This window comes from Myotis daubentonii, chromosome 2 (genome assembly GCF_963259705.1).
Source record: "Myotis daubentonii chromosome 2, mMyoDau2.1, whole genome shotgun sequence".
In the NCBI taxonomy this organism is placed as follows: Eukaryota; Metazoa; Chordata; class Mammalia; order Chiroptera; family Vespertilionidae; genus Myotis; species Myotis daubentonii.
In genome coordinates this window covers 214,704,967-214,991,493 of record NC_081841.1, presented here as the reverse complement: position 1 = coordinate 214,991,493, position 286,527 = coordinate 214,704,967, and the positions used below count along the sequence as shown (strand labels likewise).

Below are 286,527 nucleotides of genomic sequence, written 5' to 3'. Positions count from 1 at the left end.
AGTTTGTTGTTTATCTTATTTATGTGATTTTTTTCCAAAGCAGGCGTTTTTTTACTTTTATGTCATCAAACTTAGCATCTTCTCTATGACTTCAGAGTTAAGGTTGTCTCATCCTGAGATACATTTAAAATTCTTCAACATTTCCTTTTTTCTCCATTTATCTGGAAGTTACGATGATGTAAAGTGTGAGGTAGGAATGTCTTCCCTTTTCTTCCTCCTACGTGGCTATCCAGTTGTCCTAACACCATTTATTGAAGGTACTATATTTTCTAGAGTGATCACATGTCAAATTCCTACACAGATTTAGTCTGTTTCTGCAGAATATTTCATGTCATTGATGGGAGCAGGAGCCAGCACCTATCACTTTAATTCTTGTTGTCTGAAATAATTGGTAGAACTAATCTCATTTTATTACTTCTTTTTCAATATTTTTTTTCTAGCAATTCTAGTATTCTTAAATTTCCTTAAGAACTTCAAAATAAGCTTTTTTTGGTAAATATATTTTTATTGATTTCAGAAAGGAATGAAGAGGGAGAGAGAGAATTGAACCATGACCTCCTGGTTTATAGGTCGATGCTCAACCACTGAGCTACGCCAGCTGGCAAGGTTGCTGTGTGTGTGTGTGTGTGTGTGTGTGTGTGTGTGTGTGTGTGAAAATCCAGTTGCAATGACTGGGATTACTTTTTTTTTTTTTTTAATATATTTTATTGATTTTTTACAGAGAGGAAGGGAGAGAGATAGAGAGTTAGAAACATCGATGAGAGAGAAACATCGATCAGCTGCCTCCCGCACATCTCCTACTGGGGATATGCCCACAACCCAGGTACATGCCCTTGACCGGAATCGAACCTGGGACCTTTCAGTCCACAGGCTGACGCTCTATCCACTGAGCCAAACCGGTTTCGGCTGACTGGGATTACTTTAAATTTCTAGAATAATGTAGGGAGAATACATAATTCTATCAATTGCTTTTTTGCACTTGCTCAGGTCAAAACCTTGGAGTCATTTCTGATGCATGTCTATTTCTCCCACACCCTTTGATTCATCAACCAGGGTGTGGGCCGGTTTAAGCTAAACACTGTTGCAAGCAACTACCTTTGTGGGGTAGGAGTCAGTAGGAAGAGTGTGGCAGAGAAAGTGATCTTTTTACAGTAAAAGCCGTGTAGAACTATTTGACTTCTAAGACTACATATATGTACGACTTTGATAAAAATAACAAATTAATAAGGAATTTAAAAACATTGACATACAAAAGAAAAATATAGAAATGAAGGGAAATTTAACACAAGGCATTTGTCAGCATGCCGTGGGAGTTACAATTTTCTTTAGCAGATGGCTGGCCACTGGTATAGCCAAACCCCCTGATTTCTGTTATCACCAAGGTTCTAAATGACCAGCACCCATCAATGTAAAACTACTTCTGAGCGGCCCCGGAAGGTAAGGAATGTTCTAGTGTAGTCCGTGTTGGCCAAGTGAAATGGCAAACTGGCAAATTCTAGAGGGAGTGATCTTTAGAGAAACAGAACAGAGGAGGAAACGGTTTCAACTTCCGTGTGTGAAAAAAGTAATAGGATTGGGTAGAATTTGAAAATAGTGATTTTTAAGATTACAACAGTCAAAAGAATGTAGACATTAATAAAGTGTCTGCTTCCAAAGAAACTTCAGTGGTTTTATTTTCCCAGGATACAAGGGTCCAAACCCGCGCATGTCCCTTCACAGCTAAGGTGACAGTCATTCAGAATAACGCCCCCCCCCCCCCCCCCCCCCCCGCCCCTGGCCCCGGAAAGCCAGGGCTCGGTTTCACTTCGCAGCAGGAGCAGGAGTGAAGTCTCAGTCCACACAGCGAGGCTTACCCGCTGGAAGTCCACATAGTGAGGAAACCTTTCTCCTCGTCTCTTTCTGTACTCCAAATTAAACAATTAAAGTCCTACTATCAAACCATCAGCGCTTTCCTCCCTAAGTTTCCTCCTTTTGTAAGTTGCGCTCTCTTTTGTTGATGGAAGAAATTGGGCAGAGACGGGTTGTTCCTTAAAATATCGAGTGTCCCAACAGGCCAAATATTTGTGGGAGCCACAGAAAGGGGCATATGACAGGTCCAGAAGGCCTCACAGAACACGCAAGATCACCTACAACTTCCCAGACACCAGCAGCAAAATAGGGAGAAAAGGGCAGCGGAAATATTTCCTGTTTGGTCACCACCATCTGACGATTATGACAATTTAATTTGGGAGCTGGATTTATATAGAAAACACAGGAAGAAAACAAGCATTCCTCTAGAAATGGTGGGATAATTGAACTAATTTTATAATTCTTGGTTCCTATCCGTAAGAAATTAGCTATTAAAATTATTTATTCAGGCATTAGCTCTTAGATGTTCTCAGTTCTTCAGTAAGCAAAAACTGTCAGGCAAGGATTTTCATCATTATAAGTCGTTGAAGGGTCCTGCTCAAAATCAGATGCTTTGCTCCCCTCCCATTACACTATGCCATGTAGCTTTACTGAACTGGTCTTTGGGAAAAATGCAAAATCAATGATTTATGTTCCTGACATGTTGAACAGCACGTGTTGCATTTCCGGCCCACAACCCGGGTGTATACTGACAGGGAATCGAAATGTGACCTCCTGGTTCATAGGCTGACACTCCACCACTGAGCCATGCTGGCTGGGCCTCACACACACACTTTAGATCATACATATATCACTTCGTTGTTGTTCTATCGCTTAATGAAAACACACAAGGTCCGGGTGGGGCACACCTGTAGTCGGAGCAGAGCTCCGTGAAGGCACGACCCACCCAGCTAATCTAAAACGGGGGGCTTGTGAGAAAGGATGCGGAAGGACAGACATGCTAATGCTATGATCAAAATAAGAGCGAGTCCAAAACCCGATTCCATTCCGCGGGGCATTTATACACTTGGCAAGCAATGCTTCATGTGCAGCTTGAATGTCAATTCTTTTTCATTTTGATAAGTCCTATTTGGTTCTTTTCCAAATCTACTTGATAACTTTAATAGCTTGTTGTTCCTTACTCCATCTCTTCTGAATAATTGAGTATCTACTCTTGAGGCTCTTACTCCCCCCCCCCCCCCGCCCCCCGTTCCTCCTCAGCAGGCTCTCACAGTGCCTGTGTTGGTGCGCTGCGGGCTGTGACTGTGAGAACACAGTCCCGGGCTCTATGGGCGGGCTTCTTCGGAAGGTGGGCTCTTCCAGAGAGAATTTGCGGTCCTTTCTATGGTGTCCAGGGCGCTAACCACTTGGTGCCACTTCAAACGGAAATCCCAGCTTGAGGTTTTTGTTTGTTTTCTCAGATGGTCTATATGGGGAGGAATCTGGGCTGAAATTCGTGAGAGGCACCCTGCTATAAGTGATCAGGAGAGTACATGCATGCATATTTACATTTTACCCCTCCATCAACAAAAGTCAAGATGGAAGCTTCCCTCGGGGGGACAGTGCTCAGCCTCAAGCAGGGAGGGGTGGTGTATGTGTGATCCCTCACCCCCGACTAACCCTGGACTTCACCTCCTGCCTCTGGGCCCCTGAAGCTTGAAAATAAAAAGCTGTCCTTAACCTCAAGGGTCCAGCTTTCACGTAATGTTTTAGACTGGGTACTCCTTACCTTCCCATCAGCTCATTTAAAAAACATTTTTTTAATCCAATAGCTTGAACAGTTTCTAGTAGGAGGGTACACTTTGCACTCTAAGACTATGCACGTTTATAAAATCAACAATTCTCCCTCTAGTCATTTGAAATAAAACGTAGAAACACCATTGTGTGTAGTCCAGATTTTATTGCTTATTAATTATGCCATTCCATACAACTTTAAGTAAACAGTTTGAGAAAATATACTGGGAGTGTTGAACAGTGATGGCACTATTGATGAGAGAATGTTCAAGAGTCACATAAGGAGGTAAGAGGCACACTGCCACCATTGCCTCCCGGAATCTGTACATGTCATATAAAAAGAGTAAAAATAGTTCATTGGCATTTTACTAGCGTTATTCTTTGTAATCTATGAACCGTGATAAGCTTGAACAGTTTCAGACTCTTCGGAGCAAAACAAAGGCTTTTCTTCCACTAGCAGATGTAGTAGCTTCTTTAAAAACAACAGACAAATCAACACAATAAAAAAGTACGAACACAACCCCAAAACAAAGTCGGCATATTTCAGTAGCCCTGAATTTTAATGTTTCTATCATATTACCTCTATATAAAAGCCCAATATGCAAATTGTCCCCTTGGGAGTTCGACTGCTCGCTATGATGTGGCTGACCACCAGGGGTCGGTGTGGGCGGCAGTGGAGGTGCTGAGAACCCCGATGGGCCTCAACGAGAGCCGGACCAGGGCGGGATGGTGGAGCAGGTGAGTGGGCGGTGCCAGGCCAAGGCGGGTGTGAGCGGGGGCCCAACTGCCCTGCCAATTGCTCAGCAGATGTCAACCAGCAGCAGCGGTGGCAGGGGCTTGACCCTGACCAATCGCCCCGCAGATGGCAACCAGTGGCGGTGATGGGGGGCGGGGCTGCTGCCTGGCTCCCAGGTGCTGATGGAGCCGGGCGGGGTGCCAGGTAGGGCTGCGGGGCTGCGAGAATGGGGGCGCAATCTGGGGCCCAATCCCCACAGGCCATCCTGAGGGACCCCACCTGTGCGCAAATTGTGCACTGGGCCTCTAGTTTCAAGAAATAAAATGCTACTCAGCTTTTAAAAATGAGGTTAAATTTCTTCACCATAATTATAATTACTTCATAATTTAACTGAAGCCAGTGTTAGCTCAGTAAAAACCATGAACACAACTCAGACTGCTCTTATGCTAAGGAAACTTTTGAAAACCATAACTGTTCTTCAACAACGCAGACCCACACCGCACAGTGCAGCTGAGGAACCAGCAACGTCTTTTTGGGACCCTGCAGCAGCAGCCCTAAGTATTTTTAAAGCTGGGAGCAGAAACAGAATCACTGTAAAACGCACAAAGGCATCAGCAACCCCCTGGAAAAATTGCACTAACGGTTTCCTCTTTTAATGATTAAAAAAAAATCAAGCATGTACTACAGTTCAGCATTTGAAACACTTCTATTATTACGACGATGCTCGGGGTGAGAAATGCATTTGAACACTTGGAACAAAACATGGAACGTGGTTGTATGCTAAGTAATTTACAAGACCTCAGTTACCAAACAACAAAAGATATACGATAGCAGATAAACAGGAATTTATTAAGACCACTGGCTCCAACAATACAAAAATTAAAGATTAAGGCATCTTGTACTCCTGTCTTGGTAGTGCAATGAAGAGAAACGTTTAAATTGGAACCAGCACTTCTGTTCAGATGCTGTCTGATGTATGAGACAGATCCGTTTTTATATTCTCCTCTTCCACACACCATGGAAAGCTCTCATGATCAAACATCATGACCCAAACTGAGAGAAAAGCATAAACCAATATTCACTTATTACAGGGAAGCAGTTCACCCTGGGGTGGGGTTGGGAGGCATTACAAAGAATATTATGTGTAAAGCTCAAATACCAGGATTTAAGTTTTTCTGAAGCAAGTTATGCCTCAGTAATGGGGAGAAAGAAGAGATGAACACTTGATTAAGAGGAGAAGCTTATGAATCTGGATCATGCTTCAGAATAATTGTTCACTCAGTGCTCTATTCCCTGGGACAGGAGTTTTGGAAAAGTCTTTAAAAAAAAAAGTAATCACATCCATTAGAATAAGATCATATAAGTTAACACTGATTCCTTATTATTCCCCTTATTCCACTGACAACGCTCAAAAGGCTTCCAAAGTATATTAAACAGTAACATTTCACCTTTTATTAAGGCAAGTTTGTGAAAATAATTTAATACAACCAAATCTCTTCATGAACTTTCAGCTGAAAACATTTTTATGTAAGAAACATACAAAAAAATTGTTTTATAAAAAGCCACCTCAATGCCAGAAAAGAGTGACGAGTTTGAACCCAGTTTACTTTTTAAGGATGCTCTTCCCTTGTTTCCAATTCCAAGTGCTATTCATCATCTTTAGTGCCACTTTTGCTTAACTATGAAAAAAGATAAAAGAAATATTCAACAAGTTTAAGCTATCATATTGAGTTATTTCCACTTCATATCAAAGGTAAGCATTTACAGCTCCTGGAACCAGAGACAGCAAGGTTTGGGAACTTAAACCACCTCCAGCTTCCACCCCCTATGTTTGTATTACATACTAGAAGCACAAAGATTATTTTAAACAGTTTTTATGGAAAAGGCATCCCATGGCCCAAACAGCTGACTTTAAAATAAACTGTAAGAATATGCCCATTAGGTCCTCACTAAAACACTATCTTTAACTCTCCTTGGATCATATTAGTTAAGTCTGACAAGACTGGCACTGTGTTAGGTATCAGTTTAATACATTTGAAGCTACAAATTCGTGCAAGAAAAATACTGAGAGTAGTTGGCAGAAAAATTCAAAATGGAAGTAAACAATTTAAAACAACAAAAACAGAAAACCTTTCTTGATAACGATAGGAAACTACAACTACGGTCTGACCTAAGTAAAATGCCTAATTTCTCCTAAGAAATCAAAGCATATCTTCCTGTGATGTGTTTCTTCAGTTTCCATATCGTCATTAATTAGAGTCATAGTTAAGCAAGCCCTTTCTGTGGTGCACGTACACAAACATCATACCTCATTGCAGTTACAAATACTTACATGCTGAGTGTAGGAGAGGAAACAGACGTCCCAGGGAAACCCAGAGGCGGGGGGAGAAAACGGGAGAGAAAGCGTCAGTACTGATGGCAATGCCATAGGGCGTGAGGCGGGAAGTAAGGATTGTGTACCTTCACCACGTCCACCCAGTTCCAGCCTCGAGGGAGCTCCCCTTTGTGATCTAGAGGAGAAAAAACAGGAACTTTGTTTCTAAGACCAATCAGTGATTTTTAAGTGAATATTCGAATACATAGGAGGTAGACCCCATTCTGCACAGCAGATGAAGTTTAAGTATCGTTACTGTGCCTGGAAGCAGTTTCCTGGGCGCACAGCCGAGAGCTTCAGGCGTGTCCTCTGCCAGTCCCCTAATTTCATTCTAGACAAAACCTGGTCTCGGGGAAAAGTACGGAGGTGAGCGGGTAATGCCAGGAAGAGAAACCCATCCACCTGTCAGCTCCAAGGACTTGCTCAGAGAACCCGCTGCTTTCACAGGGCACGGCGTAGCTCCGCGAGAAGCTGTGTCGCTACTGTCCCATGTGCAGTGCTTCACTCCAGGAAGCTGGGCTCAAGGCAAGAGGCCTCACAGACAAACGTTTGGCTCAAGATTAAGAGGAGGCCTGGTCAACTTACCAACTCCTGTGTCCTGATAAAATGGTCACCACTTAATCTGACATTTTTTAACAGGGCTTTAATCTGTTGGGAGTGCTGAAAGCAGGCTGGACTTTTATATAAGAATTTACAATATATAAAGTAAAAGAATTTCATTCCTTTAATAAAATATTCAAATTTAAAGAATTCTATCTAATAAAGAGGGAATATGCTAATTGACCCTCACACTGTCACAAAGATGGCGGCACCCACAACCAATAAGGAGGGAATATGCCAATTACTGCCCAGCCCTCAAAGATGGCAGCACCCACAGCCACAAGATGGCGGTGCCCAGTCCCCTCAGCCCCGCCAGGGTGGCAGGCGCCCTCAGGCAGGCCCGACCTTGCCGCCCGCCTGCCTCTGGAGTCCCCCAGTCTCCTCACCCCCCTGCTTCCCAGGGCCGCCCAAGGCTCAGGTAACCGGGGCCAGCGAGGCTTGCGCTGCCGGCCGTGGCAGCAGCAGAGGTGTGATGGGGCATTGCCTTCCCCCGATCGCCAGGTCGCCTCCCACCCCTGAGGGCTCCCGGGCTGTGAGAGGGGACAGGTTGGGCTGAGGGACCCCCCTCCAGTGCATGAATTTTCATGCACCGGGACTCTAGTGGTTTAATAAATAGATACACTTAAACATTTTTCAATTTAAAATGGCTTGATTTCCTTTATGCTTGATATATTTGTATGTCTCATTTTAGAAAATGTATAAAAATCTGTATTTGAAACAAGCACATTAATTTTATAGCAAGGGAAACAGAAAGCAAGCCTTTGATATTACAGGAGAGAAGCAATATTACTGGAGCTCAATTTTAGATGCTAATGGTTCTTTTCTCCTTCATGCCAAGAAGAGTCTTATCCCCCCTGATTCCTGGTTAGGAGGGAATGGAGGCAGCTCACCAGGCGTGGGAACCAAAACTCACTCACAGTGCCAGCCATGGCTGTCCCATTACAGCTCTATTTAGAATGTGAGCTCCAAGCCACAGCCCCTGTGCTGTAATCACAGGGAGATAATGGCTTTAGGCAGGCACCATCAAGGAGATGGAGGTAGGGGTACAGTAAGAAAAGGGAGTGACTGAGGTCATCATGTATGAAAGCAACAGGTAATGAACTGACTGACACAGATGCTAAACATTCCAAAAAGTGATGAACCCAAGTTCTAGAAACCAGGCTGTTACAGCTAACAACTTACTGCTTTAGTGGTTGATGCTGTATTTATGCTGCTTTGACTTTGGTATACATAATGGATTCCCAGACTTTATTTCACAAACCATTACAATTTCAAAACTGTATTTTGAGGGTTAATACAGATTGCTATCTTTTTATTCTGCCACAGACATTAAACAAAACATAGATAACCAGAAAACTACCAGCACTGTATTTTAAAAAAGACACTATTTTAAACTTTATCACCAAAGTAAAAGGGTCAGTTCTCAATAAAGAGCAGCTGTAACCTCGCACCAGTAACACACACATAAAGACGTAAATATATGCACACACGTGTACATGTATATAAATGTGTACAAGCACACACGGTAATATCACTCTATTTAACTAGGAAAAGATTTACAGGTTGATATAATTTGCCAATTTTCAGGTTAAAGAAAAGGGTAAAACATTATTGCTGATATAAGCTGGGGTTTACAATACCCTTCTAAAGGTCCACCTGAAATGACTCTGGTTTAAGACACACAGAATTCCACCTTTTTGCTGCTGTTGCTAATCCTCACCCAAGGATATGTTTCCATTGATTTTTTAGAGAGAGTGGGAGGGGGAGCGACAGAGAGAGAGAAACATCCATGTGAGAGAGACACATCAGTTGGCTGCCTCCTGCACGCGCCCCAACTGGGGCTGGGGATCGAGCCTGCAACTGAGGTATGTGCCCTTGATTGGATTTGAACCCGAAGCTCTATCCACTGAGCCAAACCAGGCAGGACAGGAATTCCATTCTTAAATTTCATTGCTGTTGTATAAGTAAGTCAACTATAGACAAAAACATTAAAGTATTTATTGTGCTAAGATCAAATGGTGTACCAGACTTCATTTCATATGAAAGCTGTATTTCAAGAAGTTTTCCATAATACACATATCTGACATAGAGGTAAACAAACAGGAAAATCCCACACATGACAGAGAGGGTACAAGTGGGACACACACTTGTATGCTATTCTTTTTTTTTAACATATGTTTTTATTGATTTCAGAGAGGAAGGGAGGAGGAGAGAGAGATAAAAACATCAATGATGACAGAGAATCATTGATTGGCTGCCTCCTGCATGCCCCCTATTGGGGATTGAGCCTGCAACCTGGGCAAGTGCCCCTGACTGGAATTGAACCTGGGACCTTTCAGTCCGTAGGCTGATGCTCTATCCACTGAGCCAAACCAGCTAGGGCCCGTATGCTGTTCTAATGCTCCTGAAAGTCAGGACTGATTTATAGTTACTTTGCCGCTCATCTACCTTCTTCTCACATGGCTCTCTCTTATGGGGAAGGAGAAAGTATTTTCAATACACATCTGTGCCCTGACAGTCTCTGATCCAACTGTCCCCAGAATAAAGAGTGGAGACTAATCCTCTAAATGGAAACATAGTTATTAAGCACCTACAGCGCAATAAAAAGCAACCCATTCCTTTATGTCATAAAAAGAAAACACAAACACAAACCTGTTTTATCTGCCAGCTTGCGTTTCTGGGCTTTTGTAAGCTGTTCCTTCTTGTCTTTTTTCTTACTGGATGGGGCTACATTAGGAGTTTCAACTGAGAGGATATTGCTTATGGATGTCTAGGGGAAAAAAAGAATTCTTAGACCCATGTCTTAAGCTTATTGAATTACACAAAATATGGCTACATCCTGAAACAGGTTAATAATTTTTAGACTTGTGAAGTAAAAGAAACCTCCACTGTTAGATTCGTTTATTAGTACAGGTGAACTTAGTGTACTGGATTCACTAGAATGCATACTGATGGGCACAATACTAGTGCAACTGTTGCAACCAGGACCCTCAGCAAGAAGATCTGACACCAGCATTATACAGAAGCTCTGAAGTTCCATGGAAATTTTACAATTTAGTTAATTTGCTATTATTTGGAAATTTAAATAAGTCTTTAGAAAAATACTTAAGAATATCCTACTTCCCTGAAATGAAGGAAATATTTAAAATACAGCTGGGCAAACTGCTTCTCCAGTTGTCTCTCAGTGTTCTGTGCTCTGCTGGGCACGTGGAACCCAGAACCGCTCAAGTACAGGACGTGGCCTTTGCTGTCAGTGTACAGCTTGGTTCACGGACAAAACTCAGCACTGACCACATTTTTTAGTGCAGGACGTGGTGTAAAGGGGCTAATACACAGATGCTCATGGTCATCAAAGATGCTTCTTCCCTAACGTAATTCTAGAAAAAAATGTATACTTTTTCCATATAATAAAGTCTCCTTAAACTGCTACACCTTCAAACTGACCGGTGGCAAGACCACTTACAATGAAATAATCCTCATAAAGAATGTCATACATATTTTAGCTCTACGTAAGAAACCCCCTTTCTGAGTTTTATGAGGAAATAAACTTGAAAATATGGATTCTACAATATCCGTTTTGGTGGGTACATGAAGTATTCTAGTCTTATAGGAAGGGTAAAATCTGGAGAGTAAAATTTTTAAAGTTACATGGAAGCTAAGAAATCTAAAATTCATTGCTCTTATTTAACTCAGCTATAATTCACTTTAAACCAACCATCTCTTTCCAATTAAAAAACTAGTTCAAATTAACTAACAGTGAAATCGAAACAATAAGAAAATGTGGCAAAAACAAACGGCACACTCACCGCAGAGTTCACGGGATGGTGATTCTCCATGAACTGCTCCTTGTTGTCCTTGGCGTACTCGAACAGCGTGTAGGTCATGGCAGTGCCGAGGTTGGCTTCCACCGCTTCCTGTAACTTGGCTAATATGCTCTCCTTCACGGCTGAGGATCTGGAATGCACAAGAAATACATTGCTAGCAGAAAAGCAAGAGTGTAAAAAAACCCCAATGAAAATAAAACCCTACTCACATGGTGTTGTTGAAGAAAGCGTTCATGGATATGATTGGAGGGGTCTGGGGATATGTTTCTGTCCAGGAAACCTCTATGAGGAAGGCTTTGGGATCACCATTTTCACCTATCTGAAGAAAAGGGAACTCTCAGGCTTGTAAAAAATGATGCAAAGACAGAATATTTAATTATGATCTTTAGAATGAATCCCTTCCAATGCTCATGGTCAGGTCAGTGGTTAGAGCATCAGCCTGCACACCAAAGGTCATGGGTTCGATTCCTGGTCAAGGGCATGTACCTGGGTTGCAGGTTCGATATCCTCCCTCACGTGCCACCCCCTCACTAGGGAGCATGCTGGAGGCAACCAATTGATGCCTCTCTCTCTCTCTCTCTCACCCCCTCCCTTCCACTTTCTCTAAAAATCAATGAAAAAAATATCCTCAGGAGAGGCTTTAACTAACTAACTAAATAAATAATTGATGTCATGGTGATGTGTCTTCATTTAAATGCTTTAGAAAATCCAAAAACATGATAAATCCAAACCACTAAATTTAAAAACAAAATCAGCATTTATAGCAACCTTTAGTAAAGTAGTAAATGCTCCTACTCATGTCATGTCTTACCCTATATTGAAATGAAACTGGACTTAATTCCCGGAAACTTTCATCTCCTTCATATATAGAACGTAATGCTTCCAGTTCCATCTGAAAGAAATGAATCAGGTGCATTTTGTTTAGTGGTACAAATGGGTTAGAAATAGAGGGTCTGATTCAAGCCCACTTCACTATGTAAAAGTTGACTAACGTATTTGGTCTTAGATGTTTATAATATACACTAGAGGCCCGGTGCACAAAAATTTGTGCACTCGGGGGGGAAAGGGGGGGTCCCTCAGCCCGGCCTGTGCCCTCTCGCAGTCTGGGACCCCTCGGGAGATAACGCCCTGCTGGCTTAGGCCTGCTCCCGGGTGACAGAGGGCAGGCCCAATCCCTAGGTGCAGCCCCTGGTCGGGCTCAGAGCAGGGCCGATTGGGGAGTTGGGGCGCCACCCCCTGTCATGCACAGAGCAGGGTGGACTGGGAGGTTGTGATGCCACCCTCAGTCACGGTCAGGGTAGGGCCGATTGGGGGGTTGGGGCACCGCCCCCTGTCACACTCAAGGCAGGGTCGATGGGGAGGTTGCAGCGCCACCCCCTGTCACGCACAGAGCAGGGCCAATCAGGGGGTTGGGGCACTGCCCCCTGTCACGCACAGAGCAGGGCCCATCAGGGGGGTTGGGGCTCCGTACCCTGTCACACACAGAGCAGGGTCGATCAGGGGGTTGGGGAGCTCTCCCCTGTCATGCACAGAGCAGGGCCCATCAGGGGGTTGAGGAGATCCCCCCCCGTCACTCACAGAGTAGGGCTGATAGGGGAGTTGGGGCACCGCCCCCTGTCACACACAGAGCAGGGCGGATCAGGGGGTTGGGGTGCTGCACCCTGTCACACTCAGGGCAGGGCCGATGGGGAGGTTATGGCTCTACCCCATCACACACAGAGCAGGGCCCGTGGTGGGGGGTTGGGGTGCCGCACCCTGTCACACACAGAGCCGCAGGGCTGATCAGGGGGTTGGGGCGCCTTCCCCTGTCACAAACAGAGCAGGGCGGATAGGGAGGTTGTGGCCCCGCCCCCTGTCACACACAGAGCCGCAGGGCGATCAGGGGGTTTGGGCGCTGCCCCCTGTCACGCTGATCCCGGTGCTGGGAGGCATAGTACCCTTTTACTATATAGGATAGAGGCGTGGTGCATGGGTGGGGCTGGCTGGTTTGCCCTGAAGGGTGTCCTGGATCAGGGTGGGGGTCCCCACTGGGGTTCCTGGCCAGCCTGGATGAGGGGATGATGGCTGTTTGCAGCTGGTCACACACCCTTCAGGGTGGGGGTCCCCACTGGGGAGCCAGGCCAGCCTGGATGAGGGGATGATGGCTGTTTGCAGCTGGTCACACACCCTTCAGGGTGGGGGTCCCCACTGGGGTGCCTGGCCAGTCTGGGTGAGGGGCTGAGGGCTGTTTTCAGGCTGGCGGGTGACTGAAGCTCCCAACTGCTCCTTTTTTTCTTTTTTCTTTTTTATTCTGGGCCAGCTTTAGCTCTGGCTCCAGCTCTGAGGCCTCTGCTGCTGAAAGCAGGTATCTGGTTTGTTTGGGTTCTATAATCGAAACAATGTATAACTCCAGCTCTGAGATCCCGGCCGGCTGAAAGCAGGTTTCTGGGGTTTTGTTTAGCTTCTATATTTGTTACAATGTTTCAAACTGCAAGCTCAGAGGCTAGCAAGGCAGGTGGGGAACGTTGGAGTCCTCCGTCACTGAACCAAGCAAGCCTCATGTTCGCTTCCAGCTGCCTGGCTGCCAGCCGCCATCTTGGCTGGCAGTTAATTTGCATATCGCCCTGATTAGCCAATGGGAAGGGTAGCGGTTGTACACTAATTACCATGTTTCTCTTTTATTAGATAGGACTAGGGGCCCGTTGCACAAAATATGTGCATAGGGGTGGGGGTGGGGGTGGGGGTGAGGGGTGGGTCCCTCAGCCCGACCTGCACCCTCTCCAATCTGGGAGCCCTCAGGGGATGTCCTACTGACGGCTTAGGCCTGCTCCCCATGATTCTCTGCTCTCTGTGGACCTGCCTGCTTGATGCCACTGCAGGCCCTGGTGTCTGCTCTCTGTGGGGGCCTTGCAGGGGACTGCTTGCCCCTCACTGCCACGGCCAGGGACAAGCAGGGCCCTGCTGTCTGCTCGCTCACTGCGGGGGACATTCCCACCCTGCCCCTGGCCGCTGCCAGCTCAGAGTGCCTGTGTCCTGGGGATGTTCCCACCCCACCCCCAGTCACTTGGCGCCTACACATGCAAATTAACCCACCATCTTTGTTGGTTAATTTGCATACTCACTCCTGATTGGCTGGTGGGTGTCACAAAGTGACGGTCAATTTGCATCTTTCTCTTGTATTAGTGTAGATGGACATACCAACACAACACAATAATACTGATACTAATCCTTCAAAACTATGTGCCAGGCACTGCGAAGCATTTGACAGTGTGTTACCTCACTTAAGTCTCACATCAGTCCTGTGAAGAAAATTTCACTATTTTCCCCTTCCAAACGGGGGTGGGGGATAAGATTAGGTTTAAAGCAACCCCAGAGCACGTGCCTTCATCACTCTGCCAGAGTAGCTTGGACAGAAAGAGCATGAAAAAGCTTTACTTACACATTTTATACTTGTGACCCTCCCCACAGAATGATACACAACTTGTAAAAACACTGAAGGACAGTAAGAAGAACAGTAAAACATTTAAGGACATAAAAAGGTTGGCAAAGACCTACCCAAGATGGGAAAAAGGGTAGTAAGAGTAATCCCTGCCTGGAAATATGTCTTAGGACCGTGTGGCTTAGAGGAGGAGACTCGCTGCTGTTATGATTACTGGTGAACACTTGAGAAGCAAGGAGAGACTGCACTTGATACATATTTTAGTTTAAAAAACACGCAAGTCATGAATTCTACAAACTAAAGATGGGCGGATCTGATCTATGTGGACAACATTTTAGAACAGGTTATTAAAGAAAGTGGGTTTTTTTAAAATTATTGATTTCAGAGAGGAAGGGAAAGAGCTAGAGAGATAGAAACATCAATGATGAGAGAGAATCATCGATCGGCTGCCTCCTGCACATCCCCTACGGGGGGTTGGCAGGGGGGATCGAGACTGCAACCCGGGCATGTGCCCCTGGCCAGAATCAAACCTGGGACTCTTCAGTCCACAGGCCGACGCTCTATCCACTGAGCCAAACCGGCTAGGGCTAAAGAAAGTGTTTTGAGAGTAAGAAGTCATTCCTAAGACCTAGCAAGCATGTGAAAAACAACGTCTATGTCAACAGCCCTTCCTAGAGAGGTCACCTGATTACAGGAAGGCCCCACAATTTCTCTTGCTACTTTCACAGAAATTCAAACTAAAGTCAAGAATAACTGAGCGGCACCCTGGCCAGTGCGGCTCCGTGGGTTGGAGCATCGTCCCGTACGCCACAAGGTGGTGGTGGGTTCGATGCCCAGGTCTCAGGTCCGTCCCCAGCCGGGGCGCAAGTGGGAGGCAGCCAACCAATGCGTCTCACATTGATGTTTCTTTCTCTCTCTCCCTCCCCACTTTTTCTCCCTAAATATCAGTAATAATAACAACAAAAAACCCCCACTCAGATTAGATTGAAACAAACGTACTCAAAATATAGTGCTACTCCGTGGATCGTTCAGCCTTTCTATATTTCCACTACTGACCTGGACAGGCATGACGGCTGAGGGCAGCCTTGCCAACTTAGCGGGTGACAATTCGATGGGACGGCGAATCAGGCAGGTGGCAGGACGAAAATTCAGACAGTCCTTGCCAGACAAGCTGGCAGGGTGACACTGGGGAGGGTAAAGTCCTCCGAGGGCGAAAGGCCAACGGCACTGCATAGACTAGAGCCACGGCCGGCCAGGGTTAGCTGACCGTAAATCTAACTGCAGAGGACTGTGCCCCACCCCTGGGAAACAGGACACAGACAGGCGTGTCATCCGCCCACAAACACATGAACCCAGGGGAATCTTAAAAAAATGGACACCGAGAAAGGCTCAAATAAACCCACCGAATGGCCCACGGGCCAGACCTGGAGCAACATCACACCCTGCGCTCCATGCTTCCCAGTGAGAACTCTCCATGCCTTGGCTTAGAGCAGCGGTGCTCAACCTGTGGGTCGAACGACCCTTTCACAGGGGTCATCTAAGACCATCGGAAAACACATATATAATTACATATTGTTTTTGTGATTAATCACTATGCTTTAATTATGTTCAATTTGTGACAATGAAATTGGGGGTCACCACAACATGAGGAACTGGATTAAAGGGTCGCGGCATCAGGAAGGTTGAGAACCGCTGGCTTAGAGGCTCCCCTGGCAAGAATATCTCAGCAAGGACGCAGGCGCCCACTGGCTAGCGATCCACAGGCTCCATGGCCTCCATCGGCACAGGCGCTAACTCTCCTCCACCGGGTTCTGAACGAACAGGGGCTCCCGGTTGTTTCGGAAACTCCGATCGGTCCTGACTGCCGCGCCGGGACAGCCGCTCTCGCCTCCGTAGACCTCTCTCCATCCGCCCCGTCACAAAATCAGAAGGCCCCCTCCCCCGCCCTCCCCCCTCCCCCCCCCCCCCCCCGCCGATGACACGGAGCATCCCCTTCAACGGGGTGTGTGCTCAGAACCCACAACTGCCAGATGGACAATTCCAGCCAAGAACCGGCCAGACACCGGGGACACCAGCGTCATGTTTCCCTCCATCAGGGATTGAACTCTACCACACGCCCGTGGGTGTGAGTCAGAGGCGATCGGGCTCCATCAGGCACAACTCAGGTCACAAGCGTCAACGGTGCGGACCCAGGACACGAATCCCCGCCGCCGGGGAGACAGGGCGACCCCGGGCCGACCAGACGGAAACCTGCGGGGCATGGGGCGGCAAGAGGCGGCGCGCGTCCGGCCGGGCTCGCAGGGCACCGGTCAGCCGAGGGCATCAGCCGCGCTCTGTCCGCCGTGGGGGCGAGGGCACGTGCGGGGCCGTTCGTCCGGGCGCGGGGAGGCAGCCACGCTCCCTCGGGCCGGGCACCGCGCCTGCGCGCGGAAAGGGGCGTGCAGGGCGGACTCACCTCCTGGTCCTCGTTGGCACCCATCGCGCCGGGCGCGGGCGCCTCCCCGGCGGGCGGGCGGGCGGCGTTCGCGACCACGAAGGGAAATGCGAGCGGCGGCCCCGAGGCCGGGGCGTCCCTGTTCCGCGCCCTCGGCCGCGGGAGGCACGCCCTTCGCCCCGCAGACCGCAGTCACGCGCACCCCGGGCCCTCGGGCCGCGCGAAGCCGCCCGCGGAAGGGCTGAGGGCGCGGAGCCCGAGGCCGTGGCAGGCGGGGCGCCGGTGCGTGTGGAGAGAGACAGCCGAGCCTTGAGGCAGAGGCCCCGCCCCCTCTTTCTTCTCGCTTCTCCTATTGGCTCCGCCTCGCTCCGCCCAGCTCCAGCACCTGTAGGAAATGGAGCGCCTTCCCTACGTCTTGTGGATCAGCGTACAGTTCCCGGGTAGTGATTGGTGGAGAGCGCTGTCACTCAGGCCCAGAAAGCGCTTCCTGTGCATGCGCAGGTGGGCGGAGGGAAGTCCTGCTCGCTGGAACCGGCTGTGAGGCGGCGGCTGCAGGAACTGGCCTGGCGGTCTCAGGCACCCCTGCCCGCTTCCCCTCGTCCTCCCCGGCTGGAGGCGACCGGCCACAGCTGCAGTGGGCCCCGTGCACGCGGCCTGGGTGAGTCCGGGCCGGAGACCTGCGGGCCAGGCGACACCGCCGCGGGAGAGCGCTGGCTCCTAAAGCTGTTAGGGCCTGCGTTTTCCAGCGGTGTCAGCGGGTGCAATGCTGGCGTTTCTCGTTTAGCCCCTGGGCACCTGTTTCTAGGGCCTCCGGGTTTAAGGGGGGCTGGGGAGGAAGGTAGACCTGCTTTTAGGGCTCAGCATTGCTTCTCCGCCTTTCCTGACGTACGCGATCCTGGGGCGGTCCCTTTTCTTAAGGCAGTTGTTGGGTCACATCCTCAACATCAGCTTTTTTTTTTTTTTTTCTCTCCCCATCATCCAAGCCTCAAACTGTCGTTCCTATTTTGGTCGTTTTGTAGTTGGACTTCTTTGACTCATCCTCATTCGCCTTGACCTGCACCCTGAACCTCCATTAATTAAAAAATAGTGACCACATGCGTTTACCTTCCACTTTGAGCAGGTCGCCTTCCTTTGCATTGCGTCATCATTCTTCCCAAGAGTCTTCCCTGTTACGGTGCATGCCGGCTCCCACATTATTCCCGTGCACTTCGTGGTCCCCGTCCAGGGTGTCGGCTTGCTACCTCTGCGCCTCCGTCCATCCGTCCACGCCCTTGGCTTCTTCTAGGCGAGGCTGCCATCGAGGTCCATAGGCCTCTGTACCTGCCCTTTGCCATCCCATTCCTTTGCTGCAGAATAAGCACGACCCATTTCAAGTGCCATTGCTGTTAGGATAGGATGTGCAAGAATTTCAGATACAATGTTCATTATTTGGGACAGAGTTGCAATAATTTAGAGCCGCGCTGCCCAGTATAGTAGCCATATGTGGCTACTGAACATTTGAAATAGACTAGACCAGATTGAGATGTGCTTTGAGTGTACAATACACACCAGATTTTGAATACTTGGTACAAAAAAAGGAAAATATCTTGATAACAACTTTTATATTAACGTTGAAATGATAAGTATTATTTTGGATATATCGGTTAAATAGGATATCATTAAAATTAATTCCTCCTATTTCTCTTTTCTTGTGTGACTGCTAGAACATGCATGTAGGCTACGCAGTAGGGTTGTTTAATTCTGCTGATGTGGTACCCGAGGTACGGAGGACCGACGAGATAATTAGCACATCATTTTAATAATATCTTAGGAACTCAGAAATTAGATGTTAGCAATTACAGAGAAATTATAGATAATTACAGTTTTTGTATATCTATGTCAATAATTTTTCTTTATAGCTGAAGTAGGTCATGAGACCTATTTTAATTTGATGGCATTCTGCTTTCTTGCTCTGCTCATTCCAGAGTTCTCTGTGTGGATTTTGAGATGTTACTGAAAATACTGATTCGTTTTAAAGTTGACTACCTTTGTAATATGAAAGATTTTTTAAAAATACAGTACCAATAGTTACCAAATGTCAATAGGTCAATTTAGGAATCAAAGTTTTAAAAAACTTTGATTTCTTTTGTATTTGCAGACACTTCAGAGTCTTTTGCCTTTTTTTTTTTTTTAATCTTTATTGTTCAGATTATTACATTTGTTCTTCTTCCCCCCCCCCCCATAACTCCCCTCCTCCCAGTTCCCGCCCCACCCTCTGCCCTCACTCCCCACCCACTGTCCTCATCCATAGGTGCACGATTTTTGTCCAGTCTCTTCCCGCATCTCCCACACCCCTTTCCCCCCCAAGAATAGTCAGTCCATTCCCTTTCTATGTCCCTGATTCTATTATGATCACCAGATTATTTATTCACTTGATTCTTAGATTCACTTGTTGATAGATGCATGTTTGTTGTTCATAATTTGTATCTTTACCTTTTTCTTCTTCTTCCTCTTCTTAAAGGATACCTTTCAGCATTTCATATAATACTGGTTTGGTGGTGATGAACTCCTTTAGCTTTTCCTTATCTGTGAAGCTCTTTATCTGACCTTCAGTTCTGAATGATAGCTTTGCTGGATAAAGTAATCTTGGTTGTAGGTTCTTGGCATTCATCACTTTGAATATTTCTTGCCATTCCCTTCTGGCCTGCAAAGTTTCTGTTGAGAAATCAGCTGACAGTCGTATGGGTATTCCCTTGTAGGTAACTGAGTTTCTTTCTCTTGCTGCTTTTAAGATTCTCTCTTTGTCTTTTGCTCTTGGCATTTTAATGATGATGTGTCTTGGTGTGGTCCTCTTTGGATTCCTTTTGTTTGGGGTTCTCTGTGCTTCTTGGACCTGCAAGTCTATTTCTTTCACCAGGTGGGGGAAGTTTTCTGTCATTATTTCTTCAAATATCTTGGTCTCTCTCATCTTCTGGCACCCCTATAATTATGATGTTGGTACGCTTGAAGCTGTCCCAGAGGCTTCTTACACTATCTTCGTATTTTCAGATTCTTTTTTCATTTTGCTTTTCCAGTTGGGTGTTTTTTGCTTCTTTGCATTTCAAATCTTTGCCTTGATTCTTGCGCTCCTCTGGTCTGCTGTTGGGAGTCTGTATAGTATTCGTTATTTCAGTCCGTGTATGCTTAATTTCTAGTTGGTTCTTTATCATAACATCAAGGGTCTCATTAGATTTCTTGAGGATCTCACTACATTTATCGGCGGCTTCTAGACAGTTCTTAAGAGACCTTAAAAGTGTGGTTCTGAACTCAATATCCTCCATTGACAGTTTTGTCCTGTTTCTTTGTCTCCACATTTTTTATGCTTTCTTGGTGCACCCCCTAGTGGTCTTTGTGCACAGTCTTGTTGTAGTTAAGCCTTGATTGTTGTTGGCAATACCAGGGGTGATTTGACCTCCAGGCTAACTGGCTATGAGAGTCAGCTGTGTCTCTCTTTTGCCTTTTTGTAATGTTTTCTAAATGGTGGCAATTCACATATTAGAAATGGATTTGGGATTTTAAAAAATGAGTTAATGAATGTACCAACATTTGTATTGTAGGCTTTTCGGAACGCCTTGAGCATGGGTCCCACACAGTGGGACTTCCCTGTGGAGTTATGCTGTCGGCCGATGGCCTTTGTCGCTCTCACCGGCCTGGATGTGGTGTATAATGCTGTCCACCGAGCCGTCTGGGATGCTTTCTGTGCCAATCGGAGGGCTGATCGGGTACCAATTTCTTTCAAGGTGCTCCCAGGGGACCACGAGTATCCCAAATGTAGACCCAAGGTAACGGCATTATGATTGCATGGGGGCTTTCCTTCTCCCTCTCTGTCTCTATATGTGCATATATCCTTTTTGTTCCCACTGTCTGAGCTCGAAAACCCCTGAGTTTATTAAAGGGATGGGTACAGTGACAGGTAGAGAAAACCCCGGTTTTTGTCAAGTCTAATACACTGCAGGTGTGTTTAATAATGTTTTTTTTTTTTAAACAGTGAGCCTAGTTTTTTCTTTTTTCATCTGTTTTTAAAAAACCCCAAATCTCCATAAAGGCCTCTCTATTTAGGAAGGTTTCACATTCCCCGTTCATCATTACCAGAATTGTCGTAGGACCCATGGTCTTCACAGTTTACAAGTAAAGCGAAATGCCATCTTGGCAATATGTCTTGAAACAAATGAAGCTATGTTGGATTTCAGATAATAGTTTATTTGAGCAGCTTTTACAAGAACAGACACTTGAAATGGTGAGGAATATAAGTCAAATTTACCTGGGAAAGGGCTGTTTGCTTCCAGGGTATTTGAGAGCCTTAATATCATTAGAAACACTTGGCTTTGTTCATTCTTTAAATGAAAATTGTCACAGCGCTGGGGTTGAGATCCCACCTCTACTACTTTCTGGCTATTTGATCTCCGTAAGCTGGGATTTCCTCATCTTGTTACAATGGCTTGGGTATACACTGAGTGAGTTAAATGCCCATAAAGTGCCTGGGGCTCAAGAACAGGCGGTTTCCGCTGCTGTTGTCATCAAGTAACTCTTCACCTTTGCCAATATTTGCAGAGAACTTCCTATGAGTGGTACATTCCGAAAGGGATCCTGAAGACCGGCTGGATGAACAAGCACCTGAACTTGGTGCCAGGCCTGGTGGTTGTGTTCTACGAGCTGGACTGGGACGAGCCGCAGTGGAAGGAAAAGCAGTCCGAGTGCGCCACCAGAGTGGAGATAGTCAGGTCTGGTCTTCGCGCTCGTCAGGTCGGCCCGTTAGGTTGATGGCCACTGGGCACTGTGTAGGCTGCAGTGGTCACTCTGGGGATTGCTGAACTCCAGTGAAATGTGTTCAGTTCCAAACAGGAAGCATTCACATTAACTTAAATAACGCTGAGCAGGATGAAGAAATTAGAAGACGAATTGGTCTGAATTTTCAAATGCTTTTTCTTGCATTTCTATTTTTTGAAGATACTGTAATTTGCTCGTTAGCCTCATAATACTTTTGCTCTATCACCAGCTCAGTTTCAAAATAATTCTTTTGAATGACTACTGTAATGTATCACTATAAGGGTATTGTATTATAACTTTTACACAAAAGTACATATTAAATATTTACTTTCAAAACATACTTTTGTAAGGATTCAAAGCTTGATGTGAGATTATATTTTTGAAGTTGAAATCATATGTTTCTTTGTATGCAGGGGAAGATTTCCTCTAATCTTGTAGATATTTTAGTTGAAATTTCTTTGAATTATCAAATGTATTTTATGTAAGGTCTTGAATACATACATGTATTTAAAATATGTTTTTATTGATTTCAGAGAGAGGGAGAGCGGGAGAGAGGGATAGAAACATCAATGATGAGAGAGAAACATTGGTCGGCTGCCTCCTGCACGCCCCCTAGTGGGGATGGAGCTCCAACCTGGGAATGTGTCCTGACCTGTAATTGAACCATGACCTCCTGATTCATGGGCTGATTGATGCTCAACGACTGAGTGACACCATCTGAGCTTGAATACTAGTTTATTTCTAAAAAACAATTTAATTATTTAATGTTATAATTTTTCCATTGCAGGCAGAGTTTACAAGGGAGAAACACAAAAGTTGCAGTGGTTCTGATTCAGAAGAAAACCCCGTTGCCCCCAGGTATCAAAAAGTTAATAATGAATTAATTGTTTTATGCCTCCAGTTCTTATTACCAAGAAGCATAATTGTTAATGTCGAAATCTTTTATGCATTCAGTTATGGGAAAGGTAGTGTACTAGTAACACATGCATAATGCTTATTGTAAAAATTTAAGAATATTTAAGAGTGCAGATCTTCTTAAGTCCTGCTCCCTGTCACTTATCTCTTGATGTAGGCATATAGCAATTGACAAAACAGTTAGCACTTGATTTTTAAACAACGTTGTTTACTTACTTATCTGAGATTTGTTTAAAATTATATTCCTCGTGTAATATTTTTTTTCTTAACTTGCAATAGGGCCAAGAAAAATGCAATAGTATTTTTTTAAAAACATTTTTTAAAATATATTTTATTGATTTTTTACAGAGGAAGGGAGAGAGATAGAGAGTTAGAAACATCGATGAGAGAGAAACATCGATCAGCCGCCTCCTGCACACCTCCCACTGGGGATGTACCCGCAACCCAGGTACATGCCCTTGACCGGAATCGAACCTGGGACCTTTCAGTCCGCAGGCTGACGCTCTATCCACTGAGCAAAACCGGTCAGGACAATAGATTTCTAATTTCTCATTAGAAAATGCCTAGGTTTTGCCCAGCCACAGTGGCTTGGTTGCTTGATTATTGTCCCATGCACCGAAAAGGTGACAGGTTTGATTCCTGGTCCGGCCACAGACGTACTGAGAGGCCAAAATATCTTTTGTTTCGGTGTTGAAACTTGTAGCATCCTGAATCCACTTTCATGAATTATTGCTTCCAGTTTTAGTTACAGTTTTTGAAATAGTAATGTGGCTTCTGTGTTGGCATAACTTAGTGTATCTTGGCTCAGGAGAAAATTCCATAGTATTTTCCTGACAGATAATGTACTGTGTCACTTCTAAGAACCTGCAGTGCTCTCAAGGTCCCAGGAATCCTACTGGCATAGTGACAGTGGTTTGGGTTTTTATTCTTAATTAGAGGCCTGGTACACGAAATTCGTGCACTGGATTGCGAGGAGGTGCAGGTTAGGCCAAAGGACCCCACCGTTGCACGATTTGGGCAGGGGAAGGACACGGGAGGTTGGCCAGCTGGGGAGGGACCGCAGGAGGGCTCCAGGGTGTGTTCGGCCCATCTCGCTCAGTTCCGATTGGCTGGACCCCAGCAGCAAGCTAACCTACCGGTCAGAGCGTCTGTCCCCTGATGGTTAGTGCACGTCATAGTGATTGGTTGACTGCCCCCTGGTGGTCAGTGCACGTCATAGCGAGCGGTTGAGCGGCCTTAGCGTATCATTAGCATATTACGTTTTGATTGGTTGAATGGCTGACTGGACGACCAGACACTTAGCATATTAGGCTTTTATTATATAGGATTATATTGCTCAGGTTTGGGGAAATGCTCATTGGGAAGAATGCATTAATTATTTTTTCTATCTTTGTGGGCCGTGTCAACAGGAGAGGATGTTATGGCTTCAGAAAGGGCTGCAGCTTTATGTAATGCGTGTGAACTCTCAGGAAAATCTTTGTTTGTCCTGCCCCACACTGACCACCTTGTGGGTTATATTATAAGGTAAATGAAGGTCTTTGAAATATTTTTCTTTAGATTGTTTATTAGGCATTGAGAAATTGGAGGTTTAGACCCATTTATAAAAAAAAAAGTAGATGTTCATGGGGAAAAAATTCAAATGGTGTTGAGGATATGAGATAAAAAGTAAAATCCCCTTAGTCAACTCTTTAACTTTCTCCAGTTCCCTGGGATAACCACTATCAACATCTTACTACACTTGATCTTCACCAAAAGGCTGAGAAGTGATTCCACTAGCAATGACTTGTTTCCTTCCTAAAAATGTCTTTCTTTATAAAAATAAATATAATCTTACAGCATATACTGAACTGCCATGTAACATCACCTCATTGACATCATATGTACCTCTAGGTCAACTTCATTTAAAAACCTTTTCCATATTTTAAATTGTACTTCTCAGTGACTACCATATGGCCTTTTCTGACATACTTGTCCTTTTATATGACAGTGTCTCTATTTCTGGCCCGTGTTTTACTTCATTTTCAATGTTTATGTATATCCTATCTAATAAAGAGGGAATATGCTAATTGACCCTTATACCGTCGCAAAGATGGAGGCGCCCACAGCCAATAAGGAGGGAATATGCTAACTGACTGCCTTGCCCTCTAAGATGGCAGCACCCAGTGTCCTCAGCCCTGCCAGGGTGGCAGATGCACGGCAAGGCCAGGCCTGCCCCTAGGCGCCTGCTCCTAGAGTCCGCCAGTCCCCTCAGCCCCCCGCCACCCAGGGCCGGCCTGAGGCTCAGATAACCTGGGCCGCCTGAGGCCTGCGCTGCCGGCAGTGGCAGCAGCAGAGGTGTGATGGGGCGTCGCCTTCCCCTGATCGCCAGGTTGCTTCCCACCCCTGAGGGCTCCTGGACTGTGAGAGGGGGCAGGCCGGGCCGAGGGACCCCCATCCAGTGCATGAATTTTCATGTACCGGGCCTTTAGTATTTAAATAATGTTTAAAAAGGGTCTGAGTCCCATCATCTTAGCCTGCAGATATAGCCTTATCTCACAAATTATGTGACCATTGTCCAGTTCACAGAAGCAACTTTCTGTTTTTTAATAGATTAGAAAACGCCTTTTATGAACATGCACAGACCTATTACTACACAGAAATCAGAAGAGTGAAATCTCATAAAGAATTTTTGAATAAAACAACACACCAGGTACGTGTTTTTCCCTGAAGAAGGAAATAATAAAGATTCTAGAGCAGATTAATTTCAGGGAGATAGTGAATGTTTTTAATGCTTCAATGTTTTTAAAGGGCTTCAGTACTTTTAAAGTTTTTTTTTAAGCATTTATTTATTTACTTACTTATTTATTTTGTTAATCCTCTCCCTAGGATATTTTTTCCATTGGATTTTAGAGAGAGTGGAAGGGAGGGAGGGATGGAAGGAGAGAGACAGAGAGAAACATCGATGTGAGAGAGATACATCGATTGTTTGCCTCCCAGATGTGCCCGACTGGGGCTGGGGATCCAGCCTGCAACCTAGGTACATGCCCTTTACCAAAATCGAATCTGTAACCCTTCTGTCTGCAGGCTGATGCTCTAACCAGGCCAGGGCTTTTTAAAGCATTTAAGAGCTAATTAGTTTTTGTATCCTTTGCCCTTAATGTTCTTAAATGTAGACTTTTATAGCCTTCTTAACTATACTTATTTGTTGGAATAATTTTTGAACTTTAATTTTGAATATTTTCTTTTGTGTCTCAATAAAAATTATTAAAAATTTTATATTTTTAAGAGAATATGTGTAATGATGTTTTTTTCTATTCTTTTTTCAGCTTTTATTTGTTAGACATCAGTTTAAAATAGCTTTCTTCAGTGAGTTGAAACAAGATACACAAAATGCACTGAAGTAAGTTTCTAACAGTTGTCAAACTAAATTTTTCTTATCTTGATGTTAATAATACGATATTAATGTCAACTTCTGAATCACAACCAAACTAATTTTAAAATGTTTATGTTAATTTAGATTCAGGTATATAGTATTTAGTTTATCTAGATATGAGTGGAATATTATATTTTTAGATTTTAAAAAATTCTGTTATTGTAAGTAAATTTCATAGTTATAAGGCTTTCTGGTCTACTTTCATTAAATGACATGAACTAAAGAAACATTATTAAAATATTCCCACTTTCTACTTATTGCATATTCAGTAAAATGCTGTGCTAAGACTGCTTTCTTCCAAAGTTAAATATACATATAAACATTATCTAAATCAGACTATGAATTTGAGTTGTGTAGTGCATTTACTCAGTTAAGCTATGATTTTGCTTATTTATTTGTGTTTTAATTGATTTTATAGAGAGGAGGCAGAGAAAGAGGGAGAAACATTGATTGGTTGCCTCCTGCAACCTGGGTTTGTGCCCTGACTGGGAATCAAACCCACAAGCTTTTAGGTATACAGGACAGCACTCCAGTCAAACCACACTGGCGAGGGCATGATTTTATTTTAATTAAAGTTGTTTTTTAGTTTTTAATGCCTGACAATAGCATCATTTTTCATTCAATTCTCCTCTTAGAGCTTTCATGAGTAGTTGGGGATGTGTTGGCAGAGGTTAAGCCTTTCATTCCTTTGCCACAATTTAATAAAACATGATCTCTTTCTAGCTTTGGCAGTGGCAGTGTAACAGAGGGATAAAAACAGCAGTATATTCTCAAATTGAGGACAGGCTAAGTGTACAGGGAGAAAAATAGAGAAATAAATAAAAACATGTCTATTTTTCAGAGGAATATTGAAGAAACCTCTTTTGTGTGATTATTGAGGTGCTAAGTACCAAATTGTTCTCTAAATCTCAACAAATTCAGATAATTAGAGCTGAGTTTACGATAGTGTATTTTGAATCCAGGGTATTAGTTAAAAACCTTCCAGTCCAATTCTGTCCAAAAGCACTTCTGGGAAGAAAAGTGTCACCTGGTGCAGTTAGGAGCAGTTTCTTGGAGAAGACTGAGATTTCCTTCTGGCCGTCCATGTTCAGGGAAGGCCTCCTTCGGCCAGGCTCTCCTGTGTCCCACGCGCTCTCCCTCAGCGCCAGCCGCCCTGGAACATTTCCCCTCTCCAGCCTGCTCCTGAGACAAGTGATACCCACTTAACTTGTAGAGACACTTGGGTTTAAACGCTACTGACCTGTGCTGTCCTGATAACACCTTTCCTAGAACAGTTTCTATTTGCTTGAGAAGTTTGTGTGATGCTTTTAAGAAATAACTTATTTTTTAACAATGCTAATTTAAAAACAAATACTGATTTCAGAGAGGAAGGGAGAGTGAGAGAGATAGAAACATCAGTGATAAGAGAGAATCATTGATTGGCTACTTCCTGCATGCCCCCTACTGGGGATTGACCCCATGACCAGGCATGTGCCCTGATCAGGAATCACTGTGACCTCCTGGTTCATAGGTCAGTGCTCAACCACTGAGCCACACTGGCTGGGCAACAATACTAAGTTTTAAATGTAATTCTGGACAATTTTCCACTTTTCTTCAGTTTTTCAACTTTTTTTCTATCAGTTATTGACAGATGTTAATGACAGAGCAAGGTGCATGTGATGGTACTGTTCTTTTTTTTTCTTTATTGATTAAGGTATTATACATGTGTCCTATTGCCCCATTGCCCCCCTACCCCCTTACTCATGCCTTCACCCCCCTGGTGTCTGTGTCCATTGGTTAGGCTTATATGGATGCATACAAGTCCTTTGGTTGATCTCTCCCCTTACCCCCACCTCCCCCTACTTTCCCTCTGAGGTTTGACGGTCTGATTGATGCTTCTTTGTCTCTGGATCTGTTTTTGTTCATCAGTTTATGTTGTTCATTATATGTGATGGTACTGTTCTTAATGAAAAGTCATTGAAGGTTCTCACACATTATTATTAAATATATTTTATTGGTTTCAGAGAGGAAGGGAGAGGGACAAAGAGATAGAAACATCAATGATGAGCGAGAATCATTGATTGGCTGCACGTCCCCTACTGGAGATCAAGCCCACAACCTGGGCATGTGCCCTTGACCGGAATCGAACCCGGGACCCTTCAGTCCGCAGGCAGACGCTCTAGTCACTGAGCCAAATCAGCTAGGACTCACACATTATTAAATCATATATCACTTTTCAGGAAATCAGAGTTTAATATGTATATGTTGTTGAGCTGTTGAGTGCTAAGAAATGTTAACTCTCCATTCTCTTTGTTATTTTAATAATTTTGTTCTTAGGAATCTTTTCAAAATTAATTTATAGCGTAATTAATCACTTCCCTCATGTTTTTCTTAGGAATTATCGGACCGCCTATAATCTTGTACATGAATTGAGAGCCCATGAAACGAATATTCTGGAAATTAAGACCATGGCAGGATTTATAAACTACAAGGTAAGAGTTCTAATTCCAAATAAAGAAAATTTGGCCAAAACCGGTTTGGCTCAGTGGATAGAGCGTCGGCCTGTGGACTGAAGGGTCCCGGGTTCGATTCCGGTCAAGGGCATGTACCTGGGTTGCGGGCACATCCCCAATGGGGGATGTGCAGGAGGCAGCTGATCGATGTTTCTCTCTCATCGATGTTTCTAGCTCTCTATCTCTCTCCCTTCCTTTCTGTAAAAAATCAATAAAATTGCCGAAACCGGTTTGGCTCAGTGGATAGAGCGTCGGCCTGCGGACTGAAAGGTCCCAGGTTCGATTCCGGTCAAGGGCATGTACCTGGGTTGCGGGCATATCCCCAGTGGGAGATGTGCAGGAGGCAGCTAATCGATGTTTCTCTCTCATCGATGTTTCTAACTCTCTATCTCTCTCCCTTCCTCTCTGTAAAAACTCAATAAAATACATATAAAAAAAAAAAGTTAAAAAAAAAAAAGACTATCTCTTTGTTAAAAAAAAAAAAAAAAAAATCAATAAAATATATTTAAAAAAAAAAAAAGAAAAGAAAATTTGTTTTTAAGTATCACATTATCTTTTTAAAGTTTGAAAACCAAAATCAGTTACTTGTTCTGAAAAGTATTAGATTAGTAATGCACCTCCTTCATGTCCTTTATCTCAAGGACACCTGGTGCTTAGCAGCCTAATTGTAATGCTTGGTTTGAGTTTTATGGGTGTCAGAGTTCTAAGGGGGTCTTTTGTCTGTTTCTAAGTGGGAGCAGGAAGGAGGGAGAAGACAGCTGCCTATTGTATTGAATTTTAAAAGGTTTAACATGTTAGAACCATACAAGGCTTCCTTGGTTTAATGCACAGCCATAGGAAAGGTGTATCTGTTCACCGTAGTGGAAACTTTTATTCATATTATTTACGCATTTTAAGCTTATCTGTGGTAGAAATAGATGCCCCCAGAAGGCAGGTGAGAGCTGTTTGTTTTGGTTAATCTTCCCACACCCAGTATTTTAAAGATGGCTGGCACTGGGTTGGTGATGTGAGGGCAGATGGCAACTTTCATTCATTGTTTCTGTAAGTGTAAATTGGTCCAACTTCTATAGAGAATAATTTGCAATGACTGTACAAATTTCAAGTGGATGTTGCCTTTGATCTTAGCAATTCCATTTCAGGAAATTTATCTGACATGTGTGCTAACTTGCAAATCATACATATGAGGATATTTATTGCATCCTGTAGTAGGAAAAGATTGGAAACCCAGAAATAAGTGACTGGCTAATATAAATGATAACTCCAGGGTTTTTTTTAAGGTATAAAATAGACTCAGTATAATACTGAGTAATTTTATTCATTTATCAAAGGGGCATAGCCTCAGGTTTTAGCATAGAGAAAATCTATATTGTCATAGAGAAAATCGATTCTATCTCCAAGAACTTCAGAAAAGGAAGCTCCATAGTCCTTGAAGGTTAGTCTCAATGTTTACATATTTTTAAATGAATATGCCTTTGACTTTGATTTTCTTTTTTCTTTTGGGGTTGATGTTACATTTTGCAGATCTGTAGGCTATGTTTTCAGCACAACACCCCATTGGATGCAATTGCTCAGTTTCGAAAACACATCGACTTGTGTAAGAAAAAAATCGGAAGTGCGGAGTTGTCCTTTGAGCATGCTGCATGGATGTCTAAACAGTATGTTTTCAATTGTACTTTTAGGATGCCTTTTTTTTAATACTTGGGAGGGGGAAATGGAAGACATCTGTAATACTGTCAGCAATTTAAAAAAATACGTGTGATATGGAGGGCTAGAATTGGCATGGACTTTCATTTAAATTGAGCAAAGAGTTTTGTCAGTAAGTAGGTTTTTAATGGTCTTGCATAAGTATGTTTCTAGTAATCCTATATAATAAAAGGGTAATATGCAAATCAGCCGAACGGCAGAACCACCCGTCGTTATGATGCACAAAGACGCAGGAGCTGCCCCCTTTTGGTCAGTGCGCTCCCACAAGGGACGGCCGCTCAGCCAGAAGCCGGGCTCATGGCTGGGGAACATGGCGGTGGTAGGAGCCTCTCCCGACTCCGTGGCAGCTTTAAGGACCCCTCGGGGGATGTCTGACTGTTGGCTTAGGCCCACTCCCTGGGCTGTCGGACATCCCCCAAGGGATCCCCGACTGTGAGAGGGCGCAGGCTGGGCTGAGGGGACCCAACCCCCCCTTCCCCCAGGCACAAATGTTGTGCACTGGGCCTCCATTGACTTTCTAACATGTGTCTAGGTACTGAGAATGTAGCAGCGAACAAAACAATATCTCTACGGACATGGAACTTCCTACTTGAGACCCATGTTTAAAAATTGCTAAAATGAAGTTCCCAGAGTCAACGGATGTATTTGATGGTGGCAATTATGTTGGCATCTAGTTTGGCAGGATATTGTAAAGGGTTGCAGCTCAGAAGAGTGGACTTAGATACAGAATCTGTTACCTGTAATTGATTAGTGTGTATTAGTGTTTATGCAGGAAGTCCCACTTACTTATAGTTCATCAGTAGCACTATTTTAATCCAGTCTGGTGAGGTTATGGTTCCAGGATGAATAATTATAAAAGTAAGCTTTTTCTTTTTCTTTTCATTCTTTGTTTATTCTTTGATTTTTTTTTTCTTTAAGATTCCAGGCCTTTGGAGATTTATTTGATGAAGCTATTAAGTTAGGGTTGACAGCTATTCAAACTCAGAATCCTGGTTTCTATTACCAGCAGGCAGCGTACTACGCCCAGGAGAGGAAGCAGCTCGCAAAAACCCTCTGCAGCCATGAGGTGAGTTACCGACCCCCATGCGATCTGCCGTTTGGGAAGTTGGTTCCTCTTCTCCTGAAAGTAGATAAAACTAATGGGCGTGGGTAATTTTTTCCGAGCCTTTGAATATAATCGGCTCCATTTCGCCTGTGAAGCAGTTTTTCTTTGAAGAACTGACTTAGGATTGTCAATAAGCTAGTGACTTAGACAAGAGAAAATTACTTTAAATAAAAGCCACAGCTCAGCCGGTGCCACACCAAGTCCAGTGTCGCACTTCTGTGCGTGCGGCTGTCGGAGCTGGAAGGGCACGCAGACGTGAGCACCATTCTGACCCACCGGAGAGGATGCCTCTGGACTTTCCTCTTGCCGAGGTTTTCCCGAGGGAGGACTCCAAGAATCTGAGACATACTGTTCATGGCATAGTTTCTTAACGTGACATTTCATTTTACCTTTCTCTTGGATGATTGTATTTAAACACCGGTTTCCCCAGAAGCACCTTTAAAATAAGCACATGGTGGGAAGTGTGTGTATATATTTACGTTCATATAGTGGTATCAGTTTATTTTCACTTAAAGTTCCGTTTTCTTCTCAGAAGGTAGGGGAATATGATCAGCAGTCCCACTTTGTATTTGAGTGTGTTGGTGTTTGTGTTATGAACACTTTTCCTCTGTCCGATGAGGGAGAGTTGGCTGTGGTGGGTTACATGGACTCCTGTTTCGGGTCATGTTTTCATTCGCAGGCTTCGGTGACGTATCCCAGTCCTGACCCCTTGGAAACACAAACAGGCGCTCTTGACTTCTACGGACAGAGGCCCTGGCGGCAAGGAGTACTAAGTAAGCACTTCCCCTCCCTTTCTCTCAGCCTCAGAGGGCAGACTGCTCTCATGATTTTTCTCTTGGCTGCTTTAGGCAGAGCAGATTACGTTGAGGTGAAAATGTGTGTTTTTAAAATACTTTAAAAAAGATTTTCCGTTTTTTAGTTTTTAGAGTGTTTTGTTTGTATCACTACATCTGAGAATAATTTAAAATTAAAGATAGGATAGGATTAAAATATTTGGACATCTGTTGTCTTAACTTTAATGATTTGTTTGATATTTTAAAACAGCATTTGTATCACCTTAAAAATAATCTCTCTGCATCTTTTTTTGTGTTTTATGCATACTTAATTCAATTGGAGCAATTTCTGTGGCAAGTGTTGAGAAATCATTTACTTTCATCTCCAGGAAGAATATTCTGTGTAGAAAATGATGCTGGTGTTACTCCTCAGGTGGCTGATTCCACCTGGCAAAGAATATTGAGCTCCGTGACGTTCTCTCTAACGGAGGTCACAGAGAAGTTGCCATGCTAATAAAGCTGCCTCTTGCAGTCTTTAGAGTTCTAGAATGTTTGAGAATTGTAAATACATTGTATTGAAGGAAAGGATTCGAGGAGTGTGCACACCCCTCTTCGTGTGGAGGAGTTATGTTCAATGTGCTTCCTAAAGTGGGCTGGGTCTCACCTAATACAGGTTTTGACCTTTCGGATCCCGAAAAGGAGAAGGTGGGAGTTCTTGCCATCCAGCTGAAGGAGAGAAATGTTGTTCACTCGGTAAGTTTCCCCAGTGCCAGCTGTTTTGTACCGTATTCAGTAAAGCGTGGGATTGTTTCTGTTAGGGCGTCTCACACTTTATCTTTTCTAACAGGAAATAATAATAACTCTTCTGAGCAATGCTGTTGCGCAGTTTAAGAAGTATAAGTGTCCGAGAATGAAAAGTCATCTAAGTATGTATCCATAACATGCCACAGTTTCATCAAGTTGGAATGCTTTTACATTATGTACATCAAATCTTTCTTCCGTTGTAGTGGTCCAGATGGGAGAGGAATATTACTACGCAAAGGATTACACCAAAGCTTTGAAGTGAGTCATGTTCACTGTAGTTTTACAAGTATTATGATTACCTTACGGCACAATTAGAAATTTGTACTGAAGGATTTAATATTTCCCTATTTATTTCTACTTCTATTACACTCCATTTCTGTGATGCTTTTTCAATTACTATCTGCTATACAGTCCTTTTCAAAGTCTTAGGGAGCTTCAGATTTAGCTAAATGTGAGAATACTTGTTAAACTATTTCAGTAAGATTTTCTGAAGTTTGGGCACTTTATTTTCTCCCGGAACTCTTCCCACCCCCATCCTATGAAGTTGTTCAGCCTGTCTTTCCATCATCTTCCAGGTTGCTGGACTACGTGATGTGTGATTACCGGACCGAAGGCTGGTGGACTCTGCTCACGTCGATATTGACGACAGCTCTCAAGTGTTCCTACCTGATGGCCCAGTTAAAAGATTACATTACTTATTCCCTAGAACTCCTTGGAAGGGGTAACTTGCTGTTCTTCCAGTTAAATTCTGAATTTTTAAGATTATTCAGCAACTTGAAGCTTCTTAAGATTGGAAGAATGATTATGTCCAATATCCGGTAGTACTCTTGCCGTGTGCAGGTCACTGCAAAGCGAAGGCATTCATACCTTTTGTGGAATTTACAATAGCTGAGGGACTTGTAGTTGAGAAAAACAAAATTCTTTTGCCTCTAAGGCTTGTCAGAAAGTAAGTTTTCACATAGACTTCAGTGCAAGTATATAAAGTGTGGGGGTTGGCTCTAGAAAGCTGTCTGTCAGTTTTCTGGAATCGTGCTTAGCAGAGACATTCTGTGACGTTTTAGTGCCCTCATGGGGGGCGGTGGGCGGACTTGCCTGTCTTACAGTTCCGGTTTTTTCTCCTCTTCCTATTAGCTTCAACTCTGAAAGACGACCAGAAATCTCGGATAGAGAAGAACCTCATCAATGTTTTAATGGTAGGTTGGAATTCTTCCTGTAAAGCGAGTTCCGAGGCTGTGTGCGCTTCGATCTGAATCCTGCATGTGTGTGTTCTGTAACCAGCTGAGCGAGTGTGTAACTCTGTGTTGTGCAGAACGAAAGTCCTGAGCCTGAGCCTGACTGTGACGGCGCCGCGGTGAAAACTGCCCAGAAGCTTTGGGCGGACCGGGTCTCCCTGGCCGGCAGCAACGTGTTCACCGTCGGGGTGCAGCACTTGGTGCCATTTGGTGGGTAGCCATCATCTGCAGTGTTATTTCAGGGAAAGTGTCCTTATTTCTACACAATGAATAGGTGCAGAATAATAATTATAGAAATCAAAGAATTTCCAAACTATAGTCATCTTATAAATAAACTAATTTTATTTATTTTTCCCCATTGATGATCAAAATTTTTAATAGTTTATGTCTTAAGTTTACTTTGTTCAGTTGTAGTTCAGATGTTATTTGAAAAACATTTGAAGAGTCTTATTTGAAACACATGTGCTTTACTGTCTAGGGCAGGTATTTTGGAATAAATTAAAAGCAACAAAATGGTTCTTTTTCCTTTAAAATACTATGTTACATGTCAGGAGCAACGGTGTTTTTAAGATTAATGCTGGTTTTGGAACTGTAGTTTACTTAAATCTGGTTTGTTTTTAAAAAGTGAGTTCCCTTTGTGTGCATCGAAGCACTTCCCACATAGCAGCCGGTGAGAACATGCATGTGGGTGCGTCCTCCCGCAGAGCGAGGACGGAGAGCCGTGTGTGAGGGCCCGGATGTGCTGGTGTGTGACTCGGCCCCTCTGTTTCTTTCCAGTGCAATGCAAAGCCAAGTTTCACGCCCCCAGTTTCCACGTTGATGTGCCTGTGCAGTTTGATATTTATCTGAAGGCTGACTGTCCGCATCCCATCAGGTTCTCTAAGCTCTGCGTCAGCTTTAATAACCAGGTAATGGCGCCTGCTCAGGCCTCACCACGTGTGAATCTTACTGCCGCGCCCGTGACGTTAGAGTGACTGAGCTTAGCAAGCTTTAGGTCTCAATGACTTTGTGGGAAATTAAACAATGTGTGTATTTCTCAACTTCTATTTCAGTAATTCAAATTTAACATTTTCCTACTATTTTTGTTTTTCACTCCATGCTTATGAAATCTAAGAACTTTTATCTATATATTTTTGTAATATGTAACTTGAATTCCAAATAAGATATATTCAGAATGAATATAATTTTCAAAATCATTTGCTCTGCATATAGCATTGATATTAGTTTTTCATTATTAAACTACTAGAGGCCCAGTGCATGAATTTGTGCATGGGTGGGGTCCGGCCGGGTGCCTGGATCGGGGGTGGGGCTGGCCGAGGGGAGGGGACATGGGAGGTTGGCTGGCCAGCCCTGCCCCCTGGTTGAACTCCCGGTCGAGGGGACAATTTGCATATTAGCCTTTTATTATATAGGATTATGTGCTTGATGTTGAAGAAATTGAGGTGGGATAGATATAAATGAAGAGTAAATATGTAAACCTGTGCCCCTCCACGCCCCTCCCTAGAGCTCACACTGTCTCCTTCTTGAATAGTCGCGTTTTCAGCAGCTTTTCTCTGCAGAATGGGGACTGCGCTGTATTTCCCACGTGTGAACACTTGTGTGGTGCGATAGTGTCCAGTCAAGTGCTGCGTTACGTTCTAACTTTCAGTTATAAGCTCACTTAGTAGATAATTACCTCGGTCACCTGGAAAGTGTATGGAGCCTTTAACCAGCAAGCACTTACTGAGAATGACAATATTCTTGATATCATGGTGAACCTGAGAAGTTTGAGAATTTTAAAGCAAAAGCTTTAAGAAATTTTATTCCAGTAACAAAACAGGGGAAGAAATGTTATGGAAACCAACTGGAGGTCTTTTCTGAAGGCAGGTGCAGAGGCCACCTCCCCTGATGCACCTGACCCTTCCTGTGAGGAATTGGAGAGGAGCTGGTGGTGGGAGGTGAGGCTACAAGACATTCAGTAAGGCTGGGTTCCTGAGTGTAGACAGAGGACAGAGAATGGAGTAGGATGAATAAAGGGCAGGGCCTTTGTAAAAAGAGCCAAAACATTTTATTTACTTTCTGATGAATTAATTTTTATAGCTTTACTGAGATAGGATATAAACTGTGTAACTTCAAAGTGTACAACATGATGCTTTTGTACCCACGTGTATTACGAAACGATGACCACAGTAAGGTTAGCTAACATGTCATCACCTCACGTAGTCCCCGTGTGTGTGTGTGTGTGTGTGTGTGTGTGTGTGTGTGTGTGTGTGTGGTGCGCACACTAAGCGTCTGCTCTCTCACCTCTCCGTGATGCGTACCGTGTTGTTCATTATTGTCACCACGCTGTGCGTGAGAACTTACCCGTCAATAATTGGAAGTTAGTGCTCTTTTTTTTTTAATCCTTATAGTTAAAAGTCTTACGTCTGTCCCAAGTTAGTTCTCTTAGACCAGCGTCTCCCCACTTGCCCCACCCCTTGGTAACCACCATTCCGCTCTGTTTCTGTGAGTCCTGTTTCCATGGTTACAGATTTCAGCTGTAGGGAGATGGTGCACTATCGGGATGGGGCATTTGCATGTGCTGCCTCACCTGCTTGGCCTGGCTTCCCCGCTCTCTGTTTCTGCTCAGTTCCTGGTGTCGTAGCCCCTTAAAGCCTCACTCCCTCAGGGACACCTCCCTGAGCTCGCCAGGCTCCACAGCCCTGCCCAGAGCTTGTCACAGGCGTGGCTTCGCTGTGGGGGATTGTTCAGTAAGGACTGTTTTCCTTTCTGGAACGTGAGCTCCACAGGACAGTAACTCTTGCTCTCCAGGAAATACTCTAAATCCGGAATTAGGGTCAGTGTAGAGACTTGTAGTTTCCTTTGCTCCTATCCTACTAGCCTATTTCTTTCCTTTATTAAATAACATGCATAGACTATTTCCGTAATGAAAAATTAGTAAAAATATTAAAATGTAAAGCAGTTAGTTTTAGAGTTAGATTATATTCTGAACATGTGTTATTTGAAATCCAAGATACAAATCAAGGAAAAGTGGTGGCTCGTTCTTAGATTTCATAAGCGTGGACTAGAAATGAACATTCGGGAAAGTAACAGCATAACCTGTGGGAGTTTTCTGAGAAGATACTCCACCTGCTGGGGTGCAGGCAGCTCCTGGGCGCTCTTGCTATCTGAGGACTGGGTGGGAGTGGTGCGTCCACGGGCTTATGCAGGACGGGTCTGCGTTGGCGCATCTGGAAGAGGAGCCGCTGTGAGAAGGCAGGTGGGCGCACAGCTGGGTGCTGAATCTGGGTGGCGTGGGACTACCCCTAGGCAGGTATGGATGTGAGCTCTGGTTGGGGAAACAGGACAGAATTGGAAGTGTCTGTGGGAAATAGCACAGAGGTGCCAAGCGGGAAGACAGGAGACTGCAGCGCAGTGAGCGCACAGGGAAAAGGAGAGCTGAAGGCCCAGCGCGGACACTGCAGCCTGAGCCGGTGCGGAGACGCGCCTGCTTTGTATAAAACCTTCCTTCCACTGGCAGCCCTTCCTGGTGCACGGCTCAGTGGAGGCAGCCTTACAAGCGCCAGCTCACGCGTGTTCAGTGTAAGCAAAGCATGATGTTGATGTCATACACTGCGGCTCTAGCTGACCTCTTTTTCAGGAATACAACCAGTTCTGTGTGATCCAGGAAGCGTCCAAAGCAAGCGAAGTTTTAGAAAACCTGACTCAGGGGAAGATGTGCTTAGTTCCTGGAAAAACGAGGAAGTTTGTGTTTAAATTTGTTGCAAAAACTGAAGATGTGGGAAAGAAAATTGAGGTTAGTTGTGAAATTTATTTAAGAGAGATTTTAAATGATACAAGTATATGTGTGTGCCAGAGAAAATTCAAGTGATACAGATGCTTATTAAGTAAGTAAGAAAGCCTGCCACTTGGACTTGCCAGGGAAACCATTCATAATGGCTTGGGGTTCCCTTTCACTGAGAATACACTGTGTGGTATTCAGTGGTTGGCTTTTTTACTTAATAGCGTATGTTAGACGTCATTTCCTGTTAGTACATAAGACCAACCTTATTTTTTAATGTTGGCATAATCCCTTAAGGAATTATAAACAAAACATATAATATAGCAATTGTATTTTGTATGATGTGACAATTCAGTCATTTTGATGTTTAAACATTGCTGATTGTATATTTTAAAGGTAAAAAAGGAAGATATATATATGTGTGTATATATATACATAAAAGGATTCATTTAATATAGAAAAATACCACATGATCTCACTCATTTATGGATAATAAGGCCATTATAAACTGATGAACAAAAATAGATACAGAGGCAGAGCAGCCTCGAACAGACTGTCAAACTACAGCCAGAAGGCTGGGGGGGTTGGAGGGCAGGAGGGGGGCAGGTAAGAGATCAACCGAAGGACTTGTATGCATGCATATAAGCATAACCAATGGACATAAGACACTGGGGGGTAGGGGAGGCTGGGGAATTGTCAAGGGGGGTGGGGGGAAGGAGACATATGTAATACTCTTTGTAATACTTTAAGCAATAAAACAAAAATATAATTAAAATGCCTTTCAGGCATATACAAGGAAAGTAATGTTTTATTGAGCATAAACTCTGAAGCCAAACTAAGTGGGTTTAAATTTCAGCTCTCCAGCATATTAGCTTGTGACCCTGGGCAGTTCCTTACTTCTTTGTGTCTCAGTTTATTCATCTGTAAAATGGGGCTAATAATAGGACCTACCTCTTAGTGTTTCGTGGGCATGAAATGAGTTAGCTAATGTAAATTGCTTAGAACAGTTATTGGTATGCAGTAAGCACTTATTAAGTGCATGCTTTCCATGGCTTGACTGAGAACGGTCGGCTAATGTCAACTTGGAACCCTTTCTAAGATGGAAACTTTAGACTGTACTACCAGTACTCCCATAACAATTTCTGTGAGTCTTTTGAATTTATTATTACCCAATATCCAGAGATTTTGTATATTCATTTAAAAGAAATCTTCATGATTTTGACTAAATCCCTAATTACTTATTTTTTACAAGGTACCTAAGGAAACCTATTAGACGTAAATCGTAATAATATTATTTTGAATACATTTTTTGGTGGATTTAGTTGAAAGGAGCATTTGTTCAGTTAGTAAAGAATTTCATTGCTAATACCAGAGATGTCTTCAGAAAAATGTGTGGAGTTAAGTTATGAATATATTAATGGTTATCAAAAACATTCATTTATTTCACTCAGCAACCGCTGATTGAGCACCTGTTATGTCAGGCACTATGCCAGGTGCTAAAACCATAGCAGTCAGTGTCTTAGCTAAAAAGTCAAGTTATTCTCTGTTTAAAGGCAAAGAATTTTAAACCTAGTGTTAGCCAGTGTCCCAGCTCATCAATGGCCAGGGTAAGACTCTAACAGCAAGTTTCTCTGTTGTTTCCTTTTTAATTGATTTTACTGAGAGGAAGGGGAGGGAGGAGGAGCGGGAGAAACATCGGTGTGAGAGAGAAACATCCATCAGTTTGGTTGCACCCGGACCACGGGATCAAACCTGCAACCGAGGTGTGTGCCCCTCCTGGTGTGCGGGACGACGCTCCGGCCGTGGAGCCGCCCGGCCAGGGCAGCGGGAGTCTGGCTTCTCTCCCACCTGGGTTTCTGCATGGGCTCCACCGACCAGCAGCCTCCGATCGCATTTGTGGAGGGGGGTGGCGGCGAACAAGAATGAGCTGGCCCTGCTGATAGGCCTCTTCCTTTCAGATCACCTCCGTGGACCTGGTGCTGGGCCACGAGGCGGGAAGGTGCGTGGTTTTAAACTGGCAGGGCGGAGGCGGAGACGCCGCCTCCACCCAGGAAGCCCTCCAGGCCTCGCGCTCTTTCAAACGACGGCCCAAGCTCCCCGAGGACGAGGTGCACTGGGACAGCGTCCTGGTCCAGGCCAGCACCATGTGAGTCGGGCTTGCCAGGCGGGCGCCTTGTGTGTCGAGTCCCTGTGAGGCTCGTTTGTCTCTAAAGCGACCGGTTCCTCAGCTGCGGTTTCCCCACAGGGTCATCTCCAGAGTTCCAAGCATCTCGGTGCACCTGCGGCACGACCCTCCTGCCCTGACGAACGAGATGTACTGTTTGGTTGTGACCGTTCAGTCCCACGAGAAGACCCGGATCCGAGACGTGAAGCTCACTGCCGGTTTGAAACCCGGTACGCATGCCTTTTCAGTCTGGTCCGTGGTGTGGGCTCTAGGAAGTCTGTTTAAAATGGTCATGACGCAGTGCACTTGGTGCAGTGCTGACTGTGAGGATAAGCTTTGAATTCTCCAGATTCTAAAACAATGTTAACCCTTTTAGGACAGGATGCCAATCTAACTCAGAAAACTCAGGTGACGCTTCACGGGACAGAGCTGTGCGATGAGTCCTGCCCGGCCTTGCTCACCGACATTCCCGTGGAGGACCTGCGTCCCGGGGAGCAGGTAATCGGGGACAGTGCCGGGGAGAAAGGCTGCTTGCTAGCTTAGCTTGTAGTTTAAATGGAGCGAGTCTTAGAGCACTTTATAGCATTTCCTGAGACAAGAAACGTGACTTCACTTATGCCTGTTTTATGCCAATTTACACACTTAAATGTGTAAATGTCTTCAGGTTTTGCACAAGGGATTTTAGAACAAATGACCTTAATACAGAGATTTAGTTGCCTGATAAATAATTAAATAACACTGTGTGTGTAACTTAGTGAAATAATTTTTCAGTCAACTTTTGATTCCAAACCAAACACACAGATTTCTTGAGGAGCTGGGCATGATGGTAAAAAGATGGAGTAGTAATGATCCCACTCTGACCCTGTGTAGGAACAGCCTGTAGAAAGTGTTCCAGCATTTAACCAGTTGCTACAGTAAAGGATAAAAGGTGGGGACATTATCCCCGAATATACAGGGTGTCCCCCAAAAATGTATGCACACTTTAACAGCTGATAGCTCAATTTCAAAATGTATTTTAAATAAACACTGCCTTTATAATTATTCAAAGTGTGTGTCTACATTTTGGGGGATACCCTATATATCAGATGGAAATCTGTAATAGTAATTATATTAAAATACTTTTATTTTGCTGCAGCTGGAAAAAACATTATACATCCGCTGTGGCACAGTGGGTTCCAGAATGTTCCTCGTGTATGTTTCTTACCTGATCACTACAACTATTGAAGACAGAGAAATCGTCTGCAAGTGTCACAAGGTATTTGTTGTTTTTCGTGGCTCCTGCAGGAGGCGTCATATTGTTTCGTTTACTTGTCAAAAAGCAAGTGCTCATAGTCTGTTTCGGATTTTCATTAACATCGGTTGATTTTTTTTTCTCACTTACGTTGATCATAAACAGTACAATAAGGCATTCATTGCTCAGACATTAGAAAATTGGCAGGCATGGCTTTTCACGTAGAGAATCAAAAGGTTTGAGCACTCATGCACACAAATCTTGAGAGCTTAAACCTGTCTGCTATTTACAAAGTCACACATTAGATAAAAGCGGTGAGTTGGCTGGTGTAGGAGGTTTTGGAGGAAGGGAGGTTTCCCTTATGAGATATTTTTCTGTTAAAATAGGTTCTTAGGAAAGTCGGTGTGGTAAGTGCGCACCGAGGAGAGTGACAGTAGGGAAGCTGTCAGAGTTCACGGCTCAGGCAGCTGCTGTCGACTCTGATGGAATTCTTAGAGGTCTGCTTTCTGTTTATAGAGCTGGGGGGGGCGGGGGGGCATGTTTCTATATAGATTTGACCTTATCTTATGTAATGCTTACATCTATTAGTGGAAAACTATAGTATTTAGTATCTTACTCCTGGCAGCCCTGTTGTCTCAGCGTTTTCTAGAAATTGGGTTCTCGGCCCAGCAGGGCAGTTGGCCTAGTTACCTGGGGATTTGTCGTTCGGTCACTGCAGAGTCTGGGCAGGGGGCTCTTTATAAGTTACTGGGAAGCAAGACCATCCCAAGGAAATCAGGAGTATTTCCCAAGTGGGAGGAGGAAGGCATGGAATATACTGTTAAAAGTTTCATCCAGCCCCGGCTGGTTTGCTCAGTGGATAGAACGTCGGCCTGCAGACTGAAGGATCCCGGTTTCTTTCTTTAAAAAAAAAAAAATCTTTTTTTAAAAATTGATTTCAGAGAGGAAGGGAGAGGGAGAGACAGATAGAAACATCAGTGATGAGAGAGAATCATTGATCGGCTGCCTCCTGCACAACCCCCACTGGGGACTGAGCCTGCAACCCGGGCATGTGCCCTGACTGGGAATCGAACCGTGACCTGGTTCATAGGTTGACGCTCAACCACTGAGCCACACCGACTGAGCGAGGGGGTCCCGGCTTCAATTCGGTTAAAGGCACGTACCTTGGTTGCAGGCTCGATCCCCGTCCCTGGTCAGGGCTTGTGTGGGAGGCAACCAATCGATGTGTCTCTCTCACATCGATGTTTCTCTCTCTCTCTCTGTCTCTCCCCCTCCCTTCCACTCTCTCTAAAAATCAATGGAAAAATGTCCTTGAGTGAGGATTTACAAAAGGAAAAAAAAATTTCACCCTGTTCAGCGATTTTCAACCTTTTCCACCTCGTGGCACACAGAAACTAATTGCTAAGATTCCGTGACACCAAAAGCATATTTTTGCCAATCTGACAAAAGCATAATTTTGATTCATTCACACCAGACGGCTATTGTTGTTTGGCTGTTGTCATTTTTCAATTCTTCAATCTGAGGGAAAAGCGGTCAGTGTCCCTGACTAAACAGTCAGGTGTTGCATGTTTTAAACACGCTTGCGGCGCACTGTTGACAGTTCCTGGCCTCGCTGGATGCTGTCAGATGCGCCCTGGCTGGCGGGTTAGGCGGTGAGGGTGCTGTCTCAGCACTGCCTCCTACCCTGGGAGCTCAGCGAGCCGTGCAACTTCTGGCCTCAGTTTCCTTGCCTGCAAAATCAGAACATTACAGTTCAGTGCAGCGCTTGTGAGCAGGTGGAGCATGTGGTTAAAGGCAGGCTCCAGGGTCCGATTTGGTTCCGTTTCTGCCTTGGTCACTTACCAGCCATGTGACCGTTCCATCTTCACGTGGCGGTAATAACGGCATGTGTTTCCTTGGGTTCTGAGCGTTGCATTATGCACGTATGGTGATTAAAACACGGCGTCACAGTACGTTATCATCACTGTTGCTATTTTACTCACCTGGAGTCGAGGCGACAGAAGACCACCCAGATGTTATGCTCGGCACCGCTGGCATTGTGGCTGAGGCCCGCCAGAGTCCTCCTCACCTCTGGCTCCTGCTGTGGGACGGTGACAGTGCTGCCCTGCCTACTCTCACCGGGTCCTGAGATAAATAATGTGCAAGCAAGCGCTCGCAGTGTGATGTTAATATGCAAGATAATTTATTAGAAAAAGAGTCCGGTCTCTCTACATGGATTTTTACAGATATCTAAGGGGGAAAGCCTATATAAGTTGGGACTGTTTATTTAGACTGTTTGGTATGCCTTCTGTTTTGAAAACCCTACGGACACTTACGATGTAGAAAACCATTGCATGTGCCTTTTACATTTTCCTGCAGGATGAAACTGTAACGATAGAAACCGTCTTTCCATTCGACGTAGCAGTTAAATTTGTTTCTACAAAGGTACGTCCCTATGAAGCGGATTGGAAATCACTTAGGTTCTAGGAATCAACAGGAAAAATAAAGCGGACTTACCTGTCTTCATTCGTGACAGTTTGAGCACCTGGAGAGGGTCTATGCCGACATCCCCTTCCTGCTGATGACCGACCTGCTGAGCGCCTCCCCCTGGGCCCTCACCATCGTCTCCAGCGAGCTCCAGCTCGCGCCCACCATGGCGTCTGTGGACCAGCTCGAGTCCCAGGTGGACAAAGGTGAGACTGTGGCTCATGCACTTAATTAGCAGAGAGTTAGGTGTGTGCCTGTGTGCATGCCCATGTGTGTGCTCCTGTGTGTATGCCCATGTGTGTGCATATGTGTACTTAGCAATGTAAGAGTTAGCTTTTGGTAAGGAAAGGAACTGGAGACTTATGCTCACAAATACATTTAGAATTAAGGCATCATTTACAATTTCAGTATACATTTTTTTAAAAAGTCGGAGTTTTGCTACTCTAAGGAAGTTACTTTTTTAAAAAGGTACTTGAAAATATTACAGCAGGTCCGCGAATGACATGGTTTCATTCAGTGTTGTTTTGTCATAACATCGATGAGGTGCCAAAGGGACTTAACTCTGGTTTCTGTCTGTAGCCTGTGGTTTGGTTCTATGTCGTCTCACTTAGAGCGGCCGTTCTCCCTTCTGCACACCTCCTGCACCCGCTTCTCAGCCGCGATCTCGCTGCATCCTCACAGTTCATCAGCGTTTGTTCCATCAATGAACAATATCTATTTTTTAAGGTCAAAAGTCCCCAAACCAAGGACTGCGTGTCTGTAGGCTCCAGGGAGATCCTTCCCTTTGCCTTTTTCTGTTTCTGGGACCATATGGATTCCTCGCCTCGTGGCTCCTCCTCCATTTTCAAAGCCAGCTGTGTCTCGTCTTCAGAAACCTTTCTGTGACCTCTGCTCCCATTGTCACATCTCCTTCTCAGACTCCCCGGTGCCTCCCTCTCTTCCAGCCCTTGTGGTTACATTGGGTCCTCCTGGATGACCCAGGATAACCTCCCAGTTTCAAGACCCTTAATCCCATCAGTGAGGTCCTTTTCGCCATGGGGGTGACATTCAAAGGTTCTGGGAATTAAGTGTGACATCTTTGGGGAGGGGGGTGATGTTATTCAGTCTGCCGCCTCCGAGAACACCAGCACTGGTGCACTGTAAAGTTTGCATTTGACACATTAAAAATCACAGCTGTCCTAGGCCATAAACTTGACTTTAATGTTAATTGTCCAGGAAGTCTGTGATCATTTTGGTTTTAACTTCTTAGAATTAGGGAGGACTTTAAGGGAATTAACATGAACACCTCAGGTTTTTTAAAAAGCTATTCTAACAGGGCTGAATTGATGTGAGTTGTACTAACTGGGCTACATTATCATATCCTAGTCCTTAAAAATTAATCAAAAGTAGTTAATTCAAGTGAAGATGGATGCAGCTTTTTTCCTTTTCGTTTCTGGTATCGACCACCGTCACAACCATCAATTCACCACAGCCTTCTTCATGGGACCCATAAAAACAGTTACTAGTGTTCAGGGACTTGGCTGTCATTCTCGGGTGTTGCTCCTAGATTTGCTGAGGTTGGCATTAGATGGCACTGGTGCCAGCTGGCGATTACAGAAGCAACACTGCAGGCCAGGACGTGCCGGAGGGTGGGCAGGGCTTGGTTTAGACGAGCCTTTATCTAGTTATCAGGAGATTTGCTCTAAGTTGGTGAGAGGAGCGCATCCTTGCACGAGAGGTAAGTAGCCACGTTGGGCAATAGTGAGTCACTGTCTGATGTATCCGTTTCCGTGATCTCAACAGTATGTGCTTATTCAGAGACAGCCGGAGTCTCCTGGAATGCCATTCGGACCACTTTAAGGAATAACTAAAATTACCTGTTTTTGTATTTTTGGGTTTTTTTCCCTATTGGGAAGCGTTTCCTTTGGAGACATGAAGTAATTTAGAGAAATAAAAATAATCACCAGAGGGTGTTATTCTGACTCCAGGCTCCTCCCCTGCACTAGTCCCCAGGGGAGCGTGTCGCAGACAGGCAGCTGCTCGCCTGCTTTTATTGCTGGAGTAGGAGAGACACGGCACAGGGACGTGCGGACGCCTGTGAGCCGCGGTGTCCGGGGCTCTAAGTAACACGTACCCAGGATCTTCTCGCTGTTTCCCGGCGGGACCCTCTGCTCACTCGGGAGTCCCGCTCAGGGACTGAAAGGCTCGCGCTTGTAGTTGTCTTGCAGACCGGAGAGAGCGCGAGCGAGTGCTTCTGCCTGCGGTGCCCGGCGGCGGGGAGCGTGGAAGGCGGAGTGGCCACGGGGCATTACGTTGTCTGCTGGAAGAGGTAAGCGATGTCAGCGCTGTTGCTCTTCACCGTCTGCTGTTCTAATGCCTTAGTTGTTCCTCGTTGGATTTCTGCACGTCCGTAGTAAACCTTAGCCAGTTGGTGACTGTCCATGGTCCCTGTTTAGATTGATTGACTTTGCACGTGACATGTGACTGAGGTGCCCTTCTCCGCAGGACCTCGGCCGCGGACAGCCTCCCTGCCATCAGCACCGCCATCACCCTGCCGCACGTGATCGTGGAGAACATCCCCCTGCACGTGAGCGCAGGTAACGCATGCAGGCCCACGGGCAGAGGACCCCAAGGAGAAGGGTGTTTCGGCTGCTACGACTTTTAAAATCTTTCGATTATGAAAATACCTGACATTTACAAAGTGGGCTGTGAGCAGTCTCGTTTCATGTGCCTCTACACACTCCTCCTACCCCATCATTTTGAAGCAAATCCAGATATCATTTCATCTCTAGACATTTCAGAGTGTATCTGTAATATTAGTGGTTATTTTTCTAAACCTCATCAGAATACCATTGTCATGACTTTAAAAATTGGCAAAATTGTCTTAATATTATCGAATTCTAGTGTTGAAATTTCCCTGGTCGACTGAATGTTCCTTATGTGCCTGCGGTCTCTGCCATGCATAGTTTTGCAACTGGGAGGCAGGCCGACTCCCTCTCCCCCTCCAGGGCCATCGCCTTCCACACGTCACCCCCTCGGCCTTGCTCTTTGTTTACCGAGGGGCCCAGTCATTTGTCCTGCGGAGCTTGCTGCAGGCTGGACTTTGCTGATTGCACTGCATTATTGCTAAGTGTTTCTGTGCCCTATAAACTGGTAGTTGGATCTGTAGGTGTGGTCAGATTCAGGTTCAGGTTTGGGGCAGGAATACTTCATGTTCCATGGTATGTGCCCCCATCAGTGGCACGGGATGTCTGCCGTCCCTTTTTGAACCACGGTTGATACTTGGGGAAACCTTTGGTAGATTTTTAAATTATTCCTAAAATATAATTCATCTCCGACAGCCAACACCCTTTCTAAGTCAGCCACTTTCAAAGGAGATATTGAATCGTCTTCCCCTGTTTTTTCATAGTCCTGTGGCCTTTTTCAATCAGGAAGTTTTATTTAGCAAGAGCGCAGGGATACTGATAGTTTAAATAAGCCCGTGTGTCGTAGAAGGAGAGTAATTTGCAAGAAGACCCCACAGAGGTTGAGCTGTTTTCTAACCAAGAGGATCGTGTCCTCGCTGCAGACCTGCCGTCGTTCGGCCGAGTCAGGGAGTCGCTGCCCGTCCGGTATCACCTGCAGAACAAGACCAACCTGGTTCAGGACCTGGAGGTCTCCGTGGAGCCCAGCGACGCCTTTATGTTCTCGGGCCTTAAGCAGGTACAGTTCGCATCTCACCGGGGTGCTCCTGTAGGCACCAGGTGTGGCAGGGCGTGGAGAGCTGTGCACGTCGCGTGGGCTGATAAGACTGACCGTGGACCTGGGATTCTGATAGGAGTGCATCTTCAGTCTCTTCTGTGGATTGAGGACATTGTTACAGAGGCGGGATCAATGGGCAGACCTCACATTGCGATCACATGTATAGGTCCTTTCTCCTTGAAAACAAGAGTTCACAAATCCTTGGGCTGGATAATGGGATTCATGAAAATCTTAGATTTCCCTTTAATGACTAATGTGTGTGTGTGTGTGTGTGTGTGTGTGTCTGTCTGTCTGCTTTTGAGGACTGGAGGCATGACTACCTGTATTAAAATGCCTAATTCTCTTCAGCACTGCTAGTGCAGTGTTTTGTTGTAAGTACTTTTTATTAGTAGAACATAATTAGAGGAACAAATGTGTCATAACACCTGGAAGTACATACCCTGACTAGTCATCTGTGCCCTGCGTATGCAAAATAGAACTATATATGATGCATACTCTAGTTCATACACTAATTTAAACTTGTACACAGTAAGTATAATCTTAGCTCTGGTATATTGGTGCACATGTACATATATTATCTGTGGCATGGACCTGTATGCACTCATTTGCAAATGAGTAAGCTTTTCTTGCGTGTCTTCATCTTTTTCACATATTAACTTAAAACTAATTGGATCATGTAAAATACCCAAATCTTACCAGTTTGTGTTCTTTTCTAAAGTATTGTTAAAAATTTGTAAACATCTTTTTCCCCCTGAAGTTACTCACCTTAACAAAATTCCTAAAAAACAACCACAAGAAACAACTAGTGTGTCTTATGTTGACGTCATGTTTACAAAGATACTTTTCCTTATTATTTTGTGACTGCACTCTGCCTGGCCTACGACACAGAATATATCACTCCGTCGAGTGTGCTCATTTTTAAGCTGGTATAGTTGCCTTTTAGGTCTTGGTAGACAGAAATCATGTGCATAGTTTTTAATATGTTTTTATTGATTTCAGACAGACACAGGGAGAGGGAGAGCGAGATAGAAACACCAGTGAGAGATGTGAGAGAATCATTGATCGGCTGCCTCCTGCGCGCCCCCTACTGGGGATTGAGCCCACAACCCCGGCATGTGCCCTGACCCGGAATCCAGCTGGGGACCTCTTGGTGCGTTGGTCGATGCTCCACTCCTGAGCCACAGCTGCCAGGCTCATGCATATGTCTTACACACGTATCATCCGTGTGGTACTAATTCAGCCTTACCTTTTGGAATCTGTGGAGGATGGAATGGGGGAGAGAAAATATTCACCAGAGAGATTTGGGTGTTCAAACATTTGTAAATATTCTAGGGGTGACGACAAAGATATTGCAGACCTGTGTATCTGATTATCTATGACTTTTGTGATTTAGATTCGGTTACGGATCTTACCTGGCACCGAACAGGAAATGTTATACAACTTCTATCCTCTCATGGCCGGATACCAACAGCTGCCATCTCTCAACATCAACCTGCTTAGATTTCCCACCTTCACAAACCAGCTGCTCAGGCGTTTCATACCGACCAGTATTTTTGTAAAGGTAAGGCTTGGACATCTGCCTTTTAAATATATTGTCTTGAAAACAAACAAAAGATTTGTTTTCCATGTAAACATCGCTAAACAATGATTTGGGACTCACAGTGATAGTTGTGATTTTTACCCTCTGCATTTGGCAGTATTGCTATCCATTTCTATAAAGTTACTATATTTATAGAATTTAATTAAAAAAATGTTTATTCCCTTAGGTAAATGACTTATCTTTATAGTATCCTTAAAAGTGTTTTTTCTTTGGCTTTCATAAAGTATGTTTTTAAATTATAGTTAACTTGTAACTAATTTTTAATCAAAATGGATTAACTTTCTAAATATGATCACTGAATTCTCCTAATTCTCTCGGTTTAATGGTGTAATACTGAATTGGGGTCTTTTTTTATTGAATTTATTGGGTGACATTGGTTAATAAAGTTATGTAGGTTGAGTCTTTTCTGAAAATGGCCATCTATTGGGCACTGTACTGGGGTTCACTGTTCTGACTTACTCCAGGTTCCTGTAGTAGAAGATGGTGGGTGGGTGGTCATAGTGTGACAGGGAGGTGGCCACACAGATGGATCGTGTAGCTCGCGCTTCGCCTCCCAAGTCAGCCACTCGCAATGCCTGAGCCGAGACTGCCCCCCGATAGTCTGTGCTCCCCACTAGGCAAATGTTCTCAGCATGTGTGAACCTCTCTTCTTTTCCGTTGGTGCCCGTTTGGGAATGGCAGGTTCCATTGCACAGTTTCCCTTTTCCTGTCTGTCAAGTTTGGGGGAACAGGGTCTTGTTTCTGTTACCTGGGACTTGGTAAATTACAAGTTAGTTTCTGCTCATGTGTCCTTCATAATTTCTCTAGCTTTTATTTTTCTAGGTTTACACACTTTTTTGCATCTGCAGAAAAATTGCTTTATTAACCCTTCCAAGCTTTTATCCTATTCCATACTTTAAATTGTTCGAAACGAAACAGAAAAGCCATATTCATGATTTTAGATCTCTAGTGTCTAAATAGTTTTGGATTCACAGTGAAACTGAGAGGAAGGTAGAGATTTCCCATATACCCTCTGCTCCACCAACAGTGGTGATAGATTGGCAGTGGCGCTAGAACACCAGGTGGCTGAGGTGGGGTCGGCAGGTGGAGGTGCCTGATCAGCTGGGGGTGTCTGCAGGGGTCAGAAGGAACAGGGGACCTAGCACACAGTTGCTGGCCCCAATTCAAGTGAAGAAAGAAGCCGAGATGAAAGGCAAATACATTTATTTTGGTATTTGCACATGTTTATACTGTTTTTGTGAACAGTTCCAAGAATTTAAAAATCTGTTCAATTAAGAGAGCTTATAGGTCACTATTACTCTGTAAACCATCTTGTTTTCTCACTTCGAAGCCACAGGGCCGACTCGGGGACGACGCCTCCATCGCCGCTGCGTGACGTTCCTGCCGGGCCTGGCCGTGCTCGCAGACGCTGGACAGAGCTCCCTGAGGCTTTCATTCCGAGCTGTAGCGTTGATCGTGGTGAACGTTAATCTTTATTTTTTAATGGATGTTATACCAACTATTCAGAGGAACTCGTGCGTAAGAGATTAGCAAAGCCTGTCCTCTGCGTAGTTTCACTAATAAATCTTTGAAATCTGTCCGTGCGACGTGACAGCTGTCAGACCGTTATTGGTGAAAGTCTTTTGTGAACAGTAAATTCTTTTCAACGCAGTGAAGTGCATGTGCAGCTTCCGGAAAACCCAGCCCTAACAGAGGGCACGGGAGGGGCACGCACCGGGTCCTCGGGAAGCTCTCCATCCCCCGCAGCCCACGGGCTCACCCCGAGGGGGTCATCCTCACAGCTCAGTGTGTGCTCACGGCGCGGACACAGCTGAGCAGCCACCGTGACCGATCCAGAACTCTTGCCGACAGCTTCCATCGGAGCCGTCTGAGCTGTCTCACACGTGGCTTCGCGGACCACCAAATCCTGTCAGAGGGGTCAGCTCCCACCCAGCGTGGCTCGTCTGTGGGGCGGGTTTGTGTGTGTCATTAAGACCCTTATCTGTAAGGACCCAAACTGCAAGGACCTGGTCGTCAGCGTAATCCCCCAAACAGGAAAGTTTTTAAAAAGATTCAAGGTCTAAATAAGAGCTTTTTGTTACGTTGTGCAGTTTAAAAACAACCATTTAGGTTCTTGAAAATTCATGTAAATAAAAATCACATTGTGAAAATCTCTTTGTTTAAATATTTTAATTTAAAACTACCTGATTTCCTGGAAATGTTGATTATTTAAACGTGTGGGAGTTGTAAAAAGGAAACTGGTGTAAATAAATGTGTTCTCTTTCAACGTGCCTGCAGCTATCTCTCATTCACTTTGAGCTCAGTCCGCGACACGGCTGTGCCCTGGGGCCCCGGCGCCAGGCGGTACAGAGCAGGGGACCGGCTGCTTTCAGTGTCTCGCGTCACTCGAAGGAAAGGTTCTTGACTTTGGCTTGAATTGAGTCCTTTCTCTCACGGCCAGTGTTACAGCTCCACCCACAATATTAAAAGTCTTCCAGTTGATATTCTCCCCGATGATACTGTTAAGAATGCCCCGTTGTGATTTCCACATTGGCATTGCATGAGAGGCAGTACTTTTAAGGACAAAACCCAGCAAATGGAAAAGGTAAGCTCGGGCTTCTGAGGGGAGGGTTCACACAGGCAGTCCCAGCAAATGCCTTTTGGAATCTCCCTTCTTGACCAAAAGCCCAGAAAAGGCCCTAAAGTGTCCTGGCTGCTTGTGTGAAAAAGCCTTCGAGATGGAGTGTGCTATCTCTTGGTGAAGTGAAGAAGCAGTAACGACTGACTTTGAGAAGCAGGTGGGTGCGACTCTAGTGATCAGAGACGGCTGAACGAATGAATGCAGGACACCAAACGTGCGTGTGGTCTGGCTGTGGGTTTGTTCTGAAACATTCCTAACCCGCCATCCTCACGCCTGCCTCCGGTGGGCTCCACCACCATCCTCTCACCTGGGCAAACAGCTGCCTACAATCCCCTGAAAGTACAGAATGCCATGTTTCCATGGGAGGGCAAAGGAAGTCATAGCTGAGTCCTATTCAGGGTTTCTTCAAAGATCAAATCTGGGAGGAACCTTCCCTTCCGCTCAGTGGACTTGACCTGAGAATAGAGAGGTGGTCTCAGGGCCCAGCTGTTTCTGCTTCCCAAAGTGTTTCACGGGAGGCGGGGGCAGGGGTTTGTGTGATGGGACCCAAGTCAGAACTGCCATGCACACCCGGTTTCAGGGTGTGCACGCCACGCAAAGTATGGTAAATTCTGTCTTCTCCCCAGCCATCGAAAGCATGCAAGCCCACAGCAACCTGGGGGTGGATGCTCAGCCACGGAAATCAGCACGCCTGGCAGAGGACTGGTGCTGACCGTCCGTATTCGGTTGGTCAGGATTGCTGACTGTTCCCAGACGGTGGTCACCAGCACTTACTGAGTGCTGCAACCTGCCAGTGGTTGTGTGCTTACCTCGTTTAATACTAGTAAAAGCCCAGCGTGGTGTCGGTACTGTTACTGTCCCCCTTGTACAGATGTGGAAACTGAGGCACGGAGGGACTAAGTGACTTGCTTGATGTTCTGGGTATCTATTGCTGCAGGACAGATGGCCTAGAACCGTGGTCGGCAAACTGCGGCCCCTTGAGTGTGGCTCTTCCACAAAATACCACGTGCGGGTGCGCACATACAGTGCAATTGAAACTTCATGGCCACACTCAAGGGTCCGAAGAGCCGCATGTGGCTCGCGAGCCGCAGTTTGCCGACCACTGGCCTAGAACAACAAGCATTCTTGGGTGGTTTCAGAGCAGCGGTTCTCAACCTGTGGGTCACGACCCCTTTGGCGGTCGAACGACCCTTTCACAGGGGTCGCCTAAGACCATCCTGCATATCAGATATTTACATGACGATTCATAACAGTAGCAACATTACAGTTATGAAGTGGCAACGCAAATAATTTTATGGTTGGGTCACAACATGAGGAACTGTATGAAAGGGTCGCGGCATCAGGAAGGTTGAGAACCACTGTTTCAGAGGGTCAGGAACTCAGGAAGGGCCTGGCGGGGTGGCTCATGCAGCTGTCCCACAGCGGCGGGAGGGTCTGGAGCGCCTACCGGGGGCCGGTTTCGGCGCTGGTTGCTGAAGCCATGACGGGACCGGTTCCTGAAGACCCATGGCCCCGAGGAGATGGCGTGTAAACATGCCGCCAGGGTGACCAGCGCCCCGGAAGCGGGGGTGAGACGGGAGGCTGAGGGGATGTCTGCGATTTACTTCCCAGGGCTCCGAAGACAGACGCGGGACAAAGCAGGTTGGGAGGAATGTGTCGGACGATGTTGGTACTTGGTGAAGGTGGGCAAAGGCGCGTGGGAGCCTCATTTCACCGTACTTGTCAGTGTGTGTGACTGTTTTCACGATGTGACAGCAGCCACAGTGGAGGGACCGCGGGGGGAGTGAGGAAGCAGCGGGAGGCAGGGCTGCGGGCGGGATGTGGGAGCTGTTTCCTGTCCATCGCGCGGGTACCCCGTTTCTCTGGTCTGGAAACGCGTCCCCGTCCTCCTGGCGGATCCTGTGATGTGAGCTGAGCTTGGGGCACCCGTACATGTTTGCAGGACAAACAAATCCAGGAAGCGCTTCCAGGTGATGAGGGCCGTGCTGGCCGCATCCACCTGCCAGTGCCGGGGCCGCGTGCTTCCCGGCTTCCCGTGTCGCCGGACCGGCCCCCGCTGAGTGAAGCCGGCCTTGTCTTCCTGCCCCAGAGGGTCACGTTCGGTGATAAGAGAATCCCGGGGGGGGGGGGCGTGGGGGGGGGACTCAGAACGGAAAGAAAGCAGCTGCTATCACCACCGCTGTTGCTGGGAGGGGCTTTCTCTGTTGGAATTGGAGGATTTGGAGATGAAACTCGTCTCTTTTTAGCTTTATTATGCTCATCAGATTGGAGATTATAGTCTGAAAAATGTTCGCTGTTGGGTGATAATCAACATCATTGTCTCAACAAAGGGCTGAATCCCAAAACCAGATTTAACAGAAAAAAGAAGCCCTGTCTGTGTTGGAGAGGAAATGCTGAATTCTGCAGGCCCAGGACGGAGGAGCCCTGGATGGCTCACGGTTTTTACCAGAGCTGATCGCTGCTCAGACTACGTTCACAGTGTCTTCTCCACCCTGATTGCCATCCTTTGCTGCATTTTATTTTTTATTGTAAAAACTTCCAAACGTACAGAACAGTAGAGACTGTAACACACTCAGGTGCTTGTACTCAGCTCTAGTAGCTGCTGGTACTTGGCCATCTACTCGGTCTTGTACCTACAACTAGTCCCTGCTTATATAATTCCACCCATAAATAAAAGGACGTCTTAAAAAGGTAGCCACAATGCATTATTAATATAGGGTGTCCCAAAATTCACTCAAGATTTGAATTTTGCATGAGCATTAACAACAACAACAACAAAATAAAAGCCTAATTTTACTTGGTTTATTGAATCAGATTCTAATATTTGTTGCCCTTTGATTTCAATCCCTTCAATTTGATAAGCATTACTGTTATGCCCAGAATTCAAGATCCCCAAGAAACCACGCCAGGGAGCCAGTCCGATGCAAAAGCAGAAGGTCCTTTATTGAGTTAGCTAACCCGACCCGGGCCTCCAGTCAACGCAGCGACTGGAAACCGAGTGCCACCCATGAGAAAATCAGGGCTTTAATAGTGAGGGGAGGGGAGCTGACTGTGGGCCCTGCTGATTGGCCAGGCGCAAGTCGGGTCTTGTTACACAGGATGTGGTCATCTCTATGGTGTGCACAGCCCTTGCTTGTCATTGGTTAGTTCAAAGAAATCCTGGGCGTGGCCAGCAGGGGCCTGGGCTTCCAGGAAGAAGGCACTCTTCTGAGCACATGGCCTCTGCCCCAACATGGAGGGTACGGGGTAAGATGGAGGGCATAGCCCTCGCCCTTTCAATTACCAAGTACCAATTATGGCCCAGGAGCAGGGACAATGAAGACCAATGAAGACCATGGCTTTGTGTCTGTGCCAGCAAAGCCGTGGAGGCCATTTACCCGGTGTGCTATTCCATACATAACCCTATACTGTATACTTTCTGAATCAATAAAAAATTTACAATTTTTAATTATAAACCTGTGTTTTCTATCAAAATTACTTCTTGCATGAATTTTGGGACACCCTATAAATTATCGATAATTCCTTACTGAGTGTAATTCACAATATAGATCCAATCTTCCTGACTCAGCAGTCTTTCCTAGTCGACCTGTTTGAATCAGCATCACATAAGGCCCAGCGTTATGTCTCCCAAGTCTTTTTAAAGTTTCGTTTACTGTAGGACAGTCCCTGCTCCCTTTTCATCCCTTGTCATTGAGGTGTTGAAGTGGAGTCATTCTTTAAACTTTTCCACAGTCTGGTGGCGGCTGATTCTTCCCAGGGTGTCACTGGGCCTGTGTCCCTGTCCCCCGTGTTTGCTGTGGACTGGAGTTAGGGAGCATGGCGTGCCTGCGTCCCGGGGTTCCTGCCCGCCTTTCCTTTTTGCGGTTATATCTCATGACGGCATGCTACACATGCCACTGCCACACACAGGGTCTGGTTGCCTCGCCTCTCGTGGGCTAGGACTGCTCCGTGGGTTCGAGGATGACAGCCTAATCCCTTTATGACATGTTTTAGCTAAACAGCCATCTCGCAATAGTCTGCCTCAATTCGTTAGAAGTTGCAAAATGTAACTTTAAAATGCTCTTCTGCGTTCATTGGCTGCAATTATTCTGTGTAGAAACTCTCCCCCCTCATCTGTTAGACCCATTAAGTCACCCTAAAATAGAGTTTTTAGGAACTTAATTCTTCCTCTTCATAATTTTCAGAGCAAGGAGTTGGCGCCTGCAGCTCTCTTGAATGCAGTTCAGATTTGGTTTTGCTTGTTTTCCCCTTTTCTATGAAATAATCATGAAAGGAAGGCTGGAGACAGGGACATGGGGTTGGTGGGACCACATTCCATTTGCTAAGACCAGTAACTTTCCCCTCTGGACTTGCCCAGAGAATTTCCCTCCGAAAAAGCTCGCCTACAGTCCTTTAAAAACTCTGACTGCCCATCCCTGGGTGCTGACGCCATGTGGGGGCTCAGCCCCTCGCGTTTCCAGGGGACCTAATAACTTCACAATTCTTTACCCCTTTGGGCCTCGTGCGTTCCTCCTTCACTGACCCTGAAACGGGAGCTTTAGGGGGATATAGGCAGGTTTAGGGAATTCTTAGAACTGGGGTCCATGGGAAAACACAGGGCTACAGACTGGGAGAAGGTACATCTCCACAACACAAGGAAGCCAGGGGCAGTTACATTTCCATAAGACAAGGGAACTGGAAGTAGCCAGGTCTATATTTACAAAATAAAGAAGAAGGGAGAAAGCCAAGAAGGAATGGAGGGAGTCACCACAGTAATCAATTCGAACGGGAATGTTGACCAATCAGAGGGGATGTCAGGACACGGAACGGCAGCCGTTATACTAGTAAACCAGGGAAACAGGAAGTCGGTGGGACCCTTTCCCCCTCCCCAGTGGGAGTCTGTCCTTGTTCTTCAATAAATCTCCACCTTTGCTGTACCACCTTCTGCCCGTGGATTCATTCTTCGACTCCGGCGGACAAAGAATCCGGGTTCCAGTCCAAAAATTCCGTTTCAGCCCCAACAGTTATAGGGTTATACATGTTCCGAAGGAGTCTGTGCAGGGGCCTGACAGGAAGGAAAGGTGGAATTATGTTTAATCGGTTATGTTACACTCGATCTTTACCTACAGGTACTCATCGGCGGAGGGGTTTCTCACCGCACACAGTTAAACATTGTTCAGGACCCTCGCTGAGGACGGTGCGGCAGAGGGGACGCTGCCAGGGGAGCGAGGACCTACGGCCGAGGAGCAGGGAGGGCTCAGTGGACGGGCGTTGCCGAGGACACAGCAGGGCAGGGGGACTGGCTGAAGGCGACCAGGGTGGTCAGAGACCAAGGCCTCTTACTCAAACGGGATTCTCCAAGGGCAGGGAGGGAAGGCCAAGGTGAGGCCAGAGAGCAGTGGGCTCAGGAGCCTGGTCCACGGAGAGCGTCTGTCAATACACAGAACGACCCACCAGGCCCTTCTGTTTCCAGGATGAGGCCGCCTCTCGCAGACCGTGGGGTGCTGACTGTCCTCGAATCCCTGGGCGGGCAAAGCCTTTCTTGCCCACGTTGCCTGGTCTCCTGCCTGGAAAACGGGCCAGCTGCCCCTGTGCGCGTGGCTGGGCTCCCGGGCACGGAAACCCCCACCACCCAGGACCGGAGGGGGGACGGGCTCTGCTTCGTGGAGCAGAACAAATTCCCAAAGTGGTCGGACAGGCTGGGCGGCTGCAGGACAATGAGCCTTTATGCTGTACGATGGGAACCCAGCGGGGAAAGAAAAGGCTGCCATGGACTTGGCTGTAAAGCCTTCAGGAGCCCCTGCTGGCTGAGTGCGTCCCCCACTCCCACCCGGTGCCGCGCCCTTGCCCCGGCCCCAGGGCCCCGGCCGCTCCCCCTGGCTGGGCTGTGGGAGACCCGGACGCCCACCCTCACAGCCCCAGGGGACGTCTGCCCGGCGGGTGACCGCCTCTCTCCTAAACGGGGCGCAGCCACTCAGAGAAGGGGCCCAGCTGCCGCAGTTCCCAGGCCCACGGCGTTTCCCAGGCGTCCGTGCAAAGCGCCTTCGCCTGGAGGAAGGCGGCATTAAACCCAGCTTCTTCCCAGAGGGAAACATGGTCCGGGAAGAAAGCTGAGACTGCCCGCCCCCTGAAGGTGCCCAGGCCTGCAGGGCCCTCCCACCCTGATCCCCAGCACCCGCCCCCCCATCCCCCCTTTTCCTCCGGCCTCAGCTGCCCATCGAGGGCAAGTGAGAAGCTCCCACGGACAGGCACCAGCACCCGCAGGGCAGGCGGCGCGGCGGGGGAGAAAGGTGGGTGGCAGGGCCTCCTGGCAAACTGGGCGCCCCTGGCATTTCCGCTCCCAGGGGAGCCGCCCCACCCGTGTCCTCCTTCATTCTTCTCCGCTGTTTGGCTTGGCAGGTCCTCAGCGCTCCCCGCGGGGCTGAGCCGACAGACAGCTCTCTCTTTGTAAGGAGGGCCCTCCTCCCTGGCGGGTTCCCTTTCTTCCGAACATGTAGCCCTGGGCACGGAGAGATCTGTAGTAACGCGGGAGATGGGCGCGATAGCGGCTGAGGAGCGAGCAAGTTACTGAGCCGCACGTGGGTGCGACGCTGGTCTGCGGCTACAGACTCACACCCCGGGAGGACCAGGCGGGCGCTCCCCAGCTCTCCTCTCGGGCCATTGGATTATAGGCGATTCTGTCTTCTTCCTTTTATCGGTTTTAAAGTGTTTTCTGTAGTAAATGTGTTCTTTTCTATTAAGAAAAAACCGATAAACGTTATTTTTATTTTATTTATTTATTTTTAATTTGTCTTTATTGTTGAAAGTATTACAGATGTGCCCCCCGCCCATTGACCCTGTTCCCCCTGCACCTGCCCCCGCCCCCCTGTAAGTAATTACCAGCTAATTACAACGGCCTTCATCACACTGTTGTTTTCGTCCATGGGCTTTGCATATATGCATATAAGCTCCCCTGTTAGTCACTCCCCCCCTTCCCCCTCCCCGCCTTTCTCAGATTCCTCAGTCTGTTCCATGCTTCTCTGTCTCTGGATCTACTTTGTTCATCAGTTTCTTTTGTTCATTAGATTCCACAGATGAGTGAGGTCACGTGATATGTATCTTTCTCTGACTGGCTTATTTCACTTAGCACGATGCTCTCCAGGTCCCTCCATGCTGTCTCAAAGGGTAAGAGATCCTTCTTTTTTACAGCTGCATAGCATTCCCCGGCGTAGAGGTACCACAGCTTTTTATCCACTCATCTCCTGATGGGCACTTGGGCTGTTTCCAGATCTTAGCTATGGTGAATTGTGCTGCTGTGAACATAGGGGTGCATACATTCTTTCTGACTGGTGTTTCGGGTGATCAATGTAACCTTTAAAGGCACGTATCCCAGCAGCAGTGGGAAGAGAGTCAGGGATGGGTCCCGTGCCTGGCCTGCCCCTTAGAGGCCTGGACAGTCCCGTGGAGGTGAGGGTGTGGCAGCTGGGCAGCGCTCCAGGAAGAGGGTGGGACTGCCCAGTTCACATCCCGCACTGCACTCTCCCATCCTATCGGGAAGTCCTACTCAGGGGACTGGCACTGTGACTTGGAAAGGCCCACGTGTCTAGAAATGGGGCCCTGAAATTCCCTTCTGGCGAAAGTGTTGTAGGTGGGGAGGGCTCCGCGTCCCCACTGGTTGCTGGGGAAAGTGGGGTTATTGGGGTGCCGCTGGAATAAGAATTCCTAGAGCCCCCACAGGAGGCTGCGGTATTGTAGAACGCGTCATTTCTGTGGAACTACACCCCTGAGTGTGCAAGGTCCCTTTTCCCTGGGTCCCACCACGAAGTGCAGCTGTGACTTCAGTACGGCTGGAATGAGAGTCGGGGCGCAGCGTTTTCGCTCCGTGTTGCACCGCCTAACCCAGCACCAGGCTGGCTTAGCTCGTGTTCCCCACGGCCGTCCACCGGTCTGTTGTGTGTGGGGTCTGCAGGGCCACACGGCTAAGGAGGGAACAGAGACACGCGAGGCAGAGAAGGCCTTGAACTTCCTGCTCACATCCCCAGAGAGGCAGGACCTGCCCGTTCACCCTCAGGAGCGGGTCACACAGCTCTCCTAAGGCCTGTCCCATCAGAAAATCAAACTCTACCTCCGAGGAAGGCAGAGGAAGTCGCACAAAGAGAGAAAGGAACCCCTGTCCGGTGTGGCTCAGTGGATGGAGTGGCGGCCTGTGGACTGAAGGGTCCCAGGTTCGATTCTGGTCAAGGGCACATGCCCCGGTTGCGGGCTAGTTCCCAGTAGGGGGCGTGCAGGAGGCAGCCGTTCAATGATTCTCATCATTGATGTTTCTATCTCTCTCCCCTTCTCCCTCTCCTTCCTCTCAGAAATCAATAAAAATATATATTTAAGAAAACAGAGAGAGAACAAAAGAAAGAAATCTTTTGGCGAAGTTGTTGGCTGAGGTTTTAAAGCTTCTCCTTTGTAGTCTGATCGGAGAATCCCAGAACTGGTCCAGGAGGTCTGCCACCCACAGACCAGTGTTCCCTGAGGCCAGAGCAGGGGGGCTCTCAGGGCAAAGGCAGGGCCTGGGTCTTCAGTGGCACGTCCCGAGGGCAGCTAACGTGAGTAGGAGAGTCGGGGCTGGGGTGTGGGGCAGGTCGGGGCTGGGGTCCCCGTCGGGGAAGAGCAATGTTGGCAGATGGGAAGTCAAGCTCTTTGGACTTGTCCAGCAAGACTGCTTTGTTCCTCCAAATCACATCCACCTGCCCCGGGACCGCTATCGCTACCAAGGCCAGCCCCACCTGAACTTCCGATTGTGGGTCCCTCCCACTGTGGGATTGTATCGCCTTCCTCCCCAGCCTTTCAGAGGGGGACTCTGCTGTCCACCGACATCCAGGGGCGTTCTAAAGGGACTAGCCGGGCAGAGGCACCCGAAAGGGCCCAGCGGAGTGGAAGCAGGCGTCCAGGCCGACTCCCTGGGGCTTGTGGGTTTTGTGTATTTGGCTGCGGCAGGTCCATTTTGCCACCAACTGGGGCACCAGTCCTTGTCCGACCTTTACCTCTGATTCCTGTCAACGTCTCCTCTAACTCCCCCAATCCTGTTACGCGAGGGAAGGTCTGACCCCGGGTCTGCAAATCCGGAATGGCCAGTGCTGAGTACAAAGGAGGGGCAAGAATTTGGAAGAGTGGCTCCAGGACCTGGGCCTGGGAGTAGAGAACAGTTCTGGGCCTTGTGCTAGGCATGGATCCTCTATGTCACCTCAGGATTAGGGTTGCCGATTTAGCAAATGAAAGCACTGGGTGAACTGAGACACAATGCAATGCGGAGGAATCTTGAAATCACGTGAAGTGAAAGAAGCCAGTCTCGAAAGACCATGAGTGGTGTGAGTCCACGTATGTGAAATGTCCAGAATGAACAAACCTATAAAGACAGAAAATTAGCGGTTGCGTAGGGCTGCGGAAAAAGGGGGCAGGGGTGGGGAGTGACTGCTAACGGGCTTCTTTTTGGGTGATCAAAATGTTCTAAAAGTAGATTGTGGTGATGGTTGCAAAAACTCTGTTACTCTACTAAAAGCCATTGAACTGTACAATTAGAGTGGTGGGATTTTATCATACATGAATATCTTAAGAAAGCTGTTTTAAAAATACATATCACCAAGTTAAATTTTAATTTTGCATAAACCATGAAAAGAAATTTAGTATAAGTATATCCTACACAATATTTGGGGCATATTTATACTAAAAATATTTTCGTGGTTTGTGGGAAATTCAAATGTAACTGGATGTCCTCTATTTTATATGGTAACCCTACTTATAATTCAAGTAAATGTCTCAGCACGAATCCACAGCCCAAAGTGAGAAGTAGTTCACGAGATGTCATTTAAATGCGATTTAAGGGAGGCCCTTACATAATTGGGCATCAAAATGCTTAGCAATTAAGCAAGATCAAGAACTTCTGATTTAATAATAATCATTTTAAAAAAATCTAATCATAACTGCCAAGGCAGAGAGATTCAGAAAGAAAAGAAATAGTGTTTAAATTGCATTACTAGCCGAAACCGGTTTGGCTCAGTGGATAGAGCGTCAGCCTGCAGACTGGGGGGTCCCCGGTTCGATTCCGGTCAAGGGCATGTACCTGGGTTGCGGGCACATCCCCAGTGGGAGATGTGCAGGAGGCAGCTGATCGATGTTTCTCTCTCTCATCGATGTTTCTAACTCTCTCTCTCCCTTCCTCTCTGTAAAAAATCAATAAAATATATTTTAAAAAAAATAAATTGCATTACTAAACATTTCCAAAAAAATATGGAAAATGTTTAGAAGTCAGAAGAACTGGATATTTTATAAGAGCCTCCTAATCTTTGCATTTTGTGAATCTTGCCATTGGATTAGAAACAGTTTGAAGGAAGGTCACACGTGTGAGCCTTAAACGCTTTTGACTTGTCCAAGTATATGAGAAGTTATTATAAAATGTTCCATAATGATTGTTACACAATGAGATTTACTGTAAAGGTTGTCATGTTTTACAAAAGAAAATGAAGGCACCTTCGAGGAAAGTCTCTCTCTCTCTCTCTCTCTCTCTCTCTCTCTATATATATATATACATTTGTTTTGAAAGGGTGCCTCAGTTTGTAAGTGCTGGTTAGCAGAATTCCCTACGTTTGCACTTGCATAATTGCTATCTCTACAGGATGGCCACACCCCTGCTTTGATACTGGAAAATCCAGCATGAAGTTGCTGCAATGGCACAAATCAGTGCAGGCGCATGAAGCAACTAACCAGCAGGCTGTGCCTGCACAGCTGTCAGGCTCCTCGGACAGCGGTAGCAGCAGTCCATGCTCTTTTTATACCTTGCAACGGGAAAATGTAAAACTGCAATGAATTGCTCTGAATTTAGTACTTTGATAAATTGGGATTAAGATATTGTTGGGGTTACATGGTGTGGTAGACAACCAAAAGTTAGTTTTTTAAAAAAATTTTCAAATAAATAACAGATGCTGAATGAGCATCCTCTCTGTATGATAACCGAACTTTCCCACTATGATATTGGTGTGATTAAAAAAAAATGATTTTTTTTCTCAATGGAAATAAAAATGATAGATTAAAAGAAGTTAAAATTATTGGCAAATTTCATGTAAGTTCAGAGAAAGAGACCAAATCTTTCCCCTTGAATAATTTCATGGAACAAAAGTGATATCAACTATGTGATGGATGTTACACATGATGTAAACGTTGGGCAATGATTTTCAGAACACTTCCCTCTTCCTACTTAGACCTAGACTTTAAAAAAATTTTTTTTTCATTTAGTTCCCACAGTGAGACTCAGATTCTTAGATTCATGGCGAGTCTGCATAATTGTTCTCCGTTTGAGGGCTAAGGTCTTTACATTAAGGTAAATAAAAAAGAAAGTATGTGTTTTTTTTTCATAATAAGAAGCAGAATTTAAGCAGATGAAGAACATGTTGGGCCTGAATCTGCTTAAAAGAAGAAAAATTCAGGCAGCTGATTTTATTCTTTAGATCAATAGGACTTTTTCTGCTAAGATTCCAGCACTGTACTGTTTGGGGAATAGCAGCGGGGAGAGTGCTTGAAAAGCCCAGAACTGGCGCTGAGTCCAGGCCCCTCTGGCTTCCTCCCGGTCGAGGGTTGGGGCACATGGTCTGCTGGATTCTGCTTCCAGCATGTTAATTAAAATCACCGTACAAATGAAGACGTTTCAACTTCTTGAACTGACAGAAACAGGAAGTTTGGTGTCACGCTGAAAAGCCACAAACTGGTGGGCTCCATAAGCCCGTGGAACGGGGGAGAAGGGACTAGCTCCATCGTGAAAGAACAACTGGAAAGAGAGGACGGTTTTTATGCTTGAGCTGCTCCCTGACTTCGTGAGAATCTCATTCAAATCAACCACATCTCCCAGGCAAGACGATTTGCAAATTGCAAATGGCACGCAAGGCTGGGGAAAATGAGCCACGATGGTCATGCTTGAAATCGGCGTGAGAGGCAGAGTTCCACCGCACAAGCACTGACTCTCAGACCCGGGTGAGGAGAACACCCTGTTCCTTTTCATTTATTCTTAAAGGCGGGGTGTCTTTGAGACCAGCGCCACCTTTCCCATCGTTCGCTGTGTCCCGAAGCCTCCTCTTCGCTATTTCTTTAATGTTGTCAGAGACTTAGCGTCACTCCCAGCCACGCGAGCTGACACATTGAATCAAGAACACATCGAATCTCCATTTCAATTTACATTACATAACACAGGCTACTTTATATTTATACAAATAAACTCAGTCCAATCCAACGTTTTATTCCTGCCACTGTGATTCCTTTATTGGGAATGTCCCCCAGGTTTCTGTTGATATAAATCGGTTCTTGGGCGTGTACGGCTCCCTCACAGGCCATATTTTGTACCTGTTGGGGCCTGTTGGAAATGTTTTTAAAATTTATTTTTCAATTACAGTTGACATACAATATTATATTAGTTTCAAGTGTGCAGCATAGTGATTAGACATTATATACCTTATGAAGTGATCACCCCAAAACATCTAGTGCCCATTTAGTACCATGCACAGTTATTATAACATTACTGACTGGACTTTGCATCCCCAGAACTATGTTTATAAGTGCCAATTTGTACTTTTCATTGCCTTTCACCTTTTCCACCCACTCCCCCCAACCCCTCTCCCACCTGATGAATATCAATTTGTTCCCTGCATCATGAGTTTGTTTCTTTGTTTTTTAGACTCCACATGTAAGTGAAGTCACATGGTGTTTGTCTTTCTCTGTCTGACTTATTTCACTTAGCACAATCTCCTCTAGGTCCCTCCGTGTTGTTACAAATGGCAAGATTCCGTTCTTTTTTCTTGCTGAGTAACATTCCATTGTATATATGTACCACCGCTTTTCTTTCTAATCCTCACCCAAAGAGTGAGGATATATTTCCATTGATTTTAGAGAGAGTGGAATGGAGGGGGGGGGGCGGGGAGAGAAACATCAGTGTGAGAGAGACACATCAATTGTGCCCCAACTACAGATAGGGATCAGACCTGTAACCCAGGTAGGTGCCCTTGTCTGGAAATTGAACCAGGTACCCTCTGGTGTGCAGGCTGATGCTCTAACCACTGGTCCATGCTGGCCAGGGCTACACCACAGCTTTTTAATGCATTCATCTATTGGTGGGCATTTAGGTTGCTTTTATATCTTGGCTATTGTATATAATGCTACAATCAACATAGGAGTGCATCTGTCTTTTCAACAGTGTTTTGGATTTTTTCAGATAAATACCCAGACGTGGAATTGCTGGGTCATATGGCAGTTCTATTTTTAGTTAATTTTGGAGGGAACCCCGTACCCCGTACTGTTTTCCACAGTGGCTGCTGGGATTTGAATGGGTTTACCTGTGGAGGCCTTAGAAGAGACCATCCCTGACGCTGGGAAACTGAACAATGAGATGCAGCTGAAAAGGGCTGCGGTGACTGTTAAAGGGTGGATGACTGTCGATGCTGTGATCGCAGGAGCTTGTGCCCAGTGGCAGCCAGGAGGAAGGAAAGTGAGGTGTGACATGGGTTCCATGGGGCAGACTGTGACCATGAGAGCAAACCAGGCCTGTCTGTCCCTCACTGCCTCCCGCCAGAGGGCTCCGCCACGTAGCTGCTCACTCGCACTCGCACTCGCCTGGCCCCGAACCCAGAGCAGCCGGAGGAGGAGGTTGGCGGGACCTGGAGGGGCAGGCGCCTGGCTACTGCCCCACGCCAGGGGCACGTGGGCAGATCAGCTGCCACGCGTGGCCACACGCTGCTCAGAGCCCTGTGCTGACTCTCAGGGCGGAAAGACAGGCAAGAAGTCCCTTGTGACTTCCAAGTATCGCGCCCATTTCTCTCGTGGTCAACCCCGACTCGGAAACATGCAGGGAGAGATGCTGGGGATGCGTCCCAGCTCAGCTAAAACATCATGGCACAGTCACCAGAGAAACAGAGAATCAAGATTGCCTGTCGCCGTGGCGTTGACATTGTAGTGAGGAAATGGATTAAGGATATATACATATACATGTCTCAATATGTTGTGTAAGTGTGTATTATTGCAACCTTCTGAGATAAGTACTGATATTATCTCCATTGCACAGATGAGCCACTGTAGAACCAGCTTGAGCATTTGCCCTCATCTCACAGCCAATGAGACCCAGATCCCAGCCCTGGATCAAGGCGGTGAGCGACGGAAGCCATGGCACTGCCTGCTGCTCTCCGGCTTGTTCTGCATAAAGCCTTCCCCAAGCTCTCTCCTTGCAGGTGCGAGCTCAGGCTGTAGCAGCTCGCTGCCTTCACACTGCTCTGTCCTTTAACTGTGCTGTACCTACCGATGATGATCTCTTAACTGCATAGAAAATGGGTAGATAACACGCATGTGTCATGCACACGTTCGATGCACACTCACTTCAGGGGCTGACGGTGCCCACGGAGCTGGCCCCAGTGACTTCCTGTTCTGTTGGCTTCATGCCTTGGACAGTCAGAGCAAGTGTGTGCATTCCTGGCCTGAATCTTTTCTCAACTGCTTTTGTCACTTTGTTGAAATGCACTGCAGGAAAGGGAGAGCAGCCAGGGCTCCTTGGATGGTTCCCCGTGTGCCAACTGGTGATCACCCCATAACCCTGGCGGGTCAGGGCCAGGATCAGCCGGGGAGAGGGAGGGTCAGTGCGAAGGGGTGAGATGGCGCTGGGCACAGACCTGCTCTGAAGGAGGGTCTCCCCGGAGGGTTATCACGTGAATTCCTGCAGTTCGTTCAGCCACAGGGAGGTCTGAGAGACTTGGAACTTCAGGCCTCAGTCCTGTGTTTTCGTGTGCCCCCCGAATGAAAGGGACCTTTGTTGTCTTTAAGATTTCTTTAACATTCAGCCGCTGGTTCCTGACGTGGAGGGGAAAGAGGCCCCGCCCACCTGCCATCATCTTGGCATTCGCTGTGTCGGTTCCTGTGGAAACACTGGTCGGGACCTTGTTTTGTGGTTGGTTGGGTTTCCCTGTTTTTAAACATCATGACCATTAGGTCTGCAGTATTTCCTCAAATATGTGAGAGGAAGGGAGTGGTGATTTCCTAAAGGAAAGGATTCATATTTTTAGACTGAAATCTGCTTTTACAAAGCTTTTCTTTGAGGAAAAAAAAAAAGCATGAAAAGAAAAAGAAAGTTCTGAACAACAGAAAGTACCTCTTAAACCGTAGTTAAGTCAGCAGAGTTTATGCAACATAGCGCAATGTAATGAGAAAGAGATGAGCAATTGTGTTTTAAAAGATGACCAACACAGTATTCCTGGATTGTAGAACACCTGCCCAAACCCCCCTGTGTCCTGAACTCTCTTGCTTTAGGCTCATGAGTGAGCAGAGTCCGGGAGAGCCAGTCCGTGGAGCGAATGACAGCGTCGGTTCGCGCTGTGAGTCGTGGACAGGGCGGAGGGGGTGTGGGGGAGAAGGCGGAGGAGCTGGGAGAGATGCTGTCCTATGGCGACACCACCCAGCTGTTTGTCATCACTCATGACAGGTTATAGCTCCCGGGAGTCCTGAGGCCGTCAGGTCCAGCGTTGCTCGTATTGCTGACCTGGAGGTGGGGCCCAGGAGCGCACATGCTTAACATGCAGCCCAGACGAGTTAGCCCGAGGCCCAGGTGGGACAACGGGCTGTCACAAAACAAGCGGTCGGGGACCTGAGAGGTAACGGGACCCACACCAGCTTCTGATTTAAAGCAGAACCTGAGACAGGCGCTGAGAGCAGTGGTTCTCAACCTTCCTAAGGCCGCGACCCTTCAATACAGTTCCTCATGTTGTGGTGACCCCCAATTTCATTGTTACAAATTGAACATAATTAAAGCATAGTGATTAATCACAAAAACAATATGTAATTATATATGTGTTTTCCGATGGTCTTAGGCGACCCCTGTGAAAGGTCATTCGACCCCCAAAGGGGTCACGACACACAGGTTGAGAACCGCTGGCTTAGAGTAACGCTGTGCTGTGCACACCTGGGTGTCTACAGGTGGACACGGCCTCTATGACGTGTTTTATGGGCTCCGGGAAGACATCCCCATCTCCATCCCTCTCTGCCTTCAGGATGGAATTAAAGAAGACACAAAGCCATCATATCTCGGTTGTAGATAAGAAGTTAGTATTGAGATCCCAAATGCTAGAGGGATGTAATGATGGGGAATTACCCATTTCCGAGCAGATGTTGATACTGGAGGAAGAGGGGGTGTGACGTTGCACAGGCCTGGAAAGGGTGCCCTGGATGGAGGGGGTCACAGGTCATGCGGCGAGACTAGCTGGAGGAGAGGAATTTTCTTTTCTGATTGTTTTGTTTGTTAATACTCACCAGGGATATTTTTTCCATTGATTTTTAGAGAGAGTGGAAGGGAGGGAGAGGATGAAACAGAGAGGGGAGGGAGGGAGAGAAACATCGATGTGAGAGAGACACACCGGTTGGTTGCCTCCTGCACATGTCCTGACCAGGGCTAGGGGAGCAAACCCACAACCCAGGTACGTGCCCTTGACCAGGAATCTAACCTGAGACCCTTCGGTGTGAGGGGCCAAAGCTCTAACCACTGAGCTGCCAGCCAGGGCTATTTTCTAAATTTTTATCACAAAAGTCTCAAACATTTCGGAAGATTAAAATAATAGTATATTTACCCTCAGATATCATCTATGTAAAAGAATTTTAACCACACCCCCATTTTTGCATTGTGTGTGCATGTGTGTGTGTGTGTGTGTGTGTGTGTGGTCAGGGGTGCAGCTCCTCTTGGATTTCAGGGTGTAAGATGGAGAATGCCAAGACGCAGAGAGGTGAGAAGTCACTCCTGCTCACAGGTGGGGAAGGGGGACCAGCCCCGAGGCCCCTGGATCTCAGACTCTGCTTCCCCCTTGGACGTAGCCTGCGATTAGCTGCCGTGACGCACGCCCAGCACTTTGATCACGCTCTTGACATCCGGTGGTTTCACGTAATGCATATGACTTCCATGTCGTCCTCCCTGGGGTCAAGGAAACAGGGAAATAACAGGGCGAGGAGACCACGAGGGCGCGGATCTCCTCAAAGCAGCATGCGGCCCTGGAGCCAAAGCTCAGAAGATGCGGCGCTGCTCCTCTCCTCTGACCTCAGGCTTCGTTTGAAGTTCTGAACAGGAAAAGCTGGAAAAATTAACTTGAGGCTGTCGACTCGCAGGGAGCGCCAGGCACTGCCGGGCCCCACGCTCATCCTGTCCACACGGGACCCTGTGGAGCCCAAACCTGCTTGCACCTCTCTGCTCTGGGCTCTGCGACACCTCCTCCCATCTTTACCCCAGGCCGGGTGCCCCTCACCCACCCAGCCTCTGCACCCCCACCCCCCTAGCCTCTGCACCCCCACCCCACCCAGCCTCTGCACCCCCACCCCCCAGCCTCTGCACCCCCACCCCACCCAGCCTCTGTACCCCCACCCCCCCAGCCTCTGCACCCCCACCCCCCAGCCTCTGCACCCCTACTCCCCCCAGCCTCTGCACCCCCACCCCACCCAGCCTCTGCACCCTCACCCCCCCCAGCCTCTGCACCCCACCCCACCCAGCCTCTGCACCCCCACCCTCCCAGCCTCTGCACCCCCACGCCACCCAGCCTCTGCACCCCTACTCCCCCCAGCCTCTGCACCCCCACCCCACCCCGCCTCTGCACCCCCACCCCACCCAGCCTCTGCACCCCACCCCCCCCAGCCTCTGCACCCCCATCCCCCCCAGCCTCTGCACCCCCACCCCACCCCGCCTCTGCACCCCCACCCCACCCAGCCTCTGCACCCCACCCCCCCCAGCCTCTGCACCCCCATCCCCCCCAGCCTCTGCACCCCCACCCCACCCAGGACTCCTCCTTGGTGGCACTTTCACGCGGCTGTCAGTTCCTGTTGATCCGTTTCTCCCGGGAGCCACGCGTCACAGTGAGGAAACTGCTTTCATCGCCTGGGGAGGCAGCCTGAGCCCAGCCCGCCACCTGCAGACGCGCAGGCCTGTGTGTGGAAGGAGCCGCCAGGAGCCAGAAGCGCGCACAGGCCTGGGGTAGCCCGGCTCCATGCACGCGGAACAGTGCGGCGGGTGCGTGGGTTTACTTGGCGGCCTGCTGTTCAGGAGGGAGGGCGAGTGAGGGAGGTCGGCAGGTAGGTGGGGGCCAGGGGACCCCGGCTTCCGTGCCGTTAAGACGAGGCCTCCGCAGGTTGGAAGGCGCCGAGGGGCTAGCGAAGGAGCTCATGGTGGCTTTTTCCCAAACGAAGACTGAATGGAGCTCTGAGTGGAGCTGGGGCTGTGGTGGCAGGGAAGCAGGGGACAGAGGGCGATGGAGAGAGCACAGGGCCAGGGGGGACACGGGCAGGGCCCGGCCAGGGCTCTGACCAAGGGCAAAGGTGATGAGTTCGAAACAAGCTCAAATTCCATGTTCAGCCTGCGCAGGCCTCTTCCAGTCTCTAAGGAAGAGGTTAAAAAAAAACAAAAAAACCAAACACCCAAAAACCTTTAATGTATTTTTTAACTTAAACATAACATAAAATTTACTATTTTCTTATTTTATTTTTATTGTTGACACTATTACAGATGTCTCCATTCCCCGTCCCTTTGCTCACCTCCACCCAACCCCCAACCCCTAAAATTTATAGTTTAACCATTTGAAAACTGTTTTTAAAATCGCAGTAAATACACACCACATAAATGTACCACTCTGAGCCTCTTATAAGCGTACAGCTCCGTGGTGTTAAATACATTCACATTGTTGTGCTATCACCACCGCCATCGCCTCCGGAACTTGGCTCATGTTTAAGTCGGGTTGTTGTTGTTGCTGCTGCTTAGTTGTAGGAGTTCTTTATATTCTGGAGATTAAATTTCCAAGAGTTTTAGCCAGTGTCCTCCTAGGCTTGGCCGAGGGTTGATCTAATTAAGATATACTCATTTCCCCTTTTCGCCCCAGGAACAAGCCCAGGCTCATCCGTGGGACAAAACCAAGCCCTCGGCGCACACTCCGGCACACCAGCTCCTCACACGTTCCTCAGCGTGCCCGCACCTTCCTTCTCCGGGGCTCCGGGACAGCCTCTGCTTGGGCCTGCTTCCCCCAGCCATCTCCACCCTGCAGTGTTTGATTACTTTCCTTTTATTTAATATTTACTTTAAAATTTTAATTATTATTTTTTAAAATATATTTTTATTGATTGCAGAGAGGAAAGGAGAGGGAGAGAGAGATAGAAACATCGATGATGAGGGAGAATAATTGATCAACTGCCTCCTGCACGCTGAGGGTCGAGCCCGCAACCTGGGCATGTGCCCTTGACTGGAATTGAACCTGGGACCCTTCAGGCCGCAGGCCAACGCTCTATCCACTGAGCCAAATGGGCTAGGCTTGATTAACCTTTCAAAATCTATCTCAAATGCAAGTCTTTCCACTTCCATTCAGAATAATTTCTTTTCATTTCTGGAGTAGTTGGTCTTCAAACTTTTTGGTCCAACAAACACTCACAAGATTTTGTCTAGGCCCTTGCAGATGATCAAGTTGACACTCCCAATTTTCAAATCATGTTTAAATAGTTGCACAAGATTTCATTGCCAGATTATTATACAACAGGCAGTTTAAAATACAGATTGTATCTCTCTTAAATGGAATCTAAGCGGCATTGCAATTTGATCTTTGCCTTTAGCCATTTAAAAAAAATGCAAGAACAAGCTTTTCTTTAATAGGAACAGAATGAAAGCGATAGAAAGCAGCGAGTGTAGATGTAGGCAGGTTCCAGAAAGAGAGCCGGCCTCTGCTTCTCTGATCGTGGCTTGAGGCAGCAGGAAAGCCACAGACCGTGTGTCAGAGGGCGGAGAGAATGTGTCCCCTGCCCTCCTCATGCCCCAGGGAGGCCCCAGATCCCGGAGAAGAGATGGCTGTGGGATGGGCTGCTAGATAGTGGTAAAAAGTTTTCTACCCTCAGCATGTCACAGAACCAGCAGGATGATTCTTGCGTGCCCACGAGGAGCCCAGGATTCAGGGAGAGGACCCCCCAACTGGAAGGAGCGCGTAGATTAAAAGGAAACTTTTTCTGTAATGACTCGTGTAGACCAAAGGACAGGGGCCAGGCAGGCAACGCCTGCCTAAGCAGATGCCTGTGTGGACAGATGACACCGAGGCCTGGTGACTCTCCTCCCCTCTGGACGCCTTGGAATCAGGCATGACCCCTGGTACTCCCCACCCAAACCTAGACACAACCTCAGCAAAGGGCTGAATGAGATCAAGCTTCTAATGTAATGGTGATGGTGCAATGGTGGCTTGAAAGATAAAGTACTATGGGTTAAAGAAGAAGAAAGCTAAATTTCTTCCACATCTGAGTGTACAAGAATAAAACATACTGAGAGACAGACTCACCACAGATGTATAGAACATTTTATTCTTGCTCCTCTAATTAGACCTGATTCTTGCTCCTAGAAAGGGGGTCGTATCTGCATTAAATGAAAAATGAAGTGTTTACGCGCTATTGTTTGTGGAATAAGTGTGTGTGTGTGTGTGTGTGTGTGTGTGTGTGTGTGTGAGAGAGAGAGAGAGAGAGAGAGAATGAGAGAGAGAGAGAGAGAGAGAGAGAGAGAGAGAGAGAGAGAGATGTAAAGAACCATTTTGGTTCTGGACAACTCAACCAATATTTCTACTGTTTGAGCTGATCAATTTATGCCCTTTTGGTCTTCTTTTGGAATCACACTTAAAATGCCCTCATGAGTGTTGGGAAGAAAGTATGCTCACTGAGGGAGAAAACAACTTAGAAAGCAAAATAAGAGGGAAAAATGGAAACTGGAGAAGATACAAAAGTAGTAATGATTCTGAAGGGATTCATGAGGGGAATTTCCAGCATGTGGGAACCAGAAGGCAGTAACAGGTCAGCCCAAGTTCACTGGGCCATCGGGGGCTGCCAGAGAGCAGCCGGACGGGCCTGGAGCCAGCACAGGCCAGGAGCCTCAGGTTCCCAGACTTCAATGCATCTCATAAGTGGGCTTTCAAATCCCTTTAAGTGGGGCCGGCGTTCTACTAGCTTCACGTTAAGCTTCCAGGTGAAATCTGAGGCCTGAAAGTTGACTTATTCCCATGCTCTTGATGAAAGTATTCGATAAAGCGAAAGCAACAATAAAGCAATTTTCTGTCTCTAGAATTCCTGAGCAGGTGAGCTCGGTGGGCCCGAGGTGGCACTGTTCACAGTACAGCCACCTCCACTGTTTGTTCTCTCAAGTTTTGAGTTTTGAAAGAGCACTGTGCAAAATTGCCGTGTCATGGACTTCAATCAGGTCTTGGGTAAGCTGCCTTGTGTTGGAGAGGTGCCCAGACCATGTAGACATAAGAGGAATGCACACTCACAGGCTCGATGTGAAAATCCCACAGGGGAAGAGATGTCGGTAAGAGTTTTCTGCACCAAGAGGGGCGAGGTGCCACCAAGAACCTCAGTCGTAGAAATCTGTGCTTCTTCAGACGGACTCACAGGGATGAACGCGGTTCTGCACGTGGATCGAGGGGGAAGCCTGTCACCAAGAGGTTCCCTAGGTGCCCATCTTCTCTGTAAATGATATAAAGGTTGGGTGATAAGGTGGAAAACATGAAGCGATACAAGCTCTGTGTAATTTGTCAGTATCATAATAGTCACATGAAGGGAAGGTGAATTGATGTACATCTCCCTTATGGTCCATCGTGCCAGCACCAACATGATCAGAAAACTGTAGAGCGCGTCTGTAATCAATGAGGAATTTTCCAAGTTAAAGTCATCATTCTTTCCTGTGAGGGGAGACGCATGCCAGGTGGATGTTTTGGTAACTCGCTGAACATGGGCAGCAACTCGTTGCTGATGAGGAAAAGATTGGCTTCGGGGCTATACCACACGGACGGGAAAGGGTCTGACCATTTGGTTTTGGTTGCTGTGGCCACTGCCTAGCGTGGACTTCTTGCCCTTTCCGTTTGTATACAATCCAGAGGAGGTCTTCCCAGAACCAGTGCTTTTTATAATGACACGTGCCCGCGACCCTCTCTGTTCCTTGTCCACCTTGTGACTTTCGCTGTGGACTGACTTTCCCTGAGGAGCATGGGAAACATCCGTCCCCAGTTGACAAGACATTTATTTATTAACTAGGGGCCCGGTGCACGAAATTCGTGCACTGGGTGGCGGGGGGGGGGGGGAGTGTCCCTCAGCCCAGCCTGCCCCCTCTCACATACTGGGAGCCCTCAGGCATTTACCCCCATCACCCTCCAATCACAGGATCGGCCCCTTGCCCAGGCCTGACGCCTCTGGCTGAGGCGTCTGGCCCGGGCAGCGGGTACCCGCAGCTGTAGCAGCCCCACGATCGTGGGCTTCGCTTTAGGCCCAGGCAAGGGACCCCTAGCTCCCGGGACTGCCAGCTTCGACCGTGCCCAGCTCCCATCGCTGGCTCCACCCCTACTTCCTGCTATCACTGGCCAGGGCGGAAAAGGCGCCTCATTCTCTGATCATGGCTGGGGGGCAGGGCAAAGGCGGCCCCAGCTCTTAGCTCCCCCCTGGGTTTCTGATCACTGTCAGTGGCAGGGGGCTTCTCCCTGCTTTCCCTTTCGCCTCCCTGCATTGTGCCTACATATGCAAATTAACCGCCATCTTGTTGGCAGTTAACTGCCAATCTTAGTTGGCAGTTAATTTGCATATAGCCCTGATTAGCCAATGAAAAGGGTAGCTCGTATGCCAATTACCATTTTTCTCTTTTATTAGTGTTGATTTCCTCCAGAATCACATCCAAATGTCCTCTTCCTGGCTTCTGTGTTTCTGGTCTTGAGTTACATTTTGAAAAACATTAACTAAGACCTGCTAATTGCCAGGTGCTGTGGGTGGGTGGGTGGATAGAGATTATAAAAGCGCAGTACAGGTGCGCTGTTCTCCAGCACGTGAGAGTCAGGCTCATGTTCCCACCGATCCATGACAAACATGTTCCTACTTGATCATGTTTCCTTCCCGTGGAGTATCTTGTCCTATCTACACCACTATCCAGACCCCTCAGGAACTAGCAAATGTTTCTCTTTGTCACGAAACTTTCTCCGGCCACTTTAGTCCTCCCTGATCTTTTGTTCTGAAATTTCCAAGCAACCAGACCCTCCTCCACACAATGAAGCAAGGTCACATCATCATCTTTAACGCTCGCTTTTCTTTCTGGTATGTTGGTCTCATATCTCCAATGTAGATTGTAAAACCCTTTTCCCCACAGTACTGGACGTCACTAGGCATTTGTTTGGTGAGTGATAATGGAAGACTCCTCTTTAAAATGATCAAACAACAGCACCCCTGCTCCCCTGTCTAATACAACAGTATTTATCCCTCTTCTTTACTGTAGTTCCAGTGGGATTTGGGGAAGGTGTGTTCAGTCAACCACCTTTATCCCAAAGTCTAGGTCACTCCTCCAACATCACCAGCTCTGGGGTGCTGGAGCCAGGACCCAACCTGATATTCTGACTCTAAGTCCAGTGTTATTTCCAACACAGCGCACCCCTTTAGTAACAGGATAGAAATCCAGGTTTTCATAGTCTCTGATAGTCAGGAAGGACATAGATGGAATTCTAGAATGGATGGCCTTACTTCTGCCGCAGTGTAGGAGTTTTCCAGCTGTCCAAGTTCTTTTCTCAAAGGTCCGAAGACATTTGAATATCTACCCCGGAAGCTGTGTGGCTGGATAAGGGAGGAGAGTGACTGATGGCTTGCGGGCAGATGTCTGGAGATGGGGAGTAGAGCTGTGAGCTACGTAGAGCAGCCTTTTTTTTGCCAGGCATTGTCTAATCCCGGAGCCAACATCTGGCTTCTCCAGAACCATGGGAGGCAGTGCAGTTAGCAGCTCAGACTGTGGAGTCTGACCACCTTGACGCGGATCGAAGGGCCTCCCCCTCCCAGCTGTGTGACCTTGTGGATGGAGCCTCACCTTTCTGGGCCCAGTGTGCTCCTCCGCAGGAAATCTGGCAGCTGCTCTGGAAAAGAAGTGAGTTGCTCTTTGTCAAGTGCGTAGAGGAACGCTTGGCTCATAATAGATACGAAGTAGGTCTTTGTTTAAAAATAAAACAAAGCAAAAAACATAGTGTTGTTTGTGGGGTTTGTTTTTCATAAATGGCACAGTATTCAGTATGGAATTTTCTTTTTTCCCCTTCAACATGGTTTTGAGATGTATTCACTACGGTACACATGGGTCTAGCTTTTTCCTTTTAACTGCCTATAGTATTCCATTGTCTGAATATATTGTACTGGGCCATTTGATTACTAATGGTTGTACCTAATTAGGTGTTTCTAATTTTTTTGTTAGAGAGTATTTAATAATACTCTCATATATTAAGTGAATGTTATATTGAACATATGCATCCCTAGGTTTTTTTTAAAGCATAGCGATATAACATCAGAGTTAATATTATATTTAATCATAACTAAGTGCTTTGAATTATGAATGAGAAAGAACATTAACTTGGGAAAACATTGCTATGTCACTTTCAAAATAAGCATCTATTTTGAACAGAAATGGTTTTTGGGAGAATCTCTCATTTAGCCACACCGGAGTGTTGATGCTTCCCTAAATCTTTAACAAATGCATCATTTTTGAAATAATGTTTTTAGAGTAAATAGTATAATACTACATAATTTAATTTCTTGCTCCTCAACAAATTAAAGTTTTCTTTTGGCTCACAAATCTATCCTTGGTGATGAATTAATTCCATTTTAGGGACTTAAAATATATTTTTTGTCAATGTAACAAGCACATACACTCACATGCAAATCTTTATGTCCTATAGAACAAACCTACTATAGCTTTTTGCGAACTTCTTCCCCTAAGTGACAAGAAACAGGTAAATGTCCTACATGTATTCTATTATGAATAATATTATTTACTTACTTTTAGCTTAGTTTTGCTTTTTTTTTTGGAGTGTGTGTGTATTTAATTACCAAAGTAATACCTACTCATTTAAAAATATAAAACCCAATAAAGAGCAGAAAGTGGCAAACTATCATTCCGTCTCAATCCCACCCAACTATGGTAACTCCTATTAATGGCTGGCATCTTGGCAGAAAACGGGGCGATGAAGAACGCTTTATGAAGGGACTGTTTACAAGGAGCGCGCAGAGTTCAGAGTCTCTCACCGGGATAGGGACCCGTCCTGGGGTTGCAGTGGCAGGGACTCCCTTACGTCTGTCCTAGACCTCCAGGAGCAAGGTCACGGGTAGGTCGCCCACCCAGCGAGACTGGCCATCGGGGAGAAGGGCCTGGAGAGGAACCATGGCCTTGGGTAGAGGAACACAACACTGCCCATCCCGGGACTTGACCAGGAAGGGCTGAGGGGTAAGTGCCCCATTCTCTCTCCTCCTGGCCTCCATGTCTTGCCAATGTCTGCCATTGGCCAGGTCCAACTGGAAGAGGGCAGGAGAGCCTGTTGGCCAGTAGATGGTGGTGGCTCCTGGGTGGACAGCAGGGTGAGGAGGGTGGAGGAGGATGGAGGAGGATGGAGGAGGGTGGAGGAGGGTGGACAGCAGGATGAGGAGGATGGAGGAGGATGGAGGAGGATGGAGGAGGATGGAGGAGGGTGGACAGCAGGATGAGGAGTATGGAGGAGGATGGAGGAGGGTGGAGGAGGGTGGAGGAGGGTGGAGGAGGATGGAGGAGGGTGGAGGAGGATGGAGGAGGGTGGAGCAGAAAAGGATGAATTCCGCCCCGTGCATCTGCAGATTTCCTCCTAGTGCAGAGGAGCCTCTGTGGAGGGCGACCCCTGGAAGGGGAGGGCGGCAGGGCGGGTAAGGGCCTGGGGATCTGAGCCTCCCAGAGTCGCTGCCCGCAGAGGGCAGATCTGAGCAGCGGATGTTGCCTGTGGCGATGCTTTAACATTTAGAGTCTGACTCATCAAATCCAGGAGGCAATCTTGGGCCACCAAGCAAAGATTTACGAAGGAGCACCTAGCTCTTAATTAAGGCGTGAGGAACAGGGCAGCACTCCCCTTTCGGGGTTCACAGTGCTGGGGCCGGCCTGGCCATGTTCAGAGCCACGGCACTGCCTTGTTTAGCTGCAACACCTTCCCCAGCTTCTCTGTGTTGTAACAGTAGCATAGATACAGTTCTGTGTAGCTGCTGGGTTCTACCCACATTTTGATCAAGTAAGCTTGTTTTACTCCCAATCTATTGTTATTTTTTTTTAGTTTTACCCATGGACTTGATTCGGATAGACTTATAGACTTACAGGGGTTGGTGATTTATAAAAGGGCCCACGGATCTCTATGGCTGAGCTCCAGGGACCGGGGGGCAGCAGTGCACCCTCAGAGAAGCCGTACCTTCCCAGAACGCACCCTCCCAGCTGTGGTTTGTCTGTGATCTTCAAGAGAAAGGTGAGTCAAGCCTGGGCTGGGGAGGGATCCAGGTGAGTGGAGCATTCGGAGGAAGCAGGAAGGAAATTATTGTCCGTGCTCTCAGCTTGGGGCCTGCACGCAGCTGTGCAGTGAGTCCCACACCCCTGAGTAACAGATACTTCAGCCCTTAGCAGCCGTACTTGCAGCACATGCGGCCTCGTCTGCGAGACTGGAACTTTTCTAAACCCGTGCGTTGCCCCCACTGTCTTGGCATGGTCCTCACACCAGCCCCAACCTCTCCCTGCTGGTTCCTGTGGGAGGTCCCACTGTGACCATGACAGACAGGCTGCCCCAGCACAGACAGAGACCCGCACACCACACCGTTAGTGTTCCACAGCTTTAAATCAGGCCAACAAGCTATTAAAAGATGTTCTCAGGACACACTTTGTCTCATTATTTTTATTTTGTTTTATCATTGCTTTTAACTGCATTATTGAGATATACTAGGGGCCCGGTGCACGAAATTCGTGCACTGGGTGTGGGGCGGGGGGGGGGGGGAGTGTCCCTCATCCCAGCCTGCCCCCTCTCACATACTGGGAGCCCTCAGGCGTTGACCCCCATCACCCTCCAATCGCAGGATCGGCCCCTTGCCCAGGCCTGACGCCTCTGGCCTAGGCGTCCGGCCCCGGGCAGCGGGGACCTGCAGTGGCAGCAGGGGGCGCCGCGATCGTGCGGGCTCCGTCCCTGCCCCTGCAGGATGCCTCTGGCTGAGGCGTCCGGCCCGGGCAGCGGGGACCCACAGCTGCAGCGGCCCCGCGATTGTGGGCTTTGCTTTAGGCCCAGGCAAGGGACCCCTAGCTCCTGGGACTTCCAGCTTCGACCGTGCCCAGCTCCCATCGCTGGCTCCACCCCTACTTCCTGCTATCACTGGCCAGGGCGGCAAAGGCGCCTGATTCTCCGATCATGGCTGGGGGGCAGGGCTCTTAGCTCCCCCCTGGGTTTCCGATCACTGTCAGTGGCAGGGGGCTTCTTCCTGCTTTCCCTTTCGCCTCCCTGCATTGTGCCTACATATGCAAATTAACCGCCATCTTGTTGGCAGTTAACTGCCAATCTTAGTTGGCAGTTACTTTGCATATAGCCCTGATTAGCCAATGAAAAGGGTATCGTCGTACGCCAATTACCATTTTTCTCTTTTATTAGTGTAGACTAGTAGTTCACATAGCGTGACCTTTGCCTTTTACATATATAATTCAAAGAATTTCAGCATGTTGGCAGAGCTGTACCATCCACACCACAACCGGATTTAAGACATTTTCATGACCCTAAGAGGAAGCCATTTGCCCATTAGAGGTCAACTCCCCATTTCCACCCCAGCCCTCGGCAACCTCCCGCCCACTGTTTGTCTCTATAAATTTGCCTTTTCTGGATATTTTGTATAAATAAGAAGGAATAATATGTAGGGAAACGTGGCTGCGTCACGGAGCTTCCCTCTGAAGTTTTATTACTCTTTTCCCTTATGGCTTCAGCAGCTATGTGATGTCTTTGCACAAACGTTGTTTATATTTTATCTAGCTTTTCTAGTATTTCCTGGCAGCATCGCTGGTCTGACAAACACGGCTCCATCCTACCTAGAAGCACAAGGTCAGGGCTACAGGTGGCCATTTTTACTTATATCTTTTTAAGTGCTCGTACTGAGAGAGTTTTAGGATATCCAGCGTGCTCTATCGCTAGAAATGGCAGGCCCAACTGCACTTTTTCTTGATCATCAATATGTTTTCTATTAAAACATGTCCTCTTTACTGCATGTATATATTTAGTCATGGTATGAAATACAATCTTTAGATGAGTGCTTATCTCATTACTTTTTCAAATTATGTTTACACCTTCAAAGGTATTTAAATAAGATCAATAGGATACATGAAAAACGGTGAGCTGAAAAGATACCAAGGTTTGTAGTAACTGTCACAGAAAGCAAAGACGTCTTGTTGAGGCGCCACCACCTTGCGCTTCTAAATCAGCAGCTCAGCCCCCCTGACAGTACAACGGAAAGGTGAGCCACGGGCAAATGAAGCTACCTAACTTTTTCAAAAAAGAGGACATCGATAGTTTTCATCTGAAACAAATAGATGTTTAGAAGTTAATTCATCTTGAATCACCAAGAATAACCAACTGCATGTAACATTTTCCTAAACTCTTTGGTCAGTCTCACTTCTAAAGCAATTATGTGTAAAGCAGCATAAACCTCTAATTCTGTTTATAACTGAGCGCCCAATACAGATGCTTTTGAGAGTCCACGTTTTACAAACACAACATGAATCAGATCGCTGAGCTTTCTCTTGTGAATGGCTGTTTCTGCCTTTCAAAGTTGTTTGGATATCTGCATGATTCAGATAGCAGTAATCTGATTATCCAGAGCATTTTCCTAAAACCGTCTATTTTTAGCTGGCCTTTCCCTTGCCTTTGGAGGCCTGCTATCTGAGTGATTGTGTGTGTGTGGGGGGGGGTGGGGGGTGGGGGGGGTGGAGGTGGGGGTAGTGTACTTGAGAATACTTGCTTTGGGCAAGATGGCAGGGTCCAGTTATAATTTCCACTTGGGGATCACGGACACTGAGCATCCATGGCCTCCCGTGGAGGAGACATAATCTAGGGGAGAACTTGGCAATTAGATGAAAACCAACAACAACAACAGATAATGAGCTGATTCCATTCCAGTGAGTAGGAGAAAATAGATATAAGTTGTGTTCATCATGCTGCTTTGTTATTCACGGCAGCTCTTGTTATTTCATGTGAACTAGCAGCAGGTGTCATATATGTTCATCCATATACTTATGAAATTAATGACAGTGTGGCATGCATTGCAGCAGCGGTTTGCGTAGCTCAGGCTCCCTTCTGCAGGGGATACAATACACAGCCTCGGACTTCTGTGACTTTAACAGGGCGATCCCGGCAGTCTGGGCAAGTTGGGCTCCTTCCCACTCTTTGCTGCTCTGGGAGGCCTCCCTCAGGCTCCCAGCTCCTGGGGTCCTCCCCCCTTCTCTCTGTCACCGCACCTGCTCCACACCTTCGAAGCATTAGCCTCCTGCGGCAGTGATGCCAGGACTGTTTCCTGGGTTAGTGCTTCCCCTGCATCTATTTATTTTTCTCTGACTGGCTTTTTGTCTTCATAACAGCATTTGAAGGAATTCACTTCTGTGCCAGCTCCCTGCTGTGGCAGAAGCTTCGGATCCTGGGCTGCAAGGGGAGAGAGACTGGGAATAGGGGAGGGGAAGAGAGGCAAACATCGAGGAAGAAAAGATAGCTCTATGTTCATGGGCAAAGTCTGATGGCCTGACATGGAGCAGCAACAATTGAGCCTGTGGATGGAGGGTGCTGTGGGACCGCTGGGAACCGAGGGCTAATGAAAATGAAAACAGGTTGGGTTGCACATCTCAAAAAGTGTATTGCCATTTTATCGATCTTCTGAAAAAAATTAGAGAAATAGCACCTCCTATAAAACGCTCTTCACACACTGCCTGGCGTTTAGTGAGTAGTCATTAAAGGGTGATGACATGTTAATGAGGTTGATATGCAGATGATAGAGGTAGGACTCCATAAAGTAACTCCTTAATTCCATTGAGCTCTCATTGTACAGACCCTAGGATGGCCCTTCAATACTTTGTGTGTGTGTGTGTGTGTGTGTGTGTGTGTGTGTGAAGAACTTGCTATCTGTATGTGAGAGCATTTGTATTAAAAGTTGCTCTTTTAATTTTATACTTTATTGCAAACATCTTAATGGAACATTTGCATGGTTCCTTATAAATACTAAGGTATGTACATTTTAAAAATAGACATAATGCTAAGCATTGAATATACTACAGTGTAGTGTAACTACCGCTTTCATATGCACAGGGTGTGACTTTATCGCGGTGGTCTGGGACCTGCCCCACAATATCTCCCAGGTATGCCTGTATAGTCCTTCTCCATGAAAAACAAGCAAAACAGAACTTTGTACAGAAACAAGCTTAATGAAGTCTTCTTTTTTTAAAGCACACTCGTACCTTTCCTGGTGAATTTCCGCACCCCCTGTGAACTGGGGGTTGTGCGGAGGGCATGGCGATTACTGGGTTTCCTCCAAGAAGCCCGCAGGAGGTGGCAGATGGGCGAGGAGAGGAAGCACCACCGAGTGTGGGATTAGGAACTGCTGGCAACTTTTCCTGTTTGAGTAAGTTTTTTAAAAAGCCACTTCCAAGGGCACATCAACCAGCAAGTGAATCCACTTGTTCCAGCAGGAGGTGGGAGGTGGGGGCGGGGGTGGGGCGTGGGGAGGAGCGACTACTGCAGCTCCGGGAACCCTCGTCTGCCCAGGGTCGCGGGGTGCCCCTGGGGCCTCCCGGTCTCCCCCGAGCCCCGCCACCTAAACGCACCCCCTCCCCCGGCCATCCGTGCCGCCCCGACCACCTCCCACGTCGGACCGTGCGGATTCCTCGGGAGAGTCCAGCCAAGAGGGATCCCGGACTCGGCGCCAGCTGCCCGCCTCCTCCCGCGTCTCCGCCCCCAGCCGGGCCGCCGGGCGCCGAGGGAGGCGAGGGAGCCGCCGCAGGAACGCGAGCGGCGCCCGGAGGGTGGCCCGGAGCCGCAGGGACCGCGCCAGACCCCGGCGGGAGCGGGCTGCGCGGGGCGACCTGGCGGGCGAGGCCGGCCGGCCCGGGGCGCGGACGCTCCCGGCTGGGCGCGCAGCGGCGTCCCCTCGGCGGCCCCCCATTCCCGGTCCCCGGTGGCCGCGCTGAGCGGGGTCCCGCGGCGGCGCCGATGCCCCTGAAGATGGAGAAGTTTCTGCAGATCGCGCCGCACTCGCTGGCCATCGTCCTGGGCCCAGCCGAGGGTCCGCCGGGGGAGAGGTCCCGGGCCGACCCGCCCGCGCCCCCGGCCCAGCCGCGGCAGCTCGCCCGGCACCACATCGGCTACGAGATCTTCGCCGACTTCAAAGCCGAGAACATGCAGCACTTCTGGAACAAGAAGGTCACGGCCGCCGTGGCGGAGACCTTCTTCCTGGGCTGGATCGACGAGCAGGTCCTGCTGGTGCAGGGCAAGGAGGAGCACCTGGAGGCGCTGCGCGAGGGCTGGGCGCGCCGGGCGCTGCGGCCGCCCTCCGGCTTCCACATCCGCTGCCTCGGTGAGTCCGGCCACGGGGCCCCTGCCCGCCCCGTCGGAGCCCGCAGCGCGCACCCGCCGCTCCAAGGCCCGGCGCCCCCCCTCACCCCCGCGCACGGCCTGGGGAGGGGCCGGCGGCCTCTGCGCGCGCGGGATTGGGGAGCGCCTGGCACCTGAACCGGCATGTGTGCCTTTCCCGCCCCCTCCCGGCGGCCCGCGGAGCCTCCCCGGCGGCGGGGCTGGCCCGGTGGGGGCTGGCCCGGTGGAGACGGCCAGGTATGCGGCGGCGGCGGCGGCGGCGGCGGCGGCGGCGGCGGCGGCGCGGGGGGCTCGGCGGGTCCGCGGCCGCTCCGGGTTGGCGAGCCGCACCTTCTGATCGGGCCGGGGAGTGAGTGCGAGCGCAGCGAAGTGGAGAGGGGACGCAGGTAGCATCGGGTGCGCGCGCTCCACGGCGGGCGGCGGCGGGCAGCTCAGGTGCGCGGCCGCCCCGGCGCGTCCTTTCCGGGGATGCCCGGCCGCGCTGGCGCTGGTGGCCTCTCCTCGCCGCTTTTCTGCTCGAGGCCGAGCTGTAGATCTCGGGCTCCGTGTCCCGCCTCCACTGCGTCTTCTCCAGGTCGTTTGTGTGTTGCCGGAAGGAAGGGACACGAGGGGGACCGGAGAGTCCGATCTTCCACAGAAGAGGACACAACGTCTCTCGGAAGAGCGCCCGGTGGGTGACACTCGCCGCACACGTGGTCTGTGAGGAGCTGGTTTTCACTGCCCCCCCCCCTTACATATTCCTCCCCACCCCGTTTGCATCTCCTTTAGAACCCCCTTTTTAGTGTTAACCGTGGGCACGGCGGCTGCACGCGTATATAGTCAAGAGTCGTGTTTCTAAACCGTCTAGTCCCAAGGTTGAGAAATTCTTTCATGACATTTTGGGAGGAGGTCAAAAGTTCAGAAGCTACTTTGGTCCACTGGCTGCGCTGCCTTCCAACGAAGGACCAGCTTTTACTCGCCACTGTCTCCCCCCAGGCATCTGGCAAAGTTACAGCATTTAGCATGTTGTTGTTGTTGTTGTTGTGCTTGGTCTGTGTTCGCGTAGCAGAAATCTTGACAAAGCTTCCCTGGAATCGAATAGACAAAAACCTGGTAAGGCTTGCGTCTTGTTTGTTTTGTAACCTGTGCCGGATTTCAAAAGGTGCCTTAATTTCCTCCTTTATTGACTTGAAAACCTCCGCGTCCGTCCCTGTAATTAAGCTGCTTTAGGAAAGGGGCCAAGATGAACGCCTCTGAGGCCCGATCTGCTCCTGTGCTGTAGGGCGGCGGCACCGAGGATGTAAGAACACACGTGGTCACTGCCATCTTAACAGTTTTCTTTTAAACTTGATGTTACGTGTAATCTTTGACTTTTTGTTTTGGCAAATTTCAAACACATACAAAAATAGTATAATCCAGCAATATCAGTCCTTAGCTAGGGTAGGAAGCAAAGGGACTACCTGGGAAGACGGAAGCATCTGGGAACCAGCAGGGATGGTGCCGGCTGGGATCCAAGTGGTAACTTTCTTTTGAACTTGTGGGGGCTCAGCATCTCTCCCGGAATTCTGCTCCAGTAATGAGGGTAAAAGGCTGAATTGTTTGAGGGAGTCTACCCACTGTAAAAATTCTCTAAGGAACCGCAGTGTCTGCTGCAAAGGTTTCCTAATTTTTTGTTGAAATATATATATTTTAACCGAGCTTTGAAATTCCAAAGTCTGGGAGTCACTGGTGACTGGCTCACAGCCTTTTATTTTGAGCCACAGTAGCCGTGTTGACAAGTTCATAGGCTCAAAAACAAACAAACAAACAAAAACTACAACTCTCCCCCTCTCCCCATCCCCAAAACCAAAGGACAAAAAGCCACCCCAGAATATCCTCAGAGGGAGCCTGGCTATGGCTGTCCTCTGAAGAGTGAGTGACATTGTATGGGAAGACCCTTGAATCTGATCCGTTTCTACTCACAAGCAGGAATTGCTAGCTTTGATATTTTGTCAGTAACACGTTTCTTGCAGCAAATTTTCAACTGACCCCCAGACTGTGCCAGCTACACTGCTCTCAGGGACATTGGTGTGGTTTTGTGATCGTGGCTAATTATTCCGTCAGCGTGGAACAGCCAGAAAACCAGAACACAGATGAGCACTACTGAAGGCATATTCCCACTCCTTCAACTGGCATAAATTAATTAGTCTCCAGTTGTCCTCTTAAATAACTGGTAGGCAAAGCCTGTTTAAATTTATTGTTCGCGTGGTAAATTATTACTGACACAATCTGTTTCCATGCGGCCTCTTAGAGCATGGCAGTAAAATTGCCCCGTGAGAGCCTCCCAGTGAGGAAGGAGAGGGATGGCTTGGAGCTCCCCCCCACCCTGGGGTGTGCACATCAGCACCTCTGAGTGGAGAAGAGCGAGTGGAGAGAGGTGTGTGAGGCGCCCTTCTGGGCCCAGCTGCAGGGCCGCGAGGAGAGCCCACCGCCCACCCCACCGCAGGACGGATGGCGCGCTTGCATTTTGTTGGGTACCTGGAAACATTTGCACTGAAGTGACAAGCATTTCTGGGCCTGTAATCCCAGAAGTAGGAGGTTCCAAGCGACTGTACACTTCCAGGTGGGGTTGGACCAGGAGGAGATGATGGCCGGGTTCAGTAGGAAGCAGGGAGTGAAGCAGCTCACAGAGGAAAAGCCGTTTGCATTGAGAATATCCAATTCACGACTTAGCAATACCCACTCGGGCACGTGGGGAGAAGTTCAGACTTGATTTCCAGGACCGACAAAGGGGATGTGTGTGCGCAGGGAACGAGTTACGTTTTAAAGTTGTGCTGGACATTTTCAGTGAATTACATTCAGTTAAACCCCACGTGTGTTTATCGAGTGCCTACGAGTGCCATCCTGAGATTCCAGAGGCCGGTGAGGGGGGTGGGTGAGGCAGGCGGACTGCTTTGGGACACTGGCAAGAGCTAAGAGTGTGGTGAGTGCTTAGAGGGCAGTGAGCAAGGAGCAGTCACTCCTGCCCCCTGAGCTGGTGGAGAGCTTGCCCAGCGGGGAGGCCCTGAGCTGGGCCTGGTGCAGATGCGGGGTGTGAGGGGTTCACTCAGAGCAGGAGAGCTCTCCTCTGCCGGGAGCCGGTCCATCCTTGCTGTTTCAAGGGACCTGGCATATATGGCATACGGTTCTTAATATGTTTGCTCACCTTCTTGGCGCTGTGTTTTAACCAAAGTCACCTCTCCGAGAAAGGTTGAATCCCCAGGTAGGGATTTTCCCCTGAAGTTAGGGAGGGAATAAAACCCCTCAACTAAGTGCCAGGCGGGTAATTAATCCCTTTAACTACGAACAATCATGCTTAAACTACATAATCTTTTCTCCCTGGAATGGAGATAAGAAACGCCCTAACCTTTGTAATAGAGATTGATAGGATTGAATCAACTGGTATAAATACAGTTGTAACAAGACAGAAAGACACAGAACTCAGAACACAGCAAGACACACAACTTAGAAGACAGAACTCAGGAGACAGAACTTAGAACAGAATCAAGAAGACAGAACTCATGAGACAGAATTCAGAAGACAGAACCTACACGGAGCCTGGAAACAGAAGAACTTCGCTGGAGAGAACATGGCAATAGATCCTGGACTGAACCTGACTGTGGAAATTGGCAGGAGAGCCTGACTAGAACCTGGTGACTGAACCTGGCTGGAGAATCTGGACAGAGCCTAGCAAGAGAACATGGCCACTGAACCTGGCTGGAGAATCTGAGCAGAACCTCTCTGGAGATCAAGACCAGAACTTGGCTGGAGATCCTGGCTAGGCTGCTGATCAACTGAACGCTGTCTCCGTGTCCTTCCTTCTTTGCCGACTCCGTCTACACCTTTGGGGACCCCTGGACCTGCTGGGGCTGGACCCCGGCACTCCTCCCTGGCAAGAGCATGAGCCAAGTCTCGGGTTTGGCGGGGGGTCATGACATGTTTGGGAACTGGCTGGTTTGGGGGGCGTGGTGTGAGAGAACGGTGTGATAAGACAATGGAAAGGGTGGCTAGGGCATGGTGTGAAGATTCAGAAGCCACTGGTGGCTTTTAATCAAGGAGGGAGTGACATGATTTGATCTTTTGTATAATGAGAATCTGGGGCCAATGAGGGTGATGGATGGGGCAGGAGAGGATTGGACACAGGCACACGCACCAGGTAACATCTGTGGAAACAGCTGTGGGGAGGGATGACGAGCGCTGTATGGGAGGATGTGCTCTCTGACTGTGGGACCATTCCCATTGCCGAGGGAGATGCCACTGTTGCCAGGGTGAACCTGTAGGCCTTTGTGTGAGTCCGGGTGCTCCCCGCTCCTGGGGCTCATGAAACTTTGGGTCCCTCCACGGTTCTTTACACTTTCCCAGTTTATCCTTTGATAGTTAAATAGTTAGGACTCAATACGCTTTTCAACTTTAAATGAAAACTTATGTCTTACATTATCAAATTGCCTAGATCAGTGGTCGGCAAACCGTGGTTCCGCAAACCGTGGCTCGCGAGCCACATGCGGCTCTTTGGCCCCTTGAGTGTAGCTCTTCCACAAAATACTGGCTCTTCCACAAAATACCAACTTCTGCACATGGGCCACGAAGTTTCAATCGCACTGTACGTGCGCACCCGCACATGATATTTTGTGGAAGAGCCACACTCAAGGGGCCAAAGAGCCACATGTGGCTCGCGAGCAGCAGTTTGCCGACCACAGGCCCCTAGATCATACGAGCATCTCGATTTTATTTCAATATTCCATTCCAATGTCTGTTGGTTTTCTCAGAAAGAGTTGCTCTCTTAAAGTGGTTTCACCAAGTACTAAAATTTTGAGACCGAATTATTAATATTTTTAAGAATGTATACTCCAAAATATTTTGCATGCATGCCCCCAAAAGTTGGTTTTGGTGACGTTAACTTCAAATTGAGGGGCTTTCCTGGATGATGGCTGGGATTGCTTATCGAGCGTTACAGAGCTTTTTGAATTAGAGATAGTGATTCACTCAACAACTGGGGCATTTGTTCTGGGAACCAACATGGAGAACAAGTCCTTGTACATTTGGAGGTTCGTTCTATGGGGCAGCAGACATTTCAAAAATTAAACCAAGAAATAAGAATTGCAGATAGTTATGTTGCTGTAAAAATTAAGCGGATGACAGAATAGAGTGGTGGGGAGAAACGAGGTCAGAGCCCACCTTTGTTGACCTTTTACTGTTTTCTTAGTGCTTTGTTTTTATCAACTCATCTTTAAGGCACCTACACTGTTTAGTATCATTATTTTACCCAAAGGAAAAAATTGGGGAACAGAAAGACAAGTACTTCTTCAAGGACACCCAGTTGGTAAGCGACAGGGCCAGGGGTGGACCCAGGAAGCGAGACGGGAGAGGCAGGGCTTTGAGTGCCTGCTCTGCAATGCTGCATCTCACAGAGCACTCGGTGTATGAAGGAGGGGCAGATGGAAATCAGCTGGACTCCTTGGGGCAGCGGTTCTCAACCTGTGGGTCGCGACCCCTTTGGGGGTCGAACAACCCGTTCACAGGGGTCGCCTGAGACCATCGGAAAACACATATATAATTACATATTGTTTTTGTGATGAATCACTATGCTTCAATTATGTTCAGTGTGTAACAATGAAATTGGGGGTCACCACAACATGAGGAACCGTACTAAAGGGTCGAGGCATTAGGAAGGTTGAGAGCCACTGTCTTGGGGGAACAGGAAAGAAAGCCAGGGGCCTGGGGCTGGAGAGCCACAATGGAATGGAAGGGGTGACAGGAGCTGAGCTGAGAGGGGCTGGCCGACTCCAGGTCATCTGGGGCCTCATTGATTCATTCTGCGCGGCAAGGCAGCGAGCATCCAGTACACATAGCCTGTGGGGCTGGGTCTGTAGAACGTCCAGAACAGTTCAAACGTGGACCCCACTCCTAAGGAAGCCTCCCTCCCATGTTAAAATCTCAGGGCAGCCCCAGCCGGTTTGGCTCAGTGGATAGAGCGTTGGCCTGGGGATCTGGTCGGGGCTCGTGCAAGAAGCAGCCAATCGGTGTGTTTCTCTCACATCGATGTTTCTCTCTGTCTCTCCCTCTCCCTTCCACTCTCTCTAAAATTCAATGGAAACCTATCCTCGGGTGAGATTAACAAAACAAACAAACAAAAAGTTAAAAAGATACATTTATCAAAATCTCAGCGTTAAGTCTAAACAGTGAACAATGATGCATTTCAAGTTTTATTAATCTCCAGGTAGCCATAAAAATATTTTTATGAATGACCTCACCCCGGCTCAAAGCTCTTTCCGGGAGAGGCGTGTCGGTTTCATCGCAGTAAAGCATTTAGAATGAACTTCTGGGCCTGCGGCCTCCTGGGGTAGCTCCGAGGCTTTGCAGGGATTTGTCGCCATCGCCTCTGACGCCTCAATCCTGATGTGGCGCACGTGCTTGTCTCCCTCCCGCATCCGCAGGTGAAATTGCCGGGTGTCACCGGTTCTTCTTAAAGGGGCGCGGCACCGGGAGGGCGTCTGCCTGCGTGAAAACACTCGGGTGCTTTCGTCCCGAGGTTGAGCCCATGTTTCGGGGTAGAAAACTCAGAGGGGTTTGTTCTGTACACACTACTTGCTACAGATAATCTGAAACATTTCATTCTGCATAAAATATCTCCCATCGGGATGTGTGGCCGCTTTTAGAAACAGGATTTTCAGCGTACGTCTGGGCGTAGGCGTCGTCACTCCGAGTTTGGAGACTGTGCTTGTGTTATTGTTCTACTCGCCTTATGCGTTGGTAAAACAAGCGTTCAACCCTTCCGTTCTGTAAATAGCTGAACACATACCGTAACCGCAGACGCTTCCTAATTTGGGGAAGTAATTATCTGGCTTATAGTTTATCTCAGTGAGGAGGTTAAATAGATGTACTGGTCAAGTACACGCTGTAAATGCAATCTGTTCATATATAACATGTGTATAGTATAATATAATGTAAGTTTATCTTTCAGAGGGTCATGCGTGCGCCAAGAGCTTTTTAACAAACTGAAACCAGGGACATCAGAGGATGCTTAAAGCCACTCCTGATATTTGGGTAGCGATCCGTCTTTCTTATGGATGACAGTGAAGTGAATTTGGACACCGCCAGGGCCAGGGCCAGCACCAGAGGCCTCTCTTTGAAGAACTGGAGAAATGACCGAGATAAAGAGGTGAAAGGATTCACCAGAGTGTTGGGGTGTGGAGATGAGGGCAGACCCTCCTGGGGGGCCAGACCCAGCGAAGGAGAAAGTCCACCGGGTGGTGTGGGCGCCAGGGCAGACACCAGGTCCTCCCAGTCTGAGCGCTCACCTCTGTGCCCTCGGTTTTACTCTAAATGACAGCCCATCTGTCAATGTCGAGTGACTTGTCTCCAAAACCAGGATGTCACTTCTCCCTCCCAAATGCTGAGCACGTGCGGAAGTGTAGCCAGTCCCTCGGTCTGTGAGGATGCCGGCTGATTAGTGGCACGTCCAAAACACCCCCTTCTCATAAATCCAGGGCGCCTTAAAGGCTCTCCAGTGTCTTCAGTGGGTGGAACCCAGTCTGGTGGTTCCGTCTTCCTACCCCGGGTGCTGCAGCCTCTTTCCTCACAGTGAATCGGGTGCTGGGGGATGCTGGGAGGATGCTGAGAGGCTGCTGGAGGATGCTGAGAGGCTGCTGGGCGGATGCTGGGAGGCTGCTGGGAGGCTGCTGGAGGCTGCTGGGAGGCTGCTGGGAGGCTGCTGAGAGGCAGCTGGGAGGCTGCTGGGAGGCTGCTGGGAGGCTGCTGGGACGTTGCTGGGAGGCTGCTGGGAGGCTGCTGGGAGGCTGCTGGAGGCTGCTGGGAGGCTGCTGGGAGGCTGCTGGAGGCTGCTGAGAGGCTGCTGGGAGGCTGCTGGGAGGCTGCTGGGAGGATGCTGGGAGGCTGCTGGGAGGATGCTGGGAGGCTGCTGGAGGCTGCTGGGAGGATGCTGGGAGGCTGCTGGGAGGATGCTGGGAGGCTGCTGGGAGGTTGCTGGGAGGATGCTGGGAGGATGCTGGGTGGCTGCTGGGAGGCTGCTGGGAGGCTGCTGGGAGGCTGCTGGGAGGTTGCTGAGAGGCTGCTGGGAGGCTGCTGGGAGGCTGCTGGGAGGATGCTGGGTGGATGCTGGCTCCCAGGAGGCTGCTGAGAGGCTGCTGGGAGGCTGCTGGGAGGATGCTGGGAGGTTGCTGGGAGGTTGCTGGGAGGTTGCTGGGAGGATGCTGGGAGGCTGCTGGGAGGTTGCTGGGAGGCTGCTGGGAGGCTGCTGGGAGGCTGCTGAGAGGCTGTTGGGCGGATGCTGGGAGGCTGCTGGGAGGCTGCTGGGAGGATGCTGGGAGGTTGCTGGGAGGATGCTGGGAGGCTACTGGGAGGCTGCTGAGAGGCTGCTGGGAGGCTGCTGGGAGGCTGCTGGGAGGCTGCTGGGACGTTGCTGGGAGGCTGCTGGGAGGCTGCTGGGAGGCTGCTGGAGGCTGCTGGGAGGCTGCTGGGAGGCTGCTGGAGGCTGCTGAGAGGCTGCTGGGGGGCTGCTGGGAGGCTGCTGGGAGGCTGCTGGGAGGCTGCTGGGAGGCTGCTGGGAGGATGCTGGGAGGCTGCTGAGAGGCTGCTGGGAAGTTGCTGGGAGGCTGCTGGGAGGCTGCTGGGAAGTTGCTGGGAGGCTGCTGGGAGGCTGCTGGGAGGCTGCTGGGAGGCTGCTGGGAGGCTGCTGGGAAGTTGCTGGGAGGCTGCTGGGAGGCTGCTGGGAGGCTGCTGGGAGGATGCTGGGAGGATGCTGGGAGGCTGCTGGGAGGATGCTGGGAAGTTGCTGGGAGGCTGCTGGGAGGATGCAGGAGGCTGCAGGGTGGATGCTGGAGGCTGCTGAGAGCCTGCTGGGAGGCTGCTGGGAGGATGCTGGGAGGCTGCTGGGAGGTTGCTGGGAGGATGCTGGGAGGATGCTGGGTGGCTGCTGGGAGGCTGCTGGGAGGCTGCTGGGAGGCTGCTGGGAGGTTGCTGAGAGGCTGCTGGGAGGCTGCTGGGAGGCTGCTGGGAGGCTGCTGGGAGGATGCTGGGTGGATGTTGGCTCCCAGGAGGCTGCTGAGAGGCTGCTGGGAGGCTGCTGGGAGGATGCTGGGAGGTTGCTGGGAGGTTGCTGGGAGGTTGCTGGGAGGATGCTGGGAGGCTGCTGGGAGGTTGCTGGGAGGCTGCTGGGAGGCTGCTGGGAGGCTGCTGAGAGGCTGTTGGGCGGATGCTGGGAGGCTGCTGGGAGGCTGCTGGGAGGATGCTGGGAGGTTGCTGGGAGGATGCTGGGAGGCTGCTGGGAGGCTGCTGAGAGGCTGCTGGGAGGCTGCTGGGAGGCTGCTGGGAGGCTGCTGGGACGTTGCTGGGAGGATGCTGGGAGGTTGCTGGGAGGTTGATGGGAGGTTGCTGGGAGGCTGCTGGGAGGCTGCTGGGAGGCTGCTGGGAGGCTGCTGGGAGGCTGCTGGGAAGTTGCTGGGAGGCTGCTGGGAGGCTGCTGGAGGCTGCTGGAGACTGCTGGGAGGATGCTGGGAGGCTGCTGGGAGGCTGCTGGAGGCTGCTGGGAGGCTGCTGGGAGGCTGCTGGGAGGATGCTGGGAGGCTGCTGGGAGGCTGCTGGGAAGTTGCTGGGAGGCTGCTGGGAAGTTGCTTGGAGGCTGCTGGGAGGATGCTGGGAGGCTGCTGGAGGCTGCTGGGAGGATGCTGGGAGGCTGCTGGGAGGATGCTGGGAGGCTGCTGGGAGGCTGCTGGGAGGCTGCTGGGAAGTTGCTGGGAGGCTGCTGGGAAGTTGCTGGGAGGCTGCTGGAGGCTGCTGGGAGGCTGCTGGAGGCTGCTGGGCGGATGCTGGCTCCCAGGAGGCTGGGGTGCAGGGGTCCTCCACTTCCTTCCTGGGGAACGTTGCTGCATCTTCGCACCTTCCTTCCTCCCTCCCTCCACCCACTTTCCCTCCAGGGTTTGGGCAATTTTTCCTTTTAAACCTTTGCAACAAAAGATTAGGATTACATCTCTGACTTTCTACTTCTAAGCTACCTTCCCCCGCCCCTACCCCCCCTCCAGATTTTCTGGAAACTAGAGGTCTCCTTATGTGTCAGGACAGTAGAGCTCACTCAGCATCTGTGCTTCTAGGGAAGGTTATCTTCGGAGATTCCCGGCTACTCCCCCCGTCATCACCCTTCCACCCTTGGAAGTGACCTTCACCCTTGGGAGAGTCCAGGATCGTTTCCTCACATCTTCAGTCCGAAGACAAGACGAGGGCAGAACCTTCTTCTTATCTAATTCCCAGAGGGGACACCACCCAGAAATGGTGTTGACAACAGAATGGCATTTACAGATGTCCCTGCACCTCTGGCTGCTGCCCCTTCAGGCCGCTTTCTTCTCTGGGGCCAGTCCTGCAGTTGGAAGCCACCTGTCGGCCCTGCTGCCCGCAGGCCTGCCCCGGAGAGCTGGCAGTGTCTGCAGCCACGGGGCACGGTCCCCTGTCCTGCCCTCTGCATTCCTCTTCACGCGACACCTCAGGGTGGCACCTGTGCTTTACACAGTCACGCCCTCCACTGGGGATCAGGCCCGCAACCCAGGCATGTGCCCTTGGCCGGAATTGAACTTGGGATCCCTCAGTCCGCAGGCCGACGCTCTATCCATTGAGCCAAACCAGCCAGGGCAGCTCAGTTTCTTAATCCTTCCTGCTCATTGTGAAGCCCTGGTGGGCGGGCGGGGCTGGGAGAGGCCGAGCTGGGCAGTGGGATGGGCCAGGTGTGAAACAGACCGTGAGTGAGGGGAGAAGACGGGAGGTGGGGGAGGACGCTACTGACACAGGACAACGGGCAAGGGGGCAGGAGACGAGAAGCCACGGGTGCGGGGATCACACGGAAGCATTGGAAACTGAAGTACACAAGGTGGGGGTGACTTCAGGTTGGAAGGTCTTTCTGGGAACCTGGGCCTCTCCTTGGACATCTTATCTACCTGTCTGACGGTTGGGGTGGGGGTGCGGTGGGTCGGGGCTGAGCTCTGAGTTCTCTCTGCCAATCTCGCCAGGGCTGGGAGGGGGGCTACGGCTCTAATTTGTGGTCCTGTAGTAGGGTCCCCTCCCTCCACTCTCCCCCGACTCCCCCCTCCCCACCCATTGGAAAGGAGCTGTCCAGTCTGGACCATTCGCCTTGTCTTCCTTTCTCTCTGCTTCTGGACACTTCGGGGCTCCCGCCGAGGAAGCCAGAGGGTGCTGCGGCTCAGGGACACCCCCATCCCTCCGGAAGGAAATTCCAGTTCTTCATCTCATCGGTGACAGTCACGGTGATCCCTGGCCTCAATGTCACAACGACACAACTGTCTCACAAAGAAATAGGGCCAGCGTTCACCCAGTTCCTCACCCCCCCGCCCCCACGTGCCCGCTTGCCCGCTGAAGGTTCACCCTCCCCCTAGGTTTGTTCTGTTTGGGCCTTGATAAGGTTGGGAGGACTTGGAGAGCTCGCTGACTTTGGAGTTAATATAGAATCCAGGCGACAGGAATGATCCTTTTTTTCGTTTATGGGGGACTTTGTGGCCGGCTTAATCTGTCCAGGTTGGCCCCTTCCCTTTGATCAGAGTCTGGTTGTTGATTTATTAGAAAGGGCTGAGTGAGCGGGCGGACTGTGAAGCACGGAGGTAGGAAGCGGAGAGCAGTATTCACACCCCACGTCTCCGAATGCTCCCGGCGGAGGGGCCGCCCCGGCACCTTCCCTCCACGCCGTCCGATCGGAACAGAACACTTCCTGTTTCCCGAGGAAGGAGCACCCCAGAGGCGGGCTGTGTGCCCCGCGCGCCTTCCCTGTGTTCATGTTTCCCGGCTCCACTTCAGCTTGGAGAAGCGGGGCGTGCAGAAGGAGCAGAAGCGTTCACGAATGTTGCTATAGGTCAGGCATGTTCTGAGCGCGTGAACGTGTCGCCTCATGGAATCCTTACGGCGGGGAAGCTAATGGACAGCAGGCCCTCAGGTGCCTAGCGCCATAGGGTGGAACTTGTTTCCATCAGCTGCCTGCGGTAACATTGGCTTCCTTATGCACTGTTTCACTTACCGTCACAGGACCTAGTGACGACCTTGTGAGGACGTTCTGTTTTCTGTGTGATAGAAGAGGAATGGGGCGGGGGGTGGTCAGGGAGGACCCTGGTCTGAGCAAGAAGAGATCTCCGATTTCGCCCCGCGCTCTCTGACCCAGAGGCCGAGCTGCCGCCTTTGTGTTTGGAGATTCTGTGAGGAAGCCGACCATCCACTCTGTCCCACCCCGTCTAAGGAAGGGCAGCGCGCCTCCGCGTCAGGACTTTTACTAGTATTTTCCTAGTCGGCTGTTTTCGTTTTCTGCATGAACAGTTACACGAAGAGTCTGAGGTCTGAAGGAATGATTCCTCTTGGATTGTCCTCACGGAACACTTACCTCGGTGTGGTGAAGTGTGCTTTAATTACTCGGGTTATGGTGCCAGGGAAGTTTTTCTTGTTTTAAACATTAACAACGTGAGATACAGCTTCTGTGGATGGATATGTGGGTAGTAGGGTGCATACAGCACATGTGTGACTGTTCATGAATAGAGCATTGAAGTGTGAAGTTGGCGGGCTGTGTGGCCCCACCTGCGAGAGAATGCCAGCCTAGCCTACCAGGCGAGACGGCACCTGAGGCACCTGGTGACCTCGGACAGGACACATAGCCCCTCCGAGCTCAGCACTGACTTTTCCAGCCCTGTCTTTGAGCCCAGACACACGTGCACAGGGGTTATAGTGCGCCTGCCGCGACTTCAAATTCAGTTTCCTTTCACCCTCCCTCCCTCCCCCTAGAGCCGCGGTTCTCAACCTGTGGGTCGCGACCCCTTTGGGGGTCGAACGACTGACCCTTTCACAGGGGTCGCCTAAGATCATCGGAAAACACATATATAATTACATATTGTTTACAGTAGCAAAATTACAGTTATGAAGTAGCACCGAAAATAATTTTATGGTTGGGGGTCACCACAACATGAGGAACTGTATTAAAGGGTCGCGGCATTAGGAAGGTTGAGAACCACTGCCCTAGAGGCTCATAGATGTTGGTGACCTACGAATCAGGGGGGATGGGGGAGGCTTATTGAACAGGCGTCCTGCCTGTCTGGTGTGGCTCAGTGGTTGAGCGTCCACCTATGAACCAGGAGGTCACGGTTCGATTCCCGTCAGAGCACATATAGGGGTTGCTGGCTCGGTCCCCAGTGGGGGGCGTGCAGGAGGCAGCTGATCAATGATTCTTTGTCACCATTGATGTTTCCATCCCTCTCTTCCTCTCTCTCTCTCTGAAATCAATAAAACAAATTTAAAACAACAGCAGCGCAGATATCCTGCCACCAGCCCAGGAGATTTCCATGGAGGCATCTGGGCTTTTAGCCACCAAGCCAGGCGCTTCTGAAGCAGGAGGCGTGAGACCTGCCTCGGGACCGGCGGCCTCGCTGAGGGAAGCCTCCTCGCAGACGGGCACTGGGCTCGTCCTGGGGTGACTCCAGTCGGAGAGCCCTGGCTGGGAATATGGGTGGGAAGGGGCATCGCGATATATATTTTCCTTTAAATGATAAGGGTCTGTGCCTAAGAGTGCAGGGTAGTGAGCACTGAAACTTTTGAGAAACATTGGGGCCGCACTGCGGCCAGCCCTGAGGCTGGGCCCTGAGAGGAGGCCATGGTGGTGCTGCCAGCTGGGCACAGCCCCAGAGGCACAGACAGCCGCGTCCTGAGGGACTTGCCATGGAGCCGGGAGCGAGGAGAATGCAGAGACTGAAAGGAGCCGGTCGGTCGGTCGGTCGTCGGTCGTTAGTGCTTCAGAGGAGCAGGGGCAGGTGCAGGGATGGGGGTGCAGGTAAGTGCTGTCCCCAGTCTGCAGTGAGTGAGCGCCCTTAGCCTGGGCTCTGCGGCTGCTCAGCCCCGGAATGCCCCGAAAGCAGAGCCTGCTGCCTGCTGCCGTGGGGACTGCCCCTCAGGCTCTCCATCCCTGGAGGCTTTGTGTTTGCACCTGCCCCCACCCGTGTCCTCCGGGACCTGCAGGCGTGGGAGCCCCGTCAGTCTGACGGGACCATGGCTTCTCGGGCTCATCCAGGACCTACTTGCTTCAGTTGTCAATGTCTGCACCTGTCTTTGACACTTAATAGCAAAGCGATCGTTAACTATGTTCTGTCGCCTTAAAGAGGATGGCTCTTCTGCACGTCCACTTGCTCACAGGAGCAGGTGGCTGTGTGGTTGGGACTGGCCCCCCCGATAGACCGTGCTGTGGAATGGGACTGGGGTTCTTTCTCATGGGAAAGAGAGGGTGAGGATGACGCTTTAGAAACATTACAATCGATGTGCAAAGCACGAAATGCCCCAGTCTGTGGAGAAACGCAAGAAAGGCTGGTTTTCTAATCTGGAGCTCAGGGTTTCACAAAAGACGTCCGGTAGGCAGCGGTGACATTGGGAGGCCGGGGCGCCCTGGCTCTGAATCGTTTTTTTCGTGGTGGTGCTGAGCGTGCCCATTCGCCACCGCAGCCCCCTGTAAACAACAGGACACACTCGGATTCTGTGGACTTTGGCTACTCAGTGCACCTTAGGGCTGATTTTTATTTATTTGAAGCAAACCGGTTCTGGAGACATTTGTGGAAGAGACTGATTTATGTTGGAAACTGCCCGTGCCAAACCAAGACGTAAAGACAGAAAAGGAGACTAGAAACTTGTCGAAACAGAGGCAAACCTGCAGTGGGAAGAAGTCCATGGAGGCGACGTCGGATGGAAACGGCGGGTGGTGTTAATGCAGCAATGTCTGGCCAATTAATTACCAGGTTTTCTGGGGGAGGAAACTTTAATTTTGGCTTCTCTTCTTTTAAAAATGAACGCCTTCTATATCTTTTTGACCCAATGGAAGAAACAAGCTCAGAACCCTCCCGCTCGCCCCCCAGTTTCTTTGTTCTCTGAAAATAATATCAGTTTCTTTTGATCTCAAGTCAACAAGATGCCACTCCTTACAAAGTGGCCGGAAGTAAGAAAGCCCAGCCGTATATGGTGATGTTTGTAGTAAAATGTAAAGGCAAATTTAGCCAGCAAATGGACGTGCAATTTGGATAAACTGTATTTCATATGGATATGACCTCAAAGTGGTGATTAGTTGATAAAATCACATTGTGCATGATACCTTTTAATTTGCCTCAACTATTTAAATGACTTTAGATCTGTAGAAACATGCTGTGCTGAAATAAGTATTCCTTTTTTTAAAAAAAATGTTTTCTTTCTCTCTTCCTCTCATTAAAAGTTCTGGAAATTAGCAGACGAGAGAGGGCTCAGTCACGTGCTAGCAGATGTAAATTGAGCAGTTTGACTTGCACTTGTGGGTCACCGTACTTTCAATGACTATTTGTAAGACGGACTCCTCTTTAGTAGGTACATCTGCACTGGCCAATGTGAAGGTCAAGAGTGTAAGCTGTTCGCCTGGCCAGTGTGGCTCAGTGGTTGAGCATGGACCCATGCACCAGGAGGTCACTGGTTCGATTCCCGGTCAGGGCACATGCCCGGGTTGCAGGCTCGATCCTCAGTAGGTGGTGTACAGGACGCAGCCTATCGATGATTCTCTCTCATTGATGTTTCTCTCTCTCTATGCCTTTCCCTTCCTCTCTCTGTAAAATCAACAAAAACATGTTTTAAAAAAATAAATAAAAGGTCTCACCTATAAAAAACGAGTATGAGCTGTTCAAAAACCGCTTTTACTCTCAAGGAGAGGGAGTTAGAGCTTGTGCAGGTGTGGCGAGAGGGAGAAGGTGATCTGTTTTCCCTAAGCCCTGGCCCGCTGGACCCAAACGTTCTGACCATGAAGCGTGTGGACTCAGAGTGAGTGAATGTGGTCCTTTGTGACTGGCTGACATATTTAATTTTCCAAGCAGCGAGGTCGTCATGCTGCCTTTGCCCTCCTGCCAATAAGTTGGCTGGGCATTTCCGTTAAGATACTGCCTCCTCAAGTCACAGGAGACTGATGACCAGGCTGAGGGTGCTAAGCGCCGGAATTGGAACGACATCCAGCAGAGGCACCAACTTGGCAAAAAAATTACAAACTGTACCAGCCTAGTGCTGATGGCAGCGAATAGCACAGATTACATTTCTTGGAGTTACAACACTGCCGTAGAAAACAAGGCTTGGACTAAAGAAGAAAAATAAGTGAGCTGGTATGTTAATTACATTTCAGTGGGAAATAAAATAAATGAATTGGGCGATGAAGAAAGGCCACGGAGAAACTGGTCTGTTGTGCTTCCTGACGGGCGCGAGGGAAGACCGATCACAGACTGCTTTCGTTGTCAGGGGAGGGGAAAGCGTTCTCTTTCTCATACTTGAGGGGAAAGGGTGTGAAGTGAGGCCATAATTACAGGAAATAATGGACTTCACTGTTCATGCTCCGCCACGTGACACCCGTGTAGGGAGGGGAACACAGGGCCTTTTAACCAGGTCTCTGCAGCCGTGCGAGCGGCCATGCTGGGCCACCCCGAGGCAGGAAGAGCAATGTGGTGCCTTAGATAAAGTGAAAGCAATGCTGAAAAGTTTCTGTTTTTTTCTTTTTTTTTTTTAGGAGGGCAGATGCCAAAATTACACTAGTTAACCTGGCTGGTGTGGCTCAGTGGTTGAGCATTGACCTATGAACCAGGAGGTCACGGTTTGATTGCTGGTCAGGGCAGGTGCCTAGGTTGTGGGCTCAATCCCCAGTAGGGGGCCTGCAGGAGGCAGCCGATCAATGATCTTCTCTCATCATTGATGTTTCTATCTCTCTCTCCCTCCCTCTCTGAAATTAATAAAAATATATTTTTAAAAGATGTAGACAAGTTATTTGTGCAGATCCTGAGAAGAAAATGTTAAAAAAAATGTACACTTTGTTTTTGTGTAAGTTGGGATACATGAAATGATCAAAAAGTCTGCTTCCATGACTGGGTGCTGGAGCGGCCCCAGCCTCCAAGGCCAGCGGCAGCATCTTCTTCAGGCCTGGCCAGCAAGCTCCAGAGTTCCCGGACCAGTGCGGGAGGATAAGTGATTTTATGATGTGTGTGTCATGTATGGATTCATAAATGTATACTGTAGAGTAAGATACATATTGAGTGCATTATAAAGAGCTGAGTAGTGACATCATTTAGCAAGGACTCATGCAAACCTTACTTAAAAAAAGGGTGAAGTTTCAGTTTTTTCTCTGAACAATGTTACTTCTCTTCTGCACAAGAGATCGGATGGAACTGGAACACATTACCAGAAACCCACAAAAGCTGTGAACGTTTTATATTAATGTGTTAACTGAGACGAAAAGAGTCCTGACTAGAGGTATTCTCATAAAACCAGCATTATTTAAAAAAATATTTTTATTGATTTATTGAGAGGGAGAGAGAGATAGAAACATCAGTGATGAGAGAGAATCATTGATCAGCTGCCTCCTGCATACTCCCCACGAGGGATTGAGCGCACAACCCAGGCATGTGCGCTGACCAGCAATCGAACCATGACCTCCTAGTTCATAGGTCGACACTCAACCTCTGAGCCTCACCAGCAAAACCAGCATTTTTACATCTGTCACAACGTCTTTGGAGAGGAAGCGGAGAAGAAATTCCAGTCGCTGACTTTGTCCAACTGCAAGGCAAGTGCTGAATTCCTGAGTTGACTGAGTTAAAGCTGTTGAGTTTCCCGTGCAGCCATAGCGCAGACATCGCGTTGGCTGTTGGCTGTGATGATGAACTTGGGTTCACCTGGTCTGGTTGCGGTCTATACCTGAAGTCCTGGTAGAAGGAAAATGGATGCACTGTTTTCTCACGGGAGGCCATCGCTAAAGCTTTGAAATGTTGGCATTCTTACAAGCTAGTGGATGAATCAAACAAAGGGGAAAGAAACCCTCTAACTATTTTGGGGCTGAATTAGAAAACACTGGTTTCCAAATCTGCTCAGTAATCTAGGAGAAGAGCTCGATCCTTAAATGAGATGGCTTGTGGCATCCAAAGGGTGTGCCCAGCACCTGGGGATGCCCCTTGCTCTGTCAGCCACTGAGTGCGGGTTACGGGGCTCATCCCTGTGTGGGCCATCGGAGGTGCCTGAGCGCGCAGATCTGCGAGTAAAGGGACAGAGCAGCCCGGTTTGGGGAGCGCCAGGGAAAAGATCACCTTCTTTGCACTTAGGAACAGTGTTTCGTTGGAGCATGGCATATTTGATAGTAAAATCTGAAACCCTGAATACACTGAAATGGATGCGTCAAGGGATTAAAAACCACCAGCATAGTCCATACATTGATAGCCAATTTAAAACATGTTAAAATTTATTGTTTGACTTGATGGCCCTCTCAAGGCGCCCTGTAAGTGATTTTTTCGGAAGTTCCGTCACATCAGCCTGTCGGATGAAGTCAGGCATCTACGCTGGGCGCTGGTGGAGAGTCGCACCTGTGAGCTTCTGAGGAGAGACCCTTCTCACCCATGTTCGCGGAAAGAGAACTCCAGGAGGAGTTGGGAAAAGGGACTTGATTCAGGTGCCAGGCGTCCTGTACAGGTCACCGTGGCGATCTTATTGGCATTGAAACAGACAGACATGCTCTTCCAGGTATTATCTTATTTCTTCCCGTGACATACAGTAGCTAGCCGGTTTCCCCTTCACTTTACCTATGAAAACAGGCAGCGGAGCCCTAGCCGGTTTGGCTCCGTGGTTAGAGCATCGGCCTGCCGAACAAAGGGTCCTGGGTTCGTCAGGGCTCATGCAGGAGGCAACCAATCGATGTGTTTCTCTCACACTGATGTTTCTCTCTGTCTTTCCCTCTCTCTTCCGCTCTTCTTAAAAATCAATGGAAAAATACCCTCAGGCGAGGATGAAAAACACACCAAAAAACAAAAAACCGAGCAGAGAACCCTCGATTTCACAGGGTCTCTCACTGAACTTGTGGTGAGCGAGGATCCTCAGCCGTCTTCAAATACGTTGTGTGAGGAAGAAAAAATATGTATATTTCAGGGTTCCTAGAAATAAAGATTTTTGAAAATATCATTGTGTTGATAGAGACTTCCGTGTTTACCGGTAGGAAGCGTGAGTTGGGAAGGCTTGAAAAATACTGCCAGCGTAAATCACAAGTAGGAAAATGAAGTTCCTCCATTCGACTTGCTCACGGCAGGGCTGTGGCTTCATTTCTTCCCAGTGGAACTGCCCCCGGAAGAGAAGGTGGCAGGGTGATGCCCTGAAACGGGGTCATCGAATGTTCTAGAACAGTGGTTCTCAACCTTCCTAAGGCCGCAACCCTTTAATACAGTTCCTCATGTTGTGGTGACCCCCAATTTCATTGTTACAAATGGAACATAATTAAAGCACAGTGATTAACCACAAAAACAATATGTAATTATATATGTGTTTTCCGATGGTCTTAGGCGACCCCTGTGATAGGGTTGTTCGACCCCTAAAGGGGTCTCGACCCACAGGTTGAGAACCGCTGTTCTAGAAACTGGTGTTGCCATACAGTTGAGATTTGAAGCACTCAGAATGGGAAGAGAGAATGCATGAAGTGGATCAGAATGGAAGTAAAGCCCCACCAATACCGATCAGTGGGTAGGCACGGATTTGCACAGTCCCCTCGTTTCTCTGTTTCGAGGTGTGTTCCAGGTGCACAGTTAATAAAACCTGAAAACTCCAGGTTAATTTGCTCTCATGACTAAGACGATGTTCTCTGCCCACGGGGCTGACAACCTGCTGTGCTTCCGTCTCGCTTTGTGTTTTGCTGCTCATCCCTCCTGTTAGGGTCTTACCTGGTGCGGAGGTCGGTCCCCGTCCCTGGCTCAGCGGCCTTTTCTGTCCTCTGAGGCAGGGCTTGGGCACCAGGGCAGTCGCTGGCTCCCTGGCCGGCAGGCTCACGCCTGTCAGATGATGAGCCGGGGCCCTGTCAGAACCCCCGGCGGATTCGGTGCCCACCTGTGCTTGGATTTCCAGCTGTGGGCCTGACACGTGGCTTGTTCTGTTGGGGGAGTCAGGGAAGTGAAAAATACAAGTGTACCCACTTATCCCTCACCTTTGTGTTTGCTTATTCACCCTGCTGGGACATGACAGTATATTACTAGCTTAGTATGTATCTTGCAAAGGACCGAATTTTCCCTACTTGCCTTGGAGGTCCGCTGGCTGAGTAACAGGACGTGGGTAGAGTAGAAGTTGGCTCAGTCCAGGGGTGGTTTTTGAGATTCTCCAAGGAACCCTGAAACTGGAAGATAAAAGACATTACGCTGCAGCATTGTTTTCTGCTCCGGCCCCCTTGGCGTCCCGGCCCCCCATCCTGAGGCTAATCTGATACAGGGTAAGGACTTTATTTTGCCCTAGAATGGTGCCCAGGGGCTGGGCGAGGGCCCCGGCTGGCTGGGAGCCCGTGAGTAACCCTATGGGACTGGAATGCAGATAATGGCTTCATTTTCCGTCGGGTTAGGAGGTGGAGACCTGTAGCGGCAGGCAGGATGAAGTGCGCCTGGAAGCCTACCCCGGAGCACCCAGCTGGAGCAGAGCGGGCCCCGCTGCAGAGCGCTGTCATTCTCTCCCTCCCCCCTTCTGGAGAGTTCCACCCCTGACCCCGAACAGAATCGAAGGTGATGCTCCCTAGCTTTAAAGGTCAGGGGTCACAGCGTCACGCATTTTGGTGTCCTTTGCTTTGATGTTATAGGTGATGGGCCTGGGGCCCCTTAGGGAGGCTGGGAGGCTCGAAGGCTAGATGTCAAGGTTTGGCAGTGCCTACCCCCAGTGGCAAGGGGCCAGTTCCCCAGCCCCCACGCCTTCTCAGGTCCCACCCAGCCCTGTCCCTGTCAGGCTGACCCCACTCTTGCCTTGGGGGTCTGTGAGCGAGTCAGTGGGGGGGTGGGATGGGGTAGGGTTCTAGGTCACAGAGTGGGAACCAAGGCTATTCCGTCCAGACAGGACCTTGGGCTCAGAGTCTTACCCCTGCCTGCCCCCACCCTTCACCCACGGGACCTGAGGTGTGGATTTGAGGGGTCCCACAGCCGCGGGTCCTGGAACCCAGGCTAGGGGCAGGGCAGCGGGGACTCGCGGCTCTGCCCTCCAGGGTGCCATGGTCCTCAACCCCCCTTCCCTGCCTGTCTGGTGGCCGTGCAGGCTCTGCACTGGGTTGACTGTCACCTCGTGCTAGGGGTGAAATGGCTTTTTCAGCAAAGGCCTGGGCGGGCCAGCCCCACACAGGGATTCCCCAGGGACCCAGTGCCCTTCCGGAGGCGGCAGGCCCAGACCGCTTAAGGACGAGCTTGGGAAAAGCCACTGTTAACCGGACACTCGCCTTGCGTTAGATTCGGAAGTAGCCCATTTGTAGACATGATTGTAGTTAATCTTCACAGAAACTGTGAGTTCTTCTCTCCATGTTACAAGAAATTCAGAGCTTGAATGCCTTGCCCGACGTCAGGTAAAGCGTGGGGTGCTAACAGCGGCCCTTGCCCATCGCCATGGCCCAGCTCTCCCGCACGCCCCCGCCCCCCGCCTGCCGGCCCGTTTCCTCTCCCTCTTCCCTGCTCTGTCCACTGCCCTCTGGTTCTGCTGGGACCTCCAGGTGCTCCTCCAAGTTTATCTCGCCCAGTTCTTCCTTCAATAGAAACTTCGCTACAGTCATCTAACCAAGGCCCTCGCCCCTTTTACCCTTGTCTATCCGAGGCCAGGGCTGTCCCGAAGGCCATTGTCCAAGGCAAGCCATGCATTCAGGCCTTCCTTCCGCCAGCCCCTGCTCTTCCGTAGTCTCCGGGGCCCGGGACGGGGGCGGATGTGGGATGTGCAGCCCCGGCCTTTCCTTCCCAATCACGTCGCCAGCGACTTGTCCACGAGAGGCGACAACAGAGCCTGCACTCAGTTCTCCAGCCAGAGCCAGCGGTGCCTGGCAGGAGTGGCCTGTCCCCAGGGCCATCCGGCGGACAGCTTCAGCCGCTGGGAGCCCGCCCACAGGCAGGCCTTTCAGTCCCGGCGACTGGCCCCATGTTCCCGGGTTCCCTTGGCCCCCGCCATCCGTGCCTCTGGACTGGAAATGCTCCGAGCAAAGATTTTGTTCCCGGGCGCGTCCTAACTGTTGTAAGAGGTGCGCACACCGCACATTAAAAAGGGGATGCCAACAGCACGGCATTGTCCTTCCACGCAGCCTCGGTCTCGCCCTCCCGCCCAGACCCGCAGGCGCCCAGGGCCACGCGCCTTGTAAAGTCGCTCCGCGGCCAGGAGAAGCAGTTGGAGCAGATACATCTTTCTGTGTCCTCCCAAACCCGAGGTGGCATCGCTGAGGGAGGTGGCAATTTGACAGGTTTATGTTACGGTTTTGTTGAGCTCCATCCCATAAACTGACACCTACTTAGACATTATTTGGGATTAAAATAATCACACAATAAAGTCAAACCGGCTTGAATAGGAAACGTAAGCAGGGATGCTCTCGTATAAAACTTTTTTTTTTTTTCTGGGTCATAAAGCAAACAAAATAAGCTTACCACCTCCTATTGTTCCCCATATCTATACTAATAAGAAGATAATATGCTAATTAGACTGGACATCCTTCCGGACAAAGCCACGGTGAGGGGGGGGGCCGAGACAGAGGTGAGTCGGGGCGATCAGGCCGGCAGGGGAGGGCAGTTAGGGGCAACCAGGCAGGCAGGCAGAGTGGTTAGGGGCGATCAGGCAGGCAGGTGAGCGGTTAGGAGCCAGTGGTCCCAGATTGCGAGGGGTCCTGGATTGGAGAGAGTGCAGGCCGGGCTGAGGGACCCCTACCTCCCCCCCTCCGTGCATGAATTTTGTGCACCGGGCCTCTAGTTTTAATATAAAATCTTTCTCGCCTTGTAATTTCATTTAAGCCTATTTTATTTTCCTGGGCCTTGGGTAATTTCCTCAGGTAAATTTCAGTTACATCTGGTAGGAAAGCATTCTATAGAGAGTTAAATGAACAGCCAAAAGTCTTGATTAACTTCCACAGCTGTGCCAATACACAACCACAAAAATCAGATCGTGTGATTGTAAAAGAAATTTCCTACTTCTTGACAAACTGGTTAACAGAAACTCCACTTCTCTGCCTTGTGAGATAAACTTCAGAGGGAAGCAAAGAGAGACAAATGTGCCTTCTATGGCAACTATGATTTTAGCCACGTGAGCGCTGATTCCGCGCGCACACGCAGTGGGAGAAGCTCGGCCCCGTGGGAGGAACACGGGCGTCATGCGTTTGGACCCAGCTCTCGGGGGCTCGTGGCTTCCCCGGGGGCCGTGGAACGACCGGCGGGTGCAGAGCCGGAGCCGTGTGCTGGGCGAGCCCTGTGGGTCCTGGGAGGGGACAGATCGGTACAGCGTGACCAGGGTTCTTAGCCTGGGCTGCTCAATGCGGGGTCCCCAGTGGGCTTTCTTCCCGGCCTGCGCACCCAGACGCCCGCCGCGTCCTTTATCCACACACGGCTGTGGCCTTCGGACCGGGGAGACGTGTGGCAGACAAGCCTTGGTCCTTCGAGACCAAGGAGGCTGCACAGCAAAGGGACTTGCTAAAGAGAGGTGGGGGTTGGACTGAGGGTCCAGGATCATCACTCTACAGCAGTGGTTCTCAACCTTCCTAAGGCCGCGACCCTTTAATACAGTTCCTCATGTTGTGACCCAACCATAAAATTATTTTCGTGGCTACTTCATAACTGTAATGTTGCTCCTGTTATGAATCGTCATGTAAATATCTGATATGCAGGATGGTCTTAGGCGACCCCTGTGAAAGGGTTGTTCGACTGCCAAAGGGGTCGCGACCCACAGGTTGAGAACCGCTGGTGAAAAGCCTTCGGCCTCCCCAGCTGTCCTCCCTTCCATTCTGTGGCTTCTGTTCCCTACAGGACTTCCTTACGATGCAGTGTAGCGGCAGCTTGTGGAAGGAGCGATGGCATTGGCTCAGGCAGCCCCTTACCCTGGGCAGGTCACCCCCCCGCCCCCCCAAAGTCCATCCTACAGGGCTGCTGAGGTGGGAGTGAGAGACTACACGGGAGGGGACTTTGTGCCTGGGACGTAGGATGTGTTTAGGTAAATGTACTTTCTCCTTTTCCTTTGTGTCCTAAATCCCCAGCTGGACCAAAAGGCCCTCGAAAGAGAAAGACTGCGCTTTCTGTTCCTCTCTGTTCTCAGCTCAGAGCTTACAGCTTAATAAGCAATAATAACACAAAAAGCATTGGCGGTAGGAGTGGAAGTGGTAGTACAGAAATAGCCAATTCATAAAGTACGTGCCGTCCGCCAGCCCTGCCCGGAGCATCGCTCATTTCACCTTCTCCACTGAGCTTGGAGGGAGGCGGGGCTGTGATTAGCTCGGAGGAGGACCTGAGGCTCAGAGTGGCTGAGTGACTTGCCCAGGGTCACCCAGCGGCCGGCAGGCCATGCCGCGGAGCCAGTGTGTGAACTCAGAAAGCCTGGCTGCCACCTTTGAACTCCGTTAGCCCTGAAATAAGACAAAAGCCTGTGTTTGAACAGTGCGGCCCATGCCTGAGATAGAGAGAAAGATGTCAAGAACTCCTGTTTGGGCAGCTTTGCTGACGATCAGCACATGGCCTGGCCGGTTTCATCTGCGCCACCTCCCGTGCCTTCACCTCCACTTTGGGCGATTTCGAAGCAAGTCCCAGGCATCATGTACTTTCAGTGTGAATTGTTATCTTCTGTCTGTACCCCTAAGTGATGGCTTTTAAAAAATACATGATCGCAACGCCCTTATCCCATTTAAAAATACTGTCAGTTGTTTCTTGACACCAACTCTCCAGGTTGTGTTTAAATTTCTCTGATGGCTGCACAGACATTTCTTACCGTTCCTTTGTGCAGAGCAGGACCCAGACAAAAGATAGCCTATATTTAATAGTGACTTTTAAAGCAAAGGACCTGAACACGTGCGCTTACTGAACTTCACTCAGTAAACATTTGTCACACGCCTGCGTTTTGCAAGGCGCAGCGTGGGGGCGATGAAAGGTATTTCCAAGGAGATGCCAACCGGCCGTGGGGACTGGCCGGGTTTAGACAACAGTCGAGGGTAGTGGCCCATTTTGCCTCCGAGGCTGGAACCTGGTCTGAGTGGCACAGGGGTAGAGCTCTTGACGGAGACAGGGAAGGTGGAAGGAAGAAACAGCCCGGAAGAAGAGACGGGTACGGCTTGGGCGTGTTCTGCATTCCATTCTTCATCTCTGCCTTTCCAATGGCAAGTGGAACGCCCTGATGTCAGGCCCTCTCCCCCCCTTTAAAAATGGATAGGAATTTGGATGTTCTTAGTGATGAGTCTTTGAGTAAAGAAAATAAGCGTGTGGGGATAAATGCATGCATGTTAGCGGCATAATCCCCGTGCTGACAGATGGGAGTTGTAGGATACAAGCTTTTCTTGTTCAGCCTTGGCTCTCATGTCCTGGAAAATGTCTCCTCAAACGAGTCAGCGTTCAGGGGCCTGGGCACGTGCACGTCTGTGAAATAGCTCTGTTGGCTTTGAAGGTATTCACCCCTTTGTTTGGGGGACCTTGCTCACTTCAAAGGAAAGTGTCTTGACTTGCCTTGTGTTTGATGGACTTTTTTTTTTTCTGTATTTAACCAAGATGGCCCTTTAAGACAAGACGGGTAATCGTGTGGACACTAAAAATCACTGCTGAGACCTGCTGCCTCAGACAGGAGTCCCATCAGGTCGGCCGGCGTTGGGACAGGTACCAGGAAGCAAGCATTGGGCCTGAGTGCCAGCCGTGAGGTTAGAACAGCAATTTAATCATTTCGGCTGTTTAATGAGCAGCCTTTATAAGGCTGACTAATGTCTTCCACAGACATTTTGCCAACTCACATTAAGAAAGAGATCTTAGAAATAGACGTTAGATAGGTTTCCCTATTCCAAGGGGGTAGTTTTCAAGGTGTTAAAAATCTGTCATCTTTGTCTTGGGCTGTAGAGTGATGTTTGATTTATGTCTGGATCGTTTTTTTATACTCATGAAAAGGTATTTTCAAAACTGAATTGTGGAACGACGAGGCTTTCTTCGGTGAGACATTTAATTAATCTGCTGTGCTTTGAGTTTAACTGTAGCACACACGTTCTTGTTTGAAATATTAAAAATATTAATCTCTGTATTCCATGTTCTTCAAGACTGCCGTGGCCTTAAAGACCGCAGATGGCTCCTAGACTTACTGGTGTGATCACTACATAAACGTTGAATCGCTGTGCTGTACTCCTGAAACTCATGCATGTCAATTATAATTAAAAATAAATTAATAAAGGTAGACTGCTGCGGGATGGTGAGTTACAGCAGCAGCAGAGAGAAAAGAGGGAAACATGGCAAAAGCCTGTTTGCATTGCATTTCTGTTCAGACTTTTAGTCCATTGTCCTGCTGGGTCTTTCCAACCCCTAGAACTGGATCTAACGAGAAACTTATATGGAACTTGACAGTTTTTGTAAAGAAGAAGATTATTGCTTCTCATTTCCTTGTGCTTTTGTATTAAACTGTAAATCCCTAGGGTGAGTAGCAGCACACATTTTAAGATGCATATGGAAATGGGTCTCTGGTCACATGGTCTGAGCTGCTGGCCACGCCCATCCTGACTCCAGCCCCGCCTCTAAGTGGCTGGAACAGCCCGCTTGGCACGGGGTTTCTGTTACTTGCCATCAAAAGCACCTAACTAGTCCCAGCAGCAACGAACTGTGTTAACCCGTCTCCTTGAGTTTCTTACTGGAACGGAGCAATTCTCCTCTCTGGGCCAAGGGCTTCTTACCCCCGAAGAGACAGGAAGAAAAGCGCACAATTGCCGAGCGTCTGCTGTCGATGCCTGTGCAGTTGATGTGCATTTGTTCCTGCGCTAATGAGTGCTGGGTGGGGTTGCAGCTTGCCCCATTGCTGCTGGGTTAAGCTGCCTGTGGCTGTTTCTGGGCTGTCGCTGGATTTTTAGCGGGGCGCTGGGCACAAGGCCTTGTGGGGGAGGGGGCAGGGCTGTGCCCAGTGTCTGTGTGAGAACCAGTCTCACTTCTGTCCCTAATAGAGTAGGGAGGACCACCTGGTACATTCTTATTTGCTTTTATGCCAACTTCCCCCCCGGCCCCCCCTCCCCTTGCACATGGTAGAAAATTGGGCCAAATATAACTTAATGTTCTGACTAAAAGGAACAGTTTCCTCCCATTGGCCAAATGCAAGCAGATGTGGTTTATTAAATTCTCGACCGGCCGGGGTGCATCCTAGGTGCACTGAGAGGTTTCCACTTCGGTGGCGATGCTGTTTTCTGAATCCCACAGGCTGGCAAATGTAGCTCCCGGTGCGTCCTCCTTCCCTGGGAGAAAGGAGGGAGTCTAGAGGGAGTCTAGCGGAGGCCAGGGGTGGGGGACACGGTGACGATGGTGCCTGCACTCTGACCTTGGAGCTGGCTCCGCCTTGGACCCTGTGCAGGGCTCGTCTGGCCTGGCCGCTGGTCATTCCTCATGCGGAGGTGAGATGCGGGCATTTGGGGAGACGCGGGGTTCATCTGTTGGAAATTAGCCAGCAGCTCATTGAAAAGAAATTAGTCACGTGCTTCACTCACGACCGAGGAGCAATACTTGAGGGTCCTCTTGCAAGAATGGGAGATTCGTTATGGTTTTGGTGTCATCTGATCCCCCGTCAGCACGCCTGGGAAAGTCACGATAATAGGGGTATTGGCCGACGCTTTGCAAAACGTTTTTAATAGGTTGTCGTAACAGGCGGGGCTGCGCTTTTAGGAAATAATTTATTGTTGTTGTTAGCTGCATGGAATGAACTTGTCTTCACACTGAAGTTGTGCCCTCTGGTGGGTAAGCCATTCCTAGGCCGGCTGGAGCCTCGGGGGCCCTGGGCCAGGCCCTCTCCTGGATGTCCAAGGACTTGGCTGACCTTCAGGCCTGAGCAGCCGGGGGTGGGGGGTGGGGGTGGGGGGTGGCTTTCTTTCTGGTGTGGGTGGGCAGTGGGGGACAGCGGATTTCAGTCGGAGCTGTTAGCTGCTGGAGGTCCACAGGGCAGGAGGGTGTGAGAGGCAGGATGCAGGGGGTTAAAAGGTTGTCCTGTTCAGACCACGCCCACAGAACTCCAGGGAAAAGTTTGGCAGGAAAGACGCTGGGCTCTCTGGCCCCGGTTCTGCCTTGAACTCGGAATCTTTCTGTACGGTCCTTGCCATTTGTCCCCCTTCTCAGGAAACAGGTGGCTGGACAGTTCCTGAAAACGCAGATAACCGTGTGGCTTGTGAAAATTAGGTTTTAATGACCCTGATGGAAAATTTAGACATGTTTAGTAATGTTTTGTGAAAATCAGATTTAAATTATGGGCAAAAGGATGGTCTGGAAATGTTTTGTTAGGTGTTGGAGTTTTGTGGCGCAGTGAGCAATTAGTCTGCCATCACGTGGATTGTACTGAAAAAGATGTTGTTAATCCCGTTCTTTGGCACTTTCTCTCTCTGTGGAATGTGTTTCTAGAATGACGAAGCAGGTTCACTAAAGCTTTGAAGGAGCTGCCCTTTCTGCCTCTCAGAGAATCATTTCTGGAACACGCTTCCTTGAGCACCTACTGTGCGCCAGGTGCTCTGCTGTGTCCTGGAGACGTGGGGATTAGTTAAAGCTCATCCCAGGCTGTTAGGACTCATGGGAAAAATGTGGAGACAAACATGCAGACAAGTGGGAATGCCGCTGAGTGGCGGTGTGTGTGCGTTAGTGGCAGGAGGAATGCCCCTGAGAACAGGGAGGAAGGCGTCCCCGAAGGGGCCCCAGGGATGGGGACAAAGTCGCCAGGGAGCTCACTTCATTTTTATTGTGATAAAATATACATAACATCATATTTATCATTTGAATACTTTGACAGTATTATTTAGCCATCACTGCTCTGTACACCGACAACTTTTCATAATCCCCTGCTGAAATTCGTACTTGTGATTAAACACTAACTCATCACTGCCCCTCCCTCAGCCCCTGGGAAGCCCTGTTCTACTTTTTGTCTATGAATTCACCTCTTCCGGGTACCTCACATGAGGGGAGCACACGATATTTATCCTTCTGTGTGTGCATTATTTCACTGAGCAGTGTGTTTAAGCAAGTGTTGTATTGTAGCAAGTGTTAGAACGCCATTCTTTTTATTGGCTGAATAGTATTCCATTTTATGTCTACACTGGATTTTTTCCATTCATCCGTTGAGGGATACTGGTTGTTCCTACTTTTTGGCTGTTGTGACTAAAGCTGCTGTGAATATGGGTGTGCAAATATCTGTTTGAGTGGCGTTCACTTTTAAAAAAAAATTTTTTTTAAATTTTTTTAAAAAGATGTTCTACATTTCGCACTCTAAGTAGGTCAGGTCCTTATGCCGCACACCTTCAACGGGTACGGTGTGGCCTGTTGACTGCATCTCCATGAACCTGAAAGTAAGTAAATAAACGAATAAACCCTGTCTACCACGCCGGGCCCTCTCCAGTCTCTTATTGGCCAAGCAGCTTCACGTTGGAAAGTGAGGTTTTTTTGGAAGTTGCCTCGCTCACTAGTTTAGGACATTTGGAGGAACTTTTTGTTTGTTTATTTACTTATTTGCTGTTTCATGGAGATGTAGTCGACAGGCCACACTGGACACGTTTATTTGAGCAGGAAGCGACCTTCCCTTCCAGGCCAGCACAGTGGCACTCTGGCTCAAAACTGTGCCGACAGCTGCAGAAGCTGGGCCTCTGTTGCGTGCTGCCCCCACTTGGGACCGCCTGTGGTTGGCAGGTGGAGACCGGCAGGGAAGGGAGGGGACAGGCTTCACGTGAGTCACCCCCATCATCCCGTCTCGTGGCGGAAGCTTCCGTTTGGAGACTGAGGGCCGTGAGTTTTTCTGGGAAGCACTCGGGAGTCACTGGTTGTATTAGTCAGGGTTCTCCAGAGTCAGAACCAATAGGATGTGTGGGTATGTATATGCATGTATAGGTGCATGCAGACACACATGCACACACATACACACACATGTACACATGTGCACATGTATGTATACATGTATGAAAAATATACTTAATGTTAGAAATTGGCTCGCACTGCTGCGGGGGCCGGCAGGTTGGAATTCGCAGGGCAAGGCAGCGGGCTGGAAACCCAGGGAAGAGTTGAGTTGCAGCCTTGAGTCCGAAGGCAGTAAGGATGGAGGCAGAATTCTTTCTTCTTGTGGGACCTCAATCATTTTCTCCGAAAGCCTTCAGCTGTTAGGACCAGGCCACCCACACTATGGAGGGTAATGTACTTTACTCAAAGTCACTGACTAAATGTTAATCTAAAAAATACTTTCACAGCGACACGTAGGCCGGTATTTGACCAAGTATCTGGGTACTGTGGCTTAGCCAAGAAGACACATAACATAAACCATCGCACTGATCTGAAAAGTTTGGGTGCCACTGAGTTTAACATCCTCCTACACGTAGGCAAAAATAAAATTCAAGTGACTTAGTTTTCCCGGGAGCCACGAGAGGGCACTGTGAACAAGGAAGATGGAAGACGCGGCTCCTCCGCTGTTCTGGCTGGGAACCACCAGCATCAGCACCACAGGGGCCCCTGGGTTCCCCCTGCAAGTCCTGAGGTTTGCAGCTGAGAGGTACCGTCACGCTGAGCAGGTCTGCAGGCGAGGTGACAGCCCAGAGTCCTGGCGGAGGCTAGAGGCAGGACTGTGGCTTTTTGACTGTGCATGGCACCTTCTTTCCATTTTAGGGCATTCTAGTAATTTTTGTCAATTATATAATAATAATATTTTAATTAACACTCACGACAGCTATATTACTTACGTAGTAATGCATATAAATTAACTATTAATGATTTGAAATATATATGGATTACTTTGGTTCTTATAAAATGTATATGCTAATGTGGCATCTATACGTTATTCTGATTGCGTGAGTACAGAATACGTACCTTTGACGTCTGACTATGAAATGGTAAACTTTCAGAATGCCCGCCTTGTGTCTGTGGTGGCTCCACACTAGTTTTGACGGACGCCGTAAGGGCACTGCGTTTTGTTTTGTGAACTGTGGCCTTCGAGGGACACAGAGGAGGTCGTGAGTGTGGAGACAGCAGGCAGAGATTCCTTCCTCCCGCAGGGGGCGGGCGGGGGCGGGTGTTCGGGTGGTTGAGGAAAGGGGCACGCCAAAAAACAATGGTCCCTCTTGGAATCAAGTCTTTTGTACCTGGATTGGGATGTTCTAATAATACCTCATTAGAAGCAGGCAAAGTATACGTCAGGCTGAATGTTTTGAGGATGGATGGGTGACTTAAAATAATGATTCCTAACCTATTCGGAAAATCCTCTGTTTTATTTTAAACATCATTGTCTTTGTGTGGCTTACAGCCAACCCCTGTCATCTGAAGAATGACTGCTATCGGCTGCTTCTGTCCCCCTCTGGCTGGTTGGCTCAGGGTCAGTCTCCCCACCAGGGGGCACGCGAAGGGCTGCAGCATCCCAGTGACGCGAGGCGTGTGACGTCCCTGCCAGCGCAATGCAGTGAGGCTTTCCCTGCACATCTGCAACCGGAGGCTCCATGTGTGAGTGTGAGTGGCAGACGACAGCAGGGGGTGCTATTTGCTGCATTTTGATTGTGTAAAACTCAGCCTCTTAGAATTTCTTTTAAAAAGGTGATAACACAGATAGCGGTTTTGATGGGAATCCTATTACCATGGGCTTGTCTCATGTGCATATTTCAGACTTGCCAGAGCCCCTCTTCCACGCCCTGAGATTTGGTCTCAATCTGTTTATCTGGCCACCAAGATGCACAGGAGTGTGATGACAGCATGTTCCCAGACACGTTGCATCCTGGCGGCCTGTGGAGAATTTCCAGCACGATCCTGTGACATCATCAGAGCCTGTCTACCACGCCGGGCCCTCTCCGGTCTCTTATTGGCCGAGCAGCTTCACGCTGGAAAGCGAGGTTTTTTTGGAAGTTGCCTCGCTCACTAGTTTAGGACATTTGGAGCACCTTTGTTTTCTTGTTTGTTTGTTTGTTTACGTATTTTCAGTTTCATGGAGATGTCGTCGACAGGCCACACTGGACACGTTTAAGGTGTGCGGCATAAGGACCTGACCTACTTAGAGTGCGAGATGTAGAACATCTTTTTAGAACAGGTAAGGAGTTTAGACAGTAGGGGCAGGAAAAAATAAACAATGAATTTCAGCAAGGCGTTCCAAAATATCTACCAGATGATTGCAGAGTACGACCCTATTTTCAGAATTTATTACCGGGTGACTGATGAAAATAAACAGAGTTGACTTTGCATTAATCAAGATGTTGAACAATCGTGGATAAGAGAAATACTAGTACTTTTATTGGGAATTTTATTTTCCCGCGGAGTCATACAGCTTCAGAGTCATTCACATGGAAAAAAATTGACTGTGGAATTGTGAATACTGGCTTTGCTCTCATTCTCACCCATGGGTGTGTGGCTTAGGCAATCAATTTTCAGATCTAATCCCTGTACAGAAATTAGATGGATAACGAAGCCGCTTGGTCTTTTCATGCTCATTGCCACATATATTCATTAAGATACAGCACACAGGTAACTAACTCCCTAGTTCCTTAGTCGCTCTCACAGCCTTTATTGACGCACGGATTTAAGAAGCCAGCCTTGCTCTTGCCTGCCCCCGGCACCCTGCAGACTCCGTCTCCTTACGAATCTATGAAAGCTGCCTTTTTAGGTGGAACCTGGCCCATATCAGTTTACTAGTTCCACGCCACACGACTAAACTAATTTTTCAGATGCTTTGAATGGAGTTTAGAAGACGATGGCTTTCCTTAAAAAAGCAAACACGAACATTTCCAGCCTTCCAGTCGGCTCCTATCAATTTCCCTTTAATTACCTCCTGAAGTACCTGTTAATGACTTATTACTTATAAAAATAAATTATAGGTACCCGGCAACCCTGTTTGTAGTTTCCTTCGAGTTTTCGATTGGGCTACCAATGGCTGCGTGGCCGTAATACGGGCATGTGAATCAAATTGCTTTGTAATTTTATGTATTGAAAACAGTGTCCTGCAGGGCTGTGTGCAGATGGGGGAAGCAGTGTGTTTCGTACGGGAATCGTTCTCCGTAGAGCAGGCCGGCCTCCGCGCTGCTACACGACGCCTGCTCAACGGGCAGGGCTGCCGGCGTTCAGTCCTGGTGTGTAGGTTTCAGGTACGCTTAGCGGTTCTTTCCTTTCACGGCCTTGGACCCGGGCTTGAGTTTGCAGTCATCTCTCATAGATGGCACAGGGCGCCATGAGCTTCAAACTCCTCTCGCTTTTTTTTTTTTTAAAACAAACAAAAAAACAGCCCTTTTTCAAATAATTTTACACACAGTATCCCAATAGGTTAGGGTGAAGGCCAAACTGTTTTTGAGAGGAGGGGTGAGACTCTCAGAGGCTGGCCCAGATGTCTCCCATAGGGACGTCACCTGGCCGGTGGGACTCCCCAGGATGCAGTGTGAAAACACTGAAGTGGAAGATGAAGTTGCTTCTATATTTAAGTGCTGTCTGTTTGTGTGTGTGTGTGTGTGTGTCTGTGTGTGTGTGTGTGTGTGTGTCTCTGTGTGTGTGTGTGTGTGTGTGTGTGCGAGTCCTCACCCAAGGATATTTCTCCACTGATTTTACTTTTTAGGGGGAGGGGAAGGGAGGGGGAGACACAGAGAGAAACACATTGATGTGAGAGACACGTCGATTGGTTACCTCCCGCACACACCTCGACCAGGGTTGGCGATTGAGCCTGTAACCGAGGTACGTGGAATCGAACCCAGGGCCCTTCGGTCCGCAAGCTGACGCTCTGTCCCCTGAGCCGGGTGGCGCGGGCTGAGTGCTGTATGCTTTCCACTCACCTTTATGCTTGTTCAGCCGCACACAGGCACAGAAGCACCGTGAGCCTCCAGGGGGACCGAGCTTTAGACCGGATTGGCCGACTTTCTCTACAGAAGGGCAAGAGAGCCAATGTTTCCTGCTTTATGGGTCAGAGGGTCTCTGTCACCGCTGCTCAGCGCTGCCCAAACGCCTGCAGATGCAGGAGCGTGGCTGGGTTCCAAAAAAATCTATTGATGGGCACCAAAACTTGACTGTCACATAATTTTCACATGGGATGTAATAGTATTGTTTTGATTTTTTTTTCAACTGTTTAAAAATGGACAAACAATTCATAGCTCGTGGGCCACAATGAGGTGGATTTGGACTGGGCCAGACCTTGCTGATTCCTGCTTTATGTTTATGTTGTACAGCTATTACGTTTTCCAAAAAAAAAAAAAGAAAGAAAGAAAGAAAAAAGATGAGCGTGGAGCTGAAGTTCCGATTGGGCGTTTGTCGTTTATTTCCTCTTCCCTGCAACCTCCTCTCCTCAGGGGCTGTGCCTGTCTGCTTTGTGTCAGAGGCTGCTAATTCTGTAACAGTGTTCTCTTGCGCGCGCTGTGCTAAGAGACAGTTAAATATAGACGGGGCGACAGACCTGGGTTCCCGGCTGGCTGAGCCGCTATGTGCAGAGTTAAAAAGCCACCCCTTTCAGGGGAAATACTTGATTTCTCCCCAGCGCCTCACGGTTCCTTCTGAATGGACTTTTTCTCGGGAATAGATGGCAAAACCCAGATTAGAGATCCGTGGGTGTTAGTCTGGTAGGTTTCTCTCCCAGGCCGCGCCCACTCCTGTCAAGACCAGAGTAAGAGATGAAGTGTGAGAAAGAAGGAGATATACAGGGTGTCTCCCCCCGCCGCCCCCCCCCCCAAAATGTATCCACACTTTGAACAATTATAAAGACAGAGTTTATTAGAATCTATTTCATTTTCATTTGACAGCTGTCAGCGGTGAAAGTGTATGTACATTTTGGGGGACACCCTGCAGTTAACCGCGAAGTGCCTGAGAAGGAAACACAGCAATAAGTCGGGCAGGTGTCAGTGTGTCCCCCGAAGGAGCTGCGTCAGGCCTCCTCCGCCTGTCCCTCCCGCCCCCACCGTCCTGGAGCCCTGCCCTGGCTGAGGGTGTGAGGCAGGTGGCCCAGGCCTCAGAGCAGACGAGCTGATCCATGGATGACCCAGCTCCTGCATCCCCCTCCCCCACCCACTTCAAGGTCTTCCTCTGGGGAAGAGCCGTGTGGAGAGCACGCAGTGTAGACAGAGGAGGACTCGGGGACCCCGGGTGGCCTCCAGATGAGACACAGGTTGTTGCCAGCAGAGCCTGGACAGATGGACAGTGTCAGGCTAAGGCAGTGGTTCTCAACCCGTGGGTCGCGGCCCCTTTGGGGGTCGAACGACCCTTTCACAGGGGTCGCCTAAGACCATCAGAAAACACATATATAATTACATCTTGTTTTTGTGATGAATCACTATGCTTTAATTATGTTCAATTTGTAACAATGAAATTGGGGGTCACCACAACATGAGGAACTGTATTGAAGGGTTGCGGCATTAGGAAGGTTGAGAACCACCGGGCTAAGGGGACAAGGATGGGGGTCGGCAGCCTTGGACTTGGACATGGGAGTGATGGACACATGGGATCCCTGGCAGCTTTTGAGCACGGCAGTGACCTGAGGGAGTAGATCATTCAGGAAGCGGATTCTATTGCTCTTAGAAGATGGGTTACCCACCCAGGAGGCTGGGAAGAGAGGCGGCGGGTCCGTCACCCAGGCCTGCATTCGGAAGGGGCAGTGGGTAGGAGGAGGGAGTGACTGGGTGAGAGGACTTGGAGAGATGCGGGAGGATCGGGCGACAGGTGACTGTGAAGAGGGAGGAAGAGGAGCTGGTCTGCAGGTGCATGGCCGTCTCTTCTCCGGGTGAAGGCAGCTTGGCCTTGGGAGGGAGCGTTGCCCTGGAAGCCGGAGGTTCTGAGGTCACATGCCGCCCTGCCACTCACCAGCTCTGACTGTGAAGTGGATACAGAGCAGGGACCCAGCTGCTGAGCTTCGTGAGGTTTGCAATGACGCCAGCCTGGGCTGGACATTTCACCCTGCCCTCCCCCGGGCGGAGGGGGGCTCCGTCCCCTATCCTGACGCGGGCAGGAGTCTGACCTCTCCCCTGAACCCCGCCCCCCTGCGCCCCGTTTCTCCCACTGTCCAGTGGAGAAAATCATGCTACTTCGTAGAAGAGCTGTGAGGGCAAAATGGGATGGCCTTTGCCATGCCCTTGGTAAGTGCTCACTGATTGGTGGATGGAGGGCAGGAAAAGCACACGCGTGTCGTGGGCTGCTGACAGATGCCGCACTCCTCCCTTCTGAGTCTTCCCTGTTAATGACGGCCACTGCGACGCCTGAAAAAACATCATTCTTGTCACTATTTTCTGCGTCATCTCTGTTTTGGTCTGCGCAGGCTGCCATGGAGCACAGTGCTGTAGACTTGTTGGCTTCCACAACAGGCATTCTCACAGTTCTGGAGGCTAGAAGCCCGAGGCCAAATGCTGGCCCTTCCATGCCTGGTGAGGCCGCTCTTCCTGCTTACAACCCCCAGCATCTCGCTGTGGCCTCACCTGGCCCGAAGGAGTGAGCCTGGTCTTTCCTCCTCTTCCTATGAGGGCACTGATCCCATCATGGGGCCCCACCCTTGTGGCCACATCGGAACCTAATTACTTTCCAAAGTCTCTATCGCCAAATACCATCATATGAAGGGGCAGGGCTTCCACATATGCATTTTTTGGGGTGTGTGTGAAACAAACATTCAGTCCACAACACTCCCTGACCTCCGTACTGCTGTTTTCATAAGAAGAGTGAAATTGAAATGAATGCTCCCAGAGGGCCAGTGAGTTCCTGTAATCGCTCTCGCCAACACGCCACATCATGTCACCACATGTCAGATCCCAGGCATCCGTGCTCTGAGCTGAGCAGTGGGTTTACAGGCTGAAAGAGGGTTGAGAAGGAGACGCAGCACAGAGAGAGCTCAGCTGCTGATGTGCGGGATGAAATTTACTCGGGCCAGTGGGTGCCCAGCAGAATTCTGCATCTTATGACCTGCCTTGTACTCCACTACCCGACCATGCAGACACAATACTGTATAATGGTAATGACTTTGGCAGTTATAGAGCGTGTGTGTGTGTGTGTGTGTGTGTGTGTGTGTGTGTGAGAGAGAGAGAGAGAGAGAGAGAGAGAGAGAGAACGAGAATTGCTATGTTACCTGCTATTCACAGCAACCCTGTCAAGTCACTTAGCCAGGTCCTGTAGAGGTCAGGACCAGAAGTTGGGGGTTGGGCAGTCTTGCCGGAGATCCCATCACAAGTTCATGGCAGGCGGAGATTGGACTGAGGCCCGTGTGACCGTCACACCCAGCTCCTTCCTACTCCCTTCCGGGCAGCTGGAAGCACTGGCCTGAACCTTATCTCTGAGGCTGGACAACAGTTTCCTGTTTCAGCTCCCGCGTCCTGCCAGCTGCGTCATATTTGATCTTCTTGCTATTTTGTGGCTCAGTTTGAGTGTTGGGGAAGTTTGGGGGAGTAAATCCTTTTTCCTCTTCCCAGGGAAGTGTCACCATCCTGTCGCAGTCATTTAACGCTAGGTTGTCCAGGGCGTTAGGGACAAGCTCATACTGGGTAGGACGTGAAGAGGATTCTTTGGTACCCTGGACCGCCGTGTTTAAAATGAACGAGTTTCACATGTAAATTTTGCTTCCTTGAAATGCGGCATGAGACGGAAACTTGTGTAGGAGAGTAACACACCAAGATGGCTGGTAGAAAAGCAATCTGAAAAAGCAGGGAGTGAGCAAGTCATTTTCTAAGGATAGGAAGCAGTCAGGACAAGCATGCCGTGCTCTTCGACGGCTCGTGTCTCAAGAGCACAGCCACGTTTGTGAAGCAGGATCGCTTTACTAGGCATGGCTCCTTACAGGGTCTGGGGTTGGGGAATTGCATCTGAGAGCTACTTCCGAGGGGCTGAGTGTGTTTAGCTCATCAAAGCTTGGGATTCAGGTGTGGGAACCCTGGTGGCCGGCCGGCTCCTGCAGCGGGGGTCGCTGCGGGGTAAGACGGGCGGATGCGGGGTCCTGGGTCTCCATCAGCTGGGAAGCTGTCTGGCTGTCCGTTCTTCTAGGGGTGCAGGTCCATCAAAAGGGTTGACATGGGTCCCCAGGAGTTGCTTTACCTTCCTGAAGGAGGGACTCCTGGGGCAGCTGCAGGCCTGGCCGCTAGCCTGGGTTTCATCTCAGTCCTGTCACTCACAGCCCCTTAGCCTCTGTAATCTTAAGTTACCTTGTGAGTGAAACAAGGATTGTTGGAAACAAGGATGTTGGAAGCTGACAAAAGTCTGAGGATTGAGGAGAACAGTTTACACATTTCTAACCCGTCACCGCGGGCAGCGACTGGCACACAGCAGCGGTTCAATGAAAGGCAGCTCACTTTCTCCTTCCTTCTCACCACCTCCTTCCACGCGGTCCCAGGATGAGCGACCTTTGGGGACGAAGGAGGCCCAGAGGCTCGGAATTGACCAGTGAGCCAGGAGTGAGGGGTCAAGGGACCAGGGCAGCCGAGTCCTACGTCTCTGTCCTGCCTTCTGAGGAGCTGCTGGATTTGTGCTGGATCCGGACGGAGTCACGCCCTGGGCAGGACACCTGCCACAGAAGGACATGTCCCCTGTGTGTGAGTCTGGGCTTTTCCAGCTGTTTGCCTTTGGATGGCCAGCCCAGCCCTGGGAAATACTTCGAGGAAAAGGAAGGTGAGTGACGTCGGTGGCCCACTGGGGTGAGGGGGAGGGCTATACCAGGTGGTGCCATTCCTTAGGCCACCTGGAGACCTTAGGACTCCGCACACATGTGTCAGGACTGTTTGAAATGGGAGTTCAAAGAACGAGTGCAGAGACGGAGAAGAAAGACAGGGAGATGCATTTCTATTGATACAATCTAATGACCCTGTAATGGTGTGAATACTGTGGGTCATCTTAATTTTAATTATAAACTAGAGGCCTGGTGCACGAATTCATGCATGGGTGGGGTCCCTTGGCCTGGCCAGCGATCGAGGCCTATCGGGGGGCTGGCCGGCCAGGGGAAGGAAACCGGGAGGTTGGCCAGCCGCCCCCCCCACCCCCCCAGTCAGGGCCTATGGGGGGGTGGCTGGCTGGCCGGGGGGAGGGGCTGCAGGAGGTTGGTGGGCTGCGGGAGGTTGGCTGTGGGAGCGCACTGACCACCAGGGGGCAGCTCCTGTGTTGAGTGCCTGCCCCCTGGTGGTCAGTGTGTGTCATAGTGACTGGTTGACCGGTCGTTCCGGTCGTTCAGTCATAATGGTTGCTTAGGCTTTTATATATATAGATAGGAAGGCTGTTAAAAGGCTCGAATGGCCTGTCCGGCATGGCTCAGTGGTTGAACGTTGACCTATGAACCAGGTGGTCACAGTTCGATTACCAGTCAGGGCACATGCCTGGGTTGTGGGCTCGGCCCCCGTGCGGGACATGCAGGAAGCAGCCGATCAATGATTCTCTCTCATCATTGATGTTTCTATCTCTCTCTCCCACGCCCTTCCTCTCTGAAATCGATAAAATATATACTTAAAAAATGTACTGAGACTATTTCTACCCGCCATAGAGAGCTATGTTCACCTCTTGGAGAGACACCTGTGCCCACGGGTGACAGGTGGTCATTGGGTGTAGTTAAATGACAAGTTACTGGACGGATCCTACCACCTACAAGAGTTGTCCTGTGTACTGACCGCTGGCCAGCCAGGCGAACTAGCCCACACTGATCAATGATGCTCCTTTTGGCTCTTTATAGAAGGACTCAGTGTTTAAGAGGTTCAACTTTAGAAAGGAATCATGAGAAATAATTTCTTTGTTGTTGACAGCAAACTTGATAACATTTCTATTTGCAGTTCTTTGACTAGTAAATCTTTATGTGATTCAGTTCCACAAATTCAACAAACGTGACAAACATTGAGTGCCAACTGTATGCTATGCTCTATCCTGTGAGGTGGGGATGCAGCAGGGAGCGGGATTGCAAAAGTTCTTGCCCTCGTGGAACATAGATTATTGTGTAATCCTCCCAGTGTTGTTCCACAGTCTTAAAATGCATAATCCACTTGTTTGGCTGAAGTCTGAGTGAATTTTTAAAAATTTGAATTGGGGGAATGTAAAGATTTTTTTTAAAAAAGGGTAGATATAAAGTGAATTCCAGCTCAACATATTAATACCCATAGCTGCGCACTATTTAGTGGCATCATAGAACTTTCTCTGTCTTAATATTCCAGGAGAGTTCTTTCAGAATTATTAACAGATTTTTAAACGATCACATTCCATGTGGAAAATAAATAGAATTTGACAGCGAACAGTCAAAGCCAAGTATTTAAGTGAAAAAAGTATATAAATATCAGTGATGAGAAGTATATCATTCATAGACTAGGAAGGACTTGGATGGCTTTCAGATTTTAAAAATAGTATCTGTGAGTATTATTTTAGCCATTTTTTTTTTTATGTTTAGCTATTCAAGTAAGGATGTATCTGAAACCACTAAACGTAAGTGACACAGAAATATTGCAGAACATTAATGTGGTCCAGTGACTAAATATACATACTTTTCTGATTTCTAGAGGGTATTGAGGGAGCACATAGAAAATGAGAGGAAAGATGTTTAGTGAGCGTCACGTCAGGATTGCTGACCTGGAACTCAAGTAAACGTGTTAAAATAATCAGCACACATGTTTCTCTCTTACTTATAAAAAGAAAATGTTGCTTAGAGAGGGTTATTTAAAAAGAGCAAATTTGTAACCATTTCCTTTAAAAGGAAAGCGCCAGTATTAGAGGGAAAAGGAAAGATTAATTACCCAGTGTTTTTTTTGGAGTTTTACTTCAACCCAAGAATTCTTGGTTGTTTCCAAACTTGGGGCTAAGGAATTTTTCTGTTCCAAATTAAAAAATACAGAACACGATCTGTCAATTCTTTTCATGTCTTAAATGGAAATTGTAGAAACAATGTACAGAAGAAGAGTGCAAAAAAAGGTCAGAACTGTTAGTAATGTTAGCAGAGTAAAAGTAATTTTCTTGCAAATATTATTTGTATTCAAAAGTGAGGAAAGAAGGCACTACATTGAGTGCTTAAAGTTTTTTTGTTTTCTTCTGGTTTTAACAAAACAAAACAAAAACCCCTAGATTTTCTTATCTCCTTTGAGTTTTTATTACTATAATGATAATAATATGAGAGAAAAATGTCAAAAAGGAAAAAAACTCACCCATAATTCCATAATCCATGGATTCCACATTCTTTCTTCATATTCCATGCATTTGAGGTAATTGTAATTATAGTTGACGCATAGTTCTGTACTTTTGTTTTTGCTCAATTAATGCCTTTGTATATAATCAACTTTAAATAGCATAGGTATAACATTTTGAGAATTGTTTAGTGCTTTCATCTCATCTATACTCAGTTCCAATTTCTAATCTAAAAATTCTACATGATTCCATTTGATAAACATGTATTTGTTGATATCCTGAAATACAAATCTCTGAAAAAGAAACACACACACCATCACAAGTAGGTGTTAGGATGACACTCATTTTTTTTTTGCTCAGACTCTCAGCCCTGTCATGGAGAGTTCCCACTGTTCAGTTGAATATTTCCATGCTGAGAAATGTCCTCAGGAAAGCAAGAACTGATTTACAGAAAAACAAATCTGTGAGCTCACTTCCCTCTTTAGGTTGCCTGACATTGGTAGGTGAGTGAAACCAAGATGAGCAATTGCTTCATTCTATTATTAAATCAGCAGTTTTCTTCAAACAATTTTTTGTATTGAAAAATATATATTTTTTAAAAACTGGATATACTTTTGCTCTCCACGACACAGTCCATTTTCCTTGTCTCATTTCTGTTAGACAGTTTAATTATGGAATTGTGAAAAAATAGCCCCAAGTTCAGAGAATTTTTACATTGAGGGACACCAAAAAAGATGCAAGTAGTAAAATAAGCCATTGCTTGTGTTAAAACTAGCAGTGAGTCATTTAATTGCATCCATTACAAAAATTCTTGTATTGCCTACCTCTGGTAGAAATTGTGGATAAGATGCGATGATCCTTAATAAAAAGTGCTCTCGTAAATTGTTTTAAATTATTCAACGTCATCTCACCACAGAGTTAGCATGTCAATTCCATTTCACAAAAATTTATTGGACTCCCCACCTACTATGTGTTGAGAGTTTTGTGAGACACATAAATGTGACCAAAAAACGGACTCTAACCCCAGGCTAAAGTGTTACTTCACAGTGCATAGCACCTTACAGATTACAAATAACACCATTCAGTTATCACCAGAATTTCATGAAGTAGATAGAAATGTCCACCCCAGCTAAATACAAAATGGAAAGTGATACACACAATCAGAGCAGTACAGCTAAAGTGGTCCAGGAGTCCAGAGAGGGAGCGAGGGCCCCTGGGAGGGAGATGGATAAAGGATGGTCCTGCAATGGCCTGGAGGGATTTCACGTGCACAGAACTGAGAAGGTCCTTCCCTCCGGACCTGGGCGAGCTTCAGTAAAGCCCCATCAGGTGGGAAGTGGGCGTGGGAAATTGGAGATAGGAATCATTAATCATTTACCTTGAGTGTGGAACATTCCACACGGAATTGTTAGAGATGAGGCCCAAAAGATGGAAAAGGGGCACGTTACCTTGTCTTTGACGCCAGACCAAGAAGCCTGAATATTATTTGCTAGGAAATCAAGAACCATCTGAGAGGTGTGGTGAATTTGGCAGCAGTTTTCAACCCGGGAGTTGAAAAGCCAAATGCCTGCAGAGACCAAGCAGGTAAGAGTGAAGTGGGGAGCACGTGGCAAAGAGAGAGGGTGTCTTCTCTAGGGGATGATTGCCATTCAGCGCTGTGGGAATGCGACCTCTTGCCCTACTGCACACATGCTTTATTGTCACAAATTGTACATCTTTCTACCATGGGTGCCCATCGACACAGAGTTATAATTATTGTTCTATGTAGTTGTCTTTTAAATTCTATAGAAAAAGAAATAACTATGCATTAATACGGACTTTTATATTCACTGTGTAGTTACCTTTGCCAGTGTGTTTACTTCTTCGTGTGGATCAAGTTATTGCTAGTGCCCTTGATTTTAGCATGAGGGACTCCCTGTAGCGTTTCTCCTAGGGCAGGTTACAAGCCACAGATAGTCCCAGTGTTGTCTGCGAGTTTCTCTTTCATTTTTGAAAGATAATTTTTGCTGAATGTAAAGGTCTTACTTGGGTTTTTTTCTTTTAGCACTTAGAATGAAACCCACTGCCTTCTGGCCTCCCTGGTTTCTGATGAGAAGTCGGCTGTTAATCTTATGGTTAAGCCGACAGTATGTGACAAGTCTCTTCTCTCTCGCTGGTTTCATGACTCTCCCTTTGTTTCTCAATCCTCTGATTACTGTGACCCAGCGTGGACCTCGTTGAGGTGATCATACTTGAATTTTATTAGCTTCTTGGATATGTAGGTCAGTGTTGCAGGTCTTATTCCTTCACAGGTTCTTTCTGCCCCTTTCTCACTTCTCTCTCTGGGACACCTGTTAAGCGTATGTGGGTATGCTCAGTGGTGTCCCATAGTTGTCTTAGGTTCTGCTCATTTTTCTTCATTCTTTTTTCTTTCTTCTGCTAAGATTGCAGTGTTTCAATTGACCTGTCTTTAAGTTCACTGATTCTTTCTTCTGTCTGCTTAAACCTGCTGTGGAACTGCTCAGTTCAGTTATTATACTCCAGAGGTGTGTTTTCTGGGGGTGGTTCTTTCTACAGTTTTTGTTTATTGATATTATTTATTTGGTGAGGCATTATTTTGATGGTTTTCTTTAGTTCTTTGTACATGGTTTCCTCCAGGCTTTGAGCATATTTCAAGTAGTTGGTTTAAAGTCTTTGCCTAGTAAGTACAGTACCTTGGCTTCCTCAGAGACAGTTTCTGTTAGCTTTTTATTCCAGTGTTTGGGCCATATTTTCTTGTATCTTCGCATGTCTTAAAAATTTTTGTTGGAAACTGAATGTGTTGAGTACTGTAATGTGGCTACTCTGAAAGTCAGATTTTCCCTCTTTCCCAGGGCTTGTTGTTCCTGCTTTTTGTGGCTGCTCTTGTTAGTCTGTTTAATGAGTTTTCTGATGTAATTTTGTGAAGTCGGCATTCCTTGTCATATATGGCCACTGAAGTCTTTGTTTGGTTAGCTTAGTGATTGGCAGATATTTCTTTAAACATCTTGAGAAAAAGGAGGAGGAGGAGGAGGAGGGGGAGGAGATGATGGGGAAGATGAAGGAAAAAAATAAAAATAAAACCAGAGACCCAGTTGGCTGTGTGGAGCATGCCTTCCACAATTAACCGTGAAGTTTACAATTCTGCCTTACTCTTCACTTCCTGCTTGTGCAGAGCCTGCAAGTCAGCTGGGAGGGAGAGATTAGGGCCTTCTCAGGTCTTTTCTGTGCATATGTCCTGCTCTGGGCATGCGTATGAGCTTCTAGATTCCTAGGAATATGAGGGAACTGTTCAAAGTCCTTATTTCCCAGAGGATCCCACTGCTAACCTTCCCCCCCAGGCTTTTTGGTGTGTCTGTTGTTTGCCCCAAACAGTATCCCTTGCCCTAAGTGACAGCAGATAATCCATTAGCCTTTAAACGTTTGTGACAAATGCCTCTTGAGTACTCACCTGTTCACCCAGGGAGAGATCTGAATTAGGTGATAGGAAGACAAGCCCTTTGCTCCTGGCCATCAGGGGGCCACCAGGAAGGTCAAAACAAGCAGCCACACTTATTTGAAATGAAGGTCTGCTCTGTTTCTTGCAGTACCAGGAACCCGCACAGGGAAGCCGGTTGCCATTGTCACCACCACTGCTGAGCTGGGCAGAGGGGGTGGGGACGTGGGGCCAGAGAAAGAGAAAATGCTGCAAGTCCTCCTGTTGATATTTAATAGCCTTTTTCAGGATTATGTGTTCACCTGGTTGCTGTAAACCTTTAACAAGTTGCCAGATTTCAGATAGAGTTGATTCTGACAGTTTTTTGCAGTTTATTGGTTGTTTTGTGGAGGGACTGGCCCATGGAATTCCCTCTTCCACTGTTTTTACTGAGACCACTCTGTGCACACGTGCTTTAAGGATATTGTATATGTGAAAGAAAACATGTGTGAGCTCCATGCAGCGTGCTACCTTACTACCTTCAGCATAAGGCAGTCAGACAAGAGAGAGACTGACTATGAAGGTGGTAGGAAATGGAGGGATAGCGATCTACGCAACTTGAGGCACCAAAACACAGCACAGCCTTCCTCGAAAGTAATGTTGTTCATGGGTCTTTCCCATCAGGGGAACGGGGCTTGGTTGTCTGTAACATCAAACGACGAACACTAGGAATTTATTTGACTCAACGAGCAACCCGCGACGGACTGGCAAGGGCGAGGGAAGTGGCCCAATGAGGATGTCGGGAGCTCAGGCCCTGTCTGTCTTTTCCTTTCACTGTCTTTGCAGTCGTGGCTCCCACATCCTCTGTTGTTGCCTTTGGATTTCAAGGTGGCTGCTGCAGCTCCAGGCATTGCCTGTGCATTCCAGGCAAAGAATTGGCGCAAGGCATTTTCATACTGTTGTTTTTTAAGTTGGGACAGAAAACGCTCTCAGAAGACTTCTTACATTTAATGAGCCATGAAGAGGTCACGTGCCCACTTATATCAGTCACTGACCAAGAGAAAATGAGATGACCGTGACACGTTGTGATTCCTGTCTTTGGGCCTGTCCTTCAAGAGGTCAAAGGATCAGGGTTCTGTAAGCCAAGAAAATAGGAGGAGGATAGCTCTTAGGTAGGCAATGGGCAATGGCGGCCATAGGCAGAAACCAGGAGAGATGGCAGGTAAAGGTGGAGGTGGCTGCTGGGAAGGGTGGCAGCCTGTGGCTGTGGCCCAAACCACATCCAAATTGGAGCGAGCTGTCAATGTTATTGGAGAAGAGGGGGTTAAAAATGAGGGTTAGGCCCTCGCTGGTTTGCTCAGTGGATAAAGCATCATCCTGCGACTGAAGGGTCTTGGGTTCGATTCAGGTAAAGGGCACATGCCCAGGTTTCGAGCCCGATCCTCAGTAGGGGGTGTGCAGGAGGCAGCCGATCAATGATTCTCTCATCATTGATGTTTCTATCTCCCTCTCCCTCTCTGAAATCAATGAAAATATAATTTTTAAAAATGAGGATCAGAAATACAGACTGTCTAGTCCTATAACAGGGGGGAACCCAGAAGTGTCAGCTCAGAGCCACAGTCGGCCGAAGCCTGTAGTGTGTCCACGGCTGGCCCAGGAGCCCAGCGCCCACGCCAGGGCCCGAAGGGAGCAGGTAGAATTCTGCTGAGGGCTCGGTTTCCGGCCCTGTGCTTGCCTGAGGGGAGTTCTAGCTGCTGGTTTCTGAGAGGTGTGGCCACCTCCAGTCCCTGACACCCAGTTAGCGTGGGTCTGACGCAGTGTGTGTATGTGTGTGTTGGGGGGAGGGGGGGCGGGGAGCTAGCAGGTTGTAAGCATTTTTCAGGGCCAAGTTGGGAAGCTGGCAAGCATCGCAGGCCTAGGAGGAGCCTGATTTCCTGGGCTGTTACAAGGCAGGTGCTTGGGAACCAGGCACAGAGGTGAAGCCCTGTTATTTGAGGTGGTGGTGGTGGGAGGGGTGTCAGGCAGGGATCAGGGAACTGGGAGCTCTTGGATGGAAATCGGGACTTTAGAGAAGGGCCGGCAGTCAGTGCTGCCTGAGGTCAGACCCCAGCGTGGAGCTGGTTTGGGTTAAATGAAAGGTCTCCCTCTCGGGGTGGGATGGGCCAGGGGAACTGAGGCTGAGGCTGAGCCCACTACCAGGGGATCGGGTGGTCCCGGCTGGGGAGGGAGAGGAAGGGATGCGGCCTCCGAGGGCATGGACACAAGCACTGTTTTGGAGAGAGCAAGACAGGACTCGGCAAGAGGAAAACGAGGCTGGGTTAGAGCCGAGGTGGCTGCCTTATCAGACACATGGAGGCCCAAACAGCCCTCCTGTGCGAGCTAAAATCCCTAGAGTCTGAGCTGTCCCCTGGACATGTAGATGTTAGTGACTGGCGATGCGACTGGGCTTGGGGGAGAGAGCGCAGCTCGAAATCCAGGCTGGGCATGGGCATCGGGCAAGGACGGGCTGAGGCTGGGTGCGGGGAGGCCTGGGGAGGGAGCGCAGCACGGGGTTCTCTGCCAGGAGCAGAGCCCTTCCCACAGGGGGTGTGTCTGTTTCCTATTCGCTTCATCCCCCAGGAACCCTTTCTCAGGTCCCTCCCCTCCTGGTTGATTCTTCTCCCCCAAGGCCTTCCCTTATACCCACTGCCCCCCAATCCTGCATTTTCTTAAGCCTGAGAGGTCTATTTAGATCAGCGGTTCTCAACCTGTGGGTCGCGACCCCTTTGGCGGTCGAACGACCCTTTCACAGGGGTCGCCTAAGACCATCCTGCATATCAGATATTTACATTACGATTCATAACACCAGCAACATTACAGTGATGAACTAGCAACGAAAATAATGTTATGGTTGGGTCACAACATGAGGAACTGTCTTTAAAGGGCCAGAAGGTTGAGAACCACTGATTTAGATTATTCAAGGACAAAGCCAAGCAAAAACCAAACAAAATGAAGAATTCCATCTCCCCCAAGCCCCAGCTATGGCTTCCTGTTTCTTGTTCTATATGATTTCCATCGACAGTGATTGCTGTGTATGGATAATCCACAATAATTTTTTAGTGAGGTTTTTTTTTTTTTAATGCCGAAAGAAGATGTTGCAATTTTCTCCTTTGTAATCCGGCAGCAAACGAGATAAGGACGATGCTGCCTTATCACACCCACCTCGAAATCGTTCTGGATTGAACCATCTAACCACACCCTTAGCCTTCAAAGGAGCTCCCTTTACACCAGGAAGGATTCTTTTTTCTGTATGAAATTAGAGATGGGTTTCAAAAAAATTTATACTAAGGAAAAAGAAAACTCATTAAAATCTCTCTCTTGCCCTAGCCCAGGGGTGGGCAAACTTTTTGACTCGAGGGCCACAATGGGTTCTTAAACTGGACCGGAGGGCCGGAACAAAAGCATGGATGGAGTGTTTGTGTGAACTAATATAAATTCAAAGTAAACATCATTACATAAAAGGGTACGGTCTTTTTTTTCAATAGTTTTATTCATTTCAAGTGGGCCGGATCCGGCCCGCGGGCCGTAGTTTGCCCACGGCTGCCCTAGCCGGTTTGGCTCAGCGGATAGAGCGTTGGCCTGCAGAATGAAGGGTCCCGGATTCGATTCTGGTCAAGGGCATGTCCCTCGGTTGCAGGCTCCTCCCCGACCCAGGCCCTGGTCAGGGGCTCATGCAGGAGGCAACCAATCGATGTGTTTCTCTCACATCGATGTTTCTCTCTTTCCCTCTCACTTCAATGGAAAAACATCCTTGGGTGAGGATTGAACAAACAAACAAAACCCTCTCTCATAAAATTTATAATTTCATGAGTCGGTGTAAGAGTAAGTAGCACTTAGGTGTTCAGTTCTTAACAGAATGGGGAAATGGTTATTGGAACCCGTGATTTGGGCGGTAGAAGTGCCACCTAGTTTTTGGAACACACGTGGCGCATGTAAAGAAGTTTCCAGAACTGAGGTCAGATCTGTCGATAAAGCAGCCAAGTATTGGAGAAACCAGGACCCTTCTGAGAGTAGAAGGCTGGGTTGGGAATCATTACACGCTGGGCTGATGTTGCCCACATGCTGGGCCCCGGTAGGGCTCTCGGTTCCCACCGTCCAGGGGAGAGGCAATGAGAGGAAGGCAGTTCCGCAGGGCGCTGGCCCCTCGGCTGCCATGCTGCTTTGTTCTAGAAAATACGGGTGGTTCCAAGGACCAGTGAGCTGCTCCTCGGCACTAGGCTCTTCTGGTTGCTTTTCAGGTTCAAGCAAAGGTGTTGGGAGACGGGCCGAATGGAGTCGGGGCGGCCCTGCAGGTACTTAATGACTTCAGTGTGGGTTTTAATGTCTCCCGAGTGTTATCTCACCTGCCCAGACAAGCCCTTCCCATTCCAGGGGAGCGTGGGAAAGTGAGCAGGGCTGAGCAGCGGGGGCGGGGGCGGAGGAAGGAGCGCCTGCAGCAGGAAGAGCTGCGGGAGTGCTTCTTTCAATGCAGTCAGGACACGTCCATCCGACTGTCCCAGCGCCCGCCTGCCATGGCGGGAAACCAGAAACAGAAGGTGGGAGCGCACACAGCGCGTGGCTGCCTTTAATGCTGGGTGAGCTCTCAGGACCCCTGCGGCGCCAAAGGCAGTAAGACCCCGAGGGCAGTTTCGCTCACGGGGTGGCCACTGTGGGAGGGAGCCACGTGTCTTTGGCTCCGAGGGGACGCGGGAGAGAGGTGGCCCTCGGCGTGGTGAGCCACGGACTGTCCGGGCGGCGCACTTTGCAGGCCTCTTGCAGAACCAGGAAGCCGGGCCTGGGCTGGAGAGTAAGTCACTGAACTCTGGGGTGTGCTGTTAGACAGAAGAAACTGGTCTGAAGTTTTCATTGCGATACTTCATGAAACCTGACAGCTTTTTTTTTTCTTTTTTCTGGCGACTGAAAAAATAGTTCATTTGTCTAAAATCTGGAACGGCCGGAGGAGGTGTTTGTGTGTCTCGTGTGGGAAATACCTTCCCCATAAACCTTCCCTCGTCCAGGCTTTCCTGCTTTCTTGAGATCTCCGTAAATGTAGAATTATTTGGAAATTGCTCTCCAATTCCCGAGTGTTCTTAGCCTGTTTCTGTGTTCTCTCAGGAAACTTGTGGAAGGGCCATCCTAGCACACGTGTAGGTGTTTTGAATAATGAATTGGTTCTTCACTGTCATCGATGACTTAGTTTCTCTCTAGTGTCTAAAAGAAGGTACTTTCCGATGAGCCCACATGAAATGTCTTTGTGTTTTGTTTTTTTTTAAGTTTTAGGTTGTATGTGCACACATGTGTGTACTTGAATCAGGACATATATTTGTTTGGGGATCTTGCACCTGAAATGATTAATTCTGGCCCTTGAAAACCCTAAATTTACTGGGGACCTAGAGGGTGGGTGGAAAGGGGGTAGATGACAGGTTTTTAAAGGTAAAAAGCGAATGCATGCTTTGAAATAGCACAAGTCAGCGATGGCGAATCTTTTGAGCTCGGCATGTCAGCATTTTGAAAAACCCTAACTTAACTCTGGTGCCGTGTCACATATAGAAATTTTTTGATATTTGCAACCATAGTAAAACAAAGACTTATATTTTTTGATATTTATTTTATATATTTAAATGCCATTTAGCAAAGAAAAATCAACCAAAAAAATGAGTTTGCGTGTCACCTCTGACACGCGTGTCATAGGTTCGCCATCACTGGCATAAGTGAAGGAGAGGCCCATGTATCTAGAATGTTTACATAGAAAGTAAATGGGACGATGAGGGACAGTATTTGAATTCTCATTGAGAAATAAAAGCTTTCTCATACGTGGGTCTGGTCTGGGCACAGACAAGAAAACGAATGGGATGATTTTAACTTGAAAATAGCAGTTGATGGCAGATTGCAGGAGGCGGCCAGTGAACTGTCACCTCCTGCTTTTCTGCCCAGCGCTGACGGGAGATGGTTGATAAGCAGTATTGGCTAAATGTGCATATGCGCACAGTACCAACCTTGGCAAATCTTGGCTAGTTGGGCAACATTAAAATGCTAGGTCTTTGACGCTTAGACCTGTCTCCTGGACATGGAATGTTTCATGGGTAGATTTGTTCTTTCCTTGCAAGCCCTACAATCTTAGTGTTTAACCAGAAACTCTTTGCCCCATTTTTTTTTTTTTGTGTGTGTGTGTGTAACCTAAAATTCCAATATGGAGCATTTGTCCGTTTTAAAATGAGGGTGAGTGGAAACAACCGGATGAATTCCCATACCGGTAGAGCATCAGGTTAGCAAGGAAGTTGAATCACACACATTAGTTTAAGGGTTTAATTCTGAAAACCACGCGCCCGACTGTTCCCTTTGTAATTAGACCTGAACTGGGTCTCTCCTACGGCAGGGGGCGCTCTCTCACGCTCATAGCCCCTTCGCTCCTCTCAACGCTGCGGAGTCTGGGTTCTCAGACCAGCCTTAGGGGAGCGACTTACGTACGCGAAGGGGCCATGAGGCTTTCTGGACACTGGAGTCCTATTGGATAGGTTATTGCTTCAGAATGTTAAATGGGCCCCCGTGCCCTAAAAATGTTCCTATATTCGCCACATGTTCCCTTCTTTCTTGCTGGAAGTGTGACTTACGGCAGGAGTAGCTGGAAAGCGGAGCTCATTACTGAAGGAAAACGAATGGTCACACGGTTCGCATACGTTTGGAAAAAATCTCTGCGTGGGAAAGTCCTTGGTAAAGTTTACTAGGAATGTGTTTCTAATACACTTTTTAAGAATGTTTACACAAGTATCTTAAAGCGTAAGAAAAAAAGTGCTCAGTGGGCAGAGTTGATTCTCCTATTGCAAGGTCCCCGTGAGCCAGCGACCAGGCCTTATTCTGCAGAAGGCCTGGGGGGAATGGTGCTGAGGAAGTGTGTGCGTGGAGGGGGAGGCGGGCCCTTCGCCGCCCTCCCGCCTGCTTTTCGAAGCGACGCCTGGCATTGCAGCTGCCTGGGGGTGCCCACTCGCTAGGGGTCTGGCGTCCACCGCGCAGCCTGGGGATTCCCTGATCGCAGCTGCCAGTGTGGGTCAGGTGCCCGGCATCTTCGCCCGGGTCTGCGGCTGCCTGGGCAGGTCTGTTCTGAGTCAGCTTCCCATCTAGGGTTTCGTTCCGGCTGGGGGCTCCCTGAGAATTTGGGGGTAGTCCTGCTGCAGGGAGGTGCTGCCCACAGAAACGCCCTGAGTGTGCACCCCGGGATCCCGGCCAGGCCAATCACAGGCCTGTCTCCGTCCAAACCGAAGGGCAGCCCGGGGACCTGCCTGCACAGGCCTTGACTCACGGCTGATGGCGGGCGGGGTGGGGGGGTCCCCACAACCGCGACCTTGTAGTGTGCTGGCATGGACCCTGGGGGGGTGATACCCCCTTGCCAAGTAGAATGGGGTGTTAGGCTGCTGGGGAGAGAGAGGAGGAAGAGGTCAAGGTGCTACTTTACAAATAGTCTTTTGGCCGCAGTTTCTGTTTAAAGTTACTGCATATGCACTCGTGTCCGCAGCTGCCTGCTCTGTGGCACGAACCCCGTGGGGTTTAGACAACTGGCAGCCCGTGTGGAGAATGTACTAGGGAAGGTCCCGAAGGTTCGGTCGGTGGCATCTAATGAGGGGAGAAGACGAAGCAGCAGGGAATGAGTGAGCGTGTAATTGGAGCGGAAAGGGGAGTGTGGGCTGGGCGTGCTGCAGGGTCAGGGGACAGGGAGGTCCCACAGGCCTCCCTCTGCCTTCGCACGGGAGATCCTCCAATCCCACGCTGCCCCCTCCCAGCCTGCCCCCTCCCAGCCTGCCCCCTCCCAGCCTGCCCCCTCCCAGCCTGGCTCCTCCCAGCCTCCCCCTCCAGCCTGCCCCCTCCAGCCTGCCTCCTCTCAGCCTGCCCCCTCCAGCCTGCCCCCTCCAGCCTGCCCCCTCCCAGCCTGCCCCCTCCAGCCTGCCCCCTCCAGCCTGCCCCCTCCCAGCCTGCCCCCTCCCAGCCTGCCCCCTCCAGCCTGCCCCCTCCCAGCCTGCCTCCTCCCAGCCTCCCCCTCCCAGCCTGCCCCCTCCCAGCCTGCCCCCTCCAGCCTGCCCCCTCCCAGCCTGCCCCCTCCCAGCCTGCCCCCTCCCAGCCTGCCCCCTCCAGCCTGCCCCCTCCCAGCCTGCCTCCTCCCAGCCTGCCCCCTCCAGCCTGCCCGCTGCCTCTCTGATTCCCAAGTCGTGCCTGGCTCGGCCCCTCCGGAGCTGTGATTTCGCCGTCTGCTTTCATTCCTGTTTGCCTCCTGCAGTTGTGCTCCCTGAGTCACGGTGTCCTTGTCATGAGGACCTTTTCCAGCCCCCCCTCGTCCTGCTCCTGGCCTCGCTCCTTGGTTTCTGGGAAGTTGCACGGCCCTGCTTCGCATCGCGTCCTGCCTGGACTGCTCCCTCCGGCCTCTGAGTGCCCCGTGTCAGTCACCCTGCTCCTTACTGTCCCTCTTCCCCTGTCAGGGGACTCAGGGGACTCAGCCACCCCCTTCCAGGTGGTCACCGAGCACCTGCCACGCACCAGGCACCCATCCAGGTGTGGAGGGCAGGTGATGACAGACAGGTGGGCCCCTGCCTCCCTGGGACTGTGGTGAGCGGGTCACCTCTGCACAGACTGAAAGCCACCCCACAGGGGGGAACACGGCTCTGTGGGAACCCCTGGAGGGCACCCGGCCTGACCCGGTGGGGTGACTCCTAAACCCACCCCACCCCCACCTTCCCCTCTCTGAACTTGGGTCTCTCTTCGATGACCCTTCAGCACCTCGGACCGACCATGGCTAAGGGGAAATGACCTTTTCCTCCAAGCCTGCTGCCCTCCGGACGGCCCTCTGTGTTGGAGGTGAAATCTGGGAATGGCCCGGATTTCTGATTTCCCGGACATTCCTTGCCCCAGCAGCCACCCGCTCTGACAGCTCTGGCTCCATAATTGCTCCCAGCGCCGCCTCCTGCTCTCTATTCCCATTGCCACTGCCCGCGGCCAGATCCTCACCACCTCGGCTGTGCTCGTTAATATTTATAAAGGGGCTATTTACTTATTCAGGGGAGATGTTTAAAAATTACCCAAGTGGTTCATGTGCGTGGTAGAAAAAAATTAGAAAATACAGTTAAAGAGAAAGAAGGAAAAAAATCACATATTTCAACTCTAGGATAGCATCCCTGTTCATGCTCTGATATTTATCCTCCTAAACTTTTCTCTACATGGCTACATAGCTACATAGCTAAACATTCTCATATAGAAGAATAGCTTACAAATTGTGATTTCATTATCTCCATTGTTTTGTAGCCACTTTTTTGGTACCTAACCTATCTCATTACTTTTCCACATCTATAAATATAATTATTTGCAATAGTAATTGGGTAACTGCACTCTTCAGACCATTTCAGGGTATTTATATGCTACTGCTAAGTAGTCTTATGCGGGGGGTGGGGGGGAGAATACATAATTCTGTGGTGAAATATCTGTGTCCCTTTCAAGTCACTTCCCTTTTTGCTAGTATCTATACCTTTTTTTGTGTTTAGTTCACTCTGAATTTTTAAATCAAAGAACATAGCTGGCTCCTGTCTTGTGTGTGGTGTGTGTGTGTGTGTGTGAAGGAGAAAAGAAATTATCCAAGCTGCACAAAATTTGCCTAAAGTGACACAGCTGATTAGCAAAACCAAATCCAGGACTTCTGGCCGCCAGTCCCGTGACCTCTGTGCCCTCCTTGCCTCTGTCCTAGTTAAAAAAGAAAAGAGGCATAACCCATGGACACGGACAATAGCATGGTGAAGGCCTGGGGCGGGGCGGGGGCAGGCTAGAAGGGGCCAATGGGGGGAAAAAGGGGACAGATGGAATAGTTTCAACAACAAAGATTTTTAAAAAAAGAGAGAAAGAAAAAAAAAAATTGGGGCATCCAGCCGACACGTTGCTTTAATTCTCCTGTCTCCTCGTAGAGTGCGGAAATCCTGATGCACTTTAAGAGAAACATTTAAAAATGTATTCGGATGTGCAGAGAAGATGGGGGGCGTCTGTGATATGCTAATTAGAGAGGCTCCCATGATGGGAGAGGCAGGAAGGTTGGCAGAGGAAGATGGTTAGCGTAACTTAAGGAAACTTCAAAGAGGGGATAAGGAAGGGTTCTCTTTGTTTATTTGATAATGTGAGGCTGCCATCAGATTTCTGATAGAGTCTGACACCTTGGTAATGAGCCCCTGGAAACCGGGGGAGCCTCAGACACATGGGAAGAAAAGCAAATGATGCCATCTCCACGCGAGGCTCCTCTGGGCGGCGGGCCTCTCCCGCGGTCCTCCCGCCAAACTTTGTCCTGCCGGTGCCACCGTTAGTCGTTGGCAAGGGGATTGGAGTTGGCAGCCACGCTGATCGCTGCGAGGCGACCTGCTATTTGCAGAAACAGACCCCTTTCTGTTGTCGCACACGAGTCCAGCCATGCGCGTCGCTATTCGGGGGAAGGGAATCAAAGCCTGTTTCCTCGCCACCCCGGCTTCTCCCCCGGGCCTCTCCTAACCAGAAGTGCTACTTCTGCCCAAGTCCCACGTGACGGGGGTAGATACCAGAACGTGGGCAGGTTTCACGTACAGGAGCAGGCAGGAGGCCCCGGATCAGAGAGGAAGCCACCCATTCTGGGAGCCCAGAGACGCCCCAGGTGAGAGCGGCCACCCCATGACCTTGGCCGGTCCCTGGCTGCTGCTCAGGGGCAGTCGGCATCCTTTCTGCCTGCTGACTGCCTTTGTACCTGCCTAGACCCGCGGTCAGCAAACCGCGGCTCGCGAGCCACATGCGGCTGTTTGGCCCCTTGAGTGTGGCTCTTCCACAAAATACCGACTTCTGCGCATGGGCCACGAAGTTTCAATTGCACTGTACGTGCGTGCCCGCACGTGGTATTTCGTGGAAGAGCCACACTCAAGGGGCCAAAGAGCCGCATGTGGCTCGCGGGCCGCGGTTTGCCGAGCCGCAGTTTGCCAACCACTGGCCTAGACCATATCTGCTGTGTTTGATGCAAAGGTAAAGCTTTGCCGGGGTCCAACCTCAGCGGGTCCAGGGGTCCCCAAAGGTGTGGACGGAGTCAGTGAAGAAGGAATGGTCTCGATCTCCAGAGAGGTTCTGCTTCGGATCTCCAGCCAGGTTCTGTGGCCAGGTCCTGGTCAGGTTCTCTTGCCAATCTCCGCAGTCAGGTTCAGTCCAGGATCCCTGCCATGCTCTCTCACCAGGCTCCGCCTCCAGGCTCCGAGGCCAGTCCCTGTCCAGGATCCTCTGGCATGCTCTGGCCAGCGAAGTTCTTCTGTCTCTAGAGAACGTTCTGTGTAGGTTCTGTGCCTAGGCTCTGTCTCTCTTGGTCCTGTCTTCTGAGTTCTGTGTGCTTAGTTCTGTGTTCTGAGTTCTGTCTTCATGAGTTCTGTCTCTTTCTGTCTTGTTACAACTGTATTTATACCAGTTCATTTTAATCCTATCAATCTCTATTACAAAGGTTAGGGTGTTTCTTATCTCCATTCCAGGGAGTAAAGATTATGTAGCTTAAGCATGATTGTTTGTAGTTAAATTGATTAACTACCCGCCTGGCACTTAGTTAAGGAGTTTCATCCCCTCCCTAACTTCAGGGGAAAATCCCTACCTGGGGATTCAACCTTTCTCGGAGAGGTGACCTTGGTTAAAACACAGCGCCAAGAAGGTGAGCAAACATATTAAGAACCGTATGCCATATATGCCAGGTCCCTTGAAACAGCAAGGATGGACCGGCTCCCGGCAAAGCTTGTCCATCTTTGGTGTCCGTAGGTACCTGGGAAGGTCTGAGTGAGGGGAGGCGTCAGCCACTCTTGGTCTGTGACAGCTTGAGGCAGAACAGGTCCTGGGGAGAGATCAGGACAGGCCTGAGTTTAGACGTTACTATTAAGGACTGTTAAGAATTAGAATCTAATTAAGAATTAGATTAGACTGGTTGGGATCCCAGTGTTTTGCTTACTAGCTGTGTGACCACAAACGAGTTACTTGTTCTCTGTGCACCTCAGTTTCTTCGTCTGTAAAATGGGCTGTGCTGGTTGGTTACATACAGGGCAGTTTTGAGGATTCCATGCAATGGCATTGATGCAGTGCCCAGCAGAGGGTAAGGGACCTCAGAAATGGGAACAGTGATCGTCATTCCTGTGTTCATGATTATATAAACACTAGAGGCCCAGTGCATGGATTCGTTCAACGGTGGGGTCCCTCGGCCTGGCCTATGCCTTCTTGCAATCTGGGACCCCTTGGGGGATGTCGGACTGCCCATTTTGGCCCAATCCCCGCAGGCCAGGCCGAGGGACCCCACTGGTGCACGAATCCATGCACTGGGCCTCTAGAATGCATATAAAATCTTTGGTTAATCTCTTCCTGCCCTCCCCGCTCCCCCCTTCCCTCTGAGATTCATCAGTCTGTTCCATGTTTCCATGCCTGTGCATTGAGCGTCTGCCCCCTGGTGGTCAGTGCGCATCATAGCTACCGGTCAAACGGTCGAACAGTCAGACAGTCCTTAAGCTTTTATATATATAGTCTAGCCCAACAAAAACCATGTTAGGTTGACTTGAGACCCCCAAGAGAGCCGAAATACAGATTCACAGCTTGATAAATTATCACTATGTGAACACAGCCTGTGACCAGGTGGAAACGAGAACGTTAGCAGCACCATGGAGGCCTCCTCACCAACCCCCAGCCGTATGCCTCCCCTCCCTCCTTCCCCGACCTCCCTGCTCGGCAGACACTCAGTGAGGGCAGGGGCCCTGGGCTCCGGGCTCTAGAGCAGAGGGCAGAGGGCAGCCAGGATCCAACCTAGAGGCAGGAGCCGGACAACAAAATACGCATGATATGCAAAATATGCAAAATATGAGTTAATTAACAAGGTGACTGGAGATAATGCTCAGTGTTCCGAAGAGAGGAAGGTAGGTCCATGGGCGGGGCGTGGCCATCCCAGGTCCTTCTTTCTAAAGGGTGTGGGGGAAGGTCCCTGCAGAAGAGACGCCGGGAAGACCTGGGAGGAGCAGCCGCGCCGAGGGAGAAGCGGGAGGCCTCGCGGTGGCATGAGCTGGGGATGTGGTTGAAGAACAGGCAAAAGGCTGGACGGCTTGCGCACGTGGCCCTTGGGTAGGCAGCCCGCACCGCGAGGGCCTAGTAAATGACGGGGAAAGCGGGGCTTTGTTCCAGGTGGAAAGGGCTCTAAGACCAGCGGGATCGTGCACCCGGGAAAGCAAGTCCTGCGGAAATGAGAGGGGCGGAGGCCGCGCCTCTTCTTTCTAACAGCGCCTGCCGCGGAACCCCGCGGGGTGCGGCTCCCGGGATGCAGCCTGCTCCCGCGTGCAGTCCCCTGGGTCCCCGCGACCTGTGGGGCCCACGGAGAAGGTGTGATGACTTCCTGTTCGGCGTGAGGCGACTGAAGCTGCGAGGGCTTCGGGCTTCGGGCTTTGGGCTTGTTGCAGAACCTTTCCCCACCCCAGAGCCCGTGCTCACACTTGGATTATTCACGTCCTGATGGCCCAGCGTCTCCTGCCTTAAAATGAATTCACTCCTGCAGGGGCAGGCAGCCCCGTGCTTCCAGAGGGTTCTTTGTGGGACATCAGTCACGGCCATTCCTCCTGCCAGAGGGTCCCGGCGAGCGGATGTGGAATGGTGCCCAGATGCCCACAGTGAGCTGGGGTACAGGCTCTGGGAGCTCCGCAGAACAGAGTGTGTGACCCTGTCACGCCCCACGTCTGGCCGAGAGCCCCCTTCCTTTGACACCCCAAGGCGTGCAGATTCTGGACATGCCGCCCAGAGAGCTGCTGTGTCGTTTATTAAACGGCCTCTTGGAGGGATTAAATGATCACTGAGCCTGACACCCCCTCTGTGGAAGGTTTAACGTCCCCATATGCACAGCACTTCCGTGTGCTTCGCACGAAGCGCCTGGGTAAGCAGGGATTCGAGTGCGGGAAACCAGAAAGCCACTCCTGCTCTGAACACGAATGTTAATGACTGTCCTTCGATAGTAGCATTTCCATTGCTTCCTGCCACAACTGGCTTATGCCTCTGGGTCCCAGATGCTGAGGCAGGAACCCTCTTACCTGGTTTAAAAGATAAAGTCACTAAAGCATGCATGGCTTTGATTCTAGATTATCGTCCACAAGGAGATGTAGTTACATAGAAAGGAGTCCATTTATAGATCCCTTGCTATCGTCCCTACCTGTGTCCATAAGGCTACTCCTCCCATCCCCCATCTCCCCTCCCCTCCCTCTCACCTCCCCTTCCCTCCTCCTCCTTCTCTCTCTCCTCCCTCCCTCCCACTCCCCCTCCTCCTCCTCCTCTTCTTCTGGCAGCGGTTCTCAACCTGTGGGTCGCGACCCCTTTGGCAGTCGAACGACCCTTTCACAGGGTTGCCTAAGACCATCCTGCATATCAGATATTTACATTATGATTCATAACAGTATCAACATTACAGTTATGAAGTAGCAACGAAAATAATTTTATGGTTGGGTCACAGCATGAGGAACTGTCTTAAAGGGCCGGAAGGTTGAGCACCACTGTCTTAGGGATTCACCCAACTGTATCTGAACTTTCAGGACATGTTTCTGATAGTTCACAGACACCCCCCTTGAACTCTGGCAAAGTCTGTGGGAATGTGCCTGATTCACTTCTGGCCTCAGTTGTGTAATTCCTCACAGATGGTCACATCTCTCTGACAGCTTCGCTTCCCTCCATTTCCTAGCTCCCGCTCCATCCCTGTTGGCTTCTCCGTTTGTTAACTCAGCGCTCTACACTTTCAAACATGTACCTGCATTGCTTGGAGTTTAACATCTCTTACATTAGGTTCTGAAAGTCTGCAGTCTGAGGAACCCCAGAGGTAAAATGGGCCCTTTACTGCAGGACTTCTCAGGGCCTTTATTACCCTAATATGGATTGTCAGTCTCCAGGAGGGAGGAAGAAGAGAGGATTTCCCACACTTACCTACCTACCGAGCGAGCCTGTCCCTCCGCCCCGTGAGTAGCCATGTGTGGGAATGTCGTCCTGTGAACCCCACTTTGGAGAACGCCGCTGTGGATCTGGCCCACACCGCTCGGCCTGCATTTCCGTAACCACCCTCCAGCGTGATGCCCGTCGCCGCTTGGGTTATCTGTCCCCACAAAACACATTGCTTTATCATCGCCGGCACACTGGCATTTCCCATGTTTGGTCTCTTCCTGAGCTATTCCCGCTGCCTCTGCGTGGACCCCGTGGTGTTTCCTAGCAAACAGGGAGGCGTTGTGTTCCTTCCCCACACCTGTGCGCGGACTCCCACGTCTGCAGATCCCAGATCCCGTGGGAAGACTCCCGACCAGCACAGCCCACCAAAGTGCGCTCTCTCTCTCTCTCTCTCTCTCTCTCTCTCTCTCTCAGCGGTGGCCGCATGCTCCACCCTGTGGTTAGTACTGGATTCTGAGTGTTTGCTGCCTGGTCCTCCATCACGTGTCTGCTCTTTGGGTTCCCGGAGGCTAAACCTCTGCGTGGGGGCCTGTGTGCGTTCAGTTTCTCGTTGAGCTCTACGCACAGCGGCAACTCCATGGAAAGGAAAGGCCAGTTTATACGTCACTAGAGGCCCGATGCACGAAAATTAGTGCAAGAGTAGGCCTTCCTTCCCCTGGCTGCTGGCACTGGTTTCCCTCTGGCACCCGGGAGCCGGGACCCGGGCTTTCCTCTTCCGGCCCGCCCGCAGGCACTTGGGACCCCGGCTTCGACAGAAAGGATGTCTGGAATGATGTCCGGAAGACATTCGGTCTAATTAGCATATTACCCTTTTATTATGATAGATTGTGAAGACTGATGACTCGTGCTCCCTCCCTGGGTCCTCGGAGCAGGGTGGGGTTGCTGGTTTTCCTACCTCTTGGTCCACGAGGTGGACAGAGGCCATAGAAAAGGAAGGAACGTTTGCTCTGGAAATGCAGCAAACGAGCATGTGATGTGTGGGGAGGGTGCCGGGCTTTGTGAGGAAAGAGCGCCGTTATTTTCCCTAAGCGAGCGGGCACCCTGCTGGGGGCGATGGACAATGTAATACCGACGCTAGTCCTACTGAGCTCGTCATAGGAATACAGAACGGAGGGTGGTCATGCCAGTGGGGAGGGCCGAGCAAGGCAGGTACGAGGGATGTAAGGGAGGTAGAGGAAAAGGATTTGCCTAGAGGAGGTAGTGATTGAGGCGGACACGCTCAGGGAACTGGACGTGTGGAAGGCAGAGAGGAGGGAAGGGGACCCCAAGCACGGGAGAAACAGCGTTGACGAAGACGAGAAGGCGAGTGAGCCTTGCGGCGGGCTGCGTGGGGAAGGAAGCACCGTGGAGGCAAGGGGGCGTTTCTGGGGGTCAGACGGGAGGTGTTTAACCACCTTGGCAGTGGGGTGGCCCTAAAGCAAATTTTAAGCCCGTGAGGGATGTGACCCAGGGCACACTGCAGCAATAATACAAGAGGGAGCTGACCACGGTGAGACACAGGAGGCTCCGCCTGAGATGGCCCGGGCCCGTTGTCTTCCTGCCCCCGGGACCTGCGTGTGAGGACAGAGAACGCCTCCGGCCAGCTTGGGGAGAGAGGATGCGCTGGCATCCTTTCCGCGGGGGTTTCCGTCCTTCTGAGCGGTCAGTAATGCAGGTGCCTGCGGCTCTGCTGTCCACCGTCAGGGGCCGCACCTTCGCCCGCTCTCTGGCACCATGCGCTCAGCGCGGCGGAGACACACCGCCCGAGCATGCTGTGCCCTCGCATGAAGACGTGCTGGTTTCCCTCGTGGTCCCTCTCCAGGTCCTAACCACGGGCGGGGAGGGAATGTTCGCGGTGGAGAACCTGTCCTGACACTCCTGGTGTCTGAGGAGGATGGTTCAGGCTTCAGGCTTCAGGGCACGAGTCAAGAGCCATCTGTTTGAATCAGCATTTGGTGTGATTTATGGAGAAGAGGGGGCCGAGGAGGAGGGAGCTGAATATGTTATATTCTCCTCATTAGATCAGGGTTCTTGTGTAAGTGCCAGGGGCCCATGCAGAAATGTGTTTGCATTATTTGATGTCATTGTTGTTTTTCTGTTCATTGCTCTTTAGCTGAAAGTTTCAAAGCCCCTCGTTAGTGTTTCTAAAACAGCAACTATCTGTGTTTTGGGAACTCTCAGACTTTTTTGTTTTGCATGAAATTACTGAGTTTTCCTTGCAGTATTTATTTTACGCAAGTAGCACCTCCCTACGCGATAAAAAAAATAGTTAGCTGTTTTATAACACCGGACCACGGTCAAGGACACACCCAAACTCACCTAATTCTCCTAGTAACCCACTGACGTAGATGCCGGTGTTATCATCACCAACGTCAGGTCCATGGTCAGGGACCTGGGAGCGAGGGAGGTCCAGGTCATAGGAGCGGAGCCGCTGGGATCTGGACGCAGGCGCCTGGTCCGCGGTCTGGGCTCCACTGGCCGTGCACACGAACTCTGCATCATGCTCCCTTTCGTTGGGTAAGTGTCATACTTGCTACCGTGTAGAAAGATGCCGCTAACGCTGTTTTTCTAAAAGAAATCCATGTATGTTCACTGATGTTCCAGATGGGAGCGATGCCTTTCCCGCTAAGCTGATCCGTTTCCTCCTCAGAAAGTCACCAAAAGTCACCAGGTGGGCTGCTGTGTAGGTGATAGCGTCAGAGGGAAGCCTTGAAAGTCGGAAGACGCGAGTGCCCGTTTTAGCATCGCCCTGGAGTGGCCGTGGACCGTGTGCGGGTTACTCAGGTGTTCAGAGCCTGTCCCCTGTGCCACAGGATTTCAGTGCTAAGCCTCCGGGAAGGCAGGGCAGGGCACAGGGAGAAAGGTGTGGCGGCCTTTGAGAAAGATGCCGAATCAGGGCTACTTCCTTTCAGGACGACCGGACCGCGCAGACCAAGGTTGGAAGGCGCGGGACGAGGCAGAGCAGGACGGGGAGGGTCTCCCAGAGAAACGTAACCCTTCGCTAAGATTCATGGTGCACGAATGTATGATACTGTTCTGGCATGCTGTTTGTCATTTTCAGAGAATTATGTTGTTTTTTAAGGTTATGAATCACTGCTGTCTAGAATTTTGTCACTCTTTCCTGTTAGCACAGGCACAGCGATCGCTAGCAGAAGGAACAAAGGTTAAAGGAGTTCACATCCCCCCACCCCCCCCGCTGTCGGCTTTGTTTATGAATCAGATTAAACTGGAGCCCCCCATCTTGTCAACACGGCAGGTTTGACTGGTGACCCTTGTGGTCATGGCCACAGTATCAGACTTTTGAGGCACATTGTTGGTGGTTCGCACTCTTAAATTTAATGTCTGGTCGGTAAGATTTCTTTCTGGTTTCTCACAGTATTGTTGATGGAAACATGTTCCCATACAAAAACACGAGAATTTGATCTATATTTGCACTAAAAAAGACACATTTCGTTGTATGGCACTTCACACCTTCTTTGGGATCCCTTCTTATTGTTCTAAGTTTAGCTTTTCTCTTGTAATATTGCTTGAAAAATCTAGGAATAGAGTAAAATTTAGGCACAGGTAAGCAGGCTAGTGATGCCCGGCTGGCGGGCTCCATGGTTGAACATTAACTTATGAACCAGGAGGTCCCAGTTCCATTCCTGGTCAGGGCACATGCCCGGGTTGCAGGCTGGATCCCCAGTAGGGGGTGTGCAGGAGGCAGCCGATCAATGATCTGCTCTCATCATTGATGTTTCTATGTCTCTCTCCCTCTCTCTTCCTCTCTGAAATCAGTAAAAATATATTCTTAAAAATGCCATTGTCACTCAGGGCAGTGGCCCAACCAAACCATGACCCTGCTTCTGAGTGGGACCAGCGGCTCTCTCTCCTTTGTCACCCTGAGAAGGGGTTTGCTTTGTTGACTCAGAGAGCGTGTCCCATCCAGGCTCCTGTCCCATGCAGTTCATTCTCGGCCTGTGCAATTACTCGGTGGATGTCCAGTGAGCCGTGGGCCGGTCCAGGCTCTGTGCTGGGCTCAGGAGGTGTGGCAGCCTCCCCTAGTTGCCCTTGGCTGCCCATGGAGGGAGGCAGATGGCAGCGTGGTCCCAGGGCCAAGCTGGAGTGAACCCCGTGGAGCCCGGGGACGCAGAGGGAGGAGGTATCCTTGGTTGAGTCAGAACTCCCTCAGCTTTTTACTCTCGGAGTTTGGAATCTGTATGATGCCGAATCGAATTACTGCGTTGTGTTAGCTGACGTCTTTGGTTCTTTGGAGCGGGTCCGAGGTCTGGGATCTGAGCCCTTGTTCAGAGAGTCTATGTCTCTTCACTGTTATCACCTGGACCGCAGCCTCTCTGTGGCATCTGAGGTGAAATGTTAGGAAAACATCTGGACATCAGGCCAATAATCACAGGAACGATGTTGCTAATAAGGCATCGTGATATTTTTAAAGACAACACTAGAATCCCAGAGAGCCATGGGCGATCGTTTCTTTAAGTCCTTCCTACACCTACAGGTCGGCTAAGGGAAGGCCTGTCTGAGTCTCACGAGGTCGGCTGGGGAGGTGGCAGGACCTCCGAGGTCAGGGTCCTCGCTGAGGGGCAGGCCACTCAGGTCCCCGAGAAGCCTCGGACGCAGGACCTGTCATGAATGAGGGGGGTGGCATAGCAGTGCCCAGATCCCACCTGCCGGCCCAGCTCTTCTCCTGAACGCAGCAATCCAGTACTTGTGGGCTGTAGCAAAACCTAAAGCGAGCCGGGAAAAGGTGCTAGGATTTGCTGAATTTTCTGGTTTATTAAAACCAAAGAACTTATATACCTATAGGCATAGCCCATGGGCGTGGGCAATAGGGTGGTGAAGAGCTGGGGGTGGGTGGGTAGGGGCTGGGAGGAGGGGGAGAAGCGGGGGGCGGGGGGGGGAGTGGGAGATATCTATAATACTATCAACAATAAAAATATATTTAAAAACGAAAAGAAAAAAAAAAGCTTGAGAATCACGAATCTAAGGGCAAAAGAGCAGCATAATAATGATTACGGCCTAGGTACAAAGTAAGCCTGTGCCTTCCATTTGTATGACCTGTTAATTAAACCAGTTTAACCTGTAAAATAAATAAATAAAAGTAAACCCTTTTATTTTAAGAAAGATAAATCCTTATATTAAAAATGAACCTTTCCCCCCGTCTCTGCTCTTGTCCATGAAAATACGTCTTCGTTACAGTGCAGTGAGCACCCCAACTCTTGTTGGGTGTGTTGGGTGGTGTGCGGATTTCTCCCGGTTCCTTTGACTTTGGTGCCGTGGTCGTGGTCAGACATGAGAATGCGGGTCTTGTCAATCGAGAGTGTCCCCTGCAACTTGGATCGACGAAAGGAACCCCGGCGGTGTGTTCCTGTGCTCCCCGGGGGCTCTGGTTGGTGACATCGGCGTTCACCGGGCCAGCAGGAGGCGGGCTGTTCTCAGGACACAGGGCAAACCTGAGGCGAGCTCTGTCCTGTGACACCACGGAGTGGCCGCCAGAGGAAAGAAAACAGACAGTGAAGAAAATGGAAACCGCCGCCAAGGCGTCCAAACCGGCCTCCCTTGAAGCTGCGGGGCGTCCAGGCCCGCTGTCAGCGGGCCATGTGGATGGATGGCTGGAAACAGATGTTCTCCAGGCTTCCCTGGGCTCCTTTCTGGCCAGAGGAGTTCCATGGAGAGGTTAGAGCCGCTCACGTATCACCTTTTCAGCTGGCTCGGTTATATTTTCATCGTTGGAGGTGATGTGTGCTCATCTCTCTGTCGGCCACGTGATGACACAGTTTGCAAAGAGGACCAGTGTTCCCTCCGTAGTAAAGGTGGGTTGGGCATCGCTGTCAGATGTACGGAATAGGCTTCTCTCACACTATTAACGTATTGACACAGGGTGTACCTTCTGTTCACTTTGGTCTCCCTCCTTGTAAATGCGGTGATTATTTGGACGAAAGTCAGACGCGGCTTCCCGTGGCGGGCTGTGCGAACGGCTTGTGGGGTGATGTAACCGTGTAAACAGAAACAGTCCGTGACGGTCGGGAGCTGCCGCAGAGCCCTTCTCTGGAAGGTCGCCTGCATCGAAACCACTGACACGCTGTTTAAAAGTCATCCCGGCCGGCCCGCCCGAGGCGACCCTGCGAGGGTTTGCGTTTCCCTGCCGCCTTCTGGTGAAGTCTTTGTTCCGGGCTCTGTTAGGAACAGGCCATTCACCAGGGGGCGCATGGATGTTTCCCGGGATTTGTTCAGGAGTTGCTTTGGATCCGCTCAGAACTGGTATTTCCAAAGGAAAAGAGTCATTTAAAGCAGTGAATGTGTTTTTAGACGACCTATCGATGCCTGTTTCATTCCATTCGCAGCTGTGATGTTACAGTGCTGATATCTCTGAGCTGGAATCCCGAGACTGCCTGGTGGGACTAGAACCACAGTGTGAATCCAATGGCTTTGAGTAGCTATTTCATCTACAGTAGGGATTGCGTTGGCCTTTTGTACTCTGGACTGTGATGTGAATTACCACTTATAATAATAATAGAGGCCCGGTGCATGAAATTTGTGCACTGGAGGGGGGGGGTTCCCTGCAGCCTGGCATGCACCCTCTCACAGTCCAGGAGCCCTCGGGGGATGTTGGACATCCTTAGTGCTGCTGTGGAGGTGGGAGAGACTTCCACCACCACCACTGCACTTGCCAGCATGAGCCTGGCTCAGGGCTTCTGGCTGAGCGGTGCTCCTTCTGTGGGAGCGCACTGACCACCAGTCTTGCGTTGAGCATCTGCCCCCTGGTGGTCAGGGCACATCAGTGCGACCGGTTGTTCCGCCTTTCGGTTGATTTTCATATTAGCCTTTGATTATATAGGATTGTCTCTTTGGACAATGCGTTCTACAGTGGGTTGTGGTTTATACATTGTTTAAGTCAAGGAGCACCTGTGTGCATGTCCGAATGCGGAGAATGAGAGCACACTTGGTTTAATGATCAGAAGCCCTAGACCAGCGGTTCTCAACCTGTGGGTCGCGAACAATGAAAATACATCCTGCATATCAGATATTTACATGACGATTCATAACAGTAGCAACATTACAGTGATGAAGTAGCAACGAAAATAATTTTATGGTTGGGGGTCACCACAACATGCGGAACTGTATTAAAGGTTCGCGGCATTAGGAAGGTTGATAACCAGACGAACAGCTCGGTGGTTCCCATGGCATTTCTACTGCGAGAAGGCCTTGCTCGCTATCATTATACATCTCAGTCTTACGCTGAGCAGGGCGCTGAGGTGTTCACTGATGACCGCGTTGAAGGGGAAGGTGCTGGTTACTAGAATCTTGTCTGTGGACAGCACTTCATCCTCAATTTCACAGCTTCTGTGAATTCCAGCTGCCCTTCCCCTAGCAAGCCCACATTCCTGGGGTTTACTAAATGGAAAGGTGTCCTTGCTGGAAATCTTACGTGATTTTGTCCTGAGAAACTTAAGAAGCCTGGGAATCGTGCAGATCCTGGTTATGCGTGGCTCACAGATGGTTGCCTCACTGGGTATGAGCTTTTTCGTTCTGCGCTTTCCGTATCTGCTTTAACTACCGCGGGACGGCCTTAGTCCTCCTCTCGGCGAGCGGGCACCATGCCCGGCTGGGTGTAAGAGGGGGCGTTCTTGCACCGAAAACGCAGCCGTTAAACCTTGGAGTCGGGTCTGCCGCGCCAGCGGTGCCCACGGTTTTGGGGGTTTGGTTTTTATTTTTCAACTGTCTTTCTTCCTCTGACGACTGTGCACCCTCCTCGGGGAACGGCAAGGCTTTGCTCTCGTCTTGGCTGCCCTTCACAGGGCATGTCTTATTTTAGTGCCTCTGATCTGCGCTTCCTGTTCTGTTTTCAAATCTCACTGCAAACTCGAAGAAGTTTTTGAGCCTCCAGAAATATGTACCCTGATCTGTTTCAGTCCTAATGCCAGTGAGTAAAATTACACGGACTGCTTTTAATCTCCGAGTCACTTTAGTTTTGATATGAGAACACTGTGATGCCGGGAGCAGGCGTTCGTGCCAGAAAAATAATATAAAGCCATCGCTCGGAAAAATAGCGCCATTAGGAGCCATCAGCAGCACATAATAATGGCAATTAATGACAATCAGGGGCCAGCGGACCGCCTGCCGTCTCTGACGTTTCTTTAAAGGAGCAAAATATACAAAGTTTATTTTATTCTTCTTCTTCTTTTTTTTTTTTTTAACCGCGTGCAAGTATTTTTACATCTGCTTGTGATTATCCTGCCTTGTAACTACCACCTCAGGCCCGGTTCTTTTTAGGGGGGAAAAAATGAATTCCTTATGTAATAAGTTATCGTTTGGAAAATTTCTCTGACAGACCGTGAGCTCTTCTTATGAAACATTCAATAGGGGAGAAAGTGCAGCTGTAATTCGCTGCAGAAATATGGGTTTCTAATAGGAAGATAGTGGGTCTTATGGATCCCAGTGAGTTACTTCGGTAAGGATGAAAATTTGTACCTCATATATTAGTGTAATAGTGTATTATGAAGTGTTGCAGGGTAAAAAAAAACCCAAAAAACACACCCACCATCATATGGATAAACTCTAACTTGTACCGAGACCTCATGGCATGAGGGGGGTGGGCATTTGGATCTTTTTCAAGGTGACGTATTTATTAGAAGTATCCTCAGTTCAGGCTCACACTGAAGCCCTCTCTGAAGGAAGGAAGAGCTAGATAAACATTATAGGTACTTTAAACAAACACAGGTGGGTTAAAAATTTAAATATAAGGGAGAAATACAGAGGCTCTGTGTGAGAGACTGGAGACAGCACGCTGCCCGATCACAGCAGGAGGGGGTTCTGGCGGCCTGGGCGGCGGTGGCTTTGACAGTGAGAAGCCGGGTCTCTTGTAGCCTGAGAATCAGATGGCAGGCAGGCGAGGCACTGCTTCCGCCACGAGCTCCGCAAACCAGCAGGGTAAACCCGCATAGAGAGATGGATGGATGGCTCGGTCCCCAGCACGCACCGGCCGTCTGTTTATTCTTTGGACCCTGTGCCCGCTCCCCCGGCCGGGTCTGTGTGGCTGACACTGGGATTCAGAGCTGCGCCCGCGAGGGGAGTCAGTGCCCCACGCGGCTCTGCTGCCTGCTTCTCAGCGAAGGGCTGAAGGGCCACAGAAACCCCGGCATCGACCACGAGACGTGAAAATGTCCGAAAGTCTCGTTCCGAGACGTGGGGATGCTCCTTCCCAGGTTTTTAAAGTGTTAACTTTTTTTTTTTTTTTTCAGAAGCTGTCTTTTTGTGTTTAACAGAGGGCGGTATGCGTCTTTTCCCTACATGTTCCGTCCTGTTGGCGCCTTCAGATCTGTCGGGGCATTTTGTGGGCGCGCCCATAGAGGAACTCGGGGGGCTGGTTTATTTCTGGGGGTGCTGTGCCCTGGGTTTCCGGGAGGGCGTCGAAGATGCTTGACGGCCACTGAGCGGCGGGCAGCCTTCCTTCTGAGACGCGTGGTGTGCGGTGGTCTCCACAGAGGCTGCGGGCGTGGGAGCCCCCTTTACCATCCCACAGGCGCCCAAGGCGGGGCGAGACGGTGTGTGCGGACAGGCGTGGGGTTCCTCGCAGGAGAGCTATTTAAGTCAGGCATAGAATTAGCTCCATCACCATTATTTATGCTTCCCCTAAAAGTTGGCCTGGGATGCTTCCCTGAAATCTAGTGACCGCCCTGCCCGGCGTGGACACGGCTGCATTCCCCTGCGTTGTCACGCCGGCGGGGTTGGCAACGACATCTGCTCACACTGGAGCGTGCGGGTGAACTCCGCTCTCCAGCCCGCAGTCTCCTGCCACCAAAGCCCCGGCTCTTGCCTTTGGCTGCACAGGTGCCCGCCTGCCTCCCCCGGGGCCAGGCATCTGAGATAGTTTGCTCGTGGCTCCTGTTAAGTCAATGGTGAGGGGACACTCCGTCCATCTTTCTTAGGGAAGCGTGTTCTGATCAGATTGTACCAATACCCTCGCCGATGGCTGCAGAGACTTGCAGGGAAAACGAGAGAGGCCTGGCGCGTCCGGCCCACAGGGGCAGCCACAACTCCAGGGGGGGTAGTGACAATGTGGGGGCGTCTTCATCCCCCAGGCAAGGGGACCTCGGTCAGTTCCCCGAGTGTTCTCCTCTTCTCTCTCTCCCGCCCGGGCCTCCCTGCGGTGGGAACCGAATGAGAAAGTCTTTTTGTGTCGACTGCCCCTTCGAGCAGGGGGAGCCATGCGGCCCTGGCTTCGGTTTCCAGAATTCTCTGTCAGCAGCTGCCATCTCGGGCTGACGCCGGGAAAGCTCTGTTTTAGGAGGACGGGAGATTATTCATCTCCAGAGCCTTTACCACTTGGTGGAGTGTTTCAAAGTGTCCTATTTTAAGTGATTGTACGGTGCTCTTTCGAATGGCATTTTTCTTGATGGGCAGAACCGCGCACACGGGATGCAGCCCGACACCTCCGTCTGGCAGTTGCACAGCGTCAGGGAACCGGCGTGCTGCGGGCCGTGCTGGGTCCGTGCAGACCCGGGAGCAGGGTCACGGCCACGCCCAGAGCCTCGCGCAGCCCCAGCGGCCCTCCGCGCCTCGCCCTCCGCGCCTCGCTGTGCAGCGCCCTGCCCAGCGCCGTCAGCGGAGCCTGCCTGGGGGCTCGAGGTGACCGGGGTTACGGAGAAACTGAGCCCCAATTCTGCTTGTAGATCCTCCTCTCTTTACAAACACCAAGTTCCGCCGTCGTTGGTTTGGCTCAGTGGATAGAGTGTCGGCCCGCAGACGGAATGGCCCCGGGTTTGATTCCGGTCAAGGGCATGTACCTTGGTTGTAGGCTCTATCTATCCTATCCCTGGTCGGGGCGCATGCGGGAGGCAACCAATCGATGTGTCTCTCTCACATCGACGTTTCTCTCTCTCTGTCTCTCCCCTTCCCTTCCACTCTCTCTAAAAATCAATGGAAAAATATCCTCAGGTGAGGATTCACCACAACAAAAAATTATAATAAAATAAAAACACCGAGTTCTTCCTGCCTCTCTCTCTTCCCTCCACTCTCCACGGGTGTGGATCGGAGGTGGAGGGGAGTCCCGAGGTCAGGGTTAGAAGCTGGGGCAGAGGGAGCAGCCTGGTGGTTCTGTTTTCCCCGATGGGTGGCACTTCGAGGCTGGGCGGCTTTCTGAGGGAGCCCTGTGCTTGCCCCGGGCTGGTCTCCTTTGGGGGGGCAGGGGGGAAGAGCGGGGTCTGTGGGCCATTGGGCTGTGCGGGGAGCTCCCTGCATGTCGCAGCAGCGGTTGGTGCCGCTTTGCAAAGGCCTCTGGGAGCCTCGCCTGGCAGGTGAATTTTGTCTAAAGAGGGATGCTGAGGAGGGTCACCGTCAAACCCGGCCCCTGGGACGGAGCGGGTCTTGCTTATTTGCCGGTTGCATCAATCCCCTGGGTTCCACCAGAGGCCGCGGGGCGGGCGGCGAGGCTGTCACAGGCACATTGGGCAGGTGCTCACCTTGAGCTCCGAGCCCTGCCCTGGAGGCGGAGACCTCCTGTTGGCTGCAGTCTGCTTCCCGGGGACACCAGAGCCCTGTCCCCGACACACACGTGTCTGACAGAGCCCTTGTCTGTATCTGAACACGGAGGGCGGCTCCAGGCAGCCCGAGTCATTACCCCCGACTTGGCCGGCCCCCAAGCCCTTGGCTGCCTCCCAAGCGAGCCTGCAGGGCTGCACAAGGGGCCCTCCCCTCTCCCCCCGCCCCCTCCCCCAAGGTGTGGCGGCTGGAAGTGTGAGCTTCGCTTCCTTTGGCTCAGCAGCCGGCCTGGTGGCTTTGACCAGCGAGGAGGTGACACGCAGGCTTCTTGGTAGCCTTTGTTTATAGTATTAAGAGCCAGAAATGGGGATCCACCGGAGAGGAGGTTTTTACAAATGAAGGTAGTTAGTCATGTTAAGCCTGGACCAGGGGGAGAGGTTGCCAACTTGGTGATTTGAGAGGTGCCAACAGGCCCTCGGGCGGCTGCCCAGCTGTTAGTAATTGTCAGCATCCCGCAGGCACCCGGGACCTCCCCTTCTCTCCGTGGCCAGCTGGGGCCTGAGCCAAGTTACTTAATTGCTGTGCCCCCCACTTTCTTGTCTTCAGAGTGAGGGGGGTGGATCGGGGGTTGCCAGGTGGGTAATGTAAACAAGTGCAGTGGCCAAAAGGACATTCTCGTTTATCTCGAAACCTGTGCCCCTCTGAGTATCGTGGGGACTGGGGGATTGAGAACTAGGTCTCTAGTATGGGAGATGCTCACCACAGGGCCTGCACCTCGATACGCAGGCCATCGCCTTGGCCTTTGTGTTGGGGAGGACCACGGAGCTGTGAGGTCCGGGAGAGCACGTGGTCCATCCACAGTCACACTCAGCTCCCGCGTTCCCTGCTATTTAGGATCAGAGGCCCCGTGCCACAGTATCTTCAGGTTTTCTTTTCTCGATGCTGTAAATCTGTAAACATTTCCCAATTTCTAAAAACACTGTGAGGATCACAAGTTAAAAACAACACAACTATGTGTGAGCTGAATTTGACCGTCTTTGTGATAAAAAACAATCTCCGCCTGGCTGGTGTGGCTCAGTGGTTGAGTGACGACCGATGAACCAAGAGGTCCCCGGTTCTATTTCTGGTCGGGGCACATCCCCTGGTTGCCAGCTTGATTCCCAGTAGGGGGCGTGCAGGAGGCAGCCAATAGAAGTGTTTATCTCTCTGTCCTTCTCCCTTCCTCTCTCTCTCAAGTCAATAAAAACATATATACATATATCCCCCATAATTTCTAAGTTTTCTCTTTTAGCTCCAAGCTCTAAGGGTCTTTGACTTTTGTTGCCCCTAAGCTAGAACCCTGCTACTCAAAGTTTGGTCTGCGGACAAGCACATCAGCCCCGCCTGGGAGCTCGAGAGAAATGGAGACTCTCCGACTGCACCCAGACCTGCGGGCTCTGCATTTTCACAGGACCCAAGCAGTAGTTTGAGAAGCGCTAGACTGCATGCCTTCAGCAGACGTGCTGATCAAGCGTTGGGAAGTAGGGAAATGGGAACACTCACTACTGTGTTTGCACGACTCGGTTTCTAGACTAATTCACTGACCCGAAGAAGGACTAGGGAAGAGCATGTGAAGATTAGTATTGATGAAAGGAGAAAATGAGGCCTATGGTTGTTGTGATTTTTTAAAAAAAAGCATATTTGTATTGATTTCAGAGAGGAAGGGAGAGGGAGAGAGAGAGGGAAACATCAATGATGAGAGAGAATCATTGATTGGCTGCCTCCTGCACACCCCTACTAGGGACTGAGCCTGCAGCCTGGGCCTGGGCCCTGACCAGGAATTGAACCATGACCTCCTGGTTCAGAGGTTGATGCTCAACCACAGAGCCACACCAGCCACGCATCCTGGTTGCAATTCAGTTCTGCCTTCTCTAGTGCCTTAGTCGGCTACATGGAAGCTTGGAGTTTCTGGTGGGAGATAAAGGTGTCTTTTTTCAAGCTTTAAAAAATTCTAAGCACCTGGTGTCGCACTGTGGTTAATCCTTTTACACAATTGACCTTATGGAATCCCGACAACAGTATTTTCAGGTAAGAACGATCACTTTAATGTTTGAGATGAGAAAACAGCTGCAGAAGCGTAGGAACCAAGCAAGGCTGAGTGCGGTAGGAGAAAGTGCTGAGATTTGCACCCAGGAGAGCTGGGCCCCCGGGGGCTGGTCCAGGTCAAGCTGCTTCTGTGTGACTTTGCTGCGGCCTGGCCTTCCCGGAGACATCTTCGGGTTCAGCGACCTGCCTCCTAGAGGTGTCACGTGTAGCACTTCCAGGAATGAGAAGGACCAAGATGCATTGCCGTCTAGTGCTGCTTCAAATGTATTCATTTTGTTGTAATTTGGGGTTGTTTGGGGGAAAGACTGTTTCTTAGATCTGCATGGGCATGTTTGCCCAATAAAAAATAAAAAAAATGAGAGCAGCTCCAAAATGAGAAGTATGTGTCACTTCATAAGGACCAATTATTCTGCTTCCACAGTTGTGTCCTGCGCCCAATCCAGGAGGTTGGCTCCTGATTTTGATTTGGAATGAGAATTGCAGACAGTGGCAAATTGGGAACATACATGCAGCCGTAGTGTTGGGAGAAAACTGACCGCGTGTGAATTTAAAAAGCACGCTCATTGTGCCCCTTCTATGAAAAATCCCCCCCATAACGACCTCTTCAGTTTGTAGTTAACATTTCAAAGGGTTGTGAGGGACTCTGCCTTCTCCAGCGCTGCCAAAGGTTTCAGCGATTGTCATCATTAGACTTCAAAGCCCAGACGGCAGGCTGTTTTCATGCCAGCGCTTCTAATCCGAACCTTTGTGCTGAGATTAAGAGCAGAAAGGATAGCTCATCAGGGGTAAGCCGAATTTTTCTTTTTTGCTTTGTTTTTCTTTTTCTCCGAAGAATTACAAAGGAAGCTCCATTCTCTGGAATGGTTCTGTACTCATTGATGGATTTTTTTTCTTTCTCTAAACTAAGATGAACCCTGCACAGTGGTGTTCATTGTGAAAATAATAGCTGGAGCCATCAGAGGGCACGCGCCGACCGCCTGTGGTCGCAGGCCTGTGTGTACACGATGAGGGGCCAGAAAGCCTTCTCAAATCTCCGTACACGGGCATTAGTACAGTGCCGGAGGGGCATGGGGGCTGGGGGGAGGGGGGGTGGAAAGTAGCTGTGGGGCCTCAAGCTGCCTCAGCCCAGCCTCTACTGATGCTTTGCCCAAGGGACCCATGGGCAGCAGCTGCTCTCCTCAGTCCCTGCCCGTCCCGTGGGTCCCCAGTCCCTGTCCATCCCATTGGTCCCAAATCCATGACCATCCCATCGGTCCCCATTTCCTGACCTCCCATTGGTCCCAAATCCATGACCATCCCATCGGTCCCCATTTCCTGACTATCCTATTGGTCCCCAATCTCTGTCCATCCCATTGGTCCCCAATCTCTGTCCATCCCATTGGTCCCAAATCCATGACCATCCCATTGGTCCCCACTTCCTGTCCATCCCATTGGTCCCCACTTCCTGTCCATCCCATTGGTCCCCAATCTCTGTCCATCCCATTGGTCCCAAATCCATGACCATCCCATCGGTCCCTACCTCCTTCCCATCCCATTGGTCCCCAATCTCTGTCTATCCCATTGGTCCCCACTTCCTGTCTATCCCATTGGTCCCCACTTCCTGACCATCCCATTGGTCCCCAATCTCTGTCTATCCCATTGGTCCCCACTTCCTGTCCATCCCATTGGTCCCCACTTCCTGACCATCCCATTGGTCCCCACTTCCTGACCATCCCATTGGTCCCCACTTCCTGTCCATCCCATTGGTCCCCACTTCCTGTCCATCCCATCTGTCCCCTCATGGATCCTGCACACACCACTCACACACTTTTCTACTCTCAGTCAAGACATCAAACGCGATGTCCCCACAGAATAAAAACGCCCCCGAAATGTACTATGGCGGAAACCACAGACCTCCCTCAGAGCTTGGGTGGATGCACAGGCTCCTGCACAAACTTCGGTGATCGGAATATGGCGGGACAGCGGACACACTTAGTCGTTTTCTAACGTCATGAACGTCAGCAGGGGTTGTGTAGGCACGAGTCACGGCGTGCGACGTGGCCTCTGCCCCCTTTACCCCTAGCATCCGTGAGGCACTTCCCGCCGTTTCCCACGGACAGCCGCATAGATGGTCTTCTTGGAGAAATCGGCAGTTTTAGGAGTGGCAGGCGGCACTGCTGGTTCGCTGCTGCCGCGCGGATGGAGAGGTCAGCGGGCACCAGTTTAGGTGTATGGCCGGCTTTGCAGGAGGCGCAGGGGATGGGGCAGGCGACAGAGAGCGCAGGGACCAGCTGTACGAGAGAAGCATGCGGGGCCACGGGAATGAGGGCTGTGGAAAGTGACAGCACGATAGGGCACAGATGGCACTGACCCAGAAGTCAGACACCTGGCGTCTAGTCCACGGTGTGCTGCCAACCAGCTAGGTGGCCTTGGTAAAGTCATGCTGCGCCTCAGTTTCTCCAGCCGTATAGTGCAGAAGCAGGCAGCTGCACTAGTCTTCCCTTTCAGCCATCAGACTATTAGCTCTAAAGTAATGGATCCAGGCATAAACCAGTCAGCCAACCAACCAACCAACCAAGCAGCCAAAAGTCTTAAAGTGGAGGGTAAACATTGTGTTCATTTTGCAAAGGAATTGAAAGATAAATGTGAGCATTTTAAATTGATTTTTTAGAGAGAAGGAGAGAAACATTGGCTGCCTCCTGCCCGGCCTCTCCTGGGGATTGAGCCTGCAACCCAGGCATGTGCCCTGACCCGGAATCAAGCTGGCGGGCGACCTCTTGGTGCAGGGGAGGACACTCAACCAGCTGAGCCACACCAGTCAGGGTGGTACTGTGAGAATTTTAAAAAGGGAATGTCGTGGCCAGATCAGGAACAAAGATAATTTTGTCACCTACATTAAATATGACCAGGAAATGTATGTTTGGAGAACAGGAACATGGGAAAGACGAGACTAAAGCGTGAGGTTGGAATGAACTTGGGGCCCATGCCCGTTCAAGGTGAGAGATGAGGAGAAGAGGATGGGCCCAGGGAAGGTGGCGAGAGAGGCAACAGAAAGAACTGGCAGTATCTCTGCTCCTTATTTTCCACTCAGTTACACATTGGGACTGCCAAGGTGTGGACTTTGAGCATCTTGCCTCCAACCAGTGGGGTAGAAATTTTGACTGTTTGGTAACATTTTTCTAAGTAGGATTTAGTGATTCCCCCCCCCCCCCTCTTTCCCCAGTTGTGTACAGACTGTTAGGAAGGAATTTTTCCAAGGAATACATGTTGGATATTTGAAATGTGGACCACTCTATGTCAGAGTTAGCTTTGCCTCATTGGCTGGGTTATTCATGCCTCAGATACCAAGTGAAAGAATGAGGGCGAACACACTCTCCAAACATAACGAACGACACTGTGGAGGGTGCCGGCCCCTTTAAGAGCCTCTCTCTGCCTTCAGTGGGACGAAAGTAAATTGTCTTCTCTGCGGCCACGGGCAGCTGAACTTACCTCTGGGCTCCGAGATGGTCCAGGAAAGAAGTGCAACCTCAGGCATCACGGGGGAGAGACAATCTTAGGCCCCCGCGTGGAGAACAAGAACAGATCTGTCCGTGAATGGAAAGACATCACTGTGGCACTGTTTAGGCTAAGTGTTCATTAAAGAACTAAAGAAAATGGTTGTTGTTTGGAAAACTAGAATTCAACGTGAATTCTACACCCAGGGTGTACAGAAAAACCTCATTAAAATATTGAAATCTCCACGCAAGATGATTTTTAGGCAGAAATGCATAGAAAGAATAATTTTTTATGTTTAACTATATGCTATTCTCATCCCTTCTCAAGCCTACTTCATGCAGCAATTTAAAATTTCCATCTGGCCCTCGCTGGTTGGCTCAGTGGATAGAGTGTCGTCCCACGGACTGAAGGGTCCCGGGTTGGATTCCAGTCAAGGGCACATACCTCAGTTGCAGGCTTGGTCCCCAGCCCTGCTTGAGGCATGTGCAGGAGGCTACCAATGGATGCGTCTCCCTCACATCGATGTTTCTCTCTCTCTCTCCTTCTTCCTTCCCCTCTCTCCAAAAGTCAATGGGAATGTATCCTCAGGTGATGAAAATAAAAATAAATAAAGTTTCCACCTGATTTCATTCTCTCTGTGGCGTGTGAGCCAATCGGCATGTAGCTTCGTAACACTGACACATACTGACCAGACCTATAGGTTGAGACGTGTTTGGAATCCTTTATTCTGGAGATGGAACTTCATGTGAACAAAAACTTTCATAAAATAACGAATTTTAACGGGGTTGAACTTGAACTGACCTAGAGCTTAATTAATTACATGTAACGAGGGCTGCAGCTCACGTACCATGCGGTAATATGCTTTATGACCAACAGCGCTATGTGAGACGTCTGGGTAAGTGACAGGTATTAGGACCTCAAGTCTCATGTACATAAACACCCCACTCGCTGTTCTGAGAAACTGCAGTGGGAATGTTGGTTCTAAAACAAACCCCGGCCTGATCTCTCTTTACGAGGACTCTGAAATGGAATTTGGGGAACTGAATCCCTGGATGAAATGCCATTCTCGCCATCCCCTTCGACCTGTCTTTGTTTTTCTGTGCGTAGAGTTTTCTGTTCATTGACCCTTTACGCTGCACACACACTGATCTTTATGGGTTCCTGAGTGTTGGGTTCCCATTTTTTAAAGCAATTATAAAAGAGAAAACAGGGCATTTCCCAGACATGAAACTCTCATTTCCCAGAGGGTCAGTTAATCCCAGGATATAGCGAGTTCTGTGAAACCGATTTCAATTAAATTCTATCCCTTCACTATCCCAGTCTAGAGTCTGCCCCTGGCTGCATAAAGAGGAACAAAGCCAAGACTTTGGTCGATGTCAGAAAAACATCTTTCTTCCGACATTTAGGTTGCATGCTTAGTTTTGGTGGTTGAACAAATGGATGGCAGTTTTAGCAGCTGTCGGGGTTCACTGTGCCGGGGGTGCTCTTGAAACTGCTCGTCTGACATGTTTGCTGCTAATTGTTAGGTAGGCTTCATATTTCATAGACTCTTACAGCTGGAAGAGACCTTGGGGAACTGCCGGTCAGACCCATTGGTTTTAGAAACGAGGCAACGAGGCCCACGGAGGTCAAGAGACTTGCTTACGGTCACAAAGCCAGCCAGTGACCAAGCCGGGACCTGAACCCTGCTTTCCTACCGACTGCTCCAGTGTTGTTGGTTACTTATTGCTGAATAGCATTTAGTGATATTTCCCATCCCTGTCCAGAGTCAGGAGGAAAATTTCCCAAGGAATGCACATACTGTTGGAGATTTAAAATTCAGTCTATTTTTGCATTAGACTTACGGGGTGGGGGAGATCACTTTGTAAGTTATATAAATGTCTCACCACTATACTGTACACCTGAAAGTAATAAAATATTGAATGTCAACTGTAATTGAAAACTTAAAAAAACACTTAGACAATTTTACGTAGCCGTTCCTTTTTTATTTTTTTATGCACAATTTCTAACGTGTACAAAAGGGGAGAGAATAGAAGCATAAAGCCAATAGCCAGCTTCAGCGATGATGAATTTATGGTCCATCTTGTTTCATCTGCCTCCCTACTTCCTCTCCAAGCCCAGATTATTTTTCAAGCAAACCCAGGCATCATATTATTTCACCCATAAATATTTCAGTACATCTCTCCAAAAGATTAAGACACTTTTTAAAAACATAAGTATGATACTGTTAACCTAAGTAAATTAGCATTAATTCCACAATCTTGCCAAATGTCCTATAGTCTTTTCAAAAATCTATTATAATAAACTAGAGGCCCAGTGCACGAAATTCGTGCACGGGTAGGGTCTCTAGGCCTGGCTGGCAATTAGGACCCATCAGCCCCTCACCCCTCCTCCTTCTCTCACTCCCTCAGTGCGCCTCCCCCACCCCTCCCCGCTGGTCACCTGCCATGTTTTGCACTTCCCCCTGGTGGTCAGTGCACATCATAGGGAGCGATCGAACTCCCGGTCTCCCGTTCCATCGCCTGAGGGGACACTTTGCCTATTAGCCTTTTATACTGTATATATAGATATTATATGACCATTTTATTTTCAACTATTTTCCCCCCCCCCAGGGAGAAACAAACTCTGTTAAGAGTGGTGGGTGTTGTGGGTCAATGAAAAGAGAGGGCTGTGAAGGACTGGGAATCGCTGACAAAACGTGCCCGCCGTACAGCCGCTGAGGCATTGGCTAGATACTCACTCGTTCTGGAGTGTTTTCGTTCTCCTTTCTACCTAAACGAGTGCATTTTTGCACGATGTTTTCCAAAGACGTTGCAGCTGCTCTATTTTGTGCCCCCTTAAGCATCAGTGTCACCACAGAGAAGGAGAGAGTCGTGGTTATTTTTGGTGGCGGGTCTGGAACTGATTTTTCCTTCGTGTCAGCAGATGTGAATACCCTGAGCTCCCAGTGCTCTAGTTTCCAGCACGGGATATGAGGTATTTTATGGTTGGAGACATGTTCTGCTCACCATCGGTCATATTCCAGGAAAAGCGTTTCAGGGGAGACGGGTTGATCCTTTTGGGGGACAGGGTTGATAATGCATATATTTCTTCAGCTTCTCATTTTCAATTTCTTTTTTTTTTAAAGGAAAAGAGAGGGAGAGAGAGATAGAAACATCAATGATGAGAGAGAATCATTGACGGGCTGTTTCCGGCACTGGGGATGAGCCCGCAACCCGGGCATGTGCCTGGGAATTGAACCGGTGACCTCCTGGTTCATAGGTCGATACTCAACCACTGAGCCAAGCCGCTGGACTCATCTTCAATTTCTTTAGTGATGGAAGCCACTAAAGCAGGTTTTCAATGACTATTACATCTCAATACGTCAGATTAGCATGGAACTTGATGTCGCAGGACACAGAGGACAAAACAAAAATTCCCTCCTTGCTTGTCTGCTGTGATGAGATGCTGTGAATTTTGTCAAGCTGGCTAAACCCAGAAGTGTTCCCTGGAGACATATTCTTCCTTAGAGAAAAGTTAGGGAGAGTTGGGTCCTGTGAGTAAGAAGCAGGAAGCAGGAAGCAGGATTTTCCTGGAAGCAGCAGTCATTGGAGTAAACCCCCGAGGGCATAAGCCAGCGGGTAGAAAAGGAATATCCCTCCTTGTGCGTGGGTACCGAGTCCCGGTTATCACACCTGGAACCTGCAGTGGAGAGAAGTGTGGTCTGGAACTAGCTTAAGGCTTGCTCTATCTGGATCAGACTGGCTTCCGGGATATCACAGAGCCAGTGTCAGGTGGCCACGGCGACAGGCATGCCTTGGGATTTGATTAAGATTTTTTCTCCCACTCCCCCATCCAAGGCATTGGTCGTCTCCCCACCACCCGTCCGAACTGGGGAAAAGGCCTTCTTCCTCACCTTTCAATTCGTTGTTGTATGTTGGTTGTACTTGTTATATGTTGGCTGTTGTCGTATGTAGTTTGATATATATAGGTTGTTGTATGTTGGTTGTTACTGTATGTTGTTGGGGGTTATATGTTGGTTATAGTTGTTATATGTTGGTTGTTGTACGTTGGTTGCTGTTGTGTGTTGGGTCTTGTAGTTGTATCTTGGTTGTTGTGGTTATTGTATGTTGTTTGTTGTTTGTTGTTTGTTGTTGTGTGTTGGTTGTATGCTGATTGCTGTTGTGTGTTGGGTGTTGGTTGTTGTCATGTGTTGGTTGTATGCTGATTGCTGTTGTGTGTTGGGTGTTGTAGTTGTATCTTGGTTGTTGTAGATATTGTTGTATGTTGGTTGTTGTGCCTTGGCTGTTGTTGGTTATTGTATGCTGATTGCTGTTGTGTGTTGGGTGTTGTAGTTGTATCTTGGTTGTTGTGGTTATTGTTGTATGTTGTTTGTTGTGTGTTGTTTGTTGTTTGTTGTTGTGTGTTGGTTGTATGCTGATTGCTGTTGTGTGTTGGGTGTTGTAGTTGTATCTTGGCTGTTGTAGATATTGTTGTATGTTGGTTGCTGTGTGTTGTTTGTTGTTGTGTGTTGGTTGTTGTATGCTGATTGCTGTTGTGTGTTGGGTGTTGTAGTTGTATCTTGGCTGTTGTAGATATTGTTGTATGTTGGTTGTTGTGTGTTGTTTGTTGTTGTGTGTTGGTTGTTGTCATGTGTTGGTTGTATGCTGATTGCTGTTGTGTGTTGGGTGTTGTAGTTGTATCTTAGTTGTTGTGGTTATTGTTGTATGTTGGTTGTTGTGTGTTGGTTGTTGTGTGTTGGTTGTATGCTGATTACTGTTGTATGTTGCGTGTTGTAGTTGTATGTTGGTTGTTGTGCCTTGGTTGTTGTTGGTTATTGTATGTCGATTGCTGTTATTGTGTTTGTTTTACCTTTACTCTCTGCTATTGGTCTTGGCTGGTTTAAGACGCGCACGTGTTTAAACAAGAAAGAGGAGAGAGAGGAATGATGTAGCTGCTGAATCCGACGGTCAGACAGCTGTGCTGTGACGAGGGCTGGCCCTGGGCTCCCCAAAGGCCAGCTTCTGTGACCGTGGCCTCCTGTCGGTGGCCTCTTTGCCGAGTGTGAGTTATGGCGCCCCTAGTTCCCCTGTGAGGGGACACATGAGGCTTCCCCGCGGTGGGAGCCTCCTCTGCTGTCAGTGGTGCTGGGGAGGAAGAGGAAACACCTCCGCTCTGGAAGCTGAACAATGCGGACACCGCTGATGGATGGGGAGGGCCTGTGGTCCTCTCTGACCGGCCGCTAGCCACGGTCCTGCCCTTTAAACCCGCTGCTGGCTAACTCCCTGCCATGGGATTTGTAGGAAGCCCTCCTTTAAAGTTGCATCTTTCTGGAAAGTGCATTTATTACAATTGGCCAACACCCAACGGCCAGACCAATTGAGTTCCCAGCAAAGGGGAACCACAGCCCCTTCATCACAGTGTTCACCTGGAGACCTTCTTTACGATTCCAGTGTCCGGGTCTCAGACCGAGGCTGCTGGCCAGGGGCGCGGACTTCCTGGCCCCAAAGATGGGGGCCCAGATGACAGAGTGGACATAGAAGATTCTGGAAGGGAATAGGGTAACCCTATGTCCCCATTTGCCCAGGAGGGTACTGCTTAAAGCATTATGTGCTACTACAATATATTTTATTGATTTTTTACAGAGAGGAAGGGAGAGGGATGGAGAGTTAGAAACATCGATGAGAGAGAAACATCGATCAGCTGCCTCCTGCACACTCCCTCCTGGGGATGTGCCCACAATCAAGGTACATGCCCTTGACTGGAATCGAACCCGGTACCCTTCAGTCCGCAGGCCGACGCTCTAGCCACTGAGCCAAACCGGTGAGGGCTTAAAGCATTATGTGCTACTATAATCAACAGCATCTTTTTAAACTTTAAAATGTGTCCTACTTGAATAATAAATAATACAGTAACCCTAATAAAAGCTACTGGAATGACGGATAGGTTATAGCTAATCCCTCTGTGTTTGAAATAAAAATTCACAGCACCTTTACTATACCAAACTAATAGGAAGATTGAAGATTATTACCTATTAGCCTAATTACTCCTAAATGTTGAAAGTTTAAAAAAAACCTCTCAGGTGGACTTAGCAGAAATTATTAAATAATTACATCTGTGTGTTTTGCATTCTACTTTAGAGCTAAAAATGCTGTTAGTGATTATTAAATGACATCACAGAGACGTCCTCTCACTCACTGGGACTCAAAGTAGTTATTTTTAAATAGTCTGGAATTTAAATATTATAAAGTGATGGAATAGGAAACTAGCAAAAAACTTGCTTCTTTTTTGACACACGATTTTAATTGTTCATGTATGGCATCTCCTTCCATGGCAGGAAGCCACATGTTGGGAGAAAGACCCACCGTCGCATATCCGTCCGTGTCACAGCGTGGTTTTCACTACCAGGGAAGCCCTTCGAGGGTGACCTGCAGGCAGAACTGAGAAAGGAAACCTGCATGTTGATGAGTCTGAAGGGCTTAACTCCAGTCTCAGGTGCCGTCCATAGAAACCCACTGAGGGAGTCAGCTGAGTCATGGGGAGAAATGTGCCTCCTATTTTACATGCACCTATTCAGGGGTGGGGAACGTCTGGCCAGGGGGCCGTATAAGGTGCGTGAAATCGTTTGGTCTGGCCCTGCCAAGGCATTAGGGGTGAGTTCATTAAATGTTTGACCAAAAATAGCAGGCTGATTTTTAAGCTGATAATTTTGTATGGCCTGCAAATGGTGTGATACATGTCCAAATGGCCCTTGACAGAAAAAAGCCCCCCTCCCCCCATGCCTAAAAAACCCTCATAAGATAACTTAGAAATTTGGGGGTCAATCCAGCAATATAAAGATTTAGATAAACTATTCATTCTGCACAAAAGCACTGAACAAATAACCCTAAATCTGCTGACATCAGTCATTACAGAGGCAGAGGGGTGGGGCAGAAAAACACCCTGGACTGTGACCCTGGGCAAATCACTTACAGCCTTTGAGCCTTCATTTGTTTCATCTTTTTTAAAATTTTAATCCTCACCCAAGGATATTTTTTCCATTGATTTTTTTTTAGAGAGCATGGAAGGGAGGGAGGTAGGAGGGAGGGAGGAAGGGAAGAAGAGAGAGAGCGAGAGATCAAGAAATATCAATGTGAAAGAGACACAGCAACTGGTTGCCTCCCGTATGTGTCCTGACCGGGCTGGGAAATGAACCTGAAACCCAGATATGTTCCCTTGACTGGAATCGAATCCACACCCTTTCAGTCCACAGGCTGGTGCTCTAACCACTTAGCGACGCTGGCCAGGGCCATTTTTTCCATCTTTAATTAGGATAACCCCTACCTTGCTGGCCTCGGACCTTATGAGACTCAATAAATAATCATGCCCTAGGCAAACGTAAGGCATTATTTATTATTTCTTAGCTGCAAGCAGATCAGAGGGAAAAGGAAGTAGGTATAATATTAGTTCCTTTACGATCCCAAACCCACTTTATAAATTCAGGGCCATTTGTTGTGTTTCTGCAGGAAACACAGCAGGGAGGGGCTAACATGAGCGTGCACGCAGGGGTGCCGAGAGCCTCTCTTTGGAAAGGCTCGGGCATCAGGTGATTAATAAGGTGAAGTCTTCCCTGGCCGCCCCATCGATTGATTTACTATTTTATTTTATTTTTCAATTACAGTTGACATTCAATCTATTTTTATTAGTTTCAGGTGTACAGCGTAGTGTGTAGGCATTTATATCATTTAATACGCGACCCTCCTGAGGCCTCTAGTACCCCCCGGGCAAACTGGCCCAGCCACTATGGAACACAACAAGGATGTTCCTCGAAACAATAAAAACAGAACTACCTTCTAACCCAGCAATTCCACGTCTGGGTATATAGCCGAAGAAATCCAAAGCACGAATTTGCAGAGATCTACGCATTCCTGTGTTTATTGCAGCGCTATTTACGATAGCCAAGATATGAAAGCAATCCAGGTGCCCATCAACAGAGGTTTGGATAAAGAAAACCTGGAACATACGCACAACGGAATATCGCCTGGCCACCCCATTTTAAATCGCAAACCTCCAGCCGCGGCCTTCCTCCCCGGAGTTCTTTTCTCCCATCATACTTATCCTTAGCTCCTCTTCTGCACAATGTCCTGATTTATGTGCGTTGCTGTTTTCTCCCTTTCATTGGCCTGTACACGCTCCGTGACAGCAGGCTCTGTTCTTACTGCTGTGATTTGGTTTTGGTTTTAAACGTTTGTATCCCTGAACTCGTAGCCGTGACTGGCTCATAGCAAGTGCTCGGTGGACATTTGGTCTCAAGGAGCACAGACCGGGGAAGCGTTGGCTGACTCTGCGCCGTTATAATGCGCTCCAGTGTGTGAGCCCTGTAGGCGAGAGGCACCTCTTGTTACACAGACAGAGCGAGGGCTTCGGACGCTGCAGGAGGATGGGAGCCAGAGGCTGGGGGAGAAGATGGGGAGCTGGTTGGGGACTGACGGCCATTTGCACTTGAAGGATGACTGAGAGTTTCCCAGGAGGACGGGAGATGACAGGCATCGGGCGAACCGGGCAGCTTCCCGGAGCCCTGGAGATGGACATGACGTGGTTGAGAAGCGGACGGAGTCCGGTGTGTTGCGCATATTGCAGCGAGAGCCCCAGGTGACTCCCTGGGCCACCGGGAGAAACCGTGGGGACTTACAGACAGGCACTGTGGGTGTGGCCGGGCCCCGTGTCACCTGGGGAGATCTGCGAGCCCACCGGGTGGAGGCCGCTTCTGGGTGGCCCTGTGCGGTGTGTTACTTAGGTGACTCCCTATTGCGTGTATCTGTGCTCAGTAGGTGGATTTTCAGCTCATGTGATCTTCATGGTTTTGTCATGTGATGATTAACCATGAAAACACTTTTTACCGCATAAACGTCCACTGGTTATCTTGCAGCAAAATGCTTTCAGGATTGCTCGATGTAAAGTTCAGGTATGCGTTTTTCTTTATAAAGCGATGAAAGTTACAATTTTGCTGACCTTTTCGGAATACAATGAGGTTGATAGGATGCCCCGCCGTCGGAGGGACCCACTGGGATTTCAGCTGGGCCTTTGTGGTTAGTCAGTTCTGAGCGGAACAAAGGAGTTCCCTGGACATGGCGTTAAGTTGTGGCTGAAGTCTTGGGTGGTCCAGCAGAGCTACTCGGAGGAGCTCGCAGTCCAAGCGAGAGTTACTCACTGTTGTGTACGCAGGCTAAGCCTGAGATGCACCCAATACACTGGAAGAATGACTCAGTGAACTGCTAACACTGTCACCTCATGTAAACCAGGCCCTTACATCTCTGTCTTTTCTCCCTCAGCTTGTGAAGGACAGCGACTCGAAGTAACTATAGTTAATCCGAACCTTAATGGATTTCAATGTGAGAAAACCTATTACTCATTTATTTGGGTTTCAGAGAAATATTAGGTCTTTATAAAGGATGCCTGTTCTCTGTGAGAGCGTGCCTGGTGGCTCCTGGCTGTGCAAATGACCAGATTTAAATATATCTATATATATTGATTGATTTTAGAAAGAGGAAGAGAGAGAGGGAGAGAGAGAGAGAGAGAGAGAGAGAGAGAGAGAGAGAGAGACATTGATTTGTTGTTCCACTTATGTATGCATTCACTGGCTGCTTCTTGTATGTGCCCTGACCAGGGATCGAACCTGCAACCTTAGCATATTGGGATGATGCTCCAACCAACTGAGCCCCCAGCCAGGGCCCAAACGGAGTGTTTGTTCATATCAATTTTCAAGAGCAAACACTTCAGAGTCTATAAACAAAAACAAATATTTTTTTCCCTTCTAGATCTTTACAAATTCAAATACATTCTTGAAAGATCCATTTCCCAGTAATAATTGGGTGGGGCCTGACCCTTTCAGTTTACTTTGGAGCTTGTTTTGTGTTTACCTGATGGAGTCTTTGTTTTCCGAGAGAATGAAGGGAGGACGCGTGCCCCCAGCGCGAGCAGGTAGGAGGACCAGTTCACAGGCGTCGGTCCTCCACGCTGCACACACAAGGCCACCTCTCGACTGGGACTTTGTTCCTTGCTCTCTATTCTTCCAAATTTTCTAAATTTTGATTATGTATTTATAGCATTTTCCATTTTTATTATTTCTGAGTGCACAGTTCAGTGGCATTAAGTACCACCGGCATCTCCAGAACTTTTTCATCTTCCCAAACTGAGACTCTGTGCCCACTGACCACTAACTCCTCCTTCCCCTCCCCCGTAGGCCCCAACAACCTTGGTTCTCCTTCTGATTCTATGGACTTGACTATGCTAGTACCTCACCTAGGTGGGGTCTTCCGTGTCTGTCCTTTTGTGTGTCTGGCTTTTATCACTTGGCTTCATGTCTTCAAGGTTCATCCATGTGATAGCACTTTCAGAATGCTCTTCCTTTAAAGGCTGACTAATATCCCGCCGTAGGTACAGACCACATTTTGTGTATCCATTTGTTGATGGACACGTAGATTGTTTCCATCCTCTCGGGTTCTGTTCTTGCTTGTGGTGACCTCGCCACCTGGGTCCAGGTGTGCTGGGCACTGCTGAGTGCCATAGCCTCCGTGTACACGCTCACTGGGCTGGGTGTCGCTGCCTTTCTGCTGTCTAAACCCAGTTTGTGTACTTTACCCAATGCGACAGCCCCTACGGTGTCGCTGTTACCGCCTGTAGCAGCGATGGCGAAACTTTTGAGCTCGGCGTGTCAGCATTTTGAAAAACCCTAACTTAACTCTGGTGCTGTGTCACATACAGAAATTTTTTGATCTTTGCAACCATAGTAAAACAAAGACTTATATTTTTGATATTTATTTTATATATTTAAATGCCATTTAACAAAGGAAAATCAACCAAAAAAATGACTTCGCGTGTCACCTCTGACACGCGTGTCATAGGTTCGCCGTCGCTGGCCTATAGCATCCTGGGCCCCATTCAGCCTGTCTTGTTATTTGATGCAAAGCAGAGTTCATAGAACAAAAGGATTCAGCAAGGATTCCGGTTTTTGAAATCGTTTCCCTCCATAGTGATGAATAGTAATACTGGGATTGGCTATTTTTTTTTATTGGTGCTTCTACTTGCCAGCAGTGAACTGGGACACTTATATTTATCTCAGATGTTCACTGCAGCTCTTTGAGAGATTATTACCATCACAATTGGAAAAAAAAGGCGCTCAAAAACTTTTCCCAGGCCCCCAACAAAGTAATGAAATGGCAGTCTCCTTGGCAACACCTGCCTCTGTGCCCTCTGCTGCTCTGACTGCGATCAGTCTGGCCTGGAGATGGCCTGAGACTGTGCCCACTTACCCCATCAACAGGCCTCCAAGGGACCCAGGCCCCTCTTGAGTTACTTCTCCTTGTTAAGCCCCTCCATCCCCAAACATTGCTTTCCTTGGGAGTAGAATGCACTGACGGCCACTACTCAGTCTAGCCCTGTCAGGAGTAGACTATAGGTGATCACATACCTAAATGAAGAGACTAAGAAGAATCCAGTTAAGATTTTGTACGAATGCACCAGCTCTGCATTCCCCGCATTCTTAGCGGTTCTCTCAAACCTGTGTTCCCCTTAGGATGGCTCCCTTCCCGGGGTGTTGCAAACACCACCTGTCTCGCTCTGTCTCCCAAAATGTGCTCCAGCAACAACTGGTCCTATGACTAGTGCTTCCTGAGAACTTTCTGGTGATTGACAAGGGGCATTGGCACATCCAAGGCTCTAAGGGGCCCAGCGGGCCTGTTCTAACGATAACACATTTTCTGAACTCACTTCACAGTGGAACCCTCTTCTCCGGTCACGTTTGTCCAGATAGCCTCATCAGGAGTTGCAGATCCAAATGCTGGCCATGTGACCACCGCCAAGGCACACACAGTGGGGCTGCACAAGGACGGAGCATCTTCTCAGGAAGATCCGCAGTGCTGGCACTTTCGGATAAAATTGTAACTGACAGTTTGGAGTCTGAGTGAAGGAAGACAAAATGTATTTCCCAAAGTGCCCTACGGACAAAGCTGATCAGCTGGCTACCTCAGCTGCTTTTGGAGGCTGAAATATCCTAGGCCACTTGGGTGTGCATGTATGTATATGTATATGTATATGTATATGTATATGTAGTATAGACATATACATATCTATACTAATAAAAGGGTAATATGCTAATTAGACCAGATGTCTTCCGGATGTCCTTCCAGACAAAGCCACGGTGGCAGGGGCTGAGGCAGAGGCGGTTAGGGGTGATCAGGCCAGCAGGGGAGAGGAGTTAGGAGCAATCAAGCAGGCAGGCAGGCGAGTGAGTGGTTAGACGCCAGCGGTCCCAGATTGCGAGAGGGATGTCTGGCAGTCGGATATCCCCCAAGGGGTCCTGGATTGGAGAGGGTACAGGCTGGGCTGAGGGACCCCCCCCCCCTGCACAAATTTTGTGCACCAGGCCATATATACACACACACACACACACACACACACACACACACACACACACACATATATATATATATATATATATATATATATATATATATATATATATATGAACATAGGGATATAGATATGTGACACATAGGAACCTGCCCCAATTCTCCACCTTACAGGCCTCTGAAAGCCCTCCTCCTCCGGGAAGCAGTCTCTTCCAGATTCCATGGCGCTCTATAACCGGGGCCACACAGCCCCCCAATTTCAAGGTGTGCAGATAGGTGTGTATTTTTCATTTGGACTAAACAACACATTTAGTAGAAGTAAACTATTAATATATTTTGCAAATCCTATTTCAAGAAGAAGCAGAATAAGATACATTCCTGTCAGACTTAGAATTCCGATTTTTATTTAACAAATATTTTAATCACGAAGTTTGCTGTATATATCCACCCATCCCATCCATCCAGAGACACCTGTTTCTTTTCTGCGTATTTAGGTCTTTGGCTGCACCAAAGTCGCACTTTGGCAGACAGAAGGAGGCTGTGGGCACTGTGGCCGTGGTTCAGTAGACTGCTCCTGAGTTTGAAGAGTCTGGTATACGACTGGAGTAGCCAGTATCAGATCAGTGGGCGTCCCTGTACCCCAGAGCACTGTGGGCCTAGGAGGCCCTGGATTGAAATTCCTCTTTTCTAGGCTACAAGGTCAAGACTCAGGCCCGTCCCCTCTTAGTTATTTTCCACTCGTATCAGTCTTCCCTCTTCTCACTTCAGTGGTTCAGTTTCTCCGAACTACTTTCTTGCCTTCGGTCCATACAGTCGGTATGGGCTTCTCAATGTCCCAGCGGGGCTTTCTGGGCACAGCAAAGACCAGTTACAGATACGTAGGCCTTAAATTAAGGTTCAGTGTTCTAAGGGTAAAAATTTAAAAAATCAAAATTTCCTTTACTGGAGATAACCATCCAAAGTCAAATTGTCCTTAAGTCTTGAATTCGATTCGTTCTCTTTGTAGATTTCGAAATGTTTAATCAACTACGCACTGTTGCTTGCAGGGGAAGCATTCAAAAACATCTGTCAACTCAACCTGAAGACTCATTTAGAAATACAATGAAGTGCATTTCCTTAAAAACCTACCTTGCATTTATAAGCTTACTATATTTAAAATTTAAAAAGCACTTAGTCTGTGTGTTTGGGCAGGTTTCGAACCAAGTGTCCCAGAGTACTCAGTCAAGTTCATTAGTTATCAAATACACGGCGGCATCGCTGGCCACCGGAGACACAGCTCTGAACAAAGGAGAATGACAATGCGGAAAACTCCTGACCTCACGGAGTTTGCCTTCTTACAGCTCTTTCATCCATTCAGCTCTTGCAAATCTAATAACCTGAAGTTTTAAATGAGGAGAATTTCAAAGTCAAAGTTCTCATACTTTTCAACCCAAAACGACAAGTCTAAAATCAATTATACATTCGAACTAGAATCACAACGCAAATGTGTCTGATTAGTGTCTCTTGTTATCTGATATGGCAATACCAAATGTACAAATTATTCTTAAGCCTGAATTTTAAAAATCCTAATACTATAAAATTGACTTGCTCTGTCATCTCTCTATTTAATTCTAAACTTTCCTAGTAGGTCCTGGGCCTATGCACCTGAGCTTACTTGACGGACAGATCATAACCCACATTGTCTCTGGTAGGTCCACCGATTTGAACCCAGGACTAGGGACATAGGGCTTGCATGGGACCAGGGAGTCTCCCCATGGGACAGGTGCACACACGGAGTCTGATTTGCACAGTGGCTACAACAACTGGAACTTCACACCCACTGTCTTCAGATAGGATTGGTCTCACAGTAGGCTGTTTGCTAGATTCAAGCCTTACCTCCATGACCTCGGTTGATGTGCCGTGATCTGAATGGATACATTGCTTATCAGCCCTTCCTCTCCTACTTTGCTCTCAGCTCGGATTCAGCCACCTCAGCCTGTTTACTGCCTGCATCCTCTGTGCCCAGTTTTGTGGCGTTGGCTGCAAGGGCATCTGCTGAAAGTATGGACACTCGATGATGTCACTCCCCTGCTAGGCCCGCATTCAGAGGTGCCTGAGTGGAGGTGTAGATCTCTTTCCATAATCTCTCACACTACCCCTCCCCGTTCTTTCATAGGAACAATGAATATTTCTGGTTTTAGTTAACTGCAATTCAGACTTACTTTCCAGAAAATTCTGGGCTGACCCCTCCCCTCAAACAGATTGTCTCCTCAAGCCCTTCTTCATAGAAATCCTAAAACATTGCTTTTTTTCTTTTCTTTTCCGTACAGCCCTTCAGTGGCTCACACTGCACTTGGAATAGCATACAAAACCCCTAACATGGTCTGCAAGTCACTGTATGATCTGGCTCTCGCCTTCCTCCGTGACCTCATCACACACCTTTCTCTCATGCTCCCATTCCAGTCACACTGGCCTTCTTTCTCTTCTCCCAACAGAAGCCAAGATTCCTTCCCACCCCAGGGCCTTTGTATGTGCTGTGCCCACTTTCTGTAACATCATTTCCCCACTCTTTGCTGGGATGACTCCTCACCCTGTAGGTTTCCGGTGAACTGTCATTTTCCCAGAGAGGTTGTTCTTCTTTGTAGAATGCACTCAATCTGTGCACTTAGTTGCTTACTCCTTAGACCGGAAGCTGCCTGGGACCATGTGGTATTCTGTTTGCCCAACACCCACCCCAGTGCAGGCCTGTACTAGACAGTCCATAATTATGTGCGGAATGAATAAATAGCACCGTTGCCACAGCAATCACCATTAGCCTTCAGTCATTACTACTGTAATCAGTCATCTAACCGCTTTCGGCTCATGGGAGGTCCTGAGTAATTGTTTTTTGAATTGAATTAAGATAGGTAAATGCTAATATCTTCTGCATTCATCAGTGCAATATTGTTTATTACCTTTCTGTTTCTTTACACATTTAGTCTTCTGTAGCTTCTATAGCTGTAGTCTTTCTGTTCTGAGTAGTCCTCTTACAATAAAGAAGACATTTTTGGCAAAATGTGTCTTTGGTGGGGGGAGGGACTATCCTTTCCTAACTTTTAAAAAATGTCACAGAACATTAGTTAATTGGTTTACAGTTAGTCATAAACTTAGATTAGTGTAAATATAAGTTCCATGAAACGTAATGATTTTTATTTGTTTGTTTTATACCCCGGGTATCCCAAGAGAGAGAGATTAGTTACATTAGCCTCAGGTTACAGAGGGCAGCCTTGAGATACTGAATGGGGGCTCTAGTGCTGGATTCTGTAATGCTTGTGGCTGAAACGCCGTCCTGCTCTGCACGGTTCTCCAAAACCTTGCTGCCTCCCCTCCCCCCCCAAAAAAGAATTCAAGCCTTGGAATAGCACTGAATTACGCTAGAACTGAATCTTAACCATTTAGAGCCCGCTGGCTTTTTTTTTTTTTTCCGGTATCAGCTTAAGATCATAGCCCCATACGTTTTAGAACCCCGTCTCTCCACCAAGGCACCTGTGGTTATGAAACTGCAACATAAGGAAAATGATTTTGAACGGGGCATCGTCACAAATGGGAAACCCGCTCAAAGAGGCGATGTCGAAAAAGAAAACGGAGGCTTGTTTTTGTTGTGCATAACACGGGAGCGCCGTTGGAAACCCAGGCAGGGAGCTGAGTGCTGGTGGAGCGCCGGTAGCAGCGCAGCGTCGCGGGGACTCTCCGCCATGCGGCGGCTCGCCCGGACCTCCCTGACCCCCGCGGCCCCGCGCCTCCGGCCGGGCGCCTGGGCTGGGCCCCCGCCTCCCCGCCGCCCCGCGCCCCGCTGGCCTCTAGCGATTGGTGGTTGGAGCGGCCACAGCTGAGCCGGGCGGGCTGGGAACCGGCGCTGTGGCTCCCGCCGGGGCTCCGGGAGAGAGGGAGAGCCGAGCCGCCGCCACTGCGTCCTCCCGGCGGCGGAGACCGGGCGCCCGGCGTCTGCGGCTGTTGGAGGAGCTCGCGGGGGGCCCCTCCCCGGCTCCGGCTGACGTAGGGGCTGGCGCAGGTGGGCTGAGCTGGGCCCCGCAGATCTCGGTCCCCGCCGCGCGGTCTCTCTCCCTGCCTGCGAGGGGGAGGCCCCCCCGGAAAATCTGTAAATACCCCAGCTCCGTCTGCAAACCGGGGCGCCAGCCCAGGCCCCAGCGCCTCCGCGGGGCGTTTCACCGGGAAACCCGAAGCCTGGCCGGATCCGCGCGCGGACGGGAGGCAGCTGGGCGATCAGCGTGAGACCCGGCGTCCGCCCCGCTTCCTGCCCTTCGGGAGCCGCTTTGCGCGCTCGAACCCGAGCCGCGGTGCCACCGTGCGGGTGTCGGGCGGCGCGCTCCGCATCCTCGGCAGCCATGGCTCCGTCGCCGCCCTGGCCAGTGAGTCGGAGCATGCATGTGTAGGGGGCACATGCGTGTCGGGGCCCACGCGTGCGCGCGCGCACACACACGCGCACAGGCACGCACACCACCCCGAGCCCGGGAAGGAGCCAGGTTGACGAGACGCTGCAGCCGCGAGGACGCCTCCTGCTCTTCCTGGATCCGCCGGAGCCCCCGGCCGCAGCTGCCGCCCGCAGAGCTCGCCCGGAGCCCGATGCACACGCGCCGCCCGCTCCAGCCTCTGGGATGAAGACGGCCCCCCGAGGACTGCAGGGGAGGCAGCGCCCGCCCGCACCCGGGACTGCGGGCCGCGTGGCGGGTAGGCCCAGGGGGACCGGGCTGGGACGCTGTCATCCCCACGCCTCGCGCTGAGCCGCCCCTCTGGCTGCCCGGGAGCCCGATCCCGGGGCAGCCCCGGAGGCTGGGGCTTCCTTGTTTGTTTGGGTCTTTTGTGCCGGGCTCCCGGTTGGCTCAGCACTCCTGCGCTGAATCGGGCCATTGTCTGCGCTCCCATCGCTTCCACGCTGCAAGTCTCGGCGCCCCCACCCCGCCCGCCCCCTCCCCGCCTCCTCCCGGCCGGGGAGCCTCCTAACGTGCCTTTCCCCCTGGAATCTGGAAGCTATAAGCCGGGCGGATTGCAAATGAAGTGTAATGCATTGTGGGACGTGTGTAAAATCGGAGCCTTCGCCGTGCGGGGGTGTGGGGGCGTGGGGAGGGCCGGACCCGCTGCTGGCGGTGTAGACACCGACGAGGAGGGGCTGGGAAAATGCGCGCCGTGTGCGCCCGGGTCGTGCCCGCCGTAGACGGATGAAGCCGCACGCTGCGCCCCGGCACTGAGGCCCCAGGATCGGGGCAGCAGGTCGCCCTCCGCACCATGAAGAAGACCCGCAGCACAACCTTGCGGCGAGCCTGGCCTAGCGCGGATTTCTCCGACCGGGCCTCGGACCGAATGAGGTCCCGCAGCGAGAAGGACTACCGCCTGCACAAGCGCTTCCCCGCGGCCTTCGCGCCCCAGGCTTCGCGGGGCTACATGACATCAGGTTGGTAACCGCGTGGCTGCCCCCGGGCCTGGGCCGCGGGGCGGGCTCCCCGCGCCGCTCCCGGGGTGCTGGCAGGGGAGGCCGGGCGCTGATGGATGCGATAAGTTATGGGGAAAGCAGGAAAAAATTAGTTCACATCCACCATTTTGTACCTCCGCAAGATCCACAGCAGGCCCTCTCAATATGGGGTTGGAGAGCGATTAGTTAGGTAAAATAGGGAGGGGGCCGCGCCGGGCATTGGGGCTGCGGGGGGATGAATGCCCGCCAGCTGCGAGCAGCAGCCTCCGGGAGCTCGGTGGGGGAGCCTGCGCCCAGGGTCGCCTGCAGCCCCGGGCTGGCTGGCGCCTGCATTGTGGCCAGTTATCCCCGTGGGCATTTAAACAGCCCCCCTTCCGGGAAAGGGAGCAGGTTCCAAGCACAGGTCTGAATGGTTTGAGTCAGGGAAGAGCCCGCATGCATTCCCGACTCGGCCGTGTGCACGCAGCCAACTCTGTTGGAGCTCATTGAATGCGTTCTGTGGGGTATTTGGCGTGTATGCGGATTGAGCGCTCACGTGATTCTGTGTGCATTTAACATACGTTGCTTTGGGTTCGGTTGTGTGGAAAGAAGGGAGGCTGTATTGTGTCTTTGCATGTCAGACGGGAAGGACAAACAATACGGTGAATGGAACCGAAGGCTTCGAAAAGGGCTGCATCTTAAAAGGCAGAGCCGGCCTAGGCGTTTCCGAAGGAGGCAGGTTCCCTGGGAAACACCACGGAAGGGCTTTGGTGTGTGACTCCGGAACCCAGGGATAAAAACCCCGAGGAAAGGCTGGAGGGAGGAAATGCTGGCGCTCTTTCCTGCTTTTCTCCTGACTTAACGGCTGACCATGTGTATGCAGTCATGTGCAAGACATCAGTTTTTGTTTGTTTTTCATCCCAGAAGAATTAATTTTCTTCTAAACACCGCGTAATGAAAGTACATCTAACCCCAGTCATTGCCAGTCCGGTCTTCACTGGGAAGATTGCTTTAAGCTTGTGGTTGGTACTTAAGAGTCTAACGGTAACCCCACTGTCTTCCTCCGAAAACAGCAAGTTTTAAAACACTGGGGCAGTATCTCATGCCGTAAAAATGTCTTGTGACCGCATTTCCCTGAATATAAGACCTAAATAAAATAACCATCGTTTTTTATTGCCAAACCTAGCGACATAAGGATGTTGGCACTAAGGCTCCCTGGGCTTTCTTTCACGAACAGCCAAATCTGCAAAGGAAGTGACAACTGCAGTTTGTACTTCAGTAATTTAAGTCCATTGCAGCTGTGGTTGCTGTAGTCTTCTGACTCGTAGGAGTCAATTTTGAAGCACACCTAAATCTAACCTCAAAACACATGTGTACGTAAACCCATATCTGCACGGAGTGTTCAGGTGATCCAGGTTTTGTGTGCGTAAGGGTTCGAATGGCTTCATTCCACACTGAGCAGGCCAGTGCTCAGACCAAGTGTGAAGCTACAGGAGGCAGGTGGCCGTAATTCCTTCAACAGACCTGCAGGGCTCTTGAATGATCTCGGGCACGTTTGCTCGGAGCCTGTTTTTGTTTGTCTTGGCCTAGCTTCATTAGGATCACATTTTCATTCTTCCCCAAAGAACTTCTCCGCCATGGCCAGTTCTGCCAGGCATTTTCACTTGATTCTCCTTCCTCGTTTCATTTCTTGACCCGCAAAGGGTAAGCACGGCGTAGGGTGCTGTCGAAGGATACGCTGTCTCAGGCCGGTTGGTGGTTCTCTGTGCAGCTTCAATGTTAGGTTGCTTCTGAGAAAAGAAACCCAAAAGGCGGGGTAAGAAGAGCCCTGCCATTCATTCAGCGTTTTCTGGAGTCCCCGCGCCCCCCCCCCCCCAGAGCCTTGCTCGATTCTTCTGGGGCTCCCGGATGGCTTATCACCTGGCTTTGTCCAGGGAGGAAGGGCTGTCATTTATTCTTTATCTTAAATGTTAGCTGATGCGCATAAGAAAAGGTGTTCTCGCCAGTGGCAGGGAATTGTGAATGTTCAGACACCTACAGTGAACCCTGGGAGGGGAGATGAAACCCTGCTCATATGCATCTTTATTTTTAGTTGGGGGCGGGGAGGATCTTATCGATTTCCTTTTCAAATATGGCTCCTTTCCAAATAGGAGCATTGGCAGGAATAGATGGGGCATGGGAACACTTTGAGATCGTTTACCGGTAGGTCTCTTTCTCTTAGGAAATGCAGAGGAAGTCCACTTGGGTCAGGCTAGTGGCTCTAGATGCAAACAGAACCTTTGTCACAGGAAATGGAGAGTGGAGCAGCTTGGGAACACAGGAGGCTTTCCGTATTTCTTCTTTCTGTTGGTCCAGTCCTTTAGCATGATGACTGCTGGTATCATCATACTTCACTGTGAGTATAAAGAACTTCCTCTTGTTGGGTTCAGAGGATAAGGCAAGCCTCTTCAGAGATAGACTAAATTAAATCACGTCACTGAGGCTTTTTAGAAATCCCCCCCAACAAGTATTCCTAAAAAACTCTGGGGTAACATGTGTTGCTGTTGTTTTTTTTTAACTTTAGGTAAAGAGAGAGAGATCCTTGGAAATTTTATTAATAGTTGTTCTTGTGGTCTGGCGTCGCTATCACAGAGTAGGTACTTCACGTTTTACTCTGTTTATTAAGGCAAAATTGCAGGCATTCCATAATAGCTTTCCAATGAGACAGCACCCTTTCAAGCAGTCTTTTCTCCACTAATAAGTAATTACCAGTTTGAAATGTGATTTACAGCAATACCCTTGACATTTAGCCCATTTTTTGTTGTTGTTGTTGTTGTACACCTTCAGGATAAACGACACTTAAGCTCTAGAGGTTAGAGTAGACACCTTTAAAACTTGAAAATATCCTGCGAAGGACAGTTAGAGGATTCCGAAACTTTAAGTCTTGCCGGCCATGCCTGATATGACGGTGAAAGCCCCCGATTGGTGCTGCCAAATCAAAAATAATCCTAAGCGTTCACAGGCCTCCTGGCAACCAGCAAGTTCACAGGCCACGCGATGAGTTCATTGTTCATCTTGAAGATTAATTTCCCAATGAGAGTTTCTGGGTAGAAGGGGGTGGGGGGGGGGTGGGAAGTCTTGCCTTTTGTTCAGATCAAGATGAATAATCGAAGAAGAGAAGGGGGTAGAGCAGATGGGTGTGGGATCATTCTTCCTCATTTGCTACAACGAGAGGTGAAAGTAAAACTCCCCACGCAGAGGGCGCTCTCCGTGGTCCGCAGTGCTGTACAGAGGAAAACAGGCTCGTGTGCCTCCCTGGGGTGGTTTTCATGGCCCCCAGCCTTTTGCTGATCCTCTGTTAGAACTGTGTGAACTTCGACCCCTGGCACAAATGATGCTATTAACTTTGCACTGTACTCTCGGTCCCCTTCCCTAGCCCTGAGGCTGGGTGCCCCTTTACATCCCACATATAATGTCACCAGGTTTGGGCATTCTATTGGTCAAGATTGGAAAGCGGTTTTCCACTATAAAGTTCTACGGAGCCTGTTCATAAAGAGTGTTGCTTATGAAGGAGACACCCCTCCCCCTCCCCCCAATCATGGCACTTTTAGTTTGATATTTGCCACTTTAAAGAGCAATGAAGCACTTTTCATACTATCGTTTTAAAGGATTTGAAAAGATGAAACAAAGGCCCCCAAACTGACATATTAAGACAAGGTAAATCCGTGTTTTTTTTTGTCCCCCCCTCCCACCCCCTCTGTTGATCTATTATAAACAGAGGGAGGACTGGGCAGCACACCACCTTCATTAGTTTATTAGTTTTCATTTTATAGAAATGAGTTCTGGGGCACCGTTGATAGTGTCCCAGTTCCTCGTGTCCTGTTATTTTAAGAGATGGGGGTGGGGGGAATTTTCTGAGAGCGGAGAATGGACAGCGAGGTTCTGATCTGGGCCTGCCATGAACCAGCTGTGCTCCTGGCGAGTCACATGACCCCCTCTCGTCTGGACAGGTCCCCCAGGTCCAGGCTCCCATTACAGAACCGCCTGGGCAGGGAGGGGCTCTGTCATGAGCCGGCGCGGGGTTTCCGAGCACTTACACAGAAAACGTTAGGCATGACCTCTGCCCTTTCTGCTTATTGGAGTCATGTGCCTCCGTATGTGGGGGCATGTGGGGAAAGTGCTCATTTTGCAAAGGAATCCTATTTCCTGTCCTCCCCAAACGTTGCATTAACTGTCTGCACCTTAGGGCCTGTCCTGGTGGCCAGGGGACTGGTGTGGGGACATGATGGATAAACACCTGGCAAGTTGCAATCATATACACGTTTCCATAAACAGCATCCTGTTGCCTTCGCTTCCCTCTTTGCTCTCAGAGATCCGTTTTCAGCCTCGCTGCCCTGGCCGGGTTTTAATTTGAAACTACCTGTGTTGACTGCTTTCACCAGGCAAGTGGACGTGAGGGATATTGCACGCGGTGGTGAATGGCTTTATTCTTTATTTCCCAGGGGAACACTGCTTACCAAAGGTCACCTCCCTGGGTGTTTCAATGCCTTTTACACTCTGGTGAGCTTTTTTATTCGAAAAAAGGAATATGAGCATATTGTATGAAACCCTGAGCATTTTTACACCTCCGGAGCAATTCTGGCTTCAACTCCCTGTATATACCCTGGAGAGTCAGGACAGTTCAGACAATGGTATGTTCTTTGGTACAGGATCGCGTATGCTCAGTGCAGGTAGAACCCAGAAGCAACATCTGGTGAGATCCTCGCGACTGGGACGATTTGCTGACGCGGGAATTTGGGACAGGCTTTCGTAGATCCGTCCTGGAAACCTGTGTGCCTAATCTATACGGTATAAAGTAGAGGTTCTTGTAGTTTGTAAGGATATAGACTCTAGTCAACTCTTGATTAACCTTAGCCACGGTCACGCAAGAAGGAGATGACATGGGTAATTTTGTAAGTTGATAATGAACTCTCCCTTAAGTAGTTCATCCCTAGACTATTTTTATTTGACAGTGGAATGCATAACCCGTTGGTCAGAAACGCCTAATGATGTCTACCTCCTAGATGTTTCTACAATCTGTACCGCCCCCTTCATCTCTGTTGTTTAAACCTTCGCTTCTGTTATAATATCTTCCAGACTGACCTTGCTTCCAGTCCAATTCCTCCTCCACGTGTGCCCAGAGGCGGTTTTATTTTTAAAAATCTCTCCTAGAGCAAAGCTGGTCATGTTCCATCTCCTTTTACTGTCTCTCCGTCCTGGGCATGAGGATCTGGGCCAAGGCTCTTCACGGCATGACCAGGCCACCTTTCCAAGCACTTCTTCTCTTCCTCCCCCCCACCCCCCACTACCCTGTGCTCCAGGCTCCAGAAATTCTCCCCCTTCCAGAGCCACCCACTCTCCCCTTCCCTCTAAGTCTTCCTCCAATCCTTTCCAGAGGAACCCCTCCTGGCATTTGTTAGGTACTTGCGCTATGGCGACTTGGTCACATCGCGTGGCATCGGGAGTTTCCGTGTGTGTCTCCTGTGCTAGCTGGCAAGTCCCTCAGTGGCCATACGTGTTTTATTCACGTCTCTGTTTTGCCAGCAACCACAGAGCTTGGCACACAGCAGGCACTCAGTCAGTGTTTATTGGAGGAATGAATAAAACATGGCTTCTCTTAAAAAGTTGGATGAAGAGATGGTTTGAACTCCTAATGTGAGTCATCCTCTCATAACTATGGAATAAACATATATTCACGTACATAAATGTCTGCAAAGATATAAGATTCTACTCTCCAAGGACCTCTTATTGTAGTGGTAGTCCAAGGGCCTCCTCCTGCCGTGGTAGACAGGACCACAGCTCTCAACGAGTCGACCGTTAGAAAACAGTAAATAATAGCATATAATCAAGAGCCCAGCGGGGCGGTGGGTACGGTTGGCATAAGTGGAATAGCAGGTCAGAGGGTAGAAGAATGTCAATTCGAAAAGGCTGCCTGGAGGGAGGACTCGCTTGTGTCGTGAAGGACTGGGTAGGATTCCAAGAGACAGAGAAGGAGAAAGATGGGGTGGGGGGAGGTTGTGGAGGCAGCATGAACCCCGGCATGAAGCTGGGAGTGAAAATGTCTAGGTGAGGTTGGCCATGCTGTCACTTCGGGGGGTAACTAGAGATGATGTGGAGCGAGGCCGGTGGGGTCTGAAACGTAGGTGGAGTTCAGAGTGTATGGGGTGAGCTGGGGAGAGGCGTGATGAGAGGAGTGGTTTTGGAAGAGGGGTCCGGCTGTGGTTTGCAGGGCACGTGAAGAGTCTCGAGGCCAGGAGGCCGGCAGGTGGTGGAGGGGCGATGGGGTCAAGTAGTAGGTGATGGGGGACCCCCACACAGCAGTGGTCTCCAGCGCTTAGGCATCAGCACTCCCCCCTCAGGGTTCTCCTACCCATGTCTGTATCCCACCTGTTATTTATGTCGTATTTCCCGTTAACTTGACCCACTTCTCTATTTAAATGAATTGAAAAGAGGTTATATTTTATGTGAAAGTAAAAGTTTCATTTGATAATTACAGTTTCTAATCCCCATTAGAATTAATGCGTTACTCTTTCAGTGAAAAATACTCAACTGAAGTGACCTCCCGTCACCTGCCGAGTGGTCCTCATGTCACATGGTGGAAAGCCTGCAGCAGCCACGGAAGGAGGGATGGGCAGTGGAGAGGGAAGGGAGAATCGGGAGAACAAGGAACTGACTCTTCACCGTAACTGACTCGATGTAAGAGGTGGGAGAAAATCAAAGGTGAATCAGAGATTTTGGCTGGAAGAAAGCAATGACTGACCAGGAAGCTGGGGGAGTAGAGCAGGCGATGAGCTCCATTTGGGGCCTATGGGTTGATCGTCCAAGCAGAGAGGTCCTTTAGGCACACAGGTGAACAGTTAGGGTTCGGGGTGTATCTGGAGGTCACCCACTTAGCCGCGTTAGTTGGGAACATGAGAATAGCTTAGCTTTTTATTTTTAAACTAGAGGCCCGATGCATGAAATTCGTGCAAGAATAGGCATTCCTTCTCCCGGCTGCTGGCACCAGCTTCCCTCTGGCACCCAGGACCTGGATTTCCCTTCCAGCCCCGGCTTCGTCTGGAAGGACGTCTGGTCTAATTAGCATATTACACTTTTATTATTATAGATACAGTTTTATTGATTTTAGAGAGGAAGGGAGAGGGAGAGAGAAATAGAAACATCAATGATGAGAGAGAGTCATTGGTTGGCTGCCTCCTGCACACTCCCTGCTGGGGATCGAGCCCGCAACCTGGGCATGTGCCCTGACCAGGATTTAAACCATGACCTCCTGGTTTATAGGTTGACACTCAACCACTGGGCCACACCAGCCAGGCTAGCTTAGCTTTTTGTACTTCATGCTCCGTATCTTAAAGGGGGCTGATGACTGATTTACTTTCCAGCAGGTGCAGGATCGGTTGGATTCCCGTAACTTTGAGTCCTACGTGGGTTTCTGAAAGCCTGGGCCGTTGAGGTTAGGATTTCTTGGAGACCGACTGCTCTCCTGTCTGTAAAAACAAAGTGCCTTTTAATTCTAGGACTTGTTTTATTAGTGTTTGCATTCATTCAGAAGCTATTGGATTGTTGATGAAAGGGATATGCTTTTGATATTTATAGTCAGGGTTTGGAAAAAGTTAGAGCAATACAAGTAGCAGCACAAAAGACCAGACCAGCTCTGTAAATAACGTATATTTTAAACATCTGTCTTATACCTATTCAGTTGAAAAATTATGGCTTAGGTAACTCATATTCACAGTTAAAATCTCCATTTATCTTTCTGCTTACATCCATGATGGCCCCTCCAGGCCAAGTCTTCTCTTTCTGAAGATAAAAGAGAGCTGTCTGGCAGATGCCTGCCAGGCTTGCGGGGAGAAGGCCCGTCTTTCTGATGGGTGCAGTTCGAGAGGGAGGCCCCACCCAGCTTCCAGTTCACCCCCAGTGCAACCCGACTCCAATTCCTAGCTAGCTGGTTCCCTTAAGACCGCTCTTAGACCTTTTCTTGCTTTGGGCATATCCAGCTTTTGCTTTGAAATCATTTCATTGTGAGATGAAATGAAGGCCCCCAAAGCGATTGAGGTACCTTGGATACCTGTCATTTTTTTGGCTGCCCATCATCTGAACCCCCTTCCTGTGTCATTTCCTACGGTTATGAGCTGAGTCTGTCCTCCCAAAGGATATGTTCAAGTCTAACTTTGGGTACCTGTGACTATGACCGTACTTGGAAATAGGGTCTTTGCAGGGGAAATTAAGATGCAGTCATACCAGAGTGGGATGGGCCCTAAATCCGGTATGACTGGTGTCCTTATAGGAAGAAAAGAGACACAGCTGCAGCGGGAAGGCCGGGTGAGGAAGGAGGCAGAGACGGCGACGTGTCCACCGGCCTAGGTGGGCCAGCGATTGCTGGTCACCAGCAGAAGCCAGGAGAGGGGCCTGGGGCGGATTCTCCCTCAGGACCTCGGAGGGGAACGCGCCTGCTTCTGTCCTCAGCCTCCAGACGTGAGAGGATGCATTCGGCTTGTTTCCAGCCACCCAGCCGTGGTGTTTTGTTTCAGCAGAGCAGCGACCTCATGCACCACCTGTGGCCCGTGGTGGGAGGCAGGACCTCGTTCCTCCCTGCAGATGCTGACCTTGCCCTGGGATTGCTTTCTTGGACTGCCTAAGATCGAGGGCATGCGCGTGGCCTTGGCCTCCCCAGTGACACGCTGCCCTCCGTGGTGTTGCAGGAAGATGGCGCTCCAGGGCAGTGGGGCAGCCGCAGGGGGCGTCCCGTGTGCTGCCGGCCACAGGGTCTGTGCTTGGTCACGGCTGCCCGAGAGTCCTCACCGATCCACGCCTCCCTGTGGCCCTCTGCGTGACCCAGCGCATTTCTGTACCCAAAAGGCCAGGATTCAGAGCAGAAATACAGGCCGGTGGCGGCATGGCCCCGCCTCTCCGTTACTGACTGGGTGGGCTCGGACAGGGACCTGTTTCCTCAGGGCCTCCGTTTCCTTGCCTGCGAAGTGGGAATAGTAACGGTGCACACCGTTAGGTTTTGGTGGACTCATGTAGGTGAAGCACTTAGGAATAAGCTTCGCACATAGGAAACATCCTATCTGAGTTATTTGTCATTAGTATTGTTAAAAGAGGCAGCATTGGTTCCCTCACAGATAACTAAGAACCCAGAGGACACGGAGAACCTCAGTAGTTGCCCCTTCCAAGCCTGACACGGAGCAGAAACTGCGTGTAGGCGACGTCAGGAAGTATGGTCGGGTTTTACTTTGCAACCACGCCGCCTTCATTCTGTAACAAGCTCCCAGGGCCCTTCGTCCCAGGCCCTCCCCACGAATGCCAGCTCCCCTGCCCCTGGCATCCGGCTACCTCCTCACATTTCAAACTCAGCTCACCTGTTCCCGCTGGAGGCAGCGCCGCGGCCTGGGGTGACGAGCCCCGCCTGCATACCTCTGAGCTATTTGCAAGGCAGTTGTCATTTTCTTGTCGGGCCCTCCCTCTAGACATAAACTCTGAGGACTTGGCTCATGTCTCGCTTGGTTGTGTTGTAGCAGGCGCCAGGTGTGGAGCCGGTAGGTCGTAGGGGACCCATGGCCCTGCTAGCATTCCCGGCGGTGGCAGTGACGTGGGGACCTCTGTGTTGCACTTCTGTCTTTCACCGCAGTCTGAGTCGGTGCCCGGAGCTTGATGCTAAGACGGAGGCCTCCAGGGTAACTGGGGGCTGATCGGTAGTCTTGGTCCATTCACATGGGCCGGAGGAGTGAGCTGGCAGGTTAGCTATCCACCCGGCGGTACGTATACAGGCGTCTGTCCTGGGATTTTAAAAATGCCACGTGAGTCTTTGGTGAAATTATGAAACAATATAGCTTTCGTGAATCCACTAAACTTCTAAGATAAAACCTCACTTTAGATTAGGTGCTGAAGCTTACATTATAATGGGACAAGAAACCTAGGAAAACGCATTTGAAGTTTCGTCTGCGTGGTTTTAAATTGAAAAGAGTATTTAGACTTTTTTTTTCCCTCCACACTGGCCCACTGGTTATTTATAACAAACAATGAGTAGCTGTTGATACACTTTTTTATATATATTATTGATTTTTTACAGAAGGGAAGGGAGAGGAATAGAGAGTTAGAAACATTGATGAGAGAGAAACATCAATCAGCTGCCTCCTGCACACCCCCTACTGGGGATATGTCCACAACCAAGGTACATGCCCTTGACTGGAATCGAACCTGGGACCCTTCAGTCCGCAGGCCGATGCTCTACCCACTGAGCCAAACTGGTTACGACTGTTGATACACTTTTTTTTTTTTTTTAAATATTTTTTACAGAGAGGAAGGGAGAGAGATAGAGAGTTAGAAACATCAATGAGAGAGAAACATCGATCAGCTGCCTCCTGCACATCTCCTACTGGAGATGTGCCCGCAACCCAGGTACATGCCCTTGACCGGAATTGAACCTGGGACCTTTCAGTCCACAGGCTGACGCTCTATCCACTGAGCCAAACCAGTTTCGGCTGATACACTTTTTAAAAATGCTTTAAGAGGTGCGCTTAGCCAGGGAGAGAGCATGCCCAGAAGAGTCGAACGATGAGTGCGTGCGTGGTGTCGGTGGACTTGCTGCCTTTGCGATGCTGGCTGCTGCCGGAGGTTCGTGAACGACTTCAGATAGCAGAGCGTGTGACTTAGGTTTGCAGCCGCGGCTCTGGGGCCCGGCCCCCACTTGCTGCCTGTGCAGTCTCGGCATCTCAGATGACCAGCTTATCCTGCTTCTTGTCTGGAAAATGAGGATAAAATTATACCTGATTTATGGTTGTTATATGGATTATAAGTGAGCAAATATATGCAAAATAATTAGCATAGTGCCCAACACAGGAAGAACCTAGTACAGTTTTGCTACTATATCATTCTTTCTTTAGGGACATAACTCTGCAGGATTGACTCGTTTCTAAATGTTTTACACCCGAGGGTGCAGAAGAAGGGGACGAGCCCAGACTAGCCCAGCTGGCGTGGCTCAGTGGTTGAGTGTCAACCTGTGAACTGGGAGGTCACGGTTAGGCTCCCCATCAGGGTACATGCCCAGGTTGTGGGCTTGATCCCCAGTGTGGGGCGTGCAGGAGGCAGCTGATTGATGATTCTCTCTCATCACTGATGTTTCTATCTTGTTCTCCCTCTTCCTTCCTCTCTGAAATCAATAAAAATATTGTTGTTTTTTTTTTAAAAGGAAGATGGATGACAGGCAACTTGTCCAGGGTCAGAGCTGAAAACTAAAGTAGAGGTCAATCCGATTCTTCGGTTTGGTGCTCATTTCATCGGAAACCAACTGTTCCCTTCCTTCCTGATTTGAGTATGGGGTCTCCTAAGAAATCTCCAGAATTATTCGTTTACCTAAGTGGGCTTGCTTGTCCTTGGATTTCCTTCTTAGGAAAAATGGTAGAGAATCGTCGTGTATTTAATATTCCTGTGCGATATAAATCCCAGCGAACGTGGCTTCACCTAAAATAGGAGAAAGATGCCCCGCGTGTGTGATCGGACACGGTTAATTCAAGGCTTTCCTGTTGACGTTTCAGTGAAAGTAAAGGAAAAATAGCCCGGGGGAGCCGAGGGCGGAGCCGTGTGTGCGTGGGCCTGCGTGGGCAATAAGACGATGTCCCCGGGACTCAGTGTGCGGAACACGGGCTGGGAGAGCAGGTCCCCGTTCCAAGGCCCGTTTGGAAAGTGGGGCTCAGTGGCCTCTCCCCAAACCGAGGGCGGCGTCCTGCTTTGCAGTGCCGGCCCCACCCCTCCGGCCAAGGTGCCCCCTTACAGACGGCTGGGGATCGAGGGGCCGGGTTTCCAGTAGGACTGCATGAGCAGCTGGTGAGAAGGGCCTGGGGGTCTGGGGACAGAGCTCCACCGACTCCCTCTCCACCGCCCCTCGCTTTCCAGGCGGTCCTGGGAACCACCGCCGGCCCGATCGGGGAACTGGGAGCTTCCCCGCTTCCCACTCCTCCTGTATCCACTCCTGAGGCTCCTCTTCCCCTGTTCCTTTTCACCTCTCCGCCCTCCCCACCCCTGCCCCAGTGTCGCTTCCTCAAAGCCCGAGGGGAAGCACCTAGAGAAGAAGGAAAGGGTGCTGAGCAGCTGCTTCATTCGCAGGGCTCTCGCCAACTCCTGGAACTTCACAGGCCTCCTCTCATTAGGATTCCAAAGTGCAGGCCAGGCACTGGCTTTGCTTGGCTGAAGCCTAGATTCGGAGGCTCCAGACCTCGTGTTCCTGCGTGCTGTGCCCTGCGCAGCGCGGGCGATGGACACGTGTGGAGCATGTCAGGGGACATGCGTTTGGGAGGCAGAGGGCCTCGTAGGTGGTGGTATCATCCCATCGTCCTGATCTTCAGGGCCAGAAGGGGAGGTTTCCGTCGTCAAGTGCAGACGGAGGTGAGAAAGCACGTTCTCTCTCTCCAGTGCAGCCCGGAAGCCGGGACTGAGGCTGGGGCTCCCAGGAGGCGTGGGTCACAGCTACTCAGCGTCTGTCTGTCTGTCTGTCGTGGACTCAGGTCCTGCCAGGCTTCTGCTCAGCGTGGTGGTGGGAAGCCAGAGTTTGGAGGGCCTGGGGCTGAGGCACAGGCTTCCTTCCAGGGCCTGAGTACGGGCTTCCTAACGCAGCAGCAGAGCTCCCAAGGGCTCCTGAAATGTCGATATCCAGAGGGAGCCTTTGACCCCCCTCCCCTTCCCCCACGGAAGGGAACCCGTTTACTGAGCATGTACTTGGTACCGGCCCGCGCACGCGTAAGAATGACCTCATCTAGTCAGAACAGTCCCAGAGGCAGCGCTAATTCATGTTTGAAGCAGCACAGATGACAAAACGGAGATCTTATTCACACACACACACACACACACACACACACACACTTTCAATCATGTATGTATCCAACGCCTATATGTTAGCTGTTAGTAAAATTAACTCCTGATTTTTAAGCAATTATGAAATATTTTCTCTCGCTCCCCCCGGGGTTCACCTGGCGCTTTCCCTAGGGCCCCCGCCCGAGAGGCCTCTGTTGTGCGGAGAGGAAAGATGTTCGAGTTCCTGCTTATTCAAAGGCTCAGACCTCCAGTATTTGTGTAGGTACGTTCCATGAAAACAATCCCTACTCTGCCAGCTGGAATTCTGAGGCTTCCCGGGCCTTGCCCCCTCCCAAAGCTGGCAGAGGGTGGGGATGGGGGTCAGGTGACAGCTGTATCTTTCCCGGTTGCTGGTTCTTACCTTCTCTTCGGAGTGGGTTTCTTCTCCTTCCATCGTGAGCCCCTCGGCTGTCTCCACTGGCTGTCAGTCATGCCGTGGGCAGCCCTGATCCTGGCCGGGGTGACATCGTTAGGGTTTGCCCAATTCCTCGGAACCAACTTGTTTGGCACAAAGGTAGCTGACAACAAGTTCGAAACTTCAAATGGAAAGAAGCCCCTCCCTCTCCCCCAAATATAATTTCATTCACTTGTAAACCGTTTTCTCCTGCTGACTCATGTTCTCTTGTACTCTTCTTAACTTGCGAAAAATTGCTGAAGAAACCCTGGATTCGGTGCAGTCTGTCTTTTACCATCTGTTGTTGTAAGAGTTTAGACGGAACATTATTCCAAGTATAACAATAGGCCAGCATCCAGATAACTGACTGTAACAATACCCAGCCCAGTGATTTAAAATAACGGTACCACGGGGCAAAGAGGGAGGAGTTTTACGGGTCTGAATGATGTAAAATAGGATTCAGTCCAAGGGAATCAAGAAATTAATAAGCTAGGCATTTTGATGAATATGATGAACATGTAGATGGTTAGAAGTGGGTAAATGGATTGTATCTTTGCTAAGAATCAGTTATGGTTCAGAGGGATATTATAAAGTCTTCAGTTTGGCGGAGAAAGAAAAGAGTGTCCTTGCAATACCCCGTAGGAGGGTCACGGAGACGATTCTTAGCAGTTTCTCCCAGTTTTTCGGCGGTCGAGGAGGATGAGTTCTGTAACCCATGGCAACGTGGTGAGTGTGACTCACCGGAAAGCGTGGTCTCCATGTACTGCTCCTGCCAGTGGGAGGGGAGGCTGACGCCATGCGTTTGTGGTGGCATTTCCTTTTAAATTTAATTTGATGGGATGATTTCATAACTGGTGCACTTGAGTCTGAAATGCAGAGGTAGGAAAACCAGACATTCGCATTTTTCTAGGATTGGCAGTTAGCCAAGCAGGATCAGCGCAGACACCCTCTCTCCCCGTGTCACCTGGGGGTGGAGCCAGCGCTGGTCACCTCCCCTGGGGCTGTGGTCTTGCGGAAGCGCAGGTGCCCTGTATGAGGTGATCGTGGATTCCGCCTAATCTTCTGGCTGGTTCCCTGGTGATGGTGTTCCGGATACCGAAACGGCGAATCTAAATGGGAAAGAAATGCAATAGGCGAAAATCTGAATCTTTTTCTCAGAGTTATCCAAAACTCGCTTTTGAAGTTGTCTGAAGAGTGATTGCAATCTGAGGACAGTGTCGTAAGACTTTTTTTCCTGAAGGACCACCCATGTTCTTCTCTGGCTCCAGTCAAGAAAAATTGATCATCTAACAAGGCCGTTGTCGGGGGGGACTTGTTACGGGTATAATGTTCCACTCCAGTGGTCGGCAAACTGCGGCTCGCGAGCCACATGCGGCTCTTTGGCCCCTTGAGTGTGGCTCTTCTAAGCCTTAGGAGTGCCCTAATTAAGTTAATAACAATGTACCTATCTGTATAGTTTAAGTTTAAAAAATTTGGCTCTCAAAAGAAACTTCAATCGTTGTACTGTTGATATTTGGCTCTGTTGACTAATGAGTTCGCCGACCACTGCACTAGACAATGTCATAACTCTAACCAGGTCTGGAATTACACTAATTTGGGATAATTAGGAGGAAGATTTCTCTAAATAAGTGAAAGATTTAAATTTTATAGAAGGCTTAATGAAATGGAGTCATTACTTTCATGTCCTTAGGCAATCTGAGGAGTGGATAAATTATTTATCATTAGCACATCAATTGTTGCCATATCAGAGACCGCTCCTTTAGTATTTGAAAATAGGTTATTTTTTCCTTCTTCAATTATTGACGTGGTCCCCGGAAACCTTGTTTATGCCACTTCTGCGTGCTCACAAAGATGACCTTCAGCCTAGTCCTATCGCGCAATCCCCAAACTCCAAGTTGGTAGATTTCAAATTAAAATGCAATTGTGTTAGATGGGAGGATGAGCTCATTCTAGTTCCTTAAAGACCTCTCGAGTCTTCTCCTTTCTTTCTAAAGAGAAAGGAATAATGCTGTCATTATGAGAGCAGATGTGTCTTTAAAACTCACAGACAATACATTAAGAAATCATAATGCATAAATACATAAACAGATATTGAAAATAAATTATTCAAGATAAACTTAAAAGGTAAAGTGGAAAAGGATGATGTTCAAGATAAAAATAAATGAATGATAAAAATTAAAAATACACAAAAATAAACTCAAAATGGATAAAAGACTTAAACGTAAGACGGGAAACCATAAAAATACTAGAGGAATCCACAGGCAGCGAAATCGCAAACATATGCCGAAGAAATTTCTTCTCTGATAATGCTCCTAGGGCAATGGAAACTAAAGAGAAAATAAACAAATGGGACTACATCAAAATAAAAAGCTTTTGCACAGCAAAGGAAACCATCAACAAAACAACAAGAAGACCCACTACATGGGAGAACATATTTACCAATGATATCACCGATAAGGGTTTAATTTCCAACATTTACAGGGATCTCATGAAACTTAACAAAAGGAAGATAAACAATCCAATAAAAAAATGGGCAACGGACCTAGATAGACACTTTTCAAAAGAGGACATACAGAAGGCCGAAAGACATATGAAAACCTGCTCAAAGTCACTAATTATACGAGAGATGCAAATCAAAACGACAATGCGTTATCATCTCACACCTGTCAGAATGGCTATCATCAACAAATCAACAAACAACAAGTGTTGGAGAGGATGTGGAGAAAAAGGAACCCTTTTGCACTGCTGGTGGGAATGCAGACTGGTGCAGCCACTGTGGAGAACAGTATGGAGCTACCTCAGAAGACTAAAAATGGAACTCCCATTTGACCCAGTGATCCCACTACTAGGAATATATCCCAAGAAACCAGAAACGCCAATTAGAAAGGATATATGCACCCCTATGTTCATAGCAGCACAATTCACCATAGCTAAGATTTGGAAACAGCCTAGGTGCCCATCAGCAGATGAGTGGATTAGAAAACTGTGGTACATATACACAATGGAATACTATGCTGCGGTAAAAAAAAAAAGGAACTCTTGCCTTTTGCAACAGCATGGATGGAACTGGAGAGCATTATGCTAAGTGAAATAAGCCAGTCAGAGAAAGATAAATACCACATGATCTCACTCATTTGTGGAATATAGAGAACAACATAGACTGATGAACAGGGACAGATCCAAAGACTGAGAAACAGCGATCAGGCTATCAATCCCCAGAAGGAAAGTAGGGGAGGGCAGGGGTAAGGGGAAGAGATCAACAGAAGGACTTGTATACATGTATATAAGCCAAACCAATGGACATGGACAACGGGGGGATGGGAGCATGAGTTTGTGTGTGTGGGGGGAGGTTGGGGGTTAATGGGGGGGATGAGGACACATTTGTAATACCTTAACTAATAATAAAAAAAAAAATTAAAAATAAGTGTACCATTCAAGATGAACATTCAAAATGATAAATATCCCAGAAGAGATAAATGGTAAACACAATGTTTTTCCCAAAGAATATTGTAGAATTTGTGATAATAATGTATGTCACTTAATTGAGGGCCTATAAGATGCCAGTTATAGTCTCTCACTTAATTCAACCACCCATCCTACGAGGTTGGCACTATGAATGTATCAGTTTGCTGATGAGGAATCTGAGCTTGAACTTTATACGGAGTTAAGATTCAAATCCAGGTCTGAGTTTTCTTAGTAAAAACCTTTAGTACTTCACCCTCCACTTTAGAATTACAGTAAAGCAAACGGTGTTTTTAACCAGACCCATAAAAGACTTAGGAGATGGAAACTGGGCAGCGAGCGAAGGATCAACAGACTATTAAACAGGAAGAAAAAAGTGGTGTTAGTACAAAAACGGCCGCATACTCTGAGGATCAGAACAGCCCGTCTGGATGAGTGGCAGTCATGGGCCCTGATCTTTTTCCAAGCCAGTTATCAATTCTTTGCACACACAGACGTTTCCGGTGATTTTCAGCTGAAAAAAAAGTCAACACCAACTAGGGACTCCAGGCCCAGGGTTGGGAGAGGCAGCCGTGTAGCCTGGCCTCTCTGTGTCCCGGGCGTACATGGGACTAATAATCGCACCTCCTCGTGGGGTTGTTCTGAGGATTAAATGCCTTAGCAAATGTAAAACCTTGAGAATAGTGCCCGGCGCATAATTTGTGCTCAGTAACAGTTATTAGTTATTATTATCCTAATATATATAAAGAGCTAGGTGGCGTCATGACCGAGCGGGCGACTGGTCACCATGAAGTGCATGGAGCACCTCTCAGGCTCCCCCCGACCCCCTGCCCTCAAGCTGCTCACCAGCTCACCATGGAGGGGAGGGGGCGGGCTGGCGGCAGTGTGGGACTGGGGACTGTTGAGTGGCGGTGGCGGGGTGCTTTGCGGGGTGGCCGTGAGCTTAGGGGAGCAGTCACCCAGGCGGCAGCGAGTTTCGCGAAGCAGTCGTGGGGCTGGGGAGCCTTGTGGAGCAGTCGCGGTGTGGGGGGAGCCTCGGGGAGCAGTCGAGGTGCCCCAAGCATTGCGGAGCGTCCTGGGGCGGGGAGCTTCACGTAGCGTCGCAGGGCGGCAGAGGCCGTGCGGGGGAGGCCGGGCTAGGCCTGGGAACCCTAACCGTGCACGATTTCGTGTGCACTGGGCCTCTGGTTATTAATAATAAGCATGTGGAGTATGGAAATAAGCAGCTTTGGGTCTCCAAAAAGGGGTCATGTATTTCTTATTATCCCCTCCTTTTTTTTAAAAAAAAATATATATTTTATTGATTTTTTACAGAGAGGAAGGGAGAGGGATAGAGAGTTAGAAACATCGATGAGAGAGAAACATCGATCAGCTGCCTCCTGCACACTCCCTACTGGGGATGTGCCTGCAACCCAGGTACATGCCCTTGACCGGAATCGAACCTGGGACCCTTGAGTCCGCAGGCCAAACCGGTTAGGGCTCCCCTCCTTTTTTTGACAGGTAGGAAAGGCTTAGTTGCCAGTAATTACAACCCCCTGACCTCCAGGGAGCAGTTTCAATAGCATGTGGAGAATAGGTTGGTTTTGCGGAATAGACATGGTACTTCTTCAGTCCGCGTGCTGCTGATCTGGAAGTAGCAATTAGGAGGTAACAGTCATCACGTTGCCAGCTGATGTTTCTGATAGGAGGTAGGCGTGTGCGTGTGTGCCGGGGTGACATCCTAATTATGGCCGCGTTTGGTCCTTTCGGGGGCTTCACCCAGCGCTCCACATCCGGGGGCTCTGCCCTCAGCCTGCAGGTCCCCTCCCTGAGGAAATACCTCCCTTCTGCCTGCAGGTCAGGGAGCAGACCCTCAGCCGGGCACAGGCTCCCACCTGAGCCCCAGACACGCACTCGGCCCTGCGTCTCTCCCGCTGTTGGCGGCTCGTCTTGCAGAGGATGTGCGAGGACCCGCGCGGGGGTCGTGGTGCTCCACAGAGCGGACAGGACTGCACGCTGCTCCCCACGGGACAGAGGGCCTGGTTCCGTTTGGCATTGCCGGCTTCCCAGTGCGGTGGCAGCCACTTCCTAACACAGCGGTTCTCAACCTGTGGGTCGCGACCCCTTTGGCGGTTGAACGACCCTTTCACAGGGGTCGCCTAAGACCATCCTGCATATCAGATACTTACATGACGGTTCATCACAGTAGCAACGTTACAGTGATGAAGTAGCAACGAAAATCATTTTATGGTTGGGTCGCAACATGAGGAACTGTATTTAAAGGGCCAGGAGGTTGAGAACCATGGTAACAGATATGCCTTCGGCCCAGGCCGCTGTCCTCAGTGCCCTTGTTGCTGTGGCCTGGGTTAGGAGGGGAGCAGTTTGGACCATGAGATGGTCTTCAATCTGGCATCGCCCTCCTGTTCATCGCTGCGTCTTCCCAGTCCATGGGATGCCCACAGCCCCAGTCGCTGTCTTTCTTTGCAAAAGGACAACTCTTGGGATTAACAACAACAAAACGCATGCGCATAAGGCTGCAGCCTCAGTGCCTGGAGGAGCTTGGGTTTGGCCCTCTCAAGACTCTGGAGAAGTGTATGTTCCCCTGGAGAGAGCGCCGGAGAGAGGGGAGCCCTGGCCTGCAGAGCTCCGTGCGAGGTTTCAGTTCTAATGGGTGGGCAGGAAGTGGGTCCAGAACAAACTGGTAATTTTGCGGAGGCACGAATTTTAATCGTGTGTCCTGCCATCGTGGGTGGGGGCCCTCACCCGGTGCGTGGGCCGAGCCTGGCACCAGCGTGCAGGCTGGTGGGGCCCTGTGGGTCTGTCCTCACAGCTCCTGGGACAGGAGGGGGTTACCGACGTGATGCCCTGTAGGAAATGGTCCTACGTTGGGGTGCTGGGAATGTAGAGGAAATGGAGATGCCTGACAAAGCCATCTTTCCTCCAGAGAAAAAGAAGTTTGGATAGCGTGTGAAATACAAAATGGGGTGATGTTTGGGCCTGTGATTATAACTCAAGCCCCAAAAAAGTAGCCCCCGGAACCATACTGAGAATGTACTCTGAATACATTTTAGTTGCTCTCTTGGGTTTCATACACACAATCTGTAAAGAGGTAACTTAAAATTTTTAGTTATTGGGAAAATTACATGGAATATCATCATATTGGAAAATGCAGAGATTTGTTGAAGTCAGGGGACCTATCCATTACTAATGACTGGTTTCTTTTGTACAGCGTATAGGGCGAGACCAAAAGAATGTAGGGCTGTGTGCCCTGTATACGCAGTGAGCGGCTATAATTAAGTCAAGGGCTTTGTGCTATATTTTGATTCTGTGGTGACACTGGCCTTCCCTGGGATAACACTGTACATAACTTAGATACAAATGTTGCAGGAATTCAAGGAAAAGAGGGGTGGGTGTAGGAGAAGTATGCCTTTTTTCCTTGTACCACATTAAGTGGAAGTACGTTGGGTCATTGCCTCCCCGAGTGCAATATTGAGATACAATCTATGCCGGCTGGTATTTCCGGTATTCAGAATGAGACTGAGAAGGTGATGGACTCTCTGGCCATAGATCGCACCAGGTTCTTCTGAGCCTCTTGTAAACATTAGAACTAAATGCCCAGAGAGACTCTTGCTAAGGGTTCGTAACTCTCAGTTCCCACTCCACCCCCACACGTGCCCTCAAAGAGGGCAGCACTGAGTGGTGGAGGCCAGGATACCGCTGAGTTGTAGTTAAATGCATGTCTGAGGTGCAGCAGCCAGCCAGGCATATGCTCACTGCCCCCGATCACCTTTGCACATCTATGGACAGCTAGTTATCCCAGCCACATAGCTGTTTTTAAAAAATATTTTTTGATTGATTTTTATTGATTTCGGAAAGGAAGGGAGAGGGAGAGAGAGAGATGGAAACATTGATGATGAGAGAGAATCATTGATCGGCTGCCTCCTGCACACCCCAAACTGGGGATGGAGTCTGCAGCCTGGCATGTGCCCTGACAGGGAATGGAACTGTGACCTCCTGGTTCATAAGTTGTCGCTCAACCATTGAGCCACGCTAGCCAGCCATAGCTTTTGTTTTTTAATAAGGAAATTGGATTTCATGAAGTTTTAAAGCTTATTATAAGATTAGAAAGCTATATTTCTTTCCTATTTTTTTTTTCCTTTGAGGAAGAGCCATCTTTCCTTTTTTGCCATCCCTCGGTAATTTTGAAAACCTGGTTCCATACTGATTCAGATCTCCAGTGTTCTCTTTTTTTCTTGCATAACATTCCGGGCGATGTCTGTAGCTTGTGGAGGTGTCTCAGGTCAGAGAGACTGGGCCTAAACCACAGTAGGTGATTCTATTGGGGATAATGAAAGTGTCTTGATTAGTATCAAAATCGCCCTTAAAAATATTCATCTGGAAACTAGGACTTGTTGTTGAAATGATTGTATTAAAATTCTAGCTTGCGAGAGTAACTTTTTTTTTTTTTAAATCGCTCAAAAGATCTTCACTTATCATCTGCCACAGTATATTGGTTATGGAGCTGCCATACTCCTGGTGTTCTCTCCTGCTGGCTTCTTCTGTGAGACCGAGTTTCTAGATGCAAACAAGGTGTTAGTGCCGGAGTCTAGGGACAGAAAAAGCACGGCTCCTGTTCTCATGGAGTTGCAGGTTATTGGGGAAAGTTAGGAACTGAGAGCAACGCACACGCCTGGAAGGCAGTGTGCAAGGGAAGGAGAAGCCGAGAGTAAGGGGGACCGGGAGGGCCTTTGCAAGCAGGCGACCATGCAGTTTACCACCCAAGCTGGACCACTTGGGCCAGTGAAAGGGGCCTGTTGGTAACTACACCAGAATGGCCGTCATAAACCCCAGCTATGCCAGACGGACTGAGACTCATGGTTACCCTGCTACCAGGGGTAAGGAATGTGCATGTCATTCAAGAGGCGCGATACACAAGGAGCTGGAAAAAGTGTTTAATCTAGCAAGTGATGCGATAAAACTCGGCCCTGTGGAAAGCAATAGGGGAGGCACGGAGACCGTGTAAGTGCCGTACCAGGGCCCGGGCCTGAGGAGGACCTGGCCAGAAGGTGTGGCGGTGGACAGGCAGAGTGGGGGCGCCCTGAGCTGTGTGTGGAGACCCACCTGATCCCTCAGATACAGTGGACGAGCAGGAAGGCTTGAGTGGCGTCACTTACTGAGGTGGAAACGCCTGGGGAGGAGAAGGTTGGGACGGGGGGCAGGAGGTGTTGGTGACTTCCGTTTTGGATATGTTGCGTTGGAGGCATTTATGCAGCTATACACGTAGAGATATTTGAGGGACAGTTTTCCCCTTCGGTGTTAACCTGACAACCAGCCTGCGTTATATGGTCCTGGCATTGTTACTTATGGCATCAACTCCCATACGATCTTAAGAGCAGAGATTTGCTTTGTTTCACTCAAGGATCGCGTGGGTCTTGAATAATCTGGTTACTGTTTCGAGCCTTGAGAAAAGTGCTCTTATGGCTGCTCCCCTCGAAGCAACTTGAACGTGGCTGTGAAATGGGGTCCCCACCTGCCCCTCAGAGCTGTGGAAGGTGCGGCTGTTTCTGCAGCTGTAGGATGAAGGCCTGTCCGGCAGGAGAGCTCCTATTTGAACAGTGTTTCCAGCCGCTTGCAGACTACGGCTCCAGAGACACCTGGTATTTATAAAGTTCTTATTCTCAAGGGCTTGCCTATATCGCCCCATATATTCCCAGGACGCACATATGAAGGTGGCAAGAGGCGAGCCACATTCTAAATGGCCCTGAAAATAATAATAATAATAATAATAATAATAATAATAATAATAATAAATATGACAGTGCTTTCTGAATGCTGTACTGGTTCCTGTTTACATTGCTTTGCTATTTACATTTTTAAGGTGCACCAGTTTAGATTTCTCCTTAAGCCCCTGGGTGATTTCAGAAGCAGATTGTCTGGATTACGTCCAGAAACATTTATTTGAATTTGCGGACAGATACAAGTATCGTAGCTTTCCCCAATGTGTTTTAAACGACAGTAGTTAATTTTAAATTTGATAGCGTAGGTTTTGCCAAAGACGTAATTGGGAACGGCTTTTCTGAAGTATTGAATCATATTGAGATTAAAGTGATTACATAAAAATCTATACAAAAAAACAAGGGAGTTCTGGGTCATAATACAGGGCGCCCAACGTGGGCATTATAATGATTTCCATTTTGGGGAATACTGTGCTTAAAATGGCAGTATCTTATGTTTGGAAAATCATTTCTCATTTATGTATACTGTACCTCATCCTCTCTCCCTCCCAAAGGATCTGAGATATCTTAGGTAGATATTTACATATAATATGCTTTTAAAATTAAATAAATGGAAAAGTGGACAAAGGGAGAATAAAAGAAAGTAAATGGACGGTAGGTTGTTTAAGAATTCAGAAAAAGAGGATATAGTGCTGGAAGCAACAAGAAATTCAAACCACATTGCAACCTATTAAAAGATAAAAATATAAATATGATATTTAATTGAATAACCTCTTCTCCTCTCTCCTGAATGCCCTGCCCACCCCCATTCTCTTTAATGAAGAAAAGACTTATTCAGTCACCTTGATTTACGTATATAGTTATCTTTTATTTTGATTTAACCTGTCTTTTATTTCTGTCTCCTTTATTGACTTACGTGGGTATACAGCACCTAGTGACAGTAAATGAAAACAAATACTGTATCCAAATTCTTTTATCCCACAATCCCTTGATTTGAGACCCTCCGGGCCTCGACAGACCTTTTTTTTTTTTTTTTTTTTTTTTAAGGACAAATACTTTGGTAATGCTTCTTTTTCAATCCAGAAACATAATCTCACCAACACCCCTAATTTCAAAAAAAAAAAAAAATCAGTGTGTTACCTAATTATAAAAGAATGGGAGACAAGAAGAATGTAATTCATAATGAAAGAACGTGTGTTTTAATATTTGAATGTGAGGCCAGGGCTTCGTGAGAAGCTATGAGTGGTCAGCGGCCGGCACCTGTCGGGGCCTCGCCGCCAAGTGCAGACACAGCCGATCCGGGCGAGCTGCCTGGGTGGCCCCCACAGGATCGCCATCCCCGTGGGCGACACCGTTCTCTGAAATGAGGACAAACTCAAGGCACCATTCCAGCAAAGCCACGTGTGTTCCCGTCCAGCGGTAATCCTCGAAAATGCAGTGTTCCTAAAGCTGGGCACAGCAGCTCTGTTCCTGTGTCACATGGAGCTCTGTCCTCAGTGAAAATAATTACAAATAAATATTTCACAAAGTGGATGTTCACTGGGACGCCGGGAAGCAGGGACACGCATTCTGGGGTCCCCCTCCCCTCCCCTGTGCACTGTGGAACTTGCAGCGAGCTCCCGGAAACTTAACCCCTGGATACAATGGCACCTTCTCACAGATGTTCCGAACTTCTCTACTTGGTGTCACCCTGCTGACAGAGAAGAAGAGGAACATGAAAAGAAGCGATTTCAAGTTCATCTGCAGGGTTGTCTTTCCCTTAGGCCGGGAATGTAGCATTTGGGATCAGCTCCTCTGAGCATGGTAAGGGCCAATGGGTCTGTCTCCCTGTTCCAGAAAAAAACGGAAGGAAAACTGAGGCGAGAGGATGAAAAGTGGGGTGAGCGGTCCGAGGCCGGCACAAGGGCAGAGCGTTGGTAGCTCAGGGAAATCAGACCAAACTGAATCCCAGCGCTGGCGCTGGGAGCTGTATGATCCGGAAACATCTTTAAAAATTCTGAGTCTCTTTCTTCACCTGCAACACAACTACTGAGGCCTCATTTATAAGGTGGTTGTGCGAATGGACGGGATGATGACATATTAAAGTGACTGGCAATGTGCCTGGAGTCCGGGACGTCCTTCCCAACTGCCCTTCAGAGCTGCCGGCTTCCTCTGCCCCCCCCCCCCCCCCTCCGGCAGAGGCTTGTAGCCATGGTGTTGGCATTGCCAGGAGGGGATGTGAGACTAGCAATTAGGTGACATTTTTTCTAGGTTCTTCATTCATTTTTAAGGTAGAAAACCTGATATATGCTGCATTATGTGCCCTGCAGCACCCTGCATTTTCATTGAAATGAACTCTCTGCATTCCAGATTTGGATTTTACATTTCAAAACGTTCATGGAAGGGGAAATAAGTTATTTTTCAGAAATGACAAAGGAAATACTTTGCTGTAGGAATTTCAAACACCGCACTTGTAAATAAAATTAAACGGGACATCCTTGCCAATCCAACCCAACTTGCTAAGGGTAGCCAACTGTTGATAGATTTTAGACGTCAGCACCCCTGCCGCTTCCCCCGGCCTGGGCAGAGGCTGTCTCCATCCGGAGCCTCCGCGCTGTCTCCGGAACCTTCCCCTGTGTCCGCTGAAGCCCCGGATAACGGGCCTCCCCGAGGCTGCGCATGCCACTCGCCCCAGCACGGCTCCTCTAGGGCCGCAGGGCTGTGACTGACGCGCGTCACTTTATCTTTCTCCCGTGAGGGTTTGGCATGCTTTTTTTCTTTCACAGTGGGTCATGAATTTGTGGAATACAAGATTTTGATTTATTGTAATTGATTTTATTATAAGGACTTTTGCTTTTTATTTATTTATTTTTATTTTTTGGTATAAGAAAGTTGCTCAAAATTGGGAAATCTGGACCAAAACATTGAAATTGTGATTACACATGATGTCCTGTAGGCAGAACTGTGTCTGAAGACCGTGAGTGGAAAAACCGTTTCATGAGAAACTAAGAACTGTTTTAGACACTTAATCAGAAATAAGTTTACTGAAAAGAAATATAGGTGTGTGGAAGTTTTTAACATTTAGAGTTGCCAGCCTGCTTATATTCCCATACGGTAGGAACAGCTGTGGGCTGCGGACAGTTTGGCTTATTCCACATAACCACTGATAAGTCTTGTAAATGCTGTGTCACCTATTTCCATCATATAACAATTGGAAAAGTTTTTCAAGAATGAGAAATTCTTAAAACATTTGGAGATGTAATGTTCTGGCCAAAGGATAGAGGCTTTTATGTATTACTAGTGGCCCAGTGCATGAATTTGTGCACAAAGGAAATTAATTTGTAGAAATATTTTCAATCAGGTCAAGTTTCTAAGCTTTCTAAATCTCCGTTTTCCGGCTAATTAAAAGAAAATAGGATTCCACCGAGTCTCCTATCTACCTAGTCCAGGACTGCTGTGAGGATCATATGAGATGAGGCATGGGAAAACGCTTCACAGACATTTGGTTACAGTGTATATGTTTGCACCTGGATATAAAGCAAGTAGTGTTCCTGGGCTGAAGAAACTCCAAGGAGGCTAGTCGCTAGGGTGCGGAAGCCGGGCGTTGCTACGTGATGTCATTACCCGGCACCCACAGCGACCGTTTCCGGGCTGGCCTGGGCTGTGGGCTGCATTTTGCGCCATGGGGTCTCGGCAGCGTCAGCTGCGATTTGGTGGGGTGGTGCTCCAGGGTGGTGGGGGGCCTGTGTCCCACTTGGGGGAAGCCGAGCGTTGCTTTGTCAGCCAGGTCCGTGCTGCTGGTTCTTTGTAAATGGCAAGTGTGCGTCATGGCAGCTCCTGCGTTGAGCGTCTGCCCCCTGGTGGTCAGTGCGCGTTATAGCGACCGGTCAGACAGTGGGAAGGACACTTAGCATATTCGCCTTTTACATATATAGATGAGTTTTCTTTACAAAGGCATTTTCTTATTAATTTTAACAAACTTACCAGTAGAAATAGGCATTGTAAGTAAGGAGGGAAGGAACCCTGGCGCTATCTTGAATGTCCACGTGCACAGATCTCTGTGTACTCAGAGCGGTGCCTGGGTGTCTTTGATGCAGTTAAAGCACCCTTGGTGGGGACTGTGATGGTCTCCATTCCATTTGATGGACCTTCATTGGCCTGTTTCTTCTCCGAATCACATCCTGTCTAAGAGAGAGGTCAGTACATGCAAGGAAAATCCCAAACACATTGAAACTGTTTAACCTCTGTGATACTTCAGTTGAGATAAAAACCTGTCATTAAAAAAAATCGTTAAACCCGAATTCTAGTTAATTTCAATTCTCCATTTAGACATAGCTCGCTTGAAAGGCCGTAATAAATTCTTTATCTGACTTGAAGGAGAGGGAAGAGCCTCCTTGTGTCACTTCCAACACACTCCGCCCCTCCTGTCGGTCCTCCCTCTGATGTGAGGCCAGGCCCTTGCTAGGGGAGTCAGCATTGGGGTGAGACCTACTTAGAGTGGGGTTGGGGGGCAGGTCCATGAGGACTTACATGCAAAAACTGAGAGTTTGTCAGTTACACTGCAATAAAGCTGAAATAAAATGAAAAGAAATAGCCTTCCCTTGAAGGCAGAGCTAGGAGTTGTGTTAAGGCCATCTGAAACATAATGTAGCCTCTTGCCATATACATATGTTTTTACTCCTTAGTTTGTGAGTTACATGCCTATCGACTTAAAATCAAAGTTATAAAAATATAAAAATATCCACCACCTCCTGCCCTCTTTATTTAGTGTGTGTGTGTGTGTGTGTGTGTGTGTGCGCGCGCACCCATGTGTGTGTTAAGAACACAACATAGGATTTATCTTCTTGGCAAAATTTTAAGTATACAAGACAGTGTTGTTAACTATAGATATTATGCTGTTCCATGGGTATATATTTATCGCCCAAGTCATCAAGTTATATACATTAAATATGTGCAGCTTTTGTATGTCAATCATGCCTCAGTAAAGTCGTTTGAAATATTTAAAAATTGAAAGTGGGCACCTACAAGCTGGTAGCAACTCGACGTTTGATCAGTGTCTAAGCACGCTGTTTGTGGACTACCCCACTGCGTCCAGGCGTGGTGTGTGAGCTGAGCTCGTAGGAAGTCGTTATCACACGCCCCACCGTAAGATTAGTTTCTGCAGCCCACCAGGCTACGGGATCCGAAGCCTTTTATTTCATCAGTGGATGCTTTAAACTCAGTTCCGACTTCACTGGGTGGATTGTTGGCACTGACTACGGATGAAAGATTAAAGGTGAGTTTTGAAAACTCAGTATCCCTGGCTCTATTTTGAGGAACAGTTAGAAAAATATTGCCAGCTTGCTGAAATGGCTTTAAACTCTTCCCCCACCGCCATTAACATTCCTCATGTGAGACCGGTTTCTCAAGTATGACTTATTAAAACAAAACACCGCCGCGTTTTAGATACACATTATCCCTGCAAATAGCATCGCCATCCAACCAGGTTAGATCAGTAAATTAACAAGCAGGAAGCAAACTCATTTGTCACATTAAAAACTTTATTGATATACTTAGTTTGTTCAGGGTGTGAGCATAGACATTTAATATAGGATTACTACTTCTCTCTAAATTACAGAATGACAAAGAATTATGAGTATAACAACATTTCTCTAGATGAGTTATTTATGGACACACTTTCTAATATTTGTCTTTTTTTCCTGTGTTTTATTTGTTCTGAATATATATATATATATATATATATATATATATATATAGAGAGAGAGAGAGAGAGAGAGAGAGAGAGAGGGAGAGAGAGAGAGGGAGAGAGAGAAATGTAATTTTATCTCTGCAATGTAATAAATAAAAATTTGGAAAAATGAAAAAGTGTAGGTTTGCTTCTTTTGTTTTTTTTTTTATTTCATTTCCCCCCAGTAATTCATTTTTATTGTCTTTTACAAAAGCCTCCTTTGCCACAGGTAGCTTGAGTAGCAGTGTTACCACAATCCATCTGCAGTTGAAGAAATAAGGGGCCATTTGGTTTATAAGCACTTAGTTTTTTTTCTGTTTATAGTTGACCTTCAATATTATATTAGTTTCAGGTGGACAGCATAGTGGGTGCACATTTATATATCTTATGAAATGATCCCCCCATAAGAGTAGTTCCCAACTGACACCATGCACAGTCATTACAGTAGGAGAGGCCCGATGCGCGAAAATCGTGCAAGAGTAGGCCTCCCTTCCCCCGGCCGCCGGCACCAGCTTCCCTCTGGCACCCGGGACCCGGGCTTCCCCCTTAGCCCTGGGCTTTATCTGGAAGGACGTCCAGTCTAATTAGCATGTCACGCTTTTATTATTATAGATTATTGGCTATATCTCATCTTGCAAATGTTCCTTTTTCTATGAGTTTTTAGTGACTGCCTGTGCCTTAGAGGGTCTTCACCATCTTTTCCCTTTTCTTCCAATGATAGTTTTTTCCAATTTATTTTTCGATCAGTTTGTTTACAGTAAGAATCTATTTTATTCACAGAGTTTGTTCTTTCAAATGCCATGGCTTCCGTAGGGTGACTTTGATTTCCATAACTCACCGTCACCTTGGAGACAACATCCTGCCTAATTTCAGGATGTTTGTTTTGAAATGCATTTTAGATTTCCAAGCCTTCAACTTGTAATATCACTCATTATATTATATCAGCTCTGATTAAAAGTGCTGGTCTAATAGACTACTGATTATAAATATCATGACTTCCTGGTTCCTAGGTCGAGGCTCAACCATTGAGCCACACCGGCTGGGCATAAATGAATTGTTTTTAACATGAGAGCTCTATGATGAAATTGGTGAAAAGAGCCAGCAGCTCCTTGGTATAGACTGGGTAGAAGTCTGTCTTCAGATGTTGGACTTGTAAAATCTATCAGTAGTTCATCAGGTGATAAGGATTTTTACGTGATTTATAACAAACTTAACTGCGTGGTGGCCTGGACCTAAGGCTGGGTATTAGTAACTGGGTAATAGGGATTTTTACGTGGTTTAACAAACTTAGCTGCGTGGTGGCCTGGACCTTAGCGTGGTGTATTAGTGTCCTAGGGCTGCTGTGAGAAAGTGCCATAACCCTGGCGGCTTGCAACAGAAGTCTGTTCTCGTAGAGTTCTGGAAGTCAGAAATCTGAAATCTAGTTGTCAGCAGGCTCATGCTCCCTCCGAAGGCTGGTGAGTCTTTCCTGCCTCTCTCGGCTCCTGGTGGCCCCGGCATTCCTTGGCTTGTGGCTGCATCACGTCAATCTCCGCCTGTCTCCTCAGGGCGCCTCCTCTTGGTGTCTTCTCTTCTCGGTGTCTTCCAGGACACTGGTCACTGGGTGCAGCCTCACACAGCTAATCCAGGATGATCTTCTCACCTCAAGATCCTTCATCTACGAAGACCCTTTTCTAAATAAGGTCACAGTCACTGGACTTAGACGTGTCCTTTTAGGGGCCAGCACAGATGGTAACAGGTCTTTTTGGTCATTCCTGAGCGTCTCCTGACAGTCGTGTCTGATGTGGGAGAGTGGTTGCTGGAGGAGTGTGAGCAGTGGGAGGGCGAAGACTGCCGACTTCGGAGTCCACAGTGCTGGGCTGGAGTTCAGGTTCGAGTGTGCTCCTGGGCCACGTCTCTTAATTGCTCTGCATCTCAACTTCCTCATAGGCAAAATGACGTGGCAAAGAGGCATCATACCCGTAAAAATCCCAAACATGATATGATGCGTCCAGAGAAATCCTAGTTACAGCACTCCCTGAATTAAAGATGGACATTGTTTTATCATCTCGGCAATCGGTGCTCCTTGCAATCAACCTCTGGTTCCCTGACTTTGTGGGTTCAGGTCTCTTTCATGCCTCAGTAAGTTTTTCATGGCACTCCTAAGGCAATAATAATAATAACAACAATAACAAAACCATCACCAACACCCCTCCCCCCCCATACCTCATGTTGTTCTGTTTACTAGGCAGTTAGGTCCAAATGGCTAAGTAAGTATTTAAATCAGGGGTTCTCAAACTACGGCCCGCGGGCCACATGCAAATACAAATATTGTATTTGTTCCTGTTTTGTTTTTTTACTTCAAAATAAGATATGTGCAGTGTGCATAGGAATTTGTTCATAGTTTTTTTTTTAAACTATAGTCCGGCCCTCCAACGGCCCGAGGGACAGTGAACTGGCCCCCCGTTTAAAAAGTTTGAGGACCCCTGCTTTAAATGATGTCCTAAAGCCTTAGGAGCAATTTGGAAAGTATGTTATTCTGCAGTAACTCCAGTCCCTAAGGAGACGTGTGCACAGGCTGGGCCCTGCGCCGCTTCTCAGTCCCGGGAAGGAGGCTGGGACGCCACCCTGCTCGGGCTCCACGCTGACTTCCACCCCTAGCCGCTCTTTATCGCAGCGACCGCCAAAGGGCCGCTGGCTTCTCGGTGACGCTCCCTCACCAGGAATGCAGCGCGATCTAATCTGACACTGAGATAACCCACGCGGTTGCGGACATGACACCTGACAGAGGTCAAGTATTGTTGTCTAAATCGGTTAGACTGAATTTACTCCCTCATCAGCAACACAAAAGCCCGACTTTTCCCTTTAACATACCCTAGTCCTAATTGCCCTTCCTGATGCCTGGTTTACAGTTTATCCTACGCTCATTGCTTCTTTTACATTTCCAACCCCATTGATTTTAATGCCCTCAGGGTTGGTTTCGTAATTCCCAAAATGTTGTTCCGGGAATGCGTGGTGGCCGAGACCCCGTCACAGAAGAGACGGCGGACAGAGGAAGCACTCGGGTCCATAGAGCCTTCTCTCTTCATGTGCCATGGCTGCCGGCCGCTCGTCATGCCGCAAGCGCTGACCCAGCTCCTTCACATAGGTCGGAGGGAGGGATGCCGGGCTGGTAAAAACGCACTTGGTTGATCTTCTCATGAACCAAACCAATTACTTTCTGAGGTGACTGTACTGAACCATGGTTTCAATGCACTGATAGAGACTTTAGTATATGCGTTTGTTCAGAATATTCATTCTCACCCAGTCTCCTGGTTCTCCGCAGTTCTTTTGTGGATTCAAAATATATTTCTTGAGCACCTCAGTGTTTGTGGAGGGGGCCCTGCGCCTATGGAGTGAGTATCAAGCACATGGTGATAGGCAAGGCAGGTATCACATGATGTGCTTAAAGGACTTAGCACAGTGCCTGGCACATAGTAAGTATCAGCAAATGGAATTACTATTAAGTTTATGCTTTGTGCATTAAAAAGTTCCACCAGCCCTGGCCGGTGTGGTTCAGTTGGTTGAGCGTCGTCCCATGCACCGAAAGTTTGTGGGTTCGATCCCTGGTTGGTTGTGTACAGGAGGCAACCAATTGATGTGTCTCTCTCTTTCCCTCTCTCTTCCTCTCTCTCTAAAAATCAATAAACATATATATATATATATATATATATATATATTTAAAAATAGCTCCACTAGCAGGATGCACTATAAATCAATAGATGGTGAGTATTTTATTGTAAACTTTGGCTAGAGAGAGAGAAAGCTGGACTTCTCTATGACGAGACAGTGACTCCCTTGTTGACATTTGTCTGCGCGTCATGCCTGGCAACCTATTGCTCTTCCGTGATTAGGTTGCACATGTGTTGAAGGATCTGCCCTCAACCCATTAAAAAATATGTATAGTCCTGAGGGATAGCTAATACATCAAAAGTGGTAAAACCCCTCAAGGATTAGTAAGTAATTAGCCTTCATGCCTAATGTGTCAACAGCAGAGGACTCTGGTTTTGGCTCCATCAATGTAATTTTGATGTTAACAGATCAGCAGCCAGCAGTTAAATAAACTTTGACACCGGGAGTAGACGTGTCAACAAAGGCACAATCCGATTTACTGTTGATGGATCAACCCGCTAATTTCCTTTTAGTTTAGGCAGCTGTACAACATGTTTCTCACCTATTTGTGATACACATAAGTGCAAGCTTCCTGCTTTCACAAACAACAGAGAAGATAGGTAGGTGTAGACCAGTCAGGACTCACTCCGTCGGACCGGACTCGGGCTGTTAGGGCCTATGACGGATCACTAAGAGGTTCTGGTTCCCTGAGCACATGCATACTTGTGAGATAACCCTTCACTCTTCTTTTTTCTAACCTGTACACACGCCTCTCTGGGTCTCTACTCCCCTTTAATTATAATTCTCCTTTTCTTAAAGAAAATCGATGTCGCATAATTTCCATTTGTAAATGGGCTTTTTAGGCACTCCAAAAAAAGGTCTTATTTGTAAAATATGGGCCAACGACTGTTTCAACTTGAGAAAAACAGCAGCCAGGACCTCGCAGAACTGCAGGGCTAGTGCAGTTCCCAATGTTGAGACGTGACATTTACATGGATTTTCCCTATCATATGGGGTTTTTTTTGTTTGTTTTTTTTAAAAAGCACTTTTAAATAGCTAACTTTTGAAAGCAGTTCTTGTGGACCTGAAATGAGTCATTCTTACTGTCCGTGTTGTATGTTTTCATTTCCTAGAGAAATAGGCCTCTTTCTTTGTATTTTGATAAGCAGTTACTTATCAGCTCATCGCATTTCTGGGGCTTTCAATCCCAATCCTGGCAGGCGTGAGTTAGAACTTTCAGGAAGAACTTCTAGGAAAACATCTTTGATGCAGTCAGCTTGCAGAATGGCAGAAGGAGAAACTGAGATTTTCCGAATTTAATAGGGCTCGTTATTCCAGATGAAAGTGTTGGCTGGAAGAGAAGAGTGGCCCTTCGTTATAAAATGTATTTATTTCCTGAACTAGCATTAATCGTTGGTATGGGACATAGGGGACAAGGGCCCTGTGTTTGCAAAGTCGGTAATCCAGGAACTCTCATCGTGAATAGGACCAGTAGCTAGTTGTTCAACTGATAACTTAGCTAAAGCAGGGAGTTAAAAAAAAAAAAAAAAGATTTAAAAGATTTTATCTTAAATGAAAATCTCTTCTTGGTGTAGGGCCAGGGACTCCTCGTTGCATGTGAGTTGGTGTAGTTTTTCTTGACTAAATCATAGCTGTAATCTATCATCTCTGATCCCAGCGTGGGTTTCCGTAAAGAGGGATGGAATGTGTTCATTAAGCTGGGTGGTAGGTACAGGGGTGTTCCATGTCCTGTTCTTTCAACTCTTGAATATTTGGAATTCTTTATGTTAAAAATGTTTCTAAAATAAGAATGGAGAGAAATACAGCAATCAAGAATTCAAAACATAGGAGGAGAAATGGAAGCCCAGAATCATTCTCGAGTTTTATGAGACTGTAAACATCTAGCCAGGAGATTCGCGCCGCTGTAGCTATTTAGCATTGAGCTAAGGGCTCTGGATTCATAGACACCCATGGTGTGGTGGACAGAAGACAGACATGTATCCCACGGAGTTACATTACAGGGTTATAAATCCTCTAACAAAAGGAGAAGGAGCGAACTCAACCTTCCTTGGAAGTTGGGGAAGACGCCGAAGAAGAGTCGATGATACTAAATGAGAGGAAAGCAGTAGGCGATGGTTAGTTCGCCCCTAGTGCCAAGCCTTGGCCAGGTTGTGCGTAAGGAAGACAGGCGCTCCCTACCCCTCCACAAACAGGCCCCCCAGCACCAGGGCGCAGCTGGACTAGTGCACGCGGTACTGACTGGGTCCTCCAAACTAGTTAACACGCAACTAAGACGATCTCGTTCCTCCTCAGGTAGTTATTGAAGATGCCTTTATTTTTCTAAATTTTAAATGTATTTATATCGAGGTCTACTGGACATAAACATGATATAAGTTTCAGGTGTACGACATGATTTGATACCGGCCCATGTTGCAAAACTATCACCACAGTGAGTCCAGTTAACATCCATCACCACACATAGTTACACTTCTTTCCTTCTAATGAGAACTTTTAAGATTTACTCTCCTGGTAACGTTCAAATATGCAGTACAGTATTGTTAACGACAGTCACCAAGCTGTACATTCAGCCCCAGGACTGACTGATTTTAAAACTGGAGGTTTGCTTCATCCATTGTGTCCACTCCGAATCCTCTGCCTCTTTGTGTCTCTTCGCTTGGTTTTGTTCGTTTCGTTTTTCAGCTTTCACATATGAGTGAGATCATATCATATTGGTCTTTCTCTGTGACGTATTTCCCTTAGCATAATGTCCTCAAGGTCCATCCATGTTGTCATCACTGGCAATATTTACTTATTTTTGATGGCCACATAATACATGCATATTCCATTTTCTTCATTCATTCATTCATTCATTGGCGGACCACTTAGGTAGATTGTTTTCATATCTTGGCTCTTGTAAATGATGCGGCAATAAACATGGGGTACAGACACCTGTTTTTAAGTAGTGTTTTCGTTTCCTTCAGATAAATGCTCAGAAGTGGAATCGCCAGATCAACTGGTAGCTCTATTTTTATTTTTTTGAGGAACCTCAACACTGCGTTCCACAGTGGCTGCACCAGTTTACGTTCCCAGCAGCAATGCACAGGGATCCCGTTTCACCACATCCTTGCCAGCACTTGTTATCTCTTGTCTCCGCGGCCTGACAGGTGTGAAGTGATACCTCATTGTGGTTTTGATCTGCATTTCCCTGATGATTAGTGATGTTGAGCATCTTGAGCATGCATTGAAAATGGGCGAAAAAGTCATTTAGGTATAAATTCTCTGTTTGCATTTGAGCACCGAGACGTCTGCTCGTAAAGAATGTTTGGAAGATTCTGTGTACTCAACAAACAATGGAGCTGCCCTATTATAAACCCATCTTTCATTCAACAAATATTTATCTGATATCTACCATGTCCGGACATCCTACTAGATACTGGGCACATCGACAGAGAAGATGGACACAGCTGCTGAACAATACACGACATGATACAATGCACTTTAATTTTTTATTTTGCGCCTGAAAACCCCGCACACATCACTCATGCATTCATTCACTTACTATGTAAAAGTGTTGTAAATGTACCGGAAGATTGACATCAAGCCATGAGCATGATTTCCTCTGGGTCTGGAGACAGTGAATGCATCACTTTTACCTAAAAGTTTCCATTCCTTCCTTAGAAAAGATTATGACAAAATTTCCAACAATTGCCAATTTGGAGCAGTGACTATCCAGATATTTGCTATTTTTTAAAATTTTCTCTTGTATTTTTATTCTTTCTTATGTAAAAAAAAACACCAACAACAATGACTTAATTTTGTATTTCCAAAAGGGGAAAACGCAGGAGAATCTTATTTGCAGAATCTGGGGGATGGAGAGCAGGAGAGAGAATTCGCTTTAGCTGAGGAGAGAGCTGTGACGGCACAGCCATTCACTGGTGAGAAAGCAAAAGCAACGCGTGACTATAGCTTGATTGGCTTTAACTGTCCGTTTATTTAGAACAATAAGTAATTTTATCTTTAGATTTGATAGGTCATGTCCAGGTTTCATCCGTGTTTTGAGCAGAGGTGAGCTGTGCTCAAGTGACTTCGAATGGACGCGAGGTTCTATGTGTGCTGCTGGGCCCGCATTTCAAATGGAACCCGTTGCATTTCTCGGGAGCAGACGTTTTGTGAAAGCAAAGAAGGTTCGATTTGCTCGGGGGTTATGCGTGTTGCAGAGGATCGAGGGAAACCATGTGACACGGGACAGCGAAGTTGTCTGACATCCCTGAGTCAAAGCACACCGCTTTGGTGGGGACGAACAGACCTGGACTCTGGGTCCTAAGACTTGGGTCTGACCCTCACCCAGGAGCGTATTCTTTTGTCTCCAGTTTGTTTCGCGGGGACACGTCAGCCCCGCTCCCCTGGCCGAGAACCGCAGCCACCTTGTCCTCTCGTCGAACGTTTCTTTAGGCTCTTTAAAAACGTCAGCCATGAAATGCTTCAGGCTCTCAGTCTGAAGAGTACATTTTGAATGTAACTGCATAGCTCCTTTAGGACTACAGTCTTTTTTTAAATGGAACAGTCTACAATATTTTCTGTGTAAACGGGCAGGCCCGGCAAATGGTTTTGGTACGAAAGCAGTCATGTTTCCTAGGTGTAGCTGGTCCTTTTCTAAAACAAATACGAGTCTAGGCTGAATCCGAGGCAACGAACCCTTTTTAATTGTATGCAATGCCCTCTCGGTGTTTCATGAGATAGCAGGGTAACCTAGTGGTTAAAATCCTGGCTTGCTAGTCAGACTGACTTGATCTCAGCCTGACTGAATCCCGCATTTATTTGCTGCATGACCTCAGGCAAATGTCACGCCTTCAATTCGTCATCTATATATATATATATACTAGAGGCCTGGTGCATGACATTCGTGCACTTGGGGGTGGGGGTGGGGGGTTGCTCAGCCCGGCCTGTGCCCTCTTGCAGCTGGGACCCCTTGGGGGATGTCCACCAAGGGGTCCTTAGCGCTACCGCAGGGGCGGGAGAGGTTCCCGCCACCGCTGCTGCCCTCGCCAGCCGTGAGCCCAGCTTCTGGCTGAGAGGCGATCCCCCTGTGGGAGTGTACTGACCACCATGGGGCAACTCCTGCGTTGTCTGCCCCCTGGCGGTCAGTGCGCGTCATAGCGACCAGTTGTTCCACAGTTCAGTCGATTTGCATAGTAGCCTTTTATTATATAGGATAAAAGCATAATATGCAAAGTGTCCCCTCTGGAGTTCAATCGCTCGCTGTGATGTGCGCTGACCACCAGGGGGCGGGGCGGAAGGAAGGAAGGCCGCAGCTGGCAGCTGCTAGGGACCCTACCCATGCAAGAATTTCGTGCTCTGGGCCTCTAGTTATAAAACAACCGTTGTCAGAATAGCTCCTCCAGAGACGATCGTGGTTGTGCGGATTAAGTGGGATTGCGTGAAAAGCGCCAAGCACAGGGATAGACCATGATGAGTCAGACTTCCCTGTCGGTCTCAGCATTCAGTGCTGTTACTTACCCAATTAGTGTGTGGGCCTGTCTTTTGCGTCTCGTAAAATACACATCCCAGAATATGCCCTCTTGTCTCAGCCCTTGGTTGATGCACAGAACTCCGATGCCCACGTGCCGCCTGACTTATGTAATTTCTTTGTGCTTCTATTTCCCACTCTGCAAAAAGTGAATAAATAACAGTACCACCTCTCCGGCTCGTCCTGCTGAGGAAATCAAGGGACAGTTGCCTCGCTCCGCGTCTGTGCCTCACACACTCGTCGCCTGAAATGCCCTTTCCCTTGACTCCTTCCCGAAGACGCCTCGGCTGGGACCTGCTCGGTGGTGTGTTAAGGGTTCTTCGGCACAGAGTTCACCGTTCCCTCCTGCGTGTCTCAGTCCCATACTAGCGGTACATACTAGTACATACTAACCCCATAGCAGCTGGCCCGTTGTAGCATCATTAGTTGGCTCTTGACTTGATTCCGTGCTGCCCTGAGTTGTATAACAAGGCGCTGCTGTAACAAGCTCACATTTCAGGGTGTGTGGGGAGTGAGGGTGAACCATCTTGGGGGGCCTATTTCCTTTCAAAACTAGAAGGCGATTCATAGACTGTTCTTAGGTTGCGTGGGTATTATTTGTCCTTAAACTCATGGGCAGCATTTCAGAATGGCCAGGGTGTGTGTTTTCCAGTTGAGAGCTACGTTTGTTAGGAGTGGATTCAGCACACAGTCTGGGGAGTGGTCACTGGGCAGGGACCCAGGTGCTCTGGGCTGTTGCTCTAGGGATCTCATGGCTCTGGACAAGCTGTGAACGCTCTAGTGCTTTCTTCTGAAAATGGAGATCAGAGGGTGCTGCTGAGGTGAAAGGAGAGGACGTAAGGTATGCAGGAAGCCGTGGATCAATGACTCTCTCTCGTCATTGATGTTTCTCTCTCTCTCCCTCTCCCTTCCTCTCTGACATCAGTATATATGTTCGGTGATGGGCCGTTCTCACTGTCCGGGGCTTCTTACAGAACTCTTTCTTTGACACATTACGCAGTTTGTTTCCTGGGAGGTAAATCGCACAGGATCTCCGGCTGCTCTTTCCCAGAAAACTTCAGGACTGAGTGCCTTCAAAAGACATGAGAAGCACATGCATGTGAACTAACCCAAGCCATGCATATTTCAGAATGGGAAGATTGCTGCAGAAGCCATGTGCTGCCTTCTTTTCTTAAGGCTGTTTTAACGGAGGTCTTACGATACAGAATCTATAGTAATAAAAGCGTAATATGCTAATTAGACCGGACGTCCTTCTGGACGTCCCTCTGGACGAAGTTGGGGCTGCGAGGGAAGCCCAGATCCTGGGTGCCAGAGGGAAGCCAGTGCCGGCAGTCAGGGGAAGGAAGGCCTAGTCTTGCACAAATTTCATGCATCGGGCCTCTAGTCATTACACGTACTCGAAAAGCCACACCACATCCCAGTTCACAAATTACCCACAACTCATACTGTTCTTCTAAACATGAGGGTAAAGCATTGAGTACTGATGTTACCTTTGTTCTAGAAACTTCTTTGGAGCTTTTCCTTGGTTCTGAATGATTTGAAATCAACCGTATGATCATTTTCAAAAGTCTGTCAACAGATCTCATCAACACGTTAGATTCCTTTTCACAAAAGTAATTTAGTTAGGGGAGTTTCTATTATACAACCTCTTTGCTGCTTTAAAAATATGGAAACTTTTCAGATGGTCAAAATAACTGGGGTGGATGACAAGGGAATTGGAAAGGCTGAGAAATCGGCAGTTTTACGACCTCTGGCCATGGTTCCCAGAACGTGTTAGTGGAGGACTCGCTTTGTGGCACTGGGGGCTCTGGAGTGACAGAAGGGCTCTGTGGTCACATTAGTTAGGGAACGACTGGATTAAACAAAGTTAAACCATTTTTCTGGACTGTAGGAAGCTTGGAGCTATAAATACGGCAATACGAGTGCTCACTCTCCCAAAGGAGGCGTAACTAATAGTTTCCCAGGCTGATTTGACCACAAAACTTCTTTCTAAGAAATGTTTACTGGGACTAGTGTTTTCCGAAGTTTACTTTGGAAATGCTGATCTTTCCTGCCAGGGTGCGGAGCGGAAGTGGGGTCTGTGAATGTATCTCCCAGCGCCATGGGCCTTGACCCCTTTATGGCCTTGTATTGTGACTGCTTCTTTATTGCCACCTCCCCCGGGCATCCTGGAGGGCAGGGGCTGTCTCTTGTTCATGTTGTTCCACAGTGGCCAGCCCAGGGCCCTACTTGTCATGGTTTGAATACTCTGCTGCTGGATTGAGCGTTTGTTCTGTGCCACCTGCTATTAATGTGGCATGTGCTACTATCATACCCCTTTTACAGAGGAGAAAACTAAGGCACTGGGAGGTTAAAAACTTCCCCAAAGTCACAAGCTCGTCAGCGGTGGCCCATAGGAGGTGCGCCATGAAGGTATGGCTAATGGACTAATTTCTGCCCTACCCACACCTGTGCTAGGCATCATAGTTTTGTTTTTATAAGTTAATTTTTACTTTGCAAAGGTAATTATGTATATACTTTATGAAGTCAAATAATATAAATAGTGTAGTAAGTACATACATACATACACACACACACACACACACACACACACACACACACTCTTTCTCCTCCTATCTAGTACAGTGAAAAATACCGATCACCTGTCACCTCCATCTCCCACCATTTCTGATTCCCACTTCCCAGGGACAATGCTCTAAGGCGCTTTTATTTATTTCTTTAGTATTTATTTAGTTTCTAAATAATGTGCTTGTGATGCTGTATCTTGATTTATTAATTTTGGATTTTACCTTTTGTCTTTCTGGTAAGGTACATGAAAATTTCACTTTCCTCATATACTCACTTCCCCTTCCTGTATTCTCTCAATGTAGTTATATACGAATTTAAAAATAAACCCATAATCAGTGTTCGTATCATGATGTGCATATAACTTTCATTTTTCAAAAGACCAAGTATTGTACTGTGAGAACATTTGCAGCCATTTGCTTCTCCTGGAGTTAATGATTGTCTCTTTTTACCTGCGTAGATTTTTCTGTGTCCGTCTTTAACATTTTTCTCCGAATGCTCCATCAGATGGGCCCTATGCCCACCAGTATTTATTGTGTTCAGTGGTCTAGGATTTCAGAGAGTTGGCCCGTTGTCCCATTTTCTTGGAGAATTTCCTTTGGGAGTACCCTGTCCTCCGATCTGGGCTGATTGCTTCCTGGGCTGGCGGGTAGCTGTTCTCTGGGGTCTTCTTCTCACCGCTCCTCTGTTGGACCCGCTGTTTCCTAGGCTCCATCCACGTCTTCCCATTCCCAGTTTACGTCCCTGTTTTGCTGGGTCACATCTCCCATAGCTTCCGGGGAATATTAATGTTAAGGTTGTGGGGAGGGTTCTGCTGCTCTGTGCCTTGTCTCTGTTTCTTTACATCCCTTCCCTCGTCTTTGTTTGGCTTTGGTCTCTGGAGGCGCTGAGACGCAGGTGGGAGTTCTGTGTGGGGAGAGCTGGTCCTTGGGTGGGCCTCCTGCAGGGAGGTCTGAGTGGCGGCCATGGGCCTTTCTCCTCCGCCGTCAGATTCCCCAGAGCGAGCGGCACACTCTGGACTGGCTGCAAGCGTTCGCGAAGCGGAGGAGCAGTCTGGCGCATGACCCCATTTTATCCAGAATCGGATCAGCACCCGTAGCTCTGCTTGGGCCCCTCAGTTAAAAAGCTGTCTGGTTTAACCGCTCCAGGAAGTAACATTTCTGCTGTCTGCCTCGGGTGAGAGGCAGCTACCTTAGATTGAGGAGTGGGACCGAGGGCCGAAGTCTCCTCATAACGTTCTTCAAACAATAGTTCTCTTTCCGTCTGTCCCATCCCTCATCTCGAGCAATGACTGCATTCCAGAGACTTTCCAGAGTTCTCGCCCCTCTCCAGCTTAATTTATTTCGTGTAACGTAAAAGTTATAAGATGAATGAAATGGATACCAGTGTACCCTTCCCTAACATTTTGCTACATTTGTTCCTTCCGTCCGTCCATCCATCCATCCACTGAGTGTCTACCTTCTGTACCATTTGAAAGTAGGTGCAAATCATGACACTTCACCTTTAAGGGAACATTCCCCAGGAACAGGATGCTGTTTGACATAATGAGACGAGAATCACCAAATTCAGGAAGTTGAATGTTGGTATACTGCTGTTACCTAGTGGACAGTTCATATTTACGTTTTTCGGTTATCCCAATAATGCCCCATATAAATATCCCACAAACGCCCCTTTTTCTTACTTTTAACTCTTATTTTCCAATCCCAGGCTCTAATCAGCATCACGAGTTGTGTGTCTTCCGTCTCCTTTATGGCAGAATGGTTCTCAGCTCCCTCCTGTCCTCTGTGCGGTTAACCTTGAACATTACAGACCCGGTGTTTTGCAGAAGATTCCTCAGCTGCAGGTGGGGCTGTTTGCTTCTTCAGGATCAGGGTTAGGTGAAGCCCTCGGCAGGGGTGCTCACGGGTGATGCGTTCTTTTCCGTGCAGGGCATTAGGAGGCACAGACGAGCTCTCGGCTCACTGGTGAGGCTCAGTTTGGTCATTGGGTTATGGTGGTGTGCCCCTGTCTTTTCCCCTTTGTAATTAAACTAGAGGCCCGGTGCATGCAATTTGTGCACAGGAAGGGTCCCTAGGCCTGGCCAGCAATCGGGGCCAATTGGGGCCTTCCAGCTGCCAGCGGGGGCCTCCCTTTCCTGGCTGCTAGCTGCCAGCTGAGACCTGCCTTCCCTGGCTGCCGGGGCCTTCCTTCATGTCATGCCGCCCCCTAGTGGTCAGCACATGTCGTAACGAGGGATCGAACTCCCGGTCTCCTGGTCGAACTCCCGAGGGGACACTTTGCATATTAGCTTTTTATATATATAGATAGTAATGTACTTGTTTTGCTGTTCTGAGACTGTATGAATAGCTTGTTCTCCAACAATCTTTTACCCTAGGTTTTATCATACGTCAATAATTCTTGCTTGAATCACTTTTATTGCAGTGGTGGTTACAAGTGCAAATGCTAGTTCTGTAATTTCTTTTGAAGTTATAAATTTGGCGTTTGTTTGTGTGAAATAAGAGCCCCACCCTTTCCTGCATCCCCTGGATTTCTGTGTGTTTTTGTGTCACAGTGGACTCGTGGACTCATTAGTCCGTGTCTTACAGTATTTGGCACACACGCCAGTCAACGGTCGACTTTCTTCTGACTGGGCCCTGGGAGCCCCTCAGTCTGGTCCCTGAGTCTTTTGAGGAGTCCCATCAGGTTTTGAGCGTTTTCTTGCTTCCTGGCACAAAACGATGTCCCTGGTCCACGTATGCTCTTCCCGCGTTGGGCCTGGAATCGGTGATTTCTTAAGGAACCCTCTGCTTTCCGTGGGGACTAGTATTTAGCACCCAACACCATGCACGCCGTGTGGGCTCATTGCACTGCGTGGCTTGGCTTGCAGAGTGTCACGTGGTCAGGGCCGGGCAGTCAGGAGGCTGTGGATCCCAGGCCTCTCTCCTTTCCCGGCCGCGACGCGTGCGTCCCTTCTCCCGCAGTGTGTGTACTCACTTCCTCAGACTCACTGTACACACCAGTGTTTCAGCCTCACTCCTCCCACACCACCCTCTCCTCCCGTGTGTCTATTTACACTTTCCTCCCTCTCCTCACTCGGCTCCCTCCCTCCATCTGTTGTTCCAGCTCCCAGAAGTGTTGGATGGTTCAGCTGCTCTCGTCTTTTCTCTCCTTCTCTTCCTCGTACTGTCATTGCAGGGGGAGTTGGGAGGTGCTGTCTACAACCTGCCCTGTCTCACCGGGAGCCTCACCATGGGTGCTCCACCTGTGGGTGACTTGACTTGACGTGAGAAGACAGTGAGAGGGTAACACTGTTTACTTTCAACACCCCAACTCGCTCTGCCTGTGCTCTCCCCTTGACCTGCGCAGCCCGCAGGCCTCTCCTCAGCCTCCCAGGCAAATCAGAATTCCTTCCACTTCCTGGCGTTTCTGCTTCTAACCACCTCAGGGGGTGGGACTTCTTCTCGGGGGCATTTGGTGACAGACCTGACAGTTCGGAGACGTGGGCAATAGTGGGGACTGTGGCCCGTCCGCCTCGTCATAGACTTGGCCTCGCGCCCCCCCGTGACTTCAGGTGGGAGAAGTGGGGGACCTGCCTGGAGGAGGCAGAGGCCACGCCTCCCCCATCTGGTTTTGACATCTTGGTTTTCCCACTTAATTGAAATTAGTACAGACTTTTCCCAGAAACACTTCCCCTTGGATGTTCAGAACCACGTTGATGCCTGTTATCTCTGCTTATTCACAATGAATATAGCTTTAGATTTTAATTTTCATCCTGCTCTATGAAATAGGTTGAGTGGGAAGCTGAAAAGAAAAAGAAAAACAAGAGAAATTTTTACCTTAGAACCCTAAGAATGCCTTTGGTATCCATTCAGGTTCTAGGTATAAAGAGGGATACAAGGGTGTGTGTGTGTGTGTGTTTTAAAGGTGACATATGTGAGGCAGCACCTCTGAAACAGGTGGGGAGGCTGTCATGGATTTCTCTGAGCTTGGGTAAACAAAAGCTGGCGTTTTCTTCGCATGGGTTTTCCACTGCGGAGCTGCCCGAGCAGGGGTCCCTGTTGGTGGTCAAATCTAAAACATATGGCGGGTCCACAGACATGCTTTTTGCTGGAACCTCTTTTAGCGCTTGCCATCCTGGCGGATTTTATGGGATCCTCCCCCCCCCCCCCCCCGCTTTATTTATTTATTTACTCTGCTGGCACTGTGGAATTGTGGGTAAAGCTGCTTTAAATCAGAATCGTGTTAAATAAAAATGTTTAAAGGACATTTTGACCGGGAAGAATGCGAATATGTCAACATAAATCATCTCCGCTGATTGGCTGAGATTTTTCAAACCAGGCAGGACATCTTCGGCGACGTTCCTGGTTCGGTTTTGCTTTGCTGCAGATTAGGTTCAGCGACAAATTCCATCCGGCTGGAGCTACATGCAGTCTCTCTATTGATTGGTTATATTGGGACTTCATGGGAGTGTCCTTCACATCTCTTTTCTCAGCGTTTTTTTTTTTTTTTTTTTAAAGCTCCATTGGGGAAAGAAGGGGGGGAAAAAAAAAAGACAAGAGAAAAGGGACCCTGCATTGTTTCGGTTGTTTCAGTTTGCGTCCAACATGCAAAACATGGCCCTAAATTTTTAATTAGCTAAGTGAGTGGTGAAAAGGAAAAGTAATATAACAAGCCTGGGTGAGCAGCTGGGATGTGTTGCCATGACGACAGGTTCAGCAGGCTGCCAGCGAGCATGTCAATGGGTAATGCTGGGAGAGGGCTTTGAAACAGTGCCTGCTAGCCACAATGTGATTGGTCACGCCTCTGTTGTCTTTGTGTGAACCGGAGGATGCTGGGTAAGACCTAGAGTGAATGCTCAGCTTGTCTCAAGGCTGCAATGAGGTAATGCTTCTGAATCTTTGGGGATTAGGAGCTCCTGCCTCCAAAAGACTGCAGTCTAGAGTGTTTACATTCCTATTTGCATTCATTACTGGCTGTAACGTGGGGAGAAGTTTTACAGCCGCTTTTCTTCGTTCTTCTATACGTGCATGTGTGTGTGATGGAGAACTTAGCACGTGTGTATGTTGCATATAGAGTCTCTAGCGTATTCTAAAAAAAGCGATCACCCTCCATATTAGTCATCCTGCTTAGCGTCAACATTTCTTTTGATTGCTGGCGTCAGTGACAATAGCTGTTGATGGATAAATGCTATGTTAGAGTGCGTTTTTGTTGGGTAAGCAAACTTGTTCATTTTGGGGGAGGATGCTTGGGCATTGATTACTCTCTAAAGTCTTTTATTTTATGGTGTCTGCTAATAGACACGGAGGCGGCTGTGCAGCGTGTCGGATTTGCTTGGTCAGGAGGTTGGGTTCATTTTCGATTCCTTGAAGTTGGCCGGTTTATAGCCTAATATTGATCATCTGTGGTTTATCATTAATTGAATAGAATAGTCGACTGCTCCAAAATTATCTACTAAATCATGGGCTTGACAGTGGAAATGGAAAGCACTAAAGGGGCGCTGTACCTACAGAGGCAGAGACCTGGGAATGTGGACGGGCTGTTTGTGCAGCAAATACATCAAAATGCCAGTGTGACGGAGACACGAGCTCAACCCCGAGCCCTCGCTCCGCTCTGAGGCGGTGACGTGGCCTCTCTCCGGGGCCAGGCGGGTGGTGAGAGAACGTCTCATCACATTCCTAAGCAGGAGCTGGTGCCGGGGAAGGCGAGGGCAGCAGCTCCCGGCGCCCTTTGGATCACTAAGGGGGGAGCGCGTGGATGGCCTGGGTCGTCGTGTGAGAAATGGGAGGCATGGGAGCCAGGTTTTGGCTGGAGCTGGTCGAGCCGTCGTCTTGCCACCCTGTTGTCTTTACCTCGCAGAGAGCTCATAACAGTTTACAAGCCCGTAAATGGATAAACAAAGAATAAAAACGCCCCGAACAATAGCGAACGGTTTCGGCGGCGGTGGCGGCGTGGTCCGGCAAACCTGCCAGCTCCCTTGCTTTACGGGAGGTCAGGCTCCGGGCGTGTGGTTGGAACCATCACAGCTCACGAAATACCAGACCAGGAGTCAGGACCCGTCCTGCTGCAAACCACGTTGCATTGATTCTCTTACAGAGTGTAAAGCCTGCTTTCGCCTGGCCCATCTATGTGCTTTCTCTGCGCCCGTCTTTGTAAAGGGCGGCTTTGTCGGGGATGAGTAGACGTGGCAGTTCCTCCAGGTTGTAAATGCTGCCATCGGTTCTGAATCCTTGTGGCACGAATAGGACCTCGGGTTGTGACTGTTCTCCACCACGTTGAGCCTGTGTCGTGGCGTAAACGGCAGAGCCGGCCGCCTGCACTTTCCCCCTGAATGGCGAGGCGCCGGGAGGGAGCCGGGGAGTCCTTTGTCTAAAACAAAGCAGGGCGCAGCGGCCCGTGACCCAGGCAGGAAGAAATCCACCTGTTGATAAGATCCACCTTTTTCTCCATGGACAATGGGATGTTCTGTTACCTCCATTGCTCTGGGGAGAAATTAATGGTGTGGGTTCCCGTCTTAGGCATGCTATGTTCATTTACACGGTTTTCAGGCTCATTAATGAGTCCGTTCTCCCAAGATCGGATGCTCTGTAGAGCAGCCCACTGGTGGCCGGCAGGACCCGCCGCCTTTGTTATCTTGCAAGCTGTGAGAGCTCCTTCCTTTAACATTTAGAAATCATACCTGTTCTGTACTCTCTGTACCTATAAGCTAACTTGTTTCCTTTAATCAAGTAACAAAGTTCTAGTCTTGTATGGAGGTGATTTACTATGTCTCCGTGGATCAGATTATCTCCCCAGATCTTCATTATTAAGTCATTTCAGAGCATTTTGCACATGCCACATTAACATGTTGAAGATTAAGTAAAATGAAAAGTACAGAGAGTTTCTGCTGCATTTACTGTTTCATAAGCTTTTTATTAGTTCAGAAGCCCTCTCGACGAGGAGAAATTGCAAGCCCCAACTAGCATGAGTCATTATGTGCTGTGACAGGCTCCACGGTGAATGACTTCTGGTTGATGCGCTCAGAGATTAATGGCAGATACGGTATTGCATTGCCTCGCTTTCATCGCTGATATGATCAAGTGAAGCTAGTAGCTTATCAAAGGGCTTTGCCCAATAAGAACGCGCAATTGATAATACTTGATGGCTTGTCAAGTTTTCAAAAATTTGACCCTTTGGAGAAGTCTAGAGGGGGAAAATATGCTTCTAGATTGAGGGATTAAAGCAACTTAAAAATATATACTTTCTTTAAAAATTCACCCATTACAAGCAAGTCACAAGCCCACCACACTTATAACATGGGTTTATTGAGCAGCCGGGGCAAAGGTTTTTGCAGGAAAAGCAAAACTTTAGAAGGAGAAATCAAATGAGGGGCTGTGAAAGGTAGAATATCCTAGGTGTTAAGGCTTTGGAATGAGACAAAGCCCTGATTGTTCCACATTCCTTCCATGTAACTTTTGGTCACTGACCCTCTCTAAGGCGAGCCTTCTCTCCTATTCACCAGTCACAAAAGTCACCGCCTCTCGGGTGGGAGTGAGGGGACTTATGTACACAGCTCGGTCTCCATTCAAGGGAAGTTCCTTTGAAGGGAAGTTTCCCCAACAGCCCGTCAGCTTTTCCAGATCTTTGCATCTGTAAATACCGCACCCCTTTAGGGCTTTAGGTTTCAAATGTCAACCCTTTTGGAATAGGGAACTCAATGCCACATGTTGATTTTGTCCATTTAAAAATGTAATGTTGCACTAGCTGATTTGGCTCGGTGGTTAGAGTGTCGCCCGGGCACTGGAAGGTCTGGGGTTTGATTCCAGTCAAGGGCACGTACCTTAGTTGCAGACACGATCCCTTGCCCCCATTATGGCTGGTGCGGGAGGCAACCAATCGTAGCGTGAAAAGTCTTCTCCCTTCCTCTCTGTAAAAAAAATCAATAAAGTATATTTTTTTAAAAAGGAAGGTAACCTACATAAAGTACTCAGCATATAGTACCTGCCAGGTAGTAGATGCTCAATAAATGTTAGTACTTTTAATCTCCTGTTTGCATTTAATTGCTACAATGACCCTGTTCTCTTAGCCTTAATGGGATATCTTTCCTGCTGGGATAGGAGAAAAATGATTTGTTTCTTCTACTTGGGAAAGTTATTCTACAGAAAGATCTTTCTAATATGACAATAACATTTTAATCACTTGTTTTTATGTAATAGTAGAGGCCCGGTGCACGAAATTCGTGCGTGGGTACGGTCCCTAGGCCTGGCCTGCGATCAGGGCCATCTTCCCCAGCTGCCCGCAGCTGGCCCCGCCCCCCGCCGCCACCCACCCCCTGTTCCCCGTTCGCCATCGGGTGATCGGTGCTTGGCAGCCAGGGGAAGGGACCGAGAGGTTGGCTGTTCCCACCCGCTCGCTGGCCCCAGGCCCCCAGCGGGCAGCCATCAGGCAATCGGAGCCTGCCGGCCGTGGAAAGGGACCAAGAGGTGGTCAGTGTGCCTCATAGTGACTGGTCCAGCGGTTGTTCTGGTCGTTCTGCCGTTAGGGCCAATTTGCATATTGCCCTTTTATTATATAGGATTCTTGGTTTTATCTGCTTGAAGATAGGGATGCCATTGGTAGCACATACCTAGAGCGTTTGATATTGATTACACCCCTGTTTTCAAGCGGATGAAACCGAGGACATGACATCAGTATAGGAGCACAGACAGGAGGCATGTTCTGGCCGTCACGCTCAGGGTGCTGGGTGGAAGGAACCGGCAGGTTTTCTGGTGGTTCAGGTGGGACCCAGAGGCAAGATCTGGCCAACAGAACATTAGACATTGAGTAGACTGGCTTTGTTGACTCTTTGGATTATGGGCTAGAGGGATGGGCGGAGAAGCAAAGACAGGAATCTGGCATTCACTGGTCACATGGCTGCATAGGTGGTGGGGTGGAATCTAAGCTCAGGGATACAGGAGGTGGCAGGCTTTGTGACAAAGCTAACAAATTTGGTCTGGACACGCTGAGTTCGAGGCACGGGGACAGCCGGACGGGGTTGTCTGTAAGGAGAGAGCGGTGGGTCTGGAAGTCAGGGGAGAGTTTTAGGGCCAGAGAGGGTAGCTGGTGCCCATCCGCTGTGCAGAAGGGTGGGAGTGCCTGCGCTGGGGGTGGGCTGGAGGAGAGCGGTGAGCTGAGGGCCGAGCCCTGGCCAGCACTCCTTTCTGGAAGCCCGCAGAGGAAACGCAGACCCTCCGTGTGCGTTTAGAACGCAGGCTTCCTTTTAATGGTTTCCACGTGGCTGGTTTCCCCGAAGACATTGAGAGGTTTACTGTTTGGAACTGGAAAGCCAGAGCCGGAAACCCGCACAGCCATCTCCTCCCGCCCACCTGCATTTGATTGACAGCCATCTAGTCCCGCCCACCTGTATTTGATTGACAGGCGGGTGGTTCTCGGAGACACCCACCCTCCCAATGACAAAAAACGCGCTTTCCACAGAGGCTGTGCTGGGGCCCTGCACTCAGGCCAAACCACACAGTCAGTCTCCCTCTCGCGAGAGCACTGCAGGTGGCCGTGGGAAACAGAAGATGCTAAACTCTCAAACAGAAACGTAGCATGAAAAGTCTTTATCCATCTTCAGAGTGACACGCTTTTCATGACAGGACTGGCCTAGGTAGGACTCCTGGCAATTGCGAGTAGTCCTCTAACTTCCTTTGAGAGCTGTCACATCAAGCAAATTGTTCTTTACTTGGTTGAATGTTGCTTCAAAACTTTCCCCCTCCATATAACTCTGGGGGTATCATCGTTACTTATGATTCTCTGTCACTAAAGCCATTTATTAACTGTGACCTTCGGCAAGTCGCCTAACCCTCCTGGGTCCACCCATACGGTAGAGACAGCAGCATCTATTTCAAAAGGCGAATGAGCGACATGGCAAGTCTAAGGACTCCTGACACTGCTCGATCCCCACGGGCAGTCCAGGAGGTGCAGGCGTTGTTATTAACAGGAAGGAGGAGGGGAGAGATTTCTGAGGTCCGGGGTAGACACTGGGAGAGGAGAGTGGTTAAGGTAACGGGAGGGGTGCACACAGGGAAATGCTTATGGTGGCTTTATCAGAAAAGTTAAGGGCTGGTGGGGGGGGGCACCCCTGACTTTGGATGTTGGGGCCCAAGTGTTCCTAACCTAGATCATGTTTCCCTGTGCTCTGATTGGTTTGTGTCCTTTTAGTTGACTGGAATCAGACAGCGTTGGATTGTAGGATATGGTGAAATGGAGATACGAAGAAGGCAGGTAGTTAGAACCCTGTTTTGAATTAAAAAGATCATCAATTTTGGATTGTATAGCATCCATTGCTAAAAAAGTATGAAACACTGAAACGTATTAAACAGTGACTTAGTCACGTTAATCTTGGAAATTAAAATATGAAAATCCATTTTATTTTAAAGCAGAGAAGCCAAAATAAAGAAGATACAGCTTAAGGAAAAATAATGAGGCGATCCAGTTAAAAAGTAAATTGACTAGCACCCACGAATGAAGTAGCTGAAAACAGTGCCTTTCATTAATCGAGAAGATATCGGGGTCGGTAACCCTTGGTTTTCAAAACCCTGGACGACACGAGGGTGTGGGGGTGCTTGCAGGGTGCCTGTCGGGACTTCACGTCCCTCTGCCCTCCCCGCTGTCGCCCATCTGAAATCCAGCCCGAGGCTTCTCAGACGCTGGGTCTGCGCAAACTGAAACATTTCAGTACAATGTGTGGGACCAACATAAGATCACCAGCTGTTAGTTCCGGCAAGTAGAGCCTTTAAAAAACGTTATGCCCTGGCTCGTGTAGCTCAGCTGGTTGGGCGTCATCCCGTGCCCTGCAAGGTTGCGGGTTCTATTCCTTTTCAAGGCACCTGCCCAGGCTGTGGGCTCGATCCCAGGTAGGGGGTGTGCAGGGCAGTCAGTCGATCTGCTCTCACATCGGTGTTTCTCTCTCCCCTCTCCTTTTCTTTCTCTCTAAAAACCAATTAAAAAATCTTTTAAAAAATAATACCTGTTAGCATAAAAGAGGGGACTGATAACATTAACAGCAAGGTCATTTTAAACACACACATGCACACATGCATACATGCGCGCACGCACACACACACACACACACACACACAAAAGGAAAGAACATAAGTAAAAAAACCAGTTCTTTAATCAAGTGAAGTTACCTTTATGAAAAATTTTCTCAGCGTCCCTTTATGCCAGACTCAATCAGTCTAGCGTGGCCGGGGGACATCCTTGTCTACAGAAGATGTCGGACCAGACTTTGGAAAGGACTGGTCCAGCTGTCATCTTCCTGGCTCCCAGGAGACCAGCCCAGGACAGCGCGGGAGACAGGAATCCTGCCTCCTGTGCTAAGACTCGGAGCTGAAGAGCCTAACCCTTTCCTGGGCCCCGTGTGCCCCGCCGACTTAGCACAAGGGTCTTTGTTGCCAGGAATGCTTTTCTTTCCGGAGACCAGGTTGGGTTGGGTCGGGGAGGGGGCGGGTGGGAGGGGGAAAAGGTGAATCGTACATGGGACTCCCAGCTCCTTGGGCAAGAATGTTAGACTCTGGCATGAAGTGACAGTGTACCGTGTCACAGTGGGTAGAATGTCTTGCTTCATCAGTCGTTTGGTCTTAAAATAAGCGTTTTACGGGGAGTGGGATTTTAAAGGGGACAGTTTTGCTGCTGTTCTGAGAACGACTTCATTATTTAAAATATGAGCATAGTACACATACTGATTTTTTTTTTAAGTTAACAGAAAAAATTACTAATCTGAACAGATCATTAAGAGTACAGTCTCTTTTATCGATGTATGTGTTACTTAAAATGCAGTAGCAAAAAAAAAAAAAAAGATGGTGAAGTTTAAAAACTGGGCAGTGATTTGTCAGTAAGGACAAGGAGAAAAGTTAAAAGGTGGAAGAAAAAAATACACCATGATATTTTCATTATAATGGAGCTTACAAATAACTGGTTGGTAAATTTTATAAACTTAGAACTATTTTATATTAACAGTTTAATATTCAGAAATGTTTACATTTTAAGATTAGTTTTGTCTGAACTCATTCCTAGTATATTAACTCTGGTTTTATAACTTGCAGGGCCTGCAGATTTATTTATTTACTTATTTACCTATTTATTTTCTCACCCAGGGACATGCTTATATTGATTTTAGAAAGAGGGGAAGAGAGAGAGAGAGAAACATGGATGTGAGAGTGAACCATCGATGGGCTGCCTCCCACATGTGCCCCAACCAGGAATGGAACCCACAACTTGGGTTTGTGCCTTGACCCAGGAATCGAACCCATGACCTTTATTGTACGGGATGAAGTTCCAAACAGCTGAGCCACGCGAGCTGGGGCAGGGTTTCAGGGATAAGTGTCTGTGTCTGGCGTTGTGGAAACTGTTGATCTAGGACTACAGATCCAAGCAAAACAAAGTGTAAAGGGGCTGATCGGTCACCATCCGCCGTGTAGCCTGTGCCGCTGTGGAACAGTGTAGCTGTTCTCTGCTCAGGCATGAGAACATTTACACCCCCTTGTTGGCTCTCTTGTTCTCCCTGTATAACTGTGTGTGTGTTGGGGGGGGGGGGGGGGCGGGGGAGGGGGTTCATTTGAATCCCCTGTCCTGAATTTGAGTGAGAAATCAGATTTCCTTCATTTCATAATTTCTCATTGTTTTAACAAATAGTGGTGTTGCGTGTGATATTTCAGACATCTCCTGTGCCTTTGCCCTCCGAACACCCATCCGAGATGTCCACACCGTGACTCGGTGTAATGGGCTCCCCAGCGGCCGGGTGGGCCGTGAGAGCGGTGCTGCCTCGCTGGGTGGGGAGCTCCTCTGGGTGGCCCACTGCACAGAGCAGACCGAGCACAGCTTGTCACGCTGTGAGGGGAAGCCCCGGGGCCCCATTCCCTGGCCAGGCCACGCCACTGCCCCCACCAGATCCTGGCCTCAGTGTTCAGGTGTCATGGGGTGTCATGCCGAAGGAAGGGTGGTCACTCCCTGTGCTCACGGAACCTGTTTGGGTGACTCCCCGCTAACAGCAGGGGGCACCCCCCGAATCAGTTTGAGCTGAGCGGCTTCCTCTCGCCCGGCTCCCCGAGGTGCTGCTGCCAGGAGCCAGTTTACATCCTCGTTTGGACTCAGTGGAAGTTGTTTTGTTTTTTTATGTATAATGTGCTTTAAAATTTTTATTTGTTGTTTTTGTTTTTTATTGTTGACTCTATTACAGATGTTCCCCATCCCCCCCTTTGCCTCCCTCCACCCTGCCCTTTCCTGCCCCTCAGGCCACAGCTGTGACTTCCAGATTTTACTTTGTAATAGGGTAGCGCTATACATTCTCCCTGCCTGCCCATCGTGCGGACCGCTAACGACTCTGCTCACTGGGCCCGTGCTGTCCTATGACCAAGCCGCCCTTGCTCCGTCATGCTGAATGATGCGTGTGATACAGACATTGTCTTCATAGAGCTCTTTATGATGTAACCAGTGGGTCGGAGGAATTTTGGGGTCAAGTTATGTATGGCTGTGAGCACACGAGTAGTTGTTGAGATGTAATGTTTGAGAGTTTTGCGTTGGGCGGCCTTGTTTGAGTTGATAGAGTACAGAAGCTAGTCAGGCTCCAATGCTGAATGGATTTGAGTGACACACCTCTGGGGACCACAGATGCCAGCGGTGTGAAGGAGAAGTAGGAGGAGTGAACACTGAGTCTCGGGCCACACTTGTTTCTCCGGCCTCCACCAGGCCTCAGGAGGGCCCCTCGGTGCACGGTACTCCTCCACGTGGAGTGTGGATAAAGGAGAGAGGGTCAAAAAAGGAAGCACTGAGCGCAGTAATTACACTTGGTGCCGGGGATCTGGTGTGTGGGTACTGGGGGTGCCTCCTCTCTCCTGGCTCATCTAATACTGATGAGAAAACTCATTAGTGCTTGTGCCAGAGGGTAGGCTGGGGGAATGAGATAGCAGCGCTCGTGTCAATCACTTTAGCTTCTCATTAGCAATTCCCAAGAATATATTGTGCCAAAGAGGCCAGGACCACAGAAAAGGAAGTAAATTCTAGTTAACTGTGTCTAACCACTATTATCACCGAGCTGTAAGGCGGGAGGGGTTTGGTATGTGGGAAATGGATGAACTGAAATTACATCCTTTTGAGACTAAAATTTTAAAAAAATTTAATCTCAATGAACTACTTCCTAAAATAAAAGTAAGTCTTTATAAAGACTTTAACAATGAACAAAGCTAACATATTTGCTTCTATTATCAAAAGTACTTAATTATGAATTATTATGAAGGTTTTTTAAACAGTAAAACGTAACTATAATAAATAGAAGCTTCCACTCCTGAGCGAGATGGAGCGAGCACAGTCCGCCCTGTCTCTCCCCCTGAACAGAGCTTGAACCCTGGACAGAAAGCACGGAGCCGCTGCCCAAAGGCTCTGAAAGGTAGATGGTAGCAGGCAGATTGGGGAAGGAGACGAGAAATCAAACTACCGTGACTCTGGTTGTGAGTTTCCTGTTTCTCCCCCCTCTAGTATCACCTGGCACAGACCCAGAACCCAACAGGGCATACTGGTATGGACAGAAAGATCTTTTTTTTAAAGATATATTTTTTTAAATTGATTTCAGAGAGGAAGGGAGATGGAGCGAGAAATAGAAACATCACCGATGAGAGAGAATCATTGATCGGCTGCCTCCTGCACACCCCACACTGGGGCTTGAACCCAAAACCTGGGCTTGTGCCCTGACCTGGCATCAAACCTTGACCTCCTGGTTCATAGGTCGATGCTCAACCACTGAGCCACGCCAGCTCAGCGTCAGAGAGATCTCTAAGATAATTTCTCACTTTCTCGCCGGAGGAGCAGGAAAAGGGACTCTGGCCTTCACAGTGCGTGGGGAAATCACTGTTCTTCTTTTTTCATTCTTTCCCGTCCAGCCGCACTCAGTGCCGCACAGGCACAGTAGCAGTGGGGTCTGGCAGTCACCTCACTGAAGGTGGGGAATCCTCCCTCTCTGATGAGAGTAGCTGTGCTCCCAAGAATATCGCGTGAATTCCCTCTCTCCTCCCACCACTTGGCACCAGACCGCGACACGGTTGCTGGGAGTACATGGCTGAACAAGGAAACTAGGACCATGGAAGAGGGGCCCCAGGGAACTGCAGGGTGTTGAGATCACAGAGAGGAGGGAGCTCAAGAGAGAGACCACACTTCTGAGCTGTGCACACGTGTCTGACCCGAAGGAGCATTTTCAGACGGTGAACGAGGCCACCACAGGGGACCATCAAATGGCACACACGCGGGACAGCTCTAGGGAGCATCGCAAAGGCTTTGAGCACCGTGACATTCACATCACACCTGCTGGGAGGCGATTTGGCAACTGCAGCCTGAACGTAACCAAATTGATCGCCTCCTTCAAAAGAAAAAAGAAAAACCAACATTTTCCTTAGGATCGAAAACCTCAGATTTTCATAACATCATCATCAACATTATGCAGAATATACTCCTCAGCATATAGTCGTAAAGACCCAGGATAATCTCAATTTGTATAGGAAAGGACAACCAACAGCTAACAACGTTGAGGTGTCACGTGTTAGAATTATTAGACAAACCCTTTAAATCAGCTGTTATAATAGGGCTCAAGAAGTGTGCTCAAACACTAGTGGAAAGAGTGGGAAAGTAGAGTGGAAAGGAATAGAAGATAATATAATGTAGAACCACGTGGGGATTTTAGAACTGAAATATATAATATAAAAATATATAGATGTGCTCAATAACAGAAGGGAGAGAAATGAAGAGTCTGTGGACTTGAAGACAGATTAATAGAAATTATGCAGTCTCAACAATAGAGAATAAAAGGTTGAAAAAAACTAAACAGAGCCTCAGGGTATATGGGCCAATACCAAAGACATCTAACATTTGTGTCATCAAAACTCTGGTGTGATTTGAAAGAGTATGAAGAAATAATGCCTAAAACTTCCTAAATGTAGTAAAAGATGTAAACTTCCAGATCCAAGAAGCCCAACAAATCCTAAACAAGATAATAAAGACATCCATACTCAGACACATCATAAACTGCTGAAAACTAAAAGGAGAGAAATCCTGAAAGCAGCCAGAGAAACATGACATATAAGGTACAGTAGATGAGCAAGTTGAATGACTGAAGAGTTTTAATTAAAAACCACGAAAACCAGTATGAAGTGGAACAATATTTTGAAAGTATCTAGTGAACATATCTTTCAGATAAGAAGGTGAAATAATGTCATTTTCAGATAAAATAAAACCAAAATTGTTGGCTGCCAGAAGTTCTACTCTAAAATAAATGCTGATAGACAGAAAACAACCAGAGCAAAAGAAAAGCAAGAGTGGTAAATATTTAGATAAATATTTAGATAAATATAGATTATACATGATCCTTGTATAATGATGGAAAACAAATATAACATATTGGAGTTTCAGTGTATATAGATGTAATACATATGACTACTATAAGATAGAGGATAGTAAAGGGGCCAATATTGTGTAATGTTTATCACTTGAGGTAATAAAATGTTAATTCTAAGTAGACTGAAAATTTAAGTATGAATACCAAAATGCTTAAAACCACCTCTAAAAACACTATACAAAGAAATACGTTAAGAACTCAATAGATCAATAAAAGTTGAATACTAAATAATATCCAGTTAATCCAGGTGAAAGTAGGAAAAGGAAAACAGGAACAAAATGATGGTAGAAACATTAAAAAAATAATAAAACGGTAGATTTAAAGCCCAACATTAAAAACTATATTGACTATAAGTTATCTAAACATACCAAAAAAACAATTATCAGAATGGATTTTTTTAAATGACAAAAGGATATGTTGTCTACAAATAATACATTTTGAATATGGTGAAATAAATAGGCTATAGGTATAAAAGGTAAAAAGATATACCACGCCAACACTAATTAAAAGAAAGCTTGAGGGGCCATGTCAATGTCAGAAAAGGTAGTCTTCAGAGAAAGAAAAACTACCAGGGACAAAGAGGATCATTAATAAAATAAATGGATACGTTCACTAAGATGACATTAAAAAAATGTATGTACCTCTTACACTGTATACAAAAATCAACTCAAAATGGAATTAAAGATGTAAACCTAAGACCCAAAACTATAAAACTCCTAGAAGAAAATGTAGAAAAAAAGCTTCATGATGCTGGGGCCACATACCAATGATTTCAATGGGTGTCACTGGGTATGACACCAAAAGTACAGGCAACAATAGCAAAATTAAACAAGCAGGACTACATCAAACTAAATAGCTTTTGCACAGCAAAGGAAACAACATATAGAATGGGAGCGGATATATGTAAACCATATATCTGGTAAAAGGTTAATTTCTAAAACATAGAAGGAATTCCTATAACTCAATAGCAAAAATACAATAAAACAAAACCTCCAAAACTAATAACCTGATTAAAAAATGGGCTGGTGTGAATAGAGATTTCTCCAAAGAAGATAGACAAATGGCCAATAGGTATATGCAAAGATGCGCAACATCTCCAATCATCAAGGAAATGCAAATGAAAATCACAATGAGATAGCGCCTCATACCTGTTAGGATAGCTATTACCAATAAATAAATAAATAAATAAATAAATAAATAAATAAATAAATAAGAAAGGAAAAGATGACAAGTGTTGGCAAGGATGTGGAGAATTGGGAACTGTAGTGTACTGTTGGTGGGAATGCAAAATGGCGCAGCTGCTATGGGAAACAGTATAAAGATTTCTCAAAATATTAAAAATAGAGCCACTATATGGCAGAAATCCCACTTCTGAGAATTTTCCAGACGAATTGGAAGCAGGACCTTGAAGAGATATCAGCACTCCCATGTTCCTTGCAGTGCTGTTCACAATAGTCCCTGATGTATGAATGGATAAAGAAAATACGGTATATACAGACAATGAAGTATATTGAGCCTTATAAAAGAAAGAAATCTTGCAATATGCAACAATGTGAATGAGTCTTGAGGATATTCTGCTAAGTAAAATAAGCCAGTGACACAGGGAGGAATACTGCAGGATTCCACCTATGCGATATGTAAAAGGTCAGACTCATAGAGGCAAAGAAGAGGATGGTGGTTGTCAAGGGCTGTGGGGAGGGGAAATCAGTTGCTAATCAACAAGCATAAACTTTCAGTCATACAAGATGAGTAAGTTCTCGAGCTCTGATCTACAACATTGTACCTGTAGATAACAATACTGTATTAATTCTACACTTAAAAGTCTGTTAAGAAGATAGACCTCATGTTAAGTGTTCTTATAAAAATAACTAGAGGCCCAATGCATGAAATTCATGCAAGAGTAGACCCTCCTTCCGCTGCTACTGGCACCGGCTTCCCTCTGGCACCTGGGACCTGGGCTTCCCTCGCAACCCCGGCTTTGTCCAGAGGATATCCAGTCTAATTAGCATATTATGCTTTTATTATTATAGATTATTTTCAAAAAAGAGTATACTAGTATTAAAAGTGTATGTGCTTAACAACAAAGCTTTAAAGTATTAGGCAAAATAGAACTGAAAGGAGAAATGGGTGATTATAGTTGGGGACTTCAACAAGTCTTAGAAAGTGATAAAACAAATAGGTAGAAAAACCACAAAAATATGGAAAAACTGAACAACATTCTCAACCAACTAGATCCAATTGACCTTTTATTTTTAAAGTTTTAAACAATGTATTATTATTTAAATTTATTGGGGTGATATTGGTCACCAAGATCATATAGTATACATTGACCTTTATAAAAATATTCATCCTCAAAACAGCAGAACATACAGTTCTTTTAAGTCCTCAGAGAACATTCACAAAGATAGATGAGCTATTGAGACATAACAAACCTAAAAGCAGTTATAAGAATTGAAATAATTCAGAGTATGTTATCTTACCACAATGGAATTTAACTGGAAGTCAACAACAGAAAGATAACAGATAAATCCCCAAATACTAGGAAATTACACAACATGCTTCTAAGTAATCCATGGATCAAAGAGGAAGTCTCAGGGAAAGTAGAAAGTATTTTGAGATGAATGCTTATGTTAGGGAGGAAGAAAGAGATCTGTGGTGAACAGTCTAAGCCTTCACCCAAAGAAACTAAAAAAAGAAGAGCAAAATGAATCCAAAGCAAGCAGAAGGAAAGAAATAACGATACATAGCAATGAATTTGAAAACAAAATTAATGGAGAAAACCAATGAAGTTAAAAGCTGATCCTTTAAAAAGAGCACGAAAATTCATACAAGTGAATAAGAAATAAAAATTAGGAATATTAGGTGTGAAAGAGGGCATATCACTACAGACTCCACAAACATTGAAAATGTAATAAGCGAATGCCACAAACAGCTCTATGCACATAAATTCAACAATTTAGATGAAATGGACCAAATCCTAGAACAGCCGTGGGCAAACTACGGCCCGCGGGCCGGATCCGGCCCGTTTGAAATGAATAAAACTAAAAAAAAAAAAAGACTGTACCCTTTTATGTAATGATGTTTACTTTGAATTTATATTAGTTCACACAAACACTCCATCCATGCTTTTGTTCCGGCCCTCCGGTCCAGTTTAAGAACCCATTGTGGCCCTCGAGTCAAAAAGTTTGCCTACCCCTGTCCTAGAAAGAACATCCTATCAAAACCCCTAAAGAAGCAATAGATTACCTGAAGAGTCCTATATCCTTTAAATACATTTAACTTATAGTTAAAATTTTTTTACCCCAAGAAACGCAAACCCCCAAATTCCAGGTTTAGATAGTTTCACTGAATAATTCTACCAGATGTTTAGAAAGAAATACCACCAATTCGACATGATCTTTTCTAGAAACTAGAAGAGGAGGCAACACTTCCCAACTCGTTTTATGAAACGAGCATTATTCTTATGTCCAAACAAGACAGATAGTACAATAAAAACAAGACAAACTACAGACCAAAGTTCCTCATAAACATAGATGCAAAAATCTCCCCCAAAATATTAGCAAATTGAATCCAGCAATATATAAAAAAATAATAAACCATGATCAAGTGGGGATTAGGCCTGGAATGCAAAGCTAATTCAGCATTTGAAAATCAATTGATGTAATCCACCGTATTAACACACTACAGAAGAAAAATCAGAGGATAATATCAATTGATTCAGAAAAAGTAATTGATAAAATTCAACATACATTTATAATAATAATAATAATAATAATAAATAATAAACCTCTTTATCCAAGAATAGAAGACCACTCCCTTTTAGGGTAAAGAACATCTACAAAACTCAGCAGCTAGCGTCACACTTAATAAGACTGAATACTCTCTCCTTGATTAGGAACAAGGCGAGAACATTCCTAGTCAGCCTCATATTGAAATTACCTAAAAAAGAACTAAAAGACTTACAAATTGGAATAAGCTGTCCCTATTTGTAGACAACATGGTTGACTACATAGAGAATCCCAAGAAATAAACCAAAAAAGCTCCCAGAACTACATTGGTGGTTGAATTGCAAAATCGTCCAGCCAATCTGGACAGGGGTTTGGTGGTCTCTTATAAACGTAAACCCACCCTGGCCATACGACCCCGAAACCCTGCTCCGAGAGTGTGCCCCATGATGGATTTCAGTAGCATTGTGCTCGGGGGAGCAGCTAGACTCCAAAGGTTAAATACTGTCTGATTCTATCTCTGTGACATTCTGGAGAAGACAGAACAATAGGGACAAGGAACACATTAGTTTCCAGGGATTAGGGGCAAGTAAGGAGCACCATTGGGTTTTGGGGGCGATGGAACTGTCCTATCTGACTCCATCCTGATTGGATGGCGGTCGCACAAATCCACGTATGTGTTAAAACTCATGGAACTTGTACATCAAGAAAGGCCTTTGCTTACTGATTAACTAGGTCGGTTCTGTCCAGTAGAACTTTCAGAGGGGATGGAAATGTCCTATACAGGGTGGGGCAAAAGTAGTTTTACAGTCGTAAGTGAAACAGTTTATTCTTGTATGATTATTTGTTAATTATTGTATTTTTCACATGAGCAACAGCAAACCTACTTTTGCCCCACCTTGTAAATGCTGTGCCCCATATGGTGAATACTAGCCCATGTAGCTATTGGCAAATACTATATGTAGCTATTGTTGAATATCTATATATGCTGTGCCCAATATGGTAAACACCCAGGTAGCCACTGAGCACTTGAAACAGAGGAACTAAATTTTTAATTTGGTTTAGTGATTCAAGTTAAGTAGCCGTGCGTGGCTAATAGCTAGTGTATTGGACAGAGCAAACACAGGTGGTTGCATAGTCCTTGTGATCCTACAGAGCAAAGAAAGTTCATTTTTCATCCATTCATAATAGACAAAAGAGAATACGACTAGTTTGTATGTTTTAACATCAGGATATTATGATTCCCACCCCCTAGTTTTAGAAACACTTTATTAATAAGATGATCTAACTTCCATGAGATGATGTGTGGCGATGACGCTGAGGATTGGCCTAACGTCAGCTGAAGAAGTTAGTGGATGAGTAGAAGTTGGTGATAAGGAATGTGTAGAGGAAATTAAAGCCCAAATCATGGGGGTTTTGTCGTCGACAATTATTTGACCGTTTTAAGTGCTGAAACCACTGTTTCCAACCACTCTTTTGGGTACTGAAAATACAGCCTGAATCCTGTTCACTTGCTTGTCAGTGGAAATGGAAACAGAGTAGACACGGGAAGTCCATCTAGGGCAGTGGTCGGCAAACCGCGGCTCGCGAGCCACATGCAGCTCTTTGGCCCCTTGAGTGTGGCTCTTCCACAAAATACCACGTGCAGGCGCACACATACAGTGCGATTGAAACTTCGTGGCCCATGCACAGAAGTCGTTTTTTGGCCTGGGCGAAACAAGTATACAAGACGAGTGTGGATGGGAGAGTTGGAAGGGGTCGACCTCAGCGAACGTACCTCAATCAGATTGAGGACGTTTTTAGCAAAGGCCAGCTGAGGAGTACCCTAATTAAGTTAATAACAATGTACGTACCTATATAGTTTAAGTTTAAAAAATTTGGCTCTCAAAAGAAATTTCAATCGTTGTACTGTTGATATTTGGCTCTGTTGACTAATGAGTTTGCGAACCACTGGTCAAAGGCAAGCATGTCAAACTCAAGGGCTACCATGGGCCAAATAAATGAGGCCTGTGGCCCATGGGCCTCGAGTTTGACATGCTTGGTCTACTAGGCCCTAGACCAGGGGTGGGCAAACTTTCTGACTCGAGGGCCACAATGGGTTCTTAAACTGGACCAGAGAGCCGGAACAAAAGCATGGATGGAGTGTTTGTGTGAACTAATATAAATTCAAAGTAAACATCATTACATAAAAGGGTACGGTCTCTTTTTTTTTAGTTTTATTCATTTCAAACGGGCTGGATCCGGCCCACGGGCCATAGTTTGCCCACGGCTGCCCTAGACTCTAGAGCAGTGTTCTCAACCTTGGCTGCACATTAGAATCACCTGGGAATCTTTTTAAAATCCTGATATCTGGGCCTCATCCTCCAGAAATTCTGTTTCTTTGTTATGGGGTGGGGCCACAACATTTTCCCATGCTTTCCCATAGTTTCCTTACAGTTTAATAGCAAAACTTCACATTTGAAAATCTGTCTTTTTAGCTGAAAACTCACAGGTTCTCAAGTTTTACTCACTTTACTTTCATTGTTTTGTCCCTTGTCTTCTGTGGACATTGATTAGAAGAACGAAGGGTAGGAAAATGGTTTATACCGTAGTGAATGCCGTGTAGAAGAGTGGACATCGGCCTGCCAAGTTAATAATATCTGACCCGAAGTGCATCCAGAGAAGCGTTAGAGTTTAATTTTCTTCTAGTAAGTTCTACAAGGTCTGGTGGAGCAATAGAACCATGTCTTCCCTGAGAATCAGGACACCTGGGTGCTGGTTCTGGCTCTGGGACCAGCTCTTGCAACCTTGGGCAAGTCAGCTTCCCCATTGGACCCTAGGCTTACCCTCAGTCAAATCATGATATACTAGACTAGAGGGCTGATGCACAAAATTCGTGCATGGGGCTGGGTCCTCGCAGCCCAGCTGCCTTGCAGCCCCACCCACTGGTTGTTCCGCCATCCAGTCTAAGTAGCATATTAGCTTTTTATTATATAGGATGACTTTCAGTATCTGCTGCAGCTCTGAAATGTCATTATTCTGTGTTCCCAGCCCTCTGAGGATTGATCTGATCCAGAGACTTTTGAGAATTTCAGTGAGTAGCACAGAACCGCCTGCTCTTCACTCTGAATTCATCCAGGTGCTCTCTGATACTTGTAGGGAAACCAAGTGTAGTTGGTCTTTACCTGCTTAGTTTCCTGGTCTGTACCTGTTGCATCTAATTCAACTTTAATTGCAATGATTTCTTCCTCCGTGACAGAAATGCACTTAACTGAGTAAATCCTGGCCTATAAAGGCCTTGGAAACTTTAGAACTTTCTGTTTTTTCTAAAACCACTTTTGTTGATTTTTTAATGTGTGCCTTTTTATCAGTTTGCATGCAACCAGGAAAGTCTGATCTGTTATTGGTGCCCAGGGTTCTGTTCAGAGGATTTCTCCTCCTCCCTTTATTCCTCACCTTGAACTACTCTTCTACCCCGGGCACGACTCTGAATGCCAGACACTCCCCACGGCACGGACAGTCTTGGGGTAGATGATGGGCAAGTACTTCTGGGAGTGAATTTCTGCTAGCATCCTAATATTTCATGCTGGGAACTTTGGACAGTTCCTCTGTGAAACAGAAACGCGCTTCCTCCCTCTGCTCCTCTCTGCTCCTGGTTGAAGCGTTCTCCGCATCTTGTTTAGGGTCTCGCAACAGGCTCTTTCCTTGTCCCAATAACTATCTTCTCTCTTTGGATGCATCCTGTACCCTGTTGCCAGAGTAACCCAAGCTTTCCGCCTCAGTAGCATCACCCCCTGTAAAAACCCTGAATGCCTTTCTCCTGCAATCTCACCTTCAACATCTTAAGTCAGCCTGACCGACACTTTACTTGTCTCCTTCATATATCCTGCCATGCTAGCCAAGCTCGGTGGCCACCGGCCATTCTCCAGGACGCCTGAACTCTGTAACCCACATGGTCTCTGTGCACACTGCTTCGCTGCCTGGACAGACAGCCCTGACTTTTCTCTCCCTCCCCTTTACTCATTCACCTTTGGAGCCCTCTGCTGCTGCCATGTCCTTCCTGAAGCGCTGGCCATTCCTCACCACGTTTCCTCACCATCTCTCTCTTCTATGAGAAACCACCACCTTTTGTTGTTGTTGTTCTGATGGAACTCCTTCCCTGAATGAGTCAGAGTGACTCAGGTAGTGATGCAAAACTGAGGCTAAATGCTGTACCTGCCTCGTCTTTATCCTCACCTCAGCAACAAGCAGAGTGTCTTACACGTTGTCTTTAGTACGTGTTTGTTGACTTGAACTACATTGAATTAGGGTAGTTTATAATACTGCAACAGATTAGGATTTTTTTCCTCTGGTATTGGTACATTTTTTGCAAAGGGGAGAGAGTCTTGGCATCGCAGACTTCGGCCTGGTGATGGGGGTAGGCAGAGAAGTCCCTGGGGAAGCAACATCTGAGCATACAGTCAACATGAGCTGCCCTAAGCTTAGAAATGCTTGTTTGTTGAGAACTCGGGGTTCATGTAGGGGTAATGCTTCTTAGGGAGGAACCTTACTAATGGCTATAACTAATGCCAAGTGAAGTTCATGGTAAATATAAGGTGGGTAATTTTCTTACCCATTAAAGACTGTTCTTCATCTGCTGTTAGGCCACCCTTCTTGCCTCCTCTCCCTCAACTTCCCAGTAGGAACCTCAGTCCCAGGCAGACCTCATGTTTCCTCACCTCCTTCCCATCAGTATCCTCATACCTTGGTTCATCGGTTTCTTTGTCCAGGTCATTCATCCATCCATTCATTCATTCGGTACATATTTATTTAGTGCCTGCCGGTGACGGGGCACTTTTCAGGAATACATCTGTAAACACAAAGCACACAGAAATCCCTCTCTTCGTGGAGTGCACATGCTAACCAGCGGCGCCCGTTCTCTTTTCTCTCATCTCTCCAGGTCCTAGGTCATTGTTTCAGCCCAGGTTCATATATACACATTGATTGATTGATTTCCGAGAGGAAGGGGAAGGGAGAGAGATGGAAACATGATGAGAGAGAATCATTGATTGGCTGCCTCCTGCATGCTCCCTACTGGGGATCGAGCCCACAACTGGGGCATGTGCCCTTGACTGGAATCGAACCCGGGATCCTTCAGTCCGCAGGCCAATGCAAACCAGCTAGGGCTCAGTCCAGGTTCTTTCTCCCGAGTTCTTAGGTGTGCCTGTTACCTGTTCTTCCTTTTGACAAACACTGTCTTGTATGCTTTGCACTTTTTATGTGTGAGTATCTTATCTCCTCAGTTGCATTATCAGCTTCATGAAAGGAGAGACCATGTCATCGGTTCATGAAAAAGTTTGCATGTACCAGTGGACATGCTCCTCATTGTCTAAACGGTCTCACACATTTGCAGTTAAGCACCCAGTGAATATTTTTAATTGATTCAAGGGTATCCGTTGCTCCCTCCTTTATCAGGCACAGTAGCTCTAAGATTAGTGCTACAGCATTAGTCCTCAAAACAGGTTTTTAAGAGCCTGGATGGTGGTGTCAGTGTGTGGCACTACTATTTGATCTTCTGCCCAGGGACCAGCCCAGTGCCAACCACAGCCTCTGCCCACACCTCCCCGACGGAGCACAGTACCTCTGCGATGTGCTGTATGAGGTCTGTCAATCTTTACTGCAACTCTGACGCTGTTATTAAAAGGAGCATGAGGCGCCAGGGCGAGGAGGAGGGCTGCTGATTGTGTCTGTAGTTGATTCTCGAGCTTGTCTCTCCGTCACAGGCTGTGATCTAAAATATCGGAGTGTCTTTCCTGCCTTTATTTCGGTGTTGAGGCTATTAGGTGTCCATTCATAAAACCCATCTTGCTGTTGGGAGGACCACACCATGAGCTTATGGTTATGGTTTTGCCCAATCAGTTACACTCATTTGACTGGTCATGTAGTAGGAGTCTGTGGATTGAGGCTGGAGGTCAGTCCATCGGGCGTTGTGGACCCGGGCAAACACGGCCACAAAGGAAACAGAGCCCGTGAACCTGACCTCATTGGCTTCACATGCTAACAAGGTGAATGGGCTTCCATTTAAATTTAAAAATTGAGCTATGGGTTTCTTAAAAAGTGTTTCTCCTGGTTATTTTATTATAGGAGTCGAGAGGCAGTATGTATGGTGGTTAAAATCACAGACGCTGAGGCCTCCTGCCCCAGATTCAAATCTGCCAGCGGTGGGAGCTGAGGAAGGCGGTTCATCGCTTTTAAAATGGGGATAATAATAGTTCTTAGCGAATTGGGTCCTTGTAAAATTTAGATGACTTTCTGCATATGGGCATAGTAGGCCTATAAGTAGACGGAAGCATACATGTTTGGATATTAGAAAGTTTGGATACACTTTTCTTTGTATTTTTCCATCCCTTTTCTTTGAATATTTGGGTGTTGTTGTTTTTCCTTTATCCACTTGTTTAATCTTTCCTATATCATAGAGGAAACTTGAGTTGGTGGCGACCAAGAAGTGCTCCCCCACAGGCTCTTACATTGCCAGACCAAAGATACCTGTTTAGATGTTCATTTTGATCCGCCTGTTATATAGCGGCATCACTGCATTCTTCAGGTGTGTGTTAGGCATGCTTTCTGACCCGACGGCCATCACACTGTGCCTGACAGGAATGGGCCGAGTGAGGTGGAGTTAGGTGCGTTTATAACTAACGACACACCCAACTCACAGACAGTTGAGTAAAGCTGAGATGCCCGGGTAGGAGGCCCAGGTGCTGGGCGACTGGCTCCGTCTACGGAACAGATGGGGACCCAGGTGACAGAGCAAGTGAGAGACAATCACACATTGGAAGGGAACATCAAGAACAAACCATCTATATAATAAAAACGCAGTGGTCATAACACTATAACGACCAAAGACCGGTCACAAGGAGGCTGCGCGCGGGTGGGCGGGGCTGCACGCGGGTGGGCGGGGCTTCGCGATTTTGCGATTTCGCGCACTGGGCTTCTAGTTTCTGATAAAACATACAAGGCATCATGGAGGATGTTTTTCTTCTTAAGTGCCTAAGTAGGACCTGAGTTAATAGTTCATGTGGAGAAATCTGACACAGCAGCCAATAACCTGCTGGCGTCCTAGACCACGTGGCTGTAGAGTCCAGAACCAGGGCGGGAATAGGGCCATGGGTGGGACTCAGCTGGAGGATACCCGCTTCTTCCTACAAACGTTGGAAGAGGGAAATTGATAACGCCAGAGGGGGAGCCGTCCATGGAGACGATGGGGGCAGAGGGTCTGAACGTGTCAGAGGGCTGCAGGAGCTGACGAAGCTTTATTGAATAATGCTGGGACCAAACGTACCACTTGATCGACGAGTGAACATAGAGAGTGCATGCTTCGCTCTACATGTCCCAGAGTGCGCGCAACTAGAAGAGGTGACTTGGGACATAGGGACTGGGCTGGTATTTGTAGATACGGGGTGAGTTATCAGGCAGAGGGGGTTACACATTTTCTCAGCTTCCCAAGGGGGGTGGGCTGACTGGGTAGGGTTACACAAGAGGTGTGCACTGGCTCCGGGGAGACCAGGGCTTGTGGGAGGAGGTGCCGGGAGACAGGCTGCGTCCCAGGAGTTCCGAGAGGATCTGATCGTGGTAGGGTTTTAGCCTGGGGGAGGTTTGGGAGAGTCTTCCCGAGGAGTCTGTTATATTTTTGCTCTTCCCAGCTCGGATTCCACCCCGCACTTTTTTGTTTTCATCGTAACTTAGCTCTGTGTCCGTGAGGCTGTGGGAGAACTGGCTGTACGAATATCATCTGCTCCCCCAATCTGTTTGGTTTCTGGGGGTGGGCTAATTGGCCGGCATCTCCCTGGTTCCTGAGTGGAGACCGTGAGAGGTGCCTGCTTCGGTGTTGTTTCGCTTGGGGGAGTGTGGGCAGCGTGATTGCGGATACAACAGAACTCATTTCTGTCGGGATTACTCTTTTCCTCTCGGACTCCCTTTTTCTCTGGTTTTGATGTGATTGCTACCATCTCTATCACTCTCTCCTCTCCCCCACTCCCCCCCTCCTCCCGAGATGTTTGTGTTATCTCTTGTCCTCCGAGTGGAGGCAGGTCGTGTTCTCTGTGGTTCTGCCGAAATAAGTTCCTCCGCGTGTCTGTGTGTCTCAGTGTGTGTGTGCAAATACAATACGTACACGTGCATCTGCGGGGGTTGCTCAGCGTGAGCGAGGAGTGAGTGGGGTACAAGCCGTGCAGCCAAGCGACGTTTTTTTCAGATGTGTGAAGGATTTTATTATTTTTATTTTTTTGCCTTGCTGATCTCAGACGTAGACATTTTTTTAAGGCAGATGAAGCAGCGATGTAAAAAAATCCTATGAATCACACCACCGTGGATTTCAGTTGTGCTGTGAGCTCAGGAGAGCCTCACGCTGAGAGCGAGTCCCTGACACAGTGACCTCATTCCCGGCGGCTGCTGCGGCCTCTGCTGCGAAGCTGCCGGCTGGGCCGCCCGCCGCCTGAGACCCAGGCTTGCAAGGACTCGCAAGCAACTGGAATTTATGGCAAAGGGCTCGCTGCAGCTAAACTTTGATCCAGGGCACAGTAGAATGGCCTGGCACACACAGGAGGGAAATCCGTCCTTCATGACAATGAAAAGCCAGCCGAGAGAGAGAGAGAGAGAGAGAGAGAGAGAGAGAGAGAGAGAGAGAGAGAATGAATGTGCCAGGTTTATAATTACAGACTGGTGAGTCTATGACGCTAGATCAACTTTAATGTGTGTGTTTTTCTTTAAGCATCTGGCGGTATGTGCCCTTTTTCCTGTTTTAATGATTAAAAAAAAGAGAGAGAGTTGGTGCTAATGCATGCGAGGCGTCCTGGGCCCCTGGGAGAGGAGGAGGGCCCCCGCAGCCTGGCCTGGGTCCTTCCCCAGCCCGCGTCCCCGCAGCGCACAGACAAAGGAGCCCGCACACACCAGGGCTGGAGCTTTTCTCGGAGCGATGACTCATTTCAGCTCACAAAGGATTCTGGGCAGGGTAGCGAGGAGTCAGGTTGGCTGATCCATCCCTATGACTTCACTTTGCAGAGAGCGAGGCGGAAGAGGAGTGACACTGCAGATTCCCGAGGCCCTGCGGGGGGATGCTGGCTCCGTGCCCGTGGCCGTGACCCGTGGCACAGGCTGGGGCAGCCTCCCGCCGTGCCAGGCAAATAGGATAAAAGGACAGAGGATCCCCCCCTAACATTGTCACCAGCCACGTCCATGGGCACGGGCTTGGTCAGGTGCTTTTGAACTGAACTGGTGCCCGTATCTCGAGCCCTGACTTTCGAGAAGAGCCGCGAGTTGTAAAGTAGACCCGCGCAGGTGAAGTACCGCTCCGCGCCCTGCCCTCGGCCGCCCGGCTGAAATGCTCATCGGGAGGTTGTGACTCGCAAGTTCCCTCTTTCTTCTTATTCCAGATTCTAGGACGTCCGTTTCTGTCACTGGCTCCTCCTTGCGCCTGGACGCAAACCCCTAGCATGCGCCAGGCTTTAGCGCCAACGCTGCCGGGGGATGGAGCCAGTCCAGGAAAGGGCCAGGCAGGTGGCCCCCGCCTTGCTTTCCGGAGTGGTTGTGTGCGTAGAAATACGGCCAAATGCCTGCCGCCCCTCCGCTGAGGGTGCACTGTCCTCTGGGAAGCGGTCTCGGTCTCCGCAGCCTCAGTCTCCAGCCATCCCGATGCCCTGTGCCCCTGGAGGCTGCCCTCCAGGGCCGACCTCGCCCGCGTGGTGTTTCCAGGGCATCAGCTCAGAACTGGGAAGTCAGGCAGCACCGGGATAGTCACACGGGAAATAATTAAACTGCTTCGGATTCCCATCGGCCGAAATATCTCTTCGCTCCTCTGATGGAGGCCTTCGGGAAATATTATTTGAAATGTTTTCTTCTCCATTAATCTGGCCTCGGAAATGGGAGGCGTGAGTTGGCCTGTTAACCTGCTCACATACTGAGGTATTATACTGAGATCCAAGAGAGCCTGGTTTATCTGCTCGAGATGGTTTGGACCTCACTCGCATCTCACGGAGGCTGCTGCTACCCAGCAGGGGAGGAGGCGAACTTCATCCGATTACGGCAGGGCTGTTTTCTTACAACATCCTTGGGCTTTTCACACAAAGGCTTTTTTATTTTAAAAACTTGATTTCAAATAGTGAGACGCTGAAGTTGGGTCCTCAAAAGCAGAGGACAGGCCCCGCTGCCAGAGTGAAACTCGGCACATCTAGAAGCATGGTTTTACCACCCCATCAAGTTTATAGCTTTGGCACTTTTTTTATTAAAGACGTTTCTGAGAGTGTTAAATCCCTTCTGTAATTGGTAATAATAATGAGAACGTTGGGAAATAAGGCAAGCTGTGTATTGGCTGGGCTCCGTGAACATCGCTCTCTTCTTCGCTCTCACGTCCATCCCATAACCCACCCTCTCCCGGGAGGCAGGGACGCACCGTCCTCCCTCATGGTCCATGACGGCTCTTCTTTGGGTAGCACTCGTGTGCATCTTCGAAGCATGCTGAGGATGTTGGATGTTTCAAAGGACGTTTGGTCAGGAAAATTACAAGCATAATATGTTGAGAGTATCCTATATAATAAAAGGCTAATATGCACATCGACCGAATGGCAGAATGACTGGTCGCTATGATGCACACTGACCACCAGGGGGCAGACACTCAATGCAGGAGCTGCCCCCTGGTGGTCAGTGTGCTCCCGCAGGGGGAGTGCCACTCAGCCAGAAGTCTGGGGCTTCTGGACTGCAAGAGGGTGCAGGCTGGGCTGAGGGACACCCCCCCCCTGCCCGTTAGTGCACATATTTTGTGCACCGGGCCTCTAGTGATTATATAATGACCCTACACTCATCGATTCTACTAATAATCGTATGCTCTGCCCCCCGAAAGGGCCTTGCCGCCTGGGAGAGGCATGGGAAGGGAAAGTATGTTTTCTTTAGAAGAACTTTTAAAAAATTATCATAATAGACCGTCTCTTTCACACAGAGCTCTCCTTGGTTACTCTAACTGGAGGTCTTTTTTCAGTCTTCTCATGGCATTCATTTCTCTCTCTTTTTGTGTGTGTGTGTGTACATATATATTTATTTCCCCAAAAATGTATATACACTGTAACAGCTGATAGCTCAATTTTGAAAATTAAATGTATTTTAATAAACACCGCCTTTATAATTATTCAAAGTGTGTGTATACATTTTGGGGACCATATATATGTAGTTATATATTAATAAATTCATATGACAATTGATTTACTGGTCATTCATGTCTGTTCTTGTTAGATATCTTCTAAGGGTGTTTTAAACAGTCACTGGAACACGTTACAATTGCTTGTATTCTCACACATTGATATCCTGTTTCCCCACCTCAGTGGTAAGCTCATTGAAGGCAGGGATCAAGATTTATGCTTTTGTCTACAATTCACGTCTCCTGGAGCTCCATACACATGGAAACCACTCAGTAACTGGTTGATTACGTTTGAAACGTGTTAATTTGTCACAGAGGGTGGGAATGATCTGTTTTGTGCACGTGGAGAGTCTTCGAGGGGTAGAGTCGTGCGGAGGCCGGCCTCAGGGTCTCTGCATGTGACTGTAGGAGGGGGCTTGTTCTTCCTGAGATGGGGCTGCGGACAGTGCCTCACCCTGCTCGTTGAGGATTGTTATTTTAAGAAAAATGTACAGGTGAGCCCTTGCCTGTGGACATTGATTCTGGTTTCCTTAATTAGGAAGAATAATATCACCGGACAAGCCACCCTGAAGTAAGGAGTATGCAGAAAGTTTGTGTGGGAGATTTTTTTTTTCATCCTACAAGACATTTTGCTTAGGAGAGAGAACCAAAATGACTATTAGCATCTCAGGTGGCTTCCGAAATTACTTGATTCCTAGTGCATTGATCTTTAGTACTTACTTAAATGCTGAGTTTCCTTTTTCATTTTTAAGTAAAAGATTGGCCCAGCCAAAATTTTGAAAGAGACCAACTTTCTTTGATAATTTTTTATATTCTTATAACTCTTTATTCATATTTTTCCCCATCCCATAGTGCTCTTCTCTCTCTGAAGTCCCTATGCAATGAATGTTTCTCATTTGCTTTAAGACCATTTTCTCCCAACCCAGTAATACATCCCAAATGCTGTATGTTTATATCTATTATAAATATTAACTTTCCTGCCTCCCAGTCAAAATATTCTATTCACTCGGTGCACATGCTCGCAGATAAGAATCAAGAGGTGAGCAATCTGACTAAACGAATTAATTCTAGTGTAAGAAAGACCACTGCCCCTTAGCCTTCCCACAGATGTCTCTGGTGTGTGTGTGTGTGTATGTGTGTGTGTGTGTGTGTGTGTGTGTGTGTTATAAAAAAAACAGGGTGTTGTGTTTTTTTAGGACCAGATGATTTCCCTCTTGGTAGAAATCCAAACACCATATAAGACTATATTGAATAAATTCAGATGGGCTTGGGGAAGACAGTTTTAATACTAACTACCACTTACGAAATATTTATTAGGTCTCAGGGACCGTGTAGGCACTCACAGCCATTATGTCATGGAATCCCCTCAATGACTCCATGAAGTAAACATCACTGTGTTTACTTTATAACAGAAGAAAAAGAAGAAATCAAGACTCAAAAAATTCATTTGCCATCACTCACACAGCTACTGAGGAGCAGAATTGGGCTCTGAACCTAAGGTTTCGATGACAAAGTTCCTGGCCTCTGCCGCAGTCTCGTGAAGCCGAATTTTGGAGAGAAAAGTTACTTCTTGGCGGGAGTTTTCCCTGTACTCATTCATCCCTGTACGCACTATGTAGTTCTTTCGTAAAACCCCCATGGCCGTCGGAAGGGCTGGCCGGGTGTTCAACTGTTGGGGAGTCGGCAGCAGCCATTCAGTATAATTTTGTTGTAATTTGGGAACCATCAACATACACATATTCGAACTGTATTTAATTAGGCCTTCTTGTTCTATTCCAATTGTATTTTACAGAAATCAGTCACAGTAATATTGTGATTCCTAAACTGATGAGGCAAAGGGCACAGTTCTGAGAAACAGGCATGGCGATTCTAACTTATAGAGAGGGGACAAGGATGACCCTGGCTTCGAGACGGATTTGTTCATAGCGTTGAGAAATCCCATCCGTGGGAGTCGGAGCATCTAATGTGTCGCTGGTGTTAGGCTGGGTTCTGCTGTACAGTGGAGGTGGAGGAGAAGAAAAATAGGAACCGAGGTCCCATTCTCCATGGTGCCCTTTTAATAAAGTAAAGGAAGACACTGTCTTCCACAGGAGCTCGTTAGCCAGTGCCTTACAGAATGGCATGGCATCTGAGAGATCTTGTTCAGTGTTGTCCGCGAGGACTGGCATTTCATCATGACTTCATCCTTGGTGGTAAATCGGTTTAACTTAGTCCTGGATGCAGGACTAGAGAGCGAGGTGGAAGCTGGTGATGGGAAACATCTTGGTAATTAGCAAGGTCTTACCTTGCCTTGTCTATATATGTAGTACCTGTTTATTCAACAAACCTGAGTGCCTGCTCTGCGTCTAGTACTCTGCTAGGTTTTATTCCATGGTGCCAGGCACACGCCACACTCAGGTTGTAATGTGGAGCCTTAGCAAAGGTTTGAAGCATGTAACCTTTTTTTTTTAATCCTCAGCCAAGGATATGTTTTTATTGAATTTAGGGAGAGAGAAAGAGAGAGAGAGAGAGAGAGAGAGAGAGAGAGAGAGAGAGAGAGAGAAGAAAATTGATGTGAGAGGGAAACATCAATCAGTTGCCACCCATATGTGTCCTGACCAGGGATTGAACCCTCAACCTAGGTATGTGCCCTGACCGGGAATCCACCCTGCAACCTTTTGGTGCATGGGACGATGCTCCAGCCAACGGAGCCACCCGGCAAGGGCTGAAGCATGTCGCCTTTAAGCTACAAATCTATCGCAGTCGCAGATGGTCCCAAAGTGTTAGCTGTTCATTAGAGAGGATGTCAGTTATCATCCTCGTGAGTCGGCTAGGAGGCCTCACCCACACTGTCCACTGACTGCCCCCCTCCCGGACCCTCCACTTCTTCTGGCTTGTCCGTCTCTGCTTATTGATGAAAACTTGTAGATAGGGAAGATGAGGGTCTGCCTTGTAAACCATTGACTTGTCACTTCACCTGGCTGCATTAGACACCTCTCCGCATTGGACAGAAAGGTTCGGGTGATGTGGTAGACATAACCCATGAGTGTGTGTGTGCGTGTGTGTGTGGGGGGGGGGGGATGAGTGCACACACGCATGTATACCACTTTGCTGGCTCTTGGTTAACCCTGCTGTCATTAGAAGTTTCTTAGTATGTCAGAGCTAACAGTGGCCACCATTGGCTTATTATTAACAAGAGCTTCGTATGTACATTGTCCTTTGAATTAAAATAATTTACTCAAATAATAGCTTAGGAATGGGACCTTCTTTAAGAGACCCATCAAATGTTGAAATACAACATTCACAAACTTAAGAGAAGCCCTTACAGAATTTCTAAATGTTCTGAAATTCCTTTTCACGTCAACTTTCCCTCCATCGACTGTTGCCATGAGGGCGCAGCCTTAGATTTCTGAAATCGGTGGCCTTTACACCAAACGTACCATAAATTGATACAAAGTGCCTTCTTTCAGTGGCGGTTTTCTTTGAAATTTCAAATACAAACATTTGAAAGTCAAGCACAGTCATTCGGTTTCACAGGAGAGGTGGCAGCCTTGGGCTCCTGGGCGCCGTTCGCTCTGCCCCCCGAAAGGGCCTTGCCGCCTGCGAGAGGCCTGGGAGGGGAAAGTGTGTTTTCTTTAGAACAACTTTTAAAAATTATCGTAGTAGACCGTCTGTTAAAAGAAACCAAACGACATTTATCCATAAAACCGGGGTTAATAAATTGAACTAAACTGTAAAACACAAGATTTGTCTGATGCCTTGCGTCAGAGAAGTTGTTTGCTTAACCCCGGCGAGCTCACGGTTTCCCCAGGCCCACGGGTATTTAAGGTGAAACTTGGCCCATTCGTAGTTCTATGACTGGTTTGTGGAAAGGAACAGAGTTGTATTGTCGCTGTGCGCCTGTACATTTTACAAGCAAGTTGGACCGTTTTTATGGGTCGCAGTATCTGCTCCACGTGGTAATTTTATGGGCATCTATAATTGTAACTTTAGTGTTAATTTTGGCAGCTCAGAGAACAAAAACAGGCTCACGTTGGTCCCGAGGAACAAAGCGGAGCGAGGCTTTGCACTAGAAAGAGTAAATGATGGAGCCTTTATCAAAAGGGGAAAATTAACAGCCCCAGGTCTTGCGATTCTCTTTAAAATCCAAGCCTAGCCTCTCAGATTGGATGGGCATGAAAACAGGGTCTCCTGCCAGATGGAGACACAGCTAGACGGGAGCTCTGCGCTGGGTTTTTATGCCTTGATGTGGAATCCGAGCACTTGAGAGCCCGAAGGAATGAATGTTTGAAATCATTTCCTCGAAACTGTCATCTCCCGGATGAGGAGCCGGACCCAGAGTGGTCGCTGTGTTTGGTTGTAAGAGACTGGGCTTTCACAGTGTCCCCCGAACCTCCCAGTTACAAATCAGGTCAGTTTCAGAGCAGCACTGGGAAGCATGAGCTTCATTAGGGTCACAGGTAACTGTTCGATCCGGCGGGCAGAATACATCGGCTTTTATGATGGAAAATAGTCCGTAGCAATAAGGAGGGGAACGGGAATGCTGGTGCTTGGAAACCAGAGTACTTGCAGACGGCTGACAGGGAAGATGGACTTCGGAGTACTTTCAGGTTGCCGTTTATTATGTCGTCCTTCCTTATTCATTAGTATGAAGATGGTCACTTTAGGTCAGTGGTTCTCAACCTTCTGTCCCTTTAAATACAGTTCCTCGTGTTGTGACCCAACCATGAAATTATTTTCGTTGCTACTTCATAACTGTAATGTTGAGAATCGTACTGTGAATATCTGATATGCAGGATGGTCTTAGGCGACCCCTGTGGAAGGGTTGTTCAACCGCCAAAGGGGTCGCGACCCACAGGTTGAGAACCGCTGCTTTAGATGGAACAAAATCGAGTTATGTTTGCTCTTTCACTAAGTGTCTTTTGGAAAGCTGTGGGCATGTCTTGGGAGGCGATGAATGAGAGTTGGAAGTCACATCTTCTTAGGAGTCGTGTTGTCCTCCCTCATATGCAGAGTTCCGGTACAGAGGACCCCAATTAATGACCGAAAGAGAAAATGGGGTTCATAAAGACGGGGCTTTATCACAGGATGGTTGGTGGAGTCCCCCTTCCCCAAACAGAACCAAGATTGGAACGGTTTGGGAACCTGAGTACCTCAAGGGATTGGGTCGGTGATAAGCACTCAGATATATTTCTTCACAGGATGACTTATGTGAGAGAGAATTTTTTGAAAGAATTCCAGCTAAAGGAACTGGCCAAAAGTTGAATGGGAGAACGCATAGAGGGGTTTAAATAGTAAAAATGTATGCATGTGAGGAAGCTATTTCTGAGACGGTAACTAGCTGCACAGAGTAAAAGGCAGAGAAAGTCAGCATGTGCCCGATTCTTGCCAGTCATCCGGACCCTTCTTGTCAGTTGCCTGGGTGACTCTAATAGTCACCGGTTTGTCCTCCACCGTCGCACAAGAGTGGTTTTCTATCACAGCCACGTCGTGTAATTCCTCTGTGTGAATCCATGCAGTGGTTCCTCGTTAGCATCAAGAATAAGATCAAAGCCTTCTGCTCCACCAGGATCTGGCTTCTGTTTCCTCTCACCTCGCCACCAGCCTGCCCCTGCGGTGCCAACGTTTGCCTGGCACCCCGGGCTATGCACGCTGCGTGCTCTGCACAGCTCTCTCCCACCTCCCGCGTGGTCTCCATCCTCCGCTCCGTCATCACCACCGGGCCGATTTCTCCTGGTCCTCGTGTGTCTCATAGCACCTTAGATGGACGCAGTCTCCAAGTGCTCACCGAGGTCTGTTAAATCTGATGTTACAAGCAAAGACGTCTTTCTACGATGGTAACATTTTCACGCCTTCTCACATTTTAAATTCACTTACCAGAAATTTATTGAATGCTTGCTCCGTCCAAGGCACTGCGCTTGGCTTTATCTGAATCATCCCGGATTTGACAAGTGTTCCCTGAGGACGGTACCTAAATGGATGTTTGTAAGAAAACAAAGCTGGAAAAAAACCTATTTACCCCTTCTTGTTAGAACAATAGGACGGCATTATCGCAGTTTAGAAAGAATTTGTTAGCCTACAAAGTAGCTATGAGTTTTTAGATGAGTTGTCTTTATGAGCGTGTTCGGGACTAATTGTGACAGTGGAAAAATTTATCCTATCAATTATAGACAAGCAGCAATTCATAGTTTATGTGCAATGTGGTAGTTTCTTTAGATAGTGATGACCAACAATGTCGTAGCTGTGTTTATATTCCCTTGTTTTCTTTGAGCGTAAGTGTGGTCCAGTTGGAAGAATTTTCTAGTAGTATATTTTAACAATGACTAGTTAACTCATGAAGCAGGTCTGATATAAGATCTATGGTAAATTGGAATAATGTGTTATGTTTTTTAAGAGATACCTATGATTTCTTTAGTACAGATCTAAATGCATGCCCTAAACCATCACGTAGTATATAATTATGTTTCTATGGTAACTGCTCTGTTTGGGGGGATTATTATTATTAATAGGGGGAGTCTTAGAAATTACATATAAATTAGGTATATTTGATCTGTTAAATTTTGTTTGATTTTCAGTTATTGAGCAAAATATGTTAAGAAAATCACAATCCTTAAAATACCCTGAGAAAGTCCTTGGATTATAATGTTATTAATGGATATTCATTCATTCAACAAACATTTATGGGGTGTCTGGTGTAAGCTCTGCATTATTCTAGGCGCTGGGAATGCGGTGGGAACGTGGCTCATGTTTCCTGCTGTCCAGGAGCTTACGTTCTTGTGGGAGAGACAGACAGTACACCAGGACGGACACACACTCACACACACTCACACACACACACACACACTCACACGCTCACTCACACGCTTGGCGTGAAGACAGTCTGGTTCCAGTACCAGTGTGTGTGGTTTTCCCACACCGCCAAGCAGTTCTTGGGCCCCAGGTGGGGCGCGGTGGGCTGGTCCCAGGGGTGGGCCGGCAGGCTCAGACCCTGCGGCCACTCAGGCCTGGCGAGGAGCTCCGGTCTTCTAGGTGCAGTTGGCAGGCACTGTAGGAATTCGTGCAGGGAAGTGGCGTGTGTTCTATGCTTTTCTAAGAAGGCCTGGTTGTTCTGTGAAGAAGAGAGCGTGGGGGCAGGAGGGAAAGCTGGTCACCAGCCATTAGGATGGGCCAGGGACAAGTCGATGGCGCCGTGGAGCGGGGATTGAGGAGAGGGAAGGGACTCAGGAAGCCTTCGGACTGAGAGTGAACAGGATTGGCGGTGGGGCTGGGGGTGGGAGGGAGTGGATAGTAATGTATCTTAGTGCGGTGCACAGAGGAGGTGACGTGGAGATGGTCACTTAGGGCCCCCACATCCCATTTTGTCCAAGTTAAAAGTCATTGCACAGACTCTTTATTAAAGTGGGGCTGAGTTTTTTCAAAGCAAATGCAATCCAGACACTTAAAGCATGCTGCCTCTTCTATCTATTTGGCTGCAATGAGTGAAAAGAAATTTGCGTAGAAGATGGCATTTGAACTAAACAAATAATTTCAGCCAAAAGCATCAGGGCGAATGTGACCTAAACTAGTTAAGTTTGCTAAGAGTTATTTCTTTTCTACAGAGAGACCAAGTTCCCTGTAACTTATACAAAGTCAGAAAATAGACCTGCGTTTTAAAAATCATATTTAGTAACTTGGTATTTTTGGTCTCCCGCGACGTCCTTCATTGTGAAGGCGCTGCCTTCCAAATGGCGCACAGGTCAAAGGTCCCGGGCGGGCGGGCTCTGAGCTTCCCCTCTGCCAGCCGGCCTCACCTCTCTTTCATCTAATTTACCAAGTCGTTCCAGATGACGTGGGGTCCACCTGGCCATCCTAGCCCCTCATCAAGGGACCTGGCCTCCGTGCCCTGGTCCTCTCCTGCGGAAGGCGGAGGGAGAGGGGAAACCCAGACGAGATCTCTAAGTGGCTGTGGCTGAGCTGCAGGCCCCCGAGGGGAGGGGAGGGGAGAGTAGAACAGGTGTAGCTCCCAACTCCCACCTGTCCTCATCCGTCACCACCACTAGTTCATCGTCTACACATTGGGCTTTACAGCAGGGGTGGGGAACCTTTTTCCTGCCCAGGGCCATTTGGATATTTAAAACATCATTCGCGAGCCATACAGAATTATCAAGTTAAAAATTAGCCTGCTGTATTTGGCCAAACATTTCAGTAACTCACCCCTAATGCTTTGTGGGCCTTAAGCGGCCTGTGGGCCCGATGTTCCTCACTCCTGCTTCAGAGTAAGATTTTGCTTAAATTTAATGGTGCAACAAGTTTTTAAACATTTAAATTTACTCACCTAGGGACGGACCCCACTGAGGTGGTCCATCCACATAATTCTGTCATTTCTGAATCCCTGATATGAACGGAGCCTCACCAGCCAGTGGGTGAGACTCATATCCACAGCACAGCCTGAAGCTCCATGTTCCAGCTCCCACCCACTGCCACCCCAGCAGACACTTGCAAGACTGCCCCAGGGGCCTTCTCTTTGTGACACTTACGTCCCAGAGGCCCCAGCGTTGGTGGGTTCTAAGTTTGGTGGGTTCCTGGCTTCTGCTGGTGCTGACTCTGCTGGCCTCACCCTGTTTTGGATTTGAGTTCGCACTCTCTCTGGTTTGGAGGAAAATGTCTACACTCTCCTCATACCCATCTGGCAGAGAATGGCAGCTCAGCAGAGCTGATGGGGGCTTCAAGGGGTGCAAGAGCAAGGGGAGCATTGACATGAGCTGGGGTGTGTGTTGGGGGGAGGGCAGGGTAGGGAGGCATTCCAGCAGTTCTCAACCTGTGGGTCGCGAACAATGAAAATACATCCTGCATATCAGATATTTACATGACGATTCATAACAGTAGCAACATTACAGTTATGAAGTAGCAACGAAAATAATTTTATGGTTGGGGGTCACCACAACATGAGGAACTGTATTAAAGGGTCGCGGCATTAGGAAGGTTGAGAGCCACTGGTTCAGGCCTTTGACACTGGGATCCTGCTGCTGCATCCGGTGCACCTGTTCGACTTGCCCTTCACCTGGTGGTTTTCATTCCCAGGCTCTGCGGCCTGGTTTCATCCATCATACCATTTCCCACTCAGTCCATCGAAGCAGGGTTCGAGTTGTTTCCCAAAGGGCCTCTGGACTCCATCAAACTCGGGGTTGCACTGGGCACAGCTCTAAGTGCCTGACAGTGAGGGGGCTGCCCAGACACCTTCCGGGAAGGTGTTGCTTAATGCCACTGGCTGACCTGGGGCTGGGTTCTGGCTGGCCATGCAGCTTATTAAGAGAGACGCATGCTTAGGAAACAGAGAGGAGCGATTATGTAAGTACATGTGGGAAATAAACTTATTTAGCTCACAGACATTCTGCTCTGCTGATGGCTTTCACCCTCTTTCTGTAGGGCGTCTTCCAAGTGAAACCTTACAGAGCCCCAAAGTCCGAAACGGGGGGCACCTGGGTGTGGGAGCAGACTTTCCTGCTCTCCCAGCCTCCCCCTCTGTGCGGGGCTAGGAATTCTCAGAGCGGAAATCAGAAATCGCCACCCTGTGCCGTAGAGAAGAGATGCGGGAGTGAAGGCCTGCATTGCCTGTTGTCACCTCCTCCAGAGCCCAGCCAGGTAGCCGCTGGCCGCCGGGGTCAGCCTCCCCGCCACCGCTCTTAGATGCAAAGCAAACGTGGGCGGAGGCCTCAGCCCCTCCTGGATGTAATCTGCCCTCTCCTGCCCCCCAGCCCAGGCTGTACCGGCCACCAGTCATCTTTCTGATTCACGTCTGACTGTCACTCCTGACGTCCCTCTCTGGCTCACCATCCCCCATAGGATGCAGGCCTTGGGCACACGGCTCTTTCCTCCGCCTGTGCCTGCACCCCTGTGGGCCCTCTACTCGCCAGAAACACCTGCTGGTGGGTTCTCCCACCCCCTTCAGCACCCCGCCTCCCAGCCACCGACACACTCCTGCTTCAGTCCTGGATTCAGGCTACAGGTCCCCATAAAACCTCCCATTTCCTGCGTCTCAGCCCCACGCCCACCTCCCCTCCCTGCTCCAGAGCTGCGGTTCAGCTTCCTCTGGTGCACCTTGAACTTTGGTCTACTTGTCTCCTCCACTTGAATGGGAACTCCTTGGGGGCAGAGGTGTTCGGGGGAGAGGCCTTCTTCACGTTCCCACGCCCCCAGCAGATGCCTGACCCGAAAGGCAGTCACCTTTTGAATGAATGAATCCTCGCTACCAATAAATGCATCCGTCCCGATGCAGATGCCAGTTAGTAAATACATCGGCTCCAAGTTCATAAAAGCGGAGATGGTTGCTCAAAGCCTCGAGCCTTTCAGTGCTACGTCTAGCGAAGCCAGTGGCCGGGTTTGAAGGCAGGTTCTGTGTGTCGAGGCCCCTGGAGCCCTCGCTGTTCTGTGGGAGTCTTTCCACCCGAGTGGATGGCCTTGCACTTGTGTGGACAGCGCCAGGGTTTGGCGTTGGCCGTGCTCACAACACGGGGGCAGGTGTGGTCATGGGAGGGGCGTGTGTGTGAGGTGTGCGTGTGACAGATGGCTGGCTCTTTGAATGATCCGCTCACTTGTGAACATTGTCTTTCTGCAGGTGATGTGTCACCAATCAGTATGTCTCCCATCAGTCAATCTCAGTTCATTCCACTCGGGGAAATCCTTTGCTTGGCCATCTCAGCAATGAACTCGGCACGAAAACCCGTCACCCAAGAGGCCCTGATGGAGCACCTGACCACGTGCTTCCCAGGTAATGGGAGAAGCAGGGAGCCCTTGCCACGCGGACGTGGGCTCTGGCTGCGCCCGGACTGCGCGTGGACGCGTCCTCTCGTGTTTGAATCTAACGGGGAAAAATCGTTGCCAAAAGTGACCAGGAACTTTTCTTAGTTTAGTAATTAAACATTAAGGCACCTGGGTTACTTCCAAAATAATTTGCCTTCTTCAGCTGTAATACTTTTTTAATTGGCACTGAGCAAAAGAAATTAAATTGGGATCCGTGAGGAATTCTGGCAAAAACTCCCGAGATTCCGTTCAACCTTTGCCGCACAACCTTCTTTAAATACATGAACATCATGAGTCCTGGGAGCGAGTCAGAAACAACTGAAAATTTTAGTCCTAAGGGATTAAACTACAGAGAGAGAAAGAGAAAGAGAGAGAGAGAGAGAGAGAGAGAGAGAGAGAGAGAGAGAGAGAGAGAGAGAGAGATCATGATAAATGTATCCGGCATGTTTACGTCATGGCCTGATGAGTTTTAAGAACATGGCGTTTGGTAAATTAGTTAAGATCTCATTATGACAGAAAAAATGAAATGTTTTCTCTTAACTGTTATAATAAGACAGTGACCCAGCGGCTGTGTGCATGGCCTTGGCTGCCCCCGGTGCTGGAAGCTCTGAGGAATGGGGAGGAGCTAAAGACTGTGGGCTTATCTCCAGGAGACAGCCCACTTCTCGGCCCCACTATGTTACCCCCTCTCCTCCAAAAAGTAAGGCCCTGCCAGAGTTGCCAAACCTCCTGCTTCTTCAAGAGAATCTGGAAATTCAGTTTTATGGGGCATCTCTACGTCATCCTAAGTATTGGCAGTCATGTGCGTGTAGATTTTACCCTGGGTGTGCCGATGACACGCAAGCCAAGGAAAACACATTATTGGGCCATCAGTTTGTCAGCTTGGCTTGGATGCAACCACTACCTCGATGGACATAGAGCTTACTTACGTTAAGCACAGACGCTTCACATCTTTTTCATTCAACTGACCAGAGACCTTAGTAAATACAGGGTGTCCCCCAAAAACGTATGCGCACTTTGAATGCTCATAAAGTCAGTGTTTATTAACATGCAGTTCGTTTTCAACATTTAAAAGAACCTACAGAAATGAATAATTCTTTTGTCAGTGCCTGTTTTCAAACTCATGACCGTCTGGTCCAGGCACTGCTGATAACTCGAAGCATGGAATCACAAGCATCAACCATCATTTCGTCTGATACTTGTGTGCCCTCAATTCGTCGACTGTGCTGGTTTTCTACCGTAAACTGTATCTTTAATGTGTCCACATAAAAAAAAAGTCTACTGGCACTTTAGGATAAATTTTCTTTATTCAAAGCTTAGTCTGCCTTCACCCATTATTTCAAATCAGTTACACCCGAAAAGGAGTGAAAATTAAGTGAGTTATCAGCTGTTAACGTGTGTATACATTTTTTGGGACACCCTATATATGCTGTTGGTTGTATCAGTTAGTGTTTGCTGCAAAAAAGCTGGGTAACAAACAATCACGGAACATCAGTGGCAATCAGCAATAAACATTTATTTAGCTCCAGGAGTCAGCTGATTCAGACGGGTCGCAGCCAGGAGGCTCCTCTCCACCTGCACCCCATCCTCTCAAGCAGAGTCCTGTTCTGTCTATTGGAGTGGCAGATGCACAAGAAAGCCCAGCCAGTTGCACAAGGGTTCGTCAGCCCTTTGGTGATGTCACACCCAATCACATATCTTTGGCCAAACTCACAGTCCAGGCGTGGGAAATGCACATCACCATGGGGGAGGGCAGAAAGCCTGCTCCCAAACGAAGCAGGGATTGACCAGATTGAGTCTCCCCACTTTTCCTGGTGATGTGTTCCCCTCTGTCAGTTTCTCAGTTAATGTGTGTGAAATGATGTGTATTGTTTAAAAACTCTAACACAGTGGTTCTCAACCTTCCTAATGCCGCAACCCTTTAATACAGTTCCTCATGTGGTGGTCGTGACCCCCAACCATAAAATTATTTTTGTTGCTACTTCATAACTAATTTTGCTACTGTTATGAATCGTCATGTAAATACCTGATATGCAGGATGTATTTTCATTGTTACAAATTGAACATAATTAAAGCAGAGTGATTAATCACAAAACAATATGTAATTATATATGTGTTTTCCGATGGTCATAGGCGACCCCTGTGAAAGGGTCATTCGACCCCCAAAGGGGTCGCGACCCACAGGTTGAGAACCACTGCTCTAACAGAATCCCACCCTGGAAACCTATGAATTGTCTTAAGTTTTATACCATTTTCCCATCTCTGATTATCTCTCCTTGTTAACTTCCAGGCAAACCCGTTTCCTTTCAGTAGGAAGGTGAGAGAGGGGTTAGGTTGGGTGGAAAGCTGATCTTTATTGTTTAAGCCTCAAAACCCTGATGAACTTGGGAGCAGAATCGGAAAGTGATGGAACAAGCAGGTGTTAACAGTGTCCATCACAAACACACCTCTTTCAGGTGACAGGTGACCCCATGGATTTCTAGGGGGACCCTGGCTTTCAAAGACAATTCAGAAGGGCAGTCATTATACTTGGGGGGCTTACAAATAAGGTCATCATCATCAGTACCAGTGGCTTTCAGGGAAGGCTTGTGAAATGCACAGGTAGAAGGCTGGGAAATGACTGAACAGGGAATGTTTCCAGGGTTGTTGTTTTTTTTTTAATTAAACATTCTTTGATCGATATACTTCCAGATACAAAACATAAACACTTTAGAAGTAAAGTCTCTATGGAAACGCCTTCTTATTCCTTCGCTTGGGAAGTCAGGGAGCTTATTCCTAATGGTAAGGAATGATTACAGTGTACTCACGATTCTGTATAGTTTTGTAAGGGTTCTGAGATCATCACTTGGAAGGCCTACAATCAGCAAATTCTAGAATACAGGTAAATTTTTGTTTTGGAGTAATAGCCATTTTTATGAATTGGGCCTTTTCCTTTAATACAACAGCATAGTAAACTCAATCGTGAAGCCTTAAAAATGAACCTTACCATTTTTTTGGAAAAAATTATTTGTATTTTTTTGTTTTCATTGATGAGAGAGAAAGAGAGAGAAAGAGAGAGAGAAAGAGAGAGGGAGAGATTTGTTGTTCCACTTACTTATGAATTCATTGGTTGATGCCGTATGTGCCCTGACCGGTGATTGAACCCACAACCTTGGAGTATTGGGATGATGCTCTAACCACCTGAGCTACCCAGCCAGGGCTGCTTCTTTCTGTTTTAGTATTGACTGCATGGGTGCTGCTGTGTGAGATACCCTGTTTTACACGTGGGTTTGTCCTCTGGATGACTGTGCTGCACAGCTCCTGGGGTGTCATTCATGAGACTGCAGTGTAAGTGGGGTCTATTCTCAGGAGCTGAATTCTGCGTGAAGTTGTTCTGACTGTTAATGGGGCGTAGCAGCTCTGTATAAGTTGCTTTCTCTTGTGTACAAGCAGTTTTTGTTTTATACGGGCGCTCAAGAATTGCATAGATAAGGTTTGGGTTCTATCACTAATTCACCTGGAATTTGTTTTTATTTTGTGCAGAAACTCTCATGAAATTTAGGGGAAACATTGCGATTATCCCGGCCTTGGAATCATTTGCATGAAAACCAGTGTGCGTTTCCCAAGAGTAGAGCCTAGATTGAAAGTAAGCATGCGGGCCCACAATGAGACAGTTCTATGAAATAATACCTTCTTCGTAGGCACTGTTACCTTGTCCACCTGGTCACTAAGGGTGCCTCCTGAAGGCGGTAACGAAACAGGTGTGTGTGCTACATCTCATTCATGGCCTCTCTCCCCTTGAGAACCCCAGGCCGTCCCCTAATGCTTTCGTTCCCCACCTTCACCGTTTGGAAGGATTGGGGGAGCCTACCCTTCTCAGCTTACCCCGCTGTTCTGGGTTGCTATACAGTGTCCTTTGAAGGTAATCTAGGTTTCCATGGGTCTTGATCCAGAGTTGAGACTACTCATAGCTAATATGTATCGAGAACTCACTATATGTCGGGCACTGTTGTACGTACATTACACTCACTTAAACTCACAACTCTGTGAGCATAGGTGCTATTAGGATCCACATTTTGATGGTAATAAATAGAGGCTCAGAGAGGTTAAGTTGCCCAAGAAGATACCAATCATATTGGTTTTGTAGAGCAGCTACAACATGGTACAGGTGGCTTAAACGACGGAAATGTATTGCCTTACAGTTCTGGAGGCTCGGAGTCCGACACCAGGTGTCGGTAGAGTTGGCTGGTTCCCTCTGAAGCTGAGGGACAAATCTGCTCCAGGACCGTGTCCCTGGCTCGCAGACAGCTGTCTTCTCCTGGGGTCTCCTGCCACTGTCTTCTCTATGCGTGTCTCTATGTCCAGACTTCTCCTCTAAAGATGGCGCCTGGCATGAGGGCCCACCGAGTGACCTCATGTTAACTTGATTATCTCTAGAAAGACCCCCATCTGCAAGTAAGGTCGCATTCTGAGGTCCTGGGAGGCAGGACTTCAGCATATGAATGGCAGAGGGTGGGGGCATGATTCAACCAGTCGCGTCAATGAACAGCGATGGATTCCTAGCCAGCAGCCTGGCCCTGGAGCCCAACTGTTCTGTCTCCACTGAAACTGCCATTTCCGTGGGTCAGACTCGGTTGAATATCGGCAGTATGATCCAACCTGACCTGCTTCCAGATTACCGTCATGCACCTCATAGGATATTTGGTCAACGACAGACCGTGTATAGGATGGTGGTCCCGTAAGGTTGCAGTGGAGCTGAATTTCCCGTAGGAAATGGAAGGACATGTGGTTCAGGAGGAATTTCTCTCTCTGACGGGATCAGTATCTATGGGGCTTGGCAACCGATTCCCTTTCACTGACAGCACCTCAATTCCGAGGGCACAGCTTACATCCCAGACGGACAGCCGCTGACCTGTTTCAGCAAGAGGAGCCCGTCCCTGAGCCCTGTGTATCCAGGGGGCGACCGCCCTCCACACCTACTCAGACGGTCCTCAGAGAACGTTGCTGTGCATCCTTCGTCAAGGACCTGAGGTCCTGTACAGGGACACAGGTCCCCGGGAGCTCCCTGAGCAGGTGTGAAGTGCCCCGGCCCCTTTATAAAAGCTCCCTGTGGTGGTGTGGGGCCAGCCTGTCCCTGGACTATGGAAATATTTCCAGGTTGTAATGATATAAAGCATAGGTAAGTTGTCTTTCTTCCATTGGTTCAATGCCAGAGCGAGCCTTTTATGCCAGATGGGGTCAATGGAACTGAAGACGAATTCCCCAAAGTCCAAATATTGAGTCCTCAGTTCTGCGCCCCCTCCATGTTAAACACCCTCTTTTTTTATGAACACGCAAAGTTTCTTAATCTGATCACTACCCCGACATGCGCTAGCCAAGCCACCTGGCCACGACAGCCCCGTGCTCCTCTATCTTTCTATCCTGATTTCTATTCCGACTGATCCTCGGGCCACCTTTCATTCCCTCCTGCCTGTCACTATGGTGACCTATGCCCTACCCAGCCAGCATCTCCTGGATGTTTCCAATCAGTCTGCCCCCCCCCCCCCACAGGCACGGAGCAGCATCGACAGCCTCGGGGTTCTATTTCTGACCCTGTTGGGAGGAAACAGAGGGAGGGCTCGTGGGACAGTGGTAGAGTCCACAGTGGTGTCCAGTCATGTCCTGGGCCTTCACATTCACTCACCACTGACTCACTGACTCACCCAGAGCAACGCCGAGTCCTGCAAGCTCCATGCATGGGAAGTGTCCTGTGCAGGTGCACCATTTTATAAAAAATAGCTTTTTATTTCCCAGTTACAGTTGACATACACTGTTTTATTAGTATCAGGTGTATAACCCAGTGATCGGACATTATATAACTTACTACGTGGTCACCCCAATCAGTTGCGTACCCACCTGACCCCACACATAGTTCTATTTCAGTGTTATTGACTGTGTTCCCTGGGCTGTGCTTTACATCCCGCGACTATTCCGTAACTACCAATTCCTACTTCTCAACCCCTTCACCTTTTTCACCCATGCTCCCAACTTTCACCCAGTCCCCTAACCCCCTCCCCATTTTTTTAAATCTTTTATACCACATTTTACTGTGCCTTCTCAATGTTTAGACAGACAGATACTATCATTATGTTACCGCTGTCCGCAGTAGTCAGTACCGTAACATGCTATACAGGCTTGTAGCCCAGGCGCAATAAGCTACACACACCATGCAGCCTGGGTGTGTCGTGGGCTGTAACCTCGGTGTGTGAAGGTGCACTCGGAGATGTTCATACGATGGTGAAACCGCCTGAGAATCCATTTCTCAGACCGTATCCCTGTAGCCAAGTGACGCATGACAGCTTAGCATTAAGGTCAGTCTGGTAAATATCATCACCCTCAGTGTGCCTGGCAATGGGGAGTGGAGAACAGCCAAGAAATAACGCAAATGCACTACAGCCTGGAGAATGTGTACTTTAAGTATGTATCCTCCTCATTCTGCCTCTTAAGGTAGACCTGGACATAAAACGCACACAAAGCCCTTTGAAAACAGTATCAGTTACTGTACAAAGGGGTGTCTATCATTTCCTTCTGAGGTCTCTATTCTCACAAATATGGCAGCTTGGGACCAGCGGTCAGACAGACGTAGAAGGTCTAAGCCTTCACGAGTGGACTTCTTCGGGCTCCCTGGTTACGAAGTAGGAAACCCACCTCCGTGCTGCTGCCTTAGGCCAGGAAGCAGGCTCTGACCTGAATTCCACCCGGGCTCGCGTCACGTCCCACATCGAAGGAGGTGATTGGAAAGTTGGAGAGTGCTACATAATTAACAACGGTCAAGTCCGCGTGCCCTTTTATGTAATTTATAAAATTCAGTTTATTCAGTAAACTTAATCTTGAAAAAAAAGTATAGAATACCTCCAAATATATGTGGGAGCCTCTATTTTAGATTGGTTTTTCAATACCAAGATGGCTATTTCAACCCTGGCCCCTAGTTGCTTTTATTGAAAAAGAATCTTTTGTTCATTTCTATCAGATCATGTAAAACATGTTTCATGTCTCCCCTCATTTAAAAATATTCTGCCTTTACCGATTCGGTTTGGTAAAGCTTTGTAACCACAGTAGCAACCTAACCTCATCTAACGCCCCCCCCACCCCCCCCTCTCTCCAGCTCTTGTATTTTCCCATCCTATCGGTGGTAATACTCATGCGGGTCATCAAAGAAAACCAGTATTCCCACTAAACTTAATGAACACCTTTGAAAGCTCTTTACCTGCTATAGATAATCCTTGGAAGCTTGGCCACATTAATAGGGTTTTGTCTTAGTCCGTTTGGGCTGCTGTAACAAAAGGCCATAGGCTCGCTGGCTTTGACGACAGACATTTGTTTCTCACAGTTCTGGAGGCTGGGAAGTAGGTCCAAGTTCAAGGCACCCACACACTTGCTGTCTAGTGAGGACCCTCTTCCTCACATTACAGAGAGAGGGCTCTAGTCTCTTCGCCTAATGCAGTGGTTCTCAACCTTCCTAATGCCGGGACCCTTTAATACAGTTCCTCATGTTGTGGCGACCCCCAACCATAAAATTATTTTCGTTGCTACTTCATAACTGTAATGTTGCTACATCCTGATATGCAGGATGTATTTTCATTGTTACAAATTGAACATAAAGCATAGTGATTAATCACAAAACAATATGTAATTATATATGTGTTTTCCGATGGTCTTAGGTGACCCCTGTGAAAGGGTGGTTCGACCCCCAAAGGGGTCGCGACCCACAGGTTGAGAACTGCTGCCCTAATGTCACATCCTGAGGGCTCCATCCTCATGATCTCCCCTAAACCTAAGGCCCCACCTCCTAGTACCATCACGTTGGGGTTTGGGGCTTGACTCTATGAATCATGGGGGGACACAGCAGGCTAAAACATCAGGAATCACATTTGCAACAGCATGGATGGGCCTGGAGAGGATTATGCTAAGCAAAATAAGCCGGTCAGAGAAAGATGAGTATCACATGATCTCACTCATACGTGGAATCTAATGAACAAAATAGATCCAGAGACATAGAAGCATGGAGCAGACTGTGGAATCTCAGAGGGAAGGTGGGGCGGGTGGGTGGGAAGAGATCAACCAAAGAACCTGTCTGCATGTGTGCATAACCCACGGGCACAGGCAGCAGGGTGGTGAAGGCCTGGGGTAGGGGGTGAGGTCGGGCTAGACGAGGTCAGTGGGGGAAGAAAGGGAACATAAAATAAGTAATAAAAAACCGGGAGTCCACCACATGCTTCCTCTCCCTTCTCACGAGTGTGTTCCCTCGCTCTCAGGTGTCCCCACCCCCAGCCAGGAGATCCTGCGGCACACCCTCAACACGCTGGTGCGCGAGCGGAAGATCTACCCCACCCCGGAGGGCTACTTCATCGTGACCCCGCAGACGTACTTCATCACCCCGTCCCTCATAAGGACTAACAGCAAGTGGTACCACTTGGACGAGCGGATACCCGACCGGTCTCAGTGCACCTCTCCCCAGCCCGGAACCATCACGCCCTCTGCCTCAGGCTGCGTCAGGGAAAGGACCTTGCCCAGAAACCACTGCGACTCTTGCCACTGCTGCCGGGAGGACATGCACAGCATGCACGCGTCCACCCTGCAGCGGAAGCCTGCCAAGGACTGCAAAGACCCGTACTGCCCGCCCGCCCTCTGCCAGGTGCCACCCACCGAGAAGAGCAAAAGTACTGTCAACTTCTCCTACAAGACGGAAACCCTCTCCAAGCCTAAAGACGGGGAAAAGCAGTCCAAGAAGTTTGGGCTCAAGCTCTTCCGGCTGAGTTTTAAAAAAGACAAGACCAAGCAGCTGGCCAATTTCTCCGCCCAGTTCCCTCCCGAGGAGTGGCCGCTGCGAGACGAGGACACGCCCACGACCATCCCCCGGGAGGTGGAGATGGAGATCATCCGCCGCATCAACCCCGACCTGACGGTGGAGAACGTCATGCGGCACACGGCGCTGATGAAGAAGCTGGAGGAGGAGAAGGCGCATCGGAGCAAAGCGGGCTCCTCCGCCCATCACAGCGGGAGGAGTAAAAAGAGCCGGACCCATCGGAAGTCGCACGGCAAGTCGCGCTCACACAGCAAGACGCGCGCGTCTAAAGGAGACCCGTCCGACGGCTCTCACCTGGACGTCCCCGGGGAGCGGGAGTACGACTTCTGCGACCCCCTGGCCAGGGTGCCCAGGGAGGGCTGCTTCATCATCGAGCACAAAGGCGAGAGCTTCATCATGCACAGCAACCCCAGCGTGCTGGAGCCCCACTTCCCCATGACGCCGGAGTGGGACGTGTCGGGGGAGCTGGCCAAGAGGAGGACTGAGATGCCCTTTCCCGAACCTTCCAGGGGCAGCTCCCACTCGAAAGTGCACCGAAGCCACAGCCATACCCAGGACCGACGGTCCAGGAACGAGAGGTCCAGCAAAGCCAAGGAGAGGTCCAGGTCCATGGACAATTCCAAGGGTCCCCTGGGCGCGTCCTCTCTGGGGACGCCTGATGACCTGGCCGAAGGCTGCAGCCAGGAGGACCCAACCCCCATCCAGCCCTACATTGACGACAGCACGCTAAGGCCCGCCCCGACGGCCGCTCATCAAAGGGCTCACCTTCTGTCCCCGAGCTATAAAGAGGTGTGTATTCCGGAAATAGTCGGCGGCAGCAAGGAGCCGTCCAGCGCGTGCAGCCTCCTGGAGCCAGGCAAACCCCCCGAGAGTTTGCCGTCCTTCGGCGACCTCAATTCTTGTCCGACGAAAACAGCCACGGACGACTATTTCCAGTGCAACACGTCCAGCGAGACGGTGCTCACGGCGCCATCGCCTCTGGGAAAGAATAAAGAGGACCAGGACCCTCTGGCCCTGGCCGAAGGGGTGAAGAAGCTGCCCCTGTCGGACAGGCAGACCCCGCTTTCCTCCAGGGAGCCGGGAGGACACAAGGAGGAGTCGCCCACGGGGCCAGGCGGGGGCCCGGCTGCTCCGGGCGCGGCGGCGGAAGGGATGGCCAACGGACGCCTCATCCAGCATCACGGCGCCGAGCCCAGCAGCCTGGACAAGAGGAAAGAGATATTCAGCAAAGACACACTGTTCAAACCTCTGCACAGCACCTTGTCTGTAAACAGCTACCACAAACCCAGCCTGTCCCTCCTCAAAGCGCACCCGAAGGCACCTGCGGACACGCTGGCGGGCCGATGCGAGAAGCTGGAGCCGTCCCTGGGCACCGCGGCCGCGCAGGTCCTGCCGGCCCTCCAGCGCCAGCAGGAGCCGGGGGGCAACCAGGAAGCCTCTTTCGACTATTACAACGTGTCTGATGACGACGACTCCGAGGAGGGGGCCCCCAAGACCACCGAGGAGGAGAAGAACCGAGACGATGTGGGCACCATGCAGTGGCTCCTTGAAAGGGAGAAGGAGCGAGACTTGCAGAGGAAATTCGAGAAGAACCTCACCCTCCTCGCCCCCAAAGACACGGACAGCAGCGGCCACCAGAGGACCACCCACTCGGCACGCCTGGACAGCATGGACAGCAGCAGCATCACGGTGGACAGTGGATTCAACTCCCCACGGTAGGGAGAGGCGCTGCGCGCACACACACAGCCACCGGGCCGGGCTGGGTGCAGACACCGGGGAAAGGCGTCCGGTGGCACAGCTCGGCTCTGTGACGAGGGTTCGGGTTGGTGCGCTGTGTGGTTAACTGCCTGTCTCTGGCTTCTTTTGCAGGACTTGACACCAATGTTTCTGCAGCTGTAGAGAGCGCCAATCTGGACGGGTGGGTTGGCTGCCCCCCTCACACTTGCCTCAGTCCAATCTAAGACCAACATTCCCAGTATTTTTTCTTCAATGTTTACATTGCCCCCGTGCTGGTCAAGAAAGGGTGTTTGTTTTTGTTTTTTTAAGTGCTTCAAAGGTTGAGCAGAATGAGTAGTTAGTGGGGGTTGGGAATCAATTGATTGGCTCAAGGACAAGAGTCCCTCTAGTGAGAATATACACTTGACTCTTAAACAACCTGGGTTTGGACTGCCCTGGTCAATTAGGGGCCACTTTTTTCTTTTTTAAAATATATTTTTATGGATTCCAGAGAGAAAGGGAGAGGGCGAGAGAGACAGAAACATCAGTGATGAAAGAGAATCATTGATTGGCTGCCTTCTGCACGCCCCACACTGGGGATTGAGCCCGCACCCCAGGCATGTGTCCTGACCAGGAATCGAACTGTAGACCTGGTTCACCGGTAGATGCTCAACCACTGAGCCACACCGGCTGGACAAGCGTAGATTTTTTTTCAATAAATACTGTAAATGTATTTTCCCTTCCTTATGACTTTCTTCATGACATTTTCTTTTCTGTAGCCGACTTTATTGTAAGAGTACAGTACATGATACATATAACATACAAATAAGCGTTAACTGGCTGTGTTACCAGTAATGTTTACCGTTAACAGTAGGCTATTAGTAGTTAAGTTTTAGGGCAGTCAAAAGTTATACACATATTTTTGACTGTGCAGGTGGGGGAAGGTCAGCACCCCTAACCACTGCATTGTTCAAGGGTCAACTGTAAAAGCAGGTCTCAAAACCTTTCCAGTGGATGTAGAAGCTTGTTGCCATGGTAACCAGCTGCCTGGTGGCCCTCTCCACCTTCCTCATGCAGCTTCCTCTCACCACTCGTGTGCCCACAAAGAAATGGACCTTGTTCCTCCTGCAGAAAGATTGGGGGACTCTGCTCTCTTAGGTCAAAGCACGTGCCAGCACTGTCCTTCCTCCTCCTGTAGATCTGGCACAACCAATCAGGGCCCTCTAGTCGCAGTCCCTTGTTCTTAGGAGGTGCCGGTGACTCGGCAAAGGCTGGGCAGTTGAGAGTATGTAACGCTCAGTGGTCACATCCAGTGCATTGAAGTGGTTCGGGGGTTCAGAAAGCAAGAGAGTCTACGCAACTTCCTTTTTTCCTGCTTAACTCTCCCTTCTCCTCAAAGAGCAACTCGGGACCTCATTCTCCTAAATTCTACTCCAGATTGGTGACTCTGAGATGCAGAAATACGATGAGAGATGGACATTTCTCACTAGCTGTGATTCCCAAGATTTTATAATATTTACCATTTTAACAAGTATCCAGATATGGTTATTTTCATTATTAACAATGATAATTAGTCCTATTGTGATCATTTCACTGTATCTCTGGGTAATTTGGGGACAGACCATCCCAAAATTAGAATTGAGAATCGTTCATCTGTTTGTCACATATTAGGCTGTTGTTTTTTTCTTAAAGGACTAGTTCTTGATTATTATCATTACCATCATCATCATCATCATTATTGTCATGTAACCTTCTTTCCAAGTTAACCCGTGTGGCAGTCCACTATCTACACAGACCACAGAGCTGGCACCCTGGTTGAAGCGGTGAGAGACCAGGGGTCCCAGGTCTCTGCTGCCGTCCCTTGAAGAGCCCTAAGGGACCTCAAGGAGCTTGGCACTCAGTCTGAAAACGACTGGCCTATTAAGTGACTTTTCTACGTAATAACTTTTGCTCACTATTTTCCAAATCAAATCTTATTTACCAGTTATTTTGTACATTTTTTTTCTTTCTATTTCTTTCTTCTACTCTCTTTTCTCCTCTTGAATTTCTAGCAGTGGGTACCATGCAGGCATAATTGAAGGTCTGTAATGGATGGTTGAAGTTCAAGACCATCACTTACAGAAGGTGCGGTTTACTGGCCTGGACCTCACGTTCCACTCTTTCTTATTAAGACTCTACCCACCTGATGCTTTTCACACAGCAGTTCCCAACCTTTCACGTTGCCTCTTGATCCCTGGATCTCCACTGAGAGAGAGCGTCGGACCTCCAGAGATACTAAAGGAGACGTGGCGAGTAGCTTAATGGTTCTAACTCAAGAATTTATGAATGAGATTATTTCTTGAAATAAGTTTACTTGCATTTCTCTAAGTGTTTTGTCATGGTAGAAGGTAAAGGTTGCTCTGAGGAGACATTTTTCACAAATTAGCTCTGTGTCCGTCCGTTGTTACTGGGTAGAATTCTCTCTGTAGGGATGTGTAGCTCACCCAGAAGTTTCGTGCAGTTCGCACATAGGGGTTCCTTCTTGAATCCCTTTCATATTTAATACGCATTGGTTACAGGCTAGATGACAAACTGGTTTTCTACACCCATTTTTAAACAGTATTTTCTGTACACCTCAGTAAATTCACTGAGCCGCCTTTCTAACGAATGCGTGAGGATAGTCTACAAAGGAGAATAGTTGAGTTATCGGGAGTTTTACTCGCTAGCGTGAGGAGTATTTTAGCCAAATAGCATTATCATACTGACACCTCCCCAGTGCTGTGAGATACAGAAATCTTAAGTGGGCCATTTATTTCGGTCTTTCAGTAAATAATCCACTGAGCAACTGAGATTCAACTAAAAAAACAAATTAAAAACCCCCACAAACATGGTGATTGCCACATTCAGCTTTCAGTCAAGTTCAGCCACATTCCCAGAATTCCTCAGTCCGTTTTCTTAGAAACTTAAAGGGGATTGAGAAGGAAAAAAACATAGAAACTTAACTTATGCCATAGATCTAATACTGAAAAGGACATTTTTTGACATGAAAAGTCTACTGTTCTAAATCTGAGCCCCAACCTGGTGGGTGAACATAATGTGAAAATCAGAGGCTTCCAGGGACGTGTCTGTCTAATGTACCGTGTGCCGTGTGCCGTGTGCCGTGTGCTGCACGTGTTCCAGGAGGGCCGACGACAGCAGAGCGGCTGGGCTCAGGTCTTCTGCCTCTAAACCCGGAGACCTCAAGGCGGCACCATTAATTCTCTTATTCAAAAAGAGCGTTTACATTTGAGGGATATCTTTACTGATAATGCTCCATCTTCATGAACTTGTTCATCATATCCTGAGCCCTCGATAGGAATGCCACACACAGAATGCCTCGTTCTAACAGCAACAATGAAAGGTCTCCATTGGGGAAACTGGAGGACGGCATGTATTTATCACAATTAGTCAGTTGACCGTGGCAAAGAGGCATCTTGGAGCACAGACAGCTACCAAGATGGTAGGCAGCCCGTCGCAGTGAGGAGTGTTAGCAGTGCCTGGCACTGTGCCTGGCCTACAGCGGGCACATGTTAAGCCCATGCCTTAAAAGCTGGTTTAAAAGTGGGTTTTTTGGAACTTGAAGTGTATTTCCTCATAGAAAAGGACCCCCATGGATTCTCAAACCAACTCACACAGTAGCTACTTTATGCATTACATGCTGGATGCAGAACAGAAATCATTTACACTTGTCTAGCTTTGCAGTGTGCAAATTCTTCACCGACGCCTGATTCCTCGTGGTCGCTCTGTGAGAAGGTAAATCACATAACTCTCCCTGTGTTAAAAGTGAGGACGTTAAATACCTGAGGGAAAATATTATCAGGATTAAGGGTGAAACTGAAGGAACCTGTCACGAAATCTCTGGGGTCTACATGTTTATTGCCTCCCTCCCTCCCTTCCTTCTTCCCTTCCTCCCTCCCTCCCTCCCTCCCTCCCTCCCTCCCTTCCTTCCTTCCTTCCTTCCTTCCTTCCTTCCTTCCTTCTTTCCTTCCTTCTTTCCTTCCTTCCTTTCCTTCCTTCCCTCCTTCCTTCCCTCCTTCCTTCCTTCCCTCCCCTGACTGTGCCTCGGCTGTAGGGCTGGCAAGCCTCCAGTGGGCTTTCTTAGGGAAGGGGCCAGGTAAGTGGAAAGCCCGGCACTTTCCATCCCCGTATTCCTGATGTGCTGAGTATTCTGTAGTCGGCCCAGATTGGCCATAGGCACAATGGAGGAACTTCTATAAATGTCTTAACCGTCTGCCGGTACCCTCTGCAGTCACGGAATGTCTAGCTGTCTCTTTGGTAGTTGACAAACATAGTTTCTTTTGAACGGTAAACTCTTGGCTCTCTGATGAGAAGCAAACTCAAGGCCACAAGGGGTTAGGATGAAGTAGCCTGTTAGTAAGGGCTGCCGAGGTCTAGGGTTCAGACAGAATTGCCATCAGTTTTGGAGGAGACGGGGAGACAGTAGACGTCCACCATTGCCCTTTGACCTGCAGGCTGGCTTCCGCGGGCGTACCTCAGTCCTGGGACCAGCTCTCATCAGATGTTTTCTAAGCCTTGACTCTGTCCAGGAGGGTGTATGCTTTGAGCATCCTGATGGTTTCTTCTGTCGCTTTATAAGCTGGTAAGTTTCTTATTACCTTTGGAGGACCTTGAACATGGACATCCATTCAGTTCCCATCAATCAGGCCAGAAAACCTTATTCCTGCTATTGCTCCACACATTTGGAATCTTTACATGTCCTCAAGCTCTTGGAGCAATAAACTAGCTTCTGGTATTTCTAACTTAGAACAATGAAGAGAAACCAAGATACTAAAGTCTTTAGGTCACTTCTATTCTCTAAGAATCCTTTAAAGTATAAAATATTTCTACCAAAAGTGCGCGTGTGTGTGTGTTGGGGGCGGGGAGGTACGCGGATAAAAGTGAACTTCACAAACGAGTAACATCTAAGATTCCTCCTCTGAAAACATAATGTATTTTCTCTAAAGTGTGAACATTTGACACAGAGGTGTGGAGGTGTCTACAACGAATTTTATTTCCACCAGCGCGGCAGGTTAGCCAATGGCAAGCTTGAGCTCCGCCAACGTCAGAATCTGCCCGTGGAGAAGGCAGACAGAACCATTAGGGTACAGTTACCGAGCTGGTAAAGCAGCAGTTGTATCAATGAGTTCCCAGCCTGAAATGAAATCATTACACATGTATATTTACTAGTATTGGAAAAAAACGGATGCGATAGCTAGAGGTGACACTGAATGCTGAAGGCGTTTCCTCGAATGGGACAGGAGGGGAAGGCATTTAAAGTGCACGTAGCTGTAGAGCACCCTTCATGCCTCGAGCTGCTGGTTTGCACACGTGTGCACCGCTGCTGGGGCCGTGCCGGCAGCGCATGTGTAAATGATCAGGGGGAGGTGGTCTGTCTGTGACATTCTGAGCCCACAGAGGAAATCCATTAACGCCATCGTTTGCTCTTCCTCTGGAATCGCTATGTAATCATTTATGTTCAGAACCAAACAAAACAAACCCTCTTTACTCTTCTAGCACTCGGGAGAGCCTGGCCTCCAACACGTCGAGCATTGTTGAAAGTAACCGTCGTCAGAACCCTACCTTGAGCCCGGCCCATGGCGGCGCCGGCCCGGCCTTCAACTTCCGAGCAAGCACGGACCCCCCGACAAACGAAGCTGAGAAATTACAGAAACCTTCCAACTGCTTGCAGGCTTCCGTGACGAGTGTGTGACCGTCGTCCGGCCTCCGATCTCCGTCTCGTGCGACACAGCCAAGTTTACGACACTGGGACTGATGTTTACATCTTCGGAAAGACAAGCATCTCAACCACAGTTTTGGTGTTTACTTAAACTGTGCTGCTAAGTAGGCTAGAGCAAAACACAAAAGTCTTTCTTTCAGAGTATTGCTTTTTCCCATGTATGGCTCTGTAGCAACAGAATAGCAGTAGGGGTGATATGTACACTTTTGCTTCACTAACTTGTAACTGAGCACACATAGGAAAGTCTAGACACTGTAAGTGTAATCTGCATTTCCAATGTCATGCCGTTGCCAACGCCATTTTCAAATGCCACAGGTGCGTGTTGCTCCCAGTCTGTGGGCAGATGGTGCCACAGAACTGCTTCTTGACACCTCCAAACAAACAAACAAAAACAACGAAGCCACCACAAATGTCCAATGCCAGGGCCCGCGGGGAGGGAGACCCATGCCAAACAGCCGAGGAGGGGCCCAGCCCCCGGTGTGTGAATCGCTTAGGCACCCGTCATTTCCTCACTGTGAGTTTTCGTGGCGCGAGGTTGCAGGAGCCCGTGGAAGTGTGTCCGAAGGGGTCGGGATGGAGATCCTGGGAGTGCGTGTCGTCAGGATTTTGTTTTTCAGTGTCACAGATGCTTGTCTGAGTGTTCACCTTCCGCAATCACCAACAGGAATATAGGCCTTTGGATCTGAAGTGGGTAGAAAGGCAGGGGCCCCCAGCCTGGCTGGGCTCAGCACTCCTGCTGGAAGAGGTAACGCAGACTCTACTCGTAGAAGAGGTGTGAGTCGGGATCTGTGAGGCTGGGAAAGGGATGATGAGCCTATCTTACGATAATAGATACGATAATTAGTTTGTTTAAAAGCAAAATGTTCTTTGTGATACAAATGAAGAGTATGGCCTGGGGATGTTATTCTTTCTAATGGAAGGACATAAATCTATTTTATGTAGTTTTAAATAGAATGCCTAAATTAGGCGGTGGGAGATAATTTTTAGTGGTTCTAGGAAAGAGCAGAGAGTTAGGGAGAGTTGAACTTCAGGCCTTTTATTCCTGGGAAGATATCTATAGAGAGAACTTTAAAAGTAGTTTTTGATCAGAGGTATACATGTGCCCATGTAATGAACAACGGAATGTGCTCATTCTGCAAATGTGGTATAATTCTAGCTTGTACTCCCCTTAAAATTGACCAGAATAACCATTATGCATACATGAACTATGCCAGAGTGATGTTTACAGAGACTGTGTAACCGATTTCAGGAGGCACGTTCAGGTGGATGTGCGGCGATCAGCCCAACTTACTGTGAGATGGTTTGTTCACATTTGGCTTTGGTTTCCAATGTCACGTTGAATGCAAAGAAGCCGGGCGGCAGCAGAGGGATGACCAATAGTCAAGCTTCAGCCTTCCGGGAAAGAGATTTTCCCAGGGCCCTGCGATTTATTTTATGGGAACAATGGAATCAAGCTGTAGGTAATGGGAAAGTATTTGCAAAAGGGTTACAGATGACGCAAGTAAATGGTCTGACCAAAAAAAAAAAAAAAAAAAAGGTTTATTTAGTTCCATGGCATGTGATGTTTGGAGCCATAAAATACATATCCAAAAATAAATCCCAGATCCAGCCAGCGGCCTGGCGTTGGTGAAGCGCCCCTGCCCCGGGTTAGGCTGCATCGGTGGCCCGTTTAGGGAATGCGGGCGCATACGCGGCCGGACTGATTCTTGCAACATGTGGGCGCTCCCTTGCGCTGCTTCAGATATTTGGAGGTTGCGTGGGGAACCGGACGCATCGGGGCAGAGTAGGTTCCTTGTCTGTGCTTAGGGTGAAACCTAAGCACATGCCTCGGTCAGCTCCCACACCACGAAAAGGCTCCCGTCAGTCGGCGTGCCGTGTCATGCCTCATTTCCTCCGAGGCATGCCCGATGGCTCAGCAAGGCACGCTGTCTCCCCGCTTAACTGTGTCCAGAAGGAAGGATAGTGTCTCTAAGAGACTCCATTCCGAGTCCGTTTCCTTGGGGAGCTGTCTACCGTACAGTAACTGAATTCTTCTGTCTAAATTCATCCTCCCCCACCCAAAAACCCTGCTCTCAGGCGTTTACCATACACTCAGTTCATAAATAACATAACCATTGAGACAGCCCACCCGCCTCCGGCTGATCCTCTGAAAGTCGCCATCATCTGAGTCAAAGGCTGGATGACCCGGAAAAGAAAGCACGACCTTTAGAAGCTTTAGAATAGGAATTTATCACTATTTCGCAAGAAACCGGTTTACAGAAGTCATTGTTCCAATAAAATGTGTACACTTTCTGCCTGATGCTATGGGGTAATTAAAAAAACAAAAAACAACTCCCTTAGACCGGCAGCCATGAACGTAGAAACGAGGGACTTTAAAGGTGATATGATGTCCCAGGTAGAAGCAGCCCCGTCTGATCTCTCCAGGCTTCCCGAAGCGGGGAGGGAGGGGCAGGAAGCACGTTGCAGATGTGACCCAGGATGGTCCACAGCGAGGCTCTCGGGGTCCAAGCTTCGAGGACACCCTTGTCCTCCGGGGAAATGCTAGCTTTGTGTCCATGGCTGCGTATAGAGGCTTCACTTAAGAGCTTGTCATCCGAAAGGTTTACGGAATCGAATCCGGTTGAATCTCTGTGTAGCGTTCAACGTTAAAGGGTCAGCCCACCTGTTGGCATTTTGCACACTTATGTATTATTATGATGCAGCATATTACTTTATGGTAATTTTTATTTTTGCATATAACTACCTCCATAAATTTGATGAAGTGGCAGCCGTGCGTTGGTGTGTATCGGTCAGAAAAGCGGGGTCCAGGCCACGGCGTGGTGGGTGTGTGTGCGTGTGCGTGTGCGTGCGTGTGTGTGTGTGTGTCGGCGATCGCCTCCGTGGACTCATGACTTTCTCATCGCCATGGTTTCCTTTCACGGCATTATTTCACTTTCAGATGTAAGCCTGTCTCCTCCCCTCCCCACCACAGTGCACTTGGTTTTGTGATGAATGGGAGGAAGTTTAAATTTCTTGTCTCCCCCCCCTCCTCCCCATTCTTGCTAAAAGTTCCCCCTGGCAAAGAGCCAATTGGTAAACATAACGTAGCGATTTACTCCTATGAAAATCTGATGTGAATTCTAGGTGTTCAGTAACCGAAGACACACAAGAAATGCGGACTGCGACTAGGGAGCACTCTGGTCCTCTCTGCTTTCACCACATGCTGGCGTGTCACGCCCAAACGTCCCTCCCATGAGGAGAGCTGTGCCGTGTGCCCACAACTCCTGTTCCATAGGTTGTATTCCATTTTATATATTTGTACATCTCAGGGGACCTAATTAAGGGCGGGCGCCAAATACGGAAAGCAGATTGGAGAGCTGAAAGGCGACTAGCTGGGTAAAGATGACAAACCGCCCCCCCCCCCCCAAAAAAAACCCACTTCTCTGACTTCGGGAAGCAGACATTTTTTTAAAGAGGGAATCTGGGGTAACAATGAGCCAGACACCAGCTGTTCCCAAGCCTCCCTTTCCCACAAGCCGGCCAGCATTTCTAAAATGCAAATCTCAATTCTGTTGCAGTCACCTCGGGGAGAAAAAAAACACACAAAAAACCCTCTTTAATGACAACGAAAGCATCGTTCCTTCTTTAGGCTGGCACGGCTTTCTCAAATTCCACCCAGGAAAATCACTTCTCACCACAAAGTGTACTTGAAAATAAGTTTCCAGTCCAAATCGTAGGCCTGTTGCCCACCCTGCAATCGTGGCGAGGTTCCGGAACGGCTCCATGTAGGCCGCGGGCAGTATTGTGGAGCTTGATTAGAATCCAGCCCCGACCTGTAATGACTTTGCACGTTCATGTCGGGGTCTCTCAGTGCTTCCAGAGCGTGCGGGTTCACAGACAGCGCCCCGCGCGGGTCCTCTGTGCCGTGCCCGTACTCGAAGCCAACACACGGAAGGAGTGACAGACGAGATGACCCAGGACACAGTGGCAGCTAGCGATGATCTCTGTTCTATCTGTTGGATAGACCATCCCGAGCAATCACCCAACACAATGCGATTTTTTTTTTCTGATGTGTGCTAATAAAGTCAAAGAGAAACGAATACAACTCTCCGCCGTTGTCCACTTTCATTCAAAAAGTTCAGGGCGCTGGGAATGTGACGCCTCCGTACACCTTCCTGGCAGGGATTTCTGAAGGGGGACGTCCATTCGGCCCATTCCGGTGCCACTGCGGTCAGCGGTAGGTAGACACACGCCCGTGTTGGCAGCTGCCTATCGGCTCTGTGATTCCTGTGCTAAAATGCCGTCTTTCAAGGAACGCGGCTGCTCCGGGCTGGGGAGGTGCCGAGGCAGAAATTTCGGTGAAGAACTGTCTCAAGTTCTCAGGCTTCGTAGGTGACAGCAAGTCAGCCCTTATCAGGCCCGGCTCCGAAGAATCTGGATTCCCCAGGGAGCTGGTCTGGTTGGCAGTGCCCTCACGTTAGGAGGGCCTTCTCTGTTGCCACGGGCCAGTCACAGGACCCGCTGGCCGCGTTCTGGCGGTGCCAGTGGACCCTGCAGAAGTGGCCCTTCCCTTCCCTCTCCCCAGCCCCCGCTTCCCCCAGCCTGTCCTGCCCATTGTCTGGGGGGTCTCTCTATTCCTGAGTGTCTCCCCCACACACCTTTAGGGCTCGGGGAAGCCAGAACCCAGGAAGCACGAATGCAAAAGCCATGGAAACATTGTTTTGCTCTGGATCAGTAAAACAGGGGCAGGAAAGAGATTACCATCGGTCTGATCTTTGCCAAGTCAGATAACCGAATCAGCTGCCACTCCGTCACTCTCCCTTAAGGGTTGACAGTATTAAGGCTACATCCAATATTTCCCCATTTCATAGATTATACACACACACACACACACACACATAACTCATTATTAAACGTCCTGGTGTGTCTGAAACAGACACTGGCATCTCCCTGGTTGAGTTCCTCTCGGTGTCTCTGGCAGCAGCAGCCCAGAGATTCCCCGGCGATGGCTCCCCTAACACACACTCCTGTGTGTTCACAGTTGTGGTTTCCGTGACTTAGAGTTGCTGGTTTGCAAGGTTCAGCATTCTACAAGGCTCAAGGGGACTAAACCTCCTTCTTATGATTGTATGATTATCTGTTTTCGGGCTTTAAATCGCTCCTGTTGGCTTCAAATGTGAACACACACACACACACACACACACACACACACACCCTGCCAACGAGGGAAGGGGCTGTCTGCCACGTGAGGCAGTGACCCCTAGAAGCCCATGGGAGGCCAGAAGTTTGGCTGGCCCACGCACAGCTGCCTACCTCCCTGTCCAAAGGTTGACCTTGGCACCCCATCCCCTTGCTCCCACCAAAAAGAGGTACCAAATCTGAGATCTGAGAGCTCCAGTTTCAGTCCTCTGCCGTTCTAGGAAATTTATCATGAACTACACACTCAGCCGCTCCTCGCCTTCCTGTCCTCCATGGTCCTCCCTGCCTCCTCCCTACCGCCTCCCCCCCTGCCCCTCACCCCACCACCTAGATACCCATACACTGCCTCGGTTTCCACATTGGAAGGGCGAAGTCGTGTGTGGTATTGTGCGCACATGATGGTTAGCACCAGAGCTAACCCCGGGTCACCTTCCTGTAAGTATTGACAGCTACAAATTAAGGTCCTTAGAGTAGTTGACATAGATACGACTTTCTAGCAGAGAATCAAATTTCAACGTTCAGTTTAAAGGGATCATAATTCTGCAGGTATCCTTCTCTGAGTGACTGAATGTGACTATTGCATTAGGGGTAAATGAATTAAGAAGTGCAAGTGGGATTTACTGTATGTTAGAAAGAAGTTTTGCAGCCAAGACTGCCTTGAATAAAATGTGTTTGCACTGAAAAAAAAAAATTTTAAATTACTTGGTCTCTGGTTGCTGTAAAGGTCATCCAAGATGGATGTTCTGTTTATATTGTATAGTATTTCATATGAAATAATTACAGTTCATGAAATGTCTTCCCTAATGTTACTGATTTATAACAGCACATTTGTAACATGGTTTTTATCGTGTCAGTGTGCCATATTGTAAATGATGATTACTTGTCATGCTTAGTATAATAACTTAAAAGGAAAAAAAAGCACAGGGATTTTTGTAAGTCTATATTTGAAAGTCCCTCCATATGGTAATATTGTGTTCATGTTGTTTATGTAGTGTTGTGTGAAATATCCATTTTGGATTGTGTTACTTTTTAAGATATTAAATAACATTTGGTTATACGTCTAAGTGGATTTCTTTTTGGTGCCCGAGAAAGAATAGGTGAGATCAATTTATTTTTCTGCTCCGTTAATATGATTTCATAACAGATTTTTATTACACAATCATGATGAGAGCGTTTGAAGTAAAACAGCTAAAAATGGAAATTTCTGGTCAAAACTTTTTTCCAGGAATGTTGAAAAACATCACATTTTTGACTATTCAAATGTAAAAGACTGAGACTTAGAGATGCATATAATTAAGTTTTCTATAGGAAATTATAAAGAAATGTGGATGTTGTTTTGTTAGCACTCAACTCCTATCCCCAAATAAACGTGACACCCCCCCCCCCCCCCCCCCGCCGCCCCCGTCCTGTAAGCATTCGCAGATACTCACATCCTGCGATGAGGTGCTTGCACAAGTTCGGAAAGCCTCCAGACTTGATTGCCTTCAGAATCTGCTGTGTGCTCCTTTCTCTCTCCTCAGTGGTGCCTAATCTTTGTCCTGGGAGAATGGACTCCATTTTCTCAAACCAAAAGTGATCTGTTCAAACAATTAAGCTAGGACATAGCATTCCTTTTTTTTTTTTTTTTTTAGCATTCTTTTCTTTAATGTTTTTATTGATATTTAGGGAGAGAGGCAGGGAGAGGGATGATAGAAACATCCATAAGAGAGACACATCATCCATCAGCAGTCTCCTGCACACCTCCTATTGGGGATCGAGCCCGCAACCTGGGCATGGGCCCTGACCAGGTATCGAACTGGTGACTTCTTGGTTCCTGGGTCGACACTCAGCCTCCGAGCCACACCAGCTGGGGGAACCAGCATCTACACTAATAAAAGAGAAACATACAAATTAACCATCACTCTGTCACTCCGCTACACCCACCAGCCAATCAGAGCAATTATGCAAATTAACCCAACAAAGATGGCGGTTAATTTGCATATGCAGGCGCGGAGCGAAGGCTGAAGACGACTGAAGATGGTGGCGGCCACGGAGCTGGACTCTGCTCAAGGAGTGGCTGGGGGCCTGGGCTCCGCTCAAGGAGCTGGGGAAAAAAAAAAAAAAAAAAAGGAGGGGCTGGGAGCCACCGAAGCAGAGAAGGCAAGCCTTGCTGCTGTGGCCGGACCAGAGGCCTGGGCCCTGGGTGCCGGAGGAAAACCAGTGCCAGCAGCCAGTGGAAGGAAGGCCTATTGCGTGAATCTTTGTGCAACGGGCCACTAGTTCTTAATAAAACACAATATAGCGCTGCAGAGTGGAGCCTGACTTTGTTGTAAAGGCAATGCCCAAGCAGGCTTGCTGCTTTGGACAATGGCAGTCGTTGGGTTACGTGGGGAGACCCCAAGGCCACAACTTGGAAGGACATGCCTTATTTTAGTTGAAAGCATTTGTCTCTATATTTCAAACTGCCCCAGGACAGACACTCCATTTTTCAAGAGTGAAGTTAGGAAGAGCAAGAACACTGAGAGTGCATTGTGAGTTTTAGCCGGGACCAGAAGCTGCGGTGCTGAGGGAGGGGCTGGGTGTGCCTCTCCGCTCGTCCAGTCAGCTTGACATGGAGGCAATGTGGCGGCTCAATGAGAAGAAGGAAGGCGGGACTCGGGCCCCTTTGGGAGAATGGTCACAGTTCATAAGAATCTTTTCTTTCCAAAGGAAATGGTATGGTTTTGACCTATGTTTAAGCATGCAGAGTGGTGGGGTTTTTCTTTCCTTCCATAAAGACACTCCAAGCAGAGCTCTCCATGTTTGCCCCAACCCTGTTCCAGCTATGAAATCAAGAGCCACTGAATAATAAAAAGAAGTTATTCACTTGACTTTAATCATTCATTCCACGGTGAAAGCTTATCCCTACTGTGGGAAAACTTGGATTCAGTGACATTCCACCCCTTTGGGCTCAGTGGCTCCAGACTTTTCCTGTAAAGTGAATAGTTAACCATGGGACGCATGGGTCACATGTGTGTGATGAATATTCACAGACTGCATTGAAACTCACACAGGAGTTTCAAGAAAAATCAAGGCACCTGCTCTCGAGATAGGCTGGGGAGGGTTTCTGGTGAATCTCTAAAGAGTTGCATTAGAAGTAGGATGTTAGGCGTGAGAGGGAGGTGTGGGTCTGGGGTGCAAGGGGTGAAATGGAACAGATGCTCAATGAAGGGGCCAGTCTCCCTCCTCAGTCAGAGCGAGGACTTGGGGGCTAGTGCCTGCGGCTCAAATGGAGGGAACGTCCTGCACCTGAGCCAGCGTGGGCTTGTCTGGATGACCACTTACATGGGCGACCCCAAATCCCATCGAACACACTCCTCCCAGGTCACCTTCCTTCATGTCTTCCTTTCCTCTCATTGTTGTAAAGTTCCATGCTTATTTTTTCTTTTCTATTACCTAGGTTGTATTTTACTTTACTCTTTTCTTACGTAAAACCAATAATTTGTGTTTGTTGTTATGCTATCTTGTCTATTGAGTATTTGGACTCATTCCTGGCCTCCATTATATATATATATATAATTTATTAATATAGTAATATATTAATAATATAGATATATCTATATACCACTGATTGCTAGTGTTTCAAATTTCATATTTATATTACCTTTCCTTCTTTACATCCCCAGGCCACTCTTTTCCCCCAATCTCCTTTTCTCTCATCTTTTGCTAAGAGCCTTCATGCCTTCCTTTGGCCCTTGGGCTGGGCTACAGAGAGACAGTCTCCATGGGAGAGGGGTGCAAGGAGGTGCCAGAAGCCAGAATTCAGCAGGAGAAGCTGTGGGCTGTGGGGGCAGCTGGAGGGCGGAGTGCAGAGTTCATTTGCGGGGAAGTGAGGGCTGCGAGTGGCGGGCGTGCTAGTACTATGTACCATGACCACAGTCTGTGTCCTTGTAACCATATCTGAAATCTAAAGACCGCTGACCATTATTTATGCAAACTGTCCACAAAAGTGGAACAGAACTTTCACTCTCTCTCTCCCTCTGATTTCAGTTTCCCCCGCATCGTAGCCACATGTTTTGCTTTCTGTTTCTTGTCATTTCTTCCCCACCCTCCTGCTCCTTCTCCTTTTGCATCTGTGAGATTTACGCCACAGCTAATTTTTCATTTTAATGTTCTCATTCCCTTCCTCCACCCCCACACCCCCCCCACACCCCCGTCCCTAGCTTTTAAAACCAGTTCTTGGTTTTGATTTCTTGTAATCTTTCTGTATATCTTCCTACAACAATGTCCCCAGTGGTGGCTAACCCATTTTGTAGCTTCAATGTGACCAGAGAGTTCTAACCAACTACTTGCTATGATTCCCCAAATAGCCAGGTTAGCTAAAAATAATAAAGTAAAATAATATAATAAAATGTAAAGCCTTGCTCTGGGTTGTCATGGACGTCAGACCCCAGGTTCCCCTCCAAGCTCTGGCTTACCGGTGGTGTTGGCATTGGGGATTCAGCTATGGCGCTAGAACGAAGCCACTGTCTGAGGCACAGGGTGCAGAAACCGTGCCTGGGCTCCCGCCCTGGGTGTGACGGGGGTCAGGGTGCACTGCGTGACCGCAAGGTCAAGTTCCCAAAGGGAGACGCTGGCCAGAGGCTTCTGGTTCCCACCTCTTCAAAGCCTTGCCTCTACGAAAAGACTCCTCTAATCTTAGCTTTCTGCAGGTGCCCATCTTGTATCACCATAAGCACATGCTATTCTACCCTCAGAACACCGTTCATAAAGAAAGCTTATGGCCACCATAAACTGACAAAAGGCCACACATTAGGACTTGGTGTGTCCTCGGATTTAATCCTCTCTGGTTAGCTAAGCCCTTCCTTTTTCTTCGCACCTTCTGGCCACCCGCCTCTGATGGGGGCTGAACCCCAAAGCTCATTGATTTCTCTTGAGCATGAAAAGCCTTATTGATTTGTTAAAGTTGCAGATCGCTGTGCTCCCTGCTTTCCAGAGCAAAGCCGTCCGCCTGGGCTCAGTGACGTGCAATCCGGTTTGTCATCCGAGGTAGGACTCATGGGGGAAGGTAAGGATGGTCTCTTTCTTTAGGCACCGAGAAAATGCCGTCATGTAGGGAGACAAATGCAGCACTCGTGGCCAGGAGAAGTGGGTGCTTGATTTGTTCTTATTCTTCGCTTTAGCACTTAACCATTCTCCCCCCAAACCATTCGTCACAACCATCCCCTCTCCCCTCAGAATCCAATGGAGAGTCTCCAGATACTTCCTATTGTGCCCTGAACCCATGCTTGTCAGTTCATGTTGTGGTTAATTAATCCTTATCATCGTTTGTAATCAATGTATCTAAATCCTAGACTTGAAAAAACATCACCCCCAAAAGGTAGTCCATTAAAGGGGATGGGTTTTTTAAATCCAGGACCTTGTTACTGTAGATTGGGGTTTGGCAAAGCTAGGCAAATAAATGAAGTTTAAATTTGATAGTACCCTGAATACTGCTTTTCTAAATTCAGAAATAAAACGCCGTTTGCAAAAGGAACCAAAGTCAATAGGAAGATTGTACACAAATATACGCACGTGTATTGTCATAGCATTTGAATATTCATTTGATACGATGGGTATTTTAAGCAGTGAATGTTCAGTGCTTCCCTTCTGGCTGCTGGCACCCCGGTCGGCTCCAGGGACACAAAGTAAACGTCATGATCGTTGTCTTCTAAGGGCTTCAGAAGGGAATGCCACCCCTATGCCTGGACAAGCAGCCATGCGACCAGGGTGCGAAACGCTGAGGAGAGCGTGGGAAAGCCACCTGCCTGGAGCTGACAGCCAGCCCACTCATCCGACCTCTGAGGCT

General features: G+C 48.4%; 3 protein-coding genes across 15 annotated transcripts; 2 read left to right on the top strand and 1 right to left on the bottom strand.

Annotated features, from left to right (window-relative positions):
* Positions 1–3,767: 3,767 nt before the first annotated feature.
* On the bottom strand, positions 3,768–17,275 carry RWDD4 (RWD domain containing 4). Of its 8 annotated transcripts, XM_059685728.1 has the most exons (9): positions 17,029–17,275; positions 11,967–12,047; positions 11,365–11,474; positions 11,138–11,285; positions 9,984–10,101; positions 6,818–6,867; positions 6,666–6,692; positions 5,965–6,036; positions 3,768–5,410 (listed from the first exon to the last, which is right to left on the bottom strand). In XM_059685728.1, the coding sequence occupies exons 1-8, from the start codon at positions 17,050–17,052 to the stop codon at positions 6,004–6,006; spliced, it is 591 nt and encodes a 196-aa protein (XP_059541711.1). In that variant the 5' UTR covers positions 17,053–17,275; the 3' UTR covers positions 3,768–5,410; positions 5,965–6,003. The 8 variants fall into 8 exon arrangements, 6 of the variants coding, with proteins under 6 accessions (XP_059541711.1, XP_059541710.1, XP_059541712.1 ...); XR_009451432.1 differs by having other exon boundaries at positions 6,690–6,867; XM_059685727.1 differs by having other exon boundaries at positions 3,768–6,036.
* A 154-nt stretch (positions 17,276–17,429) lies between these two features.
* TRAPPC11 (trafficking protein particle complex subunit 11) lies at positions 17,430–51,436 on the top strand. 4 transcript variants are annotated; one of them, XM_059685722.1, is made up of 30 exons: positions 17,430–17,665; positions 20,583–20,807; positions 21,577–21,746; positions 22,580–22,650; positions 24,117–24,231; positions 25,297–25,396; positions 26,013–26,086; positions 28,494–28,590; positions 30,133–30,266; positions 31,234–31,381; positions 32,100–32,193; positions 32,867–32,946; positions 33,041–33,119; positions 33,201–33,255; positions 33,573–33,718; positions 34,129–34,190; positions 34,307–34,439; positions 35,007–35,137; positions 37,849–38,004; positions 39,948–40,135; positions 40,235–40,383; positions 40,530–40,651; positions 41,289–41,408; positions 43,743–43,808; positions 43,900–44,056; positions 46,047–46,158; positions 46,335–46,426; positions 47,398–47,531; positions 48,964–49,131; positions 50,501–51,436. In XM_059685722.1, exons 2-30 carry the CDS (start codon positions 20,604–20,606, stop codon positions 50,543–50,545), a joined length of 3,402 nt encoding a protein of 1,133 aa, XP_059541705.1. In that variant the 5' UTR covers positions 17,430–17,665; positions 20,583–20,603; the 3' UTR covers positions 50,546–51,436. The 4 variants fall into 4 exon arrangements, with proteins under 4 accessions (XP_059541705.1, XP_059541706.1, XP_059541707.1 ...); XM_059685723.1 differs by lacking the exons at positions 48,964–49,131; positions 50,501–51,436 and having other exon boundaries at positions 47,322–47,459; XM_059685724.1 differs by lacking the exons at positions 46,335–46,426; positions 47,398–47,531; positions 48,964–49,131; positions 50,501–51,436 and having other exon boundaries at positions 44,768–46,092.
* Positions 51,437–83,329: 31,893 nt separating this feature from the next.
* Positions 83,330–278,932, top strand: STOX2 (storkhead box 2). 3 transcript variants are annotated; one of them, XM_059685721.1, is made up of 4 exons: positions 83,330–83,582; positions 259,064–259,216; positions 267,522–269,787; positions 275,321–278,932. In XM_059685721.1, exons 2-4 carry the CDS (start codon positions 259,084–259,086, stop codon positions 275,514–275,516), a joined length of 2,595 nt encoding a protein of 864 aa, XP_059541704.1. In that variant the 5' UTR covers positions 83,330–83,582; positions 259,064–259,083; the 3' UTR covers positions 275,517–278,932. The 3 variants fall into 3 exon arrangements, with proteins under 3 accessions (XP_059541704.1, XP_059541702.1, XP_059541703.1); XM_059685719.1 differs by lacking the exon at positions 83,330–83,582 and adding an exon at positions 175,836–177,384; XM_059685720.1 differs by lacking the exon at positions 83,330–83,582 and adding an exon at positions 179,365–179,776.
* The last annotated feature ends 7,595 nt before the right edge of the window (positions 278,933–286,527 follow it).

Bases quoted from the DNA above. Each gene is read 5' to 3' on its own strand.
- STOX2 (XM_059685719.1), top strand. From the start codon at position 177,219: ATGAAGAAGACCCGCAGCACAACCTTGCGGCGAGCCTGGCCTAGCGCG. The intron at 259,217-267,521 runs GTAATGGGAGAA...CCTCGCTCTCAG, and splicing joins CCTGACCACGTGCTTCCCAG to GTGTCCCCACCCCCAGCCAG. The intron at 269,788-275,320 runs GTAGGGAGAGGC...TTACTCTTCTAG, and splicing joins AGTGGATTCAACTCCCCACG to CACTCGGGAGAGCCTGGCCT.
- RWDD4 (XM_059685727.1), bottom strand. From the start codon at position 17,052: ATGGGTGCCAACGAGGACCAGGAG. The intron at 10,102-11,137 runs GTGAGTGTGCCG...TTTTTCCCCTAG, and splicing joins ACCATCCCGTGAACTCTGCG to ACATCCATAAGCAATATCCT. The intron at 6,693-6,817 runs GTACACAATCCT...TCCTACACTCAG, and splicing joins ACTGGGTGGACGTGGTGAAG to CATGTAAGTATTTGTAACTG.
- TRAPPC11 (XM_059685722.1), top strand. From the start codon at position 20,604: ATGGGTCCCACACAGTGGGACTTCCCTGTGGAGTTATGCTGTCGGCCG. The intron at 21,747-22,579 runs GTCTGGTCTTCG...TTTCCATTGCAG, and splicing joins ACCAGAGTGGAGATAGTCAG to GCAGAGTTTACAAGGGAGAA. The intron at 33,719-34,128 runs GTAACTTGCTGT...TCTTCCTATTAG, and splicing joins CCTAGAACTCCTTGGAAGGG to CTTCAACTCTGAAAGACGAC.